Here is a 288,358-nt window from a genome sequence, read left to right on the forward strand (position 1 = left end):
AGGCCCTATCTGAGACTCTAACACGCTGAGACCTTATACGTTATTCTCTGAACATGGATTACATGCATAACACGATGCCCTAACCTAAGCCGCAGTCACAAAAGGAACAGCCGCAGTCAAAGGTGGTAAATGAGCCGCAGTAAGCTATAACAATACGCAATCATGGGAAAATGCTCTACACACAGTTCAACGATGATACGTTGGTCATGGGAAAATACATTATACGTTGTTCATAAAAGAATATACGTTGATACGCTGGAAACCCTCTACACTTCACACAGTTCATAAAAGATCCTACGCAGCTATCAAGAGCCACAGTCATATATGGAACGCAGTCTAGACACGCACAGCTGGAGCACTTAGCCGCTGTCCACATGGTAGCCGCATTGATATATTGACACGTTGTAACTGCAATCATATATGGAACGCAATACACACACAATTGGATCAAGAGCCGCAGTCACAAGCTACAGCTAGATATGAACGCAATTGATGTGATGTCTTGACACGTTGTTCATAAGCTACAGCCAGATATGAGGGTATCTGAAATGAAGTATTAGGTGCAGTCACACTCGGATAACTGAAGCGTATAGATAATCTCAGCATTCCAGTATTGGGTTAATCTCGCATGAATAAGAGCAGTCTTTCGGATGGAGATAGAACAGTAAGACAGTCATGCCACAAAATTGATCTCGGTATTACAGCAAAGAATATTCGGACCTGTTACTTAATAGTCTTGTGTCTCGATGCTATACACTCAATGGAAGCATAGATATGGTCCTAATCTCATGTTAAATAATCTCAGCATAATGAGACTGCATACTAATAGATAAGACAACATGAGGATGCATGAGCGCAGCATTACAGTCATTGAGGTGTAGATCCATGATGATTGAGAACAGCTCAATAATTTCTGGAAGCAGCACAACACATGGGCAGCATGATGTATGAGGTCATGGACAATATGATGTGTGGACAGCACAGTGATCATGAGCAGCATGATGATACAGCATGATGGTGCTACACGGTCAGGTGCAACAAATGGACAATATGCAGAACGATGATAGGTGAAGGAGTCACCTTGGAGGATCAGTTGAAGCAGAATATCTTCAAATGACCTCATCGTTATAGGAGATGAACTATGCTTAGATCTAGATAAGTCAAAGTGTTGACTTTTGTTGCAAATGTACTATCTCTGTCTCTCTCTCCCTCTTTCTCTGTTGAACTTTGAAGATAAAAGAATATTTGATCAAAGGGTTTCCCCACACATTTTGGGGTTTGTCCCTGGCTAGCGCCACATCTTGTGTCCTCTTGTCTTGGCTTGTCTTCTGTGATTTATATTTATGTTTTATCTGCAGTTTACTTTAATGCTGATGTGATTGCTAACTGTGAAAATTTAAATAAGCTGCTCTAGCATAGAACATACCTAAACTTAACAAAACTGCCTCGCAGCTAGCCATGCTAGCAGCAATATACTCTGATTTGGTCGTGCTTAAAGCCATATACTTTTGTTTCCAGCTCATCCAAGATATCATCACAGACCCAAAACTAAAGCAACGCTTAGATGTCCTTTTCCTATCCATAACATTTCCATCCTAGTCAACATCAATGTAACCATGAAGTTGTACATCTCCGACAATATATCTCAGACCAAGGTTAATCGTCCAAAGCAAATATCTCAATACGTGTTTTGTAGTAACCCAATGTGCATGAAGGGGCTCAGTCATGAATTGACTCAAAGTGTTTATTGAAAATCATATGTTCGGATGAGTGTTCACAAGGAACATCAATGCCCCAATCAACTATCAGTACTTGGAAGGGTCTTCCAAGTCAAGTCCAGCAACATCTTCACATAACTTCTTGAAGTTTATCTCCATCGGGGTAGCCAATAATTTCCATTCTGTCATTTTGAATCTTTCCAATAGCTTCACAACCTATTTTTCTTGAGAAAGGAAAATCTGTCTAGGTCTATGCCAAACCTCTAATCCCAAGAATTAATGCAACGTACCAAGATCCTTCATTCTGAACTTGAAGGCCAACTCCCTCTTACAATCGAGCATCAAGGGCTCACTACCTGTCAAGAATAAATCGTCAACATATAAAACCAAAATCAAAGGCATACCTTGGACCACTTTGAACAAAGGTTTGGATCGACACTACTTCTCGTGAATCCAAGCTTCACTAGGTAACTATCAATATGAACGTACCAAGCTTTGAAGGATTGCTTCAAGACACATAGTGCTTTCTTCAACTTGCAAATGTTAGTTTTCTTGTCCTTCACTTCAAATCCCTAAGGATGTTCAACATATACTTCTTCCTGTAGTATGCCACGAAGAAATGTCATATTTACATTCATCTGGTGAAGAGTCCATCTTTGACTAGCAGTAAGGGCAACAATCAATCTAATAGTAGTGTAGCAGGCAACGGGATCAAATATATAGTCATATTTTTCTCTCTATTTCTGGTAGAAACCTCGGGCCATGAACCTTGCTTTGTAATTCTCAATGCTTCCATCAACTCCATGCTTGATCTTATATAGCTATTTTGAAGTTACAACAGACTTTCCCTTAGGTCTTGACACAACATTCCATACATCATTTTTCATAATCAATCCATATTCTTCGGTCATGGCATCCTTCCAAACTTGTCATTTCAAAACTTATTCAAAGGTAGAAGGCTCAACCTGGATCATAGTGCTCATAGCTACAACATATCCCTAATATCGACATGGCTTCTTATGTTTTCTAAAGGTCCTTTTGGCAGGAACATATCTCTTAGCATCCTGTAAAGTATCACGAAGCTATAATGATCTCTTCCTAGAAGGGTGATCACTTGGAGGAGGATGCAAGGGGTCTATAGGCTCCATGGGATCATCAACAATGTTATTATTAGATTCCAGCATAGAAGGACCTTCTAATGTGTTCATATCATCATCTTTCTTCGTAGCGGGAGGAGGTGGAGGAAGGTCCCTTGCTTTTCCAAGGGCAGCATCTTCATTGAAAGTTACATCCCTCCTAAACTCAATCTTCCTTTGACTGAATATGTATATTCTATATACTTTAGAATTTTCAAAATAACCAACAAATGTACCTTTCTTTTTGTTGGCTTCCAATTTGTTCCTCTTGTCCTTTAGCACATGGAAATATATGGGGCAACCAAATATCCTGAGATGTCCAATGTCAGGCTTCACACTTGTGAATACTTCTTTGGGAGTCTTGTTGTCTAATGCTTGATGAGGAACCTAGTTTTGAACATATATTGGTGTATTTGTAGCTTCTCCCCAAAAGAATTTTGACAACTTTTGATCATGCGGCATAGCTCAGGTAGGTTCCACGATGGACCTATTCTTTTTTTCAGCCACTCCATTCTACTCGGGATTATAAGGTACAATGATGTCCTTCTTTATACCTTCCTTTTTGCAAAAGTCAATGAATTCATTTGAAATGTACTCTCCACCATTGTCAGACCTGGAGATTTTGATTTTCTTCCCTGATTGATTTTCTATCAGCGCCTTGAAGTTCTTGAACATATCAAAAGCCTCATCCTTATGCTTCAAATAGTATATCCATGCCTTCCTAGAGAAATATTCAATAAATATTATATAGTAGAGATGTCCACCAATAGAGTGCATAGGCATGGGTCCACATAGATCAGAATGAATGAGTTAAAGAATATCATTGGTCTTGTTCCTACGAGAGGGAAATGGTCCCCTTGTCTTCTTTCCACTGGCACATCCTGGACATACTCCATCATGATTGACTTGAACAGCAGGCATCCTAGAGACTAACTTTCAATTTCAATAGAGCTTCATAATGTAGATGTGCCATAGATCACTTTGACGATTAGTGTCATGGACCATTGCTAGTAGAGGTCTTCCATTGACTCTAGGCATCCTAGATACTAAGTTCTTTAATTTCGATAGAGCTTCATAATGTAGATGTGCCAACCTTTGGTGTCGTAGCTCACTTTGATTATTAGTGTCGTGGACCATTTCTAGTAGAGGTCTTCCATTGACTCTATAGATTCCTTCAACTCTAGATCCCAAGGTAAAAGCATCCCTCATGTGGGATTCCATAGGCCATGTGAGGACTTTTCCTTTGATGAAAGCTACTCTCATACCATTGTCTTCCAAAGCAGAAATAGATACCAAGTTCTTCTTTAATCTCATAATGTACATTACATCATGAAGAAGAATGGATTCACCATAGTCCAAATGAAATTTGACAGAACCAAAACCCTTCATAGGATGAGTAGAGTTGTCTCCAAGAATGATTTTCAAACTTGTCTCCCTCTCAACCAGGTTAGAGAGGACTTCCTTGTACCCAGAGAAATGTCCAAAAGCCCCACTATCTACCAACCAACTATCATATGAATCCAGAGGGGAAGAACTAGAAAGAGCATAAATAAGAATGTATTTAGATTGACTAACAACTGCATTATTTTCATACCGTGATTTCCTTTACCTATTTTAAGGATGATGGCCTTCTTTGTAGTCATTCGAAGTATCTCTTCTTCTTTTGTCATCCCTTCTTCTTCTATAATCTCCTCTTCTTCAATCATCACCTCTTCTTCTATTGTTGAACCTGTTATTGTTGAAGCCACGATTGTTGTTGTAATTGGACCTTGAAGCATCTCTCTTCTTCGAGCAATCTTGGGCATAGTGACCATGTTTGTGACAATTGTAGCATTCAATATCCCTTGATATTCTATTAGAGTCATTTGATTCAGGAGGAGGCCTTCTTGAACCAGATGGTCTTCCCCTTCCTTTTCTCTTCTTGTCTTGAGTGACAAATGTAGAGGGATCTCCTTCTTCATGTTTTTGAATTCTTCCTCTGGCAATCATCCTGGCCTCTTCTTGAGTACATTTACCAACGAGCTCATCAAATGACGAAAGAACATTATTGTTTCTTAAATTAGTAATGAAGGTTTCCCAAATAGGAGGAAGACCTTGAAGAGTCACCACCACCAACTCTCTGTTAGATATTTGTTCACCAACAGATTGCAATTAATCCCTTAGGCGGGATACTTTCATGATATAGGTTTGCATGGATTCCTCTTTGATCATATTCATTTCTTTGAGTTGATTTTTCAAAGATAAGATATGATTCAAGTTGTTGACTTCATACATCCCGACCAACTTGTCATAAATATCCTTATACTTCTTCATGTAACCAACATAAACAAGAAAATTCTCATTAGGGGAATTTTGAGGTCTAAAATGGGCCTCCTAAGGAAATTATAAAATAATAGTGGAAATAATAAAATAAGATTAGATTACATCATCAAATTTTATAGGGAAAAAAAGAAAAAACTATGTTTTGAACTCATATTTTCAACTTATCTCCCTATGGGTTTACTCAAATTTTGAGTGGAAACACTTGTTGGATGCAAAATTTGATTCTTCATCCAAGGAGTACCCATGTTGCATACTTTCAATGGACTTTGCTACACGAAAAAATGAGAAATACATGAAAAACGTGATTGTAATCACGTTTTTTCATGTGTTTCTCATATTTCGTGCAATAGGATCCATCGAAAGTATGCAACATAAGTACTCCTTGGATGAGAAATTAAATTTTACATCCAATGAGTACTCTCACTCGAAATTTGAGTAAAATTTCGGGAGATAAGTTGAAAAAATAGTTTTATTATTTTATTCTTTTTAATATTTTTACTTTTTTACTCCAAAAATGGTGAATCATCCCCCATGGTTGATATCATCATCTTGAACTCTATTGGTTCATATAAAGTTTATTTTGGTTGTACATTTTTCTTAGGAGGCCCATTTTAGACCTCAAAATTCCCCTAATGATTGCAAACCATCAATGATAATTTTCTTGGTTTTGAGCTCACCTTTCTTGTATTTGGATTTGACAATAGCAAAAGCATTTGGCAAAGGCTCAAGTACCTTTCGTTGCAGATATTCCAAAATGTCATTGTCATCTAGTATAACTTCCAACCTGATCTTTCAAGCAACAAAGTTACATAAATCACCCAACTTCTCATTATCCTTGAAGTAGGAGGTAGAAATCTTAACCAAATCAAATAGGCTCCTTCAGCTTCTTTCAAGAATTATTGCACTTGTCTCTTGTCTCCTTGGGCTTGTCTTCACCTTAGCTTTGATACCATGTTAATTTTCCATTGTTTTATGTTGTTACAATCACTTTAGCCCAATCCTTTTATTTAATTAGCAATCTTTCAACACAATCTAATCTTCCAACAATCAATAGTCACTGTAGATAAAATAGTAAATGCAATAGACATTAGAATACAATCAAGGGTAATAAGAGACACAAGGATTTGGTCAAAGACTAGGGAAAAACCCACAACGGGGAAAACCCTTTCAAATTCTTCTTCTTATTAGATTGTCATAAAATGTTCAGCAAAGAGAGTACAATGTTCCAATTCACCAATCAAGAGTCAAAGTCAATCCCAAAGCCAACCAAACAATATCCAATATATGAACCCTATAGAAAAATCTAATCGAAGTCAAAATATCTGAAGTCTGTTGTCAATGGTCAACAGAAATTCGATTAAGATCACAATCACACAGACTCGGTGACAATGAGTGTGGCTAAATCTCTCCAGCTGTAGGGAATACCCTATCAAGCAAGCAACTGCAACTGAGATTTCCAAGAACCAACCCTACGGATCCAAAACAATATCTTATTTTTGCACTTGTGAGCTTGGACCTTGCAATTTCATACTTGTATGAACCAATTCCAGACCTATATGAACCAATACAAAGAATAGAGAGAAGAAGATGGTTGATGATGATGTCCAAATAAGATTAACTAGTCTTGTATTTATATTCTTCCAAACTTGTCCAATTTCTATTAAAGTACACTTGTACTTTTGTGCACATGTGGGTTTCCGCCTTAAAATTATATTTTTCCTTAACTAAATTAAATTCTTCTAAAGGCTACAAGGGGTCTTTCTTGGTGAGGAAGACTGTTCAAAGGAGGGAATTTGTCCTTGAGCTGCCAAATTAACAGCAAGGTGAGGACTGGTGTAGAGAAAAGGTAGTGTTTCATCTCATCAAATGCTTTTTGTTGTGATCCATATCAAAAGAAATTTATTTTGCTCTGCCCTTGGTTGCTTGACTTAAGGGCCAAGCATTATAAAAGAACCCCAACATGAAGTCCCAATAAGTTGTGAAGCTCTATTAGATTCGTTTGGGCCAACCAATCTCGAATGACTTGGATCTTGGCTGGATTCACATGCACTCCAATCTCATCAATAATGTAGCCCATGTATTGGACCCTGTCTATGCTAAAAGATCATTTCTCCAAGTGATCACATAGATTGTGTTACCACAGAGTGTGGAGGACCTGTTGAATATTCTACAAGGGTTCTTCCCAACTATTGTTGAAGATTAGGATATCATCTAGATATACAACCACGAACGATTTGGTGAAAGGCCGTAAGATATTATCCATCATCCTAATGAAAGTTGCTAGGGAATTTGTCAAACCAAATGGCATGACCAACCATTCAAAAATACCCTCTTTGGACTTGAAAGCAGTCTTCCACACCTCAGTTGAATCTATTTGGACTTGGTGGTAGCCAGACTCTAAATCAATCTTACTAAAATACTTGGCCCCCTTGAGTTGGTCAAAAGGTTGTCAATATGAGGAATCGGGTGTTGGAAAATACAAAAATGGCAGCTATTAATTCCAATTTTCCTTAACCTGACTACTTTCTTGAGAACTTTATTATTCTTCTTGTGTTTGTTTATTATATATTTTTCATCAAACAAATATCAAGAGAAAAATAATAAAGACATTGGACACAAAAATTAGGCTCCAAGCCAGGGCAAAGCCCCTCCAAGGGGAAAACCCATAAACTCTTCTCTTCTTATAGAATCTACTTCAAATGAGACAACAAAGACCCAAACCTTAGACTAAGTCCTCCTCCAAGTACAAAGTCATCCCTTACAAAATCACATCTCAATCCTGCATCAACCAGCTTCCAACTGCAATCTCGACTACAACTTTGACCCTGCAACTTCGACCTACAACTTTGCCTAGCAACATCGACCTGCAACTCTAGCCTTGTAGCTATTGCAAAAACCCTAACTTAGTTTCTTCAATAGATCCTTCTTAGATCAAGACATCTCCTCCCAAGGTCAATGAGGTCAAGACAAAATATTCCTTCTTCCAACAACTCAATACTACAACTTGTCCTACTGCAAATCAATCCTGCAATTTCGACCTTTCTAGGAAGTTGCAGAAACCGTACTTTTTCACACATGTGAGAGAGATTAGCCCAAAAACAAGATATTCTTCCTTCTTCTCTCCTCATAGTCCTTCACTCTTCTTTTCTTTTACTTCCCAACAACATATCAAACTTATTTTCTTAATATCCATCTTGATGATGAGTGAGTACCAAATGAGGTCGAACTACTCCTTTATATAGCCTTTCCAAGGGGTTGAACTCCCTCCTTTATGCCGACTTGAAGCTTCCAGGGTTGACTTGTACTTTGGAGGCTTCCAAGACTTTCTACACTCAAAATAAATTTTTTTACAAGATATATTTTTCCCGGCAAGGTCTTATAAATATGATGTTGTCTCTCTTGACTCATAATAATAAATCATATGACCTAACAAACCCTAGAAGCATGAAGAACATGCTTTTACCTAGAAGACCATCAATAAAGAGCATGAAACCCATCTCGCTAAAATAATAACTTTTTATTTTCTTCTTGTGTTTGTTACATAAGATAAATATTGAAATGAGTACAACAACAATTATGAAGACCGAAATTGGTTACATTTCCAACACTCACTCTTAACTAGGGAGGTATTCTAATCCAGGTGGATTTTGGTGGCCAACCACCAAGTCCACTCGAACCCCCACCATTGTTTCTTTCAGCTTTTTCAGTTTCCTTAATTGTAGCATATTTTACTATTTTTAGCAGTTTTTCGGGTCCTGAACTTCTGGAGCTGTTTTGAGGCCCTAAATGACGTTTTTTTGGAAAACTAGGAGCAACATAGGTCCATGGAGTGATGTTTCTCTTCCCAAAGTTGTAGTTCTCGGATAGATCTTTCTAACAAGTTATTGTGCGCATCAAATGGAGATCGTATGCCAAAGTTACAACCCCGGGAAGTTGATGTACCAATTTACCCAAACGGGGCCCACAGTTTGGATTTTCATCTTCTAGGGTTAGGTTTTTGGATGTTTATGGTTTTCCATTGTTTCTCAACAATAAATAGGCCTTCGACCCTCATTGTAACACAATTCAGAGGTATGTAGCCGCCACATCTCTTCTCAGAGATAAGCTACCATCGCCCTAGCTAGTTTATTTCCATTTCTGTTTGTAAGCTTATTTCAGTGTTTTACAATAATGAAATGAAGTATTATTTCTACTGCATCTCTATATGTATGGTTATATCTGTAATTTTTTGCGCTCCTGTTTAAATCAAGATCATATTCATAATTGTACTAGTACAACATCATTCTCAAACTAAAGAGTTCTCATAAGAAGAGTCAGATTGATAAGCCAAACTGTAAGCATCATATTAATGACCAACATTATTTTTTAGGCCTAACTAGACAAGCTCATCTTCATTCAAGAGCATTATGCTTGGACGCTTTATGTGTGATACCGCACTACCTCTACAAGGCACATACCCCATCTGGATGTTCACAAGGTATGTCCTTTTATGACTATTATTATCTTGGATTTCCAAACCTGAATCCTCAAAGAATATTGATCCTCTTCGACCACTCTTACTTTGGACACTTGTACTATCCTCAAAGAGTGTTTATCCCTTTCTCTTGAATGTTATATCCTCAAGGAAACCACAGATGCTTATCCAATCCTCCACCATCTCTGTTCAAGGCCTTCATTTAGACTTATGGATGTTAGTCCTAGTCAAGTTCTTGACACATGAAGAAGAGAATGCACATGTGATGTCTAACATCACTCCCTCTCAATCAAAGAGGATATATGTATTCCCTCTTGCCCAGGGAATAGATTCTTGCTCCTATTCAAGGAGACTCCTTTGTTCCCTCTCAAAACTAAAGGAGAATCTAGACTTCCTTTCTATTTGAGAAGTCAACACCACAAGCCTTATAGGTTGTCTTTATAAGAGTATCAGCTACTTGTTCTTCATAGCTACATGGCTCCTTCTTTCCTTTGCATCTCTTATATCAAGCTTGCTTCCTTCTGAGGTATCATGGAGCTATCTACACTTTTCAATCTTGTGACAAGATTCATGTCATCTCTTTTGTTCATCACTTTCATCTTGTCATCATGGATGAAGGCATTACATTGAGCCTTTCCAAACTTTAAGTTGATCATAGCCTTTGCATGAAAGTGATCTCCCTTGTTGACCTTCAGGTTATCTTCTTGCACTGCTACCTTTCAATCTCAAGATGAATATATATTGACTTCATAATTGCTAGGTATCCTATGTTGAGCTTGCCTCAACATTCTTCATGTATCCTTGCAATATCCTTCCAAGTAGCAAAATAATATGTTAACCAGATAACCAACAACAAGTAGGATTAGACTTACCTCATCATGATGACATTCTCATCTAAGCATCAATATCCTCATGGTTCATCTCCACACAAAGCTTCCTTCATGCATCAGAGTGCCCAAGGATCAAACTTGATTACCAAGTTAGAAATTTTTCTTCCGGAGATTACACTGGATGTTAATCATTATTCTACATAATCTAGAGAAAGTCTTAATTCTTTATTCATCTTTGAGTAATTCAAATTCTTCCATTTTGAACATCATATAATCATACAAAGCATGTTATAAGATTTTTCACATACAAATCTTATCGAAGAGTTATTGTCAATATGCGTTCATATACTTCTTATTCCATCATCTAGATATATGTCTCATAATGAGCCCGCAACCTAACCCATTACATTCCTTCATCCCTTCAAAAGTATTGTTTCCATACTATATGGAATGTATACTAACCTTGTCATAATGTTTCTCCCAAGAACCTTCAAAATGATGGTTCTTACAAGATCATAATGATCCATCTTAGCAAGATGATTTTCTCTAACATAATGTTAGATAAAGTCTGGATGAACAATATGAAAAATGGTTTATCTATCTATTCCTAAAGACTAGATAATCTCTACAAAGCAACTCTAAGTATGCTACCATCTATGATTCCATACAAAATCAATATTATTCTATAGTAAACAACAATGCATAATATCCTAAAGGAAAAAACAACTTAACAAAGAACCTAACAAACAAGATGCCTTCTTTAATAGTAAAGATATTTCACATCTTCTACCTTCAGCGTCTTCTCAAGTTCTCTCATTTCCTCAACCACATCAACCTCACTTCTTTCCTTTCTTTTGTTGTTTTACTGGTTTAGACGGTCCCTCTTAAAGTGTCCATACTATTGCATTTAAAGCATTGAATCTTGGACATATCTTTCTTTTTGGACTTCATAAACACTCCCTTCTTCAACTTCTTGACTCTAGCTATAAAGGCTTGAGACTATTCATCTGATCTAATGTCATCATTTCCCTTGATCATAGTTTCTTCTAAGATGCATTGAGCCCACAACTCATCAAAAGGAGATGAGTCTATGATAGAGTAGATGCTTGTTGCAATGCTGCTCAATTCTGGTGGCAATGCATTGAGTACATAGATGGTCATTTCCAACTTAGAAATTGTCTCTCCAAGCCCCTGCAAGTGATTTCTTAATTGAGGTATATTCATTAGAGAGGATGTCATGTCCTCATCCTTTAATATCTTCATTTTGTACAGCTTGTTCCTCAAAGACATCTTTTGTCTGGATGTACTTAGGCAGTAAAAATTCACTAGCTTTTCATACATATCCTTAAAAAATTTGCAACAAATGGAACAAGATGATCCTCAATGGATTCAATGATGATCCTTTGTGCCCTAAATTCTCCTTCCTTGTACTTTTCTAGTTCTTGAGTCTTGTCTTTGCTAGGTTCGATAATTTCGCCAGTAACAAATTCCATTACTTCATATTTTGTAAGTGTCATGTCAAACATTTTCTTCCATGCTAGGAAATTTGATGAGACAATGAGCTTATTTCTTTCCTTGCAGAAAGAACCCATATGACCTTTAGATTCAGAGTCTTCCCTTTCTGATGATGTCTCCAACTATCTTGAGGTTTTCAAGATCTTCAAAGAGACCTCTATATTGGCTTCCAAAAGTGATGATATCAAAATCCTTTGATGCTTGCTTTAGGGCGGTCTTCCAATGAGTATCCAACTAGATCCTTTGTTCAAGAGAGAACAACAATCTTTTCGTAGTATTTTTTTTCAAGATTTATTCTAATGAGACCCTTCTTCTACATCAATAGGTCTCCTTTTCACCTTAGTAAACCCTACTTCCCATAAGATGATCCTTCCAGCTTCCTTCTTATTCACCTTAGCTCTGATACCATGTTGAAAAATGCAAAAATGGCAGCTATTAGTTCCAATTTTCCTTAACTTTAATACTTGCTTGTGAAATTTATTATTCTTCTTGTGTTTCTTTATTAGATATTTTTCATCAAACAAATATCAAGAGCAAAATAATAAAGACAATGGACATAGAATTTAGGCTCCAAGCCAGGGAAAAACCCCTCTAAGGGAAAAACCCCTCTAAGGGGAAAACCCAGAAACTCTTCTCTTCTTATAGAATCTGTTTCAAATGAGACAACAAAGACCCAAACCCTAAACCAAGTCCTCCTCCAAGTACCAAGTCAGCACTTCCAAAGTCACAACTCAATCCTGCATCAACCAACTTCTAGCTACAATCTTGATCAGAGCTTCAACCCTACAACTTCAACTTGCAACTTTACCTGGCAACTTCAACCTACAACTTTGGACATGTAGTTATTACAGAAACCCTAATTTAGTTTCTTCAAGAGATCCTTCTTAGAACAAGACAACTCCTCCTAAGGTCAATCAGGTCAAGACAGAATATTCATTAATCCAAAAACTCGATCCTATAATTTCGGCCTTTCTAAGAAGCTGCAAAAACCTTAATTTTTCGTACATGTGAGAGAGATTAGCCCAAAAACAAGATTTTCTTCCTTCTCTCCTCCTAGACCTTCAATCTTATTTTCATATGCTTACTAGCTATAAATCAAACTTCTTTTCTTGAGATCGAACTTGATGATGAGTCAGTACCAAATGAGGTTGAACTACTCCTTTATATAGCCTTTCTAAGGGGTCAAATTCCCTCCTTTAGGCCAACTTGAACTTTGGGGGTTTCTTGGACTTTCTAGACTCAAAATAAATTATTTTATAAGATATATTTTTCCCGAAAGGGTCTTATAAACATGATGTTGACTCTCTTGACTCATGATAATAAATCCTATGACCTAACAAACCCTAGAAGCATGAAGAACATGCTTTTACCTAGAAGACCATCAATAAAGAGAATGAAACCCATACTTCAAAAAAATAACTTTTTATTTTCTTCTTTTGTTTGTTACATAAGATACATATTGGAATGATTAAAATATTGTATCTTGGTCAATAAAGTTTGGGATAATAAAAAAAATTCATTTGAGGCCTCAAAATGACTCCAAAAGATTTTAGACAATTTTTTGCCCCCAAGTTTCCAAACTGGCACAGTCACTAAAATGGCCCTGCAAGTTGATTCCTCTAATTTTATCCACTTTGAGAGCATCGAGATAAATGAAAATAATATTGCGATCCAATCTAGAGCATACTTCCCTATGTAGGAAAGATTTTTGGTCCCCAAAAGCTGTACTAAATCATGTGAGGATTTTTTTCCTCTACCTTCTCCTTGGAGTACCACTTTAATTTACATGGAAGTTTTCCTTTCAATCTAATCTAACAAAGGTCATTTTTCCCATGTGTTATAGTTTTGAACCTCTTCTATAAAACTATGTCCTCTACCAACTCTACTTGAGCCTTAGGTGTTAAGTCGTTTATGGAAGGTAGGACATGCTACTCTTCCTAATCCAACATGAAGGGTTCATAGAGTTTGAGATTATACATATTACTACTGAGTAAATGCGTATGTATTGAGGTATACTGAGTCTATATGCATTATTTACCACCTTTTCTAATATCTTGAAAGGGCCATACTATAAAGCCTTGATCTTCTGACCAAGACTCTAGTATTTTCTTGTTCAATCATAACCAAACTCTATCTCCAACGTTGCATGATTTCTCTATTCTATTTGATCATGTTCGGCCTTCCTTTTTTCCCATGATTTCTTCAACATCTCTTGTACTTGTAAATGGATCTACCTAATCTTATAGACAATTTTTTTCTACCCTGAATTCATCTTCTATGGGGTTCTCTCTCACTCCTTATTGTCCATATACAATATCCAAGGGTGAAGGTGGAAAATGTCTAGGAAAGTTTCAAAGGGACTTACTAGTAAAAGTGTGGACTACAATGTTATAAGAGTGTTGTATATAGATCATATTTTCATCCAAGGTCTTCAAATGCTTATGCCTATAACCCCTAAAAAATTGTGCCAAAGTCCTTTTGTGATCCAAATTGGATCATTATATTATTTTTCATATATATCGATGCTTTCAAAGTGGAAAAATTGGAGGAATCAACTTGCAGGGTCATTTTTACAAATGCATCCCAATTTGGAGAATTGGTTTCTAAAATATCTTGAAGTCATTTAAGGCATCAAATGGAATTTTTTGAGGTAAAAAATTTCCTACTTTAGCCTTGGACCCCGAGATGTTGTTCTACAATGAGATACATTGCCAACAATGCAAAAATCACATCAAATGGAATTTATATGTGAAAGTTATGCCTTCCATAAGTTGACTTACCATGTTGACCACCATGGCACAAGTGGATGCCATGTTAGTCCTTGTTATTTACGCATATGGGGCCAACGACGTGTGTACTTTGAAGAAGACTCTAGAAGGTTCAAACCCATAAGTTTAGTTGAGGCTTGAGGGAGTCAAATATCACCCCTAGTTGGCTATTGAGCTATGTCAAATATCGATCTACTAGGAAGAGTAAGGATTCCATTCTACGCGATTATATTTTTTTCTATAGTTGAGTAGAGAAATTAGGAGTGAGAAGTAAGGTAGTAAAACAGAGGTTAGGATTATGTAGCAGCTTTATGGCCGCATGTTTCAGGTAATGCCACAGAGAGTACCTCTTTTTGTTACTTGCACATTTGTCAGACCAAAAGAAAAAGGAGCAGAGCAACCTCACCTTTGTATGTTTTAACCCTGTACAGAAACTACCTACATACGAATTTTAACAAACAGAAGATACACAATGGCGATAGCATAAAACATAAAACAAATATACACAGAGATTTTCCCCGAGATCCTAAAATCGGGACTACCAAATTGATTTTTCATTATGTTCCTTTCAATGTTACAATACACATATATACATGTTGAAGCATCCATAAGCCCCAATCCATTAACATTGGGTTAGAACATAATTGTAGTTCCCTTGACCGGATCTACAAAATACCATGCACAAAAAACCATCATGCCCAAAACCATGTGCAAAATCTATGCACAAAACCATAGGTAGGTCCACCCACCTAATATAGGCTCCAAAAAAAAAATTCCCAAGGTGTTGTCCCGGACCCCGTGAATGGGGGCTACCACCCCCCTGCTTACCCCCCGCCAGTGCCCCGCGCAATGTACAAGGGGTACAAACACCCCCCCCAACCCTATGTGGGGTAGTCGTGGAAAAAATATAGCACAACCCAACATTCTCCCACTTTTTTTTCTTTCCATAGGGGCCACATGAGAGCTTATTCATTGATCCAACGCCCATTGTTTCTCCACACCAAAAGAACTTCTCAGTGCTCAGAGACTTTGTCAATGCATCTACAGTATTCTTCAAAGTGTCCACCTTTACCAGCAACACCTTTTTGTCCTCAACCATATCCCTCACAAAGTGATACTGAACATCAATGTGCTTTGTCTTTGAATGATAAGCAGGGTTCTTTGCCAAGAAAATTGCACTTTTGTTGTTACAACCTATCCTTATAGCTTGTTATACTAACCCCATACTTGAACACAATCTATGCAACCAAACTGCTCCTTGCTTGCATGGGTGGATATCATGTATTCAACCTCTGTAGTTGAAAGTGCCACTACAAACTGTCTCTTACTCATCCAATTGACTACGCCTCCAAATAAGTTAAACACATACCCACTTGCAGATATTCTCTGATCAAGATCGTCAGCCCATTCTACATCAACAAAGCCACGGATTGCCAAAAATTTGTTCAATACTAGTCTTCCTTAGTAGCACAAACCATAATCACTAGTGCCACGAAAATACCTAAAAACCTGCTTCACTGTTGTCAAATGCTCCTTCCCTGGTTTTGACATAAACCTGCTCAATACTGCCACAGCATGTGCAATGTCTGGTCTAGTATAGACCATTGCATACATCAGGCTACTGTCTGCACTTGCATATGGAACACAGGACATGTCCTCTTCCTCTTCTTGTGTATTGGGACATTGTTCAGCAGATAACTTTATACCTACAGGAATAGGAACCTTCACTGGTTTACTATCTTGCATATTAAACCTCTGCAGTATTGTCTCGACATACTTCCTCTGGTTTAACCAGCGCTTCCTCTTTGCTCGATCTTGTTTAATTTCCATGCTCAAAATACAGTTTGCAGCACCAAGATCTTTCATGTCAAATTTGGAGGACAATTGGCTCTTCAAATCCTGGATAATTTCTTTGTCATTTCCAACCAACAACATATCATCCACATATAAGACCAGATAAATAACAATTAATTTAAAATACACACAGTGATCTGCTTTGCTTCTGGTGAAGCCAAATCCCTGTATAAATGTATGAAATTTATGATACCACATCCTTGGTCACTGTTTTAACCCATACAGAGACTTTTTTAACTTTCATACCAATTCTTTCTTACCCTTCATTGTGAAGCCTTCAGGTTGCTTCATGTAGATCTCTTCTTCCAGATCCCTATGAAGAAATGTTATATTTGCATCCATCTGCTCTACCTCAAAATCAAAAGCAACAGCAGCAGATAAAATTAAAAGCTACCTTGGCAACAGGAGAAAAAATGTCACCAAAATCAATTCCCACCACCTGGGAATAACCTTTTGCTACCAACTAAGCTTTGTATTTCTCCACCTTTCCTTCTATAATCATCTTCTTCTTGAACACCCATTTTCTGCCAATGGGTTTCCTCCCAGCCAGCAACTCCACTAGATCCGAAGCCTCATTTTTGTGCAAAGATGCCATTTCATCAACCATGGCCTCTTTCCAGAGTTTTCCATCCTCTGAATCTACTACTTCCCTCACAATTTTGGGATCATCATCAGTGATAGATAAAACAAAATTTGAATAGAAAGTAGATGGACTATACCTTTCTGGTTGTCTTCTTTCTTGCATTGATCTTCTCACAGTCAGAGTTTATGGCTCTTCATCTTCTGATTCCTCTTCTACTGTAGAGCCTGATTCTTCCTCCTTTAGCTCAAACTCTATATTCTCATGTTCCTTTGGTTGGACTTCATGTTTAATAACATCTTTCACCTCTCTAAACACCACATCTCAATTGTACACAACCTTGCTTGTTTTTGGGGTCCAAATCTTATAACCTTTTAAACCATCCTTATACCCAATAAAGATACACTTTTCAGATTTACTATCCAACTTTGTTCTTTTCTCCTTTGGAACATGTACATATGCATCACATCCAAATACTCTCAGATGTGAAAGAAAAGGTTTCTTACCAGTCCATACATCTTGTGGAGTCTTATCCTCCAACACTGATGAAGGTAATATGTTGACCAAGTAACATGCAGTCTCCACCGCCTTTACCCAGAATCTTTGTCCTAACCCGACACCACTGAGCATGCTTCTTGCCCTTTCCATCAACATCTTGTTCATTCTTTCTACAACTCCATTTTGCTCAGGTGTGTATGGAGTAGTCTTATGTTGTGCTATACCACACTTCTTACAGAACTCTTCAAATTCCTTTTTGAAAAACTCTCCACAGTTATCTATCCTCAACACCTTTATCTTCTTCTCTGTATGGTTTTCCACCATAGCCTTAAATTCTTTAAACCTGTCAAAGACTTCAGATTTCTTCCTGAAGAAATATATCCATATATTCCTTGAGAAGTCATCTATAAATGATACATAGTACTCAGACTTTCCTAGTGATGGAACTGACACGGATTCAAACACATCACTGTACACAAGCTCTAATATTTGTTTCACCCTCTTACCACCAGAGGCGAAACTCACCCAATTATGCTTCCCATATACACAATTTTCAAAAAAATCAAAATCCAGAGAGCTATTAAACATACCTTCTACCATACCATTACCATGAAGTATTCGAAGGCCCTTCTCTCCAATATGTACAAGCCTTTGATGCCATGGCATGGTCTTTTCTCCATAGACTACTAGATTTTCTGCTCCACATTCAGGAACCACAGAACTGTTGCACCCATCAATAACAGTGTTATCTTAAAGCTTGTATAGAGTTCCAATCCGAACTCCTCGCATCAATACTGTGCTCCTCGAACCATCTTGTAGGTATCTTTCTCGAATGTTGTTTTTACACCTGCATCATCCAACTTGCTTACAGAAATAGGATTTCTAGCTAATGCAGGAATATGAAAAATACCTGAAAGTGTTCTAATCCTTCCACCTTGCAACTTCAACTTGACTTTTCCACGACCAACGATTCTAGCATTCCTGTCATCCCCTAAGAAGACATCACCACCATCATATTTCTCATACTCACAGAACCACTCTTTATGGGGAGTGAAGTGAAAGAATGCACTTGAGTCAATCAACCATGCCTCATAATCTACATGTGTACTTGAAGAAGAAGCCAAGTACACATCCCCATCTTCATCTGAGGTGGTTTTTTTCTCTGCAGAAGAAGCATCATCAGATCCCATTTCTTTCTCAGGAGCTTTAGATTTACAGTCCCTTTTGAAGTGCCTTTCCTTTCCGCATTTCCAGCACACCTTTACAGGCTTTCCTAGAGATTTAGATCTCCACTCAAGGACTTATTTTTGTTTTTGTTCTGGGACCGTCCCCGTACAGACAAGGCATCACCATTCTGGCCCTCCATATTTTTCCGTCTCATCTCCTCCAACAGCAAGGATGAAACTATTTCATCAAACTGCAAAGTAGTTGCATTGCTACTTATTGCAACAACCAGACTATCCCACGAATTTGGTAGAGAACACAACAAACCAATGCACTTATCTTCATCTGAAATTTTATATCAATAGATAATAACTGGCTTACCACAATATTAAATGCATTCAAATGCTTAGGTCACTAAGTCTCCATGTTTCATCCTCAGGTTATACATATTTTTTTGTAGGAACAGTTTATTCACCAAAGACTTAGATTGGTACAAAGTCCCTAACTTGTCCCACAAAGCCTTCGTCGAAGCTTCCCCTGATACATTCAGCAATACTAAATCTGAGACACACAATCGTATTGTGCTCTTTGCCTTCCGATCCAACTTCGCCCAATATTCAACTAACATTATTGTTGGTTTAGTACCAGGATCTACTGCAATTCACTGATCTTTATCCACCAGCAGATCCTCCATCTTGAGTTTCCACAACTCAAAACTATGACCATTAAATTTCCCGATCTCTATCTTTCCACTTCTAGCCATCTTCTTTCACCACAAGAATCGATCCCGCAGATCTCCCACTAAACAGGGTCTACCACAGGCCTGAGCAAAAATCCCTCAGCAGCAAAGGCGTCCTCTTGAAGCAAAAACAACTCGGATACCAAATGTAGGTTTTAACCTTTTACAAAAATTACATGCATATGAATTTTAAAAAACAGAAAATAAATAATGGCAAGAACATAAAACATAAAATAGATACACAGAGATTTTCCCTGGATCCCGAAACCAAGACTACCAAATTGATTTTTCATTATGTTCCTTTCAATGTTACAATACATATATATACATATCGAAGCATCCATAAACCCCAATCCATTAACCTTGGATTAGAACATAATCGCGGTTCCCTTGACCAGATCTACAAAATACCATGGATAGAAAACCATTATGCCCAAAACCATGTGCGAAATCCATGTACAAAATCATAGGTAGGTATGTCCACCTAATATAGGATCCAAAAAAAAATTCTCCAGGCACTGCCTCGAACACCGTGCAGGGGGGTTACTGCCCCCTCGTGTGTGGGGTAGTCGTGGAAAGAATATAACACAACCCAACAACCTTCTAGTTGGGTTTTCTCCCATAAAGGTTTCCAAGGGAAAATATTTACATCTATTATGGATGTTGTGCATATTTCATTCTATTTTATATTGCTTGCATTTCAACTAATTCAATTAATTAAGCAGAAAATCAATTAACTAAAGAATATAGAATCTAAGGAAAAATTAACAATGAATATCTTAATAATTTTATTAGATCTATTATGACAAATTGTTCTAATGGAATATCCACGATAATTTATAGATCATGTTCACTATTTCTATTTGCCCATCTATTTATAGATGGAATTTAGTAGGTATCTTCAACTTCATGTCCATATTCTCCCACAGCATACTCCAATATCCATTGAGAAATCCGGTGTCCTTGTCTAAAATGTGCTCGTTGGTATCGCAAACTGCACCCAACCCCATTCAAAGAAAATTTTTGTTGCTTTTTGTCCTTTAGTGGTATTTTACAAGGCATGAGAATGCACGTCTTGCTAAACCAATTAATTACCATAAAAAGGTATTCATATCCCTTCCCAGTTATTGGTAAACCCCCCATAAAATCCATGTCAATGATTTCTCAAGGTATAGTGGGTACCGGTAAGGGATGTTATAGACCTTGCTTCTTGTTACTAGGCATGGTAGTACAAAAAAATATACTTCCTCTAATGTAATATGTTACATTTTCTTTCATTTTAAGCTAGTACACATACCTCTATAAGTTGGTAATTGTTTTTCCAAAGCCAAAATGTGATACAACCTTAGATGCGTGATCCTCTCTGATAAGCTGCAGTCTTTCACCTTTAGGAACAAAAAGTTTTTCCATATTATAGAGTAACTCATTTTGCAGATGATAGTCATCTTTGTTATCATCATCTTTTACATTAATCTAGCCCTATAGCTATTGAAACACCTCCCTGAAGTCCTCATCGGTTGTGTATGCATTATGAGTGAAAGGCTCCATGTGCATTAGTGTTTCCAAAGTTGTAATTTTGGATTTGGTTGGCTTTGAGAGCATTTCTATCATGTGATGTCATTCTTGTAACTAGATGAAATTATTGTAAGCACTTTGTCCACCTTTAATGTATGATATGTTTTATCTTAATTTGGGCTTGCAGATATTATAAAGACTGGTGATCTATGTGGATGATGGTTTCCTTACCCGTCAAACAATGTTTCCAATTTCTAACAAATTGTAATGGGGCATAGAGTTATTTGTCATTGGTAGGGTAGTTGAGAATTGCACCATGAAATATTTCAAAATGATAACATACAAACCTTCCTCCTTGCATCAAGATTGCTCCCATGGCATACCTACTTGAATTTGTCTCCACTTCAAAGGGATTTTGCAAGTTTGGTAATGTGAGAATTGGTGCTTGATTGGTTTTTCTTTTCAACTCATTAAAATCCTTTTATTGGTTCTTCTCCCACCGAGAACTCTTGCCTCTCACTACTATGGAGTGAAGTGGTGTAGCTACTACTGAAAATGAAACTATGAACTCTCACAAACACTGTGCTACCCCAACAAAACTCCAAACTCCTAGCTATGACATTTGTTGTAACTACGACTTCATGATAGCCTTCATCTTCACAGGATTTATCTTAAACTCCCATCCACCAATCACATACCCCAAATGCACTAGACATTACTGGAAAAACTTGTATTTCATAAGGTTACCTCACAGATGGTGTTTCTTCAAAGTCTCTAGCACCTACAAAAGATGTGAGTTATGCTCCTCCCACGTAGCGCTATAAACCAATAAATCGTCCAAATAGCCTATAAGAAATGTATCTAGATATGAGCGTAGTACATCATTCCCCAGTCTCATAAACATAATTTATGCAATGCATAAACCAAATGCCGCGACTAACCTTTGATACAAACCTTGTCTGGTTTTGAAGGTAGTCTTCCAAGTATCTTTTTCTTTCACTCGAACTTGGTGGTATCCGTTGAAGCCCAAAATTGTCTCCTTTTTACAACCTTCTTACACTCCATCCTCCTCCTTTTTTACTCTAATAACTCTAATTAAGCATCAATCTACAAGGCTCATGGAAATAGCAGGTACTTAAACAACTTTAATTTCATAAGTTTCATTGTTCTTTATTATTAACTCAATAGTTGCATAAACTACTGTATTGCACCAATTCTGCAGCTAACAACTGATTCTGCAGGTTCGATGGGTTCTGGAACTCCAGCCGAGGAGCGAGACATATGGGAAAGTGGCTAATAGCTAGCATAACGATATTACCTATATTCATGACCTGGATCGATGATAACACTGGATAAGTCCAGTCAACGCGGAATTCAACCAGCAAATAAGGAGTCGAAGGCGAACCAGGCAAGCGAGAAAAATAATGGAAGCAGATATTTAGCCTCATGATTTGCTTCTCTTATAGGAAATCATGTCATATTATCTTCTTATGTTATTTTTAGTCTCTGTTGAGTAGGATAGGCTCGTAAATATCTAAAACAATTATTGATAGAAGTTATAAATCTACCTCTCAACATGATAAACGACAGACCTGAATATTATTTTTAAAAACTCTATTTTCCATTTATAAAGGCAAGTTTGATCATTTTGTTGAGCAATTGTCTTGATGCGTATTTAGTTTCTGAGTAATCGTGAATACCTACAACTCATAGGAGGGCCCCCCAGAGCTGTAAGGTCTTACTTATTTTTAGAAAACATTCATTATTGCATTTTATATCGCTTTGAATTATTTTATCTAACCTTTCAGATTCGGTTGTTAATGAATGCTTTTGATAGTGATAACAGAGTTCATAACAGAGTACGTTGTGTTTAATTAGTTTGTTGTTGGATGGATATAATAGCTCAAGATCTCTTATGCATATAAGAATTTGTAGACATAGTGTGAAATGATTTGAGATTTGAAAAAGAGTTTATGTTACATTTCAATGAAAAAGATTTTGATTTATATTAAGTGCGATATTTTAGATTAATTTCCTTTTTTGTTGAAAGTAATTTGGGTTTGATTATTTAGTCTTCTATTTCAGAGTAACTTTATTTCTACAAGTGTGACCTTTCTTTTAAGCAAGTGTGATAATTTTAGTTTCAAGCAAGTGTGATAAACTTAGTTTCATTTATGTTAAGTGTGACATCTTTATTTTATGCAAGAATGATAGTTGGTTTAATCAAATTTTAAGTAGCATATGTGCATAAAGTTATCAATTTAGCAATTGCTTCCATCATAAGGACTTCTAGCACATATAATGCACATACACTTCATCAGTTTACAAGCCCTGGTTGATAATTTATGTAGTAATTTAACACCAATTAAATTATCAAACATCTTGGCACCATTTTTGGGGAAGTGTATATAGGAGTCTTTTACTTTTCATTAAAAAAAAAAAATTGATAAAAATTATTTATGCATAGGGAAAGAAATTCTAAAGGTAGATTCATAAGTCGAGGTAGGAGTTCGATTCCAACATCACCACTCACCCCACCAAGACTTCGTAGTACCATACCATCCACTAAAACTCGTATTCCATCATTTACAGGCACACATAGACCTCCTAAGGTACATAGATCTGAAATACAACTTAAAGATTCACCAACTTCCTCTATTGAAGCCGTAGTAGAAGAAGAAGACCCTACATACCCAACAGAAGGTGCAATCTTTCTATATTCAACTGGAGAACAACTTCAAGGTCAAGAACTGAAATTGCTAGTGAAGAAAAACAAGAAACCTATTTTAACATTCCACTGATAGAAGAGCCAGAGGAGGAACTAGGAAATCCAATTTTGGAACTTTATATTAGCTTTGAGAAATCTACAATGGCAGGAGAGGGGGAAGGAGAAGTACATAATGTGAATGATGAACATAGGATTGGATGTGGAAGAGGAGGAAATAGAAGAGGTGGAAGAGGTGTAGGAAGAGAAAGAGGAGTTGGTAGAGGAGATCCATAACCTTTTGGATTTCCCATCTTTGATGAAGATACCACAACCAAAATGAAAATATATCACCCTCTATCCTCCCTAATTTCCATGGATTAAGAAATGAGGATCCTGAAACATTTATCTTTGAGTTTGAAGTCTTGTGTAGATCATATGACTACCTGCTTGATACTCAAAAGTTGAAATTGTTTCAAGCCACTCTTAAAGATGTGGCATTAAAATGGTTTATGGGATTAGGAGCACATATTATAAGAACATGGGAAGAAATGAAAAATGTGTTCCTAGAAAAATACAAGGATTATTGCATGCCCCATAACCTTAAAGATGAAGTCTTTAAAATGATGCAAAAAGAAGATAAAATCTTGGAGATTTTGTTGAAAGATTTGCTTATAATGTAAAAATGGCTAAAATTCATATTCTAGATGAAGAAACCTTGAAATCTCTTGTTGAAATCTATCAAAGATGATTGGATAGATCTTCTCAATTTGATGGGTAAAAGAGATATTTCCTAATTATCATTTGGAGATATGTGTGAGTTATGCATACACATTTCAAGAGGAAAGGTAAGAACTGAGAAAAATCCAAGAGATCATGTTATGTCTAGGATTAGTAAATTTGCGGCTAGGACAATAAGTAGGGCTGAAATAGGCAATTTTCTTTACAATTTCAAAACAGATATTTTGGGGAGTCTTAGTGAAAAAACAGATACCCTTAAGATACAAAACAAGCAAAAGGCTGAAATGTTGCATTATCTATCTTTTGTCCAAAATGTGGAAAGAAACATGCCTTGAGAGAATGACCCCTTGACTTAAAAAGTGTAAAAACATGTGTTATATGTGCATAAAATCATGATACAAAGGAATGTTCTTCAATACTGAGTCTTAAAGATGTCTATCAAGAGGAAGTAATGCCAAATCAAGTAGAACCTCTTTGTTTTATTGCTAAGAGAACATGGAAAAATCCACAATCAAATATGACTCAAGGTTTCAACACTCAAACATATGCACAACCACCACAAAGTAATTGGAATGCACCCATGCCTTTGCAACCTTGGCCTCAACCATGGGCACAAGCATGGAAAAATCCTTATGGCAAGTATCCCCAATATCCTCAATTTCAATAATCTTACCCTCTTTTTCCACCACAATATTTTCCTCGGCCTGTTCAACCCTCTCAATCTCAAAATCCAAACCCACAACTTTCATTACCATTTCCACAAAAGCCAAATCAACTGCCTGCTCAACCACACCCAAATCCAAATAATAAAAACTCATAGCCTGTTTACAACATAGAAGGGCAAAATTTCCAAAATTACATGATAACTCTGTTAGATCTAAACAATGTCCAACTTAGATCTAGTAGAGTATTGGAAAAGAAGTCACCATCTGTTGTTATCCAGGAATCTAAGAAGGATAACCTCTCTGAGAAAGAGACATCTCTTCATCAAGAGGAAAATCCTCAAAAACAAACCACCCATATACATTCTAATGATACTCCAATAAACTCAACTCTCATTATAAAACAACCTTTAGTTTCTATTCAAAATCCACCTTTTCCTAAAAGATTGAAATTGACAAACGGGTAGAAAAAAAGATTGTGTTTCCTAATTACAATATGATAGATGAACTTAAGAATGTTTGTATAAAAATTCCTTTGTTACAAGATATCAAATAAATCCCAATATTTGCAAAGACAATCAGGGAATTAAGTATTAAAAAACAGGAAGAAAAAGAAAAGAAGTAAAAAGAATCCAGTTAGTTGGAAAAATTGCAAATATCATGATGGGAAAAACAAAAGTTCAAAAATATGTAGATCCAGGAAGTCTCATTGTGAAAACACACATTAATGGTATTGAGATTCCAAATAAATTGATTGATTTAAGAGCAGCTATAAATATCATGAGTAAACAAACAATGAATCCAACGAAACTTCCTAATCTTCGATATATACCTAATTATTACAATCGGCAGATAAATCTGTTATCAAACCTGATGGTGTGTTAGAGGATGTATTTGTATCCATAGATTCTTCGTAATATCCTGTTGACTTCATGATCTTGACACCAAAGAATAATCTAGGAGGACAGCCATTGATTCTAGGTAGACCATGGTTAGCTATAGTTGATGCTTTTATAAGTTGTAGATAAGGTGATATGTTTATCTCTGATGGAAGTTCAACAAATAAATTCACATTATATCCTCCTAAAAAAACAACAATAGAAGTATAAAGTGAAATATCGATAGATGATGATAATGAAAACTTTGATTTACGACCAATTTTTGCTACTTCACAAATAGATGAAGAAGATTAGATTTTAAATTTAATGGAAAATAATGAATTTTCCTCATATTGTGAATGAAATCAAAGTTTTCAAAAACAATGTAATATTGAATATCTATCATCTCGTCAAATGACTTTACATTCTACGGAGAAATTTGGCAATTCTTTAATAGAAATTTTTCAAGGGAAAACTTTGAATATTAATGATAATCTGGAAGAATCTCAAAAGAAAAAATTAGTGATAGTTATAAGAACATTCATATGCTTATGCATGGGAATACACTAATATGAAAGGAATTGATCCTAACACTTGTATGCAACATATTTATATTAAAAAAAAATGTCAGACCAATCCGACAACCCTAGAGGAGGATGAATCCAAACCTAAGGGAAATTGTTAAAGAAGAACCACAAAAATTGCTAAATGTGAATTTTAGTTATCCAACACCAGACAGCTAGTGGGTCTCACCATTGGTAATTGTTTCGAAAAAGAATGGGAAATGGAGAGTATGCATTGATTATAGGGAATTGAATAAAGCTACTTTAAAATATCATTTTTCACTTCTTTTTATAGATCAAGTCCTTGATACATTAGCAGGGAAAAAGTATTTTTCATTCTTGGATGGTTTTAATGGATATAACCAAATCCAAGTAGCTCCAGAAGATCAAAATAAAGCAACATTTACCTATCCATGGGGAACTTATGCTTATCGAGTACTTCCTTTTGGGTTATGTAATGCACCTGCAACATTCCAAAGAGCAGTTTTAGGCATTTTTCTTATCTAATTCATGATTGTGTGGAAGTTTACATGGATGATTTTACTGTCTATGGAAAATTTTTTGAAGAAACTCTTAAAATTTTGGAAAAAGTTCTCATTGAGTGTAAAGAAGAAAATCTCTCATTAAACCATGAAAAATGTTTTATGATGTTCATTGAGGGAATTGTTTTAGGCCACCATATTTCAAGAAATGGAATCAAAGTGGATGCATCTAAGATAGAAGTCATTTCTAAATTATTAGTTCCTACTTTTCAAAGGGATGTTAGAAGTTTTCTTGGTTTTACTGGCTATTATAAAATATTTATAGAAAACTTTATGAAGATAGCCTCTCCACTTTTCAAATTGCTTACAAAAGATTGTGAATTCATCTCAAATTCTAATTGCCAGAAAGCCTTTGAAACATTGAAAGAAAACATTTCCGAAGCACCCATTTTAAGAGGGCCAAACTGGAAACTACCCTTTCACATTTTGACTTATACCTTGGATACAGATTTAGGAGTTGTATTAGGACGGAAATATTTAACTCCTTATGCCATTTATTATACATGCAAAAATTTGACCCCTGCAAAGTTGAATTACACTGTAACAGAAAAGGAGTTTTTAGCTATTGTACATGCCATCAATAAATTCAGATATTATATCACTGATTATGAAACTGTCATTCACACAGATCATTCTGCAATTATATATTTAATGAATAAATCAATTACTAATGGCAGAATTACAAAATGGTTATTGTTATTACAAGAATTCAATATTACTATTTTGGATAGACCTGGAAAGGAAAACAAACTTGTTGACTTTCTATCTAGAATCCAAAATGATAATAAAGATGTTCTTGTAGAATATAATTTTTCTGATGAATATATTTTTGCAATATCTATTAAATCTCCTTGGTTTGCAGATATTGCTAACTATTTAGCCACATGGAAGTTACCTTCATATTTGTCTCTTCGAAAAAAAAGAGGTTATTCAAACTAGTGCATCTTATTCATAGATAAATGAAGAATTGTACAAAATAGGACCTAAGTTAATCATCTGAAGATGTGTTAGAGAGGATGAAGTACCAGATATATTAAAAGCTTGTCATGAGGAACCATGTGGAGAACATTTTGTTGATAAAAGAACTGCCTATAAAGTCTTTCTCTTATGATACTATTGGCCTCCTCTTTTTAAGGATGCCAAAGAATATGTTAAGAAATGTGACAGTTGTCAACTAATGGAAAAGTTTGTTTCAGTGAAGTGCCTCTACAACTTTAAGTACTTATTGAACCTTTTGAGAAATGAGCTTTGGATTTTGTTGGTCCAATCAATACACCATTAAGACAAAAAAAGTACATTCTTGTTTGTACAGATTATGTCACAAAATGGGTAGAAGCTAAAGCACTTCCTTTTGCTACTGAAAATGTTGTAGTTTCATTTCTTTTTTAGAATATTTTCACTCATTTTGGTGTCCCAAGGGAAATTGTGACAAATTAAGGTACTCAATTTACATCCAAGTTGGTACAGAAGATAATGGAGGAATACAAAATCAAACATCAGAAGTCTACTCCATATCATCCACAAGCAAATGGACAAGTTGAATCTACCAATAAAGTAATTGAAGCAATTCTTACCAAGATTGTGCATCTGCATAGAAGGGATTGGGCAGAAAAGCTTCCAAAAGCTTTATGGGCATATCGTACCACATGGAGAAACACAACAGGACACACTCCTTATGAACTTGTTTATGGAAAGCAAGTCTTGTTTCCTATTGAGTTCCAGATAAAGACTTTTAAAACAATAGTCAAATTGGGTCTTGATCTATCAGAAGCCCAAAGACAAAGAATGGAGCAATTGAATGAACTTGATGAGATACGACAAGATGTTATTCATAGAACCAATATAGTCCAATAGCAAAGATCCAGGTGGCATGATAAGTTTATCAAAGAAAGAAAATTCCAGCCCAGTGATTGGGCATTGCTTTTTTATTTAAAGTTTAACGATTTTCAAGGAAAATTTCAAACTCATTGGCTTGGTCCTTATGAGATTGAAATTGTCTTTGATAATGGAGCAGTCATAATCAGAACCATTGATGAAGAAAAAGTAACTTTCCTTGTAAATGGTCATAGATTACGAATATATCATAAACCATTAACAAAGGAAGAGTTCATAAGAAATCTGCAAGATAATCTTGATTTGAAGTTGGTCAAGGAAGATTCTTCTTCCTCTCCAACTTAGCCTTCTACTTTCTTTTTCAAATAAAAAACAATCTATATATATATATATATATATGAAAATTAAAAATTTGTATAAACATGAAAACCAACATTGTTGGCATGTTTATACAGAAAATCTAAGTTGAAAACCAAGAATTCTTGGCAGCATAGATTTTCTTTTTAATTCCCTATTCTTGTCCCATTTCTTTTTATTCCTCTTTTGAAAAATAAGACAGCTACAAAATTGTCAATAATCTGCAGCTCTCATGGAATTCCGCAACTGACTTGACAAATTGCAACCAAGGCAAATGAAGATCATGGCAAAAGAAAATTGAATGAAGATCACAACTAAAGCAACCTGAGTACAACCTACAAAAGGACAAATCCAAAAATTAGTAAGGCAAGATAGAAGGTATGTAAATATTAGTTAGATAATAAAGGAAAAAACATTGAATTATGAAATTAAATAGATGATTGCTCATTGCTACCGCCATTTTGTATAATGATTACCCTCATTACAACATGACTTTGGTTCTAACGAAAATATCTATATCTTGTCAAAAGGATATAAATCTGATATGAAACCTTGTTATCATTCAAACTTACTCCCTTCCTTCTGTATATCATCCCACTTCCTTCGCATACCATCACAATTCCTTGCATCATATCCATTCCACTCGGCCCTGTTCCATTACCGAAAACGCCTCACCTATTACCCAAATTTCGTCTCTTTGACCTACTCCATAACCAAACTCCTTCCATAACCCTGTCAAAAAGAGCAATTAGGGACTAAGACTTCTTCAGCATGGGAGTCATTGTACGCTCAGAACTGAATGGGGCTAAATTTCTTGAAGGATACCCACAAGTGAAACAGCAGTTGCAGCAAGCGTAGTGGTTAGAATTTGTTGAAAATTTTGATGGGCATGAGAAAGAAGTTACAAAATCATTTGCTCGGGCATATGATGGTATAGAAGCGGAGATTGGAGACATTAAATTGGTTTTGACAGAGTCATTTGTAGCAGAAGCTACCGGATTACTGAGAATCAGGGAAATATGGTTCAAGAACCAGAAGATTAAGGAGAAAGAATGGGAAGTCTTCCTTAAAAATCCAGGGATGGATATCTCTATATTTAAGAAGTGAATCCCAGTGACAGCCTTAAAAGCTAGATGGAGAAATTTGATATTAATTATTCAAAAATTCATAACTTGTGAAGGTAGATTTGGAAACATGTTATTTTACCATGCTCACCTAATGATGAATTTTCTTGATGGTAATGAAATCAACTTACCATACTTCCTGCTTCATAATTTGAGAAAAATGGTTGGAAACATTGAGAGGAAAATACAGTCCATAAATAATGCCTTGTATGATCATGGGTTAGTGAAACTTTTAATTGAAGCCCATCTGAAAAGGGGATAACTAGGAAGATTTTCTGATTAGAAATCATTTCAAAGAAGTTGACCAAGAAGAACCTAGAAAGAGTAGAAGAAAGTTTCCCTCAAACCCTAAGGAAAACTCACCTGCACAAGAAACACAACAAGATCAGTATTCTAATGATGAAACCCCTCTTACAAGTGTGTTGGAAACTTTTAAGCAGAAAAATGTTAGAAGAAAGATAACCAACAATAAAGGGAAAAGTACATCAAAAGGAGAAACAAAACAAGAAAAGGTTAAAAAGTGTCCTCGTACTACTAAAAAATCACCATCGACTATAAGAAGAAGTGCAAGGCTTAACAAACCAATACGTGCACAATGTCATCAATCTCCAGAATTCATTAATTTATAAGAAGAGGAACTGAGAGTTCCATCACTAGTTGCAAGTTCGGCTAGGAAAACTCTAGAAATTGATCTTGTCCAGCAAGAAATATACGACTACATAAAATCTTTGGAAGAGCTACAAGAAAAATTATTGAATCATCCTCAAATCGAGAAGAAATTTTAAATGAAGGAATTCATTTTGATCCTCCAGAAGAACCCCAAATTGTAAACACTCTTAAGCAGGAAATCTATGAATTGGAGGTATTAAATAGACATTTGAAGCAGGAACATGAAACACTAAAGGTACAAAATGAAATCCAGAGAACTCAAAATGATAACATCTTGTTACATCTTGGTTTATGGTATGAGAAAAATAAGAAATTGAAAGCTAAAAATAAATTTCTTAAGAAAAAGGTCATAAGTTTGCAGTACAAGATCTTGATGAAGAAACCAAGGACAGCAGTCAATATCAGGAAAGCAAGAAGAACTAACTTAGATATTCTTGCTCAAGCCTCTAAAGAAGCTTAATAACAGAGAAGGATTACAAAATTTTGAAATTTTGTGCATGAGGACATGCAATGTCTTCTGTGTGGGGGAATGTTGAAGCCCAAAATTGTCTCTTTTTGACAACCTTCTTACACTCCATCCTCCTTTTTTACACTAATAACTCTAATTAAACATCATTTTACAAGGTTCATGGCAATAGTAGGTACTTAAACATCTTTTATTTCATAAGTTTCGTTGTTCTTTATTATTTAACTCAATATTTGCATAAGCTACTGAATTGCACCAATTATGTAGCGAATGACTGATTCTGTAGCATAGTTGAAGGTTCGATGGGTTCTGGAACTCCAACCGAGGAACGAGACATATGGGCAAGTGGCTAATAGCTGGCATAATGATATTTACCTATCTTCATGACATGGATCGATGATAAGAACAATGTATAAGTCTAGTCAACGCGAAAGTCAACCAGTGAAGAAGGAGCCGAAAGAGAACAAAGCGAGCAAGAAAATTAATGGAAACAAATATTTAGCCTCATGATTTGCTTCTCTTATAGGAAATCATGAGGAAATCATGTCATATTATCTTCCAATGTTATTTTTAGTCTCTATCAAGTAGGATAAGCTCATAAATCTCTAAAACAGATATTGATAGAGGTTATAAATCTACCTCTTGGCATGATATACCACAGACCTGAATATTATTTTTTAAAACTCTATTTTGCATTTGTAAAGACAAGTTTGATCATTCTGATGACAAATTGTCTTGATGCATATTTAGTTTCCGAGTAATCGTGTGTACCTACAACTCACAAGAGGGCCCCCTGGAGCTGTAAGGTCTTACTTATTTTTAGACAGTGTTCAGTTTTTCATTTTATATCGCCTTGAATTATTTTATCTAACCTTTCAGTTTCAATTGTTAATGAATGCTTTTGACAGTGATAACAGAGTATGTTGTGTTTAATCAATTTGTTGTAGGATGGATAAAATAGCTCGAGATCTCTTATGCACATAAGAATTTGTGGACAGAGTGTGAAATGATTTGAGATTTGAAATAGAGTTTAAGTTACATTTGAGTGAAGAAGATTTTGATTTATATTAAGAGTGATATTTTAGATTAATTCCCTTTTCTGTTGAAAGTAATTTGGGTTTGATTATTTAGTCTTCTATTTCAGAGTAACTTTAAATCTACAAGTGTCATCTTTCTTTTAAGCAAGTGTGATAATTTTAGTTTCAAGCAAGTGTGATAAACTTAGTTTCATTTCTGTTAAGTGTGACATCTCTACTTTATGTAAGAATGATAGTTGTTTTAATAAATTTGAAGTAACATATGTGCATAAAGATATCTCAATTTAATTTAGAAATTGTTTACATCATAAGGACTTCTAGCACATGCAGTGCACATACACTTCATCAGTTTACAAGCCCTGGTCGATAATTTACGTAGTAATTTAACATCAATTAAATTACCAAACAGTATCATAATTTTAGATCCATATTGGTTAAGTATTTTTTGTGTGGCAATTGATCTAATAGATTGTCGATCCTGCACATAAGGTACCAATTCTCGAGCATAATTTTGTTTAATGCTTTGTAATTGATGCACATTTGCCAAATCCAATCCTTCTTTGGTATAATTATGATGAGTGATCAATAAGGTGAGATGCTTGTTCAAATCACACACTACTCTATTTGTTATTGCAATTACTTCTTCACTTCATTTGCTTTAAGAATGCACTATTTATACAACATGATATTAGGCAATGGAGAGTTTGGTAATAATTGCATTTCGTGCTCTACTTCCCACTTGAGTGGTAGCCCTTAGGTTCCTGAAACTCTCTTATGTATGCTTGTAGCAACTCCTCCAATTAATGGTTCTACTCTTTATTAGACCCTTCTAGGGATACCTTTGCCCTTGTAGACTCATCATTAAACTAATTTTCTCTTAAGAAAAGTAAAACATATTGCTTATTGGAACTAATCAAGGTCTTGGCTTGGTTGGTATTTACCAGTGAAATATTTAACTTGCCCTTATGTATGTTGATGTGAAGGACTTCTCATCCTTTCTGAAGTGATACTAGTTAGATCTCCACATGAAGATTGCATCCCTAATATACATGTAGGGACTATGAAATTAGCCTATGAACCAAAGTCGAATAGAGTATCTATCTTGGTTTTCTTGACTTGGATCTTAATGTCAAAGTGCTTAGTCATCTCCTTATCTTCCTAATGATGAAGGTTACTCAATTCACCTCCTTTTGCATTGATGTGCAGACAATCTTTCTGTCCACACTAGAGCTACTTTTGACCTAATTGCTCAAATTTATGGCTAGAAGATTTTTTTCTTTGCATCTTTCTTGTAGTTCTTGGAGTTTAACTATGGAGGTATTTCTTAGCACGTTTCCTCAATGTGCCCATCAAAGTTGGAATAGTTACTAGGATCCTTGCATTTATGTGTAGTGGTTGTCGCCTTCTTCTCCTTTCCCTCTTTCCACTTCTTCTTCCCCTCCCTGAACCTTCTCGATGCTCTTTTTGCTTGGAATTGTTTCGTTGCCCTTTTTCATGGTCTTTGCTTTTCAAATATTGTGCCTATACACATTTTGTCCACTTTCCTTGGCTTGATGATCATCACTTTCTTTCATAGATGGCTATGTAGACCCCAAGATACTTGAGTACAATTGGGTTCTTAGGAGAGATACCTAGCATGATGGCCATCTTTCTAAACTCAAAGGTGTACTCTTATGTATTATTTCCCCACATTTACCTAAAGTAATGTCATCGGATCCATTGGTGCTCTACATACCCAATAGGGTAAAATTGTGTTATAATGAGGGTTTTGAAGTTCTTCCACCTTGTTGCCAGCATATCACCCTCCAGCCTAAGTGTTTCCATATGGATGTCTCGCTAGCTTAAAGCATGGCCTCTAACTTTAGTCTAGAAAATGAAATATTTTGCTCTTCATCTATATGGTGAACATTGAAATAAATGTCTAGTTTTTGCAACCAACGATTCAATTTTAATGCATCAATCTCACCACATTATGGCTTTCATGTCCACATTTGCTTCCATCTTGAATAGGGATTGTAAGGTTAATGAAACTCAAACTCAGCTGCTCCTTCTCAGGCACTTTCCCCGACTCCTTTTTTGGGTCTTCTTGATCTCTTAAAATCCTCTATGATTTGACCTCTAAGTTAGAGCCTCCATCCTATCCAAATGGTTCAACCTTGCTTGTTAGAGCCGCCACGAGGAGGCTCATATTGTTATTGATGTTGGAAACTTGTAGTTCCAACCTCAAAAATATTCCTTTTGCTAGATCATAAAGGTTATTGTGAATAGGCTCGTCAACCATGGCTAGAGTTCTATGACTTTATTAAACCAATTCCTAAATCCCTACAACTTCCTAAAAAATACCCCAAAGAAAATTGTTATGATACCAATACAATTTGTAAACTTCCATGGATATTACACTAGAATAGATTGTCACAACAAATTTGATGAAATAACTTAAATCTATATTATGTAGGTTAAGTTCCTTCAAATCCCATATTCTTTAGTTAATGGTTTTATGCTTAAATGCATGAAATAAATGAAATGCAAAGAATACAGAACAAAAAAATACACACACCATCCACAAATAAACACAAACTTTATGCTACAAAACTCTTACAGGAGAAAACCTAACTAGAAGATGAGGTTACTCTGCTCTCTTTTCTTTGGTAATGAAATGTGCAAGTACAAAGAAAAATGGTACTCTATGGGGTTACTTGAGACATGTGGCTTTTCAAGTTGTTATAGAATCTTAACCCCCTATGTTTTTCTCCTAAATTCCCACTCCTAGTTGATATGCTTAACTATGGAACAAAAGACAATAACATAGAATGGAACCCTTACTTCTCTTAGCAACCTGAATTTTAACATAGCTAGACAACCATCTAGAGGTAAGGATTGACTTCCTCAACCTTCAATTAGTGATAAGGTTCTTGGACTTTCTAGACACTACTTGAAATCCAACACATGGCTAGTCATACATGTATGAGTAATGTGATTGAGATGGCATCCACTCATACCATGGTCGTCAACTAGGTAGATCGAATTGTGGGAGGCATAAATTTCTCATATGAGCTTTGATTGATGTAATTCTTGCATTGTTGGAAAGGTCTTGGTGTGTAAAATATTATATATTGGTCCATAGTAAGTTTGGGACCATAAACAATTGTTATTAGAGGCCTCCAATGGATCTAGAAGAAGAATTCAGGAAATTTCCAACCCAAAATTTCCAAACTAGAACCATTGCTAAAATGACCCTATAAGATGATTCCTCCAATTGTATCCACTCTGAAAGAATTGAGATAGATAAAATATATATATAATGATTCCTTTACATAGAGAATGTTTTTATGATGAGGAAAGAGTCCCCCCTTATTAATGTGACAATGATTCTTTTTTCTTTAAACATGCACAAACCTTTAACTATTGCCATAACTTTTACTTCATTATTGGTAGCAACTCTCAGTCCTCAAGCAAATTCTTTTCCATATTCTCCCATGAGAATATAAAAATCCACCCCAATCCACACAATAGTCCTCTTTTTAAAACAATAAAAATTATGAGATTTAAACAATATACCAATCATAAACATTATATCCTCGGTTACAACTACAAGTTAACTCTTATATTTTCTCACATATGAACATACAAGCCTTCATGTTTATTGCTACAAGACCACAACCACTCATGTCATAATCTCTAGTACAGGAATACCCTCTTTTTATATTGTTTAGTTTCTAATTAATCATCATAATATTGATATAAAAATATAACAAACACTGAAATATTATACTTTTGTTGAATTATGTTAAGTTCAGGCAACTTTGGTTTACTTTGATTACTCTAGTTTATTTATTTTTTCTTTTGGTTGGTTTCTAGTAAATCTTATTGATTTTAGTTAACTTTAATTGAATTTAGTTGACTAAAGTTTATTTTCATTCACTACGGTTGTGTTTGGTTAAATATGGTTATTTTTAGTTAATTTTCATTAACTTTTATATATAATGGTTTGGTTAATATTAATTGATTTTCATAGATTTTGGTTGAACTGACTGACTTTGATGGATAATAATCAACTTTTGTTGATTATGGTTGATTTAAATGAGTTTAGTTGCATATGTTTGACCTTTTACCTTTTGTTGAACATTATCAATTTTAGTTGCTTATGTTTGACCTTTTACCTTTTGTTGAACATTATCAATTTTGATTGATTTTCAGTTAGTTCAATATGATTGAATTTTGCTGACTGTAAATTGAAATGTGTTCTCATTGTAATTGATCACAATTAATTTTGTAATTCATTTAAATTTAATTTAATTGATTATAGTTGATAATATATGACTTTGATAAATTAGCACTGATGGGTAGCTCAGTTGGTTGAAGCCTCCCCACCAAGTGTGTTTTTCCCTCTGTCACGAGGCATGAGTTCAATTGGGTTCATCGAGATCGGGCTCTATGTGTTGAGTCCGTTATTACAAGAAAAAAATGCATTTGTTTAATTATAGTCTATTGCAATTAACTATATAAAAATCATAAATTAAACCTATTATGTATATGAAAAAGAGCTAACTATCATATATATGATTTAGTGAAAAATTAAAAAAAAATATTGAAAATTTAGCTTCATTTTCAAAAATTCAAATTTATATACAACAAAATATCATTATAAATGAGTAACTAAATATAAAATTCAGAGTTATATTACATATTGTTTTTATAAATTAATATATTGAAAATTAAAACCATTTAAAAAATAAATTATAGCTAAATGAAAAATTAAAGAATTCGAAAATATTAAGATTACTTAAAGAGATGATTAACCCAATCTAAAATGTCATACTTACATTAAATCTCTGTTTCAGAATATATTTAACAACCCAATCTAAAATGTTATACCTACATTAAATCTCTGTTTCAGAATATATTTAACATGGTTAATCTTCATGTATTGTTGACTCATCAAAATTATATAAATTTACAATTTTTTTAAATAAAAATAAAATGTTAAAATCTAATTTCTTTTATATCAAAATTATATATATATATATAATATAAAATTAAAATGCTAAAAACAAAAATTTTATGAAATTGATTTTAATAATCAATCATCATCCTGATTAATAATTACTATAAAATATATTTACAAGACCAAAAATAATACAAAACATTTTATAATTAAAATAAAAATTAATTTTATGAAACATAGAACATATTAAACTTCTGGCCAAGCATGAGCTCGTTTTAAAGGGATTTTTGGTTAAGCATTTTATGGTTAAGTATATTTTGGAGTGAGTAAGTAGGTAAATTTATTTATTTAAGAAATTTCGGTAATTTTAATCATTATTAATTTAGAGTTTATATAGAAAGAACAATACTTTATATTATCATCATTTAAACTATATTTAATAACAAGGATATTACTTTTTTATCCCAACAAAACTAATAAATTAAAAACTATTAGTTTGCTTATCAAATTTTGATATTTTTCCAATATTTTTACGAGTGTGAGAATAATAGAACGGATAGATTTCATCCATTAATAGATTGCTGTGCAAATTTTTAAATTAAAAATTATTATTTTGCTTATCAAATTTTGATAATTTTCCCAATTTTTTTATAAGTGCATTGGAAAAAAAGAACGGATAGCTTTCATCTATCAATAGATTGCTCTGCAAATTATTAAAATATGTGCGGGATTGATTTGGATTAAAAATATATGCAGAGTTCAAATTTTTTTATAAAATTTGGTGGTAAAAGATAAAAGACAAAATAAGGACAGAACAAAATTTTTAAATTTAATAGTTTATAGAATTTTGGATTGAAAATAAATAAATGCACTGTTAATACACTCTTTGCGAAAAATGAATTAAAATCATTAATTCAAATCATTGTAAATGATTCCCCTTACCTAAACCTTTGAAAAAAAAAATATAAACATCTTTAATTCAGATCATTGTGGATGATTCCACTTATAAACAGCTTTAAAGGTAGCAAAACACCAGATTCTAATCCTACACTGTTACACTAACGGGACAAGATCTTTAAATTTATTCAAAAAGAAAGATCTAAGCAATACTAATTTTAAATCTAAAATATTTTAAAAGTTTAAGTAGTATAGACCATGAATGGAATTAACTTATCGTAAAGGTTAAAAAAGCGTTACAGGGCTGCCGTGGAGATATATACGAAATACGAACATGGCCATGACCCGTGATGTGTCCAACAACATATACAATTTAGCTGGCATGACGCACAGCGTGACTTATATCATTGTTGGAATACTTGTAACATAAGGAACAAAAGAGTGCATTGTGTTAGAAGATCATGGTTTTGTAGATTTTAATGGTGACGTTGGCATCTGGAAATGCCCGGGCTCTCTCACAGGGGACTGAGCCAATTATAGTGGTGAACAAGGACCAACTACAAAATAAATTGTGACATGAAAGAGAGGGGGAAAGAGCAGAGATAACGATAAAGGAGAAGATGAGCCTAAATTCAAATCTTGAAGATGTGAGTAGGGTTAATTTGAGTTTGGTGTTGCGATAATGGTTGGGATTGTAGTGTTGATAGTGACCATTACGATGGAATTGTCAGTTTAGTACAAGTTCACAAGCGGGGCTCAACTCATTTGGCAGCGGTGCTCTTCTTCATAGCCAAGTTCACAAGCGGGGCTCAACTCATTTGGCAGCGGTGCTCTTCTTCATAGCCAATTTAGAGCGAAAAAGTCTAAACATTTTACTTTTCAAATGTTTGTTTCGAATGATATTCACTTCATTCACTTATATTATTTTTAGTGAAATTATATTTTTGAATGTATAAATAGATTAAGTGCTTTGAAAAACTTTATTGCACCAGAATCATGCAATCTCAACAACTGATATTTGCAATTCCAGCAATTATTCCAAATTTTCCCTGGATTTTGAACAAGACTGATTGGAACGATGTGACCAGCAAAGGTTTAAAAAGTATCATGTTTAGACTACTATATTTAGATTCATTCCAAGAAGACCATTTGCACCAAATCAAGATAAAATGTAGATGGTAGACCTACTAATCAATCCAAAAATAAAATTAAAAACGATAAGTTAAAAAGGTCATAAATTAGAAGCAAAAACAACTAAATGACTACCTTAAAAAGTAGTAAAAAATCCAAATAACTTCAAGACTAAACTTCCGTTAAAGGGAGTCTTGTTTGGCATTGCTAATGATGGAATTTGTATCCTTGGAACACTAGAGCTCATGGTCCTTCGATTAAAAAAGGACGGAAGCAAAGAAACCAGACACCGTTTTCATCCAGGAAACTATTCTTAGGGACTCGGGGATGGTTGAAATAGGATACTATATTAGGAAATCAGTTGTGCGCATCACTAGAGGAGCTTCGGGAATTAAAGGAGGATTAATCATTATGTGGAATCACGAAGTTGTTGAGGTAATAAGTCTATATCGGCAAATCCTGGATCACAACTAAAATCATATATAAATAATAGGATACAACAATCTTTATCATTAATGTATGAGCATGTTTTACCCTTGTTAAAACCAGGAGATCCTGGATGCTCCCTCCTCTCAGCGGAGCGCTTAACCACAGTTAAAATCATATATAAGCAATGGGATAAGACTCCACGTATGGCCAATATATATGAGCTTGTTTTACCCTTTTAAAGCGAAGTTGGCAACCCATCCTCACAGTCGAGCACTCAATCTTTGTAGATCTTCCATGGGTGGTTAGGAATTATTTCAATCGAATCCCTGGACCTTGCAAGAAAAAAGGGGTATAAAGGGAGATATGGGATCTATTCTTTCAAACGTTCACATCCTCAAACTCTCTAGTTTACATTCAGCATAGTAATGATTAGCACACTTGGAACAATCGTAGAAAAGGGATAGGCTTCATTATGAAGAGATTAGATGTATTTCTAATCTCTGAAGACTAAGCGAGAAGAAAATTTTAGCTCTGATTCTTTCATTCATAAAGGAGCTACCTTTAATCATTGGTCAATAGACTTAAACAAACCTAGGTAAAGACTATCATATCCCCAATGTTCCTTTCCATTTTGAAGCTATGTGGTGTGTGACTACTCAAACCTTTGCATTCCCATCTCTCACCGGTGGTAGAATGATCCCATCCCTACAAGATCTAAGATGTTTTGTATTCATAAAAGCTCCAATATTTGGAATCCAGATTGAAGTCTTGGAACAAGTTTTTATTAACATATGCTCAGAGAAACATTCTATAGAAGCAGAAATGCAACTTTTACAGGAAGTTATTGAGAAAGCAAGGCTATCTCAAACTTTAAGATCAAGAGAAGAAAATCTTGTTGGGAAACTGGACAAGATTTATTACAGAGAAGAAATCTTGTGGAAGCAGAAACCCAGAGATCGGTGGTTGGAGGGAGATAAAAAAAACTCCATATTTTTGCACAAACCCTGCCTTCAAAGAAGAGCCCAAAATAGAGTTTCATCCATATCCTCTGAGATGGCACCATTCTAAATTCCCACAAGGAAATATGATTTCAAGCCTTGAGGTACTTTAAAAAAATTCTAACTCTTGCTTTGTTGCATCAAAAGATAGAGAAGTAAATCTTGGTTGCATCCCCAAACTTTTATAGAGGAGAAATTCCTCCCTGCTTAATCCAATTTTTCCTGCAAAACTACATGAGGTAAAATTTTAAATGAAGAAAGGGAAAGCCCTAGACAAATGGGTTTCCCATCGATTTCTTCTAAAAGATGCAGGAAGTTGTCAAAATATATTTTGGTAGAGAATTTCAATGATCCAGAGCTCTATTCAGGGCTCCAAATTCAACTTTGCTTTATTTAATCCCTAAAAAGGATAGAGCTCAGAACTTTAACAGTTTCAAGGTTATTTCCTATTTATAAAATCATAACAAAGACTATGGCATCTAAACTCAAAGCTCTACTTCCCAATATTATAGGGTTATCTTGCCAACGGGGAAATTTCAGATTGCCCTATTCCAGTGCAGGAATCCAATCATCACCCAACAAACTAAACAGCCGATGGAATGTCCCTGAAGTTGGATTTGTCCAAAGCTTATGACAAGTTTCAATGGGATTTATCCTTCAAGTTCATAACATATTTGGTTTTAGCTCCGCATGGATTGATTAGGTCTCCAGTTGTTTTTTTCGTTGCCTCCATTGTAGTGCTAATAAATGGTGGAGTGACTGATTTCTTTAGGTCTGCAAGAGGCTTTCAACAAGGATGCCCTCTATCCCCTTTTTGTTTATTAGTATATATGGAAGCTCTGGGAATAGATATCTCTCAAACTAGACATGAAGGCTTTTTGAAAGATATTCAAATTTCTCCAAGTTTGGCTCCAAATGCTCATTCATTACTCATGGATTATGGGAGCAACCCAATCAAGAAAGAAAAAGTTTTCAAATAAATCCTTGATTTTTTTGAACTATCCTCAGGTCAACAAAGTAATAAAAATGAATAATATATAAATAAATTTGATGACCATTTCCAGTTGATTTCAGAAATTATGGGATACCATCAAGAGGAATTCCCAACTAGCTAATTATTTTCCCCTCACAGCAATCAGTATTGGTAGAATCAGATGGGATTCTATCAATGATAAAATCTAGTGAAGAGTTGAATAATGGGCTAATTGAAGCTTATTCTTAGCTGGGAGAGTCATGTATTTCCTCTATTCTTCATTCAACATCAATATTTTTAAGCTCCATACTAATACTCATATAAGAATGAGTGGAGATGTAGAAAAAGTTCTCATAAATTTTCTATCGCAAGGAAGTATGCACAACAAAAAAATTCCACTTGCTTGCATGATCTAATGTATCAAACCACAAGTGGGTAGGTGGATCTAGGCTGAAAACGCTGAAATTGTTGAGTAAGGCTTTGGCAGTGAAACACCTATAGCAATTCATTTCCTCCAGTCATGCTCTGAGGAGTAAAATTCATAGGCGAAATATATTCCATTTGGTAATCCTGTATATATTTCTATGAGTTACTCCAACTTGGAACAGCATGCTCAACAGTAGTGATATTATCATGAAACATAATTTTCTGAGAGACTGGGGAAGGCATTGCTCCATTATGGAACTCATCATGAAATGGTTTCCCTCCTTTACCAGGAAATTTGGACTTTTCCTTAAGTTAGATCATAAATAAGACCCAACCTATTGGGATCAATCACACGATGACCTGTTCAAAAGATGGAAAAGGCTCAATTCCTGGCCCATCAAATCAGAAGAGTACTGAAATCAATTAGATGATGACCCCTTCAAAAGATGGAGAGGCCTCAATTCCTAGCCCATTGATATGGACCAAAATTCATTGGATGAAGAATTACAACTACAAAAAGTACAAGGGACTCTTAGAAGTTAGGATCACCTTCAATTGGGTAGTGGGGAAAGAGGAAAATATATTGTCAAGGAAGGCTATTTAAAGACTTTGGAAAAAGAGGAGAATCTCTTATCATTGGAACATTGGAATGTAAATTTGGCATCCCAAGCAACATATGAAAAATTTGATGTTTTGTTGTGTTCTTCATGAAGAATTTTTTTTCTTAGGAGAGGTGTTACATTATAGAGTTATTCAAGGACCCTCCAGCTGCTTTGGTTGCGTGAAAGCACAAGAAGACAATTTGCATACTCTCCTAGTAAGTGACTTTGAAAAATAAGTGTGACAACTTTGGATTAATTTTGTAGGGATTTTACGCTAAAGGTAATAGAGGTCGAGTCTCTTTTCTTTGAGAAGGGCAGCCTCTCTAACATCTGAAATTCTACATGAAGTTGCCCCATGCATCATTATCTAGCCTTTGTGGAAGCTCGAAAGAAGAGAATTTTCAAGGATGTGTTCCAAACCCTAGAAGAGGTCTAGGATGCCATAATAAAGAACTTTAAACAAGTTCTCATTTGCTATAACCCTGATCAAATTTATTCCAATGAAGAAAGGCAACTCTTAAAACCCCTCTTAACATTGAATCTAAATCTATGATCCACCTAATAAACATAAACAGGAGGAAGAATAGGAACCCCATCAACAAGGTTAGTTACAATTCAATACTGGTAGCATTGGACATGTGTTCTAGTCTCGATTTGTGTCTAAGAAGTCTAAGGAACAGGAGATCTCCAAAACCTACAAAAGGTTTCACGAGATAAGCTTGTGAAATTCCTTAAGTAAATTAATTAGCCATCATTTAAAGTTTTCCTAAGTTTAACATAGGAAAATTGGTTGATTAACGAAAATTAATTAAGGATGATTAAGAATGCTCTAGAGACTCACATGGATCAAGTCTAAGATGATGTTAGTCGTTAATGAGGATCTAATCGTGGTCGTTGAAGCTCCAGCGAGAGATTATAAGAGCAAGTCAATGGTATGGAGAGAGACACAAGAGGGGAGCGAATTCCTTGGCAAATTGGGCTATCAAGTTGCAGAGATTCAGCAAGTGAGTTCGAGCCAGAGAAGGAGAGCATCAGTGGTTGAGGGAGCAACAAAGAGAACAAGGGGGGATTTTCCCAACAGTTTTCTAGTGCCAGAGAGGTAGGAAGAAGAAGATTGAATAGCTAGTGTGAGTAACCAGAAACCCCAGTGCGTGTGTCGGAAAGGGAGTTGTTTCAAGTACTGGAGGCCAAGAGATCACCTGGAAGGCAAGGCAAGTCATTTCCAGAGGCAGAGGGAGGTTGGAAAGCTCAGTTGGAGTCAAATTGCAAGCAATACAAATTTCCTAGGCCAGCAGTGCGAGTTCCAAGCAAGTTGTGTTGTTAGGGAGAGAACAAGCAGGCCAAAGGGAGGTCGAGTTTGTCTGTAGAGGGAAAATTTTTCTCTATATTATTTTTGCCAGATTATTTCTAGATGATAGCCAGTTGGGCATCCAAATATTGTACTTAGATTTTTACTCCTACATAATAATAAGATAAACCTCCAACTATTGCAGCGGTTTTCCCTTCAAGGTTTTTCTGAGGACTATTAATCCAAAAATTATTGTGTCAATTTTCTTGTGTGCATAATTTTCTCAGCTTCCAGTTTATTTTCCGCATCGTACTTTATTTTTGGTGAAGATTGCAATTGTGAGTTTAACGATATTTGTCATAATAACAAATAAACTGCAAAACAGTTAGGAGATAAATTTTCAATAACTGCAATCAAGAAATTTTCACATGGTATCAAAGCATTGAAGATCATATCAAAGACTCAAAAGCAAGAGGAGAAAATTGTGTAGCTTCTGAGGGAGATCTGGGCACGATTTCTCCATATCTACGCAGGCCAGCCAGGGGTGCGAATTGCAGAGGTAGTGTGGTTTGATTTCCAGTTCCAGGTGGAGGAAAATTCGAACAACCTCAGTGGCAGAATTTGCAAGCAAAGGATTTTTCGAATAGAGGGTTTCGATAAGCAAATCAGTGAATTCGTTGAGAAGATCTGGGAGCAATGATTTTGCAGTGAGGGTTTTAGTTTGCACAAGGATAGGAAGAGAAAAGCACACTAAGAGAAATTTCCAAAGTTTCTCAGAGGGTTTCCAATTTCCAGTTTCCAGGAGGAAACCAGAGATTTCTAGTGGCAGAGGGTTGTAGCAGGCAAAGTAATTTTCCAGTGTGAGTTTGACAGACTAGCCAATTCGAGTTGTAGAGAATGCAAATCGTGTGCCAGTTTCTAGAGAATGACTTATGGAAGACTAAGCAAGTAGTCTTAGTGAGGAACTGAAGGTAGAGTATTAATCGGAGAAGGGCATCCAAAGGCAGGTCTACGCATTCCTCAAGGAGTACGAGTAGCAGAAGAGAGGCCAAGCAAGGAAGAGAAGGAGATTTCCAATTTTAGTTTCCAATTATTTGAGTTTCGCATAGATGGCAGAAGCAGGTCTCAGAGATCAGGATAGACTTGACGGAGCCTCAAACTTTGGTGTATGGAAGGTGTTGACCACTACATGTCAACGACCCATAGCATCACACCCCCTTTTTCGCAAAAGGGATAGTGCCTGATCAATGTGTTCCTGCCATCCAGCTATCATCGTCAGCCTCAGGATCATGTTATAATGTAAACCCATTCTGCATGTTTATAATGTAAATAATCTCAGCAGATCCGTGTCGTGTATGTAATTACCTAGGTAAACCTAATTTTTTGGTGACAATCTACATTCCGGGAGGTTTTTTGCCTCACCGATCCATTCTTGGATGGTTGGCAGAGTTTTCCTTCAGCCTTACCCCAAAGCCGGAATGGATTTTGTCACTGGGATCTTAGGGGATTCCTAGTGTTCTAGATCAAGTCTAAGTAAAAGTGTTTTGGGAATAATCCTAACCATTTGGTTAGGTTATTTTATTACAAATTGCTTGGTCTGTTGGATTATATTTGTGTCGCAGAATTGGGTAGTCTGTGAGGGTCTTTTGCAAATAGGTTTCCCCCTTGAGATATAAAAAATGTAAAATTCATGATGTAAAGTGTCTTGAGGGTTAGAAAAATAATTTATCCCCTCATAAGTTAATTAAATAAATTTTCTAGCCAAAATTAATTAAAATCCTAAGCAAGAAATTTAATTAATTCTAGGTCCTAGGTAAATTTAAATTCTCTGAAGGCAAAATTCGTTGGTCCTTAAAAAATTAAATTTTAAGAGGTCCAGGGACTGAGGTAAATTAATTATTTTGCTAAATTTTAAGCCTTTGATCGGAGAAGGGCATCCGAAGGCAGGTCTACGCATTCCTCAAGGAGTACGAGTAGCAGAAGAGAGGCCAAGCAAGGAAGAGAAGGAGATTTCCAATTTTAGTTTCCAATTATTTGAGTTTCGCATAGATGGCAGAAGCAGGTCTCAGAGATCAGGATAGACTTGACGGAGCCTCAAACTTTGGTGTATGGAAGGTGTTGACCACTACATGTCAACGACCCATAGCAGCACACCCCCTTTTTCGCAAAAGGGATAGTGCCTGATCAATATGTTCCTGCCATCCAGCTATCATCGTCAGCCTCAGGATCATGTTATAATGTAAACCCATTCTGCATGTTTATAATGTAAATAATCTCAGCAGATCCGTGTCGTGTATGTAATTACCTAGGTAAACCTAATTTTCTGGTGACAATCTACATTCCGGGAGGTTTTTTGCCTCACCGATCCATTCTTGGATGGTTGGCAGAGTTTTCCTTCAGCCTTACCCCAAAGCCAGAATGGATTTTGTCACTAGGATCTTAGGGGATTCCTAGTGTTCTAGATCGAGTCTAAGTAAAAGTGTTTTGGGAATAATCCTAACCATTTGGTTAGGTTATTTTATTACAAATTGCTTGGTCTGCTGGATTATATTTGTGTCGCAGAATTGGGTAGTCTGTGAGGGTCTTTTGCAAATAGGTTTCCCCCTTGAGATATAAAAAATGTAAAATTCATGATGTAAAGTGTCTTGAGGGTTAGAAAAATAATTTATCCCCTCATAAGTTAATTAAATAAATTTTCTAGCCAAAATTAATTAAAATCCTAAGCAAGAAATTTAATTAATTCTAGGTCCTAGGTAAATTTAAATTCTCTGAAGGCAAAATTCGTTGGTCCTTAAAAAATTAAATTTTAAGAGGTCCATGGACTGAGGTAAATTAATTATTTTGCTAAATTTTAAGCCTTTGATCCCTGGGGTTAAGTCAAAGTCAAAACTTTGAGGAAATTAATTCAAAATTTTAATTTTTGACTTAATTAAAATTCATTTAATTGAAAATTTCGAATTTCTTCAATAATTTAAAATTTCAACGGATGAGATTAAAAGAAATTTTAATCCTCCTCAACGGTTGAGATTGCTTTGACAAGGATCACTCGAACTAGCCATTGGAGGATCTATCCTTAAATAGGAGGTCATTTGTCAGTCAGTTGATCCGATCTCTGGATCTTGTACTAAGCTCTCAAACTCTCTTGTATACTTTTTTGAATTAATGCAAAAGTCTTTGGGGTTTCAATGTGTTGTAGTGTTCCTCTTCATGAACTTATGGTAACATTGTTTTAATTTTTGCCTAATATTATGTGAAAACTATCAATCAATAGCTCTCTTAGAATAATCTGAATACAGGTATCTCATTCAGTTTGTTGGATCTAGGGTAACATTTTTAATTTTGATTGAAATAGCAGGCATCTCTATTTCTTCAGAATTTTATTGTTGTTCTATTTTTCTACTTGATTTGATGGTTGATCTAGTGTTTGCATAAGATCTCTCAGGTTCTCATTGAGCGTTTGGGGACAGTCCTCGGTTGGACCAGCCAACTCTCAACACATATTTTCTGAAGAGCCTACTTCATATAAGCCTTGGGATTTATCTAACGATAATCTTTTTTCTGTAGGGTGTTTTTGGGCTAGTACTTCTCTAAAATTTCAAAATCTTTTAAATATTTTGTGGAAATTTTGATAGATCTGGCTATTAAGAGCCTTATATTATCATATCTGGGAGCGGAGTTGGACTCATACTCCTTAGATCTGATAGATATGTTATTTATTATTTGTATAGATCTTTTATTTACTTGTGTAGATCTGAAATTTTTGTAACATAATTTTGAATTTTAACACTTGGGTTTTTGAGATTTTCTTTATTTTTGTACATATTGGGTATTGGGTTTTTCTCTTTTCATTTGTGCAGGAATAGATCTGAGAAATCAACCAAGAAAATCTTCAAATCTGAGCTAGATCTAGACCCTGGACGGAAAGATCTGAGCTCAAAGATTGTTTGCAGGAATAGATTTGAGAAATCAATGATGAAAATCTTCAGATCTGAGCTAGATCTAGACCCATCTAGACCCTAGAGGGCAAGATCTGGGCTCAAAGATTGTTTGTAGAAATAGGTCTAAGAAATCAGCCAAGTAAATCTTCAGATCTTAGCTAGATCTAGACCCTGGAGGGCAAGATCTGGGCTCAAAGATTGTTTGCACGAATAGATCTGAGAAATCAGCCAAGTAAATCTTCAGATCTGAGCTAGATCTAGAGCATGGAGGGCAAAATCTGGGCTCAAAGATTGTTTGCAAGAATAGATCTGAGAAATTGGCCAAGTAAATCTTCAGATCTGAGATTTTTCAAGCAGATCTGGAGGTTTTGAGACAGATCTAGGCCCTAGAGGGCAATATCTTATCCCAAATCTTTTTACAAGGCCAACCATTAAAGATTTTGCAATAAATTTGAAGATCTGAAGCAAAATAAAAAAATTTCAGAATAAGGGTTTCAAGTTTTAGGGCTCCTAAACCCAAATCTGCCTTCTCCTATCCCAACGCTAGTTCTATTGGGCCTAGTGCTAACTCTCATTGGCCCTAGATTCCCTTGCTCCATTTCTAATTTGAATATTTGATTTTCTGAAGCTAATCATTGGTGTGTTTTTGCAAAAAAATTGGTAAAAATTTGTGTTTCAAATATTGAAATTTTTTTGGCAACTTGGGCAAGTGATCTTCAAGGCCTAGGGCCTAAGGGTTTGATCTCTAAACCATTTTTTTCATCACTGTTTTCTACAGCAGTCATATACATTTCTAATAGTGGTGAAAAACACATCTAAGTGGTTTGAAATTAACTAAAAAATTGCTAAATACATTAATAAATCGTTTATGTTTGATGTGTATCAAGAATTTGGCTTAGATATACATTTTGGGTTACTGTTATCTTTGAATAATTCTGTTTTTGAAGTCTGAAATATAAAAGTGGAAAAATTTAATGTGGGTTAGCCTAAAATCAGTTCCTAAGTTGTCTAATACATTAAGAAATTAATTTCTTGAGTTGGGCATTCATCATTAGGCTTATTTCATGTTTTAATTGCTGGCTGTAATAAGTATATCAGATCTGATATAATTCCGGAAATCACAGCACAATAGGCTGAAAAAATTTTATAATTCATGTAAGTTTGGAAAAATTTCGGTAAATTTTTGGCATAAAGAAATCATTGATAGTTTATTGTTTTCATTGTCATATTGTTGTTGTCATAAAGTTTTTCTTACTGTTGTCCTAAAACTTAATTTCTAAAAATTAAGTACTCTGTCGTGTAATTGTGATAAAATGCATATCCTTTGTTTCATAAACTAAGTATTTTTTTGAGCATCTGTTGACACTGATATCGAATTGCAAATTTGTTTTTGTTCTCTTTGAGTTAAATTGTATCAAGAAGATTTGAAATAACCTGGTGTTTTAAATATAATATCTTCAAAAGTTTATTTTCTAAGTCTTCATCTAAAAAAAGGCAAGCACTTCATTTGGATAATTGAAGGCTTTAGCAACGCAAGTGTTTCCCCATCCTCGAATCTAACTTCATCTCATCTTCCGGTGCATTTGCATATAAGTTAGTTTTGCATAAATAAAATTTACTTCCAAGCATAAGCTTGGTCGATAGACAGATAGATCTTCATCCGTCTTGAAACCTGTTTTAATAGTACTTAAAATGGTGACCTTGTAGTCGTCAAAGCCACAGCGCTCTTCAGCGCCGGAGGCACCTGGTATGTTAGAGGTTCAGGAGAGGTGTCGTTAATCACACCTTAGTGTGCTTCACCTGACCTTCTCTCTGTCAGTTACTACGAAATCAGGCTCAACACAGAAAGGATTGAAGGATTCAAAATCTAAGTAGGCATTTAACTAAAATCAACCAAGATTCCTGCATCTCACACTAGTTTTAGGATCTGCATTTCATAGAAGATAGTCATTCATCTAAGCAACAGTCGCTAATCGATTACTTGGTCTTCATTTCCCTAGCAAGATCATTGACTCCATAAGGCACTGGTATTAACCGTTTAAAATCTAATCAAATTCTAAGTCTTGCTAAATCTTAATCAAGTACTTGATCGCCTTGTTGTGTCTCCCGAACTGGTTGGTTCCCAACTAGTTCTTCTTCATTCCATTTTTTCCATAGGGTCTACCCCCCTTAGCCTGTTGTAGGGAGACAGCTTAAACAGAGAGATTGGGGATCAGGGTGACAGCCCCCGATCTGAGCGTTGTCGCGGTGCCTAGACATTCTGTGCGACAACAGAAGGCTAGGATGCAATTCCTTTTGGATGAGCATGGCCTAAAGGAGTTCGTGACAGTAGCCATAGTTGTGCTGATAGATTCTATCCACTTTCACGAGTATAAGAAGGATATGGCCAAAGCAAAGTGGATGGTCCTAGACAGGGTTCGGGATCATATCGTCCTGGATATTGCAGATAAGAATACAGCAAAGGAAATGTGGGATGTAGTTGTGAAGCTATACCAGGATCCATCAAATAATCTTAAGATGATTTCCAAGGAGAAGCTAAGGACCACAAAGATGTTGAAGGGTGAAGGCGTAACTCCCTACCTCACTAGAATTTAGAATGTCCGAGATGAGCTAGCAGTTGTAGGAGAGAAACCAGAGGATAGTGAACTTGTGTGAATTTCTCTGAATGGGTTTATTAGAGAGTGGGAAATGTTTGTCTAAGGAATTACTGGATGAGAGAAATTGCTAGATTAGGAACGCCTTTGGAGTGGCTTCACACAAGAGGAGCTAAGGCTCAGTCTTATCTAGGGCACTACTAGCAGCAGTAGAAAAGGGCTGAAAGTTGAGAAAGAGGAGGAGAATGTAGCCCTTGCCAGTAAGGGAAAGGTGAAGAAGGGTCCCAGTCAGGGACAAAGCTCAAAGGGAGGCGAAAAGAAGAAGAAGGATATGTCAAAGATCAAATGCTTCAGATGTGGTGAGTTTGGTCACTACAGCACTCAATGTCCCAAGAAAAAGGACAACAAGGGGGAGTAGCAGACCGCAACTTCAGCAGAGATAGACGAGTTAACCTTCAGGTTGGAGGAGTTTGCATTGATAGCAGTTATACCTCCAGATGGAGGAGTGTGAGGCTTCAGAGTTCCAAGATGGGTAGGGCCAAAGAGGATAGCACCAGGCAAGTGTTTCCTCTTGGATCATTACCTTGGCTATGGGGGCCCACAGTATTCAGTAGCAAGGGGATCGAAATGTCAATAGGCGCAGTCCAATCTTGAGAGGCAGTGCAGAGCTAGTTGCAACCAAAGACTCAAGAGAAAGTTGCAGTAGCTAGTTGTAGGGGCAGTAGATTAGTTCTCAGTTGTAGTAGTTGCAGCAGCAGTAACAGCATGAGATCAGATGCAGTCTAAGCAATGTTGGCAGCAGTGAAGGATGGTATAGTGCAGTGTTAGCAGCAGCGCAAATGCAAAATGGTCTAGCTATAGGGTTAGCAAATGAATCAGAGTATGCGCAGTGGCTTGGTGGACAGTGATAGTTACAAATGTCAGACACCAGTAACGTGGTCTGACTACAGAGAAGTGGAGATGTTGGATTGAGTGAGAACACCTTCCTCACTAAAATGGAGTGTTAGATTTTGGTAGCATCGGACAGGGTTCTAATCTCGAGTTGTGTCTAAGAGGCAAAGGAACACGAGATCTCCAAAACCCAGAAAAGGTTTCACGAGATAATCTTGCAAAACGCCTTAATTAAATTAATTAGCCATCATTTAAATTTTTCCTAACTTAGGAAAATTGGTTGCTTAATGGGAATTAATCAAGGATGATCGAGAATGCTCTAGAGACTCACATGGATTGAGTCTAAGATGATCTTAGTTGTTGATGAGGATCTAATCATGATCATTGAAGCTCTAGCGAGAGATTATAGGAGCAAGTCAATGGGATGGAGAGACACAAGAGGGAAGCGAGTTCCTTGGCAGATTGAGTTATCTAGTTGCAGAGATTCAACAAGGAAGTGAGTTTGAGCCATAGAAGGAGAGCATTAGTGATTGAGGGAGCAGCAGAGAGAACAAGAGAGGAGTTTCCCAATAGTTTTCTAGTGTTGGAGAGGAGGTAAGTGGGAGGCCGAATAGCTAGTGCGAGCAGCCAGAACCCCAGTGCGTGTTGGAAAAGGATTCGTTTCAGTTGCTTCAGGTCGAGAGGTCACCCGGAAGGCGAAGCGAGTCATTTCCAGAGGCAGCAGGAGGTTGGACGACTCAGTTGGAGTCGAATTGCAGGCAATACAAATTTCCCAGGCTAGTAGCGCAAGTTCTAGGCAAACCGTGTTGCCAAGGAGAGAGAACGAGCAGGTCAAAGGGAGGTCGAGTTTCTCTGTAGAGGGAGAATTTTTCTCCATATTAATTTTGCTAGATTATTTCTAGAGGATAGCCAGTTGGGCATCCAAATATTGTACTCAAATTTGTACTGCTGCATAATAAAATAAACCCTCATCTGTTGCATTAGTTTTACCTTTGGGGACTTTCCGAGGACTATTAGTCCAAAAATTATTGTGTCGATTTTATTGTGTGGGCATAATTTTCTCAACTTCTAGTTTATTTTCCCAGTGTATTTTATTTTTGGTGAAAATTGCAATTGTGAGTTTATCAATATTTGTCGTAATAACAAATAAACTACAAAAAGTTAGGAGATAAATTTCCAGTAATTGCAATCAAGGAATTTTCACAAGAAGCATTGGGGTCATTCTTAGAGACCATAATGGAAAAGTTCTTGGATAATGAGGCAAATTTTAGGGACAGTGCCTAAAACAGGGAAAAAGAGATTGCAATGATTGAATGCACCAACATTGTTAAGAAACTTGGAATACAAAGGTTGGTTATCGAGGGGGGATGAAAAAAATATTATTTCCTCCCTAAACAATCCTACTCAATGCCACTCGTAATTCCTAGAGTAGATTTGAGAATGGATTTTTTCTCAAGCTCTAGTCCTTGAATCAATTTCCTTCTTACATGTCAAAGAATCTGCCAACTCATTGAGAAATTGGATAGCTAAAAAAGCTATCTCGTCCAACAAAAATTTCTCATTCACTACAATGGTCGTTGACGCAAAGAAGCCAACAATGAAAGAATTTGGGATCAACATGAATGGAATTGCTTGAACTCCAAAATTCAAAGCCTAGTCACCTCTTTTCCTATTTTGGCAGTGCCTACAATCACCTTGAATCCCAATTTAAGCAACATATCCTCTTTGTTAGATCATAGTCTCATTTCTTATTCGATGATGGTACGCATGTTTCCCCTTCTCATTTTGCAAAGACGAAATTAGGAAGGAATCAAGGTTTGTTTAAGCATGAGGGGAATCCTCCTTATTCCAATCAAGATTCTCAAGATTTAGCATCTCTCTCAAAGTGTTGTCATTTAGCTTTTCTTTAGTTTGGGAAATAAACTCCTAAGTTTCTTCCTCAATGGAGCCCTAGTTACATTTAGGTAGATGCATACATCTGCAAGGTTATCCCTAGTTGTCACTGGAAGAGTTAGAAGATGTAAGGTCTATCACTCTATCAAAGACATACTAGTCCCATTTTTTGGTTTTTAGTATCAATATTTTGTATGCTCCAAACTAAGTTGTAGGGTGCACCTCACTTCTCTTACTAGAATCATACCTATAATGCTTAGGTGGGTTACACACATGTTAACCTTCTCTATAACAAATCACTCTCCTAGTATTATGTTCTTCAAGTTAACACTAACATTTGTTGATTCCAAGGTTGTACAATGTGTTCTAACTTGTTTCTCTATATAATACCTACAAAATTATATCCTTTTATATGAGAAAAGGAAAATAATCACCAAATCCATGCATCAAAATCTTCCTATGTATTCAACTTCTAGTCAACTTGAATTCACCCTTGATAATAGTAAACGAATATAGAAAACATATGTATCAATTCATGCATGACATCCTCGAAATATAAAACACATTGTTAGTAATTCATCATCTTCAAAGAACAAAGTAAATTTATACTATTTTTCACCAACACATTCACAAGGATTAACAAAATGTAATAAAAAAATGAAAAACAACTCTCTCCGAATTATTAATAATTAAATAATTATGTTGAAGGCATCTATTACGGGAGCAACACCTTTCAAAATAAATCGTTGTCAAGCCTATTCATCCAAAACCATTTGTTTTGGAAAACCCATTGACCATTGATGCTTTATATCATGCCCTTTCACTCTAGGGTTACCCTTCAAAAAAAAAAATCCAACAAAGCTCAATAACAATCCATAGATAGGCCTCAACAGCACTTATTTATGTTAGTTTGTGTCAAATGCATTGTTATAGAATTGGTTGCCTATGGTCCTCAAAGCTATGTGCTCTCTTCCTTCAACAAACTAACACATCACAATTGGATGTATGATGCTAGCATAAATTTTGGAGCATTGAAAGTAATTCCTGATACAAGGAACACCGAGTTGGTTTCTCTCCCATGAATCAAAGTGAGTTTCATTGAAACAAGGCTTCAAGATATGGAAGAAGTCCTCATGAAAAGGATTTTTGGGGTCATTCAATTATTTGTTTGTTCTAAATATGGTATCGAGAATGGATCAAGTGGTGGAGGCCTTGCATTAATTATAATGAATGGGTAAAATAATATCCCTAAGAATAGTTAAGTGTAGTATCTAAGACTATTCAACTCTATGAAGAACAATGATTCACACAACAAATTGGTTACAATGGAGTTCAATACCAAAAAGAGCAATGTCAATGACCCAAATGATAGTCACATCAAAAGACTCAATTTGAACATGAAAGAAAACATCACAAAGACTTATGTCATTCTTTGTAATATTAGTCTCAAGAGCTACTCAAACATTGTTGCATAAGTTTAGTACAACAAGAGTTCAAAAATGGATGAGAATGTATATTGACAATGGTAATGTATCGAATCCCTCAAACCCTCTTCTTTCTACTGAATTTGATTTGTGTAATATCTAGAAAATGAAATCTATGTTGGGTTCTCAAGGTCAATAAGTGATCTAATTGAACTTAATTGTATTCTATCTTGGAACCTCAATGTGAAAAATATCGAGTTCGAGAACCATGGAAGGAGTATCATGGGTCTCGTAGTGATGCTCCCTAGCTCTATTGTAATAATAGGTTTAGTTGTTGCAAGGGTTTTATGATGGTGAGGGCCCCAAAATTGCAAGTCCATACATGCTCCAGAGAGATCCTTAACAAATTCGTTGAGAAACATTGTAAGTTCACATTGGAGGATGTTGATTGCACTACTTATAATTTTGATTGGAAATGCTTGTTTTCTTATGGAAAGTTTGGCGTCGTGTATAGAGAGATTTTGTCTAATAAAAACCTTACTGATGTCAAATGCATTTCATGGAATTCTAATCAAGGTGAGCAAGAGTTCATGGCGAAATCACATTATCAACAGGCTTCGCAACAATAATCTTGTGAGGTCGTTGGGTTGATGCCACAAAGATGGAGCAATGCCATTGATCTATGACTTGAGGCCCAATAGTATCCTAGATAAGTTGATTTTCAAAGAAGATTCCAAGCATGACATTTTGGACTGGCATCATAGATGGCAAGATGGTAAGTGGAGTTGCTTGTGTTTTTCTCTATTTGCATCAAGAGTGTGAGCAAAAAGTGATCCACAAGGATTCGAATGCTAGCAATGTCATGCTTGATTCTAATTATGATGCTCATTTAGGTGATTTTGTGTTTGATATATTAATTGAACATACTGAGCACTTCTAAACTACAATTAGAATAACATATACTCCTACATATATTGTATCTAAGTATTTCGACATCGGGAGGGTTATAACTAAATCAAATATGTTTAGTTTAGGGGTTGTGGTTGTAAAGGTAGTTTGCAAGAGAAGACCCATAATAGAGGTGCAAGCTTATCTTGTCAATTGGATCTATGGTTTGTATCGAAAAGGTTGGCTCCTTATTGTTACAAATTGCACTATGCTTCCTCTAGTACAAATCGCCAACAAGGCCTCAAACTGGCCCTTGCCTTCCAACACTTCATTAGCCACATGTTTTATTCTCATATCCTCAACAAGTGGTACTTTCACTAATCATGCATCTCAATTCATGCCTTCTCTGCCACCATGGCTCTCACCTTAGTCACTCAAGCTCACAAGTTCGATGCCTAAGGAGAGTTGTTGTGTATAGCAACATACGAAGCTTAAACTTGTAGCAACAAAGGAAACTTGAATCCCCTGGATAAGAAACTCGAAGGCATCAACCTAAATCCTTAGTTTTTTAAAACACACCTAATTTCACATATTGGAGTGCAAATTTGTGTAAAACATTTTGATGGCATACAAACAATGGACTCAATCAGAAAAGCAAACACAACTTCAAGAATCATTTCCAATCCATTAAGGAAAAACAATTTCACCCTCTATTCAAGTTTCACAACCCCTCAACAAACATAAGCGAAAAAATACAAAAAAAAAAAATCACAGATCCTCCATTTCTATAATGTATCCACCCATGATTCCCTTTGGCATTCACCTTCCCCACTTACAAGGATATGATGGCTATTAAAGTTTGGTATTGAAGGACAAAATAAGCTACACATGATGATATAAAAAGCAAGATACATTTGGAACATGTTACCCATCAAAAGTGGGCGACCCCATAGGAGAATTTTTCTCCTAGACATCTCTTCAGCCGGCAGCGAGCACCCCCCATCAGCTACCGATGTAGCCAATGTATTGTGCCATTTGATCTCTTCTCCCTGAATTATTCATATGTCCCCACGCCCATTTGTCAAGAGCATATGTTCGAAGGTGGGAAATCCATCTCGGAAGGTATGTTTTTCATTGGGCAATCGGATCCACATGGCCACTAGGTCCACAAGACACTGGCATACCCCCTCCCCTTTCGACATGTTTGGGCGAACCTGGAAATGTTGCCCCGGAGGTTGATGCAGCTAAAAGAAAGTTAAAGGCATATCATGGCCACAAGCAAGAAACAAAAGAAAAGAATATTATAAAATGCAAAAGATGGTCGAGAGTCGAGACATTACAATAGCACATAGGCAAAATCCAAACATGAACTCTACCCCTTATCATTATGGTCATCACCCTGGTTTCTCATCCTAAACTTCGGTCCCCTGAAGGTAGGGCAGAAATATAGGGCTTGTAGTGAAATTTTAGGGAGGTGATTTTTCGAGAATTCGAGGGTCCAAACATCAAGCTCGGGGTCTAGGCTACCTGTGCTCCAAGTTTGGTGAGCATCCGCCCTAGTTTCATCCATCAAAACTCTTTCCCTGGGCGTTACTCCAAGAGGGAAAACCTAGGTCTTTCTCTCTCACCTTAGGGACTTATTTGAGGGTTGTATGTGTTGGAAAATCGGAAAGGCAAAAAGATTTTCTCTTGTTGATAATTTCTTGTGATTTGTTTTGAGTTATTATTATCTTTCTTATGTTCTTCTTTTATCTTTGTTTATCAAGCAATTACCAAAACCAAAACACTAAGATCAAGGACACCAGATGTAGGCGCACAGCCAGGGAAAAACCCCTATATAGGGGAAAACCCAGTCAAGAACTCTTCCTTCAGTAGATTCATATGACAGTGAGACAACCAAGACCTTAACCAACAAACCTTCCTCCTCCACCAAGTCAGCCTTTCAATGAGATACAACAACCTTCAATAGTCTCTTCTTGTCCAGCAGCTTCAACCCAGCATCAACCTAGAAATTTCGGCCCAGCTTCACCAATAGCTTCAGAATTTCGATCTCCCCAGCAACTGCAAAATTTCGACCCCTCCAGCAGCTTCACATGTGTGGGAAAAAGAGAGAGAATTTCGACTTCTTATGCTTGTGAGAGATCTCCTTCGCTATCCTTCTTCCTCTTCTTCCTTGAAATTCGCACTTTTTCTGGCCCCAAAAGTTGCAAATCGAACTTGTTGTGAGTGTGTGACAAATGAGGTAGAATTACTGCCTTTATATAGTGATTCTGCTGCACAGTTTTAGGCCGATTTGGTGGAGGAGGCCTAATTGACCTATTTTGCAATAAAATAAATTTCTTTTTTGACAAATAAATCCAAAGAAGGGTTCTTTACAATATGACATGGACAAGGGCACTTGACATAAATCCTAGAAGTCTTCAATGGAGACTTTAACCTAAAAGCAATTGACCCAAGCATGAAACCCGTGCTTTAATAAGTCAATTTCTTTAATAATAATAATGAAATCTCTCTTTTGGTAAATATATTTCATTATGACTCGTCACTCAAGTGCAATTATGAAGACCAACACTAGTTACATTCTTCAACACTCCCTCTTAACTAGGGAGCTATTCATTATTACCTATATCTTTAGAGGTACATGGAAGATCTCCAAAATGAACTATGAAGGTTTAGGCACACTCAGTGCCACTACTAGATACCTGACCATCAGGCTTACTAACTAACCATCAACCCAGGGGGTGTGTATCCAAGGTCAGAGCTCCAAGACCAACGCCAACCTTCCTCTTAGGGATCTAGACATCAACACATAGGTCGGCCAAATGTCCTCCCAAGCATCCGCCATTAGATGCTTCAACTCTCCTTAATAAAATAGATATATTAATTTGTCCAAGCATGCTTCTCAAGTGTTCATCCTTCTTCATGGAGAGATTTACATGTACAAACCCCAATCAACAATAAACCTTTAAATATATATACAAGTAGACACAAACCTTCAGGGAACTCATTTATTCGGATCTTGTTGGTATCATCAAATTATCCATATATAATTTTGTCAAAAGCTTTCTTCTTCTTCTTTCATTTCTTTAGCAGTGCCAAATACATTCTCAGTACTTCTCAAGTCTTTTCACGAACATTCATCTATAGTATTCACTGTCATAATGTGCCCTCCCTCTCAATTGGGGAGATATACCCTTTCTTCTATCCAGGCTCCCTCTTAACTTAGGGAGATCAACTACTTTCTTCTTCTATAACATTGGAGAAGCTTCAACCTTTCACGACTTCATCAAGGTTATCTTCATCATCATCCTTATAGCTTTTCTTCATCATGCTTATATGGACATCTTCATTATATTGAAGATTGTGTACCTGCAAAAATTTAATAGCAAGTACAACCAAATACATATATAGAAGCATGAAGTTAACTATATCATAATCATGTTAATACAATAATGGAAGCATTAGACTTTAGACATCAAATACCTAAACCTAGTTAGGTTCATAATCAGCAAGAGACACATACTTCTAAACTTCAACTTCTTGCTAGGGTTTTGTTACAAACCCTAGACTATAACATAAGGCAACTTAATCAGTCTCATTCTATCTAGAGCCTTTATATAGAGATATATGACAGATTCTACTATTACAAACCCTATATTCTATCTTAGAGACAAATCCTTAGATATCAGCAATAACAATTCTTCTATACAATTTAGACTCTACTATGGTTTGTTGCAAACCCTAGATTTAATCATCATATCGGAAACAATATCATCATATCCTATAATATCAAACTTCTACTAGGGCTTAGTTACAAACCCTAGAATTTACAAACTATGAGCATCAACAATTAGGTTAGCATATATATCTATCTAGGATTGCATAATCATGCACAAGCATATCACAACAATATCTACTAGGCAAACCCAAGACATAAATATCAATACATTAAAGTTCGGCATACAACCAGGCTAGGGTATTGATCAAACATATGAACATACACCTAGGGCTTCAATCCAAGGATCTCACTATAGATATTATAAGGGTTTTTCTCATAAACCCTAATTCATCAAACCTTAAAGATCTAGGGATTCAATACATATTTTTAGATAGCAAACCCTAAAGGACTAAGGATTTTATCATAACAATACCAAAACATCAAAAAGAATAGGAATTATAGATTTCATCAACAACCCTAAGTAGACTAGGGTTTCCATATTAGCTTCGACATACCCTTACGTTAGGGTTTGACGGTGAACCATTTTAGGGTTCCACAAGGATGATAATATAATGAGGGTAGATTCAATCTAATGGTTAATCACCCTAACAAGAATCTTTGGGATTCAAAACCCTAGACATAACAATGTTAGTAATGTAAAGCAAATTTTAAAAGAAAGAATGATTGCATATTTTGTATGAAGGGAACTTTATAACAAAGCTTGTAGTTTAAGACATACCTTGAGTTGTTCCTTAACAAACCTTTTATGACATCAATCTTGAAGGGCAGAACTTCATCCATGCTTCAAGTCTATCCTTTGAAGTCTCCTCCATAACCCTTCAGTATTCAGCAAGTTATCTTTGGTAAAATGGTGAGGGCTCCCTCTTAATCCAATCTTGAGGGATACCTATAACTTTATCAAAACAATTCAAAAATGTTGTAACAAGGCATGTTAAACCAACAAGTTCTAGAAATCAAAACATAAAAGAAAAATAATTCAAAACTTAAATAGAAGAATAAGAGGGATAAGGGAGAGAGGACTTAGTAGTGTAAGTCCTTGACTTCCGATTCTTTAATCTTGCCCTTTTTAGGTGGTGCTTCATCGGCAATATTTGCTTGATCCCTATCTCTCCTTTTATTCCTTGGACTCTTTGGACAATGACTTTTGTAGTGACCCATATTGTGACAATTGTAACATTCGATGTTTGATAGGTCTACTTTCTTCTTTGGTCCTTTGTAGTTTTTCAAGGTTCCTTTTTTCTTGTGATGAGTGGAATAGGCATTTGAGATGTTCTCCATTTCATTCTCCTTTTTGTTGCTTACTAATGATATTTTGGCTTCTTCTTGACTACATGCATTCCACATTTGTTCGAATGTTGGAGTATCCTTCCAACTATTGATTCTTGATGCAAAGATACTCCACGATGTTGGTAGTCCTAGAAGGGCAATAATCGCGAGCTCTTTTTCTGGTACAGTTTCATCTAATGCCTGAAGTTCATCTCTGATTCTAGATATCCTTATAAAGAAGGATGCCACAGTATCGTCTTCCATCATCTTCATAGTTCTTAATTCATTGTTGAGGCATGCAATTTGACCAATGTTCTTGATTGTGATTAACGTGGAGAGAGCCTCATACATTTCTTGAGCAAAATTTATGTTGGATATGTATGGAATTAGGTCATCCTTAACACCATCCACTATTAGGTTCATAGCAACAATTTAGATTTCTCTAAATTTTGCTTTCTCTGCATCACTTGATTCATTAGTAGGATTCTTGATTTTTCCTTGAACGAGATCCAAAACTTTGTTCTTTTAAATAATGAGGTCTATCCTCTTTTTCCAGGCCCTATAGTTGGAGGCTCCTTCTAGTTTATTTTCTCCCTTCATTGAGTTTGTCATGGTTCCTGTAGATAGTAGGTTTGTCTCTTTATATGATCCCTTTAATGATCTTCCTTCAATCTCCTTTTTCCTTCAATAGATCTTCAGGTTGCCTTTTTCTTCTTCTTCACCTTAGCTCTGAAACCATGTTGGAAAATCGGAAAGGCAAAAAGATTTTCTCTTGTTGATAATTACTTGTGATTTGTTTATGTTATTATATCTTTCTTATGTTCTTCTTTTATCTTTGTTCATCAAACAATTACCAAAACCAAAACACGAAGATCAAGGACACTAGATGTAGGTGCATAGCCAGGGCAAAACCCCTATATAGGGGAAAACCCAGTCAAGAACTCTTCCTTCAGTAGATTCATATGACAGTGAGACAACCAAGACCTTAACCAACAGACCTTCCTCCTCCACCAAGTCAGCCTTTCAATGAGATACAACAACCTTCAATAGTCTCTTCTTGTCCAACAGCTTCAACCCAACATCAACCCAAAAATTTCGGCCCAGCTTCACCAGCAGCTTCAGAATTTTGGTCTCCCCAACAACTACAGAATTTCGGCCCCCCAGCAACTTCAGAATTTCGATCTCCCCAACAACTGCGGAATTTTGGCCCCTCCAGCAGCTTCACATGTGTGGGAAAAAGAGAGAGAATTTCGACTTTTTATGCTTGTGAGAGACCTCCTTCTCCTTCGCTATCCTTCTTCCTCTTCTTCCTTGAAATTTGCACTTTTTCTAGCCCTAGAAGTTGCAGATCAAACTTGTTGTGAGTGTGTGACAAATGAGGTAGAGTTGTTGCCTTTATATAGTGATTATGCAACCCAGTTTTAGCCTAACTTGTCCAGTTTTGAGGCCGACTTGGTGGAGGAGGCCTGATTGACCTATTTTACAATAAAATAAATTTCTTCTTTGACAAATAAATCCCAAGAAGGGTTCTTTACAATATGACATGGACAAGGACACTTGACATAAACCCTAGAAGTCTTCAATGGAGACTTTGACCTAAAACCAATTGACCCAAGCATGAAACCCATGCTTTAATAAGTCAATTTCTTTAATAATAAAATTTATTTTTTCTTTTGATAAATACATTTCATTATGACTCAAGTGTTGAAAATTGGTGCAGCTATCTGAGGGTTTTCTTATTAAGCAATATCATAGTACAATCTAAGTGCAAAAACTGGCCTACCCAACAAAGAATTTCCTTAGCAGTTATACCTCACAGTTTGAGAGAAATCTCCTAGCTAAAACACCGAAAAAAACCTTCCGGCAGTTCCTCAGCACAAAACTGCTCTACAACCCCAGCATCTACCCAATCTGGACTGTGTCAGCCTCTCCTAGCCCAGCGTTGGCCCTGCGTCAGCCTTCCTTGGTCTGCGTCAGCCCCAGGGGGCCCTGCGTCAGCTCTGGGAGCCTCTGCGTGGCCCTACGTGAGCCCTTGCTGCACTGCTCTCCCGGCACAATCTCTGCCTTCTCTATTTCTTTGTACTCAATGCCCCTCAGTTGCTCTCCCAATCACTGATTCTATCTCTCTTAACAAACCCCACTCTAGAGAATAGAATAACTGATCACTCTAGTATATTCTCCAAGTGACCCTCAAGCCTCCTCTTATACTTTTCTCGTTGACATCTTCAACGACCGAGATTAAGTCCCTAATCAACGGCTAAGATTAGATCTGGCTTGATCCATGTCTTTTGGACCACTCTAACACATATTCATATTAATACACATTAATATTTTATTTTCCCTAAGTTTAGACTTAGGGACTCCATTAAAAATATTAATTATTTTAATATCTCTTAATCTGTTTAGAATTTGCCCAAAGATCTCATGTGCTCCAACCTCTCCACCAAATTTCGTGGCTAGAGCACATCCGATGCTACCCCAAATCAACACTCCCTCTTGGCGAGGATTGTGCTCTAGCAATACTCCTCACTGAGTATTACTCTTATCATCCGGCATCGGTACCTGTGTTGATGCTAGGCCTTCCTACCCAACATCCTCTGCACTGCTGCCTCCTGTACTACTGCCCATGGTTCTGCCACTGCCACTACTGCATTTGTACGACAGCTCCCTCTGCATCTGTGTTGTTGCTGGTCCTTTCTCCCAACACTGCACCTCTTCTCATCAAGTTGCATCGTGCCGCCCACTACTGCACTGCAACTCAGTTACTGAGAAGTAAGTAACTGATCTCCCAACTGACCTCCCTGTTGGGCTAGAGACACCCATTGATGCTGAAGCTCCCTCTGCCGCTGACAAGTGCTCCCTCTCTAACCTCTGCGTTGCTGCAACAACTCCCTACATCTCGCACTATTGGACACCTCTCTGTGCCTTCCTGCACTGGTGCAACACTCCTGTGCCTCTCGCACTGCTGCATCCTGCTAGCTTTGCGTTGTCTCGAGACTCCTGCACTGTAGCTCCCTCTGTTACTCCATCCACATTCTTCTCTACCCACATCATCCAGTCCTACTACTCCTCATCGGAGCTCCCGTAGCAAGGTCTAATCCAAGAGGCAGGGTACATCGAGGATCCTGCCCCTCATTGCCTGTAGTCCCCCTGACTACAGCTCGATGTCTGCCCACTTTCGCTCAAGTGGCGCATGTGCACTCATGGCACAGTCATCGTCTGTCAAAACTTCCTTCTCTACCCATGCTGGCGCTGCCTTAGTCTCAGAAGACTCTCCCTTACTCTTCTTCCTTGGGCACTAGGTTGCATAATGACCCATCTCCCCACAATGGAAGCACTTGATCTTGGAGAGATCTTTCTTCTTCCACTTCTCTTGCTTTCCCTTAGATGATAGGGCCACATCTTCCTTCTCCTGCTTGACTTTGATCCCCTTACTGTTGCTACCCGCCTTCAACTACCATCTGATCTCTTCCTAGCGAAGAGCTGCCCACATCTCGTCCCAAGGTGGAAGAGTCCCTCTGCCCAGGATACTCTGGATAAACACTTCCCAATCTTCTGAGACATCATTCAGGGTTGTCCTCGCCATAAGCTCCTGATCCGGTGTCGCTCCTATAGCAGTCAACTGGTCTCGGATCTCGTTCAGTCCTCCGAGGAAGGTGTCAACTAATTGACCCTTCTTCATCTGACACGACCTCATCTGGTTCTCGAGCAGCATTCTTCTCTGTACAGAAGTACGTTGGTACAAGTTCTTGAGAGCCTCCCACATCTCAACTGTCGTTTCCTTCTCGGCTATATGTGGTACCACATGATCCTTGACCCTGTCAAGGATAATGCACTTGGCCCTTGCCATCGCCTCTTCGTACCTGTCATTTTCATTGGGGTCAACTGAGACAGCTATTACCTTTAAGGCGAAGTTCTTGACACGATTCCTATCAAGCACTGATAAGATTCTGGCCTTCCAGACTGCAAAGTTCGATGCTCCGTCCAGTCTATCTTGGTCTCTTACCCCTTGTAGTGCTATGATGCTCCTCTACTTCCCTCCTAGAAGTTTTATGTTCGACTCCTCTGAGTCTCTCCTTCCCGTCTGGAAGTTCTCTTCTCGACTCCCTCTAAGTCCTGATTTCCCTCCTAGAAATCCTTCTGCCGCTTGTCGAGATGCCCCCTACTTTGATTGTCTTGTGCAACTGCATTGCTGATCCGAGTTCCTTGGCTAGAAACACTCAACAACAACTCATCTGACCCTGCTTTGTCAGGTACTATTTTGGCTACAGTATCTCACCAACTCCACTCTGCAATATTCCTACAGCCCTCTAAACCACAGCAACTGCCTCTCTATGAACTACCTTAGCCCCTCTCTGCCTCACGTTGGCTCTGTGTCACCCCGGATGGGTCTGCGTCAGCCCTGGGATGCCCTGTGTCAGCCCTCTGGCCCTCTGCGTCAACAACGCTAGCCTCTCTGGGGCTCTACGCAATTCCCAGCTTCTTCTGCATGGCTCTGGTTGGCTCTGTGTCACACTTCTTGGCTTCTACGCTGCTAGAAGAAACCTCTGTCACCTCGGGACAACTGATTTCTACTGCTATTGCTCCGCTTGGCTGATGTCTCTTAGTCCTCCTGTGATCTGCAATCACCCTCTAATACCAAGTTAAAGTTTCTAAATTTACTTACTTAGAAACAATCCATGCACTTTATCTGATTTATTCCTACCTACTTGTTATTTTACTTAACAAATTATTTACAATGTAAACACTAAAAATAAACACTAGTGCATGCTCAACATATTAAAGATCAGCAGCTAAAATAAACAAGAACAAACACACCACATGACACCATTATTTTTGGACTAAAGTCCCTGGAAAAACCCAATGTGGGAAAACCGGTGCAGCTATCTAAGGGTTTTCTTATTAAGCAATATCAGAGTACAATCTAAGTGCCAAAACTAGCCTACCCAACAGAGAATTTCCTTAGCAGTTATACCTCACAGTTTGAGAGAAATCTCCTGGCTGAAACCCCGAAAAAAACCTTCTGGCAATTCCTCAGCACAAAACTGCTCTATAACCCCAGCGTCTGCCCAATCTGGATTGTGTTAGCCTCTCCTAGCCCAGCGCTAGCCCTGCGTCAACCTTCCTTGGCCCGCGTCAGCCGCAGGAGGCCCTGCGTCAACTCTGGGAGCCTCTGCGTCAACTATGTTGGACCCTCTGGTGCTCTGCGCAGCACTTGGCTGCCTCTGCGTGGCCCTGCATAAGCCCTTACTAGCTCTGTGTCACTCTCCTTGGCTGTTGCGCTGCTCTCCCAGCACAATCTCTGCCTTCTCTGTTTCTCTGTACTCAATGCCCCTCAGCTGCTCTCCCGATCACTGATTCTATCTCTCTTAGCAAACCCCGCTCTAGAGAATAGAATGGCTGATCATTCTGGTGTATTCTCCAAGTGACCCTCAAGCCTCCTCTTATACTTTTCTCGTTGACATCTTCAACGGCCGAGATTAAGTCCCTAATCAACGGCTAAGATTAGATCTAGCTTGATCCATGTCTTTTGGACCACTCTAGCACAGATTCATATTAATACACATTAATATTTTATTTTCCCTAAGTTTAGACTTAGGGACTCCATTAAAAATATTAATTATTTTAATATCTCCTAATATGTTTAGAATCTGCCCAAAACCTTTCTGGGTATTGGAGATCTCATGTGCCCCAACCTCTCCACCAAATTTCATGGCTAGAGCACATCTGATGCTACCCCAAATCAACATCAAGTACAATTATGAAGACCGACACTAGTTACATTCTTCAACAGTATGAGCTTAGTATTCATTGGAATAAATCATAAGAAGCCCTTTTTTCTCTCGGGCCTTAACCTTGTGAATACCTATTACCATCGAGAAATCTCAAAACCCTAGGTCTTGTGCCTTCTTTTCTAGGGTTTTTCTTAGAGAGCGGTTTGCTTCTTTGAAGCCTCATACCTTTATTGAGCCTCTCTTCAAATGAACTCCAACTCCATCACCTTGAACCTTCAAACCTAGAATATCTATTATAGGTGATCACAATCATATTGGGATTCCTCCCATCAGTGAAAGTCTGTAAAGAGAAGGGGACCTTGGTTGTGGTGACAATGGGCCATTGTCCTATTGTTGTCAGTTAGTCTAGTAGTTGTCCCGTAGATTTTTCCCCTTAAGGCCATGCTAGATTGTGCGGTAACGGAACACAAAAAATACTCTAAGGCGTGTCTTTTGACCAAGTCCATTTAATGTTGCGATATGGATATAGATTTTTAAATGACCCTTAACAAGGGAAATCAACCTCTTACGCTAGTGAAAGAGGTGGCATTGGGATAACAACATTGTTTGCTCAAATGGAAGAAAACATGCAACTCCATCTTTGATAGAAATGTTGCACACAAACCAGTTTAGCCAGATTCTAAGTAAAACATTGGAGATCCTTCATATTTAAGGAAAGATGAACATAGTTCCTTAATGCAAAGACAACTTTTATCCCAGTTAATATAGCTCTTTCCTTTAAAGGGCGGACGCAACTTTACTTTTGAAAGTGTTCTTTGCATACTAGAAGCTATATGCAATACAACATTCATTCAAAAAAAATTGTTGTGGACCCATGTTATTGGAGAAAGATGAAACAAAGAATGCAATACCCTTGATTCAATTCAAACACATAAAATGTAAATCATATCCCAAAAGGACTAGCAATGTCATTAACATATTCGGAAGATATTGTTACGCATGTATTTGTCAAGGTGTATTGCCATCCATGCAAACAGATTTAACTAATAATACAGTTCCTTGGGCGCAAATATAATCCACCCAATCTTGCCTTCCCTTTTCAATAAGAAATATATGGAAGACCACATTTTTTACCCTGCTTCCCGAAAGAAAGCATCGAAATATTTGCTCCATCTGCTTGGAATTTGGCACCCAACCAATTGCAGACAATCATTGAGGATGGGATTTGTTTCCATGCTCTGTATGAATATTCTCTAGTGATAGGCAATATTTTTTTTACAAGAAAACCCTAACAAAGAAAGGATTTCATACATGGTGTGAATTGTGAGAACAATGGTAACCATGGAAACAAATTAATCAACATCATAAACTTCAAGTTGTGAATTGTCCTAACCTTACCACATTGTGTCAGGGAATTCCATAAAGTCATTGGTTTGAGTTGAATATCGATATTTATGGACTCATTTGGAAGAACAGGTTGTGGTTTTTGCTAGAAACACTAAGGGGGGGTGAATCAGTATTTCTTTTACAATTGTTATTTTTATGCCCGTTAAGATAAACAAAACACAAAATGTGTAACAAAAGAACAACTTTATCAATAAGAACAACAAGGACTCCAATCCTCTTTTACAATAATCAAATTCCAATTTGTACAATAATTTTTCAGGGCTCCAACCCTAGATGAAGACTCCAATCTTCAAATCAACAGGCTCCAACCTGTACTTCACCAAGCACCAACTTGGTCTTCTTGAGGACTCCAATCCTCTCTACTGGCTCAGGCTCCAACCTAGTCTTCTTGAGGACTCCAATCCTCTAGGGCTCCAACCCTCTGCTTCTGTTCTTCAAGGTGGGTTCAATAGTTCTTCAAGGCTTCCAATATCTTCTGCAACAAGCCTTGAATGATCTTCTTTAATAAGGCTCCAAAGATGTCTTCAAGTGGTCTACAAGATCAGCTTCAAAATATTTGCAAGATGTCTTCAATGGGCTTCAACATTGCTTCAACAATATTCCAATTCCTCAATGGCTTCTTCAAAGGGTCTACAACATCTTCTCCAAATTTGCTTCAAGGATAAAGGTCAACTTCAACAACTTCAGTAGGAGTCTCCAACACTCTTCATGTCATGTCAATCTTCTACAAAAGAGCTACTCCATTAGGGCTTCAAGATCATCTTCAAAAAACAAAGCTTCATCAAGGGTACTTCACACTTTTTCAAACTCAAACTCCAATCAAGAGACAGTGTCTTTAATTTCTCCAAGGATAACTTTCAGGTCCGAAATTCTTCAAGATATGTTTCCAAAAGGGATGCAAAACAATAGCAATATTGTGCTTTCAACCTTCCAATCCAGGGTCTGCAAAAACAAAGCCAAGATTGTGCTTCCAAGCAATGTCTGCAAGAAGGACTTCACTGTAAATATAATCTCAATACTGTGCCTCCAACCAATGTCTGTAGCCTTTAGAGGTTGACAAATAATGTATTTTTTAGACTTCAAAAATTGAAGTCTCCTCAACGACAAGGAGTTTGGAGGCATGTGAGTACTCATTAGAAAGAGATAGAAGCCCTCTACAAGTTGGTGCAATTATATTTTCAAGAAGTTATTCCTATTGTTATTTAGGGTTTCTTCCATGCAACAAAAAGGCATTTGGCATATATGTCATATACATCATGTGGCATGAGCAAAGACATATCTAGGGTTCCTTATGTTAGGGCTTCTAGATTAGGCATCTTCAAATATTCATTCATGTATTTGGCATATGCATTTAGGATTTTGTTTATGCATTCATCTGTTTACGACTTCATTCGTGCATAGAATTAAGGTATGCTCCAACAACACTAGGGCATATCAAGCATCTCATTAAACATCTAGGGCTTGCCATCTTTTCATCATAATGCTTGGTAGATGTTAGTTCTTCATCCATTGGTTTGCTAGGGCATGATATACATGGGGCTTGCTTCAACAATGTTGGAGCCTGGACATCATATTGACATCAATGAAAACCGTATCCAACAGTTTTATGAGAGGCCTTTCGGGTTATTGCTCTAGGGAACTCTATGTTGAGGTTCACTCATTCTATTCAATAATAAAGCATCTAAATATAAAATGGAATGCCAATGATTCTGAAGCTAATTGGATCAGGATGTGTTCAAGGATTTGAAGCATTACTTTTCTTTAAGACACATGCACTGGGAAGATTGATTTCCATAATAATCTCGCAGTCAGGTATTGGATGCATCACTCTAGTTTTATTGATGGATGTTGTGTGGCCTGTCACAACGCTGAAATGCTTAAGCATGTGTTTTGGAATTGTTTAGTTCCCAAAATATTTGGGCTAGATAGTTGTTGAAGTTGGTATGGTCTTTGTGTCTCCCCTCCATTGGAAGAGAGTTTTGTTTGGAGTGGATGATTTGACAATCATGTGGGACATCATCGAATTGATGGAATTATTTTTCTTGTAAAGACATCATTGTTGTGTAACATCGTTAATTTTCTTAAATCTGCAACTACTTAGAAGAATCACTGAAAACTGAAACCAAATTTACTTTCACTAAGATAGAGAGTTTCTTAACAATCTATAGGCAACAGAAAAACACCGGAGATAAAAACACGTGCACACAAAATTGACACGCTTGTTTTACCGAGGAAACCCTGTTGACCGCTATGTGTCAACTACCCATAGCAGTACACCCCCTTTTTCGCAAAAGGGATAGCGCTTGATCGATGTGTCTGTGCCATTCGACTGTCATCATCAGCTCGATCGTGTTATGTTGTAAACCCAGTCTGCATGCGTGAATTGTAAATAATCTTAGCAAATCTGAGTCGTGTATGTAAATTGCCTAGGCAAACCTAATTTTCTAGTGATAATCTACGTTCCGGAAGGTTTTTTGTCTCACCGATCCATGATCAGCAGAGTTTTCCTTCAGCCTAACCCCAAAGCTGGAATGAATTTTGTCATTAGAATCTTAGGGGAATCCTAGTGTGCTTCGAGTCTATGTAAAAGTAATTTGGAAATAACTCTAACTATTTGGTTAGGTTATTACAAATTGCTTGATCTGCAAGATTATAGTTGTGTCACAGAACTAGGTGGTCTATGAGGGTCTATGTCAAATGGGTTTTCCCCCTTGAGATGTAAAATTGTAAAAGACATGATGTAAAGAGTCTTGAGGTTAGAAAATGTTTTAATCCCCTCATAAGTCCTAGGTCCTAGGTGTTTTTTCCAAAGGGCTAAGTTCGAGAATCCAAAAATAAAAAATAATTAAAACTACTAAAAAAATTAAAAATTACAATAAAATAAATAAAAAATTGAAAAAATAAAATAAAATAATAATAAGTCAAAAGTTTTGAGAAAATAAGATGCAAAATTTAAATTTTTAATATATTAAAATGCATTTAAAATTTCGACATATGAGATTAAAAGGGATTTTGATCCTCATCGACGGTCGAGATTAGTTTAACATGGATCACTCAAACTAGCCGTTGGGAAATTTTCCTTTAAATAGGATGTTAGGGGTCATTTGGGATCAGATTGGATCTGAGAGTCTGAAGCTAAAGAAAGCTCTCTTGTAGTCAATTTTTGTGCAATAAAGAAAGACTTTGGGGTTGAAATCTTGTTGGTGTTACTCTTCTGGAAATGCTGTAAGATGTTTTATTTTTCTGCATAATTTTATTTTCAGTTATCGATTATAGCTTGATGAAGATTGATTCAGCCAGAGGTATCTTGTCTGATCTCTGGAGTTTGAATGATAGTTTAGATTCTGAAATATAATGGCAGGTATCTCCATTTGATCTGGATTTCACTATTGTTTTCTCCCTCTATGTTAATGGTTGATTTTAAGCTGTGCAGGAAATCTTAGTTTTGAGTTTACCGGGCGTTAGGGGAAGTTCTCGGTTAAACCAGCCAACTCCCGAATTGTGTTTTCTGAAAGAGCCCAGCCAGTTTTAATCCTGGGCTTATCATTTGAGATTTTTTTTTAATGAATGCGTGAAGGGTTTTCTGAAGTATCTCACATTAAATTTAAATTCTTAAAATATTACTGTGGATTATTGACAAATCTGGCTGCTTAAAAGTCAAAAATCTATAAATATTGTAAATTTTTAGCTGGTTTTAGGGTTTTCAGTTTTGTTTCTGGCACATTTTACTTCTCGGTGTTCTGTTTTTGCCATTGCAGGTTGCAGGTACAGATCTTAAAAAAATTTCGGGGTTTTCATTAGACAAATCTGAATGCAGGGCAATTTAAAATTTACTGGAGAATTTGCAGGTTTTTTCTGAAGAAATTCGAGGGTTTTTCCAGGCTATCTGTTTGCTGCCTGGGATTTCATTTTGACAGAAATTTTCAAAAAAAAAAATTATGTTGTGGCATCCTGGGGTTTCTGGGCCGCCAGTTTCAGTTTCTCTGCTACTCGAGGCTTCATTTTTATTGCAGGAAAAAAATTTCGAAATTTTTTTTAAGCAGGCTGCAAAACACTGCAAAATCTCCCGGTATCCATTATTTCTGCATATGTTGCTCATCTCACCCTACCCCTCACACGCAGCTGCCATCAAACCTGCATGCTTCCCTGTTTTCTCTGTGTGGTCCTTCATCCCTCCTCTGCACATATCCTTGTTATACGCTGCCTCCAAACGCAGTTTCATCCTCCATCCAGCTTTCCCTCCACACTACCTTCGTTGGGCTCCCTTCCTCGTTGTCCAGTTTTGTGTCCTTCCCACACTGCTCCAGAGCTTGCAAAAACAAAATTTAAATCCCTTCATTTGCTGCCAGATCTGCACGCAGTCTTCATCAGGCTTATCCACTCTGGCAGCCTTTTCTCCCTCTGTGTTTCCTCCATTATCGAGCTTCTTACTGTCTGCAAAACGTTGCCATCAAAACCCTTATTTCTCCATTACTCTCCCCTCCGTGTAGATCTGTTCTCCTTTCAAAGTTTGCTCCCTCACAACCTGCGTTGCACCCTCTCTGTCATACGCATTCATCATCTACACATTGTCCTTTCAGCAAACCCTCTTCTGCGTATCCATCTCTTCACCCTCAACTCCTGCAAAACGCGTGAGTTCCTCCTCAACTCCACGCAGTCATATTCCTTGCACCTGCAAAACAAACCCCTGCTCCATGCATTCCTTCAACTCTCTCGCTCGAGCTCTTCTTTCCACGTCGCTGCCTGCGTGCAGTCTCCAGCTCCCTGTGTGTAGTCTCCCCTCCCTATGCAGCTCCTCGTTCGCAGCCGCAGCTCCTCACACCTTCCTTCCGCCATCCGACCTGCACAACATAAACAAAGCATTCGATTTTTATTCAATAGTGTGTGTTAGGGATAGCGTACTCTTTGATTTCATTTAATTTCGATTTATGAACGCATTTTTATATTTTGTAAAGATTTAGCGTAGGTATTTTTGACATATGCGTACGGTGATGTAGTCTTAGGATCGGTTAAGTTTCTCATGCGTTTGATTTTCATATATATATTCATGTGTAGGTTAAAGTTTTATAATCTTTAGTTTTTATTTAGTTTAGGTTTAGTTATATTTTTGTTTATTTTCTTTTTTTCATTTAATTTAGGTTTCATAAAAAAATTTCAAAATTTTGTTTTCATTTAAAAATCATTAAAAATAAATAAATAAATCATAAAAAAAAATAGATTTTCATTTTTTGCTTTGATTTTTAGATTTACTCGATTTTAGGATTTTTTTTTATAAAAAAATATTTAAAAAATTATGAAAAAAGACTAATTGGAAATTGGAAATTCCTTTTAAAGTCTTTTTTCTGTCGTGGTATAGTTAAATGTGCTTAAATGTTTATATCTGGAGATTAACTATTTGAATCTGGTTAGCATTTAAATTTTATGGTTGCTTAAAGCATTTAGTCTTTTAAAATTTGATTGTTGGATCATTATTAAAGCATTGTAAGTTTATTGAGCATCTTGCATCGCTTGGGTTATTATATGATAAATAATTGTTAATGGTGGAACTACAAAGTTCATATTTTCTGCAACATCTAATAAATAATCATTTAATCATTAACTCCATAAGGCACTGGTCCATTAATTTCTAAATCAATCAAGTGCTAAATTGCCTTGCTGTGTCTCCCAACCCAACTGGTCCACAGTTGGTCTTCATTCATCCCATAGTGTCACGCCCCCAATCTTTTTTTCTTTTGTTGGGCGGGTGCGGCACCACCAACGCTCACCCTTTTAACGGATTTACGTTATGGACTACGCCTTAACCAGCAATATACTTAATTCAACACTTTAATTAAGCAACCGCATTAATCTTTTATCAACATACACATCATTATCATTGCTCATAATAAACATGAAACCGAACCATATAAATAACAATTACACATATGTTTCACGGGAGGGGCAACTCCCAAACGAGTTCGCCCGAATCCTTATATTATGAAAACCATTCAATAATACAATATACAACAATACGTGTTGCCGGGCAAGATCCACGGCCAACACAACCGATTACAACAAAGGGCCAATGCCCATACAACCGTGCGTACGCACTTATGGCGGAGCTAGCTCACCCGAGCCTCAACTCCCCAACTCGGCCACGCACCCACCGTGTCACCCGTTTACCCAAACCGTAGCCAACTCGGGTCTGCGCACAATTCGTGTCACCGGAATGTTAAACCTGCAGCCAACCCGGCCTGCGCATAACCCCGTGCCACCGTATGACAAACCTCTGTTGAACTTCGACCTGCGTCCACGTTTAACACCTCCGCCCGTCTACACAACCAACTCGGTAAAACAGCGCACTATCTCTTGCTGCGCATGAGATGTGCGCATAACATCTGCGTCTTTTACCCCTGTGCGAGTGTAGAGAGAGCAATCCAAGACTTGCTTTCCTTCTCCATCGAATGAACTCATTGTATATATAGCTTCCCAGCTCATCCATTCGAGGGGCTTTAACTTTCAAGCCGACCTCACATTCATACGATGAAGCCCCGAATTTATCTTTATGGGCAGGTCGGCCCTTGCCTTAAGGCAAGGGCAACCTCCGCCCTTATAAACTTCGGACTCCCCTTCGCATTATTCTTTAAGTGTATGAGTTCGCGCACATGTATAACGCTGCGCTCGTCCTTCCGTCGCATTGCTGCTCCCGTCGTCCGTCGCGCTGCCTGCTCCCGTCGTCCGTCGCACGTCCTGCTGCGCTCGCCCTTCCACTGTTCGTTGTTCGCCTTATCGCAAGGCGGGGCGCCCACCCGGGTCGCCCGCTGTACACTTCCGCCTGCTAAATATCGTGTCGTCCACATATGGAGGGGCGCCCGCCCGGGTCGCCCTCCCGTCACGAACGCCACCGTTGTTCGGTTATGCCGCACCCGTGTTGAACCATCCGCTGTCGTATCGTTCACCCCTTGGGCGCGGGTCGCCCTTGGGTCGCCCGCCCGTCGTGTGCGGTGCGCCCTCGGGTTGCCCGGCTCGCCTTCGTTCATGTGTTGCCCGGTCGGGTTGTCACACCCGCGTGCCGTGTCGCTGCCTCCTCGGGTGACTCTGCCCAACCGTCCATTGTAAACGCGCCCGCCGGGTCGCCCTGCCCGGTCCGCCCGCGGGTCATGTCTTTGCCGGGTGAAACGTGGAGCGCGCCCTGCCCAAACTGCCAGGGCGTTACACTCTCCTCCACCCGAAGACGTTGTCGTCCCGACAACATATCGCCTTAGTGAACCTTTCACCAAGACAACTCCATGAGCCAACTGCCCATGCATAACAAGTGTCACACTCTAACCATGTGCCAACACTCATCTTCACGGTTCCATGCTCAGGTCCATGGAAACCCCATCTTTCTGCAGCATGTCCTCATACCTGCCCAATCACCATGTGAGGGCTCACTGCCTTGAGCAGCCAACAATGAGCCCATCTTCTTTGTCCTTTAAAAAGAAAAGAGAGAGGAGCCAGGAGGCTCTCCCTTATCAACCAGCTCCATCTCTTTATCAGGATCCTCATCCCTCGTTCTTTGTCGACATGCCTCCCGATCTTCCTTCTGGATATTCGGCCCTCCATGTATATCATCAATGTCGTTCCCCACTTTCTCTAGTCTTCTTGGCAAGTCCAAGTTACTATCCGAAAGTGTTTCAACAACCAAGGGTTGTTCTGCAAGCTTTGCATCATCACTAAGCAACCGCTTGTCCTTTTTACGATCAGGCCTCATCATGCCAATGGTTGGAACACCAATGGGTATGTCTTCCTGACCATCATAAATAAAAAGCTTCCTTAAATGTGGTACGATCATGACCTCGTATTGCTTTATGAACTCCATCCCCAATACGGCCTCATAATCGTCAATTCTTACTATGGTAAAGTCCACCTTCCCAGTCCACGCACCAAGAGTGATGTCTACCTTCTCAGCCATACCAAGAATGTCCATTGGAGGAGAATTAACTGTCTTCATTTGTGCCTTTACAGGTACAACTTCCAGCCCAAGTCTCCTTGCAGTATCTTCACCCATGAAATTATGTGAAGCCCCGCTATCGATTATAGCAAGAACATCAGCTTCACCGACCTTCATCTGAACATACTCTAACCCATGTCTTTCTGAATCTCTCCCTTCGTCTTCCACATCAATCACTACCTTGGAGGTAGCACTTAGGTCTGCCTCGTTTGTAGTCTCATCGTGAAGGTCATCGGCGGAAGAGATTTCTATTACCAAATCTTGTTGAACTTGCGAGATCTTCTCTTTGATTCCTTCCTTTTGTTTCTCTCTAAGCTTGATTTCTTCTTTCAAGACTTCGAGATGTTTTTCAAGGACCAAGCAATCCCTCTTTTTCTTGTTCATTGCATGTCTTATCCTCAGTTCTTTGAATTCTGCTTCTATTAAGATTCCTTCATGTGTAAGTCGAAGGGCTTCGTCCTCATCCAGGTTCGAAGCTCCTTTTTCCACCAAGGCACGGAGAGCGCACTTTGTTTCTGACAACCTCTTGCCACAACCCATGTACTCCTGCCTTAGCTTCTCTGTTTCTTCAAGCACTTCCTTCTCGAATTCTTCCATAGTTGCATAACCCAATTGTTCCAAGAGAGACATTTTACCGGATCGCCTGCTTTAGAACAAGCAGATTCACCTTCAATTTCAACCGAGACAACCCTGTCCAAGTTCCAAATGTTTCAACACCAGCTCTTCGACCGAGCTCTGATACCACCTGTCACGCCCCCAATCTTTTTTTCTTTTATTGGGCGGGTGCGGCACCACCAACGCTCACCCTTTTAACGGATTTACGTTATGGACTACGCCTTAACCAGCAATATACTTAATTCAACACTTTAATTAAGCAACCGCATTAATCTTTCATCAACATATACATCATTATCATTGCTCATAATAAACATGAAACCGAACCATATAAATAACAATTACACATATGTTTCACGGGAGGGGCAACTCCCAAACGAGTTCGCCCGAATCCTTATATTATGAAAACCATTCAATAATACAATATACAACAATACGTGTTGTCGGGCAAGATCCACGGCCAACACAACCGATTACAACAAAGGGCCAATGCCCATACAACCGTGCGTATGCACTTATGGAGCTAGCTCACCCGAGCCTCAACTCCCCAACTCGGCCACGCACCCACCGTGTCACCCGTTTACCCAAACCGTAGCCAACTCGGGTCTGCGCACAATTCGTGTCACCGGAATGTTAAACCTGCAGCCAACCTGGCCTGCGCATAACCTCGTGCCACCGTATGACAAACCTCTGCTGAACTTCGACCTGCGTCCACGTTTAACACCTCCGCCCGTCCACACAAACAACTCGGTAAAACAGCGCACTATCTCTTGCTGCGCATGAGATGTGCGCATAACATCTGCGTCTTTTACCCCTGTGCGAGTGTAGAGAGAGCAATCCAAGACTTGCTTTCCTTCTCCATCGAATGAGCTCATCGTATATATAGCTTCCCAGCTCATCCATTCGAGGGGCTTTAACTTTCAAGCCGACCTCACATTCATACGATGAAGCCCCGAATTTATCTTTATGGGCAGGTCGGCCCTTGCCTTAAGGCAAGGGCGACCTCCGCCCTTATAAACTTCGGACTCCCCTTCGCATTATTCTTTAAGTGTATGAGTTCGCGCACATGTATAACGCTGCGCTCGTCCTTCCGTCGCACTGCTGCTCCCGTCGTCCGTCGCGCTGCCTGCTCCCGTCGTCCGTCGCACGTCCTGCTGCGCTCGCCCATCCACTGTTCGTTGTTCGCCTTATCGCAGGGCGGGGCGCCCACCCGGGTCGCCCGCTGTACACTTCCGCCCGCTAATTATCGTGTCGTCCACATATGGAGGGGCGCCCGCCCGGGTCGCCCTCCCGTCACGAACGCCACCGCTGTTCGGTTATGCCGCGCCCGTGTTGAACCATCCGCTGTCATATCGTTCACCCCTTGGGCGCGGGTCGCCCTTGGGTCGCCCGCCCGCCGTGTGCGGTGCGCCCTCGGGTCGCCCGGCTCGTCCTCAACTCGCCTTCGTTCATGTGTTGCCCGGTCGGGTTGTCACACCCGCGTGCCGTGTCGCTGTCTCCTCGGGTGACTCTGCCCAACCGTCCATCGTAAACGCGCCCGCCGGGTCGCCGTGCACGGGTCGCCCTGCCCGGTCCGCCCGCGGGTCATGTCTTTGCCGGGTGAAACGTGGAGCGCGCCCTGCCCAAACTGCCAGGGCGTTACACATAGGGTCTACCCCCCTTAGCCTCGGGAGACGACTTAAACGGAGAGATCGGGGATCAGGGTGACAGCCCTCGGTCTGAGCATTGTCGTGACAATCTATGCGACAACAAACCCAAAAGGGAAAACCTGCTTTCTTTGTTGTGCTATCTTATTGATTATTCTTTAAACAATATAGATCTAGCACAATTCATGCTGCTACTGCAGCGAGTGATCTGTCTCTGAGAAATAGTCTCAGCCTGCCTTGAGAATCATAATCCCTACTCCACAATCCTTGAGCACTTGATCTCCCTAAATCCTTGTGCATTAGGCTCCTATTTCCTTGCACACTTGAGCCCTATTTCCTCGTGCACTTGGGCCAATTTCCTTTACGCACTAGCTCCTATTTCCTAGTGCACTTGGCCTCCTAAATCCTAGCGCACAATTGCTCCTCAATTATGTGCACTCCACACACAAAGAATGATCTATGAATTTGTGCCTTTGTCCTTCTCTTTATAGATAGAATTTGAACCATGCAAGGAGGCCTAGTTCGATTAGCAGTTCACTCGAGTTTCCTTCAGTTGTGATTGTGAGTTAACTGAGAACTCAACTCGTTCTCTCTCCAATCAACACTGAAGTCTTAACTCGTTCTCTTTCCAATCAACACTGAAGTCTTAACTCATTCTAACTCAACTTGTCACTGCCACCTCATCCTGTAGTCTAACTGAAGAAGACTCCACTAAACTGAAGCTCCAACACTACGCATGAAAACTTGATGACCATTCCAGTAAACTGGAAATCAACTCATCGTAACTGAAGTTTATCTCATGAACTCGCACTCATGCTAGAGAAAGGAAAATTTGTGGTCTTCATTGGCTAAGGCACAAGCCAGAAGACCTTCCATTGCTACATTTTCAACAAACATTTCATGAAGTGCCACCTCTGTTCAATTTGTGAGAAGTTTCTACATGTTCATCAGGTTTGGCTCTCCATGTTTCAGCCAAGATTGACATGTTTAGGAAAGATGTAAATCCTTTGTTGCTTGGAGCCAATGCAAATATGCCGGCACTCTTTGCCTATATAGGTCAGGGATTCCAATGCAGCACTCGTTGGCACCTGAACATCGTGATCTTGACATAAATGTTACTTGATTTTCAATGAAACATATTTTACATCTACACACACACAGCAGGAATGGGCATCCATCATTAAGTTTTAAAATGCTTTGCTATAGAACTCAAGATTGTAATGCAAATGTTTCCATTTGCACTAGAAATATGAATACTATAAAAATTAAAATCCTGAATCTGGTTCCCTGGGGTTTGCACAAAAGGCCATTCAAGGCTTGTCACTGAAGAGCTACCTATCGGTAAATTGTGTTAACAATTGTGGTATGTTGCTTGCATCCAGTCATGTTTTCTGCTATCCTTTATTAAAAAACTTTCAACAGCGTATTTTTAATATAATTATGATGTCCCTTGATGAACATTGTGACCAAGTAAGATATTCCAGTAGCTTGCTGTAATATTTTACCATTTAAGCTCAGCCTTTCAGAGAGACAATTGTTATGAAAATACTTGAACACGATCATCCATGAGAGATTCCAGTTGTTTCCTTTATTTATGTACTATTTCAATCTCAGTAATGCATAGAGTGCATTTTGGGAAGGGAAATATTAAAAAGCATACTCTTCTATATACTTGTGGGTATGGGACATAGTTATAACAGACTTGTAGAATTTCTTTGTGAGAAAAGGTGAATGTAAATCTGTTGTATATGACTCTCTCCCCAACATATTGGACTAAGATAATATTCTACTGTTTATTAGTAGCAAGATCAACAGTTTTTCAAAAAAATTGATATTGAGTTTTTAAAGGATTCTTATTTTCAATCTCATTTTAAGGAAAACTAACGAAATTGTTCCTGGAATTATATTTAAAATTACAATACAAAAGCGTAGAAAAGACAATAGATAAAAAGAACTAGATATACATGGAGGTACACCTAAAATAACCAGACATCTACTCTAATAACACAAATCAAATACTTCAAAGATGAAGGTTAAGGTCATTTCCAGAAAAGATGAACTATTGACAATACTATTGATCCTAAAACCCAACAAAATAAAAGGAAAACCACAATGCCTGCTATAATTGTAAGAACCGGAGGATTTCTTCCAGTGTCATCCTCTTCAGACTTTCGATTCATTCCTGCATCACTTTCTTGAGAATTGGTGTTTGAAAATCTTACTGCTAATGGCTTTCTTAACTGCCTCTCCTGTTTACAAGCTAAAACTGCAAAAGAACATAATAGACTTCCTAATTAGTTATCACCGAATAGTAGAAAATCAGAAAAAGTACAACCAACCAAGATTACACTGGCAGTCTGAGTTATGTTCAAGAAGAAGAGCCAAGGTCTAAGATAAAGATTGAAAGAAGGTTGGACAACGCAAAAAGCAAAGAAGAAAGTGAACAGCAAAAAAAATATCAAATATTGTCTATGCACTTTCAAAGTTCTCATTCTACACAATGTATAGAAATACATGCCTAGATTCTACACAAAGTATGTAGAAATGCACACCTAGATTGGGCCATGTGCTCAATCTCTAGCGCATAATCTAGCGAAACCTAGGCATGAACTCTAATACCCACAAAAAGTGGGTAACACATAGGAGAAATATTTTCTCCCTTTTGGTCAGCCAGTCATCCAGCAGACCTATGATGATCCATTGATGACTTTACTTTAGAGCTCTCAACCTATGCTCCAGTCAATGCTCTCTCCCATCTAGCATACTTCGTAAAGAAAGCTGGGTTATCTATCAGAAGGTACACTAACCATTTCTGTAATCACAAGCTTTCATTTAATACTAACGGCATTCTAATATGCAGCACAAACTAAGCTAGAGGATTGGCCATTCATAATTGTACCCTTGTTCCCACACTTCACCTAGGAGGTTATCCTTTGACCCTAGTCTAATGTGACCTCCCCTAAGGCCTTTTCTTTCCATTGTGTAGGAGAGGCACAATTAGGAGGTACTGATTGATATAGTGTGCCTGAGGTAAGCCACACTTGTTATTTTCCATCTGTCCTTGATATTCATTTCCATTCTTTAGGTTGATTGTCATTTGTCACTAGTATTGGCACCCTATATCAGTTGAAGCTCGTAATAGCTTCGAAAGGTCTCCTACATAGGCTTGGTGTCTTGGCATGTAGGAGATGATTTATTGCTTCTTTAGGTATTTATGTCTTCTTTCCTAAGTCTAACTTAGGAAAAGTACAAAATTAAAATCAATTAATTATTGTGGACAGGGTTAATTAGGAGCAGGAGCGAAAATGGGGAGCGGAAGCGAAAACGGGAGCGGGAGCGACATTTTCAGAAGCTCCCGGTTTGGGAGCGAATCCCGAAGCGTTTTCTATAATATATATATATATATATTTTATTTTTTATATTTTGATGCATAGATGTCAACAAAAACGTGTAGAATGATGAATTAGATAAAAAAAAAAAACATTAAAAACATAGATTGAACCATATAACAACAATCATCTAGAAGTTATAATCTTCATCAACCACATCCACAAGTTAGTAACATGGTAACATTCAACATATTGAGTGTCATGATTCATCAATCTTAAAGTTTCAAGCTTTCAAAATTCAATATATAACATTTATCATTATTGATCACCAAAGTTGTACTTGTAAGCTAAGTGTAACCATTACAACAAATAATATCTAACATGAAATGAAATGAAATGAAACAACTTTCAACTTTCATGAAGCATCATATTCATAATTCGTTACTAATGAGTTATAATTGCCAACTTCAAACTTCAAACTTAAATTGTCGTATATTGTTTAAAAAAATATCATAATAAATATGAAAGAGTCAATAGTTATAAAAACTACTAGAAACTAGAAAAGACAACTAAATCTATTATCTATTGCTTATGCTTGGGCCTCTTGCCACCACGAGAAATGTCTAATTTTTTAGTCTTGTTGGAAAATCAGGATCTTTGTCATTAATATCACCCTCTAAGCATTAATATCCAAAGGTATCTTTGTCATTACCTCTGGATCTATATAGGGATCTTTCTCATTAATATCACCCTCTAAGCATTAACATAAGATAGAAAAGACATAGCATGTCAAGTCAAGATTTTGTTTGAGTGATGCATACATTTTTAGGAGGTTCATGATAAAGGAGTTCGACAACCAATGTCACTAACATCAAGGTACATAGAGGGATTGGTGCTCTTGATTACATATGTGTTCCATACCTTACTACATGACCAAATTCAATGGAAACATTGCAATCCCCCAATCCTGAAATCCTGATAAGTCTACTGGATTTTGAATGAAATCTAAATTTCTACTTTCTCCATATGCAATCCAATGAGGTCGGAAACACTCTCAAACATCCTGAGTCATTTCATGGTAATGTTAAAAATTTAAGTAAAAGGATGAAAATGAAGATTAAGGAGAATGTCACTTTTACTTTAAGAATTTAACATTACCATGAATCACATATCAATACTAAGGCCATAGGCTTGATCATTAAGTTGCCCCACTCAAAACTTATTTGTTTCTTTGAAAAAAATTGCATTTGGAACATTACTGCAAAAAAAATTGCAAAAAAAGCTAAACGCTCCCGAAAAGGCAGGGAGTGTTTTTTTTAGGGAGCACGCTCCGGAGCCACTCCCACTCGGAGCACGAATTGGGAGCGGGAGCGAGAGGGGGGGGCGCTCCCCCGCAACCCTGATTGTGGACTATTAAGTCATTTTCTAAGGAAAAATAATAAATTTATTTAAGTGGCTTAGAAATAATCTCAACCATTTATCTCCTAGATCTTCTAGAAGGGAGATTTGGGTTAAGGATTTGGGCTTAATAAAGATTATAAATGAAAGCCTAAGGCAGAGGTGAAGACACAGAGAAAGAGGAGAGGCAGCTAGAACATTTTTGGGAAAGTGATTTTCTCAAAGAGAAAGCGAGTTCTCTGGAGCGAAAGGCTCATTTAGACTAAGGAAAAGGAAGGAGAATACAAGGATAATTTTGGGAGCATTTCTAGGAGGTCGATCTGTTGGAGATTGGAGAGGCTGAATTGTTGAAGCAAGGAGGAAGCACAACTGTTGGGGAGACCAATTTGCCAGGGTAATTTTGTGAGTGCGCAGAGGTTGAGTGAGGGCAAGGCACAGGGACCAATTTACAGATGAGAAGTGGGTCGATTTTCTCCATGCCGAATATCTTCAGTGGCTAGTTTTCCTTGGGCCAAATTGTTCCAGTGGAGCCGAGTTGCAGGTTCCAGTCACCATATTTTTCTTTGTAAATTATCTATGGGTTGAAACCCTAATTTTCTAGATTAATAGATGAAGGAGAATTGTTGTGGGTGTTTATCAATAGTAATGTGTGATTGATCTCTCTATTTCATTTTTGCTGCATATTTGATTTTCTAGAGTTAAAAATACCAATGATTTTATTTTTCAATAATTCAAAATTTATTTGTTAAAATAAATAAGTTGTTGGGAATAAAAATTGTTGTGAGAAAATAAATATGGGCCAGTATTAGGAGATTTAACATGGTATCAGAGCTCTAGAAAACTTTGAAGGAGAGATCTAAGATCACTAGGGTTTGCAACAGGGAATTTTTTCTTTTGATGGCAACAAAATTATTTTTAATTTTGCAGCTGGGGTTTCGTGGCCAAGGTCAATTTATGAGATGGCATCACTAAGTAGTTTGCGATATGAAGACATGTTAGATGGGGTCATTAGATTCAGTCCCAGTGAGGAACAAATAACCATAGTTTTAAAAATGAATAGTTTGTGGAATTTTGTGAACACAGATATCCAGGTTCCTTCATATCCAAACCTAGCAGTTGAGCACAATTAGAAGGATGTGAAAGTGATGGGTATAATTTTGGATGGTGTGAAGGATCACATAATTCCTCACATATTAGGGAAGGACATGGCACGTCAGATGTGGGTAGCCCTAACCGGTCTTTATCATAGCACAAACGAAAACAAGAAGATGTTGTTGTGGGAAAAATTGAACAACATCAACATGAACAAGTATGAGACCGTAACATCTTATCTCACAAGGATCCAACAGGCTCATGATGAGCTTTCAGCTATTGGCGAGGTTTTGAATGAATAAGAGATTGTGAAAGTAGCTCTGAAAGGATGCACCAAGCATTGGACCACCTTTGTGGATGGGATCCTGGCTACACAACTTCCCGATTGGAGCCAATTGTGCGATAATTTCATCCAAAAGGAGATCAGGGAAAATTCATTAAGGACTGGTGAGGAGAAAGAGGAGTTTGCTCTTGTTGCACAAGCAAAGAAGGGAAAAAGGAAGGCCATGCAGAACCAGAGTAGAGGTGGACCTTCACATGGAAAAAAGGAGAACGACATGGGGTCCGACATTTTTCCAGTGGGTGTCCAAACAGGAAGAAGGGCAAGGGAGACACAACCATGGCAACTATAGCATAGATGGATGAGTTGGTTGAAAATTTCAAGAAGAACTTCTACTTGGTGTCGTGCCTTTCTAGAACCATCACGACAAGTGTTTGGTTTGTGGACAGGGGAGCAACTCGTCGGATGACCAAGGAGCCCAAAGATATACACGTAGAGCTTGGTGATAATCCCAAGTATGTAGTAGAGGGTTTAGGCAGTATTGAGTTTCAAATGGACTCATGAGGTATCATGGAGGTGAACGAGGTGTTGTATGTATCAGGTTTAGATAAGAATCTCCTTTCAATTTCAATCATAGAATAAAGAGCACTAGAAGTTAGCTTCATGGGAGGTGAAGTGGTTGTTGGGACAAAAGGACCAAATACCAACAAGCGGTGAGTAATTGGGAGAAGGAAGAAGAATATTTATATGTTGAGAGGACAACCGATGAAGGCCCTTGTACATGAGAGTGATAGCCAAAGTGAGATTTGGCATAGGAAGATGGGACACCTACACTACAGGGTTCTTTAAATGTTACGAAGAATGGTTACAATTTTTCCGAAGATCGAGGTGGAGCAAGAAGGAATGTGCAAAGGGTGTGCACTTGGAAAGCAGGCAAAGGCCACATTTCCTCACAGCAAGACCAAGCCTAAGGGAGTACTCGACTTGGTACACTTAGACATTTGTGGTCCTATGCCTGTGCAGTGGATCACAGGATCTTTGTACTTTGCGACATTCATAGATGGTTTTTCTAGGAAGACTTGGGTCTACTTCCTGAAGACCAAGGGTGAGGCCTTCAATTGGTTTCAAGAGTTCAAATCTCTTGTGGAGAATCAGACCATGAAGAATATTAAGGTGGTGATATCAGACAATGGGGGCAAATATACCTCCAATGAGTTCCACGAATTTTACAAAGTAGCGGGAATCAAGAAGGAGCTCACAGTAGCTTACAACCCTCAGCAGAATGGGATTGCCAAGAGGAAGAAGAGGACAATAATGGAGGTAGCGAGGGCTATGATTTATGACCAAGAATTGCCCATGTTTTTGTGGGCGAAGGCCTGCAATACAATTGTTTATGTGCAAAACAGGAGTCCTTATAAGATATTGGAGAACGTGACCCCTAAGGAGATGTTTGCAGGAGTGAAACCGGATGTGATCCATTTGTGCATCTTCAATAATCCAGTGTGTGTCCACATTCCTACGAGAAAGGGTCTAAGCTAGAGCCATTTTTAGAAAAGGGCATATTTGTGGGCTACAGTGAGGTCTCAAAGGCATAACAAGTCTACATTCCAAGACAGAGGAAAGTTGTATTCGGTCGGGTTGTAAAATTTGATGAGGGTAGGAACTTTCGGAAATGTTCCACCGAGTTTCCGAGATAGGGAAACACGGGAACGGCGATATGCACAAGGGGGATGTATATAAGCAACCCCGAAATTTAGGGAATTTTTGGGGAAACGGGGGACGTCATAGTCAAAAAAAATATTAAATTATAAATTCTTAAAAATATATATATATAAAAATAAAAATAAAAATAAAATCCCAAAAATATGTCAATAACTAAACAAAAAATCTTAATAATTATGAAATGTACATCTAAAGACTAAATATGATCATCATTACTTATTAGATTATTATCATTTATGAATTATCATTTGACATTTCTGCAATGTAAATCTAAAAGTAAATTACTAAATTTTATCCATAATTTGACATTATGCAATGTTCTTTCTAAATTCATCATTTGGCATGACACAAGGTACATCTAGATTAAATTAATAAATTCATCATTTGACAATTGAAATTATGCAATGCGCATCAAATTTTCAAAAACTATAAAAGTAAATTCATCATATGACAATGACATTGACATTATGTTGAAGTCTAAAATTTCCATAGAATACTACGCTAAAAGTAAACAGAGACAACATTGAGCAGTGAAATACTAGTAAATTTCTCAAAAAGTAATAAATAATATTAATAAATACTAAGTCTTAAGTTTTAATATACTTCAAGTTTTTTATTTTTGTTATTGTTTTTATTTTATTTTTTAAGTTTTAAATTTTAATATAATTTTATTTATTTTTAATTTTTAATTTTTTTTTAAGTTTTAATTTAGTTTCATTTTTTCATTTTTTGTTTTCATTTAAATTTTTTCATATATTTAAATTTGTATTTTTTTTAATGTTTTATAAAAATTATTAGACAAAAAAAGGGGGACACATATGCATCCCCCCATCCCCCCTACAAAAGAGTCGCGTTTCATCACCTAAAAAACATCCCCCCGGAGTTCCCCTGAGTTTCCCCAAAAAGGGGACGTGGGGCAAACATTTCCCAGGAGTTTCCCTGTCCCCGAAGTGTGGGGGAGCGTTGGGGCGCGTCCCCGTGGAACACTGCCCTTTGGGAGGTCTCATGAGAGAGAGCCAATAGGGGTAGAGGATTGGGAGCATGAGGCACCTAAGGTTGAGTAAGGACCAGCAACACTAGCAGCAAGGACATAGTCTGTAGATCTGAAGGAGGAGCGAGATGTTCCTTCGAGCTCTATCAGGAGAAGGCTGAGATGGGCTGAACAGTCCTTGAGAGATGATGAGGAGCATGTGGAGACTCCTAGTAGCACTTTCAGGCAAAGTAGACCACCAGCGTGATTTTCCAATTATTTGGCCTTTTCAAGTAACATCGGTGAGTCTGAGCCTTCTACTTTTGAGGAGATTGTAGATGGGCAAGTATGGAGGGATGCCATGGTGGAGAAGTGTAGCTCCATCATGAGGAATGATGTGTGGGACATAGAGTCGAGACCAAAGGGAAAATAAATGATCACTTCTCGATGGATCTACAAAATCAAACATGGAAATGATAGCAGTGTCAAGAAGTACAAAGCGAGGTTCATGGCAAGAGGGTTCTCCCAGCATGAGGGAGTGAATTACGAGGACACATTTGCACCTGTCAACAAATATGCATCTATTAGAGCAGTCATATCCATTGCTTTAGAGATCGAGTGGAGGATACATCAGATGGATGTGAAGATTGCATTCTTCAACAGGGTGATTGACGAGGAGGTGTATATTGAGCAACCTTAGCGATTTGAGGTGCATGGGGGAGAGTGCCATGTATGCATGTCAAAGAAGGTCCTTTATGGGCAGAAGTAGGATCCATGCGCATGGTATGCCAGGATCAATGGATATCTTCTAGGCTTAGGCTTCACCAAGAGTGAGGAAGACCCCAACCTATACTATATATTCATTGAGGATGAACCACTCATCTTGGTACTTTATCTGAACGATCTCTCCTTGACAAGGTCGAAGAAGCTCATAGTGATGTGCAAGAAGGATCTTGCTTCAGAGTTTGAGATGAAGGACATCAACTTGACGCACTATTTTTTGGGATTGGGGGTCTGGCAACAGGAAAAAGAGATCTTCCTAGGGCAGGGCAAGTATTCGGCTGAGATCTTGAGGAGGTTTAGGATGGAGAATTGCAAGCCTATATCTACACCGATGATCATTAACTTGAAGAAGTTGAGTGCTTCTGAAGGCAAGTTAGTGGATACCACACTGGATGGGTAGCTGATAGGTTCCTTGATGTATCTAGTCAACACTGGGCTGGATATATGTTTTACTATGAACACACTTAGCTTATTCATGGCGGAGCCAAGATAGGTTCAATGGGTGGTGGCAAAGCATGCGTTGAGGTACCTGCGAAGTATAGTGGACTTTGGCCTTAGATATGTTGGAGTTGGTGAAGTGAAGTTGTAGGGGTACATAGATTATGATTGGGCTAGGAGTTGTATGGATAGAAAATCCACATCTGGATGTTGTTTCAGTTTGGAATCAACCATGGTATCGTGGTAAAGCAAGAAGTGTTGGAAAATGTAACTAGTTTCGGTTTTCATAATTGTCATTATGTATATCTTATGTTACAAGCAAAAGAAGAAATAAAAATATTATTTTCTAGCATGAGCTCCATGCTCCCTTTGAATGGTCATTAAGGTCAAGCATGCATTTCATGCTTTGAGGGTTTGTCAAGTCAAGAAAATATTTGTCTTGAAAGAGTATTTTTCATATATATAAGCCCAATTTCGCAAGTTGTACCATGTAAAAGAATTTATTTTGAGTCTGGAAAGTCAAAAACAACCTCCAAGCACAAGTCGGCCCTACCAAAGAAAAGTTGGCCTAGGAAAGGCCTATTCAACCACATGTGAAGGGTATATAAAGGAGATGAGTTCGATTCATTTGGACACACTTCTGCAATTCGATCTCAAGCAAGAAAGAAGAAGAAGAATGAGCGAAGGTCTAGGAGAAGGAAGCATTTCAAGAAGAAAACCGAAATCTTGAATTTTGTGATCAGTTTCTCTCAAACATGCGAAGGAATTGGGGCTTTTACAGTTGTTGCAAGGCCAAGAGTTGCAGGGTCGAAACCTTGATTAGAGCAAACCTTAAAGGAGTTGTTCTTCATTGACTTTGATTGACCTTGTCTTGTCTTGAAGGACATCTTTTGGAGGGTTGACTTGGTGCTTGGAGGTGGTCTTGGTCTAGAAGTTTGGGTCTTGGATTTATCATTTGAATTGATTCTATAAGAAGAGAAGAAGTTCTTTTTGGGTTTTCCCCTTTGGACGGATTTTGCCCTAGCGTGGAGCCTAATTCTTGTGTCAATTGTTTTATGATCTTCATGGTTTATGCTCTTGATAATTGTTTGATGAAAAGAATCTAATAAAGAACAATAAGAAGCTAACTAAAGAAGTGTTGATAATATCGCGATATTTTCGGCAAAACGAGATATCGCCAAGTAAATATCACGATATTTCCTAAATATCAGCGATATGTCGGCAAAATATAGCGTGACGACCTAAAATATCGTCAAGCAAGTTGGTTCATGGCTACAAAAAAAAATTACTTTTATTTGCTCATTTTTCTTTGTTAGTCTTGGAGAAGGAAGGGGAAGAGCTTTGTGGTGGTTGTCAAGGACAGATTGACGATCAAACTGTTAGGAAACCAACTCACAAAAAGATAGAAAAAATAGATCAATACCTTAGAATTCAGCCTCTTCGAGGAGGCAACCTCCTTTACATTACACAGATGAACAATTCTTGGATGATACAAATGACTAAACCTCCCTTCTATATATAGGAGTCTAAGGGGTCACAATATAATCAAGCCGGCCTAACAGTAATAACATAAGGGCACAACAATAACAATAGTGGGTTTCTATGGGGCACACTAATAACAATATGGGGACAATAGGGGCACAATAATAACAATAAGGGATACAATGACAATAGTAATGGGGGAATCACTAGTATTATAGGGACCTAACATGCCCCTCTCCTTCCGAAAAGCATTGTCCTCAATGCTTGAGTAGTTTTGGATGCTTCTGTATAAAATTCTCATCCTCCCATGTGGAATCTTCAGCAGATAAGTTCTTCCACTTGATGAGATACTCCAAAATTGATCAATTTTGTAGCTATCGAGTTCTTGTTTCTGTGACTGCTTCCGGTTCCAATAACATTTTTCCTTCCTCGTCAAGTTCTGACAATATTGTTTAAACTGGGAGCTTGTCACCTATAACCTTCTTTAAACATGAAACATGAAAAGCTGGGTGCACTCGGGAAGCTGCCAGAAGCTCCAATTTGTATGCCATAATACCAATCTTTTGCAACACCTTGTACGGACCATAATACTTTGGTGATAATTTATTATCCTTCTTAGCTTGCTTGAGGGACATTTGTTTATATGGTTGTAGTCGTAGGAATACTCAGTCACAGACATCAAAACTTATTTCGCTGCGATGTTGATCTGCCTGTTGTTTCATTCTATTATGCGCCAACGTGAGGTTATCCTTTAAGAGTTGGAGAACTTGTTGTTGATGCTCGATGTGATGTTCCACTGCTTGAACCTTAGAATTTTCTCTAAAATATGATGTGATGGATGGTGGATGATATCCATAAAGTGCCATAAATGGGGTCATTTTTGTTGCAGTATGGAAGGAAGTGTTATACCACCATTCAGCTAGAGGCAACCATTTGACCCATTGTGTCTGTTTATCAGATACAAAGCAACGAAGATATCCTTCCAAACATTTGTTTACTATCTCAGTTTGCCCATCAGATTGAGGATGATAAGATGAGCTATGAGCTAACTGAGTACCGAAACAAGAAAATAATTATGTCCAAAAAATTCCAATGAAAATGGGATCTTTGTCGTTTACAATAATCTTTGGGTTTCTATGTAGCTTTTGAATTGTTTCCATAAATGCAGTAGAAACTGTACTGGCTTTAAATGGATGCGATAATGCACAAAAGTGTGCATACTTGGTAACTCTGTCAACTACCACCATGATGACACTCTTTCCTTCGGACTTGGGTAAACCTATGATAAAATCCATTGAAACCTCCTCCCAACGTTGGCTTGGAAGGGATAAATGTTGTAATAGACCTAGGATCTTAATTGTCTCAACTTTATTTTGTTGGCAAACCAAACATTCCGCCACAAACTTTTGAATATCCGATTTAAGCCCATCCCAAAAAAATTCTTCTTAACCCTGTGGTAAGTTTTTAAAAATCATGAGTGCCCTCCTAAGGGAGAAGTGTGCAATTCCATAAGAATCTTTTGTTTGAGTTGGGAATTCTTAGATAGGTATAAGCGATCTTTGAAGTTTGTACCATAACGAATCATTTTTCCAGCTAAATGTATCAGATGTACTGGGATCTTGTTGTAACTTTTGAATGAGTGCCCACACTTCTTTGTCATTCTTCCATTCATCCCTTGCTTCGTTTATCCAATCTGGTTGGATAATAGAAATAGCGCACAAAAATTCTTCCACATCCTCATCCTTTCTTAAGAGTGCATCTGCCACAACATTTTGCTTCCCTTTTTCATAGATGATTTCAAAGTCATAACCCAACATCTTTGTGACCCATTTTTGTTGCTCTTCAGAGGATAATCTTTGTTCTAAAAAGTATTTAAGACTATCATGATCTGTTTTTACCTTGAACTGTCTTCCCATTAGGTAGGGTCGCCATTTCTTAAGTGCATGTAGTATTGCCAACATTTTCTTCTCATAAATAGCTTTGTGTAAATACTTTCCTTTGATTGGACGACATTCGAAAGTAATGGGTCTTTCATCTTCCATTAAAACAGCACCAATTCCATTTCCTGAAGCATCACATTCCACAATAAAGGTTTTTGTGAAGTCCGGCGTAGCTAAGACCGGTGCTTGGCACATTGCCTCTTTAAAATGTTCGAAGGCCTTTGTTGCTTCTGGAGTCCATAAAAATGCATCTTTCTTCAATAATGTTGTTAGAGGAGCTGCTATTCTCCCATAATTCTTAACAAACTTGCGATAATACCCTGTCAACCCAAGAAATCCTCGCAGATGCTTTATGGATGTGGGGATTTTCCATTCCTTAATGGCTTTAATTTTGCTAGGGTCTACCTTAACACCTTCATGAGATACAATATGACCCAAATATCCCACCTCTTGTACTCCAAAGAAACATTTGGAGCTTTTTGCATATAATTGTTTCTCCTTCAATAGTTTGAGCACCCTGTCAACATGTTCAACATGACCCTTCCAAGACTTGCTGTAGATTAGTATATCATCAAAAAATACTAACACAATTTTTCTAAGGGTCTGAAAATGAAATTCATCAAACCTTGAAATGTAGAAGGTGCATTGGTAAGGCCAAAAGGCATGACCAAAAATTCATAATAACCCTCATGAGTTCTAAACGTTGTTTTTGGAATGTCTTCAGTCTTCATTCTAATTTGATGATATCCTAAACGAAGATCCAATTTGGTGAAGTAAATTGATCCATGCAATTCATCCAATAATTCATCAATGACAGGAATGGGAAATTTATCTTTAATAGTGAGCTTGTTGAGCTCCCTATAATCTGGACACATGCGCCATGATCCATCCTTCCTATACACCAATACTACTCAAGCAGAGAAAGAACTTTGACTCGGTTGAATTATACCAGCGTCTAGCATTTCTGCAACCATACGTTCAATTTCACTCTTTTGGGCATAGGGATATTTGTACGGCCTGATGTTTGGAGGAACACTTCCTGGAATCAAATGAATAGCATGATCATGATCACGAATAGGTGGGAGGCCTTCGGGAGTCTCGAATACCTTGGAATGATTGTCCAATACTTTTTGGAGATGTGGAGAAATAGATGATTTTAATGTGGGAAACTGTAGCGAACATAATTGTGCGATTACGCCTCGTTGTTTCTTCTTCAGAAGCTTTGTCATATCGTTAGAGCTAATTATCTTTCCCGGTTTCCCTGCAATACCCCTTAATTCAACTTCCTTTCCTTCCGCACAAAATTTCATGAAAAGTTCTTGAAAATTAAAAGCTATTGTACCCAAGGATTGTAACCATTGGACTCCTAGTACAACATCAGCATTACCCATTGGAATGGAAAGCATTGGGTTATTCAATACATATTCTCCCATGGATAGTTTGATATTATGGCACTTTCCAGAGCAATTTATGGTTCCTCCACTTGCAACCATCACTTGACACTCTGGTGCTGGATATAGGAAGCAATTCAATTCCTTGGCTATCTTACAATGAATAAAATTATGGGTACTTCCCGAATCAATCAACACTATTACCTTTTTCTTCTTGATATGTCATTTTATCTTGATAGTTTGAGGAGTGGTAATTCCAGCCAATGCATTACAAGATATGGTCGGATTTATTTCTTCTTTATCTAAGGTTTGTTCCTGGAGTATATCCTCTTCTTTTGACATTTCTTGTTCCTTTTCTTCCTCCTCTTCACAATCTATGTAGAATAATTTCTTCTTAGCACACTTATGACCTTTAGTGTATTTGCTATCACAACTGTAACAAAGCCCTTTTGCTCTTTTTTTTTCCAATTGTTGTGGTGTCAACCTTGTAGGTTGTGGAAGGCTAGGGGCAACAACACTTCCATCTTTATAGTTGTGAGTGGTAGGTTTCCTGGTTGCCATAATTTTGCTTTCCATTTTTCTTGCTAACCTGAATGCCTTCTCCAATGAATCAGGTTCCCAAAGGCGAACCTCATGTTGGATATTATCCTTTAAAGTCCCTATGAACACATCAATCCTATGCTCCTCTGGAATATCTTTTACCCTTATGTTCAATTTTTGGAAGTCCTCAATGTGCTCCATCATTAAACCCTTTTGTTTGAGATTTATCAATTCGCTAAAAAAGGTGTTGCTTTTTGTATCTTCATAATGTTCTATCATGTCTTCCATAAAAATTGCCCAAGTGACAATTTGTTTACGAGAGCAAAGCCATCGATACCATACAAACTGATTTGGTTCCAAATATAAAGTTGCAATACGTACCTTTTGTGTGTTTTGCACATTATGGAGATCGAAAAATTGCTCCATCTGTAGTATCCATGTTTCAGGATCCTTGCCATCAAACTTCCTCATATCAATTTTTGGAACATAGTGGGTCTTCAATCCAACATTAGAGCCTATTAAATCATGATTAACATTTCTTTTGTTATCATCATGAGTTTCCTTTCACCATTAGTAACCATTTCTTGCAACAACTTATTCAAATTTATCTTCAATTCTTCCATCTTAGCGTCCATGCCATCCATCTTAACTTGCATGCCATTCATATTAGCTTCCACGCCATTCATCTTGGCTTCAGTTACCTTTTGTGAGAGTGAAATTTGTTGTACTTGGTCTTGTAATTTTGATATATCATGTTGCATTTCTTCCTCTTCTTCACGAGTCATGCTAGAGCTTTCAAGTTTCTTACTAGGTGTTTCCATTTTCTTTCTTCGGGGCATCAATTAATGCTAATAATTCTTCACTATTCCCTTTGAATTCCTTCAAACTAATTTTTCAAACCAATCTTATGCAAAATTTAAAAAAAACTACACACCTTTTTTCACTTTGTAAGAGCTCGATATTGAATCTGTTGTATCTCTATAACTACGGATCTCGAATATCTGAAATTGCGTCCTGCAATAGCCCTTTGAGTCCTCTTTCTAACCCCGCAAGTCTGATCAAGATTGGATTCTCCAAGGAAGAGTTATGTCAAATCTCCCACGGTGACCTGATTATATACTAGTTTAGTAGAACGAACTTGTACGAAGTGCCACATGTCACTGTTTCGACCTTAGTACCTGAAACTGATATACAAAAACTACAGGTCGTCCTCTTTCTGAAACTTCTTACTAAATTTCAATCTGATGCTCAGAACAAAAGTTATGATAATTTTCCCCAGGTCACTTGTTTGAAATGTAATTTGGGAGTCTGCAAAAACCCTAACTTCCTCAGATCATATCTCCAAAAATATAGCGAGACAGGCTCTGAAATTCGGACCCGGAGTTCAGACGATTTCGGCTCAAATGGTTTTTTGTTTTAGCTTCTCAAACGTCACAGAAAAAAGTTATAGCGAAAATGCCACGATGACCTATTTGGAGCAGCGAAACCCTAGAATCCAAAGCTCTGATACAAATGTTAGGAAACCAGTTCACAAAAAGATAGAAAAGATAGATCAATGCCTTAGAATTCAGCCTCTTCAAGGGGGCAACCTCCTTTACATTACACAAATGAACAATTCTTGGATGATACAAATGACTAAACTCCCTTCTATATATAGGAGTCTAAGGGGTCACAATATAATCAAGCCGACCTAACAGTAATAACATAAGGGCACAACAATAACAATAGTGGGTTTCTATGGGGCACACTAATAACAATATGGAACAATAGAGGCACAACAATAACAATAAGGGATACAATGACAATAGTAATGGGGGAATCACTAGTATTATAGGGACCTAACACAAACAACCATTATCATCACCCACCCAAAAAAAATTGTGGATCAAAGATTCAAGAACAGTGAGACAAATTTCATTTCTTCCATTAACAGGTATGTTCTTAAAAACCCCTACGTTAAAGATTGTTTTCATAGATTTAGGGTTATGCTTGCTTGCCTCTTTGCCTACCAACATTTTGCTTCTTTGTTCTTTTCCATTTGCTATGATTTTCATGCCCATGAGCCAATGCGAGGGTTTTCTCCATATTTGGACAGCAAGCTTGATTTTTCTTTTTTAACTTTCTTATGCACCCTTGTTAAATTTGACAACTAGGGCCAAATTCCACTTTGGACAACGCCTTTGGGGAAAGATAATTGTGGCATTGAATCCCTCTCTTCGAGAGGACCAAAATTGACCTAAAGATCACCAAATTTGAATCAGGAAAAATACTTATTTAGTTAAAAGAAATTCTTCAAGGCATGACTTTATCAAGGCAAGAAAAACTAAAAATATGAAATTTGAATTTCCCTCCACGTGTCAAGATTGATTTTACCTCCATTTGTATATATAAGCAACCCACAACCTCATTTGTATGATCATCCTTGTGCACTCATCCTTGTGATAGCATATCTCTATGGCAATGAAAGTGATTGTGGCAAGGCGTGGAAGAACATGATCATATCTCTCTCTGGTTACAGGTCTTAGTCTCCTCTAAGGCTTACCACAGGCATATTTGATGGGTTGTTACCTTATATGGTGTGAAACTACTTCTTTGAATAGGCCGCAGCTCTTTTGGGTAAGATGCAGCTTCAAGGAGACCTCCTCACCCAGACCGCATGCCTTCCCTTGCTATATTGTGAGCCCATATTGTGAGCCCAGACCTTCTATTGACTAGGTCGCAGGGCCTTAACGCAATCCTGGGCAATTTTCGAGGGTCGTTTTGTGTGGGCAGATCTCTGAATCAGAACCGCTGACCTATGTTAATGTCAACATGAGGACCGAGCTCCATCTTTAGCAGTGGAGGTACCGCAGGTCAAAGTTAGGGCTGATATTAGCCATGTATTCAATGAAGAACCTGATTGAAGGTTAGCCGCAGTGATCATAAGTGTTTTGAAGCAGAGGAAGAGGGTTGAAGTGTTGTCACTTAGCCCTAACCAGAAGCCATCCTGATCACAGATAGTTTAAGGTACAGTGCCTTGCAAGAAGAACTTCAGTTGTTTCTAAAGGGTCAGTTAGGAAGATGGTTATTACGAGCCCTTTCAGGGCGCTGCTATATCTTTCAAAATTTCAGACTTCTCAATGCTGCCTCAATCAGTGATCTAGCAAGTCAAATTTATCCTATATTATTGTACTCCCCTCTCCCTCTATTGAGCATTTGATATTAATAATAAGAAGATTTAATCAAGGGCTTTCCCCATCTTGGGGTTTTTTCCCTGGCTTGAGACAATTTCTGTGTCCTCTTGTCTTGGCTTGTCTTTTGTGTATGTCATTCACGTTCTTTCTTCAGTTATTGTCAATGTGTTAATGGATTATGTGATTGCCAATGAAAGTAAACATAATTAAGATTGGGCTAGATGGATCATTGAAGTAATTGACCTAAGCAAAGAACATGTTAATAAAAATCAACAACCCTCTTATTCTCATTTTTCATTGCAAGTAATGTAGTAAAAAATTATATTTTAAAATAAGGTGGTTGTTATTTTTTGTGTATGGGGTTTAACACCATTTTTTTGTTTTTTTGGTGCCCTAGGTTTGAATTAATCTACTACAAATATGCCAAAGCCCTTGGACCCATTTTGGGAGTATGGGGAACCTGATGGTGGGACAAATCGGCCATATCTAACAAGCAAATTGTGTGGGGACAAGATGATGGGAGGGGGGGTTACGCGATTGAAATACCATTTGGCTAGACTCCCTAGACATGAAGTTGGTCTTTGTTCGGAATCTAGTGCAAAGCTTATACAAAAAGTTGTTCAAGAAATTGATGAAAAAAGACAGAAAGAAAGAAGAGGCAGAAAGAAACAAGGTTGAACTTACAAGTAAATCTTTTGGGAGATCTTCTTCCAATTTTGAGGTTGAGGGTAGTGGGAGGGGCTCCACAGCGTCACTTGCTAGTGCGAATGTTACTGGGAGTGGGAGGTCATCCTTTTTTGATCACGAACCAGACATGGAGCACAACCTTACATAAATTTAGTTGTTAAAAATAGGGAGAAGCAAGAAGCAGATAGAGTTATGGGGAGGTTCCTTTTTGGAGCGACTTACCTCTCAACATCACTAAAACCAATCCATTTTGGCAGCCAATGTGTGATGTTATTGCTATTGTGGACCCAGGGTACAAAAGTGCTACATATGAGGAGTTGCGGGGACCAATCCTTCAAGCAGAAAAGTAGGACATCAACTCTAGATTGGCAGAGTTGAAACAGACATGGGAGGTGTCTGGATGCACAGTGATGTCTAATGGTTGGACAGATAGGAAGGGTAGGACCCTTCTAAATTTTTTGGTACAATGTCCTAAAGGTACCATGTTTATTAAATCAGTGGATGCATCAACACATATAAAATATGCAGTATTGATATGTGAGTTGTTAGATGGGCTCGTCCAGGAGATTGGTGCGCAGAATGTGGTGCAAGTCATAACAGATAATGCAGCTAATTATGTGTCTACCAACAGGATGCTTATGGAGAGTCACTGCACATTATTTTGGACTCCATGTGTAGCACATTGTATTGATTTGTTGCTTGAGAATATGGGGAAACTCTCCTTAATTAAGGAGGTGATTGATATGGCTAAGAGTGTCCCCAAGTTTTTATATAACCATGCTTTTGTTCTTAGCCTCATGAGGAGATACACTAAAAACAAGGAGTTACAACATCCTGCAATCACACATTTTGCCACCTACTTTATTACTCTTCAGCCTTTGCCTTGATGATAGTTTGAGTTGAAACAAATGTTTGTTTTTGATGAGTGGCGTGATTGTAGATACATCGGGAGACAAGATGGGGGAGTGTTAAAATTGGAAACTAGGGCAAAACTCCATGTGGGTCATCTTATTTATGGCAGTTGATATTTTTCTTGGACTCCTCTCATCGAGAGGTGTAGGATTGATCTAAAGATCATTCGATTCCGATAAGTATTCATGGAGATATGAATTTATTTGTGTTAAGGGACAATTAGTCAAGGTCGGCTAGCGACCAAATAACCCCCGCGTGTGCTCAACGTTTTAGTATAAAAGGAGGTGACTTGATAGTCATTTGAACACACACTTCACTCTTGATTTCTCTCCACTTGTTTCTGGGTTTTAGTGGAAGAAGTCTAAGAGGAGGAAGCCCTAGACGTAGGAGGTAAGGAGATGCTTTGGCCATAGTCAAGAAGAGGATATACGTTGTCCTAAATATAAGTGTGATGCCCTAACCGCAGTCTAGACTAGGAGTTGAAGTTGTTGTCTAAGCCATGCACTTATCCGCAATCAAAGAAGGGCGCACGTTGCCCTAAACGAAGTCTTACAAGAAGGATTATAACCGTTGTTTTTGGAGCCATAGCTGGAGTAAAACATGCACTAGCCACAGAGAATAGAAGGTTTAATACAACCCTTAGACACAGCTGAGAGGCAAAGACAGCGAGGCAGTTTAAGGACCGTTCTAGGGCTCATTGAAGGATATCCGAACTATGGTTAGAAGGCCAAAGTGTTAAGGCCTAGACGTTGTTGTGCTGAACATAACCAAAAGCCACAGTTGTTGTTGTGCTACGCCACAGGCCATAGCACCACAGCTGGGCTTACGTAGGGTTGTTAAGAGTTGTCATATGCCCTAAGGCAGCAACCTAGCAAGGGAGGAGTTCACCTTCAACAAGCCGCGGGCTTTCAAGGTTTGTTTGGGGCAAATTGGAGAAGATTAAGGCTACAATTATATGCCTAACTAGTCTGTCACTAACAGTCAACAGCAAACAAGGTTGGACAAGCATGGATGTTGCTGCCTATGTATGAGGGATGGTAGATCTTCCTTGATGGCCTAAATGATGAAGGATGTCCCATCTTCCATCCAACATAGCAAACAGAGATCCTAAACTGTGAACCAATACAGTCCATGATAAGATGTGACAGCAAGGTGACCCATGAAGTTTGAATGCATACTAATAGACATAGTGATAGTGCAGCAAGATGCACGGGCAGCATGATGCAGTAAGGTGCATAAAGAAGCATGATAAATGCAGTGACTGTTGTTGGTAGCATGGATGCAGTACAGTGCAGCACATTGGTACAACTTGGTGATGATGAGCATGATGTGAATAGTGCAACAGCCAAAGGTATTCAAGCAGCATGTTGAAGTGATGATACATTGCAATATACAATGAGCACAGTGATGGGTACATTCTTGATTGGTGAAGCATGATGAGATGCAGTATAGTGATGATGGGTGCAGCACAGTGAGGTGCAGCACAATGATAGGTGCATCGTGGTGATGGAGTCACCTTGGAGAATCAGTTGAAGCAACATGTCTTCAATTGACTTCAGCTACCTCATGTATCATCTTCTTAGAGATAATCTTTGCTCTTATTTAGATAAGTCAAAGTGTTGACTTCTGTTGTATATGTACTATCTCTCTCTCTCTCTATTGAACTATTGAAGAACATATAAGAAGAATTGATCAAGGGTTTCCCCACACTGGGGTTTTTCCCTGGCTAGCGCCACATCTTGTGTCCTCTTGTCTTGGCTTGTCTTCTGCGATTTATGTTTATGTTCTATCTGCAATTTACTATTATGTTGATGTGATTGCTAATCTGGAAAAGATATTGACCAAACTATGAAAATTGAAATAAACTGCTCTAAGAATAGAACATACCTAAAATTAACATGGTATCAAAGCTGAGGTGAAGACAAAGCCCAAGCAAGAGTGAAAGAGCAATCACCGAAGACAGTTGGGAAAGGACAAAAGGATCAATGGATTCCTCATCCCTCTTCAAATTCACCAAGGGTGTAGTCGAAGCAGAGAATATTATTCGAGTGGCGCAGCGAAAACATCTAATGGCCTTCCTAAAGATCACTTCAATGGGAAAAGAAGATGCCTTTCTTACAACAAGTTCGACCATTATGCGAAGGAGTGTCTGAATGGTCAGGACACATCACTTGATAATGATAACAATCATACAAGGGACATCTTCAATGATCGAAGGAATGACAGGTAATGCAGGTCATCAAGGAAATGGCTGACTCTTCAAAGAAAGCAAGGAACCCTAGGTATGAAGAATCAAATGTTGTTTTTGGTAAGATAAAGAAGTATTATCTTATATTGGCCCTCTTCTCTAAACTCGTTGGGAATTTGGCTTATTGATTGTAGTGCATCAAGGCACTTCATCGGATAGATGGGTGCTCTCTCTAATTTGGTAGAGATAGAAACAATCGTGGGATTATACTTGGAGTCATTGCCACCTATCCCGAAAAAGGTGTAGGGAATGTTACCCCTCAATTGAATGATGGTAACTCGATTCATTTACAAGAATCTCTTTATGTACTTGATCGCAAAAAGAACTTGGTGTCCATTTCGGCAATGGAAATCAAAGGTTTCAGGGTGGCATTCATCGATGGAAAGGTACGTGTTTGAAAATAGAATTTTCAAAGATGCTTTTATCCTTGAGTTCAGGGTTGACAATTTGTATCAAGTTGCACGAAATCCATTGGGGACCATGTCAGTTGACACATCTCATCTATAGCACCGGAGGTCTGCATATTATGGGGCCCTACCCGATATGAGTCAAATGGTGATAGGGATGCCTAAATTCAAGAAGAGCATGAAGGTACATGTCTGAGATGTACCAAAGGAAAATCTTACAAGGGGACCATTCCCCTTATGTAGCAGGTCCACAGGATTGGAACAACCTGAGGGGTTTGAGATTCATGATCGGGAATCTCATGTATGCAGGTGGAAGAAAGCCCTCTATGGCTTGAAGCAAAACACCCCAGGCTTAATATGAAAGGATTGATAGTTGTCTAATGAAGCTGAGATTCACTAGGAGTGAAGTCGATCCAAACCATTGCTTGAAGGTTGTGGATGATAGACCTCTCATATTGGCACCTTCTAAGGACGACCTCTTTCTGACAAGTGCAGGCCCTCTCATTTACAAAAATAAGATGGAGCTGGATTCCGGCATTGGAATGGTGAACTGCAAGCCCGTGACTACCTCGATGGATCTTAACTTTTAGAAGTTATGTGGTAGGGATGCCAGACCTGATTTGGGAAATGCCTCTAAAACTCATACTAGCATTGATGTTCTTGGTGAACTCCCATCCGGATATATGTTTTGCAGTTAGCATGTTGAGCTCATATATGGATGAGCCTCACTGGATTGGTGCCAAGAGTCTTCTGATATGTCTTCAGGGCATAATCTCTCATGGATTGAGATACAACGCCGGAAATATGAAGTTGCGTGATATTCGAACGCTGACTGGGCAAGCAGTGTGGAGGATTGTAAGAGCACTTCTGAGTGCTGGTTCTCTTTGGGTTCTGCTACAATATCCTAGATGAGCAGGAAGCAGAGGACGGTTGCTTTGAGGACCACTGAGACCGAATACATAGCTACAAGTATGACCTCGTGTGAAGCTGCCTGGTTGTGTAAGCTCTTCAGTGAGCTGTTTGTACACATGATGGACACCACCATGATCTTTTGTGTTAACCAGAGGGGGATTTGATTATTGAGGAATCCCGTATTCTATGATTTCTCCAGCATATAGACATCAAGTACCACTTTATCTAAGATATGGTACATCGATGAGCAAGAAGGCTCCATCGCATTGGGACTGATGTGCAGGTCACAGACATTCTGTTGAAGCCCCAGGAAAAGGTAAATTTGTGACTTTCCATAACGACTTGGAGTCGTTGAGAGACCCTCTTATGAGGGTCCTGTATGATGCATGCCTTGAGCTCTGGGAGCTCCGGGGGAGCTTGGGGTACTTCTTGGAGCAACAAGCAACCATAGGGAAACTCACCCTCCCCTAATGGTGCGCTGTGTACAAGGCGAATGGTTCAACCTTCCCCTGTGATACCCCATGGCGACTTATGGACAGGATGAGTGGTTCTCTTATCGAGGCATCCTACCTAAGTAATCTGGGACTCATGGGAAGTACCTCTCATTTGGCCAATGAGTAGGGAAATGGGGTTAGGGACCATAGTAGTACCGATGGACGCATCATGTATCTACCGTACTCCCTATGCTAGGATGACCGACATTGATCTGGGATCAATTGGAACTGACTTCGGGTCAGTAAGAGTGACATAGCTCACTCTCTCTTGGGACTGATCTGGGATCAGTAAGAGTGGTGTGACAAACTCTCTAGAACTGACTTCGAGTCAGTAAGAGCACTATTGAGCACTCTCTTTATATGGGGCTGACTTTGGGTCAGTAGAGAATGGTATGAGACATTCTCGATCAATTCTTCTTCTTCATGGTTCAGCAGAGCATAGCAGTGTAGGGCACTGATGGCAGAGATAGCACCGTCTGGCAGATGGATCAGCAGATGGAGTTCTCCCTAGTTGAGATGGAGTGTTAAAATTGGCAACTAGGGCCAAACTCCATGTGGATCATCTTATTTATGGCAGTTGATATTTTTCTTGGACTCCTCTCATCGAGAGGTGTAGGATTGATCTAAAGATCATCCAATTCCGATAAGTATTCATGGAGATATGAATTTATTTGTGTTATGGGGCAATTCGTCAAAGTTGGCCAACAACCAAATAACCCCCACGTGTGCTCAACGTTTTAGTATAAAAGGAGGTGACTTGATAGTCATTTGAACACACACTTCACTCTTGATTTCTCTCCACTTGTTTTTTTGTTTTAGTGGAAGAGAAGTCTAAGAGGAGGAAGCCCTAGACGCAGGAGGTAAGGAGATGCTTTAGCCGCAGTCAAGAAGAGCATATATGTTGTCCTAAATATAAGTATGATGCCCTAACCGCACTCTAGACTAGGAGTTGAAGTTGTTGTCTAAGCCATGCACTTATCCGCAATCAAAGAAGGGCTAACGTTGCCCTAAACGAAGTCTTACAAGAAGGGTTATAACCGTACTTTTTGGAGGAGCCATAGCTGGAGTAAAACATGCCCTAGCCGTAGAGAATAGATGGTTTAATACAGCCCTTAGACACAGCTAAGAGGCAAAGACAACGAGGCAATTTAAGGACCATTCTAGGGCTCATTGAAGGATATCCGAACTATGGTTAGAAGGTCAAATTGTTAAGGGCTAAACGTTGTTGTGTTGAACACAACCGAAAGCCACAATTGTTGTTGTGCTAGGCCGCAGGCCATAGCACCACAGTTGGGCTTGCGTAGGGCTGTTAAGAGTTGTCATATGCCCTAAGGCAACAACCTAGCAAGGGAGGAGTTCACCTTCAGCAAGCCGCAGTCTTTCTAGGTTTGTTTGGGGCTGATTGGAGAAGATTAAGGCTACAGTTATATGCCCTAACCAGTCTGTCACTAACAGTCAACAGCAAACAAGGTTGGACAAGCATGGATGTTGTTGCCTATGTATGAGGGATGGGAGATCTACCTTGATGGCCTAAATGATGAAGGTTGTCCCAATGCATGATAAGATGTGACACCAAGGTGACCCATGAAGTTTGAATGCATACTAATAGATATAGTGATAATGCAACAAGATGTATGGACAACATGATGTAGTAAGGTTCATAAAGAAGCATGATAAATGCAGTGACTATTGTAGGCAGCATGGATGTAGTACAATGCAGCACATTGGTACAGCGTGGTGATGATGAGCATGATGTGAATAGTGCAATAGCCAAAGGTATTGAAGCAGCATGTTGAGGTGATGAGACATTGCAATATACATTGAACATAGTGATGGGTACAGTCATGATTAGTGAAGCATGATGAGATGCAGCATAGTGATGATGGGTGCAGCATGGTGCAACACAGTGAGGTGCAGCATGATGATGAGGTGCAACACAATGATAGGTGCAGCATGGTGATGGAGTCACCTTGGAGAATCAGTTGAAGCAGCATGTCTTCAATTGAGTTCAGCTACCTCATGTATCATCTTCTTAGAGATGATCTATGCTCTTATTTAGATAAGTCAAAGTGTTGACTTCTGTTGTATATGTACTATCTCTCTCTCTATTGAACTATTGAAGAACATATAAGAAGAATTGATCAAGGGTTTCCCCACATTGGGGTTTGTCCCTGGCTAGCGCCACATCTTATGTCCTCTTGTCTTGGCTTGTCTTCTGCAATTTATGTTTATGTTCTATCTGCAATTTACTATTATGCTGATGTGATTGCTAATCTGGAAAAGATATTGAGCTAACTGTGAAAATTGAAATAAATTGCTCTAAGCATAGAACATACCTAAAATTAACTGGGAGCCATTGCAAAAATGGTGTACACTGAGACAATTTTGCAAGGAGTACAAGAAGTGTGCTCAGTTAGTGAACCTATAGTAAAGGTTTTGAGAATGGTAGATAGGGATAAGCCTGCAATGGCTTATTTGTATGAGGCCATGGATAGGACCAAGGAGGCCATCCGTGCTTATTATGCAGACAAGGGTTCTTTTGGGCTTAATAAATAGATAATGTTATGGGATGCAATTGATATTCGGTGGACAGGAATGCTTCATCGACCCATTCATGCAGCAACACTCTTCCTCAACCCTGCATTTTCATACAAATGCAGCTTTGATTTTGATGGCGAGGTGATGGAAGGGCTCCATTCCTGTATTCATAGAATGGTACCTAATCATGAGCTTCGTAGCAAAATCAATCGTGAGATACAGTTTTATCGGGATTGTGTTGGCCTATTTGGACTTGATAATGCTATGAGGGAAAGGACCCTCTTCATGCCATGTAAGTGACAACTCGTGACTCATTAGAATTTACTTATTTATAATTCTAGATTTTTTAAATTTAAATATGTTTTATTTGAAAGTTTAATTATGTTTTAAGTTTTCAACTTTTTTATTTCTTTATTTTGTTGTAGATATTTGGTGGCAAAGCTATGGTGGAAGGGCACCAAATTTGCAAAAATTAACCATAAGAATCCTTAGTCAAACCTGTAGCTCTTCAGGGTGTGAGCGCAATTAGAGTGTATTTGAGAAAATACACTCAAAAAAGCGCAACAAGTATAACTCCAGCCTTTAGTTGAGCAATTACATTTATTGTAATTTTAATATATGACCCTCAAGTGTCAAGAGTCAAGACTCGTCACTTTTTTTAACACTCTTACAGGTTGGAGTTCTCACGCCTCAATGATTTAGTGTATGTGCATTACAATCTCCGACTTCGTGTGAAGCAAATAGAAAAACCAATGGATCCAGATGCCATTTCCTTGGACAATATTGATGTATTGTCTCAATGGAGAGTGGAGTCTGAGGTGCCCATCTTGGAGGAGTCACCTACATGGTTAGAGGAACCATTAATATCGGAGCTTCAAGAGGAGGAGGACCCAGGGGAGGAGCAGCACGAGGAGGGGGAGGAGGAAGAGACTGTGGGAGCGTCAGCATCAAAACCATCTACTACAGATATAGGAGAGCACAGCTCCATACCCAGCAATCATTATTTGACATTAGGTGCAAGGTTAGAGCCTTCTACTGTTAGGGGCAGGGATGGCAAACAACCCATCATGTTATCCCGTATGTAAAAATTTCTGTTTTCCCACCCCGGTTTTCAGTTTCTCCTTATTTCTCCCATGTAGTTAAATACCCATTCCCATAACCATACATTTAACAGACTGAAAAAAATAAATATTGTTGAAAACACAAATTCTGGAAATTTTTCAGAATGCTGGAAATTGCAGAATTAAAAATCAGCAATCAAAAACAGCCATTAAAACACTGATATTTTTGGTCAACTTGACCCTGGAAAAACCCCCTACAACTCTTGGGGAAAACCAGTTTGAGAGCTCTTCTTTATTTCTGAAAATTGCCTTTTTACAATGAGAATTATTCAGCAAAAAATCAGCAAGCAAATTTACAACTTATCTCCTTTCTCGTGCCTCACAGCAATCTAGAAATTACAGCAAACAGGACAGCAATAAATGTTGTACGGCCTCCGTTTTGTGTGCAGAAAAATCAGCAAACTGCTCCTCGATTTTTGTGCAAAAATCTGTCTTTCACTATGTGTTGAATCAGTTGTACAAATCTGCTCAACTGCTGCCTTGGAATGTGTGCCAAGCTGCTGTCTCCTTCTCCTCCCTACTCAGAAATCTCTCTTGCTCTCTTGCTCTCCTTCTCCCAATCTGCTCATGAAAGAATGAATGACCTTTTCCTCATTTTCCTCCTTTTCCTCCTTTAATATAACGCCAAGTGACTTTTGGGTGATCCAAGTGACTTTTGGGTGATCTCTAAATCCAATGGCTGAAATAGATTTAGATCAATGGCTGAGATTAAATGCTCATTTAAATCTCACTTTCTATTTTTTAATTCACCCCACTTTAATAAAGACCCACTTAGTCATTTATTTCCAAAGTCACTTTTCCTTTCTAATTTTTCATTTACTTTAAAATTAGACTTAGTAACTTTATCACTTAAAGTCACTTTTAAATTAGATTTAACTTTATAAAATTATAAAGTCACTTTAGGAGAAAAAATTAAATTCTTTTGGACACTTTTCCCTAGGCCAAAGATCAAAGCCTAAGGGAACCACCTGTCCTCCGGTACCAAATTTCAACACTCCCTCTTACCGAGGAAGGTGTTCCTCACCACACCCATCTTGTCTCTGAAGTAGACATGCTTGCCCCGTGGTAAGGCTTTGGTAAGGATATCTGCAACCTGCTCATCAGTGGAAATATACTCAAGCTTCACAGCTCCCTTCTGAACATAGTCTCTGATGAAATGATATCTGATCCCGATATGCTTTGACCTGTCATGAAATATTGGATTCTCCGTGAGTTTAATGCAACTCTGATTATCACAGTAAATCACTGAAGGTCTCAACGGCTGACCAAATAAGCCAAACAACATCTTGCGAAGCCAGATAGCCTCACAACTAGCTAGACTGGCTGCCATATACTCTGCTTCCGCTGAACTCAGTGCTACTGACTGCTGCTTCCGGCTAAACCATGACACTACTGCTGAACCCAACCCAAAACAACACCCTGAAGTGCTCTTCCTATCAGAAGCACAACCTGCCCAATCAGAATCAGTGTACCCTGCCAATCTCACTCCATCTCCCTGCCTGTAGTCCAGACCATAATCCACTGTCCCCTGCAAGTACCGCAAAATGTGTTTTGCAGCCACCCAATGAACCTTCCTAGGCTCACACATAAACTGACTCATCGTGTTGACTGCAAAACAAATATCTGGTCTAGTGTTGACCAAATACATCAAGGAACCAATCAGCTGCCTGTGCAATGTGGGATCCACCAACTCGGAATCCGAAGCATGAAGCTTCTTCCAGTTGGTGATCATCGGTGTCGACATGGGTCTACAATCCTCCATGTGGAATCTGCTAAGGATGTCCACAATATACTTCCCCTGCCCCAGGAAGAAATGCCCCTCCTCCTGCCACACCTCCAAACCCAAAAAGTAATGCATCAAGCCGATGTCCTTCATCTCAAACTCCGCCGCAAGATCTCTCTTGCAGTGCTCTATGAGTCTCTCTGCACCTGTAATGATCAAGTCATCCACATACAGCACCAGAATGAGAGGCTCCTCACCAATCACAATAAAGTAAAGGTTCGGATCTGCCTCACTCTTTGTGAAACCCATCCCCTGCAAGTATGCATCTATCCTGGAGTACTAAGCTCTGGGAGCTTGCTTCAGGCCATAAAGGGCCTTCTTCAATCTGCACACATGGGACTCCTTCCCATGCACCTCAAAGCCCTGTGGCTGCTCAATGTACACCTCCTCCTGTATGAAGCCATTGAGAAATGCGGTCTTCACATCCATCTGGTGGATCTTCCAACCCATCTCTGCTGTTATCGATATAATGGAGCGGATCGAAGTATATCGAGCCACAGGAGCGAAGGTCTCCTCATAATCAACTCCCTCTACCTGGGAGAACCCTCTAGCCACAAACCTCGCTTTGAATTTCTCAATGCTACCATCTGCAGCATGCTTTACCTTGTAAAGCCATCTGGAAGTAACCACGGATTTGCCCTCAGGCCTCGGCACCACCTCCCAAACATCATTCTTCATGATAGAAGAATACTCCTCCTGCATGGCCTCTCTCCAAACCTGCTGGTTAGCGGCCTCCTCATAGCTAGAAGGCTCAGAGTCAAGGATGCTGGTAACCATCGCCATATAGCTACAAAACCTCTCAGGTGGTCTACTCTCTCTGACCGGCCTCTTCAGCTCAGCAACAGATGTGGCATCTCTCAAGGTGTCCTGAAGCCACTTGGGCTTCCTCTTCCCTGAGCGCACTTCTCCCACTGGAGAATGAAACTCCTCCTCCTCATCATCATTAGTAGCCTGAACTCCTGACTATCTGTCTGTTGTCCTCCTACCTGCACCTGAACCTGTAGAAGCTGAGGTACCGTGTGAACTATCCATCAGTGGACTCCCTAGTGAACTGCTCTGTGAACTGCTCTGCATGCTGCCCGGAGCACCACCCCTCTGGCTCGGCGAGCCACTGCTCACTGATGGACCTGACATCCTCATAGATGTACCTCCGGATCCTCCTGATCCCTGCCCACTAGATCCCTGCGACTGACTCAACTGCTGCTGAGGGTCTGGCTGATCCAGATACTCTAACTCCCATGACCTCCTAAAGGCCCTGTCCTCCTCGAACTTCACATCCCGTCTGACAACAACTCTCCTCTGTGCAGGAATGTAAATCCGAAAGGCCTTTGAGGTCTCACTGTAGCCCACAAAGATACCCTTTTCTGCGGTGGGCTCTAGTTTGGTCCTCTTCTCCTTGGGTATATAGGAGTATGTAATGCATCTAAAGATATGAAGATGACCAATATCAGGCTTCTTCCCAGAGAAAGCCTCCTCCGGAGTCATGTGCCCCAAGGCACGATGCGGACTCCTGTTCTGCAAGTAAACAGATGTGTTGTAGGCCTCTGCCCACAAGAACAATGGCAACCCCTGATTATGTAACATGGCTTTGGCAGCCCCTATGATGGATCTGTTCTTCCTCTCTGCAACCCCGTTCTGCTGGGGGTTGTAAGGAACAGTGAACTCCCTCCTAATGCCTGCCTCCGCACAATAGTCAACAAACTCTCCAAGGGTGTACTCTCCTCCATTGTCCGACCTCAAGGACTTGATCTTTCGACCTGTCTGAGTCTCCACAAGAGCTCTGAACTCCTGAAACCGCTTGAAGACCTCACTCTTGGTCTTCAAAAAATAAATCCAGGTCCTCCTGGAGTGATCATCAATGAATAAGACATAGTACTCATATCCACTCAAGGAAACATGAGACATACGACCGCTCACATCGGAATGAATCAAATCAAGTATCCCAGTCGCTCTGCTGTCACTGCTGGGAAAAGGGGATTTGGCAAACTTGCCCATCGCACAACCTCTGCAAGTATCAAAGTGATCAGTACTGAAATCTGGCACACCTGTAGTGATCTCCCGCAATGTCCTCAAGGCTCCATGATACATATGTTCCATCCTGCGGTGCCAAATCTCACACAGCTCAAAACTGCTAGCTCTGCTGTCAGTACTACTGCTCAATGCCAAAAGGGGTTGGAATGCAAACTTGTACACCTTTGCATGGCGTACACCTATCACTCTAGCTGAATCAGCTGGAGTGCCCCTGGGATACATCAACACCTGTCCTCCCCTGAACAGTACCTCATATCCTCTATCCTCCAAAGCTGAGACGGATATGAGGTTCTTCCTCATCCCTGGCACATAAAGAACCTCTGACACCTTCAAGGGAGGTTTGGACTCCCTCTGAAATGTCACTGTCCCCACCCCGACTGCTCTAACAACTCTGTCATCACCGAGTACTACCTCGATATCAGTGCCACTCTCTGAAAGCTCTGAGAAGTACTCACGGACTCCTGTCATGTGACGTGAAGCCCCACTGTCCACATACCAGATACCTGTAGATGCTCCGCTAATCGAGGGAAAAGCATGCTCCCTCTGAACCTGTGTGGCAGGTGATCCTGCACTAAAGGACTCACACGTAGTGAACGCAAACTCTCGGTCAAAACGACCAGCAAAGTCCTCAATCTCTGCTGAAGCTGCCACGTCCTGGTTCTTCCCCTTCTTCTTCTTCTTCTCTGGACACACAACTGCATAGTGTCCCATCTTTTGACAATTCCAACACTTCACCTTGGAATAGTCCTTCTGTGTGTTCCCCTGTTTACCTTTACCTTTGCCTTTGCCCCCACCACCGCTTGTGGAAGCCTGCTTCTTCCCTTTGCCTTTCTTGCCTCCTGCCACCAGTGCTACGTCCTCATCCTGCTCAACTGGCTTGGCTGCCCCAAGCTGACCTTTCTTGATCTCTGTCTGAATGCAATCATCCCAAAACCTCTCCCATGTGGGAAGGGTCTCACGTGCACAAACCCCATCAGCAAAGTTCAACCATGAACGGGGGAGGCCATTCACTGCAATCTGCACCAACTCAGTGGGTGGAATGACCTCTCCAATCGCTGCCAACTCATCTCTCACATTAGTAATCTTTGTGAGATATCCAGTTGCACTATCATTACCCATCTTAATGTTCTTCAGCTTCTCCTTCAGGACCATCTTCCGGTTCTCATTGGTACTCTGGTAGAGATTGGACAATGTTGTCCACATCTCATGGGCATTGCTCTTTCCTCTCACATGAGGAATGCAATGGTCTTTGATTCCGTCTAGAATCAGTCTTTTACCCTTATTGTTCTTCTTTTTATACTCAGCCAACTGAGTAACATCAGTGGGCACAACAACAGGGTTATGTGCGGTATGCACCATGATATCCCAGACTTCTGCCTCCTCAAAGATACTCTGCATTCTCTCCTTCCAAACGCTGTAATTTGTATGCCCATCCAACCTATCCTCCACCCTCAATCCCAATGACATCTTGCTGTCCTAAAACTGAAAAATAGCACTGCTGTAGTAAAGATAAAACTGCTGTTTATGAAAAAATCAGCTTGCTGGAATTTTCTGAGTGAAAAATCAGCAACTGTAATTTTTCCTTTTGCTGTCCCAAACTGCCCTTCAGCACTCAAGCTCTGATACCATGTAAAAATTTCTGTTTTCCCACCCCGGTTTTCAGTTTCTCCTTATTTCTCCCATGTAGTTAAATGTCCATTCCCATAACCATACATTTAACAGACTGAAAAAAATAAATATTGTTGAAAACACAAATTCTGGAAATTTTTCAGAATGCTGGAAATTGCAGAATTAAAAATCAGCAATCAAAAACAGCCACTAAAACACTGATATTTTTGGTCAACTTGACCCTGAAAAAACCCCCTACAACTCTTGGGGAAAACCAGTTTGAGAGCTCTTCTTTATTCCTGAAAATTGCCTTTTTACAGTGAGAATTATTCAGCAAAAAATCAGCAAGCAAATTTACAACTTATCTCCTTTCCCGTGCCTCACAGCAATCTGGAAATTACAGCAAACAGGACAGCAATAAATGTTGTACGGCCTCCGTTTTGTGTGCAGAAAAATCAGCAAACTGCTCCTCGATTTTTGTGCAAAAATCTGTCTTTCACTATGTGCTGAATCAGCGGTACAAATCTGCTCAACTGCTGCCTTGGAATGTGTGCCAAGCTGCTGTCTCCTTCTCCTCCCTGCTCAAAAATCTCTCTTGCTCTCTTGCTCTCCTTCTCCCAATCTGCTCATGAAAGAATGAATGACCTTTTCCTCATTTTCCTCCTTTAATATAACTCCAAGTGACTTTTGGGTGATCCAAGTGACTTTTGGGTGATCTCTAAATCTAATGGCTGAAATAGATTTAGATCAATGGCTGAGATTAAATGTTCATTTAAATCTCACTTTCTATTTTTTAATTCACCCCACTTTAATAAAGACCCACTTAGTCATTTATTTCCAAAGTCACTTTTCCTTTCTAATTTTTCATTTACTTTAAAATTAGACTTAGTAACTTTATCACTTAAAGTCACTTTTAAATTAGATTTAACTTTATAAAATTATAAAGTCACTTTCGGAGAAAAAGTTAAATTCTTTTGGACACTTTTCCCTAGGCCAAAGATCAAAACCTAAGGGAACCACCTGTCCTCCGGTACCAAATTTCAACACCGTAAAAGGGGGAGAGGGCACTGATCTCAAATAGCTAACTGCTAATTTTATTTGTTTTGCTACATATAACTAATGATGATGATATACTTTTATATATGTGATGTTATTTTGTATTGGTTCACCACATTTGAGTCCTTGATTGGATAATTTTCAAGGATCAACAAGATTTGGTATTACCTTTGATGTATCATTTTTATTTTACATCCACTACACCATATATATATCAATGTTTTCTTCATATTTATGTGCCAATGTGTTTATTTCATGTTGTTATTGTTTTATATGTTAAAACAAAATATATATATATATATATATATATATAGATATAGATATATAAAATAAAATAAATAAATTATGCATTATGTTTGCCAATATTTTGCTGATACCGATATTTTCAACACTGAACTAAAGTTCACAAGTAATTATTAAGGATAAGGAAAATTGGTTTTAATAGTTGTCCTACTAGATTCTCCAACATGGTATCAGAGCTAAGCTGAAGAAAAGGCAGCTTGGAGATCATCTTGTTGGCATAAGAGAAGGTTGCTTGTCAAAGAGAATCATTAGTTAAGGACACAAGGAAGAAGACTTCATCATCTTAAGAAGGAGAAGCTCTCGTTGAAGGAAGGAAGGTTACTACATTGAAGGTCTCATCATCTTAAGAAGGACATCTATCTCTCTTGAAAGGCCTTTGCTTTTAAAGGAACATCTTGAAGGAAGGTTGCTTTATCTTGAAAAAGAATATTGATCTCTCTCTCTCTTAGAAGGTTGTCAATTTGAAGGATTGTTGGAAGAAAATTTTGTAGAAAGCATCAAATCCTAGGAATATCATCCTAGAAGTCATCACTTGAAGGACATCTCTGAAGTCTCTTGAAAATTCTTGAAGGTATCAAGTTGAAAACATCATTAAGAAGGACATTTGTTTTGACAAGTACCATATTGTTCTCCATGTCTCAATCTACAAATCAAATGACTTCGTTTTGCAAGGAAGGCAACAAACTCATTCGATCAACAAACTTCCTAGCATGGAAAAAGAGGATTGATTTGGTGCTCAAAAAAATTGAAGTCATGGAATATGTTCTTGGTGAAGTTACTCAACCAGATAAAGAGAAAACTCAAGAATTAGCAAGATATAAAAAGGGAGAGGTGAGGGCACAAAGGATTCTTATTGAATCCATAAAGGATCATCTCATTCCATTTGTTGTTGATTTGAGTTCATCTAAAGCTATCTATGATAAGTTGGTAAAATTGTACTCTATACATCAAGTCAAAAGATATCCTTGAGAAATCAATTATATAGAACAAGGATGTCAAAAGATGAAGATATGTCTTTATATCTTATGAGGATCTCACAATTGAGGGACCAGTTGCAAGAGCTTGGGGTGTTGAAAAATGTAACTAGGTTCGGTCTTCATAAAATGTATTTGTCAAAAGCATTTTTATTATTTTTACAACAACTTATTAAAGCATGGGTTTCATGCTTGGGTCATCATTTTATTAGTCAAAGTCCCCATTGAGGACTCCTAGGATTAATAAAGAGTCATTGTATATTTTATGAGACCCTTCTTAGGTTTTCGAACGATGTAAAAAGAATTATTTTTGAGTCAAAAATAAATTATGTAACCTCCACACCAAGTCAGCGTCAAGAAGATCAAGTCGGCCTCAGGGAAGGCAATTTGACTTCATTTGAGGATCCACTCTCTCAAGCATAGTTCGATATTTGGAAGCTGGAAGTTGGAAGCTGGAAAAAGTGTGAATTTGAAGGAAGATGCTAAAAGGAGTGAGAGTTTGGTCAAGGAGGAAGGGAAGAAGAAAATCGAAATTTTGGTCTCTCTCTCTCTCTCTCTCTCTCTCTCTCTCTCTCTTGTGTGGGTTGGTTTAAGAGATCGAAGTCTTCTAGTCAAGCTCGAAGCTGCTACTAATGCCGGAACCTGCCAAGTCGAAGTTGTTAGGGTCGAAGTGTTGCTACTGCTAGGTGGAAGGTTGGATCGAAGAAGGATAGGTTGACTTGGTGTGGAGGAGGTCTTTGTCTAGGTTGAAGAGTCTCAAGGAAAACTATTGAAGGAAGAGATTTTGACTAGGTTTTCCCCTAGATAGGGATTTTTCCCTGGCAGAGTGCCTACATCTTGTGTCTTGTGTTTTTGTGATCTTCATGCGCACATAATTTGGTAATTGCTTGATGAAAGATAATATAACAAATAACTAAAAGAAACCAACATAATTCACAATTATCAAGAAAAAGAAATCTAACCCTAATCCTACTAGCATTGATTTCTCAACATGGTATCAAAGCTAAGGTCGAAGAAGATTGAAGATCACTTCGTTGGCTTAAAGGAAATGATTACTCCCTCTATGATAAGAATGGGATTCACTTCTACAGGAAGATGGATCAAGAAGATTGTCTACTACTTATTCAACAAGGTCAAAAGTCAAGGGTTCTTAGCTGCACTTATAGGATCCCTCAATGATGATAATGCATGGATCATTGACAATGGAGCATCAAGGCATATGACAGGGGAAAGTAAGCAACTACAAACTCTATCAAAGGAACCATCTTCCCATGCAGTGGAATTGGGAGACAACAAAAGCTATGTTGTTAGAGGCCTGGGATCAACATATTTGAAGCTGGAGAATGGAGCAAAACTACATCTCAACAACATACTATATGTTCTAGGTTTGAAAAAGAATTTGCTTTCAATTTCTTTCTTAGAAGATAAAGGGGATAGAGTTGCTTTTGTTGATGGAAAGGTTTTGGTTTGGGGAAAGGATTCTAGTATTGATAAAGCTAGGGTTATTGGAGTTCGTGAAGGAAGTTTGTATAGAGTGATTACACCACCTCCTCAAAACCTAATTCACATGGATATCTCTCCTATTGAGCTATGGCATAGAAGATATGGTCATCTTCACTACAAGGTCATTCCCACTCTTAAACATCTAGTTCATGGCATCCCAATATCAAAGAAGATCGTGAAGGAGTTTGCAAGGGATGTTCTTTGGGAAAACATACAAGAAAACAATTTTCAAATGGTGAAACAAGGTGTAAAGAAAGATTAGACCTCAAGCATTCTGATGTGTGTGTTCCCATGTCTGATAAATCACTTGGAGGTCATCTTTACTATGTAACATTTATTGATGATCACTCTAAAAAGACATGGCTCTATCTTCTCAAGAAAAAGGATGAAGTATTTGAGAAATTCAAGGAGTTTAGATGCGAAGTGGAAACCCTAACCGAAAGAAAGATAAAAACTTTGAGATCTGACAATGGTGGGGAATACACTTCTAAAGAATTAATTGCATATTGTAAAGAAGCAGGAATTAAGAGGGAGCTTATTGTTCCCTACTATCCCGAACAAAATGGAGTGGCCGAAAGAAAGAATAGGACAATTGAAGAAGGTGTACGAACAATGCTACTTGATCAAGATTTGCCAAAGTTTCTATGGGGAGAAGCAGCAATGATAGCCATATATATTCAAAATAGAAGTCCTCATAGAATTCTCGATAATATGACACCTAAGGAAGCATTCACAAGAAAGAAGCCAAGTGTGGACCATCTTTGAATCTTTGGGAGTCCTACATATATCCATGTTCCAAAGGACAAACGAAAGAAGTTGGATTCTACAAGCATCAAAGGGATCTTCATTGGCTATAGTCTCTCCTCAAAGGCATATAGAATCTACATCAAGGAAGGGAGACACATTGAAGTAAGCAGGGACGTTATATTTGATGAGAATCAAGCCTACAAAAGATCGAAGGATATTCCTATTGATTCTGATGACGAAGATCTACCCATATTTGAAGAAGAATAAGTACAACCCGACAACCCTTCTACAATTCAAGAGGAAGAAGAAGGACCAAGTGAGCCTATTCAAGTTGTGGTCATACCAAGCACAAGGAAGAGACCAAATTGGTTAAAAGCCACTCTTGAAGATGTTGAAGGGCATGGAGTTGTGAATGGAACCTTCAGGGAAAGCAAAAGGCCAAAGAGCTATTATGGATATGTTGCATATATGACAAGACTAATTGAAGCAGAACCATCTACATTTGAAGAAGTTGTTCATCAAAAAGTATGGAAGAAAGCTATGCAGGAAGAATATCAATCCAGCATGAAGAATGGGGTTTGGGAAATCGTTCTTAGACCTAGTGACAAATCAGTGGTCACCACAAAATAGATCTACAAGGTCAAACGCGTTGTTGATGGAAGCATAGTTAAATACAAGGCCAAATTTGTTGCAAGGGTTTCTCTCACAAGGAAAGCATAGATTATGAAGAAACCTTTGCACCTACTACAAGGTATACTACCATTAGATCTTTGGTTTCGTTGGCTGCTACAATGGGATGGAACATCCATTAAATGGACGTGAAGACAACATTTCTGAATGGGACCATCGATGAGGAAGTATACATTGAGCAACTCGAAGGCTTTGAAGAAAATAGCAGGGACACTCATGTATGTAGACTCAAGAAGGCCCTATATGGTTTGAAGCAAGCTTCTAGGGCATGGTATGCAAGAATGGATGCATACCTTCTGAGAATTGGGTTCATGAAGAGTTCCATTGATCCTAATCTCTACATCAAGGTTGTGAATAATGAGCCAATCATTATTCTATTGTATGTGGATGATCTATTCATCACAGGTGTGGAGAGAAGAATACAAGAATGTAAGAAGATGTTGGCAGTTGAATTTGAGATGAAGGATCTAGGATTGATGCACTATTACCTAGGTCTGGAAGTATGGAAAAATCTTGGGGAGATATATTTGGGGCAAGGAAAGTACATCATCAAGTTGTTGCAGAAATTTGGGATGATGGATTCCAAGCCCATGACTACTCCTATGATCACCAATCTCAAGAAGTTGAGAAGCTCTGACTCAAGTCTCATGGATCCTACCTCCTATCGTCAATTGGTAGGTTCTCTGATGTATCTGGTAAATACTAGGTCGGATATATGCTTTGCTGTGAACATCCTCAGTCAGTTTCAGTTGGAGCCTCGTCATGATCACTGGATAGTTGCCAAGCATATATTGAGATATCTTCGTGGTACGATACATCACTGCCTAAAGTACAATAGCAAGGAAGTCAAGTTGATTGGCTTCACAGATTTTGATTGGGGTGGCAATGAGATTGTTGGAAGCACTACTAGGAGGATGCTTTAGTTTGGGATCTGCCATGGTCTCATGGATGAGTAAAAAGCAAGATTTTGTTGCTTTGAGTAGTGTTGAAGCAGAGCACGTGGTTGCATGTAAAGTAGGAAAGGAGGTTGTATGGTTGAGGACTCCTTTGACAGATTTGTTCGAAAAGCCTCTCGATCCTACTGCGATTAATTGTGATAATAAAATTTGTATCAAGATATTTGGAGAGAACGAAGCATATCAACAATAAGTTTCACTATATTAGGAACTTGGTGCAGGACGTGATCGTCAAGCTACAGTATGTCCCGACAGAGGATCAGGTAGTTGATATACTAACAAAGTCTCTTCCTAATAAGAAGTTTGAGTATCTTAGAAGCATGCTTGGTTTAGTTGATATTGTTGATTTTGTTGATGATCATAAAAGTTTGGAAGAGATTTGTTGAGGCCTTATGTGTGAGACACATTGCCTAGGAGGACATCTAGCCGACACTATGTGTTGATGTCTAGTTCCCGAAGTAGGGAGGGTGGCGTTGGTCATGGAGCTCTGACCTCAGATACGCACCTAGATCCCTAGGTTGATGGTTAGCAAGTAAGCCTGATGGTACCTAGAAAGGTTGAAAGCTTTAGTCCATCTTAGTCCCACTTGGATAGATTTCCTTGGTCAGGAATCTAGTCTGTGGCATTGTTGTGCCTAAACTATTGAGAGACCTTGGATGGATTACCTTGGTGAGGAATCTAGTCCATGGTATTGCAATTCCTAAACTCTTCATAGTTCACATAGTTTGAGATCTTCCGTATGAATACCTCCCTAGTTAAGAGGGAGTGTTGAAAAATGTAACTAGGTTCGGTCTTCATAAAATGTATTTGTCAAAAGAATTTTTATTATTGTTACAATGACTTATTAAAGCATGGGTTTCATGCTTGGGTCATCATTTTATTAGTCAAAGTCCCCATTCAGGACTATTAGGATTAATAAAGAGTCATTGTATATTTTATGAGACCCTTCTTGGGCTTTCGAACAATGTAAAAAGAATCATTTTTGAGTCAGAAATAAATTATGTAAACTCCACACCAAGTCGGCCTAAAGGAAGGCAATTCGACCTCATTGGAAGGCTATGTATACAAGGTAGTTTGACTTCATTTGAGGATCTCACTCTCTCAAGTATAGTTTGATATTTGGAAGCTAGGAGTTGGACGCTGGGAAAAAGTGCGAAGTTGAAGGAAGGGGCTAAAAGGAGAGCGAGTTTGGTCAAGAAGGGAAGAAGAAAATCGAAATTTTGGTGTCTCTCTCTCGTGTGGGCTGGTTTAGGAGATCGAAGTATCCTAGTCAAGGTCGAAGTTGATGCTGATGTCAGAACCTGCCAAGTCGAAGTTGTTAGGGTCGAAGTGTTGCTACTGCTAGGTGGAAGGTTGGATCGAAGAAGGAGAGGCTGACTTGGTGTGGAGGAGGTCTTTGTCTAGGTTGAAGAGTCTCAAGGAAAGTTATTGAACGAAGAGATTTTGACTAGGTTTTCCCCTAGATAGGGGTTTTGCCTTGGTAGAGTGCCTACATCTTGTGTCTTGTGTTTTTGTGATGTTCATGCACACATAATTCGGTAATTGCTTGATGAAAGATAATATAAAAAATAAGTAAAAGAAGCCAACATAATTCACAAGTAATTATCAAGAAAGAGAAATCTAACCCTAATCCTACTAGCATTGATTTCTCAACATGGGGAAGTCATTTCCGATTCAGAAATGACTACTTGTGTATTAAATGCTTTGCCATCTGAATGGAGCAGTTTTGCAACTAATGTTTACTCAAGAAAAGATACTACTCCCTTTGATGAACTCTGGGCTCAATGTCTCTTGGAAGAAACAAGGATAAAGACAAAGGATGACACCACATCAAATGAAAAATCTCAAGCCTTTGTTGTAAACTACAAGAAGAAGAAAGGGATGTTTGGGAAGTCCAAAGGAAAACAAGATATATCTAAAATACCATGCTATGGATGCAAGGTATATGGACATTTTAAGAGGGATTGTCCAAAGAATCCTTAGGACAAGAAGAACAACAAAAGGAAGGAGAGAAGTGGAGCTCACGCAGCTGAAGAAAAAGAAGAACTTGAGAAGAAGTCAAAAGGTGAAGATCCCAAGGATCTATACTATTGAAGGAACCTCCATTTCTATCAAGTCCATTTGTAGTTTTCTTTTATTAGAAAGTAGAAGTTAAAGTAGCATGCATCGTTGCATTCTCTAGCAAAGTTTTGGTTTTTGTGAAACATTATAGAAGGGAGTATATGATGGTAGAAAATTTAGAGTCTATATGATCAATTTGCTTTGGAAGAAGTCATCTAGTTGACAAGAATGAGTAGATTGGGATCATCTTACACATCATAATTCATCCAAGCATCTTCTAACATAATGTTAGAGGCAGTCATTTTGCAACAAGGGTCACCAAGATCCTCCAATAAAAATCATCATTTAGGGAAGGTTCTTTTGAAAATAGCATTATGGCATAACTAGTATATTCCACTTAATATGGAAACAATGAAGGATGAAGGGATGCAGATGGTCGAGTTGCAGTATAAAAGGCATAATTGAAGTCTTTCTCCTCTTAAAGAAGGAAGCTTACCTTCGATAAGGATAGCAGCTAGCTCATTCAAAGGAAGGACGGCTAGATCGTTATATGGAAGAAAAGGTATGCCTGTTGTTAGTAACTTTTCTCTAGAAGGTAAATTAAAAGCATACGAAGTCTTCCATGTGGTTACTCGATTCTTGGAAGAAGGAGTTGGTATGATTTGGAATGGCTAAAGATCAAGACTCCTCCACAAGATAGTATGACTTAGAATTGATAATATTGATCAACATCAAATATGGTCTCCTGACGAAAGAAAGAGAGTTGATAATGATAACTCCAAGGAAGCAGATATTGCAGCTTGCTCCATGGACACTTTGATTGAAAGCATGGAGAAGGACTCTTGTTCAATATAGACCATATGAAAAAATGTTAATGTTATGCCAAGAGGCCATCATGTTGAGGTATGTACAATATTGATGTTTCTATATTGGTTATATGGTTGGTATATGGTTTTGCTACCTAGAAGGATATTGCAGAAATACATAATGGCAATTGTTTGTGTTAAACTCAATTCAATGAATACATGGATTGAGTGGATGGTTTTGATAATCCTTTGAAGATTATGTGGTCAAGATGTCTACATAATCTTGGGATTGAAAGGTAATAGTACATAGATATAACCAAATGTTTCAATGACAATGAAGATCACTTTTAGAGGGAGCTATGATTAAATCTAATTTGATTAGTTCAATATAATACCTTTGTTGATGATGACTAGAAGAAAGTGATATGAAAGGTTGATGGCCCGAACCCTATCAAAGATATTGGCCCCATTACATCTAGGAAGATAAAAAACTCAATATAATAAGATGCAAAGGAAAGGAGAAGCCATGCAACTACTTGAAGATCTCCATGAAGAACTGGTAGTTGATTTATTGATGAAGACACATTATAGAGCTAACTTCTCAATTGAAAGGAAGTTAGGAATCTTCCCTATGCTTATGAGGGAGGAAAAAGTCCCTTTAAATGTTTAAGAAGGAGCATGGATATATTCCCTAATCAAAGAAGGGATGAGGATCTCCACTATGGGTGAGAGGGAGTGATGTTAGACATCATATTCTCAATGTGTCATATCCTAGACCAGGGCTAACAATCGTAAGTCTTAGTGAAGGCACTAGGAAGGAGAATGGAGGATTGGATAAGCATCTGAGATCAATACTCCTTGAGAATATAAAATCCAAGATAGGAAGTTGAGCAACACTCTTTGAGGATTGGACAGGTATAACAAAGGAGGAGATTGTTGAAAATGGTTATTATTAATGTCAAAAGTTATCCAAATGAAATAGAAAGATACATAGTCAAATATCATATTCTCATACCTTTCCAATGGTATATGGCACTCCTAATTCCATAGGCATGAGGAGATATGAAATATTTTGTCAACATGACACAACAAAAGTACAAGCAAGCCCCATTTGGATACCTTATCTTTGAAGGCTCTTTTACTCCAATTAACTAGCTCAAAATGGTGCATAGAATATATGATTGGAAAGCTTATTTCGAGACCTTTCCAACAATTTAAGGCACGCCTTCTAACTCCTCACCCTTGGGGAGAAATGATTTTTTTGAATATTCATTATACATTCTGCCAATGGACAATCGGCCCTACCCTAGACCGCAAATGCACTATAAATAGACATGAGAAGGAGCATTTCTAGCCACCACTCAAGAATTTGGATCTTTTTTTAGGAGAAAAAAGGAGCAGACTTGAGGTTCATTTCTCATGAACCAACAAGAAGTGAAGTGAAGCTGACCTAGGGAAGCCTTCTATATAAGGTTTTTAGGTATAATTCTTGGGAAAGGTTTATGTTATATTTGAGGCTTGTTGAGGCTGAGTTTTGTTGTTAAGGAGGCCAAGTTCAGGGTTTGTTGGACCAAGTTTTGTTGGATCTTGTTCTAGTTTGACGCTGAGTTTTTGTCCTTGTTTGAGGCTAAGTTGTAGTCCTGGTTAGAGGCCGAGTTGCAGTCTTGGTTAGAGGCTAAATTATAGACTTGTACTAGTTGGATGCCAAGCTTTGTTAGAGACTGAGTTGTAGTCCTTGTGGAGGCCAAATTCTAGTCTAAACTAGGTACAAGCTACCAAGAGGGTAGACCTTTTTTTGTATAAGTTCTAAACCTAAATATTGTCTCTTGAACAATGAAACAATTGTAAGTTGGTGCTTACTAAGGATTGGTGTCCTCATCTTCTTGACAGGTTGGAGCCTACTATTTTTGTAAGTTGGTGCTTACATAGGATTGATGTCCTCACAATTGGTTGTAATAAATTAAAGATTGTTTGAAAAGCATTTCTACTTCAAGTATGGCTTCTCACTTTAAAGCATTGTGTTAACGATTGATTATGTGATAAGATTTTAGTTGTAAGATTATTAACATGCAAAATTTTAAAACTAAGTGATATTGATTCACCCCGCCTCTCGATATTACTGTGTATTTTCAATAGAAACTCTCCTCAAGCATAATGTCATGCCCTTTTTTGGAAATAAATGTTATGAAGGTATATGAGATGGGCTCGATGGATTTCCCATCATCATAATCAACTCCATCCTTGAGGGGAAGACCTCAAGACATGCCTCAAAATGCCTCGTGACAAAAGCATGATTTGAGTGCCTTGCATCATCTTCAAGGGGGCTAGACGTATGACATGGTACAATCTCTCTCTAACATTCGAGCTCCAACTGGTAGTACAAGCCATCCCTTGTCATCTTGGGGAAGAACATCACCATTTGAACTTTGGATCAAGCCATGCGCATCAAACAATATCAAGGCCAACTTGCGGGCATGTAGGTCCGTCAGGTATATCATCAAGAATCTCCAACATCAAGCAAGAGGAGCTCAACGTTTTAGCATCTAGGGTGCTCTGAGGTGTCAGTCACTTACTAGAGTCATCAAATCATCGAACAATCTGCTTTGGAGGGGCAACACTTCATCTACAAGGGCATCACTACTCCTTGGAAGTGTGGTACAACCTCAGCATCATGTGTAGTGTCAATCATTTACTGGAGTCATCAAATCATCGAACAATCTGCTCTGGAGGGGCAACACTTCATCTACAAGGTCATCACTACTCCCTGGAAGTGTGGTACAACCTCGGCATCATGTGTAGTGTATGCATGAACTATGCCTTAAAGGCCTTTGCTGCTCTGTGAAGGATCGTCTAGAAGAACCATCTGAAACTCAAGTGAAAGTTACCAATCGTTAGAGACAATTACCATAAATGCATCATAGTGGACCATACTTAATTTTCAAGGGCATAATAATTCTTCAAACCAAGACCACCTTCGAATATCTAACTAGACCAAGTTTCATAAAAGTGTTCCCTACATTGTTAGGGATGGCTAAATGTTCAACCCTATTTGGTGCTTCCAATTGTCTAAGGCAAGATGACATGTCCTAGATCAACCCTTCAATTTAGAGGTGTTTGTAATAATGTGGCAAAGAAGGGGAAATGCTTCACAGCTAGGTGTCATGGTCATGGGACTAGCAAATGGAGGTCCATCATCCTGAGTGTATAGATGTGTGGAGGGAGCAATAGTGGAGCTGTGAGTTACCTCTTTCCTCGGCCTACTTTTTCCACCCCTCTAGTGCACTTTTTACTTCTTTTTGTTAATGCTTTGATAGCGAGACAGCTCAAGTGTCCAAGCTTTCTTTTAATGATGTAGCATTCAGTTACCCCTTAACAATGAGTCAACTTCTTGTTCATCAAGGTTGGGACATGCAAGGGTTCCTTATTATGTGATGGAGCATCAAGTGCTCAAGAACAGGGGGATAGCTAATGAGGGGGGTAGATCTCATGCTAGGCTTTTACCCACACGCTATTTAATGTCTCGACCATCTTTTGCATTTTAACTTTTCTTTTTATTTTGTTGTGGCCATTTTATGTTTTTAGCTTTCTTGTAGTTCCATCAACCTCCAAATTGAAGTTTTCGGCTCAAACCCAAGGATGAGGACATGAGGGCGCCATTCCCAATGAACCAATGACAACAAACCCAATGGATGGATATGAAATAAAGGGAATGGTGAAGATTCATAAGTATGGAGTGGTTATGGACATGCTACTTCAATCCAAGTTTCCCAAGTAGTGCCCCTCCTATAACCTTAAGGTCTCAAAGGAGGTCCCACTAAAATAGGGTCAAAAACCAATCCGCCTAGTAAGGTGAGAAAACAAGTTTACAATCAAGGTTGGTCAATCATCCAGATCACCCCTTAATCCATGTTAGAAATCCTAAAACATTAAATAAAAGCACATGATTGCAAAATGGTCAAAGTACCTCTTGAGTGGTGACCCACTTTCCTTCAAGAGGAATGTCAGATGGCAAGAGGTGTCTTAACCAATGTTGTTAAAAGCGCGAGCGGGATTTAGTAGGCGCCGGGAAAAAAGCGGAAAAAATCGACAAAAGCGGGAAAAAAGCATTTGGCACAAAAATATTCATTTTTTTTCATTTTTTTTCAATTTTTTTAATATCTAAACCATCTACAACATAAAATAAATACATTGACACATAAATATGATAAAAAAACTAATATATAAGATGTTTAATATCATTTCTAGCGCTAAAATCACACATAACATTGAATCATGTCCTGAATAGTAAGTCCTGAGTCCCAACTCAGCCTCAAAATATCAACAAAAAATATGATAATGTATCTCATCATGTCATAATGTCATATACAATAAAATGAAAGTCTAATCCTATTGATTTCCTCTGCCCCTCTTGCGAGAAAATGGCACAACTTTCTCTTTCCCTCTAGATGTAGAAGCTGGTGCCTGTGCTGGTGGAAATGGCAGTGGAGTCTGACGTGCTCTAGAAGCTGAAGAACTAGTAGTAGCAGCTACAGGAGGCTGAGGTAGACGGAGACCACGTCCTCTACTGGTGGTAGTGGTAGCCCGGGTAGGCGGTGTCACCTCCTCCTCCTGCTCCTGCTCCTCCACCTGCTCCTGCTCCTGCTCCTCCTGCTCCTCCTCCTCCCCCTCCTCCTCCCCCTCATCCTGCACTAACCAATCATCAGTGGGATCCATGAGAGGCCTCTCGGTCTCAACCCTCCATTCAGCAGTGGTGTCAATCCCATCCAATGAGATGGCTTCCGTATCAGGTGTCTTCTCTAGTTGTCTCACCCACAATCGAAGATTGTAGTAGACATAGACCATGTCATTAAGTCTATGGGACTCCAACCTGTACAAAGTTCATGAAATAATAATTAATAATTAATATTATAAAAAAATATTGTTTAAAACTTTAATGAATTCAAAAATTTATTTGGAAATTTGCAATATTTTAAATGTTTAAGTGTTAACCTATTGCGCTTCTTGTTGTGTATTTTTTCAAATACACTCCAATTGCGCTCACATCCCGAGGAGCTGCATGTTTGGCTGAGGATGCGTACGGCAAGCTTTTGCAAAAGGGGTACTCTGCCACCATACATCTTCCACCATGCGTCTACAACAAAATTACAAATAAAATTTTAAATAAACATAAGAAAAAAATGGAATTTGAAGAGACAATGAAATTTGAAACAAAGTTACAAAGTACAAACTAAAAAATACCTGGCATTTTAATCGTCCTATCAGTGACAGCCATCTCAAAGCCAAATGTGCCACCTAACATCTTATATGTCTCAATTTGTCTAGAGATCTCTATACGTTCTTCTGGAGATCTCACCATATTCTGGACACAGGTTAATAATCCTTCCACGACCTCAACATCAAAATCAAACCCACATGCATAAGAAAATGCAGGGTTCAGGAAAAGCCCAGCAGCATGAATGGGATGATGGAGTGTGTTGTTCCATCGCTCATCAATGACTTCCCATAGAAGGAGTTGTCTCTGAAACCCATCATCTCCCTTATCATCATAGTAGGACCGAATGGCTTCTTTGGCCCTGTCCATGGCTTCATACGAATAGCCCATTGCGGGCTTCTCACCATCAACCAACCGAAGAACCTTTACCAAAGGTTCAGTAACAGCGCACACCTCCTGCACTCCCGCCCAGAAGTCTTCCTGGTATGAAACTAGTCTGCACACGGCCTCTCCTTCTGGTTTGCGGCTCATTGACGAAGCACGCCACTCCTCTGAAAGAAACATTCTCTTCAAATCCCACATAGAATTCAAGAGGGATTGAAGAGATATGAAACTCGTCGCAAACCGTGTAATGGCGGGGCGCACCAACTCTTTGTTGTTGGTGCATTTTCTCATCAAGCTAAGCACAGATGTGTGATTGTAAATAAATTTTGTGATGCTTTTTGATGAGTCAACAATCTCTTTGACAAAGGGAATTTTCCCTATGTCCTCTAACATCAAATCAATACAATGGGTAGCACAAGGTGTCCAAAATAAAGTAGGATGCCTGTCCATAAGCATTCTACCAGCAGCAACATAATTTGCAGCATTGTCCGTTATGACTTGGACAACATTTTCTGCACCCACCTCCAAAATAAACACATCCAGCAAATCACATAAAGTTCTTGCATCTTTGATTTGATGAGATGCATCAACAGATTTGATAAACATAGTCCCCTTGGGACAACTAACCAAGAAGTTTATAAGGGTTCTCCCCTTTTGGTCAGTCCAACCATCTGACATAATAGTGCATCCTGTTTGTGCCCATGATGCCCTAAAATCCTCCAATCTTTGGGTGCAGTCACGCTTTTCATCTTGAAGAAGCCGGCCTCTGAAATCATGAAGAGAAGGGATTTTGTACCCCGGGCCAACACTGGCAATAGCATCAACAGTAGGTTGGAAAAATGGATTATTCCTTATAATGCTGAAAGGAATATCACTCCAGAGGAGAAATTTTGTCATCAACTTGTCAGCTTGTTCTTTTTCAGTTCTTTTTAGCATTGAACCGATAGTTGGTTGTGAACTAGGTGTGGTTCGAGGAACAAAATATGATGATGCAGCTACCGGATTGACTGACGCTGTAGTAGAACCAGTGCCGCTTGGCCCACTTCCTTCAGCTGACCCTTTTAGTTGCCTTTTGAGTTCTTCTTTGGCCTCTCTAGTGTGCTCTAATTCTCCCAATGCTCTCATGGCTCTTTGGATAATTTCAGGACTTGTATTTATACAGGGCCCCACATCATGTCCAGGGATTTGTGCAAGGTGGAACTTCAACCTGTACACCCCCCCGAATATCTCCTTTCCACACAACTTGCAATACAAGTTTTGTCTATCATTCGGAGTTTTAGGTTCACCATATTCCCAGAAACGATCCAATTTCCTTGGCATGTTTGTTTTTGAATTTTGAATTTGCAAACCTATGGAAAAATAAGGATTAGGAAATAGGAATTTAGGATTACATAATACAAATTACAATTTAGCATTTACAAAATTACAAGTTAATTATTTCCAAAATCCCAATTTCCAAACCCAAGTTACCCAACCAAATGCCAATGGCAAATGCCAAAAAACAATGAAAATTCAAAAAAAATAAACAATGTTTAAAAAAAATGAGAAAATAAAAATAAAAAATTGGTTCTCATAGTCATAACAAATTACCCATCCCAAATCAATGAAAAATTACAAAAAATTCTTTAAAAACAATGAAAAACAAAGTTTTTATAGAAGCAAAACAAAAAAAAATTAATCTACATACCTTTTTTATGGACAAATTGGTGACCTTGTCTTGGATTTCTCCTAAAACCACTTGGATTCGCTCCCAAATTCGACGGAAACCCTTCAGCTCCTCTCCCTCACCTCTTCTCCTCCTCCTCCGCGCGCAGACAGCATAATGACAAAAAAAATCGTTTTTTGCCTATTAAAAGCCCGCTGCCCCGACCATCTGCGATTTTTTCCATAAAAATCGCGATTTTTTCAAAAAAAACGCGATTTTTTCCGAAAAAATCGATATAAAAAAAAAGTCGCGATTTTTTGGTATAAAAATCGCGATTTAACAACACTGGTCTTAACAATGCAAACAGCGGAGGAATGTGACATATCATAATACACTAAGTAATGTAGGGTTGTTGGCTAGCTAGCTGTCCAAAGTAGGAGAATAATTTTCTCCTATGGGGGTACCCACTTTTTGGTGGGTAGCATTTGGCTCCAACTTGAAGACGTGTGCTCACCATAGAGCTCATGATCCATATTCTCAAATGGGGATTTCATGAGAACCCTAGCAATCTCTGGGCTCACAGACTTGTTACCTGCACAGCTAAATCAACTTGTTTGCTAGCATGTGTACAAAGTGTTGATCATCACCCTTGCGTTTATACGATATATAAAACAACACTAGTAGGAAAGTCAACTAAATGCAATCTAATCTATCTAGTATGCAAACAAGTCAGCATGAATAATTAATAAGTAGGATGCACACACAATTGTAATGCAACTATCTATTTTAACTTACACTAGCATATAATACATCACCTAAGTAAAGTCATACAACCAATCTAGCCAACATATGATAAGGTCAATATCACACTTCTTACCCCTATAACTAATCATGAGATAGAACAAGGGAACATCACAATCAACCATATCATAATACTCAAATGTTGGATCCAAGCCATAAGGGTGGGAGGTGGGAAAGTAAATGAATCATGGATTAGTGTTGCTACTAGGAGAAGAGGATGAAAAGGGGAAAACTAATTTTGCATACACTCTTGAATCCTTTCTTGCAACCTAAATATGAAGTAATCAATGATAAATTTTAGACATTCTTGGCCAACAGCTATCTCAGGCACACAGTTGTCATTGATGTCACCAAGGACATGATATGAGTGGCATGATTGAGATGGCTAGAGGACAAGGCCTCAACGGACTAGCTACTCATCACAATAGTCAGGGTCAACAAAAGTTGGCTCATCATATTCAAAATTTATGAGACCCGAATGTGACTAAGGAATGATAACAAGAAGAAGTGAAGATAGTTCAAATAATTTAGTAATAATATCTTCATGATCATCATATGGAGTGCAAGGCAAGATATTAGCATCATCATCAGTATCATAAATCAAACCCTTGCCAAAATGATGGCCAATCATATCCCATTTCCCTTCATTCATATGTGAAAATTCATCAATGTTAATCTCTAAGGAATTAATGGGATCACCCTTTTCAATGCCTTCACAAGGTGTACCATCAAACTCGATATCCATGAAAAGGGTGGAGCTTGCAAATGGCAAAGCATCATCTTCAATAGGGTTTACTCTATTAACACTAGATTCCTCTCCTGAATCATCACTTTCTTTGAGATCTCCTTCAACAGATTCCTCTCAATGATCCAAAAGGGTCTCTTCCTCTTGCTCATGGTATTCTTCTTCGTCCCAACCATGATTTTCTTCATCAACAAAATGATCATGATTTCCCTCAGGGTTTTCTTTAATATGCTCCACTTGATAATTAGAGGTGGCTTTCTCTTCTTGACAATAGTGATCTTCTTCCTCAAGTTCCTCATTTATACCTTTAGAGGGATCAAAAGTGCACTCCCTTTGGATGGCCATGGCCAAATCTTGAAGGGTATCTTCACAATTTGAAACATCAGCCCCCAATACTTAGTAAATTTTTCCATAAATATCTTAATGGAAGGGATGCTTTTAGGTTCACAAGAATATCTAACCCACTCTCTTTGATCAATCCCAAGAGAATTAATGAACAACCTCATGAGAGCATCCTCATGAACCATATTGATCTCTGAAGCATACTTGATGAATTTTACCACACAATCCATAGCTAAAGAAGGATCACCATCAAATTTTGGAACATTTGTCACACAATTTGTACCATAACGATTATGATTTCCAAGAATATCCTTAACATCCAGAGCAAAGTATATTTCATGCAAATCCCACGGAGCCATTGTCTTGAATCTTGCATGACAATCAACTGTGGAGTCGTCGAGGTGAACTCAAAATGTTGAAAGATGCTTGCTTCACCATATAAGCATGGAAACATTTTAAAGCTCAATGAAGGACTAGGTCTTCATTCTTAGCCAGATGAGCATATCTATCTTTGTCTATGGGATATGCTCAATCAAGAAAATGGAGCTTACACTTCAAATTACAAGGAGATTGACTCAACTTCTTCCCAACAAACGACGCCAGAAATGTTGCTTCAAAATCTAGCAAACCTTGCAGAGGACTCACAAGGCAAAGGCCTGAACTTGTTGCAACAATGAGGTAGAATGCCACCATCACCTCAACAACCTTCCTCCTGCTCTTTAGTGGAATTGCACCACAAGGAAGGCTTCTCAGTGATCATCTAAGAGTATATTCTATGTTATAAGGTTCAAGGTGATAAAAGCATAGGCTAGGTTAAGATACTCAATGATGGACAATGGCTCAAGACTCTTTAATAAGGAATAGCTTATCATGCACCTAGACTAGCAAAGGCACATATGGCCTGTCGTTTATTGATATGTAGCAACAAAGGAGTTCTTAGGCACATATGAGACAAAGAAAGGGTTTACTAAAAGATAGGATCAACAAAGGAATAATGCAAACCCTCAAATTAAGCCTCAAGTTGAAGCCCCAGCTAGGGTTAGGGTTTATAGGGCACAAAATATTTATATAAGGGTGATGTCAGGGCTCTTACAGGAAGTTTCACGATGCAAAATGCTATATTTTGAGTTAAAAGGATCAACAAGGCAAAACTTAGTTTTTATTACCACTAACACTCAACCACAAGAGCCCTAAATCAATTCGGCCCTACCTAAATGCCATAGTAGCTTTCCTTAAAAGGATTAAAAGATAGAAAGAGGGAAAAATATTAAGTTTTTCAAAGTTTTTTATCAACACAAAGGTTGTTAGTGCCTAATCCTACTTGGGTGATGGAATCTTTAGGGCTACTTCAAGAGATAAAAGACAAATGCTTGGAGTAAGGGGGAAAGCCTCTTGGTTTCACTTATATAAACCCTAACTGTCTTTTTTGTGAGGGGAGAAATTAAATAGGAGAAAGCACAATAGGACGTGTCCCATGGATTTCAATGAAGAAACATTCAACATGCAAAATTATCCAAGATTTTCCATCGACAATTTGCATTTAGACATGGAGGATAGAAAAACCCTAGAAATAATTAATTACATGTAAAATAATGAAAAATCTCCAAAAAACTTACAATTTTTCCATGAGAAAAGCTTCTTTCAATCCGAGAAAGGCATCTCCAAGACATAAACCAATCTCCAATAGCAAGAGCACCATAAAAATTACATCTCCACAAGTAGCGAGTTCAAAAAAGGCTAAGTCAAGCTCTCTAGAAGAGACCCAAAATCCAAGTGTGATGATGAAAAGAAAGAATGGAAGGATCCTCAATTTCTATGAGTTTTGTCCTTCCGTTTACAATAAATATTAGCCTACAATGCATATGACAAGTTTAATTTTGAGTGTGAGTCAAGATAGTGGGTTAAAAGCCAACGCAATAGCTCATAATAACAAAAATATGCCATAAAAGCCCACATGTGTGGGTCAAAACTCTCCTCGAGCATGACATCATGCCCTTTTCGGGCAATAAATGTTATGAAAGTACATGAAATGGGCTAGGTGGATGTACCATCATCATAATCAACTCCATCCTTGAGGGGAAGCCCTCACGACATGCCTCGAAATGCTTCCTTTTGTCAAAAGCATGCTATGGGTGTCCTCCATCATCTGCAAGGGGGTTAGAAGTATGACATGGCACAATCTCTCCCCATCGTTGGGGCTCCACGTGGTACTACAAGCCCTCCCTTGTCTTCCTGGGATGACCATCATCATCTAGACTCCAGATCAAATCGTGTCCATCAAATATTGTCAAGGCTAGCCTGGGGGCATGTTAGGTTTGTTGGGTACATCATCAAGAATCTCCAACATTAAGCAAAGGAGCTTAGCGTTTCAACATCTAGTGTGTTTTGAGGTGTCAATCATCTGTTGGAGTCATCAAAGAGCCCAATACTTTGCTCTGGAGGGGCAACGTTGCATCAGCGAGATCATCACTACTCCCTAGATGTGTGGTACGGCATGGGCATCATGTGTAGTGTAAGCATGGAGTGTGCCCTCAAGGCCTTTCGCTCTATGAAGGACCACCTAGCAAAAACATCTCAAACTAAAACGAAAGTTACCAATCATTAGATACAATGACCATAGATGCATCATAGTGGACCATACTTAATTGTCAAGGGCATAATAATACTTCAAATTGGAATCACCTTCAAGTATCTAATTAGACAAAGTCCCATAAAAGTGTTCCCTAACTTGTTAGGGATGGCTAGATGGTCAACCCCATTAGGTGTTTCCAAACCTTAAAGGGGAGGTGACATATCTTAGGTCAACCCTTCAATTTAGAGGTGTTTGTGATAATGTGGCAACAAAGGGGAAATGCTTCATGGCAAGTGCCATGGTCATGGAACCAATTGATGGAGGTCCATCATCTTGAGTGTATGGACATATGGAGGGAGCAATTGTGGAGGCATGAGTTATCCCTTTCCTGGGCCAGCCTTTTCCATCCCTCTGGTGCGCCTTTTTCTTCTTTATGATAATGCTTTGATAAGGAGCATAGCTCAGGTGTCTAAGCTTTCTTTTTATGATATAGCATTGATTTACGCCTTAATGATGAGTTTGCTTCTTGCTTATTAGGGTTGGGACATGCAAGGGTTCCTTATTATGTGATGAAGCATCAAGTGCTCAAAAACCTAGTGATGGCTAATGAGGTAGATAGAGCTCATGTGAGGTTTTTGCCACACGCTAATTAATGTCTCTACCATCTTTTGCATTTTCACTTTTCTTTTTATTTCATTCAGTGTTACTTGGGAGCGGGAGCGAAAATGGGGAGTGGAAGCGAAAACGGGAGCAGGAGCGACATTTTCAGAAGCTCCCGGTTTGGGAGAGAATCTCAGAGTGTTTTTTATATAATATATATTTTTTTATATTTTTTATATTTTGATGCATATATGTCAACAAAAACATGTAGAATGATGAATTAAATACAAAAAAACATTAAAAACATAGATTGAACCATATAACAACAATCATCTAGAAGTTATAATCTTCATCAACCACGTCCACAAGTTAGTAACATGGTAACATTCAACATATTGAGTCTCATGATTCATCAATCTTAAAGTTTCAAGCTTTCAAAATTCAATATATAACATTTATCATCATTGATCACCAAAGTTGTATTTGTAAGCTAAGTGTAACCATTACAACAAATAATATCTAACATGAAATGAAACAAATTTCAACTTTCATGAAGCATCATATTCATAATTCATTACTAATGAGTTATAATTGCCAACTTCAAACTTCAAACTTAAATTGTCATATACTGTTTAAAAAAATATCATAATAAATATGAAAGATTCAATAGTTATAGAAACTACTAGAAACTAGAAAAGACAACTAAATCTATTATCTATTGCTTATGCTTGGGCCTTTTGCCACCACGAGAAATGTCTAATTTTTTAGTCTTGTTGGAAAATTAGGATCTTTGTCATTAATATCACCCTCTAAGTATTAATATCCAAAGGTATCTTTGTCATTACCTCTGGATCTGTATAGGGATCTTCCTCATTAATATCACCCTCTAAGCATTAACATAAGATAGAAAAAGCATAGCATGTCAAGTCAAGATTTTATTTGAGTGATGCGTACATTTTTAGGAAGGTCGTGATAGAGGAGTTCAACAACCAATGTCACTAGCATCAAGGTACATAGAGGGATTGGTGCTCTTGATTAAATATGAGTTCCATACCTAATACATGACAAAATTCAATGGAAACGTTGCAATCCCCCAATCCTGAAATCCTGAAAAACTGATAAGTTTGCTGGGTTTTGAATGAAATCTAAAATTCTACTTTCTCCATATGAAATCCAATGAGGTCGGAACCACTCTCAAACATCCTGAGTCATTTCATGGTAATGTTAAAAATTTAAGAATGAAAATGAAGATTACCTTTACTTTAAGAATTTAACATTACCATGAATCGAATATCAATACTAGGGCCATAGGCTTGATCATTAAGTTGCCCCACACAAAACTTATTTGTTTCTTTGAAAAAAATTGCATATGGAACATACTGCAGAAAAAGCTAAACGCTCCTGAAAAGGCAGGGAGCGTTTTTTTTTAGGGAGCACGCTCCCGATGCGCTCCAGAGCCGCTCTCGCTCGATGCGCAAATTGGGAGCGGGAGCGAGAGGGGGGAGGGGGCACTCCCCCGAAACCCTGATTTCATTGTTGCCATTTTATACTTTTACCTTTCATGTAGTTGCGTCAACCTCCAGGGCAAAGTTTCTTGCCAGACTTAAGGATGAGGATATGAGGGTTCCAATCCCAATGAACCAATGACAGGCACAGCAAAACCAAAGGATGGATATGAAATCAAGGGAATGGTGAAGAGTTGTAAGTATGGAGTAGTTATGGGCACGATACTTCAGTCCAAGTTTTTCCAGATTTGAGGCTTTTACGACCTAAGTTCTATTGGGAAGTTGTTTCCAAATCCATCACATTAGAGTTTGGAGTTATCGAAATTTTGAACCTGCTCATGAGGTTCATGATTAGGATGAGGATGTGAAAAATTTGATCATGCCAAGAAGTAATAAATAGGAAAGAAGGAGGACAAGGGAGAAAAAGAACCGACACAGAAGGAAGAACCCTAAGAGTCCTAGAAAAATAAAAAGACAAATGAAGAGAAAGCAAAATCAAAATTATTAGAGTATTATGATTAATAGGAAAGAATCTAATATGAATAACAATAATTATATTTAAACATAATAGAAATAATAAATATTCATATTAATTTTAATAATAATATTAATTACTACTCATTAATAATACTTGTACTGTGCTAAATACCTAAGATTAATATAAATGCTTCATAGTTTAAATATAACACTACCAATACTCAATTACTTGAAACTTAATATTACTAATATATACTCCATCTTAATAAGTTAATATAATGTTATTCATTTTAATATTAATACTTAATGCTCATATTAATATTAATATTCATACTTATTAATACATAATAATCTATACAATACGTATTGAGTACTAATTGTAACTTAATAGTAATACATAATGCACATATTAATATTAATATGAATGCTTATTAATATCTATACTATACTTATTAATAGATATTTAATGTTTAATAGTTAGTTACTTATACTAGTATTTAAAACTTAATATAACCCAATATACTAATATATAAAAACTATTATATTAATAGTACTCATATTAATATTAATATCAGTGCTAATTAATACGTGTACTATACTTATTACCTAATATTAATGTATGTATTTAATATTAAATAGAAAGGCCTATCGCCTTGAAATTGATAAAAGGGAGGATAAGGAAGGATCAAACAAATGGAGAAACTAAGAAGAGGAGCCGGAAGAAGACAAAAAGCAGAAGGAAAAGAAGAGGTCCCACTGGACTAGGGTCAAAAACTAACCCCCCTAGTAAGGTGAGAGAACAAGTTTACAGTCAAGATCGGTCAATCATCCAAATCACCCCTTAATCCATGTTAGAATGCCCAAAACATTAAGTAAAAGCACATGATTGCAAAATGGATAAAGTACTTGTTGAGTAGTGACCCACCTTCCTACAAGAGGAATGTCGGATGGGGAGAGGTTTCTGACCAGTGCAAATGGCAAAGGAATGTGGCATATCATAATATATTGAGCAATGTAGGGTCGTTGGTTGGGTAACTGTCCAAAGTAGGAGAAAAATTTATCCTTTATGGTTAACAACTTTTTGGTGGGTAACATTGTATATGGAACAGTGTGTTGCATTTTTTAATGCCCTATGCAATGTAGTAAGTTGTAAATTTATTGTTGACATATTCACCTCCACTATTTGTTCTTAACCTTTGCAGTTGATGTCTAGATTGTTTTTCTCCAAGAACCTTGTAGGACAAAAACAAGTCAAAACGTCGCTCTTAAGTTTTAAGAAATAAATCCAAGTGCGTATGGAGAAGTCATCAATGAAAGTTAAGAGGTACTTGAACCCAGAGAAGGAAGGAGAAGAAAGTGGACCACGTATATAATTGTGAACAAGTTGTAATGGGGTTGAAGCATACCAAGAGGTGTATTTGTCAAAAATGTCCCAATGATGTTTGCCAAGAACACAACCGGCACAAACACCATCTTTGCAGGGAACGAGGTGAAGACCAACCACCATATTTTGATTACATAGTTGTTGTAGTGTGTCATACTTGAGATGACTAGATTGCTCATGTCAAAGTTTGCTCAAGTTCACTATGGGCAATAAAAACTAAGGTAAAAGATGATGATCCAAAGTTGTCAAACTTGTACAGCCGGGTAATATCATCAACTATTCCACTTGCAAGGACATGCTTAGGATATTTAAACCTTTTACAACTTGGTGAGGTGAAAACTCTATTGTTTTACCTTCACCTAAATGAGTGATCTAATATACTGATAGAAGGTTGTAGGAAAGACTTGGAACACATAATACATCATTGAAATGACCATTATCTACTTGAATTGTTCCAGACCCTACAACACTAAGAGATCTATCATCACCAACAAATATTTGTTTGGTGTTACAATCATTAAGAGCAAAAAAAATGGCTTTATCCTTAGCCATATGATAAGGATCTCTAGAATCAATAAGCCAATCATTAGAAGAAGTAGAGGTTGCATTGAAGGAGAAACCAAAAGCAGAAAGTGCATGTCCATGATAAGAAGTGCTAGAAGAAGAATCAAGGTTGACATTATGCTTCTCCATTACTGCTTCCAAGGCCTCCATCTTTTTAAAACATGATCGCCTTTCCCATAGTAGTTACAATGTTTGTCAATCTTCTTACTCTTCAATTTTGGTCCTTTGTCACAATTAGGACTTGAGGCTAGATAATAGGGTTTGGAACCTTTATTTTGCTTGTTGTTGCGAGGATGTTGCTTCTTTGGATGCTTGGTTTTATCTTTTTGTTTGGCCACTAAGGCCTTGTTAGATGTACATGCAATTCTAATCACTCCAATATGCAAGAGCTTGTCTTGCTCTCTAATCAAAAAGTCACAAAAAGTTTCAGGAGAAGGTTTTTTATACGTAACCCCGAGAGCTTCTCTAGTGGCAAAAAATGCAGATACAAAAACAAAATATGTAGAAGCAAGCTTTGAAAGAATAATATATGTGCAATGTTCCTCATCTAGATCAACTTGACAGTGTTTAAGCAAATGTCCAAGTGTTTTAAACTTGGATAAGTAATTTTCAATGCAAGAGAAATCATTAGGACTTAAATTCATGACCTGATTTTCAAGTTGATGAGATCTAATAATATTAGGTTCACCAAATATCTTTTTCAATTTTTCTCGGGCTTCATTTAGAGCATCAATTCCTTGAATGTGAAATCAAAAATCAGGAGAAATAGACATTTTGATTAATCCATGTGCTTCATCATTCCTATTATCCCATTTGGATTTCTTATCAGCATCAATCGGGGCATTTTCTTGTCCCAAGGTAATCTAGTACAATCCTTTACTTCTTAATACACTATCCATGTGGGATTTTCATGAGAAGTAAGTGGTATTGATAAGCAAAAGTTCACTTGGAGTGTTCATATTTAAATATGTAGATAATATGGTTTCAAACATTGAAATTGACTATATGGATGGAAAGATCTCAAAAAAGTAGGTTGTTTCAAAAAAACGGCATTGAAAACGGACTTTGTATGTGAAAGTTTTGTTCACTTTTACAAATAAATTACTTTATGAAGTGACCTACTTTTATAAAAGAAGTGAAAATCCCTTTTACAATGAAATTACTTTATAAATTAAAGTTGTATGCAAAAATAACTTTAAAAAGATTAAAGCTATTTTATAGTGATTCACTTTTATATGACAAGTGAAATACACTTTACAATAAAGTTATGAAATAACTTAAGTTTGCATGAACTTTTTCAAAAAGTAACTTAAAAAAAAAAGATTTGAACTCAAGACATCTTACTAAATAAAGTAACTTTTAACCAAGTGAGCTAGTGAAAAATACACAACAATAGTAGTGGAGGAGGGTGGGGGTGTTGATGGTGTTGGTTTTGTTGTCGGAGCTCTTCCTTGAACTGCCTAATTGCCAAAAAAGATGTGCTAATCCAAAAACAAACAACAATTCGAAAAAAAAATACAAAACTCAACAATGGGATTAGATCTTGGTTAGCTTACCCAAAAAATGCAAGTTTTCTCCCTGTTTTTTATTTGCCGAGGTTGCACAAAGTGCACAGCAAAGAGCATATGCAGTCAAGAAAATACTTTTTGCTCTGTTTATGATTTGCCAAGATCGCAGAGGAGTGCAAGGCAAAGAGCATACGTATACCAAAAAGAGTATCAAACCAAGAATATAAAACAGAAAACTGAAATATGAACTCCGTAAAAAATCAAAAAAATGGTGTATTTACATTGTATACATCTAGATTCGGCAAAAAATGTTGTATCCCAGGCAAACGGGCACCTTTTCAAATGGAACGAAAGGCGTTGTTAGCTGAAAATAGTGTTCTAAACGTAACGAAATAGTTTGTTTAAGCCAAAACAATACAGAAATAGCAAATCTCAAAAATGGGGCAACACGAGCTTCAAAATCTCAATCACCAAGGTAGCAGTTCTTCCAACAAGACCTGATTCCATGTGCGGGTAAATAGGGTATTCCATAAAGGATGAAAACCTTCAATAACCACTCACACAACTAGATCAAAGATCACAACACCAATATTTTTACGTGGTTAAAACCCTCTGAGAGGGAAACAGTTCATGGCCCTAGCCAACACAGCCACTTGAAGCAATTTTATTAATGCAAAAGAAAATATTTTACATAAAAGAGTTCTCACAATCAATCATTAGCCATGACCTTCCATGCCCTTTAAATAGAGATAATGGACCAATTGAATATTAAGTCACGAATTAATAGTCGTTAGTATTGAGGAGAATATGAATTGTCGGATCACTCTATGTCTAGAACATATCGTGACCATCAGATTACAATATGACTAATGCATACTAAAGAAACACACTTTTACCTAATATACACATTAAACCAAGTTGAACTTAACTAACTCCTACATGAATAAATATCCTAACAAATTTTACCTTGATTTGCTATTTTAATTGTTTATTTTTCACTTAAGAAATATTCTTTGATTGATTCAAGTAAATCCAAAGTGATATTTCTAGGGGATAAGTTGGATTTACCATTTAATTCAAGTCCAAAATCCAGTCCACAAACAATCTCTTACATAGACTTGTTATAAATTATAATCATATTGGGAAGTGTTTTATTGATCATATTTCAATTCTTAGTTGTAAATTGTAATCTAACCCTAAGTGTTCATGTTGATTGTATATCTTATCTTTGGGTTGATTTCTTTCTAATTTCTAATCTAAAATTCACATGTTGCTTGAATAAATCAGATCTACCAAATTGGACAAGTCAAGTCATACTTTGAACTTGTCTTCATTTAAACACAAATTTGAATTATTCATAAAGCTTTACACATTAAGATCAATTTGTGTCTTACTTCAAGTTTGCAATCCCTCGTGGTTTATCTTTCACTTGAAGTTATCTTTAATGCATAATTTGGGTTTATTACAAGTTGTGAATTCCTTTTCCAAATTCTTTTTTAGCCTAAATTCATTGTTTCAACGATTTACACTTGGGTTGTTAATTGATCTCTTACAAGTATGAATTTTCTCTTGCACATTAATCAAGCAGATTTGTAATTCCTCTCTTTAAGTTTAATATTACATCATTAAAGAGATTGAGCAATTGGTTGTCACCTTAGTGACCACTAAGGCTCAAATCTGGAAATTTTCTTTCATTACACATAACAAACGAGCTTTTGAGCTTAATCAACTCATTTCTTCATTGCTCTAGCATCTAAGTGAATTAATGTGGTATATATTTATTTCATTAAGGATAAATCTAATTGTGTAAAGCATTATATCATTAAGCGTTAGATCCTTTATATGTTACATGCTATGTTTTTGTTGGATTTAATTCTTCATTATTAAAGTGAATCTTTTACATCTCTTAGTTAATCACAATTTACTTGGGCTCTCATAATAATCATTATACAATTGAGGAGTACCTCCCTTGGCCTCTTGAGAGCTGCCCAAAAGTGAAGAAGAGTTTGTATTGAAGTGATGCTAATACAACTCCTATCTGTTACCCCAAGGTGGCATCTATGGATTGGGCCTTTCCACTTAGATGTTAGTTTATGTGGTAACAGGTACAACATGATCTAGGTGGAAAATGGGAAATGAAGTTCATCTCTCATAATAATTATCATCCAATTGAGGGATATTCCCCTTGAACTCTTGAGGGCTGCCCAAAAGTGAAGAGTTTGTATTGAGGTAACAATGATACAACTCCCATCCATTACCCCAAGGTTGCATCCATGGATTGGGCTTTTTCACTCAGATATTAGTTTACGTGGTAATACGTACAACATGATCTAGGTGGAAACGGGATATAAATTTCTCTTTTCATAATTAAAAGAGGATGATCCAACAAGTAGGCATGAGCACGTGGGATGTGATTGGAAAGACTAGGGATTTCCTTCTGGAAAAGACGGTGTCCAGCAACATTTCATAAGACACCCAATCAGTTCCATTTGGGATATATGACAACATTCAGATCAGAAATGGTTACGGAGATGTCAGTCATGGCATTTTTAGAAAAGGCATAGATTCTCTTGATAGTGGTGCCAAAGCAGGCATGCCACCTTTCCAAGTTTATGTGAGAGGGAACCTGTATGACTGCCCTTTGGCTTCATTATGCATCATTCTCGATGTACGTTTTAGTGTTTTAGAAATAAAATATAAAATGCATTCACCACCTTCCTCAAAAAAGATAGTTTTGATGTCCACGGGGTCTTGGATAGACGGTGATCGGGTGCGCTGCTAAGATACTCCTAGATGTTAAGTCACCGGTTCAATTCCCGCCCTATTTGGGTGTTATTCTTGGACATGACCATGACGTAGCCTCACCAATGCCAAAGTTACAAAAAAAAAAGATAGTTTTGATATATACCTCCAAAACCTTTAATACCAAGACCATTTGGAATCCTGTAGAAAGAAAAACAATACATTAGGGCACCTTATATATGAAAGTTAGAGAAAAGAAAAAAATGAAAGCCATTTACACAAATTTGAGAAGTAAAACTAAAAAATAAGACAATCAGAGACACTTTTTAAATTGTAAATATAGATAGGCAGTTATCTTTAATGGAAGAAAAAAAATCAATATGAAATAATGATTGTCGTCCGAACCTACCACAAAGTTTGTCAAGTTCAAAGATGTCATTGACTAATCTGTTTCACTTGTATGTACGAATTGTCAAAATATGGTATATACATCCTAAATGCCAAGAGTTATTCTGAAAACTCCAAAGCCCTTCAAAAATAGTTATTCACATCTCGTAAGGGTTCCAACTCTCTACCTTCAAATGACAGGCAAACAGAAATTTTCTTTTTCCAATAGAAGTTCATGAATTGTAAAGGTTTTCAACTTCATAGCTTCTTATTTAGCTTTCATAAATTTTCCCGAGGAGAATTGCTCTGAACTGGCCAAAAAGAAGTAAACCATACAAAGTGTCACTTACATAGCAGGAAGATATTTATTATTTTCCTATCAAATTTCATCCCCAATTTGGAGACCTCAATGCATGACCAATCTGATTGTATGCAACCATAAAATGATCCTGATACAACTACAAATGCACTACAGGAAACTTACTTAAGCACTAAATGGCGTTAGAATATGAAACAGTCAATTTTACTTCAGTGGCCAGCCACAAAACTTACACCATCGTAGATAAATACAGTTAAAATCTAGTTACCAGAGAAGAACTCATAATCTAATACAACAAATCTTGTAGTTCCATTTCCACTCTCATATGGGGTGACTAATGCTAGAAATTTAAAATGATCTTCTCTTTACAATTGCAGTCACCAGTTACAGAAGATGGTATTAGTCAATAAACTGAAGCAGAAACTACCGTGGCATTGAATATGTCAACAAATTCAGATAACAGACAATGCAGACTCCAGATTTCCAGTTAATTGCATAATGTATCTTCCAAATACATTCTAAAGCATTGAGTATTGAAGCATTAAATTTTGCAAAGGAAAGCAACCTCAAACTGTCTACAGATTTTCTAGCTAATGAAGTGATAGATAGGTTTAGAAACTTCGGCTCTAACTTCATTATTATGGTAGATTCATTATAAGATTGTAATAAAACATCCAGAGACCCAATGTAAATTCCATTTTTATTTGTTGTTAATCAAAATTTCACTTAATCTGTTGTCCGATGGAAAGACTTAATAGTCCACTTTATTTATCATCTTATATATAACTTCCCTACTGCAGGTTCTTTTCACCCACTGATTAACCTGTCTATCGTGTGTAATGTGCAGGGTAGCCACAAAGTGCTTCAAGCCTCAGAAGCACCCAAACTTGCATCCACAAAAAGGATAGCTGCTCGGGACTTTTCGTAAGACGCAAAATGTTTTGAATTGGGAACCCATCTCTACTTAAATGTTGTAACAGCGCAATGCTCTGCCCACGTGTAGATTTTTTTTCCTTGAGTAGGATATCTATCAAAACTCATTTAAAAGAATTTGCCACATGTTGGATCTACTAGTTATGGTTATACTTCAGACTTAATAAATGTGAAAATGCTCAAGAAAACCACAGTTAAGTGGGGTAGAAGCAGCTTGAAAACCACAGTACCTGTGTTACAGGCCGAGCTCTTGTCCACAAAGCTGTTTACTAATACACAAGTAACGTATGTGATTTTGGATTAACCAACGAGGGCATGGCTGTTAGAAACTAAAATTCATATTTTTGAAGAGCTTGAGTTGGACTCTTAACAAAACTTGGGTGTTTCAAAACTCATCAACCATACCTCAAAGGGAAATGTTCTTCTAACTTCGTGAGACTTCATGCCATACAAATTTTATACCATGCATAACTAATTCTAATATATGTGTTAGAAGTTAGAACACTAATTTTGGTTCATAAAAGAAAGCAGGGAAAATAATCAAACACAATGGAAGTCTCACATTTATAATCCTTTGTGATAGTTTATGCCAGGCAGAAAGGAAAAATATCAATGTGCAAGGGCAAATCTCTTTGAGAGGAAGTCAGCCCCTCTTCGAGTAAAATTAAGTGTCAGTTGACCCCCACATCAGGGAGTAGATTAAGGTATGATTGGGTAGAATCAAGCCAATCTAGGTAGAATTTAAAGTTGGCAGACCTAGGGGATTAATCAATTTCTAATTAATATAAATACTTTAGAAAATGCCTCATTTTGACATGATTCCATACTTTGATCTTTGTTAGTCTACAATTTTCCATAGCCATTACATAATAGTTGGGACTTTGCATCATGAATTGCTGTAGGAGTTCAACACTGCAATTTAGATTTGCATTCTAGTTTATTTCAACCATATTTTGTGATGTCCCTAACTAAGATTCCGCCAATAGTTCTCAGAATACTTTTTTACAAACACCTTTCATGCAGATAGCCTGTTAAACACTTAGAATGTAAGACAAAGAACCCTTTTACTGTTGTCATTTCGTCAAACAGTTGATGTGCACACTAGGACTCAGGTATATGCACAGATATTTTTGTTAAATTCTTACTCAGCAAACAAATGCCATGAGACTCAGCCAACCTTTTATTATAAAACAAACAGCTTGTCTGCAAACTTGGCACAACCTATTACTTGATAAATAATTCGAATAATTCCAAATAAGCAGTGCAAAACACAGCCAGTTTCTTAATAATATAGAACAGATCAGTACAGAACAATTATTTTATTAGAACCTAGCACTGTTTAGCTATTTCAATGGCTGGAAGTGATGGTGCTGGAGATGGAAATATACTACCTCCAAAGAGGGTTTTCTGGTCCACCAATCGATCCCTGAAATGCACCAATCTGCTACAGCAACTTACTCAACTGTTCCTCCATAAATCCTTACAGGAAATTCGTCCCTTGGCCACAGATTGGTTTTTTTTGTACCTAGAGGAATCGGCAACTGGCCTGGTCTCGTACTCGCATGACAGTGGACACAGGGTCGATTCCAACTGCTACCACTATAACCTCTAGGTACCTACGTATGTCCCTTCCGCAGGCACAGGTGAATTAGGGGGGATTGAACCTCAAACATCCTTGCACATAACACTTCATTTTCACAGCCATCACCAATTGGGCCACCCACCGAGGGCTCCCTTGGCCACAGATTGTTACAGCACCTGTTCTGCTATAATAGATGACTGAACTCGTCCTCAAAATTAAAGAAATTGGCCTGGGAAATGAGGAGGTAATTATGCCCGCACAAGACAATCAAACTCAGCCACTGGAAGGCAGATCTCAGTTGTTACTTTATCTTCTTGCTGTAGGGGATTAACTGATCCTATTGTAGAGGAACTCTGCCCTGTTTTGGAGACATGTGGCCTGCTGCCAATCAGGATGTTCAGATCTGTTTTGTGGCCCTGAACTCGGCCATCTATCCTGCTCAAATTCGGCTTCTTAAGGGTGAGAAATATACCCTGAAATGGGCTGCTCAGGAACACCAACTTGGCCTATTTTGAAGATCAGATATAAGCTTGATTTGTGCTGTTATGGCAGTCAACTCAATCCTCCTTCCAATGTGGCTATTCAACCTGCCTATTTATGGATCTAGGCATCTAGAAGACCGAATACTCGGGAGTCAGCCTCCCCTTCACATAATAACACTGGGTATATGCAGAAACATATATAAACCCTTCAACTCGGTCTAAAAAAGATGTATTCGATCTACAAAATTTAAGTTGCTGCTACAGGAACTCGATTTCAGAGCTATAATTCGACCCCTTCCACAGCCAACCTGTCCTCCAGATTTGTTCATGGAACTCAGCCTACAAACAAGATAGATTCGACCCCTAGAAGAATAGACCTGAGCCCTCCAACTGACTACTACAACCTGCAAACAAAATATAATTTTGATCTACTCGTAAAAGACTCCTTCACCTGAAGATAAGTCCCAAGATTTGGCATGCTTGGCTGGATAATAAGCTGATGTTATGGCCTCCAAGGATGTATGCAGTAAGCACTGAATTCAGCCTCTTAAGTCCTACTTCTTCAAGCATTATGTGTTGAAATTGTAACTAGGGTCGTTCTTCATAATTGTCATTGTACTTGTATCAATATGTATTTTATGTAAAATACATATCAATGAGCTGTTGATTTGTGGTAGCATCGGATGTGCTCTAGCCATGAAAATTGGTGGAGAGGCTAAAGCATGTGAGATCTCCAAGACCCAGAAATGGTTTGGGAAAGTTCCACCCGGTTAGAGAGATATTAAAATAATTAATATTTTTAATGGGGTTCCTAATTCTAAACTTTGGAAAATTAAAATATTAATGGGTATTAATATAAAAATGGGTGAGAATGTTCCAAATGACATGGGTCAAGCCAAATCTAATCTTAGCCGTTGATTAGAGACTTAATCTCAGTCATTGAAGACTCAACAGCGAAATTATACGAGGAGGCTTGAGGGTCAGTTGGAGATACACCAAGATTGATCGGTCAGTTCGCTTTTCTGGAGCAGGGTTTGCTGAGAAAATTTGAAGAAGTGATGTAATTTGCAGTGAGTACATAGCAGAGAGGCAGAGATAGTGCCAAAGGATCAGTGCAGTGACTGAGGAGGCTACGCAGAGGCAGCAGGAGCCATGCAAAGGCAGCTAGAGACTACGCAGAGGCTAAGGGGCCTGCGTGGGTGACGCAAAAGACCAGAGAGCTGAGGCAGAGAGGCAAAGGGCTGACGCAGGGGGTTCCAGAGCTACGCAGAGTCTAGCAGGGCCAACGCAAAGCCTTGGAGAAGCGTCGAAAGGATTTTCGTGGGGCAGCTAGTGCTGAGAAGCTGAATATCTGCTTCCGAGAAGACATATTACTGCCATGTAGAATCTCTGTTGGGTGAGCCAGTTTGGCACCCTAGTTGTACTCAAGAAATTTGCATAATAATAAAACCCTCAGAACTGCTGCACTGGTTTTCCCGCATTGGGTTTTTCCGGGGACGATTGTCCAAAAATAACAGTGTCCCTTGTGTGTTTGTCTATTATTTCAGTTGATGATCTGTATATGAGTTGAGACTGCATTTGTGTTTATTTTCAATATTTATATGGATAAATAACTTGTTAAGGAATAAACAAGTAGGTGAAATAAACCAGATAATGCAGTAGGAATTTTTGACGTGTCAGAGTTAGAAATTTCAAAATGAGCATCTTTGTCATCATTGAATATCATTACCCCTAGGTCTAGGTCTCTTCATAGGTCTTTCTTGGAGAGCCATTACCTTCTTTTGAAGCACTGAACCTTCATTTTAAGCCTCCCCTTAGAATGGGCCTTGGAAATCACATTGCACCTTACCATTGATCTCATCATTTTAGGTGATTTCCCTCATACCGGGACTCCTCCCATGTGCAAAAGTCTGTAAAGAGCAAGGGACATTGTGAGTCTTTGTCCCATTGTTGTCGCTTGGTCTAGTATTTGTCCCTTAGGTAACCCTCCTACGACCCCTACTAGATTGTGTGACAACATGCCCCTTACCGTAGTTGTTGTCACAAATGAAACATAGTCCCTTTGCTCTTCTTTTAGTTTCAACCATTTGTTGAGGTGTCAACCTTGGTTAGGAGAGGGAGCATGATGTTCTCTATAGTTGTTAATGACCACTCTTCTCGTAGCCACATTTTTACTTTCAACTTTCATTGTCATACTAAAAGCATACTCTAGGGATTTAGATTCAAAGAGATGCACTTCATGTTGGATGCTTTCCCTCAAAGTTCCCATAAAGAGGTCTAACAAATTATCCTACCGAATGTTCTTTATCTTGAGACTCAACTTTTGAAACTGTTGAATGTGCTCTGTAATTAGACCTTTGCTGAAGATTAACCAATTGACTAAATAATGTATTTCTCTTAATATCCCCATTTCCTCTGTAAAAATGGACCAAGATACAATAGAATCATTTTTCCTTCACAAAGCCATTGATATTGTTACTACTCAAACTAGCAGGAGGCCTAAAAGGGGATCCTTAAAAGGAAAATGCTAGGCCAAGGGAAACAAATGGAGACTTAGCCCACTGTCACCTCAGCTAAGGCTCCCTTCTATTTACAAGCTTTCACTTTCACCGATGGGAGGAGACCTGGTATGTATGGAGTCACCAATGAAGGATAAGTCAATGAATAGATATCAGTGACCCAAATAATCTCTTTCCCAAAAGAGCTTGAAGGATGGAGCTTGCTTGCTTTCTAAGCAAGGTATTATGTATTCTAGGTAAAGGAAAGGAGGATTTGAGGGTTAGGTTTATGGGATGTGACCTCTGGAGGAGCTTCCCAATCCCTAAAATCCTTGTTGCAATTGGTATCCCGGATGGTTCTTGAAGAATATCTTTTCAAAGGAATGTGACCACATGGGATCAAGTGGACCCAGTCTAGGGTATGAGGAAAGAATATAGCAACCGATGATATTCTTACCCTAGACAAGGTGGGGGAAAGGATTAAAGAAAAAATATTCACTTGAAGGTGTTGGTTTGACCCTATGAGGTACTAGCCTTGGGGATGCCAAGGAAAAATTTGATCCCAGAGCTAGGGCTTGCCTTTTCTCTCAACTCCACCGTTGGAATGGCTTCAAAATTGGAGGAGAGCTTGAGCAAACACCAGCGCAGGAGACCCTAGGAGATCGAACTTCTTGGAGGGCTAGCTTGTTGGGAAATTGATACCCTAGGTACCCTAGCTTGGCTAGACCTAGAAAGAGTTGAAATAATGTGATTTTTAGTGACCACCCTTGGTAGATCAGTGCCTTAATCTTTGGGAGAATGGAGTCTATGATGAGTATGAGTAGGATTTCTTGGTTCCCAGTCAAGGAAGCCTCAAGACCACTTCGCTAGCCTTCTCGGTCAAGGAGAAGCAATCTTGCAGCTTTTATACTTGATGTGCAAAGGAAATGGTTTATCAAAGTCAAATTCTTTGATAGAATTAACCCTCGGAGGTTTCGTTCATATTGCAAGGCCCATACATTGGGAGATGCTATAATAGAGACAAAAATCCACAATTTTAAGCAATAAATGCATGCAGCAATTAGCTCTAGAACAGCGAAAATCCCAATCCAATGTATATGACAAAGTAAAACAAGAATAACATTAAAAGCATGTACTTACATGTAACAGAATATATCCAACCGTTCACAATTGACAAGAGAGAAGCTCCAAGAGAAGATAAACCAATACATAAAAGCTCCAATTCATCCTCCTGAAAAAGTGTGAAATTCTCTAAAGAAGAGAGAGATCCGAACCAAAGTGTTGATGAGCAAATAAGCTCATCTCACTTGTATTTCTACACAACTTAGGAGTTCGAATTAGCCTCCTTGGCCTACATAAGCCCCAAAAATAAAATAATTTTCTAATAATTCAACTTTTGGTAACAAGCCCACCAAACTAGCTCATAAATGAAAGATTAAGCCTCTCAAGAGGCCAAATAGTAATCTATGCATGTTTTAGGGCCCTCTAAGAGGCCTAATGAGGTCCATGGGTGCCACAATGAAGAATAGGACCCTCAAAAGCAGTGGACAAGGGGTTGGCCCTTGTAATAACTTGTGGTGCTTGCAATGACATGTGGGGGCACACAAGTGTCCTCCAAAGTCCAAACAAATTGACGATGCCTGTAGATCGCCTGCAAGGGCTAGGATGATGGTGTAGGTGATGCCACATCATCGTGCAAGTCCTAGATCATCTACCAAGTGTATGGTGCAAATATGGGGCCAGTTGGGCATGATGGATCAGGTGCATCTTCCTCGTCCAATAAGTGAACCACGAGCAATCTCTTAATGGTTGTGGGGGTCCATGGAGTATTGATTGTTATTGTGGAGACCCATGGCTCTTAACACACACCCTACATGTGCCAATATAGCCCTCTAGAGGACTAGTACCCGTATAGGGAGACCAAACCCAAAATGGAAACCGTTTGCAATCCTGCATAAGATCCAACGCGTCCCCTAACCTTCTAGTACAACAAGTCATTAGAGAAATCGAATAAATGAACTTACCAATCATGGACTAAAAGTGGGGACTTCATAATGGCCTGCCCTTCCATAATGGGCTTCGAGATGTGCCAATGCCTCTTGAACTCCAAAAGGGGTTAACCAATAATCATATTAGGTGGTTTCTACTTCTAAAGGGGATAATATAGTCAAGGTACATCCCTCAAAAGGTGTTGGCATATGAAAAATGGGTGAATGAAGTAGGGGATGAGAAGGGGCAACCCTGGGTCACGCGTTAGGGGTACAAGGATAGCTAATAAGAGGGAAGCCCACACTTGGGTTTATGATGTATAGGAGATAGCAGCCGCGGTACATGAGGTGCCCCGACCTTGATTTTTCCACCCTTCTTTATATGCCTTTTTCCTTTTTATGATTTTCTTTGATTAATTGCTCGGGGCTCAAGGGGTAAGAGCATGATGTATAAGATATAGCAGTGAATACCCCCTTTTAAGGTGGGGTGGTTCATTGCCCACCAGGGGTTGGGACAATCATGGGTTCCTATATGATGAAGGAGGTTCATAAAACCTATAGGAACCAGGGTGATGGCCATGATGATGGGGTAGAGCTCATGTATTGGCTTTTGCCCACGTGCTAAATGTGTTTGTCCCAACCATCTTTTGCATTTTGTGGTACATTTTCCTGTTGAATGTGGCCATATATGCTTTTATCTTTCTTTTTAGCTGCATCAACCTCTGGGCTTCATTCCAGGCCATGACCCAAGGTGTGGGCAAAGGAGAAGGGGCATGCTAACCCTATGTGGACCCAATGGAGGAATCTGGACCCAAGTGGGAGTATGATGAATGGGGTAATAATGAATGGAAAGAGGGTAATATAAACGGATAAGGGAGTGGGACCACACAACCAAAATCGGGGTTCCCATGAAATACCATCCCTAGAGCCAAATGGTCAGTAAAAGAGATCCCACGGGACTAGAATCCAAGGTTAATACCTAAAAGGGGTCTAGGGGACAAAAGCACAAACCTAGCCCATTATTTTCGTCGAATCCCCCCATTAATCCATGCCCAAAAGTGTCCATGATAAGCAAACTACAATACTCAATTTCCAAATGACAAGGCATACCTTTAGGTTCGGGAGGCCCACCTTCAAACATACGATCATGGCAGATGGGCGAGGGACCACATGGCTGGCTTAGGTCACGAAGAAATGGCATAATGAACTAGTTGGTGGCTGCAAGGCGCCGTTGGCTGTCGACTGAGGACCATCTTGGAGAAAAAAAATTCTCCTAGGGATATTAACCACAAAATGGTGGGTAACAAATACCATACAAATTGATCTTGTCCTAAATACAAAGATACAATAGTTACCTTTTGTAAGGCTGACATTTGGTGTAGATCAAAGTATTGCTCCATCTAAAGTATCCATATCATAGGATCTTTACCATCAAACATCCTCTTATCAATCTTTGAAATGAAGTAGTTTCTTATTGTCGAGTTGAACCTTTGATGTTGTGGATCTTGGAGAGACGAATGATCGTGATTATGTGACTCAATATTTATGCTCTCCAATTGTGATTAAATATTCCCTATGTGATTGGGTCTCTGTTGACCACTTTGTGTCAATGACCCCACAGCAGTAAATCCCTTTTTTTGCAAAAGAGACCTATCATGTTCAAGTGTTCGGGCCTTTCATATTTCATCATCAGCCAACAGTTTTGTTAAAGATGTAAACCCATTCTGCATGGTTATAATGTAAATGATCTTAGTAAGACCATCATGTATGTAACAACCTAGGTAAGCATAGTATTTTGATGACGATTTCTACCTTAGGAGGTTTTTTGTCTCACTGATTCATCTGTGCCTCTAGACACAAATGATCGGCAGAGTTTTTCCCTCCAACCTCACCTGTTGGAGCCTTCATTAATTTTGAAGAGTTTTGACCAACCTTAGGGCGGGAAAGGACAAATGGCAGCAACGGTTGGACGGCGAAACAAACAGTTGCGGGAAGGTGATGGCAAGGTGGCAGCAGAAGGCAAAGGCAGCCGAGGAGACGGGAAGGTACAGAGGCAGCCAAGGAAGCAAGCAGTCGAGCAAGAACTGGCAGTCCAGGCAACCGGGAAGGATATAAAAAGAGGAAGAACATAAAGGAAGAGGTTGGTTTTTGTTGGTGTTGCTATTGTTGTTGTTGGGTTTCGTTGATCGTCGGGGTTGTTGTTGAGGACGAACCTGCCGGACACTGAAGGATTGGGCTACCGAGGAGGTACGCAGACATAAGAGCAGAAGGAGGAAGAGCTGGAAACTAAGGAACTAGGTTGCGGAGTAGGTCTAACCCGAGCTACTAAGCTGGGTATTTTATGTATTGTTGATGGCGAGAGGCCAAGTTATAATGTATTCTGTTCTGTCACTTTAATGTAATCCGAGTTGATGATTGTTAAGACTCGTAGTGTATTGCACATCATGTACTGTGGCTTATCAAAATTTTAAATAGTCTACTTGTTGCATGAAGTTGGTGCTTGCTAGATCAATACTAGTATGTTGTTAGCTCTGTGGTATGTATGATGAGTCCTTGTGTATGAGTTTAGGATATTATTATCTTTGTTCCATGTATTATGAGCGCATTTGGGTATGACCGCCTGTGTCTAACTTAGATCCCCTCAATTCCATGTTGATCCCTTCTCCCCTTTTGGTCGCGGCGCGCTTCGGATGAGACACTTTGCCCTTCGGGGTGAGGTGAAAATGCTAGCGCTTTCTAGACTACAGCGGACCATTGTTAGCCTTCCGTGCCTGAACCCAAGGTCTTTTCCCTGATGACTCATTCGAGCCAACAATGCTTTCGTCGCTGAGACCTGAAATTAGGAGAACTGGTTCAGAATATGGTGTCGAGGGTGTTTAAGAGAGAGATCAGAAACTGGTGGAATCACAAAATAGACCAATTTGTGGCAGAAAGAGCTCCCCGCAAGAATCAGTCGATCGGCAAGGTGCATAAGCAGATCCTATACGCTGATAACTTAGATGACCAATATGAAATTTTCTGGTGCAAATTCCCTGAGGACTTGTACAATTGGTTGAGGGAACTGAAGTGGCAAAGTCCTTCGAGCAGATCGACGAGAGCCTGCCATAGTTGGACTTTGTCCGAGACTGCACTATTACAATAGCTGGATAACGAGCGAACGAGAGCAGTTGATTTCTGGGTGAGAACTACGGTAGAAGGATACGTAGTTGAGTTTGCTGCAGAAAGCTATCAGTCCTACTCAAAGGTGGAGGTGGTGTTCAACTCCGAGCTAAGGGGGGAATTGATAGGGGAAATTTGACATGGATTAAGATGCTTTTTCTAGAAGAGGCATTGATATCTCTATCCACTATTGGGATGGAAGCATAAAACGCTAGTATCGGGGGAAGGAAATGAAGGGGAAAATGCTGCCCACAAGGGGATAGGGGTGTTGTGGGGGGATGGATGCAGAGGGATTAAAGAAAGTGAGGGATGTTAGAGAACAGAGAAGGGCATTGTTAGCCGATAAGTGGCAGGTAAGAGCAGCTCGGGCCCTAGGGAAAAGAAGGAGAGGGTCCTGCCCGATAGGAGTGGTGATGGAAAAACCCCGAGTTGAGATGAAGGGCGAAGAGGACGCTAGGGCACCAAAAGATGGGGCGAAAGGATGTCGGAATCGGGAAGAGGAGGAAAGGCATTCCCTGCAGGTTGCTGAAATAGGATTGCAATAGGGAACTGGAGGAGGACTATCTCGGAATGTTGCGGATTTGGGATCGCAACCGGGAACATATGGGGGATCCTCCCCGAAGGCTACGGAAGAAGAACCGCAAGATCAGCACCCATGCTGGCATGAAGATGACGACAACATGGGTGACAGAATGAGGAAGTTATTCGATGAGGAACCAGCATCCACCAAAGTTCTGTAGCCCCAACCCCAAAGCACAAGCGGCGTTTTCCCGACCTTCCCCTGGTACCTTATCACAAACCAAAAGAATTCATCTTTAACCTAACAAAAGCAGCGTAAGTATACAGGGCACGAGAAAAATACAGGACTGGTCTCAATACTAGGAGTGATACCAGAACCGGCTACAGTAGTAACTTGGGACTACAGGGGTCGCTACAGCCGGGAACCAACGGTTTTGTGTTATTAGCTAATATTCAGAGCAGTATGGCGGGATCATTTACAAGATACCCGGAGTTTGCAGGTAAGGGGAATGAGGATGTGGAGCAACACTGGTACCTCTGTGAAGCCATCTGGAGAGCCCGTCAGACTCCGGATAACGTTCGGGCGGTGGAATTCCAAACCACGCTAAGGGAACGGGCTCTATGCTGGTTCATAAAGTGGGCAGAGCAAAACCAGAACCCAACCATAGACGACATTAAGAGGGGATTTGTGCAAGAATTCAAGGTACCGCAAACTGATCAGCAAGGGCTATCAGAGTTGTGGGAAATTAAGCAGAGGGAGGGAGAGACTGCATGGGAGCTCATGCAAAGGTTTAAGGACGCCATTGCCAAGCTAAGTTATACTTTGGACCCAAACCACCAACAAGACTGGTTCATCAAGGCGCTCTTGCCCTTGACCAGGACACCGCTAACACAACAGAAGATAGGAACCCTGTAGGATGCCTTAGAGCAAGCATCGCGGATAGAAGTGATGGCAAGATATCCCCACGAATACCGGGGAGGCACAAGCCTGCAAGATCCAACAATCACGGGCTTGCAAAGCCAGATCACGAACCTGACCGAGAAGCTGAGGGATCTTCAGCCCGTACGACTGGCCAGGCCTAATGTTTGGTGCACCCATTGCCTGGTGGAGGGGCACATTGCGATGGAATGCCCACAACTGTGAGGTCTTAACCAAGCAGGAGGGGTGGCGGGGTCATCGGGAACCACTCCGACCGCAGGGGTTGCGGCCATCGGGGCGCAAGGACCCTTCCTAGGAAGGAATAACGCAGATTTCTGTGAAATTTGTAGAATGTATGGACACCTGCCGCAGATGTGTCCAGTGCTGCAAAAGTACTCTAGCATCCCCAATAACAACTACTGCAAGTTCTGCGCATCGACTACTCATCACACTAATCAATGTCGAGCGCTGGATGCTCTGGCAGAAAGATTGGACAGATCCACGTTCTGAGTCAATGAAGCAAATTGAGGGGGGCAAGGAGGAAATGGACACGGAGGGAGATCGGGGGGCAGAGGACCCCTAAGATGCTACAATTGCGATCAAGAAGGACATGTCGCAAGGGAATGCCCGCTCCCGAGAAGACCATGGTGTTCACAGTGCAGAGTTAACACCCACGCAACAGAAGACTGCCCAGAGCTCATCGCGAAATGGGAAGAGAGGACCAGACAGTGAGGGGCTAACCTGGTGAATGCCGAGCCTCGGACTGACAAGGGTCTCCCGCAACAAATATCAATATAGTCACTTGAGGAGGGAAGAAGACAGGGGAAGATTGCTACGCCGAGGAAACCCCGTGATCGTCAAAGCGGCATCACCACCAAAGGCATATCAACCCGAGTGCCAAAAGCAGTATTACCAAGAAGCAGCCAAATTGTTCAAAGGGATGACTGAAGATAGGGGCACCCGAGGTCCGCAAGTCTGTGAGCCTGGCCCTACCCAACCCATTGGGGAATGGTTTAAACTGTTCTTAAAAATTGTTGAAGATAAGACCATGCTAAGGGAATTATGGAAAAGCTTGAAAGTCGCGGTGTCCGTAGAGCGAGAGGATGCGGGACAACCTTGTGAAGTCTGGCCAGAGAAAGCCTCCAGGAGGGTGAAGCGAAATAAGAAGAGAAGTGGGAAGGAATTCTGAATCAATGCGCAGGTGGCAGGATTCCAGATAAAGGACACCATTCTAGATCTAGGATCGGATGTAAACATCCTACCTCGGAAGACCTGGGAGGCAATGGGGAAGCCGCAACTGAAGTATTCGCCAATTCAGTTGAGAATGGCAAATCAATACTGTATACTGCCCATCGAAAGATTGGAGAATGTAGAGGTCGATGTAGCAGGAGTAAAAACACACACTGAATTCGAAGTAATAGACATTATGGGGGATAAAGACCCATATCCAGCACTCCTGGGGATTGACTGGGCATACGAAAACTATGCCGTCATAGATTTGAAAAAGGAACTGATGATCTTCGAAGCAAAAGGCCTAAGGGTGATTCAGCCGCTGGACCCTTATCAAGGACCCAAGTTTACAGAACCAACAGATGACAAGGAAGAACCAGGGATGTTAGATCAGTTGTATACTCTCACGGCAGGAAAGAGGGAAGATTACATAAATCCTACAGTCGGAGGATCAGTTAGCTGGAGGAGCATCCAAAGTTCAAAAACTGGTTCAAACGCTGCATGGGATGCATGGCAACAAGGTGGATACAAACTAACAACCCAGCGATGTGCAATGATAAGCCAAGTAAACTGGGGAGATATAGGAAAGGACGACATCCCGAAGTACTATGGCCTTGAACCGATAGATCAGTTCCTGGACAGGATGGACCAAGATGTACCAGAAGACCAGAGAATTCCCCTTCTGGACATTGCGCTCATGGCAACACCGGCAAGATGGTGGAAAGCACACTGCCAGGTATTGAAAGACTGGAAGGATGCAAAGCGAGCAATAAAGGAAAGGTTTAGCAAGAAGGAAGAGCAGCCACCAGACCAAAAAGAATACACGGGGAATTCAAGTCCCGAGGAACATGTCAAAGGGTGCACGACCAACTAGGAAAGCAAACGACTGCCAAGGAACCTGTGGGTGCATGCCTTTATACACACCCTCAGCGCATCCCCCGGGCGTGGTACATCCATGAAGAACTACGACGACAAACAGTTGCTTGGGATGCCTTGAAAACACAGTTCATCGGCGATTTCTCATTCAAGGATAGTGAAGCACAAATGACAAAAGCGCTTCAAGCAGTGAAAGGAGTTTTGTTCACTCCGGAGACGCTAGTTGAAGGGGAGCACGAAGAAAACTTCCTACAATGCTTATTTGACATGGAATCTCCAGGATTTGTAACCTGCGATAGAATCGATGCAGAACCAGAAGAAGACGGATTGGAAGGGCTTAGACACCTAGCCTTTGAAGAAACAGAGGGAGAAAGGGGGATCCGCGAGAGTCCCTCGACAGAAGGTGCCCATCTCCTACCAGTGAAGCTGAGAAAGCAGAATGTAGGGATGGAGGATAAACCCAAGATAGCATCAGTAGGAGACTACTGGGACGAACAGACCACTAAAGAAATTTTTGAGTTGCTACAAGAATACCAAGACCTGTTCCCAGCTTCGGTAGCTGAACTCAAGGGGATAAAAGGTAACTTGGGAGAAATGAAAATTGTTCTGAAACCAGGAGTCCGACCAATGAAGCACAGACCATACCAGCTGAACCCAAGGGTCAAAGAAAAAGTTAAAAGGGAGATTGATAAAATGTTGGATGCAGGAATCATTTTTCTAGTTGATGAAGCTAATTGGATAAGCCCTATAGTGATTCAAAACAAGAAGGATGCGACTGAGATTAGAGTATGCATCGACTATAGAAGCCTGAACAATGCATGCGTGCACGACCCGTTCCCCACGCCCTTCAGCGACGAAGTCCTAGACAATGTTGCGGGGAATGAGGCTTACTCGTTCACAGATGGCTTCTCAGGCTACCACCAGGTCCGAATAGCCAAAGAAGATAAAAGGAAAACAACATTCACGACGGAGTGGGGGTCGTACGCATACAATGTAATGCCATTCGGATTAAAGAATGTGCAGCAACCTTTTCAAGGATTGTAATAGCAGCTTTCTGAGACTATATTCATAAGTTCCTAGAAGTCTACATGGACAACTGGATAGTATACAGCCTGCTAAAGAAGCATACCAGTCTGTTGAGAGTAATGTTCAAAAGATGCAGACAATTGCAGATCTCTTTAAATTTGAAGAAGTGCATTTTCACAGTTCCCTTTGGAACCCTTCTAGGCCATATTGTTTGCAAAGATGGAGTCTGCATGGACCCTGCCAAAATGGCCGCAATCGTCCACATGGAACCACCTTGCAACATAAAGCAACCCTGCCAAAATGGCAGCAATCGTCCACATGGAACCACCCCGCAACATAAAGCAACTAAGAGCAACTCTAGGCCATACGGGGTACTACAGAAGGTTCATCAAAAACTATGCAACCATAACAGCCCCAATGGAGAGATTGCTAAAGAAGACGGAGGAATTCATTTGGACAACAGATTGTCAAGCAGCGCTGGACAAACTAAAAGAAAGGTTAGTAAGTGCGCCCATATTGGTGTACCCTGACTGGAACAAAATGTTCCATGTACATATTGATGCGTCTGGAATAGCACTAGGAGCAGTCCTAGCGCAACCAGGAGAGAAGATGGATCATCCAGTATACTATGCAAGCAGAAAGCTCTCCACGGCGGAAAAAAACTACACAACAACAGAACGAGAAGCTCTAGCAATGGTCTACTCTCTCCAAAAGTTTAGGCACTACTTGTTGGGGGTGCCATTCAAATTTTTCACAGACCATTCTGCACTGAAATACCTAGTAAACAAGCCCGTACTGGAGGGAAGAATATGCAGATGGCTATTATTATTTCAAGAGTTCACATTTGAAGTAGTTGTTAAGCCGGGCAGACTGAATGTAGGCCCGGATCACCTTTCTCACCTGGAAATAGGGGAGAGTGATGGAGCAATAGACAACCGGTTACCTGATGTCGATTTATTCAGGATAGAAGCCATACCCGACCACCTGCAGGAAATTGCTACTTTGCTCACAACAGGCAGTTGTCCACAGGGCTACACCACAATGCAGAAAAGGCACCTGGTGGTCAGAGCAGCGGATTACCAACTCATAGCAGGACACCTTTACAAAATGGGCTTAGACCAGATACTCAGACGTTGTGTCCTATAGCACAAAAGAGAAGATATCTTATGGGAGTGCCATGCAGGGGTCGCGGGAGGCCATGTAGGGGGTAAGGCAACTGCAAGGAAGATACTACAAGCAGGACTGTGGTGGCCTACGGTACATAAGGATTCGAAGGCATTCGCCAATGAATGCGATGTCTGTCAAAGAGTTGGAAGGCCTTCCCGACGCGATGAGCTACCACTACACCCGGTCCATACGGTGCAAATATTTGATAAGTGGGCGGTAGATTTCATTGGTCCAATATCCCCACCAGCACGTCACTCCAAAGCCTGATACATAATTACCGCCACAGAGTACCTGTCAAGATGGGCAGAAGCCGCGCCAGTAAAAGACTGCACAGCAAAAACCACAGCGTGATTCATTTTTGAAAATATCATCTCAAGGTTCGGATGCCCAAGGAGTCTCACAAGCGACCAGGGTACACACTTCCTGAACAAGACAATTCAGGTCCTATTAACAACTTTTATGGTACAGCATCACAAGAGCAGCCCTTACCATCCACAAGCAAACGGTGCAGTAGAAGCATTCAACAAGATACTGGAAAAAGGGCTAACCAAAATCGTATCAGCCAACAGAGATGACTGGGATGAAAGAATTCCAGTGACACTCTGGGCATATAGAACAACAGTTAAAAGACTCCACAAACAAACTCCATTTCAACTGGTATACAGCAGAGAGGCAGTGGTGCCAGCAGAGTTCGTACTACCCAGCATGTTCATTTCAGAGGCAATAGGAATGACCGATAGCAGTGCCTTGCGGGACAGACTGAGCTAGTTGTTAGAGCTCGACGAAACACGGTTCCTAGCAGAGTTCCATCAATCTGTCGAGCAACGAAGATAGAAGGCTTTGCACGATAGGCACATCAAGAAGAAATCGTTCAGGGTCAGCGACCATGTGCACCTCTATGACAGCAAGTTCCACAAGTTCCCATGAAAACTACAGATGCACTGGTTAGGTCGGTTCATAATTTCACATATAAAAGAATCGGGTGCAGTAAGACTCGCGCAATTGGATGGAGTCCTACTGCCAGGATAGGTGAATGGCGCACGCCTGAAACCTTTCAGCAGAATTAAAACAAAACAAAAAATAAATAAATAAATAAAAGTCTTTGCATAATAAGGTTGCGGTCAGAAGAGAGATACCGCAACCCATTTGTGGTCGGGGGGGTAGTGTCAATAGAGTCAGCAGGCCTAGTTGGCAAGAATAGTAGCCATGCGTGTCAAACACCGTCAGCAGAATACACGTAGGTTCGAACTTTTTCCAAAATTGATGGTTGCACACACACCCGTCCCATCCATCGACTAGCAGTTATTTTCTGATTAAGTAATCAATAAGGCAACTATCAAGATAGGGTCGCAAAATCTTTCCCGTTAAGCATAGAATTAGTTAATAAATAAGCCCATCACGGCAGAATAAAGACGCCATGCAGCCCACTCTGTACTTTCCAAGCCCACGTCATAGTTGGCACGTACCAGTCAGCCGACAGCGGCAAAAGGATAGCTAGAATACATGGAAAGGCCATTGGAGTAATTAGTTGATTAAAGCCTCGTCAGTGAGGGGATGTCGTGTCAGAACCGGCTACATAACTCTCAGGAGAATGCAGGGAATGGTAGAATTTCAAACACCAGAAGGATTCCAGGAGCACTTGGAAGAACAAGTACAGGACATGAGAAACAGAAGACCACCAGTGCAAATTGTTTATAGAAGAAGGGGAACAATGGCCAAGAGAATCACATCAGTCCCACAAATCGCTCTAGATGCAAGAATCGAAGTTATGGACGACCTATATGGGAAATACGACCGGTCGAACCTCATCGACAACGACTTCACAGACGGGTTCCAATTCCCAGCAACGAAGAGGGAGGTATATGCAAAAGAATTTCAATGGGAGGATGGCACCAGGGCCTCTAGAATTGAGGGAGACACGTTGTTCAGCTTGAGAAATTTGCCTGTGTTCGGCACCCAGCTAGCCGCCATGCAGTGTACCAAGCTATTAGCAAGCAAGATGCATGGAGGTTCCCTATGGCTGGACAGAGAATACCCAATCCATGCCGAAGATATCTACCGATTGACCGGGTTGGCAAACATGGGGAATGCAGTCAGCACAGCATTCCAGGCTGGGGCCAAGCGAGGTAAGAAACCGACAAAGGACAACATCTACACCCGCTATGGGATGGAGCGGGGGGGAAAGGCGCGAAGCTAGACAAAATCAACAAAGATAACATTTGGTTTGCATGCAACTTTATTGCAGGAAAGACAATGAGGCACTTCATGAGAAACGAGTGCACCTTGGACACAGTCTCAATAGCAGAACACTGCTACCAGGGTGAGATACTCAACTAGGCAGCCTTTGTACTCAATGAACTCTTTGAGGCATGTGAAGATGTCTACCGGTGGAGCACTGGATTTGTGTTCGGATATTTGGTAATGACGTTGGCAATGTGGAAGTGGAGGCCACCTCCAAAGAGGCAGATGGCAACTATTACTGAAGATCAGCCAATTGCACTTAGATATGAACCATGGAGGGCATTGGGGGATCCCAACATAAAAGAGATCAATGAAACGGCCTTCAAGAGCTGGTACGCACAGATGGTGGACGCCATTCAGTCCGCGAAGAGAATACCCAGAACTCATCCAGCGACCTCTAGTTCGGGGCTTCGCACGTGCATACTTATCTCAGACCACGGTATGGCAACCACACCACATTTAAATTAAGGCCACAAAGATTTAGCCTAACAGAGGAGGCCTTGCGCAAGAAGTAGAGTCCTGGCCAGGAGTTGTGGCCGGGAGTGGCCAGGTACCTGTTCGGAGCTCTGGAGCCACAGAACCAAGAGGGAGATGGGGCAGAAAGCAGCAGGAGAAGGGCGGCAATGGAAGTACTCCAACCAATGTTGCTCCAAAAGGAGGAAAAAATGTTCAAGGTAAGGAGGACAATCGCAAGCTTCGAGCCAGGTGAGGGTGACTATCCCGAACATTTTCAAGGTTCAACTATGTTGTTCCCCATTATAATGCCACCCCTCTCAACGGCACCTCCTGCAGGTGTAGCCCAAGCTCCCTCCACGACACCAGTACCCAAGCCACAAAAGAAGCGAGTTATCCGCACCCCCCAAGTCAAAAAGTTGGCTGCCAAAAAGCCGAAAGTTAGCACCCCAGCCCCAGTCGTCGATCTCACTGTTGAGGTCGAGCACCAAATTCCCGCAACTGCCATAGTCAAGGAAATCCCCAACACCACAACCACTGCAGTACATCAGTCACAGGAGTCATCCCCGCAAACAGCTTCCACCTCCGCAACGGTGTCCGAGATCTTCCCCTTCGGCCACAGGAGACTATTTGCAGAAGCAGAAGTTCAGTCAACTGGCTGGAAAGAAGGTGCCACCTCGACCTTAGGGATGCCACCCACCGAGAGTACAACATTGATGCTAGGACTGGACCCACTAACTAGAAGACACCTGGATACCAGTTGGCAGGGAGAAAGGACTGGCCCGTACCTACCCGCTCTCCCTATAAAGATCACAGTCCCCCCGAACCCTAGTATCACCCCAGCCACACCACAGTTCACCCCACCATCACAACAACCATCCCAGCAAGAGCATTCACCCGCCTCACATTTTGATAAATCCATTGCAAGCGGCCTACCCTTACAGCAACAATTTCCAAAACCAGACACAATGAGGGTTGATACACTCTATCACTGGTCATCAACCCAATTATTTTCTTTCATTCAGCAAGCCGCCCACAAGGCCGAGGGCCTGCATGAGAAACTGGCTAAGGAGCATGAGCAGCAGACGATGCAATTGCTCGCAGTAACGGAAGAACGGGATTGCCTACAAGAGGCAAATACAGGGTTGCAAGCACAAGTGGATTAGCTTAAAGATTCCAAGCCATGTGGCCAACCGTCGCCAAAGCCAACACGGAAGCATCGGCAGACATGTCCGCCTGCTCCTTGATCGACTGTTGCGATCATATATAGACAGCGTGCATACGCCTAGCAACCACAAATGCAGAAATGAAGAGGAAGCTAGAGACCGTAAGGTCCGCACTACCAAACCCTATGGAAATATATGCACGCTCAGTTGAAAGCAAGATGCAAGAGCTCGAGACAAAGAAACAAGCACTAGCCGACGCCCTCACCGATGGATACACCTTAATGGGCAAGGTCCACGACTGGTCAGGCATTCTAGCTCTGAAGAATCACCAAGTCTACCCGTTGCGAGAGCAGATTCAATCTCTATTTGCCAGCACAAGGGCATGCACAGATCCTGCTCAACTCTAGCAACTAAATGAACAAATTGACGTCCTCCAGGCCCAGGTTGATGCAATTGAGGAGGAGTCGACCAGGACAAAAAGAGTAATCTGAGACTTGCGGCCCCCGGTTCAAATGTAGGTCTTGCTATTAAAAGAGGCATGTGATTCAAGTAGCCAACAACTGGACGGCCTGCAGATCCAACGGCCGACAACCTTAACATCACAATCAGCCGAGGCATTCACACAAAGTGCAGACATGATCCTCGCAAAGTGGGACTTGACGATTGAGCGATACAGTGAGTTCAAGCAGCAGATGACAACAGCAGTCCCTGAGTTGGAGCCTTCGTTTGGAACGGAGGAGCCACAAGGTCAAGAAAGGGCCATAGAAACAAATGCCACACCACAGGCTAGGATTGAAATGGAAGAGATGCATATTCCGCAAGAAGGTATCGCAACAACAGAGGTGTCGGCACAACAGACAGTGGAAACAGCGTCGGTAGCAACATAGCCGCCACCTGTAGAACCCATGGAAACAGCAACAGAGCCACCAGAGGTCAAAATGACTTGACTCGGGGACGAGTCAAGAAATTGTGGTCGGGGCCTATTGGAGCCTTCGTTAATTTTGAAGAGTTTTGACCAGTTTTGACCAACCATAGGGCGGGAAAGGACAAATGGCAGCAACGGTTGGGTGGCGGAACGAGCAGTTGCGAGAAGGTGATGGCAAGGTGGCAGCAGAAGGCAAAGGCAGCCAAGGAGACAGGAAGGTGCAGAGGCAGCCAAGGAAGCAAGTAGTCGAGCGAGAACTGGCAGTCCAAGCAGCCGGGAAGGATATAAAAAGAGGAAGAACAAAAAGGAAGAGGTTGGTTGTTGTTGGTGTTGCTATTGTTGTTGTTGGGTTTTGTTAATCGCCGAGGTTGTTGCTGAGGACGGACCTGTCGGGCATTGAATGATTGGGCTGCCGAGGAGGTACGCAGACATAACAGCAGAAGCAGAAAAAGCTGGAAACTAAGGAACTAGGTTGCGGAGCAGGTCTGACCCGAGCTACTGAGCCGGGTATTTTATGTATTGTTGATGGCGAGAGGCCAAGTTATAATGTATTATGTTCTGTCACTTTAATGTAAACTGAGTTGATGATTGTTAAGACTCGTAGTGTATTGCACATCATGTACTGTGGCTTATCAAAATTTTAAATAGTCTCCTTGTTGCATGAAGCTGGTGCTTGCTAGATCGATACTAGTATGTTGTTAGTTCTGTGGTATGTATGATGAGTCCTTGTGTATGAGTTTAGGATATCATTATCTCCGTTCCATGTATTATGAGCGCATATGGGTATGACCGCCTGTGTCTAACTTAGATCCCCTCAATTCCATGTTGAGCCCTTCTCCCCTTTTGGTTGCAGCACGCTTCAGGTGAGACTCTTTGCCCTTCGGGGTGAAGTGAAAATGCCAGCGCTATCCTAGACTATAGCGAACTATTGTTGGCCTTCCGTGCCTGAACCCGAGGTCTTTAGCCTGATGATTCATTCGAGCCAACATCACCCCAAAGCTAGGGTGGATATTGTCGTCAAGATATTAAGTAAGTCTTAGTGTTTTTTATCGAGTCTTTGTAAAAGTAATTTGGGAATAATCCTAGCTAATTGGCCAGATTATTTTATTACAGATTACTTGGCCTACTAGATCATATTTATATTGCAGAAATGTGTAAATGTTGAGGGTCTATAACGAACGGGTGTTCCCCCTTCATGTATTAAATTGCAAAATCTTCATAAAAAAAATACTTAGTGCATGGTCCCTCATAGTTAGACACCATGGCTAGATATTATAAGGTTGGAAAAATTATTAAACCCCTCATCAATCAATTAATTAAATTTTCTGGCAAAATTAAAATTAATCCTAAGCCAGAAATTTAGTTAATTTTGTGTCCTAGGTAAAATTAAATTCTCCAAAGGTGAAATTCGTGGGTTTTAAAGAAGTTAATTTTTTAAGGTCCCCGGCCAAGGGAATATTGAAGAAATCAAGAAATTTTGGACCCTTGGGCCTTGGTGGTTAAGTCAAAGTCAAAATTTTGAAGAAATTAACTAAAAATAATTAATTTTGAGTTAATTAAATGATAAATTTGATTTTTCCTCAAAAATTAAATAATTTTGACAGTAATGATTAGAGATTAATTAAATCTTTATGAATGGTTGAGATTAATTTGACAGGGATCAAGCCAACTAGCCATTGGAGATTTTACCTATAAATTAGAGGTCAGTGTCAGTCTGTCTTTTCATCTGATCTTTGAATCATGTACTAAGCTCTCAAGCTCTTTTGTATATTTTTTTGAAATTAATGCAAAAGTCTTTGGGGTTTCACCGCGCAATGGTGTTCCTCTTCATTAATTTATGGTAATATTGTTTTAATTCCTACTTAATGTTATGTGAAAACTATCAATCAATATCTCTCTTAGAATAATCTGAACACAGGTATCTTATTCAGTTTGTTGGATCTAGAATAACATTTTTTAAATTTTGATCTAAGTAGCAGGTATCTTTATTTCTTCAAAATTTCATTGTTGTTTTATTTCTCTACTTGGTTTGATGGTTGATCTAGTGTTTGCAAGAAATCTCTCAGGTTTTTGTTGAGCGTTTGGGGATAGTCCTCGGTTGGACCAGCCAACTCTCAGCATATATTTTCTGAAGAGCCTACCTCATATAAGCTCCAGGACTTATCTCAAGATAAATTCTTTTTCTGCAGGGTGTTTTTGGGCTTGTACCTCTCTAAAAACTAAAATTTATTTTTCAAATATTTGTGGAAAAATTGATAGATTTGACTATTGAGAGCCTTAGATTATCAAATCTAGGAGTGGATTTGGACTCATACTCCTCAGATCTGATAGATCTACAACTTCGAGGGGGCAACCTTCTTTACATTACAAAAATGAACAATTATTTTATGATACAAATTACAAGACCTCATTTCTATATATAGGATTCTAAGGGGTCACAATATAATCAAAGTCGACATAACAATAATATTGTAAGGGCACAACAATAACAATAGTGGGCTTCTATTGGGCACAATAATAACAATATGGGGACTACATGGGCACAACAATCAATAAGGTGGTTGCACTAATAACAATAAGTGGCTACACTAGTAGTATAGGGACCTATCATGCCCCTCTCCTTCAAAAAGTGTTGTCCTCAACGCTTGAATAGTTATGGATGCTTCTGTACAAAATTCTCATCATCCCATGTGAAATCTTTAGCGGGTAAGTTCTTCCACTTGATGAGATACTCTGAAATTGATTGATTCCGTAGTTGTTGGGGTCTTGTTTCTGTGACTGCTTCAGGTTCCACTATGATTTTTCCTTCCTCGTCAAGTTCCAGAAATATTGTTTGAAGTTTGATCTAGGAGCTTGTCACCTATAACCTTCATTAAGCATGAAACATGGAAAACTGGGTGCACTCAGGAAGATGCGGGAAGCTCCAATTTGTATGCCATAGTACTAATCTTTTGCAATACCTTGTAAGGACCATAGTACTTTGGTGATAAATTATTATCCTTCTTAGCTTGCTTGAGGGACATTTGTTTGTATGGTTGTAACCGTAAAAATACCCAATCGCCTACATCAAAACTTATTTTGTTGCGATGTTGATCTTCCTGCTGTTTCATTTGATTCTACGCCAAAGTGAGGTTATCCTTTAAGAGTTGGAGAACTTGTTGTTGATTTCCATTGCTTGAACCTTAGAATTTTCTCTTAAAGATGATGTGATGGATGGTGTATGATATCCATAAAGTGTCATAAATGGGGTCATTTTTGTTGAAGCATTATACCACCATTCAACCATAGGTAACCACTTGACCCATTGTGTTTGTTTATCAGATACAAAGCAACGAAAATATCCTTCCAAACATTTGTTCACTATCTCTATTTGTCCATCTATCTTGAGAGTTTGAGGAGTGGTGATACTTGCCAATGCACTACAAGATATGGTCGGGTTCATTTCTTCTTTCTCTAGGGTTGGTTCCTGCTGTATATCTTCTTCTTTTGGCATTTCTTCCTTATCCTTTTCACAATCTATGTAAAATAATTTATTCCCAGCACACTTATGACCTTTAGTGTATTTGCTATCACCACTGTAACAAAGCCCTTTTTCTCTTTTTTCTTCCAATTGTTGTGGTGTCAACCCTGTAGGTTGTGGAAGGCTAGGAGCAACAACACTTCCATCTTTATATTTGTGAATGGTAGGATTCCTTATTGCCATAATTTTGCTTTCATTTTTTCTTGCCAACTTGAATGCATTCTCTAATGAATCAGGTTCCCAAATACGAACCTCATGTTGAATGTTATCCTTTAAAGTCTCTATGAAGACATCAATCCTCGTCTTCTCTGGAATATCATTTACCCTTATATTCAATTTTTGGAAGTCCTCAATGTGCTCTGCCATTGAACCCTTTTGTTTGAGATTTCTTAATTGGCTAAAGAAAGTGTTGCTGTTTGTATCCTCGTAATGTGCTATCATTTCCTCCGTGAAAATTGCCCAGGTGACAAGTGGTTTACGAGAACAAAGCCCTTTATACCATACAAATTGATTTGGTTCTAAATATAAAGATGCAATACGTACCTTTCGTAACAGCTGCACATCATGTAGATCAAAATATCGCTCCGTCTGTAGTATCCAAGTTACCATATCCTTGTCATCAAACTTCCTCATATCTCTTTTTCTTGCTTTTAGGAGCTCGATCTTGAAACAATTGTAACTCTGTAATTTTAGATCTCCAAGTTCTGAAATTTTGTCCTTTGGTAGCCCTCTAAGTCCTATTTCCAACCTCACAGGTCTGATCGCGATTGGATTCTCCAAGAAAGCGTTATGCCCAATCTCCCACGATGACCTGATTACAGACTGGTTCGGTAGATCTAACTGGTACGAAGTGCCACGTGTCATTGTTTCGACTTTCGGTCCTAAAAACGATACCCAACAAACTAAAGTTCGTCCTCTTTCTGTCACTTTTTACGAAATTTTAATTTGATGCTCATAAAGAAAGTTATGACGATTTTCGCAAGGTCACTTGTTTGAGATGAAATTTGGGAGCTTGCAAAAACCCTAACTTCCCTAGATCATATCTCTGAAAATATAGCGAGACAAGATCAGAAATTCGGACACAAGGTTCATCAAGATTTAGGCTCAAATGGGTTTTAATTTCAGATTCTGAAACTTCATAGAAAAAGGTATAGCAAAAATGCCAAGATGACCTGTTTGAAGCATTGAAACCCTAGAATGCAAAGCTCTAATACCAAATGTTATGAAACCAACTCACAAAATAGAAGAAGAGATAGATCAACGACTTCAAAATAAGCCTCTTCGAGGGGGCAACCTCCTTTACATTAAACAAATGAACAATTCTTCTATGATACAAATTACAAGACCTCATTTCTATATATGGGAGTATAAGAGGTCACAATATAATCAAAACCGACATAACAATAATATTGTAAGGGCACAACAATAACCATAGTGGGCTTCTATAGGGCACAATAATAACAATATGGGGACTACATGGGCACAACAATCAATAAGGGGGTTGCACTAATAACAATAAGTGGCTACACTAGTAGTATAGGGGCCTATCATTGTACCTCTAAAAACTAAAATTTATCTTTTAAATATTTGTGGAAAAATTGATAGATTTGGCTATTGAGAGCCTTAGATTATCAGATCTGGGAGCGGAGTTGGACTCATACTCCTCAGATCTGATAGATCTACAATCTTTGTGCATAGATCTGTAAAATTTTTAGATTTGAATTTTTTTTAACTTGGGCTTCTGGGGTTTTATTTATTTTTGTATATCTGGGTTCTAGGTATTTTTGTTTTCGTTTTTGTAGGTGCAGATCTGAAAGGAAGTTTAATTTGAAGCCAGATCTAGACCCTAGAGGGCAAGATCTGGCCTCAATACCATTTTGCAGGGACATTATTCAAAGTTTTTTTTACAGTCCGAGGGTTTCAAAATTTAGATCTAGGGATTTCATGAGTTTTCCTAAGAGGATTTGAAGCAGGAATATATCATTTTAAAAATATAAATTTCTGGAAAGATTTTTAAAGTTATTGGGCTACTCTCTGTTGCCCTAAACCCCTTTAAAATTTTGTTGCTCCCTCTGTCTACTTTTTATTTTGCTTTGTTTTTCCCTCCTATGTGTTTTATTTTATTACAGCTCCTTCAAATCGCAGTCATCTATCTCTCCATCCACTGCCCTCGTCTTTGTTGCCCGAGTTCCTTCCTCGCTACTTGTCGGCATTAGCCCTTCTTTGCTGCGTGAACCCTTCACGTTGTTCCTTTTTCCTCTGCGTTCATCCATCCTTGTTTTGTCCTGCGAGTGCCAGCCGCCTCCATCTCCTGCGCGCGGATCTCTCCTTCGACCTACATATTCCCTCTTTCGTTGCCTCCTCGTTGCTCGATTCAGCAACCCTCCATTCCTTTTTTGCCTGCACGCAAATCCTTCAAGCTTCATCTCCTCCTCGTCGCTGCCATCTCCCCGTCCGCCTCCATCCTCCCCCACCCGCGTCTTCTCTCCCCTCGCTGCCGGCGTCGAAGCTTGTACCCAAACACTCGATTTCCTTTTTAATTTTTCTTTTAACTTTGTTTTGATTTGCGTTAGGGTTAGATTTTGATTTTTTCATAACATAACATTTATAACATAATCTTTTTTTTTTAGGTTTTTTTCACATTTTATCTTTCGTTTCGATTTTTGTTTAAATTAAATAGAGGCCTTTAGAAGTTTAATGTTAATTTTTTTTGTTTGCGACTTTGCTTTTTTTTAAAAGTTGAATTTCATTTTTAATTTTTGCTTTTCCCTTTTGTTTTGATTTTTTTTATGACACTTTGATTTTGTTTGATATAAAAATAAATAAAATAAATTCCCTTTTTTTCATGTGACTTTGATACTTCTAAAGAATTAAATCAAAAGAGAACTTTGCGCTCTCACATTAAAATTTTGAATTTTTATGCGGCCTTTGGCCCATTAAAAATTCAATTCATTAATCCTTTTGATTTATTTTTTACATTTGTCACATTAAAAAAACCTAATTAATCATTTTCCACATTAAATTTGTTTCATAAAACTTAGCACATTAAAATTTGCCTAAGGAATAATTAAATTTTTAATCTAAAGTTCCTTCTTGGGGTTTTTTGTGTTAGGGGTTTGGGACTTTAAAATTTGAAGGGAAAATTTTGTGGTATTTAAAATTTTAATTTCTCTATAGTCAAACACGTTTAAATATCTTTTTAATCGTCTCTAAAGATTGACTATAGGAAAGCAATAAATTTTTCTGGATTGGGGTCACTTAAGAAAAATCATTTTTATTCTGGAATTATTTGAATTGCTTAGCATTTGAATTTCATGGTTCTTCATGGTATTTAAATTTTTTGAGGTTTAATTGCTAAGGTTTTGAGCATTTTCTTATGCTTGACATCTATTGAGATTGTTCATCGTTGAATTAATTCTAAGCGTGATTTAATTACTTGAATTATTTGATGTTTATTGCATGTTAAATATTTTGCGAATATTTAGAGTAATTATTAAAGTACTATGTCATGGAATTGTGATAAATTGCATATCTTTTTCTTCCTAAACTGAGTTTTTGAGCAACTATTGGCATTGATATTAAATTGTGAAAAACTTTTGTTCTCTTTGAACTATAATTGTATTAAAAAGATTTGAAGCTTGCTTGTGGTTTAATTATGATATTGCCAAGAAGTTTATCTTTCAATCTTCGTCTAGTGAAGTGAACATTCATTTTGGCGATTAAGGACTTTGATATATAACTCTAAAGTAGATCGTAGCATAAGCGTTTTTCATCCTTGAATCTAACTTCATCTCATCTTCTAATCATCTCATGCATTTGCATATTAAGTTAGTTCTGCATAATTAAAATTTACTTCCAAGCATAAGCTTGGTTGATAGAGAGATAGGTACCCATCCATCTTTGCTTGAGAAGCCTGCTTTTAATAGTACTTAAAACGGTGACCTTGCAATGGTCAAAGCCACAGCTCTTTGCAGCGCCAGAGGCACTGGGTATGTTAGATTTTCAGGAGAGGTATCGTTAATCACACCTTAGTGTGCTTCACCTTATCTTCTCTCTGCCAATTACTACGAAATCAGGCTCAATATAGAAAGGATCGAAGGGTTAAAACTTAGATAGGCATTTAACTAAAATTGACCAAGATTCTTGCATCTCACATTAGTTTTAGGATTTGCATTTCATATAAGATAGTTATTCATCCAAGCAGCAGTTGCTAATCAATTACTTGGTCCTAAATTTCCTAGCAAGATTGTTGACTCCATAAGGCACTAGTATCAATCGTTTAAATCTAATCAAATCCTATAAGTCTTGCTAAATCTTAATCAAGTACTTGGTCGCTTCACTGTGTCTCTCAAACTGGTTGGTTCCCAACTAGTTCTCCTTCATTCCATTTTCGTAGGGTCTACCGCCCTTAGCCTGCTGTAGAGAGATAGCTTAAACGAAGAGATTGGAGATCAGGGTGACAGCCCCCGATCTGAACCGTTATCGCGGTGCCTAGACATTTTGTGCGACCACAGTCCCCACACAAATGTTCTTCTTATTTTCATGATTTCCTTTGATCTCTATGTCTCTTTTAGGGAGTCTCTCTAAGAGAAGATTTTCCATGGAATTCATGGATTTTTGTATTTCTTCCTTTGTGGATTTTAATTCTTCTTATCTTCATCCATCTTTTTTTCCATTTCATCTATCTTATTTTCCATGTGTTCCTTATTTTCATTCATTCTGTTTTCCATTTGTTTTTTAAAAACTTCCTCAAAACATGATAAATCTACTCATTTCATCAACTTGGTTCTTTAATTGGGAGTGTTGAAGAATGTAACTAGTGTCGGTCTTCATAATTGTATTTGAGTCATGAAAAAGAAAATCTATTTATAAAAGATATTTTTTATTGACTTATTAAAGCATGGGTTTCATGCTTGGGTCAATGGTCAATAGGTCAAAAGCACCCATTGTGTGCTCTAGGGTTTGTGTCTTATGTCAAAAATCAATGTCATGATGTATAAGACCCTTCTTGGGTTCATTGTATTAAAGAAAGAAATTTATTTTAGTCATGTTAACCCCTCCACCATCAAGTCGACCTCAATCACAAGAAGTCGGCATCAAACACAAGAAGTCAGCCTCAAGCAGCTATCTAGTCGGCCTCATGAAGGGACACATCCACCTTATGAAGACTATATATAAAGAAGCATTCGACCTTGAAGATGACACCTTTTAATCTGCAATTCTATTGAAGGAAGAAGTTTGTATAAGCAATAAAGAAAAAATGCCAATGAAGAGGCATAAAGGTAGCGCAAGGTCGAAGTTTCTATGATTGCAAGAGCCGAATTTTCTATGATTGTAGGAGCCGAAAATAAGAGATGACAGAAAGGGTCGAAACCCTTGTTCTTGAAGAACTGTTTTGGAAGAAGACTACTCCAACTAAAAGGCTGACTTGATGGATGGAGAGAGGTTTAGGTCAAGGGTCTAGGATGGTCTCAATTTGATTTTGATTCTACTAAGGAAGAGTTTGATTGGGTTTTCCCCTCCTTAGGGGTTTTCCCCTCGTTGAGTCCCTACATCTTGTGTTCTCTCGTTGTCTTTAAAGTTTTGGCAATTGTCTTGATGATAAACATATAATAACCATAAAGAACTAATCACAAGGAATTGTCAAGTGAAAGAGAAATCAATTTAATAATAAGCCCTAACTATGTTGCCCTATATTTCCCAACAGGGAGAACCTGTTTTCTCAGTCTACACTTTCTTTGGATGACATGTATGAGTTTCTATGAGTAGTATTTCTTGTAGAACCCGTTGCCATATGAGAAAATAATAATAGTACTCATCTTTATCACAATTTTCAGTGACCCAAAAATGGATCTTCCAATCAAAAGTTATGCCAATTGTAAATTATGTACCTTTAAAACCTTAGTTTGGAGATTGTCTAAATGGTTAAAATTTGTATCAATATATCTCTGAAACTGCAGCCCTTCTAAGTCTGAAATTTCAGACTATAGCACCCTAATATGATTTCTTAAACTCCTGAAAATTTCAGTCTAAAACTTCACTAAAAAATGTTATAGCAAAAGTGCCAACATGACTTGATTAAGACTAATTTCATGATTAAACAAAAACTATAATTTCTACAAGATATATCTAATAAAATATAATGAGTCAAAATCTGAATGACATGTCAAAATTTTGAAAATTTCATAATCTGAGACATCAACGAAAAAGGTTATAGCAAAAATTTCAAGACGACTTTTAAAACTAATTTTAGGAATAGTCATAGGACCTATTGTCCATAGACTACATCTATGAAAGTAGAGGGAACCAGAACTAAAATTTTAACCACTTCTACTATGATATTGTTCTTCTATTTCCACAAAATTTTAATGTCTAAAACTTCCCAAGAAAATAGTTATAGCAAAAATGCCCATATACTCATTTAAAATTGAATTTGGGATTACTCACAAAACCTATCTTCTATAGGCTATATCTCTAAAAGTATAAAGAACTGAAACTTGAAAAATTTATCATATGTACCTTGATATTTCACCTTGAAATCCTAAAATTTCATGGTCTAAAACATCCAAGAAAAAATGTTTGAGTGAAAATGCCAAGAGGACTCAATTAAAGGAGCAAAATCCTATGATCGTAGATCTGATACCAAATGCTATAAAGCAAACGCCTTGAAAAATGATAATGAATACAATCCACTTCGAGAGGGAAGCCTCCTTTTACAATGAATAAAATGTGCAAAACAAGACAAGATGATCCTAAGACCAAGTCTCCTTGGCATATATATAGGAGACAAAGCGTACAATGTTAATGAAAGGGTACAATGAAATTGTTCTGGCTGGCCTCCTAATATAACACTAGAAATGTAATAATTCAATACCTAGATCTTAAGAAAAATCTGCGCGTCGTTGCTACCTCTGCAAGTGCCCTCCTGCAAACCCTCCTCACAGCCATGGCTCTAGAGGGAGGCTCTGAGCCTCCTTCCTCCCTCCCCCCTGAGCTCCTGGCCTTCAAGCAGCTGGTGGGTGAATGCAGCAAGCGCCCAATTTCAGCCTCCCAACAGAAGTTCGTCAAGAAGATGGAAGCAATCCCGACCGTCGCTCTTCCAGCTGAAGAACCCTGTCATGCTGCCCTGAATATTGTAGAAAGAGGACTCATCGGCCAGTTCACTGGGTTATGGCCATCACCAAGAGCCATCGAATCGTGGGTGCAACGCAACTGGAGACCGTTGGTTTCAGAAGGAATAAAATGCCACTTCGTCGGTAAGGGTTATTTCGTTTTCATTTTTTACTGCATTGAAGATAGGAACCTCATCTTTAGAAACGGGCCATACTTCATGGGTCTGTACCTGAACAAATGGACACCGGACTTTGATCTAGCCCAAGATGTGCCCTCGGTTGTCCCTATCTGGGTGTGCCTCCCTCATTTACCCTTGCACTGTTGGAGTCCGAAGACTTTAGAAACTATCGAAAAACCCCTTGGAAAATACATTGACAAAGCAGACAGGAAGGAACAATACTCCTGTGCCAGAATTTGTGTTGAGGTTGATCTAGAAGTTGGGCTTCCAAAAGCCATAAAACTAATAGTGGCAGAATGGTCTCATGTGCAAGAATTGGATTACAAGCAATTGCCCTTCAAGTGCAGGCATTGCCATGGATACGGGCACTTTGCAAGAAACTATAAAAAGAAAATCGAAGAAGAAGCAGAGAAAATGAAAGGAGACCAATGGACAACGGTGCAGAAGACGGCCTCATCAAAGCAGCACAACAAATCGAGAGGGAAAGGGGCACAAGCGGGAACCATTGTGCCATCCACAGAGCTACAGCCAGAAGGGGCAGTACCCCCTAGAACAGACCTTCCCTCAAATTCCTTCGTAGCTCTCAGCACACAGGAAGAAACCCCTGTTACGGAAAGTGATGCAGAACAGCAGGCAAACCCCTCATTAATCGAGGAAGGAAACGCAGGGGCCTCCCCTGCCCAAAATGACTCCCCAGAAAGAGGCTCTCTGCCATCCTCTTATGCAAACATGATAAGAAAGAAGCCCTCGGAATTGACAGGCTCATCGGAAGAGGAGACATTTGAAAGGCCCTCGAAGCGGGCAGGGAGGAAATCCCTCAAGGAAGCAAGAGAGGAAGAAGCAGAGAGGCAAAAAATGCAAGGAAGTCAGTCCACTCTAGAAATGTCCATAAGTCGAAATACCAAAGCACGGCCACCAAAGGGAGGCCTCTCCTCCACTACCCCAAATAAATAATGCGTATAGTCTCTTGGAACTGTAGAGGCTTGGGGAACCACATGAAGGCTGCAGCTGTTAAAGATCTCATGAAAATAGAAACCCCAGAGATCCTCATGCTCCAAGAGACAAAAATAGAAGGGGAAGCCCTTCTTGAGTTAAGCAGAACGAACTGGAAGACCAAAGCTGGGATGGTCGTAAGTGCAAGGGGAACCTCAAGAGGACTTGCCACGGTCTGGATGGAGGAATTGTTCCAGCTGGAGAATTCCTTCAAGACTCAACATTGGATTTACACCGAGCTTCGACATAAAGCAAGTAAGCTCACTCTCACCCTGTTTAATCTTTATGTTCCTGTTCTTTACCTTGAGAAAAAAGAGTGTTGGCAAACACTTATCGATTTTGTAGACAGCTATTCTCCCATGAACATTGTAATAGCAGGAGATCTAAACATCGTTCTTGACCCAAAAGAAAAAAGAGGGGGTAACAATAGCAGAGATCCATTGCTACCCCTTGTGGAGGACATAATTCAGCAGTGGGATCTTCTTGATCTTAAACCCAAGAAGGGGAGATACACTTGGACCAACAACAGAACAGGGGCAGCCCACATCTCAGCCAGGCTCGACAGATTCCTAGTGCAGAGCACTCTTTTGATGGATAAGAGAATAGTATCAACGAGAATCCTACCAAAGCTCACCTCGGACCATAAACCCATCCTCTTACAACTGGATGAGGAAGAAAACTTGGGGCCTATACCATTTCGCTTCAGCCCTTTGTGGATAGAGCAGGAAGGGTTTATGGAAGTCATTGACAAGGCTTGGTCTATCACGGTCACCGGGTCACCCAGTTATGTTTGGGAGCAAAAAATAAAAGCAACCAAAGTAGCTCTGAAAGAGTGGGTCAAAACGCCTCCCAACACCTTCACCACACATAGAAAAGAAATTGTCCAACAGTTAGCAGATTTACAGTTGGAGATGGAGGACAAAGACATAACCACACATGAATTGGAGAAAGAACAAGTAGCCCAACTTGCTTCTTTCAGCTCTTTTAGAAAAGAAGAAGAATTTTGGAGGCTTAAGTCCCGAAGCCTATGGTTGAAAGCAGGTGACCGAAACACAGCCTTCTTCCACAGGCAGTTCAGAGCACGCCTCTCCCAGAATCACATCTCAGAAATCACCTCAGCAGATGGGACAGTCGCCAAAGGTTTTTCCCAAGTTAAAGAAGTTGTTGAAACTCACTTTCAGCGGTTATACACAGAGGATGGAACAGGAGACGAGGCGATTTCCAATGACTTCCTCTCCCAGATCCCTTCCTTGGTTAACGAGGAGAATAACTCAAATCTTATGAAGCCCTTCACTGAGGAAGAAATCAGTAATGTAATTTGGGACATGGAGCCTGACAAAGCCCCAGGCCCAGATGGTTTCTCAGCACACTTCTACAGAGCTTGTTGGACAATCATCAAATCTGACCTACTAAGAATGGCAAAGGCTTTTCAGAAAAAGGCTAAAGTGGGAGGCAACACCAAATCCACCTTTCTTGCCCTAATACCCAAAGAAGTGAATCCGGCTACCTTTGACAGATTTAGACCCATTTCGCTATGTAATGTCTCTTACAAAATTCTTGCTAAATTGCTCGCAAACAGAATTAAACCTCTGCTAAGTAAGCTCATTTCTCCCAATCAAGGAGGGTTCGTAGCAGGAAGACATATTTTGGATAATGTGATACTTGTTCAAGAATCCATGCATTCCAGTCATCAGAGGAAGGAGCAAGGGATGTTGATCAAGTTGGATATGACCAACACCTTTGATCGGGTAAAACTTTCATTCCTTTACAAAGTTCTACTCTCCTTTGGATTCAGCCCAGCTTTTGTGAACCTGATCAAGGCCTGCATTGACAAACCATGGATCGCCCCGCTGGTTAATGGCCAACCTACCTCTTATTTCCAAGCTTCAAGGGGGATAAGGCAAGGATGCCCGCTATCTCCCTTTCTGTACATAATAATGGCAGACACCTTGAGCAGGAAACTGATAGCGGAAAGAAATAAAGGTACTCTCCCAGGCATCCGACCGACGACTGGATTAGAACCAATCAACCATGCCTTGTTCACAGATGATTCTCTTCTGTTGGGAGGAGCTTCCACACGAATAGCAAAGGAATTCAATGGGACCCTGCATAGCTTCTGTATCATTTCAGGAGTGCTTATTAATAAAAGAAAAAGTGCAGTGTACAGTTGGAACACAGAGGAGCAAACCACACTCCGAATTGCTAGAATTCTGGACTTTCCGGGCTATGCCTCCTGGGACAAAATACAATACCTGGGACTGCCTTTAACTTTGGGGGCTAACCGAGCCTCACTCTGGACTGAAGCCATCAACAAGATCAAAACCAAGATAGCTGCTTGGGGTGGGCAATGGCTTAACTACGCTAGCAAGCTAATCCTCATAAAGTTTGTCCTTTCCTCTCTCCCTATCTATCAGGCCTCCTTCCTCCTGGCACCAAAGACAATCATGGATCAGATTTCACAGCTGCTCAGAAACTTCCTATGGCAAGGAGGCAAAGGAAACGAGAAGAAATTTCACTTAGTAAGTTGGGACAAAGTGAAAAGGCCAAAGTTGGAAGGAGGTCTTCAGATTAGAGACCCTGGCCTAGCCAACATTGCCTTAGGTGGCAAAATCCTTTGGCAGCTCTACTCCAATAAACACCACCCAGTCAGCCAACTACTCTGGAATAAATACTTCAAAGGAGCCTCATTGAGAAACCTCCAAGCGGACAGAGTTCCCAAAGGCACACTGCTTTGGAACCTTTGCAGAAAAGGGCTTGCCACCTTCCAAAACCAACTTTACAGGGTGCCTAGAAACGGAGCAAATATTATGATATGGCAAGATAAAATCATGGGCAATTCCCCCCTTGAACTCACAGTGGAGTTAGTTGATCTCCGTGACTGGCTCTCCCAGCACGGATTGCACAGTCTAGCCGACATTTCTGCTTGGGACAGCCAAGGGAACTGGGAAGACTGGGTCTTCCCCAACCTGCCAGCACATTTACTTCACCAAAAGCACCTTCTCTTGGATAAGCTGAAGGGCTCGGCACCAATTAACCTACATACATCGAATCTCTGGAGATGGGGGAAGACAGGGGTCTACACCCTTGCGCTTGGCTTTGCAGCCTTGCAATCCACACAAAATCAAGTTCTCAACCCTTCCATCTGGCAGCGCACATGGGACGCATACGGTACACCCAAGGTGAATTTTTTCACTTGGTTACTTATCCACAGGAAAGTGTTGACAGGTGAAAATCTTGCCCACAGAGGCATTATAGGGCCGCATTGGTGCATTTTGTGTAGATCGGCATCCGAAAATGTGGATCACCTCTTTGTAAGTTGTGCCTTTGCACAATCGGTATGGGCTCTCGTCCTACATGGTCTCGATGCACCTGCCCCTCTCCAGTGCACAGTCGTGGAACTCTTCTCCACCTGGACTGCTAGGTACCCTAGGGCTCTCAACGCACAATCTCTATGGAATCGGATCTGGCACTCCATTCCCAAGTTCATTTGCTGGAAGCTCTGGCTCGCCCGAAATAACTGGATATTCAACAATGTAATGTCCTCTCCCTTGTCTGTGGTAGCCAGAGCTAAGGCATCCTTGATGGAAGCTCTAGGGAACTATCCCAGCAAGTTAGACGATACCCTCATAACTGAAGAACGAAGCTGGCTAGGAACCCTTCTCGTTCGGGTCAGCAAGAAAGTTCCTGCTCGCCCCACATTCAATCCTGCTTGGCACATCAAAACACCAAATGCAGAGTTCCAAACCTGGTGGAGGAAGCAAGGAAAGGTAACCGTTTTCTTCGATGGCGCCTCTAAAGGCAATCCAGGGATCTCTGGTGCAGGTGGAGTGGTCTACTCTCAGGACAGCTCCCGTATTGATAGCTACAGCTGGGGACTAGGACAGAGCACAAACAATCAGGCCGAAATTCTCAGGCTTCTTAAAGGCTGCCAGATCGCACAGGAGCATGGACACACAGCTCTTCAGGTCTTCAAGGACTCAGAGCTCTTGATAAAGACATTAAACTCAGAAGAGCACCTTAGCAATCCGGCTCTCAACAATACTCTCCAGAGGTTGCGGGGCCTGCTGGGTTTTTTTACCTCTTCCTCCTTCTTTCACATCCTCCGCAGCTCAAATAAGGAGGCAGATAACAAAGCCAACGAGGGATGCTGTCTGACTCGGGGGTTTCTCAAAAAAACTCAGATGAGCCCATGTGGATCGCCATTCCATAGCTCAATAGCGCTGTGCCAAGCAAAATATGCCCCGAGCAACCGTTGGATCTTAGTGATCAACGGTCCAGATTCAGCAACAGATGAACCTAATAGAACTATCGGAACTGACCGATGGAGCAGATCAAGGGTCATCGCTCGTGAAAGAGCCTAGAAGTTAACGCAGGGAAAAAGGCGGTTTTTAAACCTTGAGTGGTTTTTCGGGCGGCATTAGCAGTGGTAAGTGGTAACGTGAGCTTGGCTCCGATTCCACTAAGTGGAGGACACGTAGCAGCGACGGAGTGTGGGGAAACCGCTTTATCGGGCGGTTAACCCACGGGTGTGTTATCAACCCGAAACAAACGAGAACCGTCGGATCTAACAAGAGTAGATCAACGGCGGAGGTTCAATATGCAAGTTGGTCGATCAGGGATCGGGGTTTGGTAGCGTCACGAGCTTTTGCGAAGGGCCGATGGGTGTGGACCCGATGTGGTTATGTGCGTGAGCCTAAAAAGTTTGAAGTCCGACAGCTCAATCGCATATCGGATGCGAAGGAGGAGTGTTGTAAAGTGAGCCGCGGAGGTGCCGATTCCCGATTGCGATTAAGGTGGAACCTCGGAATGTGTGTCAAGATCGTACTAAGGCAGAAAGGATTGTTTTGCGGACATTTCCTTTATAATGGTTTATAAGGAATTAGCGCTGACGGAAGGCTTTATGTGTTATTTATATACATCCAATTTTAAAAGCCCCGATAAGTATTTAGGGGCCTTAACCATCGGGGGCCGATCGCATCGCTAAAAGACTTGGTCTTTGTTCCGACACCGCCGACAGCTCTTCTCCGATGCGATTGCTCGGGGATCGCAATTCACACCCTTTTGTGTCTTAAGGCACCACTTTGTAAACTTCAATCGCCGATGCGAAGTTCTTTCAAGTCTCAAAACTTTGAAGGAAAGATTGATAGGCGTAGAAAGGTTTATTGAACTTAAGTCTCCTTGTAATGTCGGTTGATTAGGCTACGGCCCAACCGTTGATCTATAAATATATTAACCGTTTTAGTTACAAAAGAAAATAAATAAATAAATAAATAATTCTAGATCTTAAGAAGAGGTTTTATGGTTAACAGAAGAGCACACTAACTTTATTCCCACAAAAAGAATATAGCATACACCCTTGATAGGAAAGATAAATCCATTTGAATACTCTCATAGAAATAATATAGATCTCACTCCTAAACATTTTGTAGAACTATGGCCTTCAAAATGCCAAGCCCCATGGTTGTCATTATATTCCCTCCTATATTCTTCCAGTCCAAGGCATGCTATGCCCCATGGGTCACTATAATGTGAGGTCTAATCTATGATGGGACCTATCTATGGTGACCCACTCCCAACCATGGGACAAGTAGCCACTAAATTGGCTATTGAGATTCCCAACCTAAAGCGACCATTTCACCATAATCCCAAATGAAAAGCACTCTTGTGGAGACAAAATATTAATTAAATGCATGATCGACAAAATATTAATTAAATGCATGAACAGTGCAAAATTATAAAATGCAACGAATATACAAGCATGGAATAACAAGAATTTATGGCAACCAAATGCCCATGATCAAAAATTAACATACCTACACACACATCATGCAAAATACATATATTTCCATAGCAATAAACAACATTTAATTATAGATTCATACACAATGATATAACTCTTATTTTTTAACAAACAATAGGCCAAGAAATTGGATGTTCACAAGAAATTTTCCACCCAATCATAGCCGTCTAGTGCAACTACCAACCCCAAGCCAAGTTATGAGACCACTAGGGTAAAGGAACCAAACTATGGCTCCTAATTCACTCAACCCAGCCCATTTATTCTCATGGCTCAACAAATTTGCTTGCTAGTGAGCACTCTAGGTATCTCATGTAGCAATTGAACAGCCATGGCATTCTCTTTCAATGCCCTACACAATAGAAGTATGATCTTCACTTTCTTTGCTCAACAGTCCCTTAAGGATATTCATCCTTTCTAATGCCTTTGAGTGTAGTAGAAAGATTTCAACTTATTGAATTTCTTATAAGAATAGCTTGAAAAAATAACACTTGGTTCTCAAGCACCCAGCGAGTAACAAATACATAGTGAGTGAAGGATTCTGAACTTTCATAGCCTCTATGCTTACATATAGAAATCTATCTCTCATCCAAGGTCGGCAAATTCATCTACCATTGTGTTGAGTTGGTCAAATCCTAGTTTGGTCCATGACTAACCATGGAGAACACAACACGAGAAGTGTAGCGCATGAATGCGAGAGAATGATATAATGAGTAACAATGAGAGAGTTGAGGGATTGATGGTTGACTTTACTTTTGACATGAGAATAAAGTACTCCTATTCCCCATAATGATTGCACTTAGCCCATGCTCTAAAAACTACATGATAATACTTCCCCAGCAACCTCAATGATTGGATTTTTAAGTCGTGGGAGGTGAATAAGTTCATTTAAAGCACATGATGGAAAAACGATGAGTCACGACATCTTTGACTGAAATTTGGCAATAGAGGATTACTCTTCCATATGCCCCCTTTCCTCTTCCCCACCAATGGAATAATAGACTCTCTCATGCTCTCTACAAGTGATCTTGGACCATTATATATTATATGTTCGTTGAATAACGATTCTATAATGCGGAATAAACACTTAAAAGAATCGGAAAACTTTAACACCCAAGAAATCATACCTCCGACTATTGATGCTGCTCACACTCCAAAACCAAACTTTCTGCTACGCTTGAGGCAGACCACTTTCCTTCCTTTTTTAAGCTTCAACCTTTGCACTACAATCTGTCTTTGATTTATCAATGCATTTATAGCTAGCGCTGAACGGATGAATTCGTTTGAGAGAGGATATTCTGTGTGTGAGATTTGGTACCAGTTTTATTCCTAAAACCCAAAACGGATTGAAAATTTGAGTGCAAGTTAAATCATGTTGTTGCTTGCTGGGGATGGATTAAAATCCCAAACGTTTTATACTAAAACAAATAGCTCCACACGTTGGTAAACGAATGTTAATGAGTTTCGCTCCCACTCCTTCTGTTGCACAACAATTACGTCTACAACACCGCCAAAAGGCTGGAATGGACTAGTTACAGAAGAGATGTAATCGTTCCAAACACAAAACTAATGCTTCTCAATGAAAAACAAAAACTTGAAAGCAGCAGCGCTAAAAATAGAGCGAAAACTACAAAGTCCTTAGATTTACAAAAATTCACCCAAAATATCTCATTCGTGTGGCACTTCCAAGCTCTGCTCACTCTAACTTGATGGTGTAAGGCTGAAGGGGATTGAGTGAGTGAGCTTGGGGACCAAACAGAAGTATTTATAGCCAAGCTTCCATCAAGCTTTTGTTGGCTATGTGTCAAGTGTTCCACAGAACATGGTAGAGAACTACAAAGGGAGTAATGGACCACTCCAGGAGCTCCCAACAAGAATTTAATCAACAACAGTTGGTTTCCATAATTATTGGAAACGGCAGCAGATGGTGACCGAATCATCAGTGACCGTTGTGAGAGCTAACATTCTCCCACTTGGTCCATACTTCCAATCTAATGTCTCATCTTAAAACCCATTGATAATCTGTATTAATAGATACATGAATCATGGCGATTAGTCCTCTAATGACGAGTATTATCTTCCATGTATTTATTTCTATTAAAATTTATGTGGCAACAATTTCTTAATGAATAAACCTTATGTTTATTCTTGGTCCTATACAGATGAATTCTCTCGAATCAAATTAAGGTGCACATAAATATGAGGAAAACATCACAATAATTAAGAATTTCATTAAAATAACATTGTCCATACAATGAGAAACTACATAATGGAACCAAGTCCCATATTCATTACATGATCCTTGAATTTAAATGGTGGCATGCCCTTAGTCAAAGGATCAGCGATCATCAACTCAGTGCTGACATGCTCAATGACCACTTTCTTTTCTTTAACACAATCTCTTATAGCTAAATACTTAATGTCGATGTGTTTATTTCGACTCCCACTTTTGTTGTTTTTAGCCATAAAACAGCAGTTGAATTGTCGCAATACATTCTCAATGGCTTAGAGATAGAATCCATAATTCTAAGCCTAGAAATGAAACTCTTAAGCCATACACCATATAAAGTAGCCTCAAAACAGGAGACAAACTCGGCTTCCATAGTAGAAGTGGAAATCAAGGTCTGTTTGGCACTCCTCCATGATACAGCTCCACCGGCCATCATAAAAATGTATCCTGATGTTGATTTGCGTGAATCAACACATCCAGCAAAGTCAAAATCTGAGTAATCGGTTGTCCGTCCATCTATACATAAGCATGTAGTTATTGGTTCCTTGAAGGTACCTCATTACTTTCTTTGCAACTCTCCAATGGTCTAAACCTGGATCATTCTAATATCGTCCTAACATTCCCACAACAAATGCAATGTCAGGTCTTGTGCAGACCTGAGCATATATTAGGCTTCCAACAGCAGAAGCATATGGAATGTTCTTCATTTGTTCCCTTTCAAAGTCGTTCTTCGGGCATTGGTTCAAATTGAACCTATCACCCTTCACAATGGGAGCTACACTTGGTGAACAATCCTTCATCCGAAATCTCTCTAAAATTTTATTAATATAGGTTTCCTAAGACAAACCCAAGATGCCTCGAAATCTGTCTCTATGGATCTTAATGCCAATGACATAAGATGCCTCACCCATATCCTTCATATCAAAATTTTTAGAGAGGAATTGTTTCACCTCATGCAGAAAACCCTTATCATTGGTTGCTAGCAAAATGTCATCCACATATAAAACAAGAAAACAGATTTTACTCCCACTGACTTTCAGGTATATACATTGATCCATAATGTTTTCTACAAAACCGAAAGAAGAAATTACATTATGGAATTTCAAATACCATTGGCGGGATGCTTGTTTTAAACCGTATAATGATTTCTTGAGCTTGCAAACCAATTTCTCACCATCACTAGAGGGGAATCCTTCAGGTTGTTTCATGTAAACCTCCTCCTCTAGATCTCCATTGAGAAATGTCGTTTTCACATCCATTTGTTGCAACTCCAAGTCAAAATGGGCTACTAATGCCATAATAACGCACAAGGAATCTTTCTTAGATACAGGAGAGAAAGTCTCCGTGTAGTCGATTCCTTCTTTCTGAGTGAATCCCTTAGCAACAAGTCTTGCCTTGTATCTCTCAATGTTGCCCAATGAGTCTTTCTTTGTCTTAAAGACCCATTTACATCCAATGGCTTTTGCACCATTAGGCAACTCAACAAGATCCCAGACTTCGTTACTCTTTATAGAATTCATCTCTTCCTTCATGGCATCGTACCATAATTCTGATTCTTTGCAACTCATGGCTTGTGAAAAGGACTCGGGATCATTTTCAACTCCAATGTTGTAGTCAAATTCTTGCAGATACACAACATAATCATCAGGAATTGCTGATCTCTTTGGTCTAATAGATCTTCTTAATGTTGTACCATCATCTTCTTGAGAAGTATGTGGTTCAACTCGTTGTTCAAAAGTTCTTGGCAACTCTTGAACTACCTGATCTACTGGAATGTCGTCAGCAGCTTGTGGAACTTCAACAATTGGTTGTTCAACACCAGTTTGTACTTGAGGGGTGTTGTGAACAATAACCAATCTATCACTTGAGGTGGAAGGTTGAGATTTTGAATGATCCTTCTTAGAAACTATGTTCCTGGTTTGATCGCTCCCACTGATCAAGTCATTTTCAAGAAACTTTGCATTTCTTGATTCCACAATCCTAGTGCTGTGAGATGGACAATAAAATTTGTAACCTTTAAACCTTTCAGCATATCCAATGAAATACCCATTAATGGTCCTTGGGTTCAGCTTCTTCTCTTGTGGATTATATATTCTCACTTCTGACGGGCATCCCCAAACGCACATATGTCGCAAACTCAATTTCCAACCTTCCATAATTCAAATGGCATTTTAGGAACAGCCTTGGTTGAAACCCTGTTTGATATATACATTGTCGTCTTAAGTGCTTCAATCCACAAGATTTAGGAAGATTGGAGCTGTTAAGCATACTCCACACCATGTCCAATAATGTCCGGTTTCTTCTTTCTGCTACACCATTCTGGTCGAGTGAACCAAACATGGTGTATTGGGCAACAATCCCATGCTCTTGAAGAGATTTTGCGAATGGCCCAAGTGCTTGTCCATCTTCTGCGTATCTAACATAATATTCTCCACCTCTATCTGATCTCACAATCTTAATTTGCTTGCCGCATTATTTCTCTACTTCAGCCTTAAAGATCTTAAAGGCATCTAATTCTTCGTTCTTTTTATGAAGCATGTAGAGATACATATATCGTGAGTAATCATCTATAAAAGAGATTAAGTATCTTTGACCATGTGAGTCCATGTCTGGACTACATATATTAGTATGTATGATCTCTAATATGTCCGAACTCCTATTGGCACCTTTCTTTGACTTGTTGGTCTACTCTCCCTTTTTGCAGTCCACACAAGTCTCAAAATCAGTAAAATCCAGAGTATTAAGTACCCCTTCATTTACTAATCTTTTAATTCTTTCTATGGAGATATGACATAATCTCTGGTGCCATAATTTAGAGGAATCCTCATTAATAACACATCTTTTAGTGCAAGTGTTAACATGCGTTGAATCATGTGACATTGTGTTACATGCCTCTCTGGGCAGCGACAGAGGCAGAGTAGTGAGCAGAGCAGCGCTCAGGATGTCAGAGCAGAGAGCGTATGCCAGGGAGCAGAGGTTTCATGAGGCAGCAGAGGAGTTACACTATTTTTGGAACCTGGGGACCTGGGCTCTGATACAATGTCAAACAGACATGGACAGTAAAATAATAGGAAAGATAAATCAGTGAGTGCATTTTTATTAAGATAAGATACACATTTATAGTACAATAGGTGACTCTTGGGATTCAGATCCCAAGGTCTCTTGGACTGCTTTGTCCTTTCAACTTCCACGCTAACCCTTTAGGATTAGGTGTCCAACACATTGTTTTGTAAATTAATGCAGTAAAGACCATTGGACAAAATACCATTCCCAGCACAATCAGATTTATAAAATAAACTGAAAGATATTTCTAAAAAGTTGAAGGAATATCCAAAATGTACAAGTCTTGAAACTGAAATCAAGTTTCTAGAAAATCTTGGAACATAAAAGGTCTTTTCTAATTCTAAAACAAAGCCACTACTTAAAATTAAATATCATGTTCCTATAGCTTCCACATGCGAGCCCATCTTGTTTCCTGATAAGATGCTTTGCTCACTTCCCACTGGCTTCCTTAGGTTTTGCAAACCCTGCAAGGAATTCGAAATGTGAATTGTTGATCCAGAATCAATCCACCAGGTGTTAATATTGACATTAACCATATTAGATTCATAACAAACAAACGAGATTGGATTGCCTTTGTTCGCAAGCCATTTCTGAAATTTGGCGCATTCCTTTTTCATGTGTCCCTTCTTTTTACAGAAGGAACACTTGGAATCCTTCTTGATATTGGCTTGGGGAGGTACTGTACCTTTCCCTTTCCAATTGGCTTGAGATTTGCCCTTTCCTCGCATTGCCAACATTGCACTTTCTCCCAGTTCCATCACCAGTCTCCCTTCTTCTTGAACACACATGGTCATGAGTTCATTAATTGACCATTTATCCTTATGTGTGTTGTATGAGATTTTGAAGGGTCCGTATTGGTGCGGAAGGGTGTTCAAGATGTAGTGCACCAGGAAGGACTCTAATATTTCAACCTCGAGTTTCTTCAATTGAGACACAGTGTCCCTCATTTGCATGATGTGCTCGCATACACCTTTCACATCGGTGAGCCTTAGGGATGAGAACTTCATGATTAGGGTGCTTGCTAGTGCCTTGTCTGAAGTGACGAATTGATCATCAATGGCTTTCAGCAGGGCTCGGACCTTTTCATGCTGATCAACGAAACCACGAATACCAGCTGAAATTTTAGTCTTAATGAACATCATGCTTAGGCGATATCACTCCCATTGTTCATAAAGCGTGATGTCTGCTGCAATGTTGGTACTAGTGAGTGCCGGTGGTTCATCTTTTCTAATAGCATAGTCTATGTCCATCCACCCCAAATGAAGGAGAACTCTCTCCTTCCAGACCTTATAGTTATCTCCCTTAAGTTCAGGGATATCACAACAAATTTCAGAGAAACTTGCAGGTTGTACAACTGCATAAAATTAAAGATTACATGCTTATGTTAAATTTGAGACCTAAATAAAATTTCATGCTTTACCAATGTAAATCATGCTTAAAATTGAATCTAACGACATAAAAATTGTTTGTGGACTAAATTTTTAATTCAAGCAGATTCAATTATTCTTTATGATAGAATTTATCAAAATATTCACTTAATTCATAATTCTAAAGGATATATTATGATTATAATTTGATATAAATTCTATCTTAAATTTGAACTTTATGATAAAACTATTAATTCATAATTCTTGTGGGTAAGGTATGAATAATTTGATATTTATCCTAATTAATTATATAAATATAATAAAAATTCTTGTGGGATAAAATTTATTATATTTAGTATAATTAATTACAATTAATGTCTAAATATTCTTTATGTGATCTTAATCAATCATAATATATAATATTATTTAATTAGAGATGTTGTGGCTATTCTCTAATCAATTAGAAATTATATGGATCACTAAAAATTATTTCTTTTATGCATAAAAATTAGCTTGATATGAGAATAATGATAATTTGCATAAATAAAATTATAATATTCATGCATAACATTCAACGATGGGTCTCGTATACTCATCCAAAATAGCATGTATTTAGAGCAGAAATAATCAATTCATGCAAATTAAATATGAGCATAATTAATAAATTTGCACAACAATTATCCAAATTGCATATAATTAAACCAAATAAATATTATAAGCATAAAAATTGAGCAAAAATTAGACATATTTCCAAATAAATGTCTCAATTCAGAAAATTCTCAAAATATGGCATTGAGCCAAACAGAGCATGCCTATAAACACCAAGGCAAAGATAAAACAAGCTCTGATACAAAATGTTCGTTGAATAACGATTCTATAATGCAGAATAAACACTTAAAAGAATCGGAAAACTTTAACACCCAATAAATCATACCTCCGGCCATTGATGCTACTCACACTCCAAAACCAAACTTTTTGCTACGCTTGAGGCAGACCACTTCCCTTCCTTTTTTAAGCTTCAACCTTTGAACTACAATCTGTCTTTGATTTATCAATGCAATTATAGCTGGCGCTAAGCGGATGAATTCATTTGAGAGAGGATATTCTGTGTGTGAGATTTGGTACCAGTTTTATTCCTAAAACCCAAAACAGATTGAAAACTCGAGTGCAAGTTAAATCATGTTGTTGCTTGTTGGGGAATGGATTAAAATCCCAAACGTTTTATACTAAAACAAATAGCTCCACACGTTGGTAAACGAATGTTAATGAGTTTCGCTCCCACTCCTTCTGCTGCACAACAATTTCGTCTACAGCACCGCCGAAAGGCTGGAATGGACTAGTTGCAAAAGAGATGTAATCATCCCAAACACAAAACCAATGCTTCTCAATGAAAAACAAAAACCTAAAAGCAGCAGCGCTAAAAATAGAGCGAAAACTACAAAGCCCTTAGATTTACAAAAATTCACCCAAAATCTCTCATCCGTGTGGCACTTCCAAGCTCTGCTCACTCTAACTTGATGGTGTAAGGCTGAAGGGGATTGAGTGAGTGAGCTTGGGGACCAAACAGAAGTATTTATAGCCAAGATTCTATCAAGCTTTTGCTGGCTATGTGTCAAGTGTTCCACAGAACATGGTAGAGAACTACAGAGGGAGTAATGGGCCACTCCAGGAGCTCCCAACAAGAATTTAATCAACAGCAGTTTGTTTCCGTAATTATTGGAAATGGCAGCAGATGGTGACCGAATCATTGGTGGCAGTTGTGGGAGCTAATATTATATTCCACTGTTAAATGTTTACATAGCTTGACTTCACTGTGGCAAGCCTACCACATGGTCCATATAAGTATATTTACAGCATCTACATGCCTAACCATTCACTAGTCAAGCTTTGGCATTGAGCATTACACTAAAAATCTATACTAACTTATTTAAATCAATTACAGACAGGAACGTTTATTTAAAGTGCATGGTTTGACTCCCATCATTTTAAGCATGTATGTACAATTTATACACAATATGATTCAATGCATACAGAGATCAAAACCAGAGTATTACACTTTCTGTTACATTCCTTAAGGTCACTAAATTAAATCCTACGGGCATAGGAGAGGACACACCCTTGGCCAGGACTGATGAATCCATATGACTGTGAAGAACCCCCGAAAACCATACTAAATTTTACTATCAAAATGCCAATGTATGGATCAAGGGTTTATAGTTTGACAGTTATTGAACAAAACTGGAACAGATTTGTGGGATAAATCTCAAACGAACGTCCTACAAGTTTCTGCTTTCACATTAAAAGATTGGAAATGTGAATGCAAAAATGAATGATTAACTGACACCTGGTGAGAGAAATCCGTCGTGGGGTAGGGTGGAAAGTTGCTTTGTGAAGTCTGCGGGTAGCATTAGCCTTCAGGATCCCGTTGGAGAGCTCACTCGGCCAGAGAGCTGCTATCGCCATGTCAGACATACTCTGCAAGCTGGTTATTGTTTGGTGAGATGAGCATATGAGCGCTACTTTGATACAATATATTGGAATTTATCGGGAATTTTGAATTAATTTATTTTTCTTTTAATGCCTAACAATTAAGACATAAGCGTTATTATATTTATATATAGTGGGTAGGATTAATAAATAAATAAATTAAAAATTAAAACAAAATTCAAATATATTAAACACTTGCATAGATTTAAAAATTAAAAGATTATTTATTCTAATTAGTAAAATGCCAAAGAAGATACACTGCAAAATTAGAACAAGTTATCATTCATTTATAACCCAGCTAAACTTTAAAACACTTATATTAATTAATTTACTTTCTTAAATTTAAAAATTAAGAGATTATTTATTTTAATTTAAAAGATTAAAAAACGTTGTAATTATTTTAAAGAAGAAAATCAATAACAAATTAACATTTTTTATAACCAAATTATACTTTTAAGACATTTATATTAATTAATTTCATTTAAATTATTTAAACATAAAAATAGGTTAGGATAAGTGATTTTCTTAAACATAAAATTAGGTTAGGTGACTGATTTCCTCGGATTTGATAATCATACTTTTTATCTAATTTTTAAATAAGTTAGAGCTAAAATAAAAGGTTTTAGTTTTTTACAAAAAATATTGGAAATCTAATTGCTAGTGTTATGACATTTTGTATTATTCATTTGAGAAAGAATATGAAAAATCACAAGCGAATAGGAATATTCATTAGGGGTTAGAGATATTGCTTGAAAGATGAATCCAAAGGTTATAGATCATGTATTTATATGTGTCATATTAATAAAATGCATCTCGCTTTGATATCTATTCGGAAACATTCTAATAGTGGTATCAAAGTTGCAGGTTTGAGGCCTTCTTCAACCCATAAGTGAGCTCTCCAAAAATTCACGAGGACCAAGGCACAACACTTCTCTTCGAGTTGAACTTCAATTGGTCATGCTAAAATTCGGTTCCACCACCCAACTTGTGAATTTTCTTATCTTATTCCCCAAGAAAACCCATTATTCTCATGTTACAACATCTTTGGGTTTTATTCCCCTTTGGATTTGTTGTATTAATTTCGATAAAGAGTTATAACAAATGCATATGATCTTTTGTTGATCTTTTACACTTTTGGAGACCATTAATATTTAGTGGGTGTGAAATCTTAGTGTTTTTCTTCTATTCGTGGTGTTGCGCCACTTAAAAGGAGCTCGAAGACACCCTTAAATATCTCAACTTGCAATACCTTAAGAGATTTGTCTTTAACCACTCAAAAATCGAAGAACCTTGGAATTTGACTCTAAACGAACTCCGATAAAACTTTATCAACATTTGCAATTCAAAGCTTAACAATGCCCAATTTGAATAAATGTGGAGTATAGAATTATATTTTGGAGTCCTCGTAACTATGGGACGAGTTCGTGATGAATTTGTCATGGGTGAAGGTGTTGGCCTGTTGGATCTATATGCCTCCTATGTCATCTTCCAAGTAATTTGATGATATCAATACCATGCCCAAATCAATTGGCATCTTGTCAATTTTCCCTTTGTGACTCAACTCTTTTGCATTCACGCTCATTCTCCATTATGCTCCTCGATGATTCCTTCATCATGGGCATGGAAACAAGTCAACGCCATTGAATTACTCCTCACCATAACTTCTCTTTGCTTTTAGCATCCTATTTCAACATATAGAGAGATCCTTCACTTAATCAAAGCATGCAAGGGAAACTTTTACAAGTAGTGCTTGCAACTTTGACTATCATCTTCTCAAGTTGTATTCATATTCGTCATATTGATAAAGGACCAAATGGGTGTGTGTGGATTCACATAAGGATGGGATTCATGCATGGTACCTAGGAGATATTCATGGAATTTTGTAAGTTTACTTGTACTTTTTTTGAAATTAAGTTGAATTACGTTGTAAATGGGTACATTTTCGATAGAAACCAACACCCTCCATTTAATGAGTTTGAATTATCAAGTCTAATTGTTAAAGGTCGAAGTTGCAATAAACCCTTTGAGGTCTAATTCAATCTTCATATGGCTCGAATTCATGAATTATTAGAATTATGAATACTGTAATACTCTTTATTGTAAAAAATACAATCATAATCAACAAACCAAGTTTCATTAATTTGTAACGTATTTATATTATTTACGAGACAAAATCAATTTTCTCCAGCTTGAATCACAACTCCAGTGAGATCAAATAAAGTAAAGAATTAACACTCTGAACTAGTCCTTGTTTGGAACAATTATTTTTTTGAATTTGAGAATGGTTCCTCTCAGCAACTAGCACATGATCAAATAAGTTGCACCACTTCAAAAGCATATTCAAATGAAGATGAATTTTATCATAAATAAGCTCTTACACTTTCCAATCCCATCATAACCTTGGGAATAAATCATCAACAACAATTGCAAAATAGGCCTCGAATATGAAAAGGAAGTGACCTTTCACATTCCATATTATTGTAAACCAATCCAGTCCTAGAATGTTGGATTCATTCATGAAAATTCATTTTCACCTGCCCTAGCTCAAGATTTGATTATCAACATTGTCATCGAGTTGGCCACATGAAGGTTCAATTTTTTTATCTTTATCATGGTGAGCATTATAGGAAGCACAATCATCATTCATACAAATGTTCCAAACATAAAAAAATCTACAAGAGTAAAGATTCACTATCGGTGGATCACTTATTGGCAACGGCCATCAATAACCAATAAGATATATCTATCATACTAAAGAATTAATTCTCAAATATCGACACATATCACAATCGAAAATTTGTCATATTCTCACCTTATCTCTAATAAGGGGGAATAGTATCAGTGAGTGATAGTCAAACTTCATGTTTCAAAGTACTATCAACAATCAAACAGAAACAAGCAAGCTTGAACCACATCCATAGCCAAAACCAGAGCCAGCAACTATAGTTATCGTTGGATTCAGGGCCATATTCCATGAGTGTGATTTGGTTTGTGGCCTTCCTTTAACCACCATTCAGTATAAGACTTATAGCTTTTGCTAGATAATAGTTTGTGGTCATCTATAAATCGTCATTTGAGAGAACTTAAGACATCATTTCCTAACTAAATTAGGAAATTTTATGGGAACTATTGAGCCTTGAAACCAAGTTATACAGTTTGTGACCATCCTAAACCACTTTTTTCTATAGAGAACTATTGAGTCATCGTGCCAAGTTTTAGAGTTTGTGTTCATCCTTAAACCACCATTTAGTAGAAGACATCAACTTCTACTAGCTAGTTGGTTTGTGTTCATCCCAAAACCACCAAATTTAGAGAGTACATTTAGTTGCTATCAGTTGCCCACTTCCAGATTTTGGCTTTCTGCTTGGACTCACATACACCTCTTCAGATTAAGGTGGGGAATGTTGGAAACCTAACCAACGAAGGTTATGGTATTTTGTATTATTCACTTGAGAAGGAATATAAAAAGTCACAAGTGAATAGGAACAATCATCGAGAGACTAACAGGCCTCTTGGAGGATGAATCCAAAGGTCATAGATCATGTATTTATATGTGTATCATATTAATAAAATGCATCTCATGTTGATCTCCATTCTGGTCTCTTCTAACAAAAAGAACAAAACAATCATTAGAAATAAAAAGGGTAATGATTATTCCAACCCAAATTAGTTACAAAGCATCCTTATTCTTCTAAAATTACCTATAACTTGTCCATATAGATGCCAAGGAGGGTAGTGGATGAGTGACAATCTACTTAAATCCCTATATTACATTTAATTTATTCTAACCAATACTTATTATTCCTAAATTTAGCAATTACCTTCTCAAACAACCATATCATTGTAGCTCTCAACTCAAAAAAAAATTACATCTTCTAATATCTTCCATAGGTTATTTCTAGGCACCATATCAGAAGCTTTCATAAAGTCAGCAAAGCAAAAAAAGAGATTAATTTTATCATTTCAACATTCTTCTACATCAATCTTAAGCTTCTAAATCCATCTTGGCCTTTAACTCTTTTCATAACTCTTTGTCCATACGTTAATCCTTTTTTTTTAAATAATTCCATACAACTTGGCTAAAATAGAACTCACCTTTACATGATGTAACTTGAAAGGTTATTTTGTGCCCACTTTTAAAGTAAGAATAATGAGACTCTCAATCAAATATTTACGGAATCCTTACTTGATTTCTATAACAAAAAGACAATAAAAAAGAGAGATAAAAATAAAGGCTCCAATTTTTAGGATTTCCGCTAGGTATCTTTTAATGTCATTAGCTTTTCCTATTGCTAAACATTTAACCCCAACCTAAATGTCATCGAAAGTAAAAACCTCTTGCTTTGTGGATTTTAATGTTGTATGAAACATTATGGAATTCAAAAATCTTTTTAGGGTATAAATTTAAATAACTCACAGCAATCATATTCTTTTATTCAACTTTGCAAGTTAGAATGTTGCTTCATGATTTTGTTTACTTCAAATTTAGAAAGCCGCAAAAGTTTTCTTTCATTTGATTTATGTAATGTCTCTCTTTTCTTTTAGATAGCATTTTGTAATTATGTATGCGCGTATGCGAAGGGCGGGAGGGGCATTAGAGACACATGAGAGGCTTTTCTAAAATATGTTATAGCAACCTTGCAATCTTTGTCGTACCAAAAGTTCAAGTCATTTGATTTTTATTTACATAATTTTATCATCCTAGGGATTGGTCATTTTATTTTTGTTTATATAAAAAAACTTCAAGAGAGTATATAGAGTATATATTGTTGATGTAGTTTAGAGTTTTGTTATAATGTTAAGATAAAGCTCCTTTATATTATTGTTGTTTATCAAGAGATCTATTCTATTTTTAAACCTATTAGGAAATTATTGGCTTTGTTTTTGTCAAAAATAAAATATTTTTGACCATATAAATATATCAACTACTTAGATGATTGAACTTGTTTTAATGAAGATATTATAAATCAAACTTTCAAATAGAAACATTGTTTATAACCTAGCAACATAGTTAAAAACAACTATAAATTATTGTAAATTTCATTTCCAAAAAAAATATCATATTTTATTTTATTTTTTGCAGATAAAAAACACAAACAAACATATATTTATTATTTTAATAAGCAATACAAAGTATACATGGATATGTGTTTTTAAACACTTAAAAATGATCGTAAAGGGCCTCATCAAACTAAACTTACATCGCTTCATATAAAATTGTTTCATATCAATCTTATTTGTATACTCATCCTTATAAAATTTGTCATTAGAGGTTTTACAACAACAACAACAACAACAAAATCAACATGTGAACAAGAGCTGCACAATAATCCTTTACCACTTTCTAAATGTGTTTCACTTCACTGGAAAAAACTAACAAACTATGGATATGCAAATGGTTGGGGGTTGTGTTCCTAGCTCCTCTATTTGAATATGAAAGTGTCTTGATGGGATAAAGTGTTTCTCTAAGAAGCCCATAAAAATTGGAGTTTGGTTCTCTATGGATACGATTTTATTTATTTATTTATTTATTTTGCAAGGGATATATTTTGCATATTATTACCATTAATCATATCTATAACAAGCTTAGAATCTTCCATGATTTGAATTTGAGCCACTCTTTTTTCAAAAATCAATCGTGTCAACATCTAAATAGCATTCAATTTTGCTCAATTACTTGTTCAAGATCCTAAAGTTGCTTTGAATGTTATTTTATGATCCTCTTTTAAGAAAAGGACACCTCCAACCTAACTTATCTCATAATTTTCATGACTTCCCCTCTGAAAGTATCCCCAAGATTATGATTTATCAATATTTAGACTTGTGACTACTCTTAGAGACTTTTTATTGCATGGTTTTCACACTCCTTCATATGCATATTTGATTTGATAATAGACTTGAATGAGTATCATATCATTGTTTTGGGAGATCATGCCCTTCCTACCTAACCAAGCAAACCAAAACACTATACAAAGAAAAGTCTTATGGTCCTTAACATTTTTTTCCATTAAGTACATATCCAAGCAATCCACTGTAGTATCTCCTAGTCATTTATCCCTTCCACTTGCAACTTTTAGAGTTTCATCCCATACTACTTTTGTAAAAGGGAAAGTTATCATTGAGTGAAGTAAAATCTCATCATCAAATTGTATCTTTTGAACCCACTACACACTTTCTTTTTTCTAACTACATGATCCACAAATGAGGGAATCATAGTGTGCTCACCTCACCAACATAAATCCTCTAAAGAATTAACTTATGTTCTTTATTCTCAATCTAGAGCCAAGTTCTCTACCTTTAAATTTGATTTCGAGGCCTCTATTTCAAATTATAATTTTGGGTTCAAACATCACTGCAACACTATGTGCTCTACAAATTGGTTGACTCCTTCAAACAAGTTCCTAATTACAAGGGTTTCATATATACCTTGTTCCTTGTGCACATGTGCTTACTCAACGCTCATCCATATCCAACAAAGATCTGGATATAGGTGGATATTAGTGGCCACCCACCTCTTCCACTTATTTAATGCTTCTCTACCTTCTTGGAATTTTTTCTATGATTTTTCAAGTCCTAAATTTCTGAGGCTTTTTTTAGGCCTTAGATAGTGCTTTTTTGGCCATTCAAAGGGCTCAAGGTTGCCATGGCATGCCCTAGCCCTAACCAAAAGTTGTAATTCATGGATAGTTATTTCCAACGAGCTATCATGTGACCCAAGTGAGGATTATATGTGAAAGTGCACCCTTAGAAAGTTGACATATCAACTGATCACCTTGGAGTCATAAACCTTTTAGTGCTCCATCTTCTATGGTTAGGGTTTTCGACATTTAGAGTTCTTTATTTATGTTAAAATACCATTATGGAGGTCTCTTGCAATAATTTTTGCGAACGAGAATAATCGTCATCTCTCTCTCCCTCTCCAGAGATAAGCTACCACCAATCTAGCTATTTCGTGTTCTACAATATTTGATATTTTATTCATTAATAAAAAGTTAGGTTTTCACTATATTATTGTGCTCTCTACTATGTTTCTCTATGAGTGCATTTGGTTTCCTTTCCTACCTTTCATTTCATTCCTCGCACAACCTAAATAAGTGGTATCAGAGCAATGTGCTCCTTGTTGTTTATTAGTGCATGTCCCAAATGAGGTCAGGGCACAAAGAGTTGGGTCTCAAGATAATTTCACTTGGGAATGATTGCCCTTCCAGGCCCAAGTGGCCTCCCGTGGTGGAACAAAAGAGAGGTGATGGTGCAAGAGATCCTATCAAGTTGTTGCTCAAGGAAGCACTTGTATGACAAAGGAACAAGATGAAGGACAATTTCACCTAAGACCTTTGACAACTAGCAACGACAGTCGAGGCACCCTCAACAAGTGGTTTTCAAAGGTGTGACACCCTTTAAGGTATAAGTTAACTTTGATATCCCTTTATTTGAAGGCTAGATAGATCCATATGCTTTCAATAAATGGTTAAATTTGTTATAGGGCTATTACTTTGTCCAATTTTTTTCTAACAATGATAAAATCATCCTTGCACTCCTCAAATCCCTTCCTTATGTCAAATATTGGTGGGAAGGTTACTAGGAGAGACACAATGAAGATGAATATGTAATATTTAGTGTAAGAACCACTTGGGTGGCCTTTTTTAATGCCCTTGTGGCGGAATTCTATCCTATAAGGAACCCCGAAGACCAGTACACAAGATGGAGAACGTTGCAATAGGAGAGAGACTAATGGTGCCAAAGTTCCATACCTTAAGCTAAAATTTGGGTATTAGAGACTCCAAGATGCACTTGATTCTGAAGGATCATAACATGTACATAGGTACATCTAAACAAGATAGATTTCTTAGACATCTCCTTATTAGGAGTTTCTAATTGATATGCTATAAAAAAATGAGCAAAATTTTAAGTAAAGGAATAAGCAAGAGTTTGAGTTTTCAAATCTACCACAACAAAAGTTGAGAAAAGGAAACCCTAACTCATATAACAATGGATAAAGAAAGAAAATCCAACCTCAAGACAACTATCCCAAGTCATAGGCAAAGAAGGATAATGGGAAGTCAACTAAGGACACTGGAAAGTGGTGTGAGCTCCACGAAATCCCCTAGCACAACCCCGATGAATGTCACTCAAAAAAATCATAATTGGTTGAGATTAAAGAAAAAGAAATAGAATATGGCTCAAATACTAGTATATAGCGAGAGAAAGAAAAGTAGATAATCAATGTAGAACCCAATGCTACCATTATAACCACAAAGATCCGACCAAAAGTATAGTAGGAGCTTGAGGAGGAGGAGTACCTCTTCGAATCACAAATGTGGGTGAAGGGGACCCTGATACATTTCATTATTGACAACGAGAGCAAAAAAACATGTTCTTAGTTGAGGTCATCTAGAGATTGAAGCTACCAATAGTACCACTATTTAACCATACACATCATTACTTGATTGAGCTAGGGATGATACATTCATGTCAACTAGTAATGACGCCTATCCTACAACATTAATCCCTTCAAATATAAGGTATTATGGATGTTTCCCCACTTGAAGTTTCTGATGTTATTTTAGGACAACCTGCTATGTGGAAACACCATGTTATTTATGAGTCTCATCCTCATAGTGTTATTGTTACTCTGATAGGTCCACTCTATAGGGTTCCAGAGGTAGTTCCAACTGCCGCAATTTCTTTCATCTTGGTAAAATAGTGTCAAAAGATAATCTCTAAGACTTGAAAGTTATTCCTCTTCATGGTTTGGTCATAAGAAGGTGGACAAGATTGTAGAGATATCTTCACTTTGCCTATGGGGTGCCTTTACACTACCAGGTAAAATGTTAAATTGACTTGATACACAATGCTCCTTTATCTAATGTCCCAATATAGATGTTCTCTTATAGAAAATGAGGAAATAAAATGTTAGATTCATGAGCTCATCCAAAAGGGTCACATTCGACAAAACTCCTCACCTTGTAGGAGCTCAATTGTGTTGGTGCACAAGAAGGATGGGACATGGAGACTATATATTGATTATAGAGCCCTAAACAAAATCATTATTAAAAAAAAACCCAATCCCCTAGATTGATGATATCCTAATCAACTCAAGTGTGCCAAGTTCTTTAGTAAGATTGATATGAAGTCAGGCTACAACAAGGTTTCAATTGAACAAACCAATGTATGGAAGACATCCTTCAAATACAAAGAGGTCCTTTTTTAGTGGTTGGTTATGTCCTTTGGCTTGACAATATTCCAACAAAATCCATGATGATGGATGATATCTTACAATCGTTCATAAACTCCTTTTGGGTCGCATATTTGGATGGCATCCTCATATTTAGTAGAACCAAGGCAAATCATTCACAACACATTCAACAAGTCTTGAGCACCCTGCAACATCACAAGTTGTATGTCAGTCTGGGAAAATGTTTATTTGGCATGGAGAGAATTCTATATTTGGGATCTGTGATGAACATGAGGTGCATGCAGATGTAACCAAGATATAATTCATTTTGGATTGACCAGCCCTAGTGACTTTGATAAATCTTTGCAGCTTATTGGGCCTTTCCAACTTTTATCGAAGGTTCATGTGGAGTTTTCTCATCTTTCTTGGCCTTTAATTCAAGTGACCAATGGTGGAAATAAAGCAATTTTTTACTGGTATGAGTCACTACAAAAAGCATTAATGGATCTGAAACAATGCCTCTGTTGCACACCGTTCCTCACACTGCCAAACCTATATAGCTATTTGATATTGAGACAAATGAATCCATCTATGCTATCAGTGTATTCCTCACTCAACAAGGACATCTGGTGGCTTATCATAGTGAAACACTCTCCGATATTGTTTATACATACCTCACCTATGACAAGGATATGTACTCCATTGTGCATGCATGTCGACAATGGAAGAATTATATTCTAGGCTATGAAATAATTATCCACATTGATCACAAGCATTTGCAAATCATGTAGCCACAACGAAAGTTACATAGTAACTACCATCATAAATGGTACACATACCTGCAAGCATTATACTTGAACATCAAGTATAGGAAGGACAATAACAAACATGTTGTAGGCCACCTCGGTTAGCTCCTAGTGCAACACTAACAATAGTTCTTAACTTCTATGGTCATGAGACCAATGGATGGCCACAATTATACAACAACAACTCTAACTTCACGACTACATACTGGATATTGAAAACAGGGAAACAAGTTCCATACTTCCACCTCTAAGATGTGGTCTTATACTACTTGGACCACATTTGTGTTCCTTCAAGTAAGCACACCAAGGTAATTTGGGAGGCACGTTGAATTTGGGTGGTAAGGCACTTTAATGTGGGACAAATAGTTGCATTACTTCATAAGTATTTCTATTGACCAAAGCCTCAACAACTTGTTAATTGATATATTAAATCATGCATTGCTTGTGCCATCACTAACAAGGAATTAAGAAGCAAGGATTATAAACTCCTCTACCTAACCTAAACAAGCTCTAGGAACCAATCTGCATGGATTATAGGTCAAGTGTAACCCCCACCAAGCTTATTACTGACTATGTGTCTTTGGTTGTCGATCAGTTCTCTAACATGGCTATTTTGGCACCATGCAAGAAGATTAGTGTATGTAAATCCATCCAAACTATTCTTTGAGTGTGTTTAGGATCATTTTGAGATTCATTTGACTATTATTTCAGATGGGTACAACAAGTTCCTCGATACATTTTAGTCTAGCCTATGGTCTTTGATGGATACCAAGTTGACCAAATTGACTACCTTTCACCCCCCAAAAAATGGAAAAATATAAGTGTTCAACAAGATGATTGTGCATATATTGTGCATGTACAACTCTAAACATCCATTTACATGGGATGCAATCCTTCCATATGTTTAACATATCTATAATAAATCCCCTCATGGCTCTATTGGCCATAGTCTTTTTCAGGCATGCTTGGGATTCTAGCCATTAGTCCTCATTGATGCAGCTTTTCTCATTACATCCTCACCAACAGAGACCTCCCATTCTTAGGCCAAGGTAGATGATAGAGATGCCAAATTTGTTGAATGCATCCAACACCACCAGCCATAGGTTCATGATATCTTACAGAAAGTTATTCCATATACAAGCAATGACATGACCAACATTAGGTTCCACACAAGTTTCATGTTGTTGATAGAGTGTGGTTGCATTTACAAAATGAACACCACATAGCCCCCTCGTGAAGATATGACTACTTTGATATGGGCTTTACACAATCACAAAGGATGGTGTTTTTAAATTGAGTATTCCCCTTTCCTTAGCTTGCACCCAATATTTAATTTGGAGTTGCTTCAACCATATTTTCCACCTCTCTTAGACACGTTGGAGGCAACTGACTAGATGACGCCAATAGAACTCAATCTCGACTATTTTGAGCGGGCTACAATGGATCAAACCATAGACATTAAGATGAAGGATACCCATTGGTTCTTTACCAATGCAAGTGGTTCATTGAGATCCAAATTGAACAAAAGCTTCCCCATCTAATGAGGGAACTTGATAAAACAAATAACATTGCTTCCTAAGAGGGGAGGACTAATCTAGGTGGATATGGTGACCACCCACCTCTTCCAATCCTTAATGGTTCTCTATCTTCTTAAAAGTTTTTCTGTGATATTTTAGGTCCCAAATCTGTAGGTTTTAACCCCGTACAGAAATTACCTGCATACGAATTCTAAAACACAGAAAATAAACAATGCGAGAGCATAACACATAAAACACATATACACAGAGATTTTCCCCAAAACCGGGATTACCAGCTTGATTTTTCATTATGTTCCTTCCAATGTTATAATACATATTTATACATGTTGAAGCATCCAATACCATGGACCGAAAACCATCGCGTCCAATACCATGGACCGAAAACCATCGCATCCAAGAACATGTGCGAAAATCATGCACAAAACCATAGGTGGGTCCACCTAACCTAACCTAGGTTCCAAAACCAAAATTTTCCGGGGCACTGCCCCAGACCCCATAGAGTGGGGTTAACTACACCCCTAAAACCCCCTGTGACCCCCCCGCTACGTAATTGGCACAACAAAGGTGGGGGGGGGCTCTATGTGGGCTAGTTGTGGAAAGAATATAACACAACCCAACATTCTCCCACTTGTTGTTTTCTTGGGGGCCACAAGAGAGCTTAGTCATTTTTCTAGCCTTGAAATGCCCATTGTCTCTCTACACCAAGAGAACTTCTCAGAGCTCAAAAATTTTGTCAATGCATCTGCAGTATTCTTCAAAGTGTCCACCTTTACCAGCAACACCTTTTTGTCTTCTATCATATCCCTCACAAAGTGATACTAAACATCAATGTGCTTTGTCTTTGAATGATATGCAGGGTTCTTTGCCAACAAAATTGCACTTTGGCTGTCACAGTCTATCCTTATATCTCCCTGTACTAACCCTATATTTGAACACAATCTCTACAACCAAACTGCTTCCTTGCTTGCATGAGTGGATGCCATGTATTCTGCCTTTGTAGTTGATAGTGCCACTACAGATTGTTTCTTACTCATCCAACTGACTGCACCTCCAAATAGGTTAAACACATACCCACTTGTAGATCTTCTCTGATCCAAATCTCCAACCTAGTCTACATCAACAAAGCCATGGATATCCAAAACTCTGTCCAATCCTGGTCTTCCTTGGTAGCACAAACCATAATCACTAGTGCCATGCAACTACCTGAAAACCCGCTTCACTGCTGTCCAATGCTCCTTCCCTGGTTTTGACATAAACCTGCTCAATACTCCCACTGAATGTGCAATGTCTGGTCTAGTATAGACCATTGCATACATCAGGCTACCGACTGCACTTGCATATGGAACACGGGACGTGTCATCTTCCTCTTCTTGTGTCTTGGGACACTGTTCAATAGATAAGCTTACACCTACATGAATAGGAACCTTCACTGGTTTACTATCCTGCATATTAAACCTCTACAATATTGTCTCGACATACTTCCTCTGGTTTAAGCAGAGCTTCCTCTTTGCCCGATCTCTTTTAATTTCCATGCCCAAAATATAGTTTGCAGCACCAAGATATTTCATGTCGAATTTGGAGGACAATTGGGTCTTCAAATCGTGGATAATTTCTTTGTCATTTCCAACCAACAACATATCATCCACATGCAAGACCAGATAAATAACACGGTCACCAATTAATTCAAAATACACACAGTGATCTGCTTTGCTTCTAGTGAAGCCAAGTCCCCGTATAAATGTATCAAATTTACATCCTTGGTGACTGTTTTAACCCATACAAAGACTTCTTTAACTTGCATACCAGTTCTTTCTTACCCTTCACTGCAAAGCCTTCAGGTTGCTTCATGTAGATTTCCTCTTCCAGATCCCCGTGAAGAAATGTTTTCTTCACATCCATCTGTTCTACCTCAAAATCAAAAGCAGCAGCAACAGATAAAAGTAATCTAATAGAAGTTACCTTGGCTACAGGAGAAAAAATATCACCAAAATCAATTCCCGACACCTGGGAATAACCTTTTGCTACCAACCGAGCTTTGTATCTCTCCACTTTTCCTTCTGCATTTGTCTTCTTTTGAACACCCATTTGCTGCCAATGGGTTTCCTTCCAGCCGACAACTCCACCAAATCCCAAGCCTCATTTTTGTGCAAAGATGCCATTTCATCAACCATGGCCTCTTTCCAGAGTTTTCCATCCTCTGAATCCACTGCTTCCTTCATAGTTCTGGGATCATCATCAGTGACAAACAAAGAAAAATTTGAACAAAAAGCAGATGGATTATACCTTTCAGGTTGCCTTCTTTCTCGAATTGATCTTCTCACAGTTGGAGTTTGTGGCTCTTCATCTTCTGATTCCTCCTCTGCTGTAGAGTCTAATTCTTCCTCCTTTAGCTCAAACTCTATCTTCTCAGGTTCCTTTGGTTAGACTTCATGTTTAATAACATCTTTCACCTCTCTGAACACCACATCTCGGCTATACACAACCTTCCTTGTTACTGGGTTCCAAAGCTTATAACCCTTTAAACCATCCTTATACCCAATAAAGATGCACTTTTCAGATTTACTATCCAACTTGGTTTGTTTCTCCTTTGGAACATGTACATATGCATCACATCCAAATACCCTTAGATGTGAAAGAGAGGGTTTCTTACCAGTCCATACCTCTCGTGGAGTCTTACCCTCCAACGCTGATGAAGGTGACCTGTTGACCAGGTAACATGCACTATCCACTGCCTCTGCCTAGAATTCTTGTCCTAACCCGGCACCATTGAGCATGCTTCTTGCCCTTTCCATCAACGTCTTGTTCATTCTTTTTGCAACTCCATTTTGCTGAGGTGTATATGGAGTAGTCTTTTGTCGTGATATACCACACTTCTTACAGAATTCTTCAAATTCCTTGTTGCAAAACTCTCCACCATTATCTATTCTCAACACCTTTATCTTCTTCTCTGTCTGATTTTCCACGAGAGCCTTAAATTCTTTAAACCTGTCAAAGACTTCAGATTTCTTCTTAAGGAAATACATCCATGTATTCCTTGAGAAGTCATCTATAAATGATACATAGTACACAGACTTACCCAAGGATGGAACCTTCACAGGTCCAAACACATCACTATGCACAAGCTCTAATATTTGTTTTGCCCTCTTAACACCAGAGGAGGAACTCACTCGATTCTACTTCCCATATACACAGTTTTCACAGAAATCAAAATCCAGAGAGCTATTACTCATACCTTCTACCATACCTTTACCATGAAGTATTCGAAGGCCCTTCTCTCCAATATGTCCAAGCCTTTGATGCCACAGCATGGTCTTCTCTCCAGAGACCACTAGATTTTTTGCTCCACTTTCAAGAACCACAAAACTATTGCACCCATCAATAACAATGCTACCTTGTAGCTTATGCAAAGTTCCAATCCAAACTCCCTGCATCAATACCAATGCTCCCCGAACCATTTTGCAGGTATCCTTCTTGAACACCGTCTTTACACCTGCATCATCTAGCTTGCTTACACAAATTAGATTTCTGGCTAATGCAAGAATATGTAGAACACCCAGAAGTGTTGTAACCCTTCCACTTTGCAAATTCAACTTTACTTTTCTGTGACCAACGATTCTAGCTTTCCTATCATCCCATAAGAAGACATCACCACCATCGTATTTCTCATACTCACAGAACCACTCTCTATGGGGAGTGAAGTGAATGGATGCACCTAAGTCAATCAACCATGCCTCATGATCTACATGTGTACTTGAAGAAGCCAAGTACACATCCCCACCTTCATCTGAGGTGGTTTTCGCCTCTGTAGAAGGAGCATCATCAGATCCCTTTCCTTTGTCAGGAGCTTTAGATTTACAGTCCCTTTTGAAGTGGCCTTCCTTTCCGCATTTCCAGCACACCACCTTTACAGGTTTTCCTGGAGATTTAGATCTCCCACTCGATGACTTATTTTTGTTTCTATTTTGGGACCTTCCTCGTACAAACAAGGCATCACCATTCTGGCTCTCCATATTTTTCCGTCTCATCTCCTCCGTCAGCAAGGATGGCACTATTTCATCAAACTACAAGGCAGTTGCATTGCTACCTATTGCATTAACCAGACTATCCCACGAATCTGGTAGAGAACACAACAAACTGATGCACTTATCTTCATCTGAATTTTTAATATCAATAGATGCTAACTGACTTACCACAATAGTAAATGCATTCAGATGCTCTATCACTGAGTCTCCATCTTTCATCCTCAAGTTATACAGCTTTTTCCGCAGGAACAGTTTATTCACTAGAGACCTAGGTTGGTACAAAGTCCCTAACTTGTCCCACAAAGCCTTTGTCGTAGCTTCCCCTGATACGTTCAACAATACTGAATCTGAGACACACAACCATATTGTGCTCTTTGCCTTCCAATCCAACTTCTTCCATTCTTCATCGGACACTCTTGTTGGTTTAGTACCCAGATCTACCACGATCCACTTATCTTTATCCACCAATAGATCCTCCATCTTGAGTTTCCACAACTCAAAACTCTGACCATTAAATTTCTCGATCTCTATCTTTCTATTGCTCGCCATCTTCTTTCACCACCAGAGTCGATCTCGCAGATCTCCCACTGAACAAGGTCTACCAGGCCCGAGCGAAACCCCTAAGCAACAAAGGCATCCCCTTGAAGCTAAAACTGCTCTGACACCAAATGTAGGTTTTAACCCCACACAGAAATTACCTGCATACGAATTCTAAAACACATAAAATAAACAATGCAAGAGCATAACACATAAAACACACATACATAGAGATTTTCCCCTCGATCCCAAAATCGGGACTACTAGCTTGATTTTTCATTATGTTCCTTTTAATGTTATAATACATATTTATACATGTCAAAGCATCCAATACCATGGACCGAAAACCATCGCATCCAAGAACATGCGCGAAAATCTTGCACAAAACCATAGGTGGGTCCATCCAACTTAACCTAGGTTCCAAAACCAAAATTTTCCGGGGCACTGCCCCGGACCCCATAAAGTGGGGTTCACTGCACCCCTCAAACCCCCTATGACCCCTCCGCTACGTAATTGGCACAACGAAGGGGGGGGGGGGCTCTGCCCCCCCCCCTAACCCCCCAGTTAACTACGTGGGCTAGTCGTGGAAAGAATATAACACAACCCAACAAAATCGAGAACCATTTTTTAGCCCTAAAACAATGTTTATTGGTCATTTAGGGGCCAAGGCATGCAACCTAAATGAAAATTGTATGTAAAATTCTCACCCCTGAGAGGTTGATGTATTAACTAACTAACTTAGGGTCCATGAATGTTTTGGCACTTCATCTTCTAGGTTAGGGTTTTGAAACATTAAGGTTCTTTTCCTATGTTAAAAGGCCATTCTCTTGGCCTCTTACAATAGATTTTGTTAATGAGCATAACTCCCCCCCCCCCTCTCTCTCTCTCTTCAAAGATAAGTTATCACCTATTGGAAAGTATAAAAAATCCTCCTATAATAGGGGATCACTACTCAATCAAGGCCCCAATTAGGCACATAATCATTTAAGATGGCAATGTCCATCGATATCTCGGTTTGATTACCACCAAATGGTTTTGAAATTGACTTAAAATCTAAACCAATTTGAACAAACTAATCCTAATCTAAACTAAGACTATAACTATGATAATTACGTATGAATCTAATTATTATTCTATTTAAATAACTATCCCATAACAGGAACAATATTAGTGACATCAAATATAAGACAAAAGATCTACCATTGTGTAAAAGAAGAAATTTGTTTATACAAAGACATCATGCTCATAAAACCAATATCATTACTTTTTTAGATGAATAGTTAATTGAAAAAGTAAGATTTCATTCGCTCGTATTTAATATTTACATTCATTTAAACAAAAAATTGTTTATGGTAAAGTGTCAGGTCCCTATAATACTAGTGCATTCCCTAATTATTATTGTCATTGTAGCATCTTATTGTTATTGTTGTGCCCATGTTGTGCCCATGTTGTCCCCATATTGTTATTATTATGACCCATAGAAGCCCATTATTTTTATTGTTGTGCCCTTACATTATTATTGTTATGTCGGCTCTGAGTATATTGTGACCCCTTGGACTCTTATATATAGAAAGGAGGTTTTTTCATTTGAATTGTCCAAGAATTGTTCATTTGTGTAATGTAAAGGAGGTTTCCCCCTCGAAGAGGCTAATTGTGAAGCCGTTGATCTATCTCTTTTTCTATTTTGTGAGTTGGTTGCATAACATTTGGTATCAGAGCTTTGGATTTTAGGGTTTCGCTACTTCAAACAGGTCATCGTGGCATTTTAGCTATAACGTTTTTTCTATGAAGCTTCAGAAGCTAAAATTAAAATACATGTGAGCTGAAATCTTGGTGAACCTCGTGTACGAATTTCATATCTTTTCTCGCTATATTTTCGGATATATGATCCGAGGAAGTTAGGGTTTGTGTAGGATCCAAAATTCGATCTCAAATAGGTGACCTTGGAAAAATCGCCATAAATTTCTCTCTGAGCATCAGATTCAAATTTCATAAAACGTGACAGAAAGAGGACAGACCTAGTGCACCCAATTTTCCATGTTTCATGCTTAAAGAAGGTTATATGTGACAAGATCCCAGTTTAAACCATATTGCGAGAACTTAACGAGGATGGAAAAATCATATTGGAACTTGAAGCAGTCATAGAAACAAGAACTCGACAGCTACCAAATCGATCAATTTCAAAGTATCTTATCAAGTGGAAGAACTTACCTTCTAAAGATTCCACATAGGAGGATGAGAATTTTATACAGAAGCATCCATAACTACTCAAGCATTAAGGACAACATTTTTTTGAAGGAGAGGGGCATGTTAGGTCCGTATAATACTAGTGTATTCCCCCATTATTGTTGTCATTGTAGCCCCTTATTGTTATTGTTGTGCCCATGTTGTCCCCATATCGTTATTATTGTACCCCATAGAAGCTCACTATTGTTATTGTTGTGCCCTTACATTATTATTGTTATGTCGGCTCTGAGTATATTGTGACCCCTTAGACTCCTATATATAGAAAGAAGATTTTGTCATTTGAATCATCTAAGAATTGTTCATTTGTGTAATGTAAAAGAGGTTGCCCCCTTGAAGAGGCTAATTGTGAAGTTGTGATCTATCTATTTTTCTATTTTGTGAGTTGGTTGCATAACATTGTTATGAAACCAACTCACAAAAACATAGAATAGATAGATCGACACCATAGAATTCATCCTCTTCGAGGGGGCAACCTCCTTTACATTACACAAATGAACAATTCTTGGATGATACAAATGACAAAACCTCCTTTCTATATATAGGAGTCTAAGGGGTCACAATATAATCAATCCGACCTAACAATAATAATATAAAGGCACAAAAATAACATTAGTGGGATTCTATGGGGCACAACAATAATAATAAGGGATACAATGATAATAGTAATGGGGGAATCACTAGTATTATAGGGACCTAACATGCCCCTCTCCTTCAAAAAAGTGTTGTCCTCAACGCTTGAGTAGTTATGGATGCTTCTATATAAAATTCTCATCCTCTCATGTGGAATCTTCAACGGGTAAGTTCTTCCACTTGATGAGATACTCTGAAATTGATCGATTTCGTAGCTGTCGAGTTCTTGTTTCTTTGATTGCTTCAGGTTCCAATATGATTTTTCCTTCCTCATTAAGTTCTGGCAATATTGTTTGAATTGGAATCTTGTCACCTATAACCTTCTTTAAGCATGAAACATGGAAAACTAGGTGCACTCGGGAAGTTGCAGGAAGCTCCAATTTTTATGCCATAGTACCTATCTTTTGCAACACCTTGTACGAACCATAATACTTTGGTGATAATTTATTATCCTTCTTAGCTTGCTTGAGGGACATTTGTTTATATGGTTGTAGTCATATGAATACCCAATCACCTACATCAAAACTTCTTTCGTTGTGATGTTGATCTGCCTGTTGTTTCATTCTATTCTGCGCCAAGGTGAGGTTATCCTTTAAGAGTTGGAGAACTTGTTGTTGATGCTCGATGTGATCTTCCACTGCTTGAACCTTAGAATTTTCTCTTAAATATGATGTGATGGATGGTGGATGATATCCATAAAGTGCCATAAATGGGGTCATTTTTGTTGCAGTATGGAAGGAAGTGTTATACCACCATTCAGCCAAAGGCAACCATTTGACCCATTGTGTCTATTTATCATATACAAATCAACGAAGATATCCTTCCAAACATTTGTTTACTATCTCAGTTTTCCCATCAAATTGAGGATGATAAGATGAGCTATGAGCTAACTGAGTACCAAGACAAGAAAATAATTATGTCCAAAAATTTCCAGTGAAAATGGGATCTCTGTCGCTTACAATAATATTTGGGTTTCCATGTAGCTTTTGAATTATTTCCATAAATGCAATAGAAATTGTACTCGCTTTAAATGGATGAGATAATGCACAAAAGTGTGCATACTTGGTAAGTCTATCAACTACCACCATGATAACACTCTTTCCTTCGGACTTGGGTAAACCTGTGATAAAATCCATTGAAACCTCCTCCCAACGTTGGCTTGGAATTGATAAAGGTTGTAATAGTCCCGGGGTCTTAATTGTTTCAACTTTATTTTGTTGGCAAACCAAACATTCTGCCACAAACTTTTGAATATCCGATTTGAGGCCATCCCAAAAAAATCCTTCGTAACCCTGTGGTAGGTTTTTATAAATCTTGAGTGCCCTCCTATGGGAGAGGTGTGCAATTCCCTAAGAAACTTTTGTTTGAGTTGGGAATTCTTACATAGGTATAACTGATCCTTGTAGCATAACAAATCAGTTTTCCATCTAAATGTATCAGATGTACTGGGATCTTATTGTATCTTTTGAATGAGTGCCCACACTTCCTCGTCATTCTTCCATTCACCCCTTGATTCGTTTATCCAATCTGGTTGGATAATAGAAATGGCGCAAAGAAATTCTTCCACATCCTCATTCTTTCTTTAATGGGAAATTTATCTTTAATAGTAAGCTTGTTGAGCTCCCTATAATCTGGACACATGCGCCATGATCCATCCTTCTTGTGAACCAATACTATTGGACCAAAGAAAGAACTTTGACTAGGTTGAATTATACCAACCTCTAGCATTTCTGGAACCATACATTCAATTTCACTCTTTTGGACATAGGGATATCTGTAAGGCCTGATGTTTGGAGGAACACGTCCTGGAATCAAAGTGATAGCATGATCATGATCACGAATATGTGGGAGGCCTTTGGGAGTCTCAAATACCTTGGAATGATTGTCCAAGACTTTTTGGAGATCTGGAGAAATGGATGATTTCGATGTGGGAACCTCTAGTAAACATAATTGTGCAATTATGCCTCGTTGTTATTTCTTTAGAAGCTTTGTCATTCTGTTAGAGCTGATTATCTTTCCTGGTTTCCCTGTGATACCCCTTAATTCAACTTCCTTTCCTTCTGCAGAGAATTTCATGAAAAGCTCTTGAAAATTAAAAGCTATTATACCCAAGGATTGTAGCCATTGGACTCCTAGTACAACATTAGCACCACCCATTGGAATGGAAAGCATTGGGCTATTCAATACATATTCTCCCATGGATAAATTGATATTATGGCACTTTCCTAAGCAATTTATGGTTCCTCCACTTGCAACCATCACTTGAAACTCTGGTACTGGATATAGGAAGCAATTCAATTCCTTAGCTATCTTACAATGAATAAAATTATGGGTACTTCTCGAATCAATCAACACTATTACCTTTTTCTTCTTGATGTGCCCTTCTATCTTGATAATTTGAGGAGTGGTAATTCCAGCCAATGCATTACAAGATATGGTCGAATTCATTTCTTCTTTTTCTCGGCTTTGTTCCTGGTGTATATCCTCTTCTTTTGATGTTTCTTGTTCCTTTTCTTCCTCCTCTTCACAATCTATGTAAAATAATTTCTTCTCAGCACACTTATGACCTTTAGTGTATTTGTTATCACAACTGTAACAAAGCCCTTTTTCTCTTTTTTCTTCCAATTTTTGTGGTGTCAACCTTGTAGGTTGTGGATGGCTAGGGTCAACAACACTTCCATCTTTGTGATTGTGAGTGGTAGGCTTCCTTGTTGCCATAATTTTTCTTTCCATTTTTCTTCCTAACCTGAATGCCTTCTCCAATGAATCTGGTTCCCAAAGGCGAACCTCATGTTGGATGTTATCTTTTAAAGTCCTTATGAACACATCAATCCTATGCTCCTCTGGAATATCTTTTACCCTTATATTCAATTTTTGAAAGTCCTCAATGTGCTCCATCATTAAACCCTTTTGTTTGAGATTTATCAATTGGCTAAAAAAAGTGTTGCTTTTTGTATCCTCATAATGTGCTATCATTTCATCCGTAAAAATATCCCAAGTGACAATTTGTTTACGAGAGCAAAGCCATCGATACCATACAAACTAATTTGGTTCCAAATATAAAGTTGCAATGCGTACCTTTTGTGTGTTTTGCACATTATGGAGATCGAAAAATTGCTCCATCTGTAGTATTCATGTCCCGGGATCCTTGCCATAAAATTTCCTCATATCGATCTTTGGAACATGGTGGTTCTTCGATCCAATGTTACAGTCTATGAAATCATGATTAACATTTATTTTGTTCTCATCATGAGTTTCCTTTACTATCGTTTCACCATTAGTAAGAATTTCTTGTAGAAACTTTGTTAAATCTGTCTTCAAATCTTCCATGCTTGTCTTCAAATCTGTCTTCAAATCGTCCATCTTAGCTTCCACGTCGTCCATCTTAGATTCCACGCTGTCCAACTTAGCTTCCACGTCATTCATCTTAGCTTGTATGCCTTTCTTTAAACCATCCATCTTAGCTTCTACGTCTTTCTTTAAACCATCCATCTTAGATTATGTTACTTTTTGTGCGAGTGACATTTGTTGCACTTGGTCTCGTAATTTTGATATATCATGTTGCATTTCTTCCTCTTCTTCATGAATCATGCTAGAGTTTTCAGGTTTCTTACTAGGTGTTTCCATTTTCTTTCTTCAGGGCATCAATTACTGATAATAATGCTTCACTATGCCCTTTGAATTCTTTCAAACTAATTTTTCAAACCAAGCTTATGCAAAAATTTTAAAAAAACTACACACCTTTTTTTTCACTTTGTAGGAGCTTGATATTGAATATGACGTATTTCTGTAATTTTGGATCTCCAAGGTTTGAAATTTCTTCCTGCGGTAACCCTCTGAGCAATATTTCTAACTCTGAAAGTCTGATCAAGATTGGATTCTCCAATGAAGAGTTATGCCAAATCTCCCACGATGACCTGAGTATAGACTTGTTCAGTAGAGCAAACTTATACGATGTGTCGCGGGTCACTGTTTCAACCTTAGGTTATGAAAATGGTACCCAAAAAACTAAAGTCCATCCTCTTTCTATAACTTCTTATGAAAATTCAATCTGATGCTTAGAGAGAAAGTTATGACGATTTTCCCAAGGTGACCTATTTGGAATGTAATTCAGGGGTCTGCAAAAACCCTAACTTCCTCAGATTATATCTCCAAAAATATAGCGAGACAAGATCTGAAATTTAGAGCTGAGGTTCAGACCGATTTCTTCTCAAATGGGTTTTCTTTTAGCTTCTGAAACTTCGTAGAGAAAGAGTTATAGCGAACATTCCACGATGACTTGTTTTAGATGAAATTCTAGAGCTTGCAAAAACCCTAACTTCCTCAGATCATATCTCCAAAAATATAGTGAGACAAGATATGAAATTCGGACCCAAGGTTCAGAAAAAATTTCATCTCAAATGGGTTTTGTTTCGCTTCTGAAATGTCGCAGAAAAAAAAAATTATAGCGAAAATTCCATGATGACCTATGTGGAGAAGCAAAACCCTAGAATCCAAAGATCTGATACCAAATGTTACGAAACCAGCTCACAAAAAGATAGATCAATGCCTTAGAATTCAGCTTCTTCGAGGGGGAAACCTCCTTTACATTACACAAATGAACAATTCTTGGATGATACAAATGACAAAACCTCCTTCTATATATAGGAGTCTAAGGGGTCACAATATAACCAAGCCGACCTAACAATATAATATAAAGGCACAAAAATAACAATAGTGGGATACTATGGGGCACAATAATAACAATAAGGGATACAATGACAATAGTAATGGGGGAATCACTAGTATTATAGGGACCTAACAAACATAAAGATCACACTCAAACAGATATATGAACAAACCATTTCCATAATAATATTAAAAATGAATTCATCATTCAAACATTCATAATCTCCTCAATAAATGTAAATTGCAAAGTTTTGAATTGAAATTATAGTAAGAATATATAAGTCATAATAAAATATTATACTCTTTCATAGAAAAGAAGATTTATCGCTGAAAGTGAGAGAAATCTGGCAACAACTCAAGAAATCGCATGCCACAATTCATGAAAGAAAACCAAGGCCATACCAAGAATAATCTAGTTGAAGCAATGAGAAGATCACCTCTATTGAGCCCTAGAAAATCTTCTAATACACATTAGAAAAAAATAGCCTTTTTATTAGAATTTCTTCCTCTATCTGAACCCCACTTCTCTTCCATATATCCTTCTTTTAATTTGTCTTACATCCTAATTTTGATGTATACGGTTACAACAACCATTATTTTCCAATATATGTTGTGATATTCTTTCCTAGAATTGTTGGAAGAAAATCTTATTAAATCTAACAATATTTTACAAGAAATAGGATTGAAACCATTTTTCTTTCTTTTAATTTTTGGGGTTGTTATCACATAAAAAAATTGGATTTGTTATCCACTTGAATTCACCATTTTTTTTCTTTCTTTTTTCCCTAAGAAAAGAAATCAGACTTCCTCTTAGCCCGAGGGCTAGAGTGGAGAGTGGGAGTGCAGGTACCAAGCTAGCCTACAAGCATATTCACTTAAGATTTTACATGGCTCAAAGCCAATACAACAATATTCACAGGCACAATGCCATTACAACAATATGTATCAAGGAATTCTAACTCATCATGTCACTAGTAGGGATTTGAACTTAGGTGGGAAAGATAACTATCATTTTGTGCAACCACTCGAGATAACCTTGATTGAAATCCACATGAATTCATTTGTATGCTTTAATATTTGTTTGCAATATGGTTCTCTTCTTCTTACTTTTTAGATTATTTCCTTCATTCTCTCATTATGTCCACTCTTCTTAGTTTTCCAAATTATTATTGTTATTTTAATACCGACCATATCAATAAAAGCGAATAGAAAATTAATAATACATGTAGAAAAATAACGTGCACCAACTGGAATAATTTGGGTACATTTTCTTTGTTAAATGGTTGCATTTTGGGTGGTTCGGAGAAATGATTGTTTTTTTTTACAGAAACGGATAGAGGATCTATTAAATACTTGGCTTTAATGCCAAAAATCAGATTACAAAAGGTGAGTCTGATTCCACAAGAACCGCACAACCATGCAAGGCCATGGCATTTATGCTTAGCTCACTTCTCTTTTTGCCTGCTACTATGTAGTCTATTTCTAAGATTTTCCCAACTTTATGGGTACATACAAACTTATTTAACAAAATGCAGTAAAACATGACAGCTATCTAAATTAAGGAATTGGTTCCCATGTTTCTTGTCCTCCTCTGAGTAAGGCTCCAGCCATAAGGAGGGCAGCTTTGTTGGCTTCGATGTCCGCCTCCTTATTGTTAGCTCTCAACACATGATAAAAATTCAACTTCTGGAAAGAGTCTCTAAGATCTGTTACTCTGAAAATCAGCCTTGCAAGCCTTAGATCCGTTGGCTTAGAATGAGTCACCATAATATTAATTATTACCTGGGAGTCCCCTATTACATTTGCCTCACTGATGTTCAACATTTTCATAATATTGAGACCTTGGAAAAGAGCCAAAGCCTCAGCTTGTATGCTAGAAGCTATGCCCAAACCCCAGGCGAAACTGTGTATCCTTATGCCATCGGGATTCAAAATGACGCCTCCAGCTCCAGCTCTTCCAGGATTGGCCTTTGCAGCCCCGTCAAAAAAGAGGGAGAATCTCTGCTGATTTGTGGCCCAGTCTTTGAATTCATTTGCTAAAAGTCTTATTTGCCAATCTTTGAGGAGGGAGATACTGTTTGCAATATTTTGGAACTGGAGTTCAAGAAAGGAGCCCCAATTTATATCTTGCTAACTGAGATTTAAGTCATCTTTAATATCTCTCAGATTCTATTTAAATTGGCTTTTAATCTTGACTACCACAAGCTTGGCCTCTTGTTCATAGCTTCTAAAAATCCTTTTATTTCTCTCAAGCCAAACCTACCAACAGATTATTTTAGGGAGAGTAGTCCAAGCAGCTCTGATGATTTTGTTTTTTGGGGGAGTCCCAGGATACCTTTGTAGCCATTTAGTAAAAATATCAGGGATGGAGGAAGGCAACACGATGCTGAAACTCAGAGTTCCCAACAATTCTGTCCAAATCTGCAAAGTAAAGGTGCATTCAAGCATCAGATGAACTACGCTTTCCTGGTTTACCTTACAAAGGCTGCACCTTGAAGGACCGTGAAAACCACGTTTCTGGAGGTTATCATCTATCAAAATTTTGGAATGACAAAGCAGCCAGCTGAAGAAGTCGATTTTAGGCAAGGTGGGATAATGCCATATCCCTTTCCAAGGCTCAGGGTTTGTGGCCACATGGGGACGCTCACATAGCTTGGCGTAACCTTGAGCAACAGAGTATCCGCCAGTCTGCGTACCCCATCCTCTTGTGTCCCTTTTTCGAGCCAGCAAAGGAGACAGGCCGTGGAGCTTGGAAATCAGGGTCTTGCACTCCATAGAAAGTTCTGGGGGTGTTTGAAGATTCCAGCCAGCCCAGCGTGAGTTCTGCTAAGCTGAAATGTCCCATAGAGTTCGCAAACCAGCCTCATTCATCCATCTGCGCAGCGTTTGGAGTGAACGACAGTTTCCTAGAGACTCATTATTCAAAATTTTATCTGTCCAGAGGTTGATCCTTTTTCCATTACCAGGAACCTAGAAGGCATGATCTTTGATGAGAGAGCAAGCTTTGCTGCAAAACTTCAGGAAGGGTGTATTTGAATGCTTCTTAGGGTGATCTAGGCAGCGAGAACGCTGGCCTTTGAAGTATTTTTTCCAGAGAGCTAATTGTGCCCAGCCAGGTTTAGGGGCAATAATTCTCCAGATTAATTTAGCTCCCATTGCTACATTATGGTAGCCAAGATTCTTGAAATTCAAGCCTCCTTCCAATAGCGGTTTGGAGATACATTCCCAGTTGACTAGCAGAATATTTTTCTCATTCTGTTTGCCCCCCTTCCAAAAGAATTTTCGGATGGTCTCCTCCATTTTTTTGAGAATGCCAGTTGGAGCGAGAAGGACAGAAAACTGAAACAGGGGAAGACTGGAAAGAACAGATTTAATGAGGACCGACTTACCAGCAATGTTAAGCCAGGAATAACCCCAGGCAAGCAGCTTGTTCTTGAATTTCTCCAATTGGGGGAGCCAATCTCTGCTGTAAGCTTTTTTGAGAAAAACCGGGAGGCCCAAATACTTGAAGGAAGTCCAATTTGAGGATGCTGCAAAACCAAAGGTTCTGGATATGGAGTTGAGCAAGCTGGAAGTGATGTTCTAGCAATAGATATGGCATTTTCCTTTGTTTAGACTGCTTCCCGATACCAAACAAAACTCATCCAAAGCTTTTTTTAAATCTGGAGGCAATAATCCCAGAAGCCGCTCCCAATAGCAGCATGTCATCCACGAAAAGAGAGTGATTAATGGTTTTCACACCCCTCACAATACAAAGTCCAGCAATATCCTGATATGCTGTCTTTTTGTCTAGGTAAAAGATGAGAATAGAGACTTGAAGAGCAAATAAAAGAGGTGAGAGAGGGCACCCCTGCCTGAGCCCTCTCGTGGCTTTAAAAAAGTCAGCAGTTCTGCCATTAATTAATGGGGCAATCCAAGGCTCCGAGATGCAAGCTCGAATCCAATTTATAAAATTCTTACCAAATCCAAGTTTATGTAAGACTTTCAGCAGAAAACAATGTCTAACTCTGTCAAAAGCATTTGCTAGATCAAGTTTGACGACCATACCTTTTTCATTGTGACTCAAGCTTGAATGGATTGCCTCCTGGACCAGAATGAAGTTGTCCACAATCTGTCTACCATGAATGAAACCTCCTTGACTTTATGGAATGATTTTTGGGAGGATGGGCTTCAGTCTGTTAGTGATGACTTTGGTGATCAATTTGTAACCTATATTACAAAGCAAAATCGGACGAAACCTGTTGAAGGAGTTGGCTCCCTTCTCTTTGGGGATGAGAGCAAGAAAATCAGAGTTCGTGCTTCCTCCGATTTTCTTCAAACTTGGGATTTTAGAACCATTTTGTAAAGATCCTTTTCCACAATGGACCAGCAAATTTGGAGTAATCTCGTTGAGAATCCATCCGGCCCAGGGGCTTTGTCTGGGTTCATGGCAAATAAGGCAGCCTTGACTTCATTCTTGGTGACTTTAGCTTCAAGGAGGTGGTTCATATCAGCAGAAATCAGGGAAGGGATCCCGTCCAACATCTTTGAGTTTTGATCCAGAATTATCTCTTCGCTATACAGACTTTCAAAATGAAGAGAAGCTACTTTTTTTATGTTTGCATTATCCTTGTGAATGATGGTACCATCTTTGATTTCAGAAATGGAATTGGTACATTTCCTAGCCTGAGCTTGTTTGTGAAAGAAGGAAGAATTCCTATCCCTTGCTTTGAGCCAAAGACTGCGAGACTTAAGTCTCCAGTATTCTTCCTCAGCTAGACATGCCTTATGATAGTTTTGCTGAAACAGAGCTTCTTTATCTAGGATCTCTTTTGTTATGTCAGCTGTTTCGGCTTGGAGCTGATGGACTTCCAGCATATGCTGGATTTTTTTCCTTTCGTTGGCTGGATTTGGCAGAGATTTGGCCCATATTTTCAAAGCCCTTTTCACTCTTCTGAGCTTTTCTTCCCAGACGAAAAAGGGAGAGCCTTTGACCAGTTGCACCCAAGTGTCCTTAACTACTTGCATGAAGTCCGATTCCTTAGCCCAGAGTGGGCTAAATTTGAAAGGTATAGGTCCAAGGTCAAGCTGAGACACGAGTTCCAGCTTGATGGGTTTATGATCCGAAGTGCTGCATGGGAGAATATGCACTCTAGCCTCTAATCCAAGCAGAAGAAAAGAGCTTTGAATTAAGAATCTATCCAATCTAGCAGCAATGTGGCCAGGACCAATTCTTTTATTAGTCCAAGTGTACTTACCAGAAATTGGCTTGATGTCCAGCAGGTCCCAGTCCTGTATAAGATCCTCTGCCCATTCCCTTGTCGGATCTCGAACAATGTATCTCCTCTCTTGTCTGCTGATAAGAGAGTGAGATTGAGATCTCCTGCTATGATGATATTCTCAAGATTAACTAGATCTGCTTGGGTTCTTATGGAGTCCCAACAGTCCTTTTTTTCCACAACGTTCACGGGGGTGTACACATTGAAGAGGCTGATTATCTCTTTTGAATCTATGTGCTGCAATTTTAAGAGCAGCCAATGAGTATTGAGGGTTTCAGAGATGAATGTGAATTTGCTAGCGTTCCAAAGAGAGCCCAACCCTCCGGAAGCCCCTCGGGCTGAGATTTCTTTCACCTCACATTTGTTCCAGAGTTTCTTACTTGCCTGAAGGAAGACAGAGTCTTCTAGTTTGGTCTCCTGGATGAGAAGTATGTCAGGAGTTTCTGTTCTTATTAAACTTCTGATGGCTTCTTCTTTGATTCTACTCCCCATACCTCTGCAATTCCAGGAGACTATCTTCATCATTTGTATTTCTAATTGGCTCCTTTGGAGCCTTGGGGCTGGTTTCTCGTCATCTTTGCTTTTGATGCTAGTAACTTCTCAAGGGTTGGTTGGCTGCCTTGAAGCTTATCCTTGAAAGTTTCCTGCTCTCTTTTTTTCTGATCTGATTTGTGGCCTCTTATGGATCTCCTTATCATTGCTTGAGATTCTCCTATTTCCCCCTCTTCCTCCGAGCACTCTGATTCATGCTCGTCTTCCTCTTCTTCAACAGTGTTTCCTTTGGAGCTCCCAGCCATTGCCATTGCTGGAACACCACTTTCAGCGATTGCCTCTATTGCTAGAACACCATTTCCAACTTGCTCAACTCCATTTCCAGAACCTTTGGGGGTGCCTTTAGAGGGTGATTTTTTATTTTCTGGTTCTTGAGTTTCCTCTACTTGCGAGCTTAGAGGGGCAAATTTGTTTTCTTGAACCATTCTGGGCGGGGGTTGCTGAGGGGGACTGAGTACTTTTTCCGTTTGGACTGACCTGCTTTTGAATTTTCATGGTACACTTGACCTGATTCCAGCCTTCTTCTTTTCCCTTGTCTGGTTCCACATTAGTTGGGCATCCTCTGGTGAAGTGGTTGTAGACATGACATTTTCGGCATTTGAAAGGCAGCTGCTCGTAATCCAGCTTCTGCAAATGGGTCCAGTTTCCTACCTTGATTTTGATGACTTTCGGGAAACCCACCTCTAGGTCTACTTCTTTATAGATACGAGCACAGTCATATTGATCTTTATTGTTTGCCCTATCTATGAATTTCCCAAGGGCGCTTTCGATCTGTTTCAGCAAATCCCAGTTCTAGAAATGGACTAGGAGATTAGGGAGTCTGACCCAAACAGGAACAGCTGAGGGGACATCCACTGCAGGGTTGAAATTTGGCGTCCATCTGTTGAGGTACAAACCCTGGGGGCCCATGAAATAGGGGCCATTCTGAAATATCAGATCCTTATCTTCCTTTGAGGAGAATTCGAAAAGGAAAAACCCTCGTCCTAAGAAGTATGAAGTGACGCTACCCTTGATCAGAGGAGCCCAATTCCTATTTACCCACGACTCCGTGGTCTTCGGAGAAGGCCAAAGACCAGTGAATTGGCCCACGAGAGCCCGCTCAGCTAAGGAGAGGGCAACTTGAATCGGGGTCTCTGGCGGTAGGGAGATTCCAAGAATGTCATCCAACCTCTTGACAAACTTGGTTGCTTCGCTCTTCTTCTTCTGCGGCAAGCCGGCCAAGAGCCGAGAGAAAGCTTCGGTAGCTGAAGGTGGGCCTGCCTGGGGTGAGCTCGGGGCCTCCATGAGGGTGGGCCCGGCTTAAACATCCTACCTAGCAGAGGCTGTGCGCTCTGAATACGCAGAAAGACAAAGGGGAATGCAAAGGAGGAGGGCAGAGGGCCCAAAGCCACGGGTCGCAGAGCAGCAAGGGCGCAGGCGTCGAAACGCAACTAGGGTTTCATGGACTCCAGCCTGAAGGGGACACTGGATATTAGGCGTGAGTTCGGAGAAATGATTGTTATCCTACCCACCCACATTCAATTCTTACAAATAACATGATAAGAATTAATGTAATGAACAAAACATGTGCATTTCTTATATGGAATATAAAGATATTTCTCGTGAAAAAAAATACATTTCTAAAATTAATTAAAATGATAAAAATAAGGCCGCATAGCTAGGGTTCTATGCTGCTTATTTTAATTATTGAACTTTAAAAGGTATGAACAAGCCTCCACATTTGAACAAGGGCTACAGTGTAGCTATTGAGTTTAAATATAGTTAAATTAGAGTAAAAACAATAAAGACATACAACTTTATATTAATAAAAAATGCAATTAAAATAGCAAAAGAAATGACGATTACATTATTTTAGAGATAATAAGAACTCTATTTGTGGTTAGTTTTTTCTTTAGGTTAAATTTTAACATTTTCTTTTGGTTTTTTAAATGTTTCATTTTTTTTCCTTGTCATGTTTCTAATTAGGCGCAGTGTGTTGTTGTTAGTCACTAGGTTTTCTTTTGAGCTTTGCCTACATTACTTTAATGAATTATTAAAAAAAATGTTGTCATAAAAATAATACAAATGAAAAATCATATTTCAAATAAAAATGTTCTTTTTTTTAATAAAAATTTTAGTTATGGTCACCTCAAAGCCACCCAAAAAAAAATTAAAAAATTATCTTATTGTCTCACATATATCATAGGAAAAATCATTTTTTTTTCCAATAAAATTCATGTAATTAACAAATGATATATCTAAATAGAATGAGTAGCTTGAACTTGTTTGTTTATTTTTTATCTTCATAAAATTGATAAAATCTAATTATATCTTTCAAAAATACAAAAATATAATAATTACAATTATATAAAAAATTGTTTAATTTTTCATATTTAAAAAAAAAATATCATTTATTTATTGAGTGATTAGAAAATCTTCTATATTTTATTTAAAGTGCATCTACTAATGATATATTTAAATAGAATGAGTAGCTTGAACATGTTTGTTTATTTTTTATCTTCATAAAATTGATAAAATATAATTACATCCTCAAAAAATACAAAAATATAATAATTAAAATTATACACAAAATTGTTTAATTTTTCATATTTAAAATATATATATATATCATTTATTTATATAGTGATTAGAAAATCTTCTATATTTTATTTAAAGTGCATCTACTAAAAACATAATTTTTGATATTGACTACTAAAAACATAAATTCAATTTTATATTAGCAATCGCCCTAAAAGGTGCAAAGAGAGGTCGATAGATTTTTTAAATTTGAAAAATGGTATGAGAAACCCATTTGTAGATATGTATGCCATATGCCATATGTATTGGCAAATTTAAATTTTATATAAATATTGTAAAAGTATGAGAAATACATCTGTAGATATGTATGTCATATGCCATATGTATTGGCAAATTTATATTTTATATAGATATTGTAAAAGATGGTATCTTTCAATAATTAATTACAAATTACATTACAAATTATTTTTATCATCTATATTTATATGTATAAGTTATGTAAATTTTAAACCAACCTCTACCCATCTTAATTTGGAATTTACCAAGAGATTAAATTTTCTTTCACTTTAAAAGAGGTTTGCATATCAAGAGATTTGATCCCTCTTGGCTTGGTAGATCCCTCGTGGGTTGGTAGATTCAAAGTTATGATGAATCTAAGCTGGTTTAATTTACCCCTTTAAATAAGCTACATTCCACATGAATATCATGGGTTCTCAATACTGTGAATAATTTGTATTTTTATTATTATTTTATCTTTATAGAGTTGAAATATTTATATTACATTTATCTTATTATTTAACTTTATTTTATTTTTATATAATTTGACATAATCAAAATAATAAACATTACATTACAACATCACTACGAATACACAAAAATAATTAATAAATTAATTTACTAAGAAGACACAAAAATAATTAATAAATGTAAAAGTATTAACATTTTTAAAGGACTTTTTCCACTTTAATTTATTTGTTAAAATGACCTCTTCCACTAATAGTAGATGTAACTTATAAATCACCTAGTAAAGATGATCTTTTGTTCATAATGACTTATAAGTTAACATTTACCCATAGTAAAGATGGTCCTCTTAACAAAGAAACTAATGTGAAAGGACATTAAAACGTAGCATTGTAAGGTCTTGATTAACTTATATGTCTACTAAATTTAATCTACAAGTGATTGACGCATTTTGAATGGTTGTTTTATATTTGCAATATTTTTTTTCCTTTTAATGTGAAAATAAAGTGTGATGAGTTGTTCCCATACTGGAGGTAGGAACCAGAGGAACCTAACAGGTAATACACTGTTAAGGTGGGAGGCAACAAAATAGATGAGCCCTACAGGTAATATAACAAAACAAAGTGCATTTTCTAAACAACGATCTACAACGATTTGCAGTACTCGAGTTGTTTTTTTATACATAATCAACTCTAAAAGCCAAAGATTATCAGTTTCTAAAAACTAACAAATTTGATATCAGTGTCTGAAAACTTACTTACGAATTTGATATGACAACTTACAGATATTGCCATATGAGGGAAGGCTTTTGCACGCCTACTCTTCTCTTCTTTATTCTCAAAAAACTAAATCAAGGAACTTATTATATTAAAACTTTATAAAACTTTCACAATTTAAAACATAATTTATTCAGAATCTTCTAAATTTCACAAAATTTCAAAAATTGAAACATAATTTTTAAATTTAGAAGTTTATTGCATTAAAACCCTTTCGTTACATCCAACGGGATACACAAAACTTTGTTATTTTAGACAAACAGCTGGGATGTTAACTACCCTGAAAAAAATGATTTCTGCATAACAATTATATAAATGTTATATGCTTTACATTTTCACTGGAGATACGTGGCGAGTAACTACTGACTTTTATCCCCCTCCCCATTATTTCGTCTGCTAGTGATACTATTACTAGGTTTTTTTTGTTTTTTGTCTCCAAATTTCTTCCTTTTATTGGATATTTGCTCCTCAAGCTGTGCAATTATCAGGATCAAGTTATTAATCAACTAATTATGCAATTCAGTTTTATTGAACAAATCAACCAACATCTTCTTCAGTCTCTCATTCTCATCTCGCACCTTCACAATGTCTTCTTCAACATTAGTATTTTCCCCTACTAATGTCCCTATTACCTATTACTTTTTTCTGGTATCCCGATCAGAGATGTAGCGCATATTCTTCAACCTCCCATCAGACCAGACCCCACATAGAGGATCACAACATTTTTCAAGGTACCACCTTCAGACAGAGGCACTAAGAGATCGATTGATACCAGTATGTATCCAGACTCTAGATTAGTGAGGATCTATGGGACTCACCCTACCACACGAGATCTCAGTAGTAGATCTGTCTCAGATCCGTTCCTGGGAGACGAACTAGGTCCTCTAGCATTTAGCAATGCGTGAAACCCCTAGGAAACGATTTAGTGGACAGTCTGCACTTGCCACCGGCTCTTCATCGGGCCAACAGACTTTGTTAATTTTCTTCAGTGTTATTCATTTAGCCTCGGATGTTAGGAGACACAGGTCTAATCCTCATAGTTCCTGGATCTTCTCTGCTAGGTCTAGATGTTGATTTACTTCATGCATTGTATCTTTTATAGGAGACCGTTTGGTTCTCCCACTTTGTATAGACATCATTGTACTCGATAGTGTATTTTCACCTACTTTGTGGTCATTAGTTGGACATAAATATAATCAGATTATCTTATCTTATCTTCACACTCCATGTCTTCACCCTCTCCATATTGTTCATGAACTTGAATTGTCTCTGCCTGTGACTTTGATAGATCCAAATCTTTTAACCTCTTGCATGTTTGTACTTCACAATCTGCGTGGTTTGCACATACGTTTTCTTCAATTGAATGTGCAATAACCTCTTCATTTGTGCAGGGGACGCTTTGAAATTCCGAAGCTCTCTCAACTCCCCTTGACTCTGCCATTCAGTACTTAAAGCACAATATGTAGATTTCTCTTCGCCAATTGAATCTCTCTTTCCATCCTCATCATGTGGTTCCAATTCCTGATCCTAAACCTTGTTTTCCTTTTTTGCAACTAATTCTGATGACTCTTCGTCACTCCCCGTGACCATGGAAATATTCTCAGTATGATTTGGGGCCTCAATTTGCATATTTCATATTTCACATTTATGAGGAAGAACGAATCCCTCTTCTTGCACCTATGAATCATCCCCCAGTTCTTGATATTGAAACTTGTTTTTCCTTTGATGCAACTACCTCTGATGACTCTTGTCCACCATTACTGCCTGTGAACGTGGAAATATCCTTAGTATGATTTGGGGCCTCAATTTGCATTCTATCAGAAATAACGGATCCCTCTTCTTGCACCTTTGAATCATGCGCAGAGGCCACGGTTAGCTTGACACCATCTGGCACCCATTCATCTCTTATACCTTCTTTACTGGGACCCCGTTTAAGCAACTCTTCCTCTCTAATTTCCTTTTCGGTGGGACTTATTTCCAAGGATTGCAAATCTCCATCCTCTTCTCTAGCGGCGACCAATCCATCACCATGCATATCCTCCTCCACAGCTTTTGCACCCGTCGAACCTCCCCCTCCTATCGATTTGCCAACTAATATGACATCTACCATTTCTTGCAGATTAACAAGCTCACAAATTACCGCTTTCCTTGATTCCCTCACAAATGAATTCACGACCTGCAAATCAAAATGCGTATTATACATGTCAATTTTCTGGCATTATCTAAAACATCAAGAATGTGACCGGAAAATGAAAAATATGTTAAGATCGCTCAATGTTGTTGAACTCCTACCATTCAAGATATTGAAAGAGTATAAGTTATAAAGAACTGATATAGAAACTAAAATAGGGTTTATATGAAAAATTAAAGAAGGTTTTGAACCATAATTCAAAAAGGTTTTGATCCAAACAGAAATTCACACTAGGTTTCCAGCCAAACATGAAATCAAATAGGTTGTTGATCGAAACCAAAAGTTAGAAAAGGGATTTAAGCCAATTTTTCTGCCAATTACTTAAATGACTTTTTCTCCAATAAAAAATTCTTAAAACATGTTGGGCCAAACCAAAAAATCAAAGAGGATTTTAGAACAGGCCCAGAATTCGGGTGGCAATTCAAAAGGTATTCTACAAAGTTAAAACAGAGTTTGGACCCACAATTCAAATTGGGTTTTAATCCAACATAGGACATTAAATACATACCTGAATTGCGTCAAGTTTAAGCAACGATGACATTATGCACTTGGTGATCTTCAGGCATTCCTTCTCATTCTGAAGGATCGACTCCACCACTTTCCGACCAACAAAATGACATCATATATCTTTGGCCTTTGCCTTCACATCACGCCCTTAAATTCTTTAAAGGTGCACCCTTCCTGGCGGAAAACCCTCTAAAATTCGACTGAATTTTGTTGGTTGTAGAAGTCTCGTCCAATAGAGGAACCACAACCTTCTTAATCCCTGAAGACGATACAGGAGTCTTAGAATCAATGGGTATCGAAACGACCTTCTTGGGATTAGGTTCTGAATGACCATTCCTGTTGGTCACAAAACTCGGACTTGGCAAGGGATGATCGGAAGGACCATGGACTAGAACTGTGAATGTCTTGGGCTTAACCTTTGGAGCGCCCTAGAAATCATATTCAGGTTTTCTTGGATTCACATTGGATGCAGTGTAGGGATGAGAATTGTAAGAACTGCGTTGCGGCCTTCTATGTGGGAATCGATCCCAGAACTCGCTGAAAAACGGACCTGCCATGACTTTCTAATGATCAAGGGATTGAATAGAACTTAAATCGAACAAAGCAAAGATTTATAGAGAATGCCTCTGCAAAGCAAAGATTTATAGAGAATGAGTTCGATTCTGGAACTTTCTAGAGGCTTAGTTCAGTTTAGCCCCAGAATAACCTTGAACATTCAATAGAAAGATTTGAATTGAAAGTGGTCGATGCCATTGACAGAGTCTTCATCGTGCAGTATTTTACCATAAAACTCATGTTCAGTGCTATAAACTCCACAAAGCATCTCCTGGAACTCTGGCGTAAAACCGGTGCGCACAAATGTCAATTGGAGAGCAGAAAGGTGGCCTAAAATTTTGTTCACAGATGTCAGACAGACATGAAAAGTGTAGACGAAAATAAGAAGTACACTGATTCAAAAGAAAGACCTATCAACGTAATTAATTAAATACAAAAGTGAGTAAAATAAAAATATGTCAACTTTAATTTTAATTAAAACAAATAAATAATAAACAATAAAAATGCATTTTTTCCCTTTAAAAATGTCATAATCATATTATGAAAGGATCTAAAGTAAATGTAATTGAATGGATATTAAAGAAGCTACAAAGTAATAATTTCAATGACCATAGATGAGTTTGTTGTCTACACTTTTATAGGCATATGATGCTAAATGGCCCACAAATCAATGGGTTATAGGGTATCGTACTGCTTCATGATGTGCCTTGGATAATGGAAAAACAAAATGTATTTACTTCATGATAATGCATCTCTATTTAGCACCACAATTGAACAAAAATGTAAAAATATGTACAAAGAAAATTAAGGAGGGTTTGCTCGCATATGGTGTTTTACTCAATGTTCCATTCCACTGAGCAGTTAGTTGTTGCGCCCATAGCTCTCAGCTTTAGTGAGAGCTCTTTTCTGTGAGATGCAGATTAGGAAGCTTGCGACTTGCTGATTGATTTCAAAATCTTTATGTCGAAAAGCACTAACCTGCCCAAAGCATGATTAGTCGCGATCGCTTTTGCCATGGAATTGATGTGGATGTGTCAAACATACTGGATTTTCCTCCTGAACGTGTGGTAGTGGCCTACGATATGCAGATGAGCTTGATGACTTACTGGAGGGTGGTTACTCTGAGGATGGGCGATGGAGTTCCTTTGCGTCCCCAATTCATGTGCAAAAAATTGGTGATGACTGAGTTTACCAGTGAGATTCTTAGCCAAGTGGGAGGTCCCAAATATGGTTCCATGGAGCAGATAATGGCACTGCCATTTTTCCGCAGAGGTTACAGGCATCGATCTGAAAAAGGTTAGCATAATACTATGGGATGGATCTGGGTGGAATGGATCGCTGGGCCTTATGATTCTTGAGAGCAAGTGCCTTGTTTAAGAATGCACGATCATCTCTGAGACATGGGTAGAGAATTGGCGGAGCTTTCTGAATACCCACGTCGTCTTTGGCGCCCAACTGACAGCCTCTTTCGTAATGTGCCGACTCCATCCACGGTAGGTGTTCTGAAATTTATGGTTAGAGAATCGTGTCTTTAGGGTTGCGATTTCCTGATCTTCGCAAAGATGTCAATATTGTCGTTTAACTACTTCACTGTAACAATTTAGGTGCGCGGATCTGGCGAATCGTCCCAAATTCTTTTGGAGTTTAAAGATCGTATCGCTGATATGAGTGGTTTGCAGCAGCTGAGAGCTCCAGCGGATTGTTTGGAAAATATATTCAAGGTGATGAGATGCCCAAAACTTCTATGGCTTCGCTGTGAGATAGATTCAATTCTCTCCCTACCTTCGTGGTTTCAAATAAAGAGTTCGGATTACTGCCTATCTTCGTGGATTCCAATAAAGAATCTAAGAGTCTTGGAACTGGTGGTATGCGACCCTGCATGGCCAATCCGCTGGACAGCGCTGTTGACATAACGAATCCTTACAGTCATGACCTACCAATTGGGGAAATTTCTGGTTGTGGATATGTACATGTGAAATAGAGAATCCAAAAAAATGTGTTTCCGCAGCCAAAATGCGATAAGGATCAATGGAATGTGAAGCGCGTAATTAAGAATGAGCTGCACGATGACGGCGTACGACACTTTGAACAAAGTCTGCGCAACTGCAATATGACGGCTAACATAAACTATGGCGGAATAAGAGCCACGCTGTTTGAACCAATCATATTTAAAAAAAATAAAATAAAATGTAAGTCTAATTAGATAAAAGAATTGTCCAGAATTTTATGGAAACAGGCAAAGATTTTTGTAAATCCAAGTTTTAGTTGTTAAACTTCAAAATTTTAGCTATCCCAAAAGTTTTTATAGGGCTGAACCTATTTCCACCATTAAAAACACGATTCAAACAATGTCTTTACAAGATTCTAACCACTTTTGGCCGTGTTGACAATTCCTCAGACAACTCCAAATAAAACTATCAAAAAAATATTTCATTTATAAAGTTAATAGCTTTTTAATTTCTACTAAATTGAAATTTAATCTCTCAATCAAACGCATTCTGAATAAGTTATTACCTTCGTGGCAAGGAACAATAAGTGTGGGAAAATATTAGGTAATTTTTATGTAGTTGATCATTGATATCACTAAAAAAAATATTGAAACATAAAGAAAATGTTATTTCAAATAATTTTTTAAAATATTTGTTTGGGTATTTATGTTTTTAAAACTATTTTATAAATTGAATTGTTATTTATTTTTATAGTAATTTTTTAAAAATCATGTGTTTGATAATAAAAATTTTACTTTAAATATGTTTTATAAGTTGAATTATTATTATCTTTAATCTTTTAAGAATCATGTGTTTGATAGAGTAAGAATTCCATTTTACATATGTTTTTATGGACACTTTGTTTCTATTAATTAATGAATTTTGTTTATTTATTATTTGAAATATAGTCAAAATGCAAAAAAAAAAAAAAAAATTCATGATTTTTAAAAGTTAGAAGTTTTAACCATAATTTCAACCATTTCAAAATTTGATGTGAAAATCTCATAAAAATATTGATTTTTATATCAAACATATGTTAATAATTTTCAAATTATTATAATTTACATTCAATTTATTTTTCCACTAATATTATAAGATTAAATAATTTATTTAGTTCTTTTAAAAATTGATAGAATTTAAAATTTTTGGAACAATTTAATTAGTGAAAGCCATGAAAATTAAGTGTTATATTGGAGGAGGCTCGAAGTTCAAATCCCCACTTGGGCCTAGGCAAGGGACATAATCCTCACTTGTGCCTAGCCAAGGGATATATATAAACACCGAGAGGTTAGATAGCCATTATGATCGACCTATACAGACCAACCCACTTGTCCATTCCTCTAAAAAAAATGATACAATTTAAACACATTTTTCATATAGAAATGTTAAGGATCCTAAATAAATAAAGATATTAGAAGTAAATTTTAAATAAAATTTATGGTTAACTATTTAATTATGGAAAATAATCATTTACTATTATAATTATATTCTTAAGATAAGATTATTTAATATTAATAATTTTATTTTTGTAATTTGGAAAAGATGATATATTTTAAATTATCAACATAAAACAATTATAAAAATAATATTTCAAAAAAATTATATATATATATCTATATATATATATATATATGATCTTTTTTTCACTTCTTCTTCTTCTTCTTTTTTTATTTTTTCTTTCTTTCCTTTTTAATCAAATTTTGAAAAAGATTTTTAAAAATTTGAGTTTAAATTGTTTAATCTACATAATTCTAGTGCCTAAAGAGTTTTTGAGGGTGTTGAATCCATTTATGTATTCAAAAATATATTTTAAATAACAAAAAAATCCCGAAATTATATTACCAGATTTTAATGAATTCCGATTAAAAAAACTATTTCACATATATATATATATAATTAATTTGGACATAAATTTTTAATAATTATAATTTATAAAATGCTTTATTTTAAATAATAAAATTATCTTACAAATATATATATTATTTTATTTTAAAATAAATAATAAAAAATTACTCTAATTTTTTTAAATTTTTATTACAAATTTTAAAATGCAAAATAAAATTAAAAAATATATATGAAAAACTTTATAATCAAATTTATTTTTATAAATACAATTTTTTAATAAGTTTAATATGATGTTTGCATTGTATCTCTAAAATCAATAATTATAATAAAGAAATTTTATAAACGTGGAGTTGATGCATCGAATCATGCTGCTCACTTGCCATGTCAAAGGAAAGGAAGCAGTGCGCCTGTACATTCAATGTCTCTTGACAAAAGTAGGATAAGAGTTCCAAATCAAAACAACTTGATTTTAGAGAGAAAAAATTGCTTTCACTATTTTAGATAGAGATCATATATCATTTGTCGTTTAGGTTATCTATTCAAGCACAAGATCCAATTAACATCTGCTATATCCTTTTTAAAAAGTATGATAAATAGCTAGTAGAATATTAATTGTTAAAGTTTGTTAAAATAAATAAGGTCTTAAAATTTTATATTACTTTGAAGATTGTTAAATTGGTAATTAGGGTCAAACTTTATGTGGGTTGGCTTATTTCTGGCAGTTGATATTTCTATTGGATCCCTCTCGTCGAGAGGTGTAGGATTGATCCAAAGATTATCTGATTCCGATAAGTATTTATGGAGATATGAATTTATTTTGTTTATGTAATTATTATCAAGCCGACCAGCACATATGTAGGCTCTAGAAGCCCAACCGACTTGTCTATTCAACCTCTACATTTTTAGTATAAATAGATGAGGATTTTATGTCATTTAAACATATATTCTTGAGTGATCTCCTCCTCTCCACGTCTTGGGTTTTTGGAGAAGGAGTGATACACCAAGAGTGATATGTTGGCCTTATGAAAATGCCCTAGCCGCAGTATAACGCAGTCATGGTAAAACGCTGGTCATGGTAAAACGTTGTTATACACTATCAAGGGTGCCTCAGTCATCAAACCATAGTCTATAGAGGATGTAATGTTCTCGGATCTGTAACTGATCTCATCATTATAGGAGATGATCTATGCTTAGATCTAGAGAAAGTCAAAGTGTTGACTTATGTTGTAAATGTACTCTCTCTCTCTCTCTTTCTCTGTTGAACTTTGAAGAACATAAAGGAAGAATTGATCAAGGGTTTCCCCACACATTGTGGGGTTTGTCCCTGGCTTGCGCCACATCCTGTGTCCTCTTGTCTTGGCTTGTCTTCTGCATACTATATTTATGTTCTATCTGCAGTTTATCGTAATGCTGATGTGATTGCTAACTGTGAAAATTTAAATAAATTGCTCTAGCATAGAACATTCCAAATCTTAACAAAGATGAACCATATTAGTTGGTTCTAAATGTGGACCAATGTGATTAATATGAAAGACTGATATCTAAATTAAATATTGTAAAAGTCAAATAATTATTATAGCTCTCAAATTTTATGTGTCGAGTTCTTTTTTTTTAAATTTAACCATTTAAAGCATATTTTCAAGTATGTGTCGAGAAAGGAGAAAGGCACGAGCAGTTGTAGCCTTGCACATGTAGCCCTGCACATGTGTTGTACGCCACGTTATCTTTCTAACTTTTTTCCCGTAGAAAAAGTCGCAACTTCTATTGAATAAAAGAAATTACATTTTGCAGATGCCTGGGCATATACATAATGAGGCTGGTCGCCTCCACCAGATTGCAGCAAAAAAAGAAAAACAATTTTCCTCCATGCAGGGAGTTTTCGTTTTTGTGTCATTTACCAAAAATTTGTTCTGCAAAAAACAAAGTAGTACTCCACGCAGGGAGACATGCTGTTTGAAAAGCACAATTATGAGGATTGTCATCTGCCTTTTCCCAAAAAAAACTGATGTTCTGTAGTGAGTTCAATAAGTTACCACTGTATTACAGCAGTTCGGTCATTCTAGTTTTGTCTGTGTGCCAAAAATATCAAAAAACAAATACAGTCTATGTATAGTTCTGTAATTACATATAAAAAAGAAAAAGCTTCCTCAAGATCATGTCCTCCGGAGAGTGCGCTGGTCGACAAAAGGTCTGTGATAGTGTTGATGGAAGAGTCCATCAATCTCTTCCTGTATCAGCCAGTCTTCTTCTTGCCTTTGCGCTGCTTGTTTGGATAAGAGATCAGCCCGTGAGTTGCGCTCCCTGTAAATATGGTGACAAGCAAAAAGTTCAAATAAGTCTATGAGCCTAAGAGTCTCATCCAGAATGTGTCTCAACGAAAAAGCAGAGCATTGAGATGTTCTATTTATCCAGTTGCAGGCAAGTTTTGAGTCTCCAAAAAGTTGTAGCTTTGTACAGCCTTTCTCAAGAGCAAATTGTGTAAGATGTTTGGCGGTGATCAATTCAACATAATTATTTGTGCCCCTTCCCAGGTGCATCTGAATATGGAAACAGTGGCCCTCTCTAAGGTAAAGGAGGCCTCCTCCTACGCAAACTTCAGCTTGGGCCGAGCCATCGAAGTAGGCCCAAGGATAGGATTTGTCAATATGCTCAGGAATAATGGTTCGGTGAGGGGGCTGTGGGGGGTCATCCGGGAGCAGCTCGAAATCGGCTAGGACTTGGGATCCGATGGTAGGCCAAATGGGGTCTCTGAGATCAAAAATTGCATGATTCCTAGCCATCCAGATGGCCCGGCACATGAGGAGAGGTAGGTTCCTTTCTCTGCCCTTATGTTTCTCTAGCCAAGATAGCCAGGCTTATGTTGTGTTCTGACCTTGCCAAAAGTTGAAAGATGGAGAGGATGAGGCTATGAGGGACCATTGTGCAGTGACAATAGGGCAGGTTAGGAAAAGGTGATCTGTGTCTTCCTCATTGCACCTGCATAGATGACACCAGAAGGGACCATGGAAAGATCTTTTCATAAGGTTCTTGCCCGTTGGGATTTTGTTGAACAGAATGGTCCACATTAGCATGTGCGTTCTGGGAGCCGCCTTGAGTTTCCACAGCGCTTTCCACCAAGGCTGGACGATCGCAGGCTGTACAGAAAGAATGAGCTTTATGTATCCTTCCTTGGGGGTGTAGGTTCCTTTTTTTGAGAAAGTCCATACAATCTCATCCTCTCCCTCGGTAATTCTTATGTGGGCTTGAGTAAGAGAGTCAATGTATATCTCCCAGTCTTGTCTCCACTGATCCGGGATGTGTAGATCCTTGGTTGTCTTCCAGGCTTACTGGAAAGGGGTGGTACTTGCTAGGTCTGCAATGTGGCCTATATGGGTGATACCCAAGTCCCGGAGATAGGCAATCAATGGAGCAGGGAGGCGATGAGCGTTCCCACATCCAATCCAGGGGTTCGATCCTATGCGTACAGCTTGTCCCTGGTGGATTCTCCATGTTAAACCTTCCCAGATGAGTGGGAGTGAATTTAGGACTGCTTTCCAAATATTGGAATGCCTTCCGCTCCCTCTGTGTTCCTTGCGAAGCCAGCTGAAGATGTCTTCCGGAGCAATGTATTTTTCATATACCACCTTTGTCCAGAGGCTATGTGAGGTGATGAGCTGCCATCCCAGTTTTGCTGCCAGAGCTTTTGCAAAGGGCTCTAGCCTTGTGATTCCCCAACCACCCCATTTCTTTGGTCTCGCAATAGTATCCCATTTAACCCATGCAAAGGTTTCCCTGTTTTTTCCCCTTCCATAAGAATCTGCAACATATCTTTTGTAATCTATCAAGGATCCCTCTTGGTATCCAGGCCAAGGACATCCAGTAAACAGGAGTTGCTTCCAGAACAGCTTTGATGAGGGTGAGTCTTCCAGCCCTGGATAGGTATCTATTATACCAGATATTTAATCTCTTTTCCACCTTTGCGATAATCCAAGTCCAGTCAGCAATCTTATATCCTCCATGTTTGATTCTGAATCCTAGGTATTTCAGCCCTTCCTCCATCAGGTGTGGTGGGAAGGGGAAGCGATGGTGGATATAATGAACCTCCTGTTGTGTACAGCCTGTCTCTGTGAGGGAGGATTTGTGTATATTGATGATCATACCTGTAGCTTTCTGAAATAGATCAAAAACATGCTGCAAGGTAGAGGAGTCGACCAGACTGCCATTTAAAAAGATGAGCACATCGTCCACAAACAATAGGTGGGTGAGAGCGCAATTGTCCACTATCTTTATGCTAGAGATCCTGCCTCTCCTGTGTTCTGTCCCGATCAGTCGACTTAGGCCTTCCATGATGAGTAGGAAGAGAAGGGGAGATAATGGGCATCCCTGCCTGAGACCTCTCTCAACAGTGAAGAAAGGCGTGGGGGAGCCATTTAGGAGGATGATGTACGGCACATCGGTAATACAGCTCATTATCCTTTTGATGTACAAGTAGGGAAAACCCAGGTGTGTGAGGAGCATGCGTATGTAGAGCAGGCTTTCCCTGTCATAAGCTTTGGAAAGATCCACTTTTAGAATCATGCCCTTTAGCCTGCAGCTGTGCATTGAGTGAAGGAGTTCTTGTGCCGTGCCTATAGCTTCATGGATCTGGCGATGCTGGAGGAAAGCGAATTGTTCAGGGGAGATATGAGCCGAGAGTATGGGCTTTAGCCTATTCACGAGAATTTTGGCCATGATATTGTAAAGGTAGTTACAGAGAGAGATGGGCCTAAAGTCATTGTAGGAGGCAGGCTTATCAGATTTGGGGATAAGGGCTATGAAAGTGGCCTTGATGCCTGACGGGATCTTTCCTGATCGGCTACAATAATTGATAACCCTGAGCAGATCCTGACCTAGAAGATCAAAGAAGGCTAGGTAGAATTCTATGGTCCAACCTTCAGGTCCCGGGCTCTTCTCTTTTTGGAATCCTCGCATGGTGGCTTCTAACTCCCCTATAGTGACCTCCTTGATGAGTTCTTCAACATCCTCCTCATTCACAAACCTGGGAAATAGCTCGGCCACCCGCATTATCTCTAATAGGTTGGCTTCTCTCGGGGCCTCATAGATGCTTCTGAAATGTAAGGTGGCCATTGAGGCTAGTTCTCTGGAGTTGTTCACTAGGTGTCCCTGGTCATTTTGCAATTCCCAGATAGTGTTGATCATTTTCCATCCATTTGCGAATCGATGGAAGAAATTTGTGTTTTCATCTCCATCCTTGATCCAGATTGCTCTACTTCTTAATCTCCAGCTTGCCCCTCTATCTTTGAGGATTTGGGTTCGCTGGTTGATCAGGGATTCATACCTGACTTTCTGTTCTTGAGAATTGTAAGTGCCATCCGACAGCAATTCAAGGTCAGCAATAGCTTGTTCTGCCTGGGAGATGATTAAGTCTTCTTGTTCCCTTTTTTTGTGAGCCCATTCTTTAGATAGTCCTTTAAGTTATGAGAGATTTCTAATGAAGCTAATTGTTGGATCCTCCTCCTCAGAGATAGGCTGAGATTTCCAGTATTCAGATATAAGCTTAAAGTAGGAGGGGTCCCGGAGCCAAGTGGAGTTGAACTTGAAGGGAGCTTTTGGCTTCAGGAGTTTTTCCCCAATTTCCAGAAAGATAGACCTGTGGTCCGATAGTCCACTGCTGCCGACCCATTGTCTTGATCTTGGGTGGCTGTTGTGAGATGCCTCCTTGATGATGAAACGATCCAACCTTCTGGCCAAGCTTTGATCGCCTGTCTGATTGTTCCTCCAGGTATGTTGGATCTTAGCTGAGGGAATGTCGATCCATTGGTGGGCCTCGAGCAGCTGTTCGAAGAAATCAGAGAGTGGGTCGATCTGGGCCATATGACCCCAGGATTCTGAGAAGCCCATGGAGAAATTTAAGTCTCCCCCGAGAATTAAGTTCCCCTGATGAAGTAGGTGGGAGCTGAGGAAATTTCTCCAGAATGATTCCCGATTTTGACAAGGTCCATAAACGTTTAGGATTCTTAGCTCTTCCTCTAGTTCCTTTGAGTATATGTCAACTCCCAAGAAACCCTCACCACCCCAAATATTCTTCAGATTTATCGAGGGGTTCTTGATGCCAATTGCAATGCCTCCAGATCAGCCCATGACATCGATAGCATGGAAAGACCAGTTATCCAACCAAGAGCTTAAGATTGAGATGGCAGATACCGCATTACAGAGGGTTTCCTGCAGGAAGATGATATCAACCGATTCAGAAAAGAGAAGTCGCTTCAGTGCCAGCTTTTTCTCGGGACTGGCCATCCCTCTACAGTTGAAGGACATGAGCTTCATGGGGGGGATGGGGGGAGGGTGTCCTTTGCTCTAAGAACCCTTTCAATGGTATGTTGTCTACCCTGTATTACTTCGTCCCCAGCTTGATTTTTAGCCTTGTGAATGTTGGAGGGTCTGCCTCGACCCTGCTTGGGCGAGAGAAAGGAGGGGGCGGAGTCCAAGCCAATGGCGTCCGGCTCTTTCAGTTTAGCAGTGGAGCGGGTGGAGTATCTCGGAGTGGAATTAACCGAGGGGGAGGGCGAGGGGAGGGGACAGGCTTGGATGGAGGAAAGGGGGCCGGAGGAGAGGAAGGTAGTCGGCTGCGGGAGAGGGCAGGTCACGTAGAGATGGGGGGGTTTAGAGGGGGGAAAAGGCGGGCGGGAGCCCATCACCAGGTCAAGTGCCGAGGGGGATGATGGGCCAGGGATCCGGATAGGAGGGGGCATATGGGAGGAAAGCGATAAACTAGAAGTAACAAGATGTGAAGCAGAATTAGCAGGGGGAGAAGACATACCCGAAGAGAAAACTACGCCCTTTGCAGCCCTTGAGCGCGTCAGAGGAGGAGAAGGCGGTCTGATCGGGATTTTTCCCTGCTTTTTTGCCGAGGGTGCAAGCGGCGCCTCCACTGTGTCTGAGGTCCTGATAAGTTCCGCCCGTGGTGCTGCCGCGGCCTGAGGAGCTTGGGGTTCTGCTGAAGTCGGATGTTCTTGCAATATGGATTCCTGATGGGCCTTTTTGAGGAGGGGGCAGTCCTTGTAGAGATGACCCACTTGATGACATCTTCTACATCGATAAGGGATCCCTTCGTAGTCAAGTTTCTGCTTCCTCGAAAAAGTTTTCCACTGTATAGTGATATGTTCCTGCAGACCTCCTCTCGTGTCAAGGTGGACTAGTATTCTGGCATATGCCATCATCCCTGTCGCAATGTAGGATTTGTCTGATTCCATGTAGGCGCCCAACGAGTTGCCAATTCTCCGGAAAATGTCTTCGGACCAGTACTGCAGCGGTAAGCCCGGAAGTCTAACCCATACAGGCCCGACCCCAATTTGTTCTGTTTCCGGGTCGAAGAGGGGCGTCCATCTTTTTAGAAGTACGGGAGCTTTTTCAAAGTGCCAGAAGGATGACAGAACCCAGCTCGTGTGGTCAGCCCTCGCGAACCTCAACGCAAACCAGCCTCGCACGAACGTTTGGACCGTGGGGATTTCCGCCAGGTATTGACCCCATATTTCTGATGCCTAGGTCTTCAGTTTCTCTGCCGAATAATTCCTACCCCTGATGCGTCCCACTAGAACTCTGTCCGCTAGGTCCATCGCGTCTCCCCACTGTATGTCTTCTTCGAGCCTCAGAATGATGTCTTCTGGTCTGGATTTAAAGCATCAGAGTTTCTTCTTCGGGCGAGAGGACATACGGCTAGGGTTTTCTGGTGCCCTAGGTTCAGCGGGAGCGTCCACCGGGGGAGGGGAGAGGGGGATCGAGACGGGGGGGGGAAAGCCTCCGGGAGGGGGGAGATGGGGTTGTAGCAGCCCGAAGTGGCAGGGGGCGCGGAGAGGGGGAGGGTAGCAGAAGGGGGAGGGGCAGCCAGGGGAACGTCAGGATGCGGGGGGGGATGAGGAGTCTGCAAAGTCGAGGGACCAGCTTCAAGGGGGGAGGAGTGCAGGCACTCCGCTAGAAACCCTAGGGAGGCCGGCGAAGGAACAGAGAAAGGAGCCCAGGTGGAGGGATCGACAGCTTGGAGAGCGGCAGTAAGGGACGGATCCGACGATTGTGCAGGGTCTTCAAAACTAGCGGACAGGCTTTCGCTGTACATACCTCCAGAAGCCGAGAACGTGGAGCGCCAGATGGAACCGTCTGCCAGCGGGGAGTCCGAGTAGTCCACCTCGTCAAGATCCATCGCCAGCTGCTCGAAACAGATAGTCCTCGGAACCAGGAAAAAACCGTTCAGGGTCCGTCGCCGACAGTCAGGAAGCCGTTGCCGATCAGGTGCGGGAATAGTGGACAGCGGGTAACCGTCCGGGTGGAAAGCGACAGGGGAAAACGACCTGCAGCTGTTGCAAAGGGTTTAGGCGCGGCGACGGAGAACTCTCCATGAGCAGCAAAGGGGGGGGCAGATCGGGGCAGAAGGGTAAGCCCGAGCGGGATGGAGGGAGCTAGCGGAGATGGGAGGAGGGTAAAGTGAAACGGAAGGAGAGATGTGAGGTAAAAAAAAAAAAAAAAAAAAAAAAATCACCCCAGCTCAGAGCATGAACGGAGGGGGTACGGGTCAGGTCTGGCTGCAGGACCGATGTCGGCCTGCAGCCCCGAAACGCCAAAACAACAAATCCCGTTCAGGCCATGTTACGGCCTGTTCGTACCAGAGCCGTCGACCCTCAATCGAAACCCTCGACACCAAATTTCCATTCCTCCTCGTTCCGAATTCCTCCCATTATCTTTCTAACTATCATGGTAGGTTATTTATTTTAATAATCAAATCAAAATTTAATTGGTTACCATGGTTGTAAGTGAGATTGAGTGGGCTTAATGGTTAAGCACATATGTTTCCTCTTAAGAGGTCACATGTTCAAAAACTAGAAGGGTGGAGTATGTATGCTTTCATATATTTAGCAGTCAAATAGCTCAATGGAGGTAGGTCCCTTGTCCCACAAACATGGGTGCTCCTAAACCAATTTGGTGTCTGGCTTGGCTATGACCTTAAAATTAGATAATAATAATAACTAGCAATTGTCCCAAAAGGTACAAAGAGAGGCCGATAGGATTATTAAATTGGAATTGTTGAATTTTTGTAGAAGAGATGTTGGTTCAAGCCTAACGGATGAGCAATTTGAGTTGGCTAAAGGCTTTCTAATTGTTTTTTATTATGGTAAAATTATATTGATAATTCATTGGTTTTACTTTCAAAAGCTTGAAGGAATTTAAAGAGCAAGTATAGAATTGCTTTGTGGGATTTGATCCCAAAATCATTGATTTGTAAATACATACTCAATGAAATGTTAATTGGTTGAAACCTTGCACAAATGTTTGATATAAGCAAATAAGCCGAAAAGGTTGAAAGGCTTAATTGGTTTGTGGAAAAGGTTGAAAGGCTTAATTGGTTTGTGGAAAACCTTGTTTTCTTGGATTGGATCATTGTGAAATTACTTTTCTTTAGATGTTTTGTTTATATCTATATTACAAGGAACACATTAAATGTCTTATTTCATTTTAGAGTAAGTAAATTACCCAAAATCAAGAAACCTATATAGATGGCCAAGCATATACGGAGCTTGCTAGTGACCAAGGCAATAACCACCATGACTATCCCCTACCAATATATTTCATTGAAAACCATAATTGTATATTGCATATAGAAAGTCAAAACATAATATTAGAAAACATGTTGATATATTGCTATTAAAAAGTTAATTCCATTAGAAACCATGATATTATTATTATATTTTATAAAGAATAATATACATATATAGAATGATACTACATTGAAAACCATAATTGTATATTGCGATTAGAAAGTCAAAATATAATATTCGAAACCATGCTAAGTATGACATTACAAACCTTAAATGTCAAAGGGAGACCTTAGAAGTTGGAAATTAAATGACCACAACCATTCCGAAGACCATGTCTATAGAGACGATAAAAAACCATGCTCAATGCCAAATTAGGAGGCTAGAAGGCAAGAACAAAAATAATAAAATACCAAATCGTTGCTAACATTACATGTAGCAAGAGTAATAGAAGCACTTCTTCCCCATGGATGCCTTCCTGATTGTGATCTCACACTCGCCTGAAGACAACCATCTAAACATGAACATGCACGCTCGCCTGAAGACAACCATGCCTGAAGACGACCATCTAAACATGAACACGCACGGTTGAAAGGAGGAACAACACATCAGACAATGTTCAGATCAGCCAATGAAGTGAAGCAGTGATATATTGAAAAGTCTCAAAGATGCCGACTTGAACAATGTTTCATGAAGGATAACATAAAACCGATATCCCAACTCATTCATTTCATTATCCCAAGTAATTCATCTCATGATCAAATGAGAAAATCTGAACATCTTTTAACAAATATAACACCTCAATTGGAGAAGAAAGGAGCCGCTGGCATTGTCACTATATCCAGGAATACTGAAACCATGATCGAAGACACAAAAGAATGATCAAACAAAACACATGCAAACTTATAAGACAAAACACAACATAGACTCTCTAGCTCATGATGATGAAGGCAGATGAAAATCAGTGCAAAAGGCCACCCCAAATGGTCATGATCGAAGCCAAGAAGCAGAAAAACCCATTCATATATACAACAATAGCGTGCACGCCAGGAGCTATTACAATCCAATGATTTGACAGGTTTAAAGCATGGGAAAATCAACCCTCGGGAAGCCACAAATAACTTCACAATAAAATATAAAAGCTTGCATGCCGCCTTCTTCATTTAAGAGAAAGGGTGAGCAAGATATTCAAACATCTCTTTGAATCATAAAAGGCAGCCCTTACAAAACCTGCATGCCACCTTAGTAGACATTCATGATATGTGTTGATTCATAGAAGGCGACCCAGACGAGTTGGAGAGGATGAAATCACCTCTATGGTTCCTGTAGTGCAATAAATGGCAAGGAAGACATTCAGACATATCCACTGATTAGAAGCAGATATGCAATCAAGAAATGATTCACGCTCCCCTGGGAAAAATGACGAAACGAAGAGCTCATCTTGCTCAGAAACCTATCTTGAAGATGCAAACATACCATGGAGCCAATTGCCAATTTAGAGAATTGAAGACCATGTCCAAAGATCCATGTAGATATCTTCGAACACGCTCGCTTGAGAAGAACTCATCTTGCTCAGAAACCCATCTTGAAGATGCAGCCATGCCACGGAGCCAAGAGGCGATCTAGAGAAGTGAAGAACATGTCCAAATACCCATGTAGCTAAAGAACCAATCAAGACCATAGAAGTGTTTCAATGCACAACAGAACTCGGAGGTGAAAAGAACACAGTACAGTCAAAGCTAAGAGAGAGTGAAGACTATTGAAGATAGTGGCCAATGCAACAAATTAAGGAAGATGTGAAAAGGTTAATAGAGAGAACCACTCCGAAGAACAATCGGTTACAACCACAACTGAAAAGTTACCCGCAATCCTACTGTGGCAACTCAACCGATATTGCAACATTGGTTAGAAGTTTTTGACACCAAAAAATACAAGCGGACATAGAAGTGGTTTCTATGTCTTTTTTAAGTACAAAAACATGTGTTTACTTTAAAACACAAAAGTAACATAAACATGGTGTATAACAATCCGATGAGGGAGATAGGAGAGTTAACTTACAGAAAGGAAAATTGAATTACTGAATTATATGCCAAAGGCTTTCAGGTAACGAAGAGATGAGCTTTTGAGACCTTTCAGAAAATAACCATTCACTGGTAGACCCTAATGAAATATTGCTTTGCCACTTCAAGGCTGAACCATTACAGCACAACCTGTAGATATAGCTTGATCCAGTACACCTTCATCAGAGAGAATACCACTTGTCTCAAATATATTAGACCATAAAAACCATTACACCTTCAAGATACAGGCCCAAAACGAACCAAAAAAAAGGGGGAAAAAGTGACCTGTTTGGAATTGTGATCCTTACTATTCCCAAGGAGAATATGGCGACTAGACGTCCAAAGCAGTCCTCAATCATTGAAAACACCTCTGATCCAGATGTATTATGCCCCTGCTTATCCTCTTGTTCTACTTTCACATGAATGGCTAATATGATCTTGCACCTCTAACAAAGAGAGGTATATGGCTAATATGATCTAATATGATTTTGCACCTCTAACTGGCTAATATGATAGGAGTTAAAGCAGCAAAGAAAACTGAGTTACTCAATAGCCAGAGGCTTTTCAGGTACTGGAGAGACGAGCTTTAGAGAGCTTTAAGAAAATAAGCATTCATAGGCAGACCCCAATGAAATATTGCCTTGCCACTTCAAGTCTGAACCATTACAGCACAACCTGTAGATAGCTTGATCTAATACACCTTCATCAGAGACAGAATACCATTTGTCTCAAATATATTAGAACATAAAAAACATTACACCTTCAAGATACAGGCCCAATAAGAACAAAAAAAAAAATCATTTGTTTGGAATTGTGATCCTCACTATTCCCAAGGAGAATATGACGGCTAGGCACCCAAAACAGTGTTCAAACATTGAAAACGCACTTCTGATCCAAACGTATTATATCCCTGCTTATCCTCTTGTTTTAATTTCACATGAATGGCTAATATGATATTGCAAATATTACAAACAAACAGAGGTAACTACAACTAAAAACCACTCATCAGAGTTTAATAGCAAAACTTTTGGATGATATTTTCGATCCAAATACGCCTTTCAATCCATTGTCATGCACAATTTATGCCTAGGGCTGCAGATTGCGGAGTAATCATAAATATTACCAAAATATCAATAGACGGACCAAACACACTTGTTCAACTAAAGTGACCGATCCATACATATTATGCCCCTACTTATCCACTTGATGTAGTTTCACATCAATGGCTCATATAATCTTGCACCTCTAACAAACAGAGAACGTGAACAAATAACTCCAACTAAAAATCACTCATCAGAGATTAAACAACAAACCTCTTGGATGATGTTTTCGACCCAAAAATGCCTTCTAACCCCACCTTTCATCCATGTCCTGGAAAATTTATGCCTAGGGCTATGGATTGTGGAGTAATCATAATATATCACCGAAATATAGGTAGAGGAATATGTTTAACCTATAGCCCAAGGAGCAATTCTTTACTAAATCAAGCATATCAATGTGTAGAGACAACGTTAATGCCAAATAGACTTGACTACATGAATATAACACAACAAATACTCGGCACCAAATCCGCCTATGTAGATCCTGTAACAACCCCCTAATTAAGTCTTCTTGAAGAAGTTGCAGGAATCAATCCGCTTCCTATGATCGAATTCCAAAATTAGGGAAAGGCCCTGCAGCCCAAGGATCAATCATCTCTCAAATCAAGTATGAGAAGGACCAATAGCGCCAATGCTAAATACTTACAACGAAATTGATTCAGCAGCCACTGAGCCCTCATTCTCCTGCCACTAAATATGGAAACCATCTAAACAAGAGAAGAAATAGCGTTGAAGGGGACGAAATGATTCAGAGAATACTTTCAATTAATTGATTCAGCAGCCACTGAGCCCTCATTCTCCTGCCATTAAATACGTAAACCATCTAAACAAGTACAGAAATAGCGTTGAAAGGGACGAAATGGCCCAAAATTAATTTCAAATACAATAGCGAATGGTGTGGACGGCCTACCATCTTCAGATCTGGTCATCTAAGATTGAAGTGGATGAAATGGTTCAACTAATACTTTCAATTGCACTAGCCAATGGTGTGTACGGCCACCGCCATCTTCAGATCTTGTCATCCAGATAGACCAACACAAGCAGATCCCCTTCAAGTAACCCAAAAGCATAAGATCATACGGTCCTGTTATGAGCGACTAAAAGGTTCCGCTTCTTTACAAGGCATGCGCATATAGTTATAAAGCATACACAACCCACTTCCTAAGAAAATATAATTAACCTAATTACTTACAGAGCGAAGCTTCCACTGGTCTCTATTGATCTTCGAACCACAACATATAACCTAATTACTTACAGAGCGAAGCTTCCACTGGTCTCTATTGATCTTCGAACCACAACAGGAAAAACATATTTAACCTAATAATTTGAGTGAAACTTCACAAAAATACCTGAAAGAATGCCCTAGATTTCTGAATAAGCAAACTGAAAAGTGTCGCTTGCTATCTCCATAGACCTATGGAAAACCCATCCCCAACCCACAATCGCATCCCAGTTCACATCCCAACATAAGCGTACGTAGTAATTTAAGGTGTTAGAATATATAATAGTAGAAACAAGAAAAGTACAGAAATTAACTATAGACAACACCAGAGAAAAATAAGGTGGAACCGTAAAAAAAACTGAAATTAGGGACAGAGATGACCACTGATGGAAAACCGTACGCCTCTGTATCCCGGGAAGAAAAATACCAACGAGTAATGCTATTTTAAACTGTTGCAGGCAATCTCAAGCAAGAAGACGTGGAAGACAGATGAAAACCCTTTAACCCTTCCATCGCATTTGACTAAACGATTTTGATCCCTTCATAAACCCGAGATTCTCGGCCTGTTTAAAGAGTTCCATAATTTTTTCCTCTGCAACCGTCAGCAGACGGGGTCGCCTCGTGATAATGTTTTATCATCAAAGCCTGATCTTAGAAGAAGTGAAGCTCTCGATTTAAGCTTATCTTCGCTGAGATTAAGTATTCTTGCATCTCTAACAACAATTTTGGATATATCTTCTTCTTTTGTAACAGTTCTAAGGAAGCTAAACTTAGGTTTCATCCCCTTACAAATTACTGGCATTTGATGCTCCATCTACCTTCAAAACTAACAAAAATTATATTCCCACTGCCACTTATAGTCGTTTTAATAAAGTGAAGGAAAAATGTCACTCTTTTTTATCAGAGGCTTCAACTCTGCCTTCCGATCCAAACTTAAGATATATCATTCAAAATGAGCTTTCTTTTGTAAACGCGGATTGGAAGCAAGACAAGGGTTCTGCTCCTGTGATTCCATTTATTAATTCCAATAACACCCTCCCCCAAAACCTTTCGGCTATCAGTTTGTCGTCTTTTTGGATCATAGATGTAGATCCAAACACGGCTTCTGGCAAAATGGTGAATGTGAATGGGGTGTTAAAGTTGGCTTAGTTGGTCACAGAACAAGGTTTTCAAAGCACTGAATTTGTTGATCGTGCACGGCATAACCGAGTTTTGGAGAGAGCTAAGGAATAATGCCACCAAACCAGACGCAGAGAAACCCCGAATAATGATGCATGTGGGAAACAGATGTCAAGCGGATAGAGAAAAAATTGTGCCAGATGTCAAACAGTAGAAGATCCAAATGTCAATCAGAGGATAGAGAAAAAATTGTGCCAGATGTCAATTAGCAGAAGATCCAAATGTAAATCCAGTAATCAAAGTGTAGACTACTAAACTGATTCAAAGGAAATCCTATCAACCTAATTATTATTACAAAATAAAAACCAATGAAAATTTAAATAACTAAAACTAAAAAAAATAGATTGATGTTTGCTTGGTTTTGGATGTAGACTCGTTATTCGGAGAAACTTTATAATTAGAAAGCTTTCTTAAATTTTATCCTTGATTTTTTGGCCAATATGTTGCAAACTTGACCAAAAATTTAAATTGAATTCAATTCTTTAATCGTTTTTAAAAGAAAAGAAAACAAGTGAAACTAGTTTAAAACAAATGTAAGCAGACTTGGAAAATTCGTATAATATTTCAAGACAAATCAAATCAAGGCATGTACGTAATGAATGAAATCATAGCCAAGTAATCATTAATTGTAAATTGAAAAAAAAAAAAAAAAAAATTGGACGGGTTTTTAATATTTTATGAAGTTTTTTTTAAAATAATGGGGTTTGTTGTGCATTCTTATTCTAGCTAATTTGGGTTTTACAATATATTTTTATTAATAACAAGTACTATATTATTGTGTTTTTTACTATGTTTCTTTGTCTTTACATTTCATTTTCTTTCTTATTATTCGTTTTGTTCCTTATGCAACCTTGATCAATAATATCAAAGTAAAGTTACAAGTTGTTTATTAGTGCGTGTCCTTGATGAGGTTAGGATACAAAGAGTTGGGTCTCAATCTAGTTTCACTTGGGATTGATATCTCTCACTAGCCAAAGTGGCTTCCCATAGTGGAAGAAAAGAGTGATAGTGGAGTAAGAGATCTTATCAAGTTATTGGTTGTGGATGCATTCATGCGATGGAGGAACTAGATGATGGAGAATTTCACCCACAACCTTCGACAACAACTAATGACGACTGAGGAATCTTCAACAAGTGGCAATTTCAATGGTGAAAGACCCTTCAAGGTAAAATTTAACTTTGATATATCTTTATTTGAAGGCCAAATATATATGCAAATTCTTTAGGGAAATAGTTAAATCTATTAGAGGGCTTTTACTCTATTTGAAATTGTTTTGACAATGAAAGGATCACCTTCGTGCTCCTTAGAGTCCTTCCCATGTCAAAACTTGGTGGGAAGGTTACTAATGGAGACATAGTGAGACGAGCCTGCAATATTCATGACAAGATGCACTTGGTTGGCCTTTGTTGATGCCCTCAATGAGAAATTATATTCTATATGGCAATATGATCACCAGTACATGAGATGGACAACTCTGTGACAAAAGAGAGACTAAACACAAATATTTTCCATACCTTTCACTCAAAGGTGGGAACCAAAGACTTTGACCAACACGTGGTTTGGAAGCACTATAGTGCCCTAGATAGGTACATCCAAACAAAGATTGATTCCTTGGACATTTCCTTGCTATGAGCCATTAATCAATATATTGTCATAATCAAGTAGAAATTTAAGCAATGGAATAAACAGGTGTTCGAGTCCACAAATCCACCATAATATAATTTTCAAAAAGGTGGTCCTAACTCAAAAAAATAAGGGACAAAGCAAGGAGAGCTAACCTCAAGGGAACTAACCCATGTCACAAGCAAAGAAGGGTAAAGGGAAGTCAAAAAGGACACTAGAAAGTGGTGTAAGTTCCACAAAATTACTTAGCTTATTAGTTGAGCTTAAAGAAAAAGAAATGGACTCTAGCTTGAATTTTGGTTTATAGCAAGATAAAGGAAAATATATCATCACTTTAGAACATATTGCTTGCATCGTGACTACAATGATCCAACTAGAAGAGCCAGAGGAGCTTAAGGAGGGGGGATGCTTATTCAAATCTCATATGTAGGCGAAGTGGAACCCACTACATTTCATTGTTGACAATGGGAGTGAGAAGAACATGATCTCAACCAAGGTTATTGTGAAATTGAAATTGTCGATAATGCCATGCCCCCAACCATACACCATCAATTGGTTGAGCTAGGGATGAGACATTCTCATCAGCTAATAATGACACATGTCTTATGGTATCAAGCCCTTCAAAGATGAGGTACCATGTAATGTTGCACCACTTGAAGTTTGTGATGTTTTGTAGGACAATCTTGTATGTGTAAATGTGATGCAAGTAATGAATCACGTCCCTGTAGTGTCATTATTATTCTTGGAGGTCATATTTGCAAGTTCCTTGAGGTAGTTCTCACTACTACAATTTTGTTGATCTCAACAAAACATTACCGAAAGGTAATCTTTCAGATTCTCTCCATAGTTTGGTCAAAAGGTGAATAGAGGGTCATTTTAGAAAACACAATGTTGGCATGGGGCCTCTCTACATGACAAAGTAGGTGGTTAATATTGTAGAGGCATATCACTGCCAAGTCAAATTTTCAATTTTCTTGATACTAGGTGTTCCTTTACCTAGTAACCCAATATATAGATGTTGTCTTCTGGATATTTAAATAATAAAATGTTAGATTCATGAGCTCATCGAAAAGGGGCCACATTCGATTGAGATCCTTAACTTGGGGAGCCAAGTTGTATTTCCACTGAAGAAGGAATGGACATTGAGACTCTATATTGATTATAAAGCCTTGAACAAAATCATTGTCAAGAGCGTGTACTTGATCCCCCAATTTGATAATCTTTTTTATCGGCTTAAGCGTGCCATGCTCTTTCGCACAATTGATTTGAATTCAAGTTACCACTAGGTTCTAATTGAACAAACTGGTGTATGGATGACAACCTTCAAATCTAAAGAAGGCCTTTTTAAATGGTTGGTCATGTTTTTTGGCTTGACTAATTCTGCAATGACATTCATGATAATCATGGATGATATCATGCACCCATTCACGAACTCCTTTGTGGTTATATATTTCGATGATATCCTCATCTTCAACAAAATCTAAGAAAAGCATTTGTAGAACATTCAATAGGAACTAAGCACCCTGCAACATCACAAGTTATATGCCAATTTGGAGAAATGCTTATTTGGCATCAAGAGAATTCGATATTTGGGATGCATAATGGATGAACATGGGGTGTATGTGGATGTAATCAAGATCCAAGTAATTTGGGATTGGCTAACCCTAGTGATTATCATTAAGCTTCACAACTTCTTAGCCCTTGCTAACTTCTACCGAAGGTCCATGTTTGCGTTCTCTCATCTCACTTAGCCCTTAAGTCTAGTGACCAAGGGTGGAGCTAAAAGGAATATTGCTTGGTGTAAATCACAACAAAAAGTGTTCGAGGATCTATAACACTTTCTCTATTTTGCACCAATATTCACCATACCAAACTTGTGACATCAAATTGACATTGAGATAGATGCCTCCAACTCTACTATCAATGCATTCCTCACTCAATAGGGACATCTGATGGCTTATTATAATGGAGCACTCTAATACTATCTATAGATACCCCACCTGTAACAAGGAGATGTAATCAATTGTGTAGGAATGTTAATAATGGAAGCGTTATATTATGAAGAATCATATAGTCATCCACATTAATCACAATCCTCTATAAAGCATATAAACATAAGGAAAGTTACATAATGACTGCCATTAGAAAAAGTCCACATACATGCAACAATTACACTTGAACATTAAGTACAAGAAGGGTAGCTTCAAGGTTTTCTTGTTGTTTGTTTCCCCTAGTATAATGTAACCCTTTAAACCTATCCCCTAATTGTATAGCATTAATATGTTCATTTTAGCTCTTTAAAAACATGAATTGACCATTTCATCACGTTATTGCTTGTCAACAGGGAAAGTTTTCTTTGGCAAAATAGTTAAACAACAATTATTATTTATCAAATTTGAATGCTCTGAGACTTCCTCCTCACTTGCTTGATTATGAGGGCACTCCTTTTCACTATGGAATTAATTACAATAAGGATACCAAGGAATCCTTCCCCATTTGATCATGTTAGTAGGGGCAAAGGTGTGAAGGCACACTCTGTTGGGGATAAGGCTTGCAACTAATTGGACCTATATTTCTTCTAGGAGGTTTTCCATTATTATGATGGGGCTTAGGAGGATAATTTAGACATAAATCCTTCTCTTTGTCCATGAGAGTCAATTTATTAATTGTAATATCTCACCCTACATAAGCTCATTAGTCACTTTATCAAATTTCTCAGGAAAGATATGTAATGTTGGGTCAATATGACCTGAAGATTTAGGCTTGGTTGTAATATTGACTCTAAAATGGGAGAATAAGTCTACTTTGTAGGTTGTTAGATTATGTTTAATACTCACAAAAAAACCTTTTTCTTAGTTTAGATTTGTACGTTCCTTTCCTCTAAATTGTAGTAGCATATTACAATAGTCTTATGTCTGCAATGGGTTTGAAGTTAGTTGGCATTTGCTTAGCTAAAATTTCAAACGTTTGATTAAAGTCACGGACACTTCGTTATCTTTGTTTTTTAACTTTGTTAGGGTCCTATAAATTATAGGATCTCAAGGTGATTGAGTATTTTGTATTTGCAATTCCACATTGTGTATAAGCTTCAATATTCAAATGATTTCCAAAAATTTATGAAAAATGAAAATGAAAAGAGGGTATGTTAAAAAAAAAAAAAAGGAAATAAGAACCCCACAAAAGAAAAAACTGAAAATAATACGAAAAGTGTTGCAAGTCTAAATGCCACTACTAATAAATTAGTTCTTTTAGTTTATTATCAAATAAGGTTGTGTGCAAATTGTTTTTAAATGCCACAATGACTAAAGTTCTGTTCAAATCATACAGTTTAATCATGATTGAACACATTTCAATTTATGTTAAATAGGTTAGTGAATAAAGGTTTACCAAATAGTTTAATCTTGGTAAATCAATAGCTAGGTAGAAATAAAATTGATTCAACAGTTTAATATAAATCAATGGTGAAATATGTGATAGAATAGGATAGATTTTCATAAATAGAAAAAAGTGATCCCGATCTGCTAGTTTAAATGCACCCTGCAAAGCAAGAAGAGGAGAAAATGTTAGCTTAGAAAAGAATTGAAATGAGAGGGTAGGTGGAAGCACAATGGTGATTAGAGGAAAATCATGAAATTTTTATCCTAAGTCAAATGTTAAAGATTATTTTCATGCGCAGGAGGAAAGCAAAGAGATAAAGGTTTATTCTAAGGTTATGTGTATCAAAAGATATTTGGCACATCAGTCCACTATTCCTAAGTTTCACCACCCTAAAATCACTCCTCCGCTTATATGTTATTCATTCGCCTCCCTCACCATGCATCCAATCATATCATGTTAAATTCATTTCCCTACCCACCATACGCCCATTACATTATGATAATATGCCACCACATTTCCCCCTCATCTGAAATCCTTTGTCATATCCAATGACCAATATCATGTTTCGGACCCCCCCTCACCATTCGAACTTTACTGTCGGGGGTGGGGTCCGAACTGGGCTGTATTGAATCCCAGACCCTCATTAATGTGGCTCCCTCTAGTGCTTTCGCACCCCCCTGCCAAAACTATTAACTGCCTTCGTCCCCCTCTGAAAGTTGTTTTTTTCCGCCATACGAAACCATCGCCCTATCTGTTACACTCCCGCCAATCCCCTCTCGCCATCTCACTTATTCGTTTCTCCTGCCAATAACATCCGTTCCCTCCCAAATCAACCTGTTAAGTAATTAAATTACTTAACCGTTAATGTAACAGACCCACACCACCATCAACAGGAAAGCATGAATGTCTATAAAGTCCCTTTCTTCTGCCCATTCACAATTTATCGATACCACACTTTGCTAATACTATCTTTTTGTGACATGTTTTCCATTCAAATTGCGACAATTTCACCCGCCTGAGCATAAAACCAGCGAACCTCCGTGCTAACCATTACCTCTGTTCTCCTATCTTCTCAAATCCAATTCCATCTCTGCACCTTGTAAACCCGCATAATCAAGCTTTCACCAGTTTTTTCAACCTATCCAATCATGCCTCCTAAAGATAAGGCATAGGAAGAACCCGTGAGTCCTCTGATCCACCCTCCCATCGATTTTCATCATATTGCTTTGGTGGACAAAGAATACAAAATTCATGAAACCCTGTGTGAGTTTAATTTGTTTGAGATGTACTACTGGATGAAAGACAAATTCTTAGATAAGTTTGATGATATTGGACTGTGGGAATCCAATTTTCCCCATTATATCTTTCCCCGTACCCACAGTACCCTTGAATTCATCCGAAAATGTCATGCTTTTTATCTACCTAGCCAAAGAGTTGTTATTTCCCCTACATGAGAGATTTTATTCACCATAACTCCCCAAGCTATAGACCAAATGATGCAAGCTCCTATAATAGAAAATGCCACTCCTTTCTCTCATGAAGCACTCATTGAATTATATCAGAAACTAGACTTTACAAAAAGAGCCAAAACCCTTGAGCTTTTCTAAACTAAAGATGCCCCATTACCCAAGAAAATTCCTCCCTATCCATCCTCCATTTTCCTTGAGAGAGCAAAGCAAATAACTACAGTCATCTCCTACCTTCTTGATTATTACTCAGATCAGTGGGTAGATGAGGCGATTAGAGGTTTCCTTTCCATTTTCTCCACAGATTCCAAGCCTTCCATCTTGTTCAACTTCAGCCAATTCCTTGTAGTTTCCATCCATGAACAGCTTGTCAAATTCCAAACTGAGGAAGTATTTAAATATGCTTCTATGTTAGTATATATGTTTTTGTATTTTCAGGGAGACAACCTCAATCTTGCATTACAAAAGTTGGATGAAGAGGGAAATCAACAATCAGTCATCTTCTGGACTACACTAGTAATGAAGGAGCAAAAAGAATATTCATACAAACAATTCATAGAAATGTTTGTACATCCAACACTCAGTCTCCTAAGCAGCAAGTCAAATCCAAGAATCAATGAAGAAATCAGGAAAATTTTGCAGTTATCAGACCAAGTCCAGATAGGAGATTGGTATCTTTACCAAAATTACACAGAGCTAAGGATATATGGGTGTGAACTTGCTCCTTACAAACTGCCAAAATTCCTCCCAATGAGGATTTTTGCCCTGTAATACATCAGGAAAATGCTCAATATAGATGAGATTCATTTTGTAGCTACTAAGAAGAAGTCTCAATTCAATATCAAAACACAAATAGGACTTTTCATTTGCAACAATAGGGCAACAGGGGAAGAAGTAGACAAATTGTTGAAAGAAATTCAATTCAGCCTCAGCTTCACATGGTCATATGATCCATTAGGTGTCATCTCCAAGTTAAGGGTATAGAACAAATCTACAGTTTATTTTCATACATCCGGGCCAGAGATTGAGAGATACAAGAACCCGCTAGAATGGACTGACAACACTCTACAAGAGGTAGAGGAGAAATTTGTGTCAACTTCAACATTACAGACTCATGTTACACAGGAAAAAGATGAAAAAGCAATAGAGAAGAAGAGTCACCTCTAGTGACTAATATTCCCAGCGAAGACTTCAAGTTCATGTACAGGAAGAGGACCAAGCTCAAATCCAAATTAAGCCTAAGAAATGATTCAGATCAAGAGGATATTATCACCACCAAAGAGACACTTGTTTCCTCACTAATAGGTGATCAGGCTACACTTTCTCCTACCACTTCGACAACTTCACAGGATCAACATCAAGTTATGCAAACTAGTACATCTACCATAGGGGAGAAAGAAAAATGCATATTTGATGTATTCAAGGAGATTAAAGTGAGAAATTAAGCTTTGAAGATCAATACATATAATCAATTTTGGAATCAAACTTCCGGTTCTCAAAGGAGACTATTGTCAATCTTTAACTCTGAGAAAGGCAAAATGCAGATGGCCTTCCTCCAAGCACAGATCCCACAACCCAAGGCAACATCAAATTAAAAAAAGACTTCATTTGAATTTGATATAAAATACATACATCCCATTGATCAAATGGAGATGCACAAACAAACTGGTCAAATGATTTCATCCACACTCACTAACATTGTTATGAGTTTGTCCAAATTGCAGGTTACTTTAGCTAATGCTCAGTCACAATTGAATATGGAGAAAGTCTCCTCACTTGCCAAAGCTACAAGAATCAAAACTTTGGAGGACTTGGTGATTAAGATAGGATATGATCCTTCAAATATCAATGCAACAAAAGAGATCATAAGAAAGAATAATACTAACATAGCAGCATTGAGAAAACAGTTGAAATTACCAGCCATAGAAGATCCACTAGCCAAAGACATTGAAGAAATAAAGTCACAGAAGGCAGACATGATGAAGCTCATCATGGAGCATAATGTACAATTAAAACAAATGGAAACGGAGATGGAAAAAATAATCAAAGAAAAGGAGCAAGCTGCCAGAATGTCTATTGTCCCTTTGGAAGTTGTAGCTCTTACAACAGTTCCTACATCTACATATTCTACAACAAACACAGGGAATGATGCAGATCAGTTGGAAAATGCAGTGGAGAATATGTCTCTCCAAATAGAAGAAATTAAAATATTGCAGGCTCAAGTTAATGTTCTGCAAGACCAAAAGACAAAGGCTGAAACTTTCCATGCAGCAGAGCTACAAAGAGCTCAAAACCAAATAGAAGTATGGTGGAAATCCGCAACTAAATCCTCCATTGGCCACGCACTGGCTCAAGCTAAGGAAATTATATGGAACAATATAATTAAAGGCATGGATGAAATCTGGCCATGTATTCAGATTATATTTGAACAGAAAGAGTTGATTGAGAAAGCAAATCAGGCCATTTCCACTATTAACAATGAGTTGGGAAATATGCCTACCACAACCAACAACATCATCAAGTTTCTCAATTCCAAAAAAGGATATGATTTGGATGATTTGGGAGTATATGAGAGGACATAAACAATCTCGGAAGTGAAGAAAGTTATTACAAAGAAAAGTTTGATTATGCAGCTTACAGAAAAAATGTCACAGTTTGGAAATAACAGTTAACAGATTTTTCACTAGAATAGAAGCTTTAACAAAGAGGGGCTGCCTTCTTTATTTGTAATTAATGACAAATTAATGACCATGGAAGATTATAAGAAGAATCTTAAAGACATTGCAAATGATACTACTAAATCTTCCCACATTAAAAGTTTTATGGTAGGGAGAGATTTTTTCGAAGCTATCAACAACATTATTTTCATTCAGCATGAGATAAAGCATATTTTCATGGTAAAGCCTACATTTTCTCAATATAATGAGGTAGATGAGATCTACTGCAAGGCAACAAAAATCACCATCCCAGATGAAGAGCAGTGGGATAAATTGTGTGAATTTCAAGATTAAAGAAAAGATCAGCTACATCCAACGCAACACCTAAATCATGGCAACTCAGCAATTGTTCTCTGCTCAAATAGTGCTAGACATCCAGATCACTTCACCAAATTCACCTTTTTTGGTCACATTAGTCATTCTGTTATTTTGTAGTTAATAATAGATTTCCATGTTGATGTAGCATTCATTGTAATCTTTTTGGAAATTTTGTTTAAATACTTCATTCATTCTAACTATTGAAGGTCAATTTGTGATCAGTATAATTTTTCTATTGATCATTGTACTTTTTCCACGCTGCTGAAGTGTCAATAATACAAAGACTTTCATAGGATTCTTGTGCTGCAATTTACTGGTGATGTTTTTCCTATTGTAACAGTTGTTCCCATTGTTTTTCTTTGCGTTATAATCATCTGAAAATCTAATTGTAAAACAGGAAGTGTGAAAAATAAGATTTGTTAATTGAACACCTTATTTGGACTTTTTTTACAATCTATATGTTTTTCTTCTGAAGTTTGATTAAAAAATTCTTAAATGCTTTTCAATAATTACTGAAATCACCTCTTCTCCATTTCATTATTCACTTTAAAGATCCAGTAAATGCATCTAACTCGCCCTGTGATTATTCTTTTAAACATATTGATGCAATATCCAACTTTATTTGACTCCATAACCCAATGGAAAGAAAGTAATTTGATCAGATCAACCAACCAAACCAATCAACCAAATTCAAACAAACAACCAATCATAATTATAACTAGCCTAAGATCATATTAAAAAATCCAAAGTTAAATTATAAAGAGAGATCCCTCTTTGTAGCTAGCAGGGCTAGATCCCGGCTTCAAAAGTGGTTTGGTGTTGTCCAATGTGTTTCCTCCCTCAACCTCAACAATACAGAATGATAACAGACTTATTGGAACTATGCCATCAATTACCTCTCATCTTTGATGGTTTCCAACCTTTTATTCAAGGCTTCATGGAATTGCTCCAAGTTCTTGATTTTTCCTCTAGGAAAATCTAGGTACCCTGATTTTGTATTTTTTTCAAAAGGTAGGGAAAATAGTTTGATTAGTATGTATTCTTCTTCAATATTTCACCCACCAACATGCTAGTAAAATAAGTCAATGTGTTGTTTGATTGTGACCACATCATTACCTGAGTACTTTGGCAATTATTCTTTGTATTTACTAGCCATTTTATTGGGAAATCATTGAATGACTCTCATGTTCAAGTCCTTGAAAGCATTTGTGAGCCATGGCTTCACCATTATGGTTGAGATAGATGGATTCTTGAAGAGAATCTTGACTACATGAGTTTTTGGGGCAACTTTCCTTTTTGGATGAATATTATTTTTCTTACTAGGTCTTTCACAAGAAGTTCATAAGCTAAAATAAGACTCAGGAGTCGCCAAATGACAAATTTTAAGTTTGGCTTTAGGAGAATCTAGTCGAATGAAATTAAATCATAGACTTTAGCTCAAAAGGCTAAGGATTCAACTCCTTCGCAACAATTCCAAAGATGATACCACAAAATCTAGTAGCCTAGTGCAAAGTCTAAGAACTCCAGGTTAAGGGCAACAATGAGGTCAACCACCATTGTCACGTTACTACTTCTTTCCCCATTGTTTCGTGGATGGATATTATCCCCACAAGGGAGAATTCTCCAATAGGCTTTAGAGATTAAGTAACTGAGGGACTCCTAGGCTAAATACCTTCTGAGGAACCTGTTAACTAGACACCCTATAAATATGTTCAATAAGGTAGAGATTCGAGTGGAAAAAGGTAGCGAGTTCAAAGAACCTATGGCTAAGTCTAAAAGGCTAAGACAAGTCATGGATATGCTCAAATAGATTCCAAGCACATGCTACTTTAATTAAATGTTTGTTATTGTAAATTAGGGTTCAAAATAAAAGTAATTTACTACATGCAAACTTTATGACAGTATTAATAAAAAAGGCCACAAATAATGGCAAACAATAAATGATTAAAGGATACTAAGAGGGAAAACAAAGGAAAAGATGAGAGAAACTTTTCAATGGTTGAAAATGCATAAAATAACTATGAAACCCTAGATGTCACCCTAGAATTATCACTGATATGCATAAAAATGTTATTCTTCCTTATTCATTTTAAGAGATGCAAGACCTAACCCTAGGATTATTAAGGTATTTCATGCTATTTAATGTAGATTTAACTATAGCCTAACCCTATTTTACCATGAAAAAGAAGAAAAAGATAAAATTTTAAAAGATTGTCACACAAGGACTAGTGCCTTATCAATCTTGGGAATATGGAGTCAAGTAAGGGCAAGGTCAAAGGCGGAAGACCTTGATTGGAGTGAGTAAGAGAGAAAATGCCTCTTAATAAAACCCTAGTTATTTTCACTTAATAGGAAATTTAAGGTCAAGGAATGTTATTATAGGTTTCCTTGATGGATACTAGGTGACAAATCTTGCAAAGGATATTTTAGAGCCATAAAATATTCAACATATCATGAAAACTTCTTAGAACCCTAATTATACAACATTGCAAAATGGAAGAAGATAATCACAATGAAAATAACACAATTCACCATAGCATCATTTCATCAATAAACATAAAATCCTCCAAGCAATTTTATCCTCCCTAATGCAAGTTGCTATCCTTTAGTGATTCATTACATTTAAGAGACAAAAGAACTAGTGTGCACTCTTTCACAAGAGAAATAATATGTGAGTGTGACATTTATCCTCCTAAATTGACTTCCCTTTATCTATACAAGGTAAACCAAGTCGATTTAGGAAAAAATAGAGTAAAACCCCTAAAAATAATATTTGCAGTGTTTACAAGTTAAGTAGGTCACAACCTAACATAAAATATAGTTATCTCAATGATAAAGCATAATAGAAGGTCGCATTTTAGCCTAGGCAAGAAAGAAAAAGACTCTATGAGGGTGTGACATCACCCTCCAATGGTGAATATCTCCATAAAAAAATTGAACCCTTCCAGATCAAGATGGTTAACCCATAAGGGGAGGTCAAATTGATAAACCATAGTTGAACTAGTTCGAGCTATAGATTCTAGATCTGCTAGGGAAGGCATAGACATGAATAGGATCAAAGATGGAAATACTTTGCCTAATTTTTCATTTCCTTGCTCCTAATCCTCCTAGACCTAATGTTATGTAACCAAATAAAAAAAGAGATAGATCAACAACTTCAAAATTATCCTCTTCGAGGGGGAAACCTCCTTTACATTACATAAATTAACAATTATTGGATGATACAAATGACAAGGCCTCCTTTCTATACATAGGAGTCTAATGGGTCACACAATAAGCATAGCATACATAAAAATAATAATGTAAGGGCACAACAATAACAATAGTGGGCTTCTATGGGGCACAATAATAACAATATGGGGATTACATGGGCACAACCATAACATTAAGGGGCTACACTAATAGTATAGGGACCTAACATGCCCCTTTCCTTCAAAAAAGTGTTGTCCTCAATGTTTGAGTAGTTATGGATGTTTATGTATAAAATTCTCATTTAGTGGGTAAGTTCTTCCACTTGATGAGATACTCTGAAATTGATCGATTTTGTAGTTGTCGGGTTCTTGTTTCTGTGACTGCTTCAGGTTCCAATATGATTTTTGCTTCCTCTTCAGGTTGTGGCAATATTGTTTGAACTAGGAGCTTATCACCTATAACCTTTGTTAAGCATGAAACATGGAAAACTCGGTGCACTTGGGAAGATGCAAGAAGCTCCAATTTGTATGCCATAGTACCAATATTTTGCAACACCTTGTAAGGACCATAGTACTTTGGTGATAATTTATTATCCTTCTTAGCTTGCTTGAGGGACATTTGTTTGTATGGTTGTAGACGTAAAAATACCCAGTCACCTACATCAAAACTTCTTTCACTGCGATGTTGATCTGCTTGTTGTTTCATTCGATTTTACACCAAAGTGAGGTTATCCTTTAAGAGTTGGAGAACTTGTCATTGATGCTCAATGTGATCTTCCACTCCTTCAACCTTAGAATTTTCTCTTAAAGATGATGTGATGGATGGTGGATGATATCCATAAAGTGCCATAAATCAGGTCATTTTCGTCGCAGTATGAAAGGAAGTGTTATACCACCATTCAACTAGAGGTAACCACTTGACCCATTGTGTTTGTTTATCAGATACAAAGCAACGAAGATATCCTTCCAAACATTTTTTCACTATCTCAGTTTTCCCATCACATTGAGGATGATAAGATGAGTTATGAGCTAATTGAGTACATAGACAATAAAGAATTCCATCCAAAATTTTCCAGTGAAAATGGGATCTCTATCGCTTACAATAATCTTTGGGTTCCCATGTAGTTTTGGAATTGATTCCATAAATGAAATAGCAATTGTATTGGATTTAAATGGATGAGATAATGCATAAAAATGTGCATACTTGGTAATTCTATCAACTACCACCATGATAAAACTCTTTCCTTTGGACTTGGGTAAACCGATGATAAAATCCATTGAAACCCCCTCCCAAATTGACTTGGAATGGCTAAAGGTTGTAACAGACTCGAGGTATTAATTATCTCGACTTTATTTTATCGGCAAACCAAACATTCTGCCACAAACTTTTGAATATCAAATTTAAGGCCCTTCCAAAAAAATCTTGCTTGACCATGTGGTAAGTTTTTAAAATCCTAAGTGCCCTCCTAAGGTAGAGGTGTGCAATTCCAAAATAATCTTTGTTTGAGTTGGGAATTCTTACAAAGATATAAGTGACATTTGTACCATAATGAATCATTTTTCCAACTAAATGTATTAGATATGCTAGTATCTTGCTACAGCTTTTGAATGAGCATCCACACTTCTTCATCATTCTTCCATTCATTCCTTGCTTCGATTATCCAATCTGGTTGGATAATAGAAATGGCACAAAGCAATCTTTCCACATACTCATCCTTTCTTGAGAGTGAATCTACAACAACATTTTTCTTCCCTTTTTTGTGGATGATTTCAAAGTCATAACCCAACATCTTTGTGACCCATTTTTGCTGCTCTTCTGAAGATAATATTTGTTCCAAAAAGTATTTAAGACTATCATGATCTACTTTTACCTTGAAGTGCCTTCCCATTAGGTAAGGTTGCCATTGCTTTAGTGCATGTAGTATTGCCAAGATTTCATTTTCATAAATAGGTATGTGTAAATACTTTCTTTTGATTGGATGACTTTCAAAAGCAACGAGTCTTCCTTCTTGCATTAAAACAACACCAATTCCATTTCGTGAGGCATCACATTCCACAATAAAGATTTTTGTGAAGTCTAGCATACCTAAGACCGGTGCTTGGCACATTGCCTATTTAAGATGTTCAAATGCCTTAGTCTAAGAAAATGCATATTTCTCCAATAATGTTGTTAGAGATGTTGTTATTCTCCCATAATTATCAACAAACTTGCGATAATACCATGTCAACCCTAGAAATCCTCGAATATGCTTTATGGTTGTTGGGATTTTCCATTCCTTAATGGATTTAATTTGTTAGGGTGTAACTTAACACCCTCATGAGATACAACATGACCCAGATGTTCCACTTCATGTACTCCAAAGAAACATTTGGAGGTTTTTTCATATAATTGTTTCTCCTCCAATAGTTTGAGCATCGTGTCAACATGTTGAACATGATCCTTCCAAGACTTGTTGTAGATTAGTATATCATCAAAAAATACTAACACAAATTTTCTAAGGAAGGGTTTGAAAATGGAATTCATCAAACATTGAAATATAGAAGGTGCATTGGTAAGGCCAAAATGCATGACCATAAATTCATAATGACCCTCATGAGTTCTAAATGTTGTTTTTGGAATGTCTTCAGTCTTCATTTTAATTTGGTGACATCCTGAATGAAGATCAACCTTGGTGAAGCAAATTAATCTATGTAATTCATCCAACAATTCATCAATGACATGAATGGGAAATTCGTCTTTAATAGTGATCTTGTTGATCTCCCTATAATCCAAACACATGAGCCATGATCCATCCTTCTTATGCACCAATACTGTTGGAGTAGAGAAAGAACTAACTAGGTTGAATTATACTGACCTCTAGAATTTTTGCAACCATACATTCAATTTCACTCTTTTGGGTATAGGAATATCTGTAAGGCCTGATGTTAGGGGGAATGCTTCCTGGAATCAAATGAATAGCATGGTCATGATCATGAATAGGTGGGAGGCCATTGGGAGTCCCAAATACCTTAGAATGATAGTCCAGGACTTTTTGAAGATCTAGAGAAATAAATGATTTCGATGTTTGAATCTCTAGTGAGCGTAACGGTGCAATTATGCATCGTTTAGAACTTGGTTTTAGATATACATGTATTTTTTTTTTAGCAGTGAGTGATATGTCAACCCTGCCAGTACATAATTTACCCAAATAAAGTAATTCAAGCTCGTTGCATGTGTTAATTCTTGCTAATTTTGGCTAAAGGCAAGCCTTTTTGATTTTATCTGAAGGCAAGCATTACAATATAATACCATATATTCCCTATACCGTCTTCCATCTATTGTTTTCCATCTAAGATCATTGTGTGGCTTTACACGCTGCTACAAGAGGAGTTTCTTCCTATAGCTATCTTTTGTTCTCCCCTTGAAGTCTTCAGTTTGCATGAGGGAGACATGGGAGACGGTGATGAGCTATGAGGATAAGATTAGATTCATGCAGGAGTAGTGTAAACACTATAGAGATAAAAAATGGTAGCTTCTGTGTTTTTTTTTAAAGATAGGACAAAGTGGAGCATTTTGAGAATTTTTTGGTGAAATGAGTGGATGGATGATGGATGGGTGATGGAAAATTCATAGAAGGACCTTCTTTATCATTTCTTGGAGTCAGGATGGCCTTTTGGCCACTTTTCCTCTTCGAATCTCCCTCCTGTAGCTCAACAAGCTCCTCTTATAGCATTACAGAACCTTCTTGTAGCAATACAGGTCGTTCCTGTAGCATCACTGAGAGGAGGTGAATTTTGGACTTATTGATGATGGGATAGTAGAGAGAGATAGTAATGTGAATGGAGAGGATGGATATGAGGTGTATGGATAGAGGAATGGATGGTAGCTTATAGGTCTTGGCCTATAGCCATGAAATATGCCACTGTGTACAACTCAACAAAACAAAAGAAAGGTTATCAAATATGATATAAGCTTCTTCCTTATTATCTTTATCTTTTCTCTTTTTTTATTTTTCTTGAGACACACAGGCTTCCTTAGAGGAGGTTTTCAACCTGCATGTCTGCCCTAGGTGCCTCAAGGGAGGTTTATAGATAGGGATCTTTACTATTATTATTTTTCTCTTTTTTTTTGCTCTTAGACTGCCTCAGAGATGTTTTCAACCCTGGAGTTGGCCTAAGATGCCTCATAGAGGTTTCATCTAGGCCTTATCTCTCTCTCTCTCTCTCTCTCTCTCTCTCTCTCTCTCTCTCTCTCTCTTTCTGTATATATATATATATATATATATATATATATATATATATATAGAAAGAGACAGAGAGAGAGAGAGCGTTGTGGTCTGGAAGTTATGAAACTCCCAATCATATTCAATTCTTTTCTGACTAAACTAATAAATTCCTCCTTGGACAGAGGTCTTCTATATAGCTTCAACCTTTAACCATTTACAAGCAAGGGAATGCCTTCCTCATCAATGGTTCTGATATGGACAAGTCCATTTTCATGACACTTTTCTACTAGGTATGGGTCCAACCATCTTGTCATGCTTCCCTTTAAAATATTTGAACCTACAATCATATGGCAGGGCCCAATCCCCTTCTTGAAAAGTATTTTCCTTGATATTCTTGTCATGCCAGGCCTTCCTTTGCAGTTGTATGACGTTAGTATATAAGAGAGCTTGCATTATGAACTCATCTAAGTCATTCAGTTGGAGTAGCCTCTTTTGTTGTGTTGTGGTGACATCTAAGTCCAACTGAGTTGTCATTCTCAAATTGTTATATTCAAACTCAATAGAAAAAAAAGCTTTCTTCCCATAAACCAAATCATATGGAGTGAATCCAATGGTGGTTTTCTAAGTGGTATTGTAGGCCCAAGTGGCCTCTACTAGTCTGTCTCCCAATTCTTTCTTGTTGTTGCTAACAACCTTGGTGGGGATGTTCTCAAGTGCTCTGTTTGTGACCTCTACTTGCCCATTTTCTTGAGGATGATAGGCAATGGATGTCTTGTGCTTGATATGGTGTTTCCTCATGAGATCCTCAATCAAATTGGATGTGTATTGTAATCCTTGATCAGTTACTTCCTCCCTTGGATATCCAAAATTGTAAAAGATGTTTTCTCTCAAAAAAATTGCCACTTTATGCTCAAATGTTGCTTTGATTGCCTTTGTCTTAGCCCACTTTGTCAAGTAATCACTGCACGCAATGATGTACTTTTTTTGTCATGATGGTGGATAAATTGACCCAATGAATTCCATGCCCCACTTGTCAAATGGCTCTAAGACCACTTGAGGTTGTAGGGGCATTTCATCCCTGGGTGTGGGTTTTCCCATCCTTTGGCACTAATCACATCTAGTGGTATATCTCCTTGCATCTTGATGTAACGTGGGCCACTAGTAATCATCCTGTAAAAATTTAAAAGTTGTCCTTTTTGCAGCAAAATTACCTCCACAGGGACCTTAATGACATGCTGAGAGGATGTCAAAGACCTCCTCCTCTCTTACACATCCCCTCAAGATTTTATTTTGTCCCAATATAAAAAGATTGCCCCCAATCCAAGTGGAAGGAGAGCTTATCCTTACAATTTTTATCTTCTCCCTAAATGATAGATTAGGAGGGAACCTCCCAGCAACCAAGTAGTTTATTATGTCAGCAAGCCAAGGAGAAAGCACCGAGATGGCAAAGAGGTGCTCATCTGGCAGTTGATCATCCACCATCTCTTCATTACCTGCAGGCAAGGTTAACCTGGACAAAATATTTGCAACCACATTTTCTTTTCCTGGTTTGTCAGTAATAGTCAAATCAAACTGTTGTAATAATAACAACCACCTAATTATCCTAGCATTAAAATTAGGATTGTTCATCAAATATTTGATGGTTGCATGATAAATATGAACAAAATGTTGGTACCCAGTGATATAATGCCTAAATTTGTTTAAAGAAATGTACTACAGTTAAGAGATATTTTTCAGTGACAATGTAATTCATCTCAGCGTTAGACAAATTCTTACTAATGAAGTAAATAGCACAAGGTAAATTAGCCTCTACTTGTCCCAAGGCTCCCCACCATAGCTTTATCTGATGCATCAATATGGATATGGAAAGGGAATGCCCAGTTTGGACCTTTGATGGGTGCAGTGGTCAAATTTTCTTTCAACACTTCAAGGACCTCTTGACAACTTTTGGTCCAACAGAAATTTGAATCTTTGGCAGGTAAACCAAACAAAGGTGAAGCCACTTTACTAAAGTATTGGATGAATCTCCTATAATACCTCGCTAATCCTAAGAAGCTCCTGACATCCCTTTGCTTCTGAGGGGTAGGGACCCTTTTGACGATGGCAATTTTGTTTGGGTCTACTTGTATCCCTTCCTTGGATATGGAATGGCCAAGGACAGTCCCCTAATTGATCAAGAACTCAAATTTCTCAGGCCTTATAGAGAGATTCATTTCAGTGCATTTTTTCAAAACCTTGCATAGATTGGAGAGATCTTCATGGAAGTCACATCCATAAGGAGTGAAATCATCCATACATATTTCGACAGAGTCATGAACCAATACATAAAAAATACTCAAAAATGCCCTCTGGAAAGTAGCAAGGGCATTGCACAAACCAATTGGAAGAAATCTATAAGCAAAGGAACCCTAAGGACATGTGAATGTGGTCTTGTCTTAGTCTTCGGGGCTAATTTGGATTTGATTGTATCGACCAAATCCATCCACGAAGGAGAAGAATTTCTTCCCTACGAGGCCATCTAGGACTTGGTCACTGAAGGGCAAGGAAAATGTTCCTTCTTTTTAACCTTGTTGAGTTCTCAGTAATCCACACAGATTATCCACTTCCCATTCTTCTTAGGAACTAACACAAGGGGTGACACCCACTCACTATCTAAAATAGGGTATATGAACCCTACATCTAGTAGTTTTTACAATTCTTCTTTCACAATGCCCTTAAGATATGGTTTCATCCTCCTCTCGGGTTTGTGCATAGGCTTGACTCCCTCCTTGATGTAAATATGGTGAGTACAGATAGAGGGATGCATGCCTTTCATTTCCTTATAGTCACAAGCAAAAACATCCAGGTGTTGCTTCAACACTTTGCACAATTGTTCTTCCTGTTTGGCCGAGAGAGAAGGGTTGATATTTAAGGTTTTGGATGGGACAAACTCTACAATTTTGACATGGTATTGACTTGATTCAATAGGGAATAAGTCATCCCAAGTACTACTCTTATATTCTTTCATCAACTCATCAATTGGTATGGGAGTGGTAGGTTGATTATGAAGGGTATGGTCAATGATATCAACCTCATCAGGTTGCCCCCCTCTTGTAATGATGTCCAGAGTGCATATTGGGTGGGGGGTGGTGTGATACAATTCATCTTCTTCCTCATCCTCTAACCACAAAGGAAATTCATGCTGAATAGAAGGATGAGAAGGAGGATATAAGACCAATTGTTTAGACAAATGTCCATTCTTAATGGCCATGTTCCCAGCCATACAACTAATATAAGCATCAACAATGGCTAACACATGGACTTCCCAATATGAGAGGATATCCATTAAACTTGTTTTTGAATTGGAGAACCAAAAAATCAGTAGGATACTCCCAAGAGTCAATGGAGACAATAACGTCTTCAACAACTCCCTCAGGAGCTATTGTGGATCTGTTTGCAAGCTACAACAATGTGGTGGTCTTTCTTAAAGCCCCTTGGAGGTTTAGATCTAGCATGGTTTCCTTATTCATCACATTTATTTCAACCCCGAAACTAATTACGGTGTTATGGACTATAAGGACATCAATGTGCACATCTACTACAAGACTTCCATGGTCTAGATATTTCAGGAAGATCACCCTCCCAAGCATCAAATCAGATAATTTACCAACAACATTTATGGTGGGGGTGTCTCTTTTTCTTCTCTATTGATTTTTGAAACATTTCTCCTTGATGAGCTTATTATATATGGGAACATCCTTAATAGCCTTAAGAAGGGATATTCTAACACACAAATTCTTCAATTCTTCCAAAATTTCAACCTCTTATGGGGTGTGTTGGCTAGGGTGGATCAACCTCTTAGGAAAATGAGGTGGATTGACTTGAGGAACACTCTCCTCCTTATATTCTTCAAGCTCTTTAGGTGGAGAAGGTGGGTGGTCATCTAGAAGCACTCTCCCAGATCGAAGGTTGATCTCTTGGATTTCCACTGCATAAGTAGGATAAGATGCCTCTCCACTATAGACCTGTTGTGCTTGCTTGTTGCTTGGGTTCATATTTGGTTGAGCATGAATTTAAGGTGGCTTAGGTGGAGTAGGATGAGTGAGTTGTGGCTGAGGTTGGGGTGGAGGCAGTAAAGCAAGAGGATGGTTAACTTGAGGTCTCCACCCTTGTGATGGGTTTCCCCATTGACAAGATTGGGGTGGATATGGTTGAAAAGGATGGTTGATAGGTTAAGGAGGATATGAAGGAGAAAAATGCCAAGAAGGAGGCGTGGACCAGGATGAGTGAGTGAAAGAGTACTAAGGTTGCAAGGGTGTATTCTGATTTGGACTATAATAAGAGTAGTGTGCACCTTGCATGCCTTGTTGATATGGCCAGGGTCCTTAAGGTCTTATTTGATTGATGAAACAAAGTTGCCCTTACCCCCCTTCTGCTCCTTGATATACAATGTTTAGTCCTGGTAAAGAAGGGGACTTATCTGTTGCATGATTTTCTTCACAGACTAGGAAAACCTCTATGACATTTAATGGGAACTCGTTCCTAAGATGTCTTTTGGTGTATCTAGGGTACAAAATGGCTAGTTCCCTTTATGCTTCCTCCTGATTTCTTTTGATTTGCATGGTATCCATTTGTAATGAAAAGGTATGCAACATTTCACTCTTGAAATCCTCCAATATGTTACCTATCTCATTCTTAATGGACGTTGTGGAGGGAGAGGAACTGACTAAGCCTTGACTAACCCTACCCTTCTTCCTAACAACCCTAGAGTTATTCTTGAACACATTTTTAGTGTCATCATATGATAACTGATAGATATCTCCTCGAGATAGCATATTGAGGGTTTCCAACATGTCTTCCCTGATCCCTCAAAGAAGAACTAATTTGAGTGATTTAGGATAAACGGTGTAACTAAGCTTCCTATAACTGAGTTGAAATCTCTCCTCGTAGTCTTCTAGGGATTCATCAAGTCCAAGAGTCATCCTAGATATTTCTTCCTTGATTTCATTGGACCTGTAGTAGTCCATGTACCTGTTATTGAAGGCTTTTTGCATTTGGTCCCAAGTAGTAATGCTACCCCTAGGCAAACCCATAAACAAACAAGGCTACATCTTTGAGGGTAGAGGGGAATAACTTTAGCTTCTTCTCATCAAAGGCATAGTCATAGGTCCTACAAACAACAACAAATTCAAACATGAAGGTATCAGGATCCTCAGAGGTTAAGCCATGGAAGTGTGGAAGGGAAGTAGGGCTTATGTTCTTCATTCTAGCCTCTCCATTGGTCTCTCTGATAGGGAAAACCTCATTGTCCCTGTTTTCATCCATATTTTGGGTAGGTGAAGTGGGTTCTTCTTCTTCTCCAATAGATTCTTAAAAAAATTTAGGTTGCTCACTTAGAGGGTCTTCTAACTCCCCTATAGTCAGAGAGGGAAGCTCACTGTCACCGAAGAAAAGTGAATGTCAACTATTTGAGGGTGTGGGGGTTTTGGGTAAGAATTTTCCTTTATTATCCCTACTCTTATGAGGCGTGAAAGAAAATTTTGTTTGTCTCTTTTTTTTTACTTTTCCAAAATTTGTATGAAAAAAAAAGAAAACAATGCTTCAATAGAAATAACATCTACTTAGACACAGTGCCAAGAAGCGGCGAGCCCTTGTATTGCACCAATAATGTTGCAATTCCCAAGGGATCCTCAACTCAAATTATCAACCTGAGGTTTATACAAACTTCGAGGTGATAGTGTTATATGCACAACAAAGATGATTCCACTCATACCACCCTCAGTTATGACATTAGATCAAAAAGTTCGTAGAGACCCTTCCTCCTACTGAATTAGAAAGAAATCTTGACAAAAGGAAAATTGGAAATTGCTTCTAGCTATGAAAATAGAAATGCCAATGACTCAACTTGTAAAACTTAACTAATCAATTCATGAAAGGACAAAGGTTAACCTACTTGCAGAAATAAAATATTGTTATCTCACAAAATTCATAAAATTACCTTACCTACTTGTAGAAAAGAAATTAACTTATATTTCATAATTCATCAAACTACCAATTAGAAATGCATGTACCATCTACCTAGTTCATACTTTCTCATAAATCAATAACCTACTTGCATGATAAAGAAACTAAATCTACTATGTCTTTGCAGTGAATAAAAGGGAGGTTTAGAGTGGCCTAGGAGATTTTCCTGATCATATTACCACAACTGGGGGTCATTATGCATCTATTCTAAGTCAAAGTTGCAGTGGGGATCGAAACTGATGATGGAAAATGTTTCTACAGGCAATTACTACAGGAGGCCTGTAATGCTACAGGAGGGCATCTGAGTGGTTTTGGAAGGTGAAAAAGTAATCTTGAGGGTATGGGTAGGTGGATAGTAGTTGAAGCAAAAGAAAGGAGGTTGGTTTGAGCCCCTAGCCAAGCTCAGGACCTCTTAGAGGCTCATCTTGCACTAGGATGAGTGTTCTCGATGACCTAGGCAGAATGGCTTATAAAACAAGGTTTTGGGACAGAGTTTGGAAGTGGAAGTAGAATATGAAGTAGATTAGGGTGGAAGTGGTGAAGGTTCCCTTCCTTGCAAATCAAACAACCTTGCAATCAATCACATGCATGCATCCATTTACCATTAACAAAATGAATTAACTTATGATGGAAAAGATGAGTTGAATTTAAATAACATCTAATTCATGCAATACCACTAATCTAATCGCTAAACTAATTTCTAAACTACATAAAGCAAATGTAAAATAGAACAATTAACACTAATATATTTCCAATAAATCATAAAGATGATATTTTTGGGTTGTGGTTGTGAATCCTTCCACTCATTCTCCCACAAGAGAGGTGATGTAGAGGCTGCAACCACGTGATTTTATATGGTATTCTCTACTAAAATGCAAGAAACTATGAACTGCTTGGAATCAAGAAGAAACATAAGTATAAGAATAGGGACCAAAGCCTTTGGGTTGGGCCTAAACCTAAGGGTATCAGCCCTCTGAAACTGGCTCAGATGCAACTCAAAATCCAACTTCTCATTATCAAAAAGTGCAGGTCTAATACATCACACAAAAGTTGAAAATAACAATGTCAAGCTTGGAGCTCAATAGCTACACCTAGCTAAATAAAAACTTTGAACCATAATGAGCTCTTATTCTAGTTTATTTATGCAAAAGGGCAGTTGAAGCAGCTCCCTTGAAAGTAGGAGTGGTTCCCTCCATTATCTCGAAAATGGTGGATCTTGTCCTTCTTGATCTTCACTTGGAGTAGGAGTCACTCAGTTGTCATTGAACTCGAACTAGTGAGAGAGGACACGGTGATCCCAAGCCGAGTTTAGGGAGTTAAGTAGGTGGACAAACCCCCCAGATTCTCTCTTAGATGTCTCCGTTAAGCCCTTGCATAGTTATAGCCTAAAAAATGGTTCATTTTCCTATAATTAAACCACATTAGGCACATACTATGACAAAGAGAAGGATATTTTTAAGGCTGGAGGATGGCATATTGATCTTCAAAATGTACCTATTGATGGGACTTATCACCTAGAAGTTTCAGATTTGTAAAATCTGCAGGCAATGACCCACTAAGCTTGTTAAGCGTTAAATTCAATTCTTTCAACTCCATCAGAGTTCCAAGAGTGCGAGAAGGAATCTTCCCAAAAGGAAGGCATGAAGTCAAGGGAACAAAGGAACTCTCTCCTTATGCCCAAAGATCAAGTGAGGACAGTCAAATCCATCTAGCCATTCAAACCTATGGATCTTAGTCACCCATTGATGTAATAGTATTCAATCACTTTGTGCCTTTGTTTGTGGAGGGCAATGTGGTCCTCTCCATTTCACATATCCCATAGAGTGTTGTTGTTGGGAATATGGTTCAAATTAGTTAGTCCCACTTTATGTCCATTAGTCGAACAACTAGGTGCATGATCCTTAAAACACATTGCATTCGCCATGAAGGGAAAGGTGGTTCGCTAGTTCAAAGGTGGCCTGTGAAGGGCAAGCACCGTTGGACCTATCCTGGGGTGGTAAATGATAAATAGAAAAGGTGGCGCTACCCACCAGCCCAAGATATGGTAAATTGAGTAATCAAAGGGTAGGGTGAAAAAGTAACAGGGACAGAGACTACGGGAAGGGATGGGGGCTATCTCTTTTCTCTATCCATTGGGGCGGGTCTATTAAGTGATTGATGCATCACTGATTAGGTTATCCATTTCTATTTGTGTTTTCTTTAACGCAACAGAAAGACTCTATTTATGAGCCCTCCATAGCCATAATGATAAGCAAGTAGTCATATAATCAGCCAGCAGTAACAATCAATCATTCATTTGCAAGTAACGAAGCAAGTAACGTTCAGCCAGTCACGAACTAAAAGTCAGCAAGCAACAAGCTTTCAAAGCCAGCCACCTAAGATTAGTTTGATAACGAAGTCACTTGCCACCACTAGAGGTATGGTATGAGGTAATAGATCTATTCCCAAAAACTTCCGAATTGTATTGTTATGAAGTTCAATTTCAATCTATATATGTAATCATGTCATTTCTATATCACAAAACAGAAAGAAAGCCTTTTCACAACCCGTCTCAATTTCTTTCAACCAGACTCTGCATAAACCTCTAAGGCGCCTGTTGAATGCCTATTCGAATGACAGGGGGCAAGAAAGAATCTTCAAATGTGGATACAAGACTCATTATTACGACAGGAAATCTCCTTTGTTTGCTTTCATGAAGTCAAGTTCGAGAAAGGCATGATATCTACAAGCATGAGAATCATAACTACGTATGGGCGCCTTCGCACTTATGGGTGAATTTCTTGACCTCGTAATAGTTCCACTTGTCAGATTTTGGATGGCGAAGGAAGATGAAAATATACCTCTGGGATTGGTTGGGTTGAACAGTGTTTTCCCAACCAAGTCCATTAAGGGAACACCTTCGGTGTAAATATAATATATAAAACTATTTTCAACATTCAAATGATATACCAAAAAATATATATAACTCAAGAATATATATATATATATATATATATATAATCGATCAAATATTTGAAACCCCATAATTTTATTATTATACCTGCAACATTCAATTTTTTGCTTGACTCATTATTAGTTTGATTTGACAAAAATAAATCGCAACATTCTCTATAATTTAACATTACAGATTGACTTATCCACAGGGTCTTGGATAGATGGTGATATGGTGCTTTGTTAAGGCACTCCTTGATGTGAAGTCACTGGTTCAATACCCTACCTTGATTGGAGTGATATATTGGACATGATAAAGATTTAGTCTTGCCAAACTTACAAAAAAAAACATTACAGATTGACTTTTATTATTTTCTAATATTATTTTAATTCATTTATTTTAAATTTGTTTGGTTCACATCTTATTCTGTAATCACTACATGCATACATAATACTTCACCATCCAAGTTTTATTGTTGTATAAATTGTGACTTAAATGCAAATCAGTTAGGAGTACGGAGACAATCGCGCATGTGTTGGGAAGATCGTCACATAGGTGAAAGTAACTAACCAAACTTGGTTTTTTCCTAAACAAGTAAACAACGAATTTAATAAGTCTTGATGTTCTGGACTCTAGACTAGCTTTCAAAGTTCTATCCCATCACTATTATGCACATTAGGAGTATGGCCATTGCACACCCCTCAACACACCACATGGCCCATGCCACGTGTATTGTTTGGTCGCATTCCATCTCCCCACAATCACGTGAGGTCGTTACTATAACAATTATTTCCACGATTTGAACGTCGTGTGATCCTTTTCCAACTTGTCATCCAAGAAGTTAGGGTTCCTGGTGGTGTTATAAGTGGATGACTTTGATGAGTTGGCATGATCGAATGGTCCTCATGGTCCTTTGAACCTTTTGGTTGATAGACACTCCTCCAACCTTCGTAATTTGGCATTTTGAACTATTTTATGGTTTTGCTTCCGATGATCTAAGGTTATTATGCAATTTTTCTTTGAGACCTATGCATAACCTTAATGTCGCACATTTTAACTATGTGTCATCAATTTACTCATCACAGTGTTGTGGGTTTTTAGACCCATTTTCCCTTTTTTCCCCATAGAAGGGTGTCTACAGTGCTAGCACATTCAATTTTAGGTAAGTACGCTTTCAAATTGCTTCCCTTGGAGGTAGCTATAAGTTCCCTACCTCTTCTGCCACAAGGTTAATAGTGTTTTTTTGTCTCTATTTAGTAGGTTCTCTGAATTTGCTCTTCATTTTGTTTACTCATGAAGTTACTTTCGATCCCCTTCCAACTATATAATGGCCCATTGCCCTACCACAAAGTCCTTCTTCTCAGATTTTTCATTCAAGTCGCAAGCTTCTTCATGGTTAGAGATAATCTTGTTACTTGAATTGTAAGTATTTATGGTAGTTGTTCCTACTTCTACGAGGTTGGCCAAGGCCATATCTTTGGAGGACTATACATGTAACTTCCCATAACAAATTCTTCAACTCTTCAATAATGTATATTTTCTCTTAATTTTTAGGTTTTAATACCCATACTGAGTAAAATTTATCTTTTGTCTCTCAACAAGTGAGTGATACAACCCATCACTCAGAGCCTCTGAGCCCTTATTCGGTGCTAAATAGACATTACGTAATGATATGTTGTTGGAGATTCCAAATGACCACAAAAATAACCCCCTGGTTCCATCCTTGCTTTGTCTTGGACCTACATGTGGCTTTACACTCACCTAGGTTGGGTATTGTTTGTAGGAGCTTCCGCAATTCTAAGAGAAGTGCCATGGAAATTCCTAGGTGCCATGGACTCATTGCAAAGGATTGTGCACATAGGAATTCATGTGTGCTAAGGAGATTTGGAAAGAAGAGATCAAAACCCATCGGTGGTCGATTGGGCCCAAATACCAGGGATTAGTCGACCAATTTCTCATACTTGCATGTTTTGTGCTCAGGTTAGTTTTTTTTTTTTTCAAATTTTCTTTTATTAATTTATCAACATTCTTTGCAATTAATTGCAGAATGTTGAGGCCTGAAGGTGAATTTCACATTATTTGTGTTAAATTACCTTTAAATTCATTTAAATAGTTCTTTATTGTGCATTTCATTCCCATTTTTGGTGCGCAAGAACTCAGCCATTTGACAATTGTAGCTAAGTTTAAAAGGTTGCCTCGGATTAGAACTATGGATAATGTTATTTTCTCCACATTGTGTAGTAGGATAGTTGTAGTTTTCTTTGATGGCCAATTAGCATGGATGGACACGAAAAATTGTGGACTTCTTGCTCTCTAGAAGCATATAATACCCTAATATTCCTTGTCGATGGGGGGGAAGATTTGTCGTTCCTTTTTGTATTGATCCATTAGCTCCCTAATACGTGGCAGGATGATCCTCATGGATTTTTTGGCTACACATTAGGTTGTTTATTTTCTTTTTATCGTTCATTTTGAAATATTTCAGTCTGCAATAGAAGGACATCATTAAATAATCTTTTTATTTCCCTAACCAGCCTTATCAATTAAGATTTAGGTCATGATGGGTGAACTATGATTTTTAAGGCTCGATTTACCAAGCATTGTGTGGAAAAAATAAAATTATGAACTTTGTTATTATTATCTTGAAGTCAGATTTGTTATGCCAAGAAAACATTTATAAGAAAATTCAATATCTTTGCAGTTGGCTATATCTCAACATCACTTGCATTTATATGAAATCTCAACCTCCTCACTTAAATGTTGGTGGGTTCATATTTCTAGCATAAACAACTCATGCAACATCTTCATTCTAAATTATTTAGGATGGTTTCGCTCGCTAGTTTTTATATTTTATGAGAGTAATTTATTCATAATTTATATTTTTCAAAACAATCATAATTTTGAATCCAAAACAAGACCCATCAGAAATTTAGGTGTACATAAATACGAAATTTAGTAGTAAATGTTGATGTGAAGTAGATTTATGTGGCAAATATTAAGCACCATGTAGTAAGCAAAAGATTGGCGAACCTTTACATCTTTTCCATGAGATGAAAACAAAGTAATATTCAATGGACAAAATGGAAAGGGAGTAAATTGGCTAACTATATGTTACTTAATATTTGCTCATTTATATTAGTTTATGTTTTATGATTCTAAATTTGTTTATTAATGACCTCCTGCAATATCCAAGGCCAATCTATATATAGTACCTTGTTTCGTTCTGATGAATTATTTTACTTTATTAGGTACAGGCCACAAGAGCATTTTCTAACCATAGATTTGTTATGATGATGCAGGGATTCGTTGCTTCTGGTATTGCCTTTTCAGTTCAGATATGGTGCATTGACAGAGGAGGGCCTGTGTTTGTTGCAGTCTACCAACCTGTACAAACTATCGTTGTCATTTTATTTTCAATGAATGACGTGAATTTTGCATCCATGGCAGGATATTTGGAGCAATTCTGATTATCATCGGTCTCTACCTTGTACTGTGGGGCAAAAGTGAAGAAAAGAGATTGGGACTATTGCAGGCCAAATCGTCCATGGTGCCTGAGAACCAACCTGACAATATGGATCAGAGTGCAACTTTGATCATCAACAACAGCAATGGCATCAAGCCTAATACGTCCTCGTCCCTAATGTCAGCTCTTCTCCTTGACACCAGTTACAAAACTGTTAATATCCCTTCTCCTTCAGACGAGCCACAGCCATAAAAGCCATCAAACCCTCTAACCCATCACAACAATACAACAGCTTGTATCACTGCAAACAGTACTAATGAATTTTCATGGTCTAGCAAAATATCCATGCAAACATCTACAGATGTATGTATCCATCTTAAGTCATTAAACACGTGCTTAACTATAGATATATGTATCCATCTTAAGTCATTAAACACGTGCTTAAGATATCATATTAATATTTGGTTTATGCATGTGTGCTTGTTATAACCATATGCACTGAAAGTAAGATTTTGTTTCCCTTATTGTAATATATAGTAAGCTTATATTTTTGTTTCCTTTATTTTCAAATGAGGCAGTAATATATCGTAATCAAAGTCTTTGATTGACCACACTGCTGCCAGCAACACAATTATATACTACAAGTGTTATGTTCACCGAGTAATGTTTTAGATAAATCTCTATCTTTTTGTATTTATCTTTGCGTTAGTTATTCACCGAATCCAACTGGACACTTGTGTGATTATTCATCGAATCTAATTGGAGAATTGTGTGATCAGTGAAGTGAAGGGATTTTTACTTTTGAGGGAGATTTCCTTATTTTTTCTTTTTCTCGTAAGACAAGTAGTTGCAGTAAAGCATTGTAGAGTAATTTTCATTTTGGTGGAGGTTTTTTTAAGGATTATTTTATTAATCAGTCCATTTTTTTAAGTAAGTGAAGTAGTGGCAGTCAATAACTCGAGGTTCGCACGCCCCTCATCACTCAGAGGTTGTTACGATTGAATGTTTCAAACTTGGAGAAGTGAAATTCAACACGGTAGAATAGATATATACATATATATTTCAAGGTCGTTATCTTCGTTTTTTGGTTTGTAAAGTCAAATATTAACAACAAATGTTTACGACGTTTTTTTCCAAATGTTTACGACGTTTATTGATACCTGCAATTCTAAGAAGCTTTGAGTATGGGATAATTAATAAATACATGCAATTCCATCGAACTTCCACTAAAGTGAAAATGATGCTTTAACTGAATCTCCTGCAGTATATTAATGTTATATGTAATATAGGTGCCACTACTTGCGTGTTTATGTCTAGAAAGCAATATGACAAATCCATATCTAAACTTGGCTCTCTATTTCTTTTTCTTCCTATGTTTGGATGCTGGTGTAATTTAATATATTTATTTTGCTTTATATACAACTTTAGAATCAATATATACAACTTTGCTTTATATGTAATTTAACTTTACAATATCAAATTCATAGTGTATGTTTTTGGAAACAATTTTGACACACACACAAACACACACACACATATATATAATTCTAGACTTTCTATTAATTGTAATTGTTAATATTTACATAGTTGTTCCATGCAGCTCTATTGGTCTCACCCCAAATGGGTTTGTTGACTAGCGCTAACCAACCAGGACACACATTCCAAATATTACATATGCTAGTTGACCATAGCCTCAGAGGTCAAACATGCCAAAAAACCATCAAAACTAATAGGACACCAATACACATGATCAATCATCAAAATTAACAGAAGCTAGATTGTTTGGACGAATACACATTGAAGGTTGGAGGGCAGTAATTGCATCTAACATGTTGCTCCAGGTGGACAAGAAAGGCTTCAAGTTGTTCGAACTTCTCCATGATATGGGTATGCCCACACCACACCACATCAAGTGGCATTGAAAATACTAAATCTGATTTAGAGCTGCAACCAAGGCCTCGTGCTCCTCTCGGTGGTTCTGATCACATTCCTCTAATTGAGCTTTCAACATTTGTCGTGATTGGGTTTTAGCGGATTGAGGGGGTTTACCTCCATTCCTCTGCGTATGTCAACAACCCCTGTGATAGCCTAGAGCCCGCGACCTCCCCCTCCTAACAAGACCAACAAACAACGAATCACTACCCTGATGATGCCCATGAGGTGGGGGCTTAGAGGCATTGTCTCTATCAAAGTTAGAGAGACAAGAGCTCCTTTTAGGACGTGTCATGGGAAAGGGTTTACAATAATGTAAACCACTTTAAGACACCTCCACCACTGACCACCAAAATACCTCCAAGCATAGGGAGAGGATAGCCCCACCTCTAGCCTTTTACAACAACTACACTAACACTAATGCCACACGAAGATCTTTAATATCAAGCGACTACCCACTCGAGAGCCAAACAAGCCTTTTCAGCACCCTAAGAAAGCTACCGAGGATGACCCCCAATAGAAATATACCCAAGAGAAATTGAAAAGAGACCCTACCCTTATCTTTACCCGAGTTCAAGGTTGACACCTCATGGGAAACACAAACAAAACTCCACTTCCTAGGAATACAGGGGAATTCCTCTTATGAAATAAATAAAATTGTTACCTTTGAATCAAACACCCAGGAGCCAAACCACCATAAGAAAAGACCCTGAAACCCACACACATGCACCAACCAGATATGAGACACAAACTCGAGAGTAAAGACCATGAACTAAAACAAGGAGGGTGGTGGAGAGGCGAGCCTTGAAAGCGCTGCCAATCCAGCACCCCGCTCACCACTGGAGGGTGTCTTAATCAAAGTTCCCCCCCCCCCCCCACCTAGACTCCAACACCTAGCTCTCCTTGGAGGTTGTAATCCAGGCCAAACAAAAGTCGAAAGAACCTACCATACCAGTACCAGAGACCAAGACATAAAAGATTACTTGGTTCTTCTGGCGGGCGCTAGAGAGACTGCGGGGAAGCTTGAAGGATAGTGTTGTGCTAAGCAACTGCCTCTAGGCCACTAACTCCACAATTGTTAACTGAATCCCAGTATGTTGCCTGTTCTAAGCCCCAATTACCTCCAGGGGATGAAGTATTATGCTCCCTCCACCATTTTATCACCCCAACATTACACCATAAACAAAGCATTACCATGATGAATTCCAAGTTGTGCCTCATGTAAATTATGAGCCACCTTCTTGGGTGTAAATGCCACCTTCCGTCAGTGTCTATCCTCACACGAGCAAGTTGACCTTATCGCTACCGCACTCCCATTTGCATTACTTCGTACATATATTATCTTGAGAGGGGTTGAGCGCAACCCCTAATTGCCTCGAGTTATCCACCTCCGTCGGGGAACAATTATGACTAATATTAATCTTTATACTAATTAGTAATTTATTTACAAATGTTTTTAAAAAATTATTTTAAATAATAATTATTAATTACAAATTTATTCATATTATTATGTGATTTCTTTTGTTTATATAATTGTATTGTACACCATAGCATATAGCATATTTGATGCAATGGTTGGCTTTTCTTCAAAGTATATTTAATATTGTATTATTTCCATATAGGTCTCACTAAAGCAGAGAAAACTCTGATCACATTTTATATATAAAAGTTAGGATAGTCAAAGGGCCATTTCAATAGTTGGTTTTCAACGTTGTTGTGAATGCAAAGGACTCTAATGACATTAGATATATACAAAAGTTGGGATTGTCAAAGGGATCACTTCCATAGTTGGGTTTCAATGTTAGTGTAGTTTTTGTTTGTTTGTTTGTTTGTTTGTTTTTGTTTTTGTTTTTGTTGTTTTTTGTTTTTTGTTGTTGTTGTATTATTTTTTTTCAAGATAAGATGTATGTCTTCACATTGATAGGCTATTAGGAATGTTATTCTTAATTATAAGTATTTTTATACAATTTTTTTTTGAAAATGACGATGCAAAATAGATCATAATTCCCATCATCAATCTCACAACAAATCTAGATTAAATTAAGTATCGTTTGCATTTTAAGAATTAAGAAAATGGTGAACCATTTTAATCAAATCAATAGCATGTAATCATTAGTACATAACCTATTTAACTTAGGGAATATGAAAAGTGGTAACTTGAGAAATAAACCAAGTTCACAATGCAGTTATATCCAAATTTATTACAACTGCATTCAATGGTAGGATGCTTGACAAAATCTTTATTAAAGTATTTCATTTACTAACATCAAGTAAGCATAAAAGAATAAAGATAATAAATGCATCAAAGGCTATTACATTTTTTTGCCTAAATACAATTGGCTTCTTACTGCAAGATGGGATATATGCAATTTTAGTTGTTTATCATTTCTTACTTTAATTTAGCTATATTTAAACTAAGTGGCAAGTACTAGTTACTATGTAGCACTTGTCTATATCAATTTTCAATTTATATATAAATCATATTGTACATAAAAATATTTGTAGTTTCCCACAAATATTTTAAATAATCTATATAATTCCTTTTATATAACAAATATTAGGTATTTTCATTTACATGTGAAGTTTTAAATGGACTGAAGTGAAATAGTTTAAAGGACCTCAACAAATTCAAAAGATAAAATATCAATGCAAAACAAAATTTTACCACAGAAACGTATTACCCTAATAGTAAGTGTTTTATACGAAAAATTAGAAATTCAAAATAACTATAAATAATATGATATTGATATTAATGATAATATTAACAATGAAGTGAGAAGGAATGTTAAATTAATATTTATTAGCAAAATTTTAATAATTCTTTGTTAAGGATGGGATTGTATTAATCACTTCATCATTGACTTTGTATTACTTATGTTTTAATTATAAATATTTACCTATTTTAGCAGGGGCTTCTGGTCACAAGCTTGCTATAGTGCCGCGTGCTCTGCGCGCTACGTTGTTGTCGCTTCCTCTGCTGACTTGGCCTTGTTGTGTCTCTTTGATTATCTCTGATTAGTGACTGCTGGTGAACCAGTGGTGAACCTACTCAGAACTTTCACGCTCTCGCGGCCCCAACAATGGCTTCCTTGCCTAACAATGGCCTTGGCGTCCCTTCGTTCCTTTGGTGAACTTCCTGCGAACTTCTTGCAAACTTCGGATGTAAGCTTCAGCAATAACTACTACCACAACAGACATTATATGCGCAAAGTATTCATATGCAGAATGGTACACTCATTTTATTTCAGAATGGATAAAGCTTCTTACAGAGATATTCTTTACAGAGATTGACTATCTTCGCATTTATCAGACTATATGTTGTTCGCAAGGAACAAGCAATACCGAAGGCTACCTGGCGAAAGATAGGCTCTACCTCAAAATATGACTTTCACTCATATAGACTGGATGACTTTCTAATATGATTCGGCCACTTTAGGTTCTCACCAGTGTCGAGCACACTGATGCGCAGGCTCCCAAATCACCTAAGGACTTGAGTTCTTCTCGTGATGCAAGCAGATCAGACTGAACGTCCGCAGATGTAGAGCAGGAGAGGCACTCGATGACACAAAACTCTCAAAGACTCAGACTGACTCAAACTCTGAATGCCTCAGCAATGAGCCTTACCCTCCTTATATAGGAAGTGAAGGGGGACAAGCATTATTGTGGATCATCTGTGAACTAACCTACGGGTGGATGGAATCATTCCTTTTAGGTACCGCCAGGGCAACATCCGCACAAAGATTCCAATCCGAGTGGATGGAATTATTGCTTTTGGGTAATGCTAAGGCGTCATCCGTCCAGCAGATTCATGTCCGACAGATCCCACGAGAAACGTATGATATCGACAAAACAAAGTGGATGTTTTTCATAAAAGCCCATGCAAAAGATTATTTACATAGTGGAAACTTTAGTAAAACAAAGCCCACGGAAAATCTGGTCACAATTAAGCCCTTGTGACTGGTACTTGTATTTACAATATGGATACTTTTACTGGAAAGCCCATGTGAACCATCAAAATACCTTTAAATCAGGGAATCTATCTCTTTTATACAACAGGTCGTCCCAGGCTTTAGTGTATATCCTGCGGACTATCATTGGTTTTCCCAAAACAATTTGATGTTTCACTTTGGTTAAGACTAACCATTCTAAGTGTTCCCTCATATATTCCTGGAGTGAATAGTTTAAGTTATGGAATGGAGACCATTCTTTGTCTGTCATGTCTTTAACAATTTTGTATATGGTATGAAAACATTCTCCAATACCATGTTCTTGGCACCAATCGCAATATTTTCTTTTGTACGCCTCATGGTATACAAGATCCATGGCAGTTCTGCATACCCCATAATCACTCCACCATTCTCGAAACCACTGACACTGTTGATTTCTCTGAGAAGCGGCTAATGTGCTAAATTTTAACTTTATATAGTGAGACTCTTCCTTGTCATCAATATTTAGGAAGTCCCACCATAACTTTTTATACCCTGCAAAATCATACACAATGTCAGGAAATATAATCTTTGGATCATTTCGAGGCCAACGAGCACAGGGCTGAACAGGCCAATGTTATTGTTCATTCCAAAGATCTCTGGTCCGATAAATACAAAATTATTTTTCATAAATGCCAGTACTATGCCCTCCGTGACACCAAATCCTAGCAATATCATGAAAGTTCTGTTCTAAAGCTTGGTGCGCAATCCTAGCATCTCTTTTAGACTTATCATATATCATGTCATGAATCCATTTGCTACCTTTAGGGTACACTTTTCTTTCGGGTACAAAGTGCTGGATGTCAATATGAGGCTGCAAGTTGGCGTCCAGGACCTTTGTGTTTCTCAGCTGCCAAGTGGGTTTCCAATTTCTTTTGTATTCTTCCCAGTCTTGGTTATCTGGGATGGTCCTTAGTACTTCTTGTTTTTGGTGCTGGTCCCACTCAGTGATGATCATCATGACATGATCTCTGTCTTCAATATATTCCCTACTAAGAAAATCAGGGAGACTGTTGTCCTTTCCTCTAATATGTTCCACCTGAAAATCAAAGTTTGCAAAAAGAGCTTGCCATCTGGCAAACTTGGCTTCTCCAGCCTTCTTGATGTCTTTTGTTAACACCTTCTGCAAAGCAGATGCATCATTTCTAAGCAGAAAAGATTTGTTAATGAGATAAACTTCAAACTTACTGATGCAATTCCATGTTGCCTTTACTTCCTTCTCTATTGTGGAGTAGTTTAGCCCGGCTGGATTACTGAATCTGAATGCAAATTGAACCACTTGTTCCTCTTTTCCAACCTTTTGTTTTAAAACTCCACCCCATCCAATATTACTTGCATCGGATTCAACAATTTTGTATGCAATATCATCAGTGACATATAAAATAGGCAAGGATTTTACCTTGGCTTTGATGTTCTGGACTACTTGTGTATGGACATCTGTCCATTCTGGGGGATTCTTTTTTAGTCTTTTATTCAATAATCTTCTGTCACTGGCACAGTCCTGATAGAAGTTGTTGACATAGTTGAGGCAACCTAAGAACCTTTGCAATCGGTTCTTGTCTGTTATGACATCTGGAAATTTGTCTTCAAACTTGAGTGCATGTTTCTGCAAAGAAATCTGCCCATTGCAGATTGTGTGGCCCAAAAATTTGATAGAAGTCTGAAAAACTTCTATCTTCTTTTTGCTAAGCACCAAGCCATTGTGCTTAACCAAATTCTTAAATATATTTACATGCTTAAAATGATCATGAATAGTTTTAGAGAAAATTAATACATCATCTATATATACAATTAGCCAATCAAAATATGGCTTGAAAATACTGTCCATTACCTTTTGGAACTTTGATGGAGCATTCTTTAATCCAAAAGGCATGACATTCCATTCATAATGTCCTGCTGGTATACTGAAGGCAGTCTTGAATTTATCCTTCTCAGAAATGGCCACTTGCCAAAATCCTGCTTTCAGATCAAACTTGGAGAAGATTTTGGCCCCTGCTATCCTTCGAATTAAATCCCCTTTATGAGGTATTGGATAGGTGTCATTAGCTAGGACTGAATTTAGAGGCTTATAATTGATGACTAGCCTTGGGATGCCTCTAATTTGCTCAGCTCTTTTGTTTACATAGAATCCATAACAGTTCCAGGGACTGTTTGATTCTCTTATCAATTTTCTGTTCAGGAGCTGTTGAATTTCTTGTTCGCAAAGATCTCTGTAGTCTTTGCTCATAGGTATTGCTCGGCTCTTACAAGGTTTACCAGCATGTCCTTCCTTATAAGGGAGCTCCACTATGTGTTGCTTCCTATGCCAAAATGCATTGGGTTCTTCTGAGCGGCATTCTTCTTCAATCTGTTTCTTTAGATCTTCAATCTTTCCTTTTATCTGAGGTTGCTTAAGTTGTTCTTCAATTCTCACGGTAGATTTCAGATCTTTCAGATCTGAAAGTCTGGCTTCTTCCTTGTCCAAATTCTGTACGGTTTGGACCATTGTTGAAATTCTGGGATTTGAAATATATGGAAGCTCAATTTTCTTCCTTGTCCCTTTAGATGTGGGGACTGATATAAAATATCCAGCTTTTCCTCCTTTAAGTCTGAGTGACCCATGAAGTTCTACTGCTGCCAAAAAGACATTGCCAAGTATGCAATCTACTGGAATGTCGGCTACTGCAAATTTTAAATAAACACAGTGAGTATCAAAACAGAGAGAGGGTTTGGGTACTTCACATCTGAGATTTTTGTTACCCAGACCTACTATCTTTCTTTCTGCAGCTACCCAATATTTTCCTGGAATATTTTTCATGCTAAGGATATTTATGTCTGCTCCAGAGTCTAAAAGAGCAACCATTCCAAACATTTGCCCTTTTACGCAAACATTTACTTTGACATGGTGTTACTGATAGGAGATAGTTAATAATCTCATATCTCTGAATCCAAAATTAGGATCCTTTATTCCTTCAGCAACCTGGACTTCTTGGTTACTGCTATATTGAGCAGTATCCCATGGTTGATCATCTTCTTCTTCTTTTGCAACTTGTTTACCTTTCTTCAGTTCTGCAATGTGAGTTTTCATTGCAGAGATTTCTATCTTGAGATTATGGATCTCATGGCTCACTTCTCCTAGAGTGAGTGATCTCACTCTACCAGGTTTTTGATGATGCATTTGAAATGATTTTGTATTTCCTTCATATGAAGCATCAATGAATAGGGACTTCTTACCTGATTCTTTGGAAGCTTTGGATTTGAGCTGATCTATAAAAGCTTCGATCATGCGGTTTTTCATGTCTCCTTCCTCCATGGCACTTATTTGGGATAAAATTTTTAGCTCGTCTTCTTCTATTGCTGCCATGAGGACTTTTTCTTTTTGGGGCTTGGGCCTTTCCCCTTCTTCACTTGAATCACTATAATATTCAGAATCAGAATCATATTGGGCATGACAAGCACAGTCTTCAGAGTCAGAACATAAACAATCTGAAGAGTTCGAATCTGAATATTGTTCCATTTGAGCCTGTAGTTCTTCTACAGAAGAAGAACTGAAAGAGTCACAAGATGATTCTTCTATCTAATGCTGCTGTGCAATTTCCTTGATGGTAACATTGGGGCAGTGCTCTGTTTTGTGTGCATGAGAACCACATTTCATACAGATCATTGGTCCTCTTCCTTCTTGCTTAACTTTCTTGGCTTTCTGAGCAAATATTTCATATTTCTTACCCATGTTTAACTTTGATTCTTCGCCTTGTGGACATCTGGAGGATGTATGTCCATTTTTCCCACATAACCAACAAGTAATTTTATTCCACTTCTCCTGCTTGGCTGTGCGCAGGCGAATATCAGAGGGATTATAATAGTGTGTTCTGGGAACATACTTATAATACCCTTTCTTTGTTCTGTAGGCTTGGCCTTGCACTGGTTTGGAATATTTTTTCTTGTCCTTTGGATATTTTCTTCCGTTTTTGTAGAAAGTTTCTTTAAACTCTCTCTTTGCTCTTTTCTTAGCTTTCCTTGTTTTTACCAAAGGATCATCCGCTGTAAGCCCATACTTGCTGCAGATGGACTTCTTGTCTGGCAATCTGGAAAGTTTTTCCAGAGATTTATTTACCTTTGAGCTTGTGCAAAGACTTACCAATGTCTTTGTAATGTGAGCATATATCTCACCCCATGTGTATGACTCAAAAGGTAGCTGAAAGACTTCTTGCAATCTAATATAATCTACAAATCTGGATGGCAGGGTTGCAAGATATACTTGTTTCCACAACAAGTTCTTAGAATCTTTGACCTCATAGATTCTCTGCATCCAGTCTCTGTGGAAGTCTTCATATTGGGACATTTTGTGGAATTTTAGATTCATCAAAATAACTTCATTTTTATCAACAATTTCTGTTTCACTTCCACACCAATGCTCTAAAATCATTGATGTTAATGCACCTATCATATTGCTGATAACTATGCCATCAGAATTATGGATTACATCTCCTTTCTCATCTTTAAGAACTTCTGCTTCCATTGTTTCAATGAGCTTAGGAGAAGATTCTGTCTCCCACCACCTGAGGAGTGTCCCTGCAAAACAATGAATAATTGTCCTACAAGCATCAATTTCACTTTTCCTCTAAGACACATGAGTTTATACTCTGTATACATCATGTCAATCATCTACCTGATTTGGCCGACACTCATGTTATCTATGTTCCACTCTCTGTGGGAATCTGGGAAGAAGGTGTGTGCTTCAGGAAGTTTTCCTTTTCCTTCAATGTTGGGTGCAGGATATTTGGTGAACCTATGCTCAAGAGGTTCATATATGGGAAAGATTTGTGTATCCTAACTTTTCTCCTCTTCCCCCTTTTGTTCTACTTCATCCTTAAATAAGGATGCAATGGTTATCTTTGTTGTAGTCTTAGAATCTGAAGAGGAGACTACTTCTTTTGGAAATAAAGCTGGAAACCTGTTAACAAGATCCTGAATCTATGTAATTACTATTAACATCTTTTTAATAGAAATTACGAACTCTATTTTCCACGGAAAAAAAAAAAACAAGATCCTGAATCTTTATACTTCTTTTTACAAGAAAGGAGTTTGGAACTGGTTTTTCAACTTTTGGTGAATTCATCTTTTCAACTTTATCTGTTAAACCAGTTATGAGATTTTTAGTTGTATCTAAATGATCAACTAACTTTTCTTCTACTCCTTCTATCTTGGATAAAGTTTTTCTTGCATAAGAACAAATCAAAATGGAATCAAACTGTACATTGTTCAAACATTTATTTACATCATTAATTGATACTTGCACAGTATCAATTTGTTCCTTGACTTCTGCAGATTTTGCTGCATTTATTTGTAAGCCTTTTAATGCAGTATTTGCCCAATTGAGTTGTTCACTGGCCTTCTGTATTCTTCCATCAATGCCTAGAGCATTGTCATCCTTCTGTACTATTGGTATGGCTTTGGCTGTATTTTGATTTTCTCCAATCACAATTCCTTTGAAAGGAGGAAATGTTGATGGAGTTTCAACTTTTGTTCCATCTAGTGCAGTCCAAGCATGCTTATTTGTTGAAGTACTTGTGGAACCAGTAAAAACATTTAATGGAGAAATATTATCTTTCCAAGAGTAGAAAGATATCCATGTGTTATTGATTTCCATAAAATGTTTCCAATCTTCAGCAAAATCTCTCTTCTCTTGAGGAGTATAATTTTTGTCAAATGCATCTGCCTGTGGATTAGTGTACAAATCCCAATTTAACATGGCCTTCATCCATTTTGCACTAATCTCTGATTTCAAGCATCCATCCATGAGAGAGTAGAATTTATGTATTTCCATTACTGCAGGCTTTTTGCAGTCGGCAGGAACTGGGCAGAATCTGCAGTCTGGTATCAGGCGATTTGCCTGCTCAAGGACTCCTAGGCCATATCTAGGCTTAGCAGGTCACATTAGGCACATCATCTCAGTCAGCCTTGGGTCTTCTCCTTCTAATGTCACAATTTCATGCATCATGAGTACATGATCGATATCTTGCTCATGTGGGAAAGGTATATCTAAGCACTTGGGATTCGGGCATGGGTTGACAAAGGTTGAAGGAGGAGCGATACCCGATCTAGGATTATGATTGGCATGTAATGTAGATTCAACAAATGTAAGCAGATTTATACTCTCCTAGCATTCAGGGCATTTTACTTCTAATGAGTGATAATTTACAAGTTGTGCTAACTCAATCAAAGAATCATGTTTACAAAAAGAAGAATTGGAAGAAGCAGTATCTATAGTGGTAGGGTCTCTGTAATATTTGGATAGTTTACAGGCGGCTTCAATTCTTCGGCGGTCAATTGTGGATCTTCTGGGAAAAGATATGATAGCAGAAGACAAATTTTCTGTAATATCAGCAGTAGTGATATTCTTTGGCAGAAGAGGCTTAGGATTATTCACCATCCAATGTTCTGGAAATGTCAAGTCTTCCCATCTGATAGTCTATTAGACAAATATTTTTTGGTATGACATATTAAAATTTATTTTTGTACGATTTTATTGGTGAAGTAAATTGAAATATGATTGTAAGATTGAAAATAAGAAAAGATCATATGAAAAATGCAAAAAAAAAAGGTCAAAATTAAAAGGCAAAAGTTGAAATAAAAAACAAGAAAAAAGTCCACGACATTTATTTTGGGTAAATGGATCCTTTCATTAATCACAAAAAAATTATATATAGCTTGGAATTCCAATAGAGGACTAAATTCAGCAGATTCTTGAGACTAGCAAGGTATGTAACAATAACACACAATCAGAAACTGACTACGACAATCATGGCTACATTAAAACTTCTTGAAGATTCAAGATTTCAAGGGGAAATGCCCTTGACATTGGCATGATTTTCCCTAAGTTGACTAATTGTTCATTGTCTTCTTGGATAAGTGCCTGATTATTTATTTGGCCTTGTTTTTTAGCTTCTTTATCTTTCCTGAAGAACACCTTAAAATCCTTCATTTGAACCCCAAGGCCAGATTGTGAAGAACTCAAGCCCAGTTATTTTTTTCCTTATTTCGAAAATAGGCGTTGTATATAATCCTAGCCCATTGAGCTAGTATATCCTTCATATCTTTTCCATGCCATTATTCTACAAGGGAAATCAGTCATGGGTCATTTGTATCCATATCTTCTGGTAGGGCTTCTACTTTAGCATCTTTAGAAAGGGAGATAACCATTTCTAGTGGTGATGGATTTTGTTGGTGCTCTTGGGGAGACTTTGGCACGGTATCTGCAAGATTCAATAGAGGGTTATAGGATTTTCCTTCTACTGATTATATGTTTGATTGAATTTTTTTTTGCACTAGAGACTTCTTCAGAGAAGAGAGAGACTTTAACCTATTTCCAGATCTAGGTATCTGGTCAAGATTTAAGGTACCATGAGGTGTCAAATTTCTTCTTTTTGGGGGGATTTTCCCAAATCATCTTACTCTTTTAAAGAAGGGTGTCCTTCAGGAAATTCCTTCGTATTCACCATATAATTCTTAATAAGATGCCCATATCTAAAGGGGACATGTTCATAATATAGAGACAAACATTATCCTAATAATAAATATCTATGGAGGATGGAATAGGCTGGGAGATATTAATGTAAATATAGGT

The 288,358-nt window shown here is 38.4% G+C and overlaps 1 protein-coding gene and 1 long non-coding RNA gene across 4 annotated transcripts; one reads left to right on the forward strand and one right to left on the reverse strand.

The window, feature by feature from the left end:
• Positions 1-26,921: 26,921 nt before the first annotated feature.
• Positions 26,922-189,875, reverse strand: LOC149237060 (uncharacterized). Of its 2 annotated transcripts, none has more exons than XM_089366736.1 (3): positions 189,718-189,875; positions 141,409-141,443; positions 26,922-27,124 (listed from the first exon to the last, which is right to left on the reverse strand). In XM_089366736.1, exons 1-3 carry the CDS (start codon positions 189,843-189,845, stop codon positions 27,090-27,092), a joined length of 198 nt encoding a protein of 65 aa, XP_089222862.1. In that variant the 5' UTR covers positions 189,846-189,875; the 3' UTR covers positions 26,922-27,089. The 2 variants fall into 2 exon arrangements, with proteins under 2 accessions (XP_089222862.1, XP_089222861.1); XM_089366735.1 differs by lacking the exon at positions 26,922-27,124 and adding an exon at positions 80,268-80,652.
• LOC149237061 (uncharacterized) lies at positions 38,924-143,100 on the forward strand. Of its 2 annotated transcripts, none has more exons than XR_016245230.1 (2): positions 38,924-39,178; positions 142,796-143,100. It is a non-coding gene; the product is annotated as an uncharacterized LOC149237061 (long non-coding RNA). The 2 variants fall into 2 exon arrangements; XR_016245229.1 differs by lacking the exon at positions 38,924-39,178 and adding an exon at positions 39,904-40,097.
• Positions 189,876-288,358: the final 98,483 nt, after the last annotated feature.

This window comes from Pinus tabuliformis, chromosome 8 (assembly GCF_031772625.1).
Source record: "Pinus tabuliformis cultivar Carrire ecotype Pingquan chromosome 8, CPIR1, whole genome shotgun sequence".
Taxonomy (NCBI): Eukaryota; Viridiplantae; Streptophyta; class Pinopsida; order Pinales; family Pinaceae; genus Pinus; species Pinus tabuliformis.

What these genes read in the sequence shown, in the direction of transcription:
- LOC149237060 (XM_089366735.1), bottom strand. Translation starts at nt 189,845, where the DNA reads ATGTCTGACATGGCGATAGCAGCTCTCTGGCCGAGTGAGCTCTCCAAC. An exon ending in CGACGGATTTCTCTCACCAG is followed by an intron (nt 141,444 to 189,717) that starts GTGTCAGTTAAT and finishes TTCTTTCTACAG; the next exon opens with GATTCCAAATGGTCTTGGTA. An exon ending in TGGTATTAAAGGTTTTGGAG is followed by an intron (nt 80,653 to 141,408) that starts GTATATATCAAA and finishes GTTCTTTTGCAG; the next exon opens with TTTTAGCTTGTAAACAGGAG.